Source organism: Bufo gargarizans, chromosome 7 (genome assembly GCF_014858855.1).
Source record: "Bufo gargarizans isolate SCDJY-AF-19 chromosome 7, ASM1485885v1, whole genome shotgun sequence".
Lineage (NCBI taxonomy): Eukaryota > Metazoa > Chordata > Amphibia > Anura > Bufonidae > Bufo > Bufo gargarizans.
The window spans coordinates 3,783,145-4,071,502 of NC_058086.1; the positions used below are offsets into that span (position 1 = coordinate 3,783,145).

A 288,358-nucleotide genomic window follows, 5' to 3' on the forward strand; every position below is an offset into this window, starting at 1 on the left:
TGAAGCCTGATTCTCTGCTATGACATGAAGCCTGATTCTCTGCTATGGGACCTCTCTCCTCTGTCTGGGTGCCGGGGCCTAAAAATATCTGACAATGGCCTGTTCCAGTGGTGGGTGACGTGAAGCCTGATTCTCTGCTATGACATGAAGCCTGATTCTCTGCTATGACATGAAGCCTGATTCTCTGCTATGACATGAAGCCTGAATCTCTGCTATGGGACCTCTCTCCTCTGTCTGGAAGCCGGGGCCTAAAAATATCTGACAGTGGCCTGTTCCAGTGTTGGGTGACATGAAGCATGATTGATTCTCTGCTATGACATGAAGCCTGATTGTCTGCTATGGGACCTCTCTCCTCTGTCTGGGTGCCGGGGCCTAAAAATATCTGACAATGGCCTGTTCCAGTGGTGGGTGACGTGAAGCCTGATTCTATGCTATGACATGAAGCCTGATTCTCTGCTATGACTTGAAGCCTGATTCTCTGCTATGACATGAAGCCTGATTCTCTGCTATGGGACCTCTCTCCTCTGTCTGGGTGCCAGGGCCTAAATATCTGACAGTGGCCTGTTCCAGTGTTGGGTGACATGAAGCATGATTGATTCTCTGCTATGACATGAAGCCTGATTCTCTGCTATGGGACCTCTCTCCTCTCTCTGGGTGTCGGGGCCTAAAAATATCTGACAATGGCCTGTTCCAGTGTTGGGTGACATGAAGCCTGATTCTCTGCTATGACATGAAGCCTGATTCTCTGCTATGGGACCTCTCTCCTCTGTCTGGGTGCCGGGGCCTAAAAATATCTGACAATGGCCTGTTCCAGTGGTGGGTGACGTGAAGCCTGATTCTCTGCTATGACATGAAGCCTGATTCTCTGCTATGACATGAAGCCTGAATCTCTGCTATGGGACCTCTCTCCTCTGTCTGGAAGCCGGGGCCTAAAAATATCTGACAGTGGCCTGTTCCAGTGTTGGGTGACATGAAGCATGATTGATTCTCTGCTATGACATGAAGCCTGATTCTCTGCTATGGGACCTCTCTCCTCTGTCTGGGTGCCGGGGCCTAAAAATATCTGACAATGGCCTGTTCCAGTGGTGGGTGACGTGAAGCCTGATTCTCTGCTATGACATGAAGCCTGAATCTCTGCTATGGGACCTCTCTCCTCTGTCTGGAAGCCGGGGCCTAAAAATATCTGACAGTGGCCTGTTCCAGTGTTGGGTGACATGAAGCATGATTGATTCTCTGCTATGACATGAAGCCTGATTCTCTGCTATGGGACCTCTCTCCTCTGTCTGGGTGCCGGGGCCTAAAAATATCTGACAATGGCCTGTTCCAGTGGTGGGTGACGTGAAGCCTGATTCTCTGCTATGACATGAAGCCTGATTCTCTGCTATGACATGAAGCCTGATTCTCTGCTATGACATGAAGCCTGATTCTCTGCTATGGGACCTCTCTCCTCTGTCTGGGTGCCGGGGCCTAAATATCTGACAATGGCCTGTTCCAGTGGTGGGTGACGTGAAGCCTGATTCTCTGCTATGACATGAAGCCTGATTCTCTGCTATGACTTGAAGCCTGATTCTCTGCTATGACATGAAGCCTGATTCTCTGCAATGGGACCTCTCTCCTCTGTCTAGGTGCCGGGGCCTAAATATCTGACAATGGCCTGTTCCAGTTTTGGGTGACGTGAAGCCTGATTCTCTGCTATGACATGAAGCCTGATTCTCTGCTATGGGACCTCTCTCCTCTATCTGGGTGCCGGGGCCTAAATATCTGACAATGGCCTGTTCCAGTGTTGGGTGACGTGAAGCCTGATTCTCTGCTATGACATGAAGCCTGATTCTCTGCTATGACATGAAGCCTGATTCTCTTCTATGGGACCTCTCTCCTCTGTCTGGGTGCCGGGGCCTAAATATCTGACAATGGCCTGTTACAGTGGTGGGTGACATGAAGCCTAATTCTCTGCTATGCTATGAAGCCTGATTCTCTGCAATGGGACCTCTCTCCTCTGTCTGGGTGCCGGGGCCTAAATATCTGACAATGGCCTGTTCCAGTGGTGGGTGACGTGAAGCCTGATTCTCTGCTATGACTTGAAGCCTGATTCTCTGCTATGACTTGAAGCCTGATTCTCTGCTATGACATGAAGCCTGATTCTTTGCTATGGGACCTCTCTCCTCTGTCTGGGTGCCGGGGTCTAAATATCTGACAATGGCCTGTTCCAGTGTTGGGTGACGTAAAGCCTGATTGTCTGCTATGACATGAAGCCTGATTGTCTGCTATGACTTGAAGCCTGATTCTCTGCTATGACATGAAGCCTGATTCTCTGCAATGGGACCTCTCTCCTCTGTCTGGGTGCCGGGGCCTAAATAGCTGACAATGGCCTGTTCCAGTGGTGGGTGACGTGAAGCGTGATTCTCTGCTATGGGACCTCTCTCCTCTGTCTAGGTGCCGGGGCCTAAATATCTGACAATGGCCTGTTCCAGTTTTGGGTGACGTGAAGCCTGATTCTCTGCTATGGGACCTCTCTCCTCTATCTGGGTGCCGGGGCCTAAATATCTGACAATGGCCTGTTCCAGTGTTGGGTGACGTGAAGCCTGATTCTCTGCTATGACATGAAGCCTGATTCTCTGCTATGACATGAAGCCTGATTCTCTTCTATGGGACCTCTCTCCTCTGTCTGGGTGCCGGGGCCTAAATATCTGACAATGGCCTGTTACAGTGGTGGGTGACGTGAAGCCTAATTCTCTGCTATGCCATGAAGCCTGATTCTCTGCAATGGGACCTCTCTCCTCTGTCTGGGTGCCGGGGCCTAAATATCTGAAAATGGCCTGTTCCAGTGGTGGGTGACGTGAAGCCTGATTCTCTGCTATGACATGAAGCCTGATTCTCTGCTATGACTTGAAGCCTGATTCTCTGCTATGACATGAAGCCTGATTCTCTGCTATGACATGAAGCCTGATTCTCTGCTATGACATGAAGCCTGATTCTCTGCTATGGGACCTTTCTCCTCTGTCTGGGTGCCGGGGCCTAAATATCTGACAGTGGCCTGTTACAGTGGTGGGTGACGTGAAGCCTGATTCTCTGCTATGCCATGAAGCCTGATTCTCTGCAATGGGACCTCTCTCCACTGTCTGGGTGCCGGGGCCTAAATATCTGACAATGGCCTGTTCCAGTGGTGGGTGACGTGAAGCCTGATTCTCTGCTATGCCATGAAGCCTGATTCTCTGCAATGGGACCTCTCTCCTCTGTCTGGGTGCCGGGGCCTAAATATCTAACAATGGCCTGTTACAGTGGTGGATGACATGAAGCCTTATTCTCTGCTATGCCATGAAGCCTGATTCTCTGCAATGGGACCTCTCTCCACTGTCTGGGTGCCGGGGCCTAAATATCTGACAATGGCCTTTTCCAGTGGTGGGTGACGTGAAGCCTGATTCTCTGCTATGACATGAAGCCTGATTCTCTGCTATGACTTGAAGCCTGATTCTCTGCTATGACATGAAGCCTGATTCTCTGCTATGGGACCTCTCTCCTCTGTCTGGGTGCCGGGGCCTAAATATCTGACAGTGGCCTGTTCCAGTGGTGGGTGACATGAAGCCTGATTCTATGCCATGAGACCTCTCTCCAATTGATATTGGTTAATTTTAATTTATTTTATTTTTATTTTATATCATTTCCCTATCCACATTTGTTTGCAGGGATTTACCTACATTTTGCTGCCTTTTGCAGCCCTCTAGCCCTTTCCTGGGCTATTTTACAGCCTTTTTAGTGCCGAAAAGTTCGGGTCCCCGTTGACTTCAATGGGGTTCGGGGCGAAGTTCGGGTCGAGTTCGGATCCCGAACATTTCCGGGAAGTTCGGCCGAACTTCTCGAACCCGAACATCCAGGTGTTCGCTCAACTCTATCGGTCACCCTAGTAGTGATATGAGGGACACTAATAGCTCAGTGATAAGTACAGGACATCCTGTGGCCTTATGTGTTCCTCTCATGGACCGGTCCCATGTCCTGTCTCCTGGGGAGGAGAAGGAAGTTCTAGTTAAAGTGTACCAGCCACCCCAGCTAGGGGAAGGTTGTGTTAGGTGGAGCTCCCAGAAAATAGGGATCCCAAATCAGGACCCTGTCCGGTTGAGACCAGAGAACCTTCCCAGCCTGAGCCATCAGCCTCAGCTGGTTGACAAGAAAAGCAGCCACCTCCAGCCTCCAGGAAGAGCATTCCCTGTGAGCCAAGCTGTAAGTACATATCCAGAGTCCAAGAAAAGCCCAAATTCCTCCTCAGCTAGTCAAGCCCATACCAAGCAGAAGATAGACAGAGCAGAAGATAGATACCTGCCATATTCTCCAGGTATATGATCAGAAGCAGAAGAGATATTGATCCCTGCCACATATTGCAAATACCTGCTGGGACCCAAGGCTATTGCTGTAACTCGTATGGATTTATGCTGCATTAAAGGAAACCTGTCATGTGGATATTTGATTATAATCTAACTAATTATGTACAATCATTAATTACTAAAAAGTACCTTAGATGTATTCACTTACCAGTGTGACAGATGGTTACCTCATAATATACACACAAAGTTGCCGCATGCCGCCTGGTAATGAGCTGATTTGAGTCCAGTGTGATGTCATTCAGTCCAGTGTATATTTAATTCAGAGCTATAGCCACTCCCCTGCCCACCTGCTGCTGATTCATATGGAAACAAACTGTCACTCAGCAGCAGGTGGGCGGGGAGAGTCAGGAACTCATGAATATGCATGATTCATCATTATCAGCTGGAGCTTTTCAATACAAGATGTTGGCAGATTGACTGGGTCAATTAAAGAAAGTGAGCCAGCATTTTGCTAAGCGAATCAGTCACTTATTTATGTTGCCCTTAGTTAGGACACCATAAAACTGGTGACAGGTTCCCTTTAAGTAAAGACAAGTTGGATTTTATCACCAGTCTGGATCTCATTCCTTACTACCAAAGTTCCTCAGTTACTCCTACTAGCAACACTCATTTTATTGCAAGTGAGCCAGGATCCAGGAGTCCAGCCGTACCCAGGTAGAAGACACTGTTGACATTACACAGAGACACTAGCCCCACTCTGGCATTCCTCACCTGGTATGTGAGTTATTACATCTTAAAGGGCCCTGCGACAGTACCCTGCGCACATTGCAATTTTGCAATTGGCATCACGAACAAAAACTATTAACTATACCTACACCTGAACCAGTCACCACTTAGGGTACTTTCACACTAGCGTTCGATCGGATCCGTTCTGAACGGATCCGATCATAATAATGCAGACGGAGGCTCCGTTCAGAACGGATCCGTCTGCATTATATGGGCATATAAAAGCTAAGTGTGAAAATAGCCTCGGACGGATCCGTCCAGACTTTCAATGTAAAGTCAATGGGGGACGGATCCGCTTGAAGATTGAGCCATATTGTGGCATCTTCAAACGGATCCGTCCCCATTGACTTACATTGTAAGTCTGGACGGATCCGCACGCCTCCGCACGGCCAGGCGGACACCTGAACGCTGCAAGCAGCGTTCAGCTGTCCGCCTGTCCGTGCGGAGGCGAGCGGAGCGGAGGCTGAACGCCGCCAGACTGATGCAGTCTGAGCAGATCCGCTCCATTCAGACTGCATCAGGGCTGGACGGAGGCGTTCGGGTCCGCTCGTGAGCTCCTTCAAACGGAGCTCACGAGCGGACCGACGAGCGCAAGTGTGAAAGCAGCCTTAGTATTGCACCAGTGTGTTCGGCAGTTCACATCAGTTACTGTGAGCCAAAACCAGGATAAGGTATAAGGGAAAGATCTGCACCTGTTCTGTGTTCTTGACCTGCACCTGGGTTTGGCTCAAAAGCACTGATTAAAATGCCTTATTTAGATGTCAGTGTTTGGTCACTGATTTCCATGAGTGATTGTGAGCCCAAACCAGAATTGGAGCCTACACAGAGATAAGGCCAAACAGTTTATATCTACACTATACTAATCCCAGCAGTTAATCATATCAAATGTACATAGAGCATGGGGGTTAAAAGTTAACTTTTAATAGTTTTTAATAAATACCTTAAAATGTGCTCACCTATAAGAGCAAAGACTTCATATCTAATGTGCACCAAAGGAAATCAAAACGCTAAATTACATCAAGGCACAAAAACAAATCCATCCCGCAGAATAGTTCATATGTACTGTGTATTTTTAGGAATAGAGGAACCTAGCATTGGGGATAATGTCCCTAAAGTTTCCCTTACTAGTGCCTCACCCAGAGGAACACCCCTCTGGTCTTGTACCTATTCCGAACTTTCCTTATTTTTACCCTTACAACTTTCCAATGCGTTTCCCCTCTTCAAGGTTCATCAGGGGAGAAATAATGGGTAATAATTCATCAAAAAACGAAATTCTAAAAGTAGATAAGTACATGATTCAATAGTTCATTAGATAAAAAAAATATCCTTCAATCTGGTACATGATAGTGGTCAAAGACATATGATCTGTTCAATGCATTAATACACACATGATCTGATAAATATTAAATAAATATATAATTCATAAAGACCATCAGATGTCACCTATATTCAAACCATATAATGGGGTGTCCTCCAAATAATTGATATACATTTTGTCCACATCGGTTTGTTAAAGGGGTTCTGCACTTTCATTTAACTAATGATCTATCCTCTGGACACCCAGGACCCCCGCCGATCAGCTGTTTGAGAAGGCAGCGGCGCTCCAGCAGCGCCGCAGCCTTCTCACTGTTTACCGTGGGGCGCCCGGCCCACTGACGTCACGACTAGTATCAACTAGCGTGGGCGGGGCTAAGCTCTGTTCACTTGAATGGAGCTTAGCCCCGCCCACGCTAGTTGATACTAGTCGTGACGTCAGTGGGCCGGCCGCCTGGCGGTAAACAGTGAGAAGGCAGCGGCGCTGCCTGAGCGCCACTGCCATCTCAAACAGCTGATCGGCGGGGGTCCCGGGTGTCGGACCCCCGCCGATCAGAAGCTGATGATCTATCCAGAGGATAGATCATCAGTTAAATGAAAGTGCAGAACCCCTTTAAGAGCAAGGATCTGTAGCCTTATAGATATAAAAAATACGAATTGCTGGTCTACCTGACCCCTTGCGTGTCACCCAACATCATGGTAACAGCTTCCACATGGTTTCTATGTTGATAGATGGAATCGGCGGTGGTGGAGCAGGCTCAGGATGGAGACATGAGTGCCCACTGATCCTGCATTTATATACCGAGTAACAATCAAACTTGCAGTGGGAAGCAGAAGGCGCTTCCGGCAGCTGGAGCGCACGCCCGCGCAGCGTGCGTACCGGAAGTCAAAGAACTTCCGGTGATTGGAACACACGCATGTCAAACGATGCTCGCCCCAGCTGGTCAGATGATATGTACAGATCTAAAAGCACCTCCCCTCATAGGAACGCACGCCCATGCGTTCCAGCTGTGTGTTCCAACTCTTTCCATGTTCATTTTTAACAAAGGAAAAGTTATCTCTACATTAAAAAATCTCTAAATAAAAAATACACTCCCCCCATATATATATATACTAGCGGAAGGACCCGGCTTCACACGGGTATATTTAATCTATTTCATTTAATGTTTCTGTGTGTCGTTAAAAGATATTGACAGTATCCCCCATAACAGTGACCTCTACAGCACCCTGTCTCACTATCTGCTGAGCGGTGTATCTAATCCGATCCTGTGTGACACTGTCTACTGAGCTGTGTATCTAATCCATCCTGTGTGATACTATCTGCTGAGCTGCGTATCTAATTCTATCTTGTGTGATACTGTCTGCTAAGCTGTGTATCTAATCCCATCATGTGTGATACTGTCTACTGTATATCTAAGTCTATTGTGTGATACTGTCTGCCGTGTATCTAAGTCTATTGTGTGATACTATCTGCTGAGCTGTGCATGTTGTCCTGTAGCCCTAGCCTAAAGCTGACCTACAACAGGGAAGAAAAATGGCTGGGTTGTTATGATAACCTAGAGTAAAACTGTGTGTATGTGGACACTAAGAGCCTGCAAGCTTCTATTGGCTGATAAGGAACATGCAACCGTGTGCATGGCAGTTAGGGGCTTGTATTGGCTAATGCAGGTCATTTTTTGGGAATATCTCAGGAACGGTACATCCTAGAGAGCTGAGACCCGGTCTAAAACCTTCCCAGACACCTGATGTACCTGTGTGCCAGATTTGGTGAAGATTGGTCCAGTCGTTTGGTCGTGCATAAAAAAGAGACAGTCATCCAGACAGAAACTCATTTTTATATATACTGTATAAGAGATATCATACTAATGGCTCAAGTGTTCTTCCTTGAATATATATTGGGATCATGGATCTAATGATTATGGATCCATAATGGTAAATCCAGTAGAGAGAGCCTTTAACCACCTCAGCCCCCCTAGCTTAAACACCCTTAATGACCAGACCACTTTTTACAATTCTGCACTACACTACTTTCACCGTTTATTGCTCGGTCATGCAACTTACCACCCAAATGAATTTTACCTCCTTTTCTTCTCACTAATAGCGCTTTCATTTGGTGGTATTTCATTGCTGCTGACATTTTAACTTTTTTTGTTATTAATTGAAATTTACCGAAATTTTTGCAAAAAAATTACATTTTTCACTTTCAGTTGTAAAATTTTTCAAAAAAAAAATGACATCTATATATAAATTTTGCTCTAAATGTATTGTTCTACATGTCTTTGATAAAAAATAAATGTTTGGGTAAAAAAATAATGGTTTGGGTAAAAGTTATAGCGTTTACAAACTATGGTACAAAAATGTGAATTTCCGCTTTTTGAAGCAGCTCTGACTTTCTGAGCGCCTGTCATGTTTCCTGAGGTTCTACAATGCCCAGACAGTAGAAAACCCCCACAAATAACCCCAAAGTAGACACCCTAAGGTATTCGCTGATGGGCATAGTGAGTTCATGGAAGTTTTTATTTTTTGTCACAAGTTAGCGGAAAATATGATTTATTTTTTTCCTTACAAAGTCTCATATTCCACTAACTTGTGACAAAAAATAAAAACTTCCATGAACTCAATATGCCCATCACAAAATACCTTGGGGTGTCTTCTTTCCAAAATGGGGTCACTTGTGGGGTATTTATACTGCCCTGGCATTTTAGGGGCCCTAATGTGTGGTTAGTAGTTTGAAATAAAAATGTGTAAATAATGCCCTGTGAAATCCTAAAGGTGCTCTTTGGAATGTGGGCCTCTTTGCCCACCTAGGCTGCAAAGAAGTGTCACACATGTGGCATCGCCGTACTCAGAAGAAGTAGGGCAATGTGTTTTGGGGTGTCTTTTTACATATACCCATGCTGGGTGAGAGAAATATCTCAGCAAAATACAACTTTTCCCATTTTTTTTATACAAAGTTGGCATTTGACCAAGATATTTATCTCACCCAGCATGAGTATGTGTAAAATGACACCCCAAAACACATTTCCCAACTTATCCTGAGTACGGCGATATCACATGTGTGACACTTTTTTGTAGCCTAGATGCGCAAAGGGGCCCAAATTCCTTTTAGGAGGGCATTTTTAGACATTTGGATCCCAGACTTCTTCTCACGCTTTAGAGCTCCTAAAATGCCAGGGCAGTATAAATACCCCACATGTGACCCCATTTTGGAAAGAATACACCCCAAGGTATTCAATGAGGGGCATGGCGAGTTCATAGAAGATTTTTTTTTGGGCACAAGTTAGCTTGGGACAAAAAGTTCAATCTTTCATAGACTCAATATGCCCCTCAGCGAATACCTTGGGGTGTCTTCTTTACGAAATGGGGTGACATGTGGGGTATTTATACTGCCCTGGCATTTTAGGGGCCTCTGAACGTCTGAATGGAGCCTTACAGGGGGGTGCTCAATGACAGGGGGGTGATCAGAGAGTCTATATGGGGTGATCACCCCCCTGTCATTGATCGCCCACCCTGTAAGGCTCCATTCAGACGTCCGTATGTGTTTTGCGGATCCGATCAATGGATCCGTGGATCCATAAAACACATACGGACGTCTCAATGGAGCCTTACAGGGGGTGATCAATGACAGGGGGGTGATCAATGACAGGGGGGGTGATCAGGGAGTCTATATGGGGTGATCAGGGGTTAATAAGTGACAGGGGGGGTGTAGTGTGGTGATTGGTGCTACTTATTACTGAGCTGCCTGTGTCCTCTGGTGGTCGACCCAAGCAAAAGGGACCACCAGAGGACCAGGTAGCAGTTATATTAGACGGTGTTATCAAAACAGCGTCTAATATACCTGTTAGGGGTTAAAAAAAATCGCATCTACAGCCTGCCAGCGAACGATCAACGCTGGCAGGCTGTAGATCCACTCGCTCACCTTCCGATCCTGTGAACACGCGCGCCTGTGTGCGCGCGTTCACAGGAAGTCTCGCGTTTCGCGAAATGACGCGTATATGCGTGACTCTGCCTGAGACAGCGATCCTGCGTTAGGCGGTCCGGAGGTGGTTAAAATGATAATGGCCACACATCACAAAAAAGAGAGAAAGGAGAAGAGAAACCTAAGATCCCTATTCAAAAACCACCATGCTGAATTCATAGAAAATTAAGTACAGCCCTGATGAAAAGTTTAAGACCACTTGAAAAATTGCAAAAAATCATATTTAGCATGGCTGAATCTTAACAAGGGTCCAAGTAGAGCTTCAACATGCAACAAGAAGAAATGGGAGTGAGACAAAACATTTTTTGAGCATTCAATTTAATGAAAACAACGAATAAACTGAAACAGGCTGTTTTTCAGCTGATCAAAAGTTTAGGACCACACCTCCAAAAAAATAACTAACCCCCCCCAAAACAGAAATCCAACTTCCAAACAGGAACTCAGTAATGAGTAGCTCCGCCGTTATTGTTTTTTACTTAAAAAATTTGTTTCGGCATGCTTGATGCAAGCGTTTCCATGAGGTGAGTGGAAACATTTGTCCAAGTGGTGAAGACGGCCGCACGAAGGCCATCTACTGTCTGCAACTGTTGTCCATTTTTGTAAACTTCCCTTGCCATCCATCCCCAAAGGTTCTCAATTGGATTTAGATCAGGGGAACATGCAGGATGGGCCAAAAGAGTGATGTTATTCTCCTGGAAGAAGTCCCTTGTCCTGCAGGCATTGTGTACTGTAGCATTGTCCTGTTGAAAAACCCAGTCGTTACCAGACAGATGAGGGCCCTCCGTCATGAGGAATGCTCTCTGCAACATCTGGACATAGCCAGCGGCCATTTGACACCCCTGCACTTCCTGAAGCTCCATTGTTCCTCTGAAGGAAAAAGCACCCCAGACCATTATGGCGCCCCCTCCACTGTGGAGCGTAGAAAACATCTCAGGTGGGATCTGCTTATCATGCCAGTAAGTTGGAAACCATCAGGACCATCATCAGAGAATAAAATTTTCTTCCACCTTTGAATGTCCCATGTTGGTGCTCTCTTGCAAAGTCCAAACGAGCAGTTCAAGGAGACGAGGTCTTTGAAGACGTTTTTTGTTTCTGAAGCGCTTCAGTCTCAGATGCCGTCTGATGGTTATGGGGCTGCAGTCAGCACCAGTAAGGGCCTTAATTTGGGTCGAGGATCGTCCAGTGTCTTGACGGACAGCCAATTGGATCCTCCGGCTCAGTGCTGATGACATTTTTTTAGGTCTTCCACTTGATTTTTTTGTTCCATAACCCTCAGGATCATTTAAGAAATTCCAAATGACTTTCTTACTGCGTCCCACCTCAGCAGCGATGGTACGCTGTGAGAGACCCTGCTTATGCAGTTCAACAACCCGACCACGTTCAAAAAGGGAGAGTTTTTTTGCCCTTGCCATTACAACGTGTGACTACCTGACAGAAAATGACATTGAATCCACATCTTTGCACAGATTTGGCCTTTTAAAGGCATGTGGTCCTAAAATTTTGATCAGCTGAAAAACAGCCTGTTTCAGTTTAATCGTTATTTTCAATGAATTGAATGCTCAAAAATTTTTGGGGTCTCACTCTCATTTCTTCTTGTTGCATGTTGAAGCTCTACTTAGAACCTTGTTAAGATCCAACAATGTAAAATATGATTTTTTGCCATTTTTCAAGTGGTCTTAAACTTTTGATCAGGACTGTATATCTGATGCCACCAGAGAGTGGTCAAGAAAATCATTGATAGAACAAGTGATGCTTCCCGCATCGATAAAAAGACTGGTTATACCTACCCTAAAGCTAATTTCTAAATAGAAAAACTGAGAAGAAAAAGCCTAACCCTTGCAAAGTTACTGTACAAAAAACAAGAAAAAGTAAGTCTTTAATTAAGACTATTGGGATACTGGAATTTCAAATGATAGAACCATTCAGATGCTTTCTGAAGAATCCGACGGTCCCAGTTGCCCTTTGGGGATTTCTGAATCACCTCTAATGCAGAGAATCTTAAAGCCTCTGGTCTACCTCCGTGGCTATTCACAATGTGATTCGCCACTGGGGTGTTCTTTTTTATAATGTCATTGACGTGCTCACAGATCCTGAGTCTCAATTCCCTGAAAGTCTTTCCGATGTAATCACGCGGGCAGGGACATTGACAAAGATAAATAACTCCCCTGCTTCTGCAATTCACAAACTCATTAATTGTGCTTTTATGTCCAGTTGCAGAAGAAATATTGCTCTTGCTATTGGCAACATATTTACATGCCTTACATCTCCCGCATCTGAACATTCCTAAAGGCTTACGATCCAGCCACGTACCCAGTTGTGGTTGTGTACTAAGCGATCACGCAAGCTTCTCTCTTTGCGGAAGGTAATGCTCGGATGAGGGAGAATTGCATCTGATGTCGGGATCTACAGTACAGGCCAGTATTTGAGAAGTATATTCCTAATGTCTTTATTAGACATATCATATGTTGATATGATACGGATAATATCGTGACATTGGACTGGCATTGATTTAGGATTAAGAAGCTTGTTTCTATCTCAATCCCTCGCATGTTTAAAGGCTTCCTTCAGTATTGATTCAGGATAACCTCTCTGTCTAATTCTAGTCTGAATTTTTCTAGATTCAAGATGAAACTTTTCTAGATCAGAGCAATTTCTCCTTATCCTCAAGGGAAAGATCTGCACCTGGGTTTGGCTCAAAAGCATTGATGAAAATCACTGAAAAAATCACTGAAGTGTGAACTAGGCCTTCATGGGGAATGGAACCCATTCTGAGGTATGCCTAATTTAAATGTCAGTGTTTGGTCAGTGATTTCCATCAGTGATTGTGTGACAAAACCAGGATTGGAGCCTACAGAGACATAAGGTATAAGGGAAAGATCTGCACCTGTTCTGTGTTTAGAGCCGCACATGGTTATGGCTCAAAATCACTGAACACTGAGGCCTTATACACATTTCCGTGTCAGTGTCATGTCTGTGGAAAAAAGCTTTCCGTGTCAGTGTCATGTCTGTGAAGGATCCGTGGTTGGTCCTTGTGTCAGTTTTTACTATCCGTGTGTCATCCGTAATTCACGGACGTTGCTCAGCTGAAAATTACTTCCAAAGAATCTCCTATTAGTTTTCAGTTAAAAATGGACGTAACATTGATGCCATCCATGTTGTGTCCTTGATTTTCACTGACCCATAGACTTCAATGGGCGTGCTTGCTCCGCCTCACGGATCAAAGTAGTGACCCACGGTCACTGAAATGTGAACAGACATATTTAAATCAATTGGTACGTGTACGCTCCACAGAAAATGCGGACAGCACACATCAGTGAAAAACAGATATGTGGACGAGGCCTGACTGCGTGAATGAAGACATTAGTGTGTCCTAATACTTAGAAAGCGTGCACCTGTCTTGACAGTGCTCTGAAGCTGAAGAGTTTGATGGCATAGGGGGTGATTTACATATACTTGTGCACAATCTGAGTGGTATTCCAACCTACATTATTATATTAGTTTAAAGTTGTGTGAAAGCTAATAAATGTCGTAAAAAGTGTAACTAAAATCTAGCCCGCTTTTTTTTCAAGTACATGTTTGGTGAAAGTTGTGTAGCTGTTTCATAAATATGGTCTGTATCACTATCAGCAGTGAAGACTTCATGTACTATGTTTTATGTAAAGCCGCTCAGTGAGCTGATAGCACACTTTAAGGCCTCCTACACATCAGATGGATATTTAACATCATGTAGGATAGGATTTCTATGACTACTGGACATGACGTCTCTGAGCTGCACTAATATTACAGCCTCTGGACCATCCTGGTTATCAGTAATGTTAAATATCCATCTGATTGCTTCATTCACCAGTGTTGGTTCTCCACCTGGCCATTGAGAACTACACCCACTGACATCTCAGCAAACCGTTAAGTTCTATACCTACTGGTATCTCAGCAAACTGTGAGTAACCACAAAACCCCTTTTTTTAGTATTTCAGCAAAGCGTGAATTTTCACGGCATAGTAATTCAGCAAACTGTGTCTAACTGTGGAATATATGTTGAGTCAATTGACCATATTGCATTACTGTTTGTTTTATGATGGCCCCACCAATATCAGGTCATCATTGAGCTATAATTGTCGTTTATCATATCGCAATTGATTCCTTAGGTGTCTCCTATATACATGTCAAGGATTCCCTCATTGGATGTTGTCACATGTACTACCAGTATACCCCTAGATCAGTGATGGCTAACCTTGGCACTCCAGCTGTGGTGAAACTACGACTCCAAGCATGCTCCATTTATTTCTATAGCGTTCTGAGAGCAGCCAAGCAAGGGGGCATCTTGGGAGTTGTAGTTTTACCACAGCTGGAGTGCCAAGGTTAGCCATCACTGGCCTAGACCTATCTTAACCCAGGTGTAAAGTGTGTATTAAAACTTCACTTTTAAAAGCCTCCATGTTCGCATAGGCGCAGTTATTCAAAAACAGGACACTTTTACCCCTGGAAAAGAAGCATATCCCCATCTCGGCTATAGAGTATCATATCCCTATACTTCATATCACAGGTTGGCTGAACTGCGGGATTGATACACTTGGGAGCCTATTTGACCAGTTCACTCTGCGATCCTTGGAGGTACTGCATTCCACCTTCAACTTACCTAACTCGATTTTCTATCAATACTTACAGATCCGTCATTTTCTCTCACCTCTCAACTTAGATGCCACAGCGGATGTGAGTGACCCAATTGGCAAGCTACTAAGAGCAGATAATTGTTCCCATTCCAGCCTCTCCTTTTGGTATTCACATCGGATGTCAATAGGCAAAGATAGCAAAAAGCCCTTTATGTCCAGGTGGGAGGCAGAAATGGGAAATGAATTCTCTCTGAGTAAATGGACGGATGCCATATACTGGTCCATGAAAAGCTCTAAATGCATAAACCATGCAGAGCAAAACAGGAAAACCCAATTAAGGTGGTACCTAACGCTGGATAGACTGGCTCATGTCATTCCCAACTATTCTCCATTGTGTTGGAGAGGATGTGGTCAGATAGGCTCCCCGTATCATATGTGGTGGGAGTGGTCTGTATTAACCCATTTCTGGGCCTCAGTCTCGAAGGTTTTGGAAGAAATAACTGGGATCACGGGAATATTGACCCCAGAGCTAGCAATCTTCAGTATAGGTTTGGTGGATATTTCCTGTGACAGTAGAGGAACGGTAGCACATATCCTCTTTGCATCAAAGAAAGTGATTGCACGTCATTGGAAAAATCTGCAGTCTCCTCTACTTAGTGAAGTGTTCAAACTAGTAAACCATCATATGCAATGTGAATTTACCTTCGCCTCTTCGCTGAAGGCTAAAATTGCAGTGCATAATTCATGGCTACAATGGTTGTCTAGTCCAGTGTTTCCCAACCAGTGTGCCTCCAGCTGTTGCAAAACTACAACTCCCAGCATGCCTGGACAGCCTTTGGCTGTGCAGGCATGCTGGGAGTTGTAGTTTTGCAACAGCTGGAGGCACACTGGTTGGGAAACACTGGTCTAGTCCATATGCAGTGTCGCTTTCACGATACCTGATATAGTCCTTCTGCGCAAACACAATGGCAATATGTACAGTATGGTATGGCCGTAAATTATGAGTGGCATTTGCTCGCCATGTAATACTTAAAGCACATGTACTATCCTCAAATTATTGACCCTCTTATTTTTCTGTATGAAACCTTTATGATTTATTATTTGTTGCCTTTCCTTATGTAAGTCTTGTCTATTTTGTTAAATTAACCTGAAGAAAATTTTTCAATAAAAACTTATTGATAAAAAAAAACTTCACTTTTAATTCGACATAATGATAAAACAGCTGTGAGCCATAACAAACAATTAAAACACTTTGTTTCCACCCCGAAGAGTTGCCGACTTAGTTGCTGCCAGGGTGAGGGAGATGTGCACTATCTCCTATTCACCACAACTAGATCTGCAGAGCTTGAACATAGGGGGGCAATGTGTGGATGGACTAATGTAAGCAAACTACCTGTAGCCTGAAAAAACTGATTAAATGGAATAGGTGACTGTGCTCCTACACACAAACGTTCACAGCACAGCACACTTGTCTGACACTACGTCAGTAGCTGTCAGGACGCATTCAAACACTGCACACACGCTGCTAAGCGCTCCACCTAGCTCAAAAAACCTTGCTATATTGTATGAAATGTCCTACACAAGGACTTATAAGCTAATAAGCAACATTAAAGTGGACAACAATTGTTTTAAACAATCAACTGCCCCCAATCTACCCGTCACCTGATCCCGCAAAAAATGAGCCCCTACCTGAGACAATCGCCCAAAAAATTAAAAAACTATGGCTCAGACTATGGAGACACTAAAACATATTTTTTTGGTTTTAAAAAAGCTGTCATTGTGTAAAACGTACATAAATAAATAAAAAAGTATACATATTAGGTATCGCCGCATCCGTATCGACCGGCTCTATAAAAATATCACATGATCTAACCCCTCAGATAAACACCATAAAAATAAAAAATAAAAGATTTGCTAAATAAACCATTTTTTTTCACTTTACATCACAAAAAGTGTAATAGCAAGCGATAAAAAAAGTCATATGCACCACAAAATAGTGCCAATCAAACCGTCATCCCCTCTCACAAGAAATGAGACCCTACCTAAGATAATCGCCCAAAAACTGAAAAAACTATGGCTCTCAGAATATGGAGTCACTAAAACATGATATTTTTTTTTTGTTTCAAAAATTATATTATTGTGTAAAACATACATAGATAAAAAAAAAGTATACATATTAGGTATTGCCGCATCCGTATCGACCGGCTCTATAAAAATATAACATGACCTAACCCCTCAGATGAACACCGTAAAAAAAAAACCTGTGCTAAATAAACAATTTTACATCACAAAAAGTAAAAACTTCCATGAACTCACTATGCCCATCACAAAATACCTTGGGGTGTCTTCCTTCCAAAATGGGGTCACTTGTGGGGTAGTTATACTGCCCTGGCATTTTAGGGGTCCATATGCGTCAGAAGTAGTTTGCAATCAAAATCTGTAAAAAATGGCCTGTGAAATCCGAAAGGTGCTTTTTGGAATGTGTGCCCCTTTGCCCACCTTGGCTGCAATAAAGTGTCACACATCTGGTATCGCCGTACTCAGGAGAAGTTGGGGAATGTGTTTTGGGGTGTCATTTTACATATACCCATGCTGGGTGAGAGAAATAATGTGTGACACTTTATTGCAGCCTAGGTGGGCAAAGGGGCACACATTCCAAAGTGCACCTTTCGGATTTCACCGGTCATTTTTTACAGATTTTGATTGCAAACTACTTCTCACGCATATGGGCCCCTAAAATGCCAGGGCAGTATAACTACCCCACAAGTGACCCCATTTTGGAAAGAAGACACCCCAAGGTAGTCCGTGAGGGGCATGGCGAGTTCCTAGAATTTTTTATTTTTTGTCACAAGTTAGTGGAAAATTATGATTTTTTTTTTCCTTACAAAGTCTCATATTCCACTAACTTGCGACAAAAATAAAAAATTCTAGGAACTCGCCATGCCCCTCACGGAATACCAAATGACCACAAAATGGGGTCATTTGTGGGGTGTTTGTACTGCTCTGGCATTTGAGGGTCTCCGCAATCATTACATGTATGGCCAGCATTAGGATTTTCAGCTATTCTCCTTATATTGAGCATACAGGTAATGAGATTTTTTTTTTCCGTTCAGCCTCTGGGCTGAAAGAAAAAAATGAACGGCACAGATTTCTTCATTCGCATCGATCAATGTGGATGAAAAAATCTCTGCCCAAAAAAAAAAGGAGGGGAAAGGCGTCTGCCAGGACATAGGAGCTCCGCCCAACATCCATACCCACTTAGCTCGTATGCCCTGGCTAACCAGATTTCTCCATTCACATCAATCGATGTGGATGAATAAATCATTGCCGGGATCATTGCAAAAGTGTTTGCCAAAGCATAGGAACACCGCCACCTCCTCAGCTCATATGCCTCGGCAAACGTATCTTTTACTGCAGAGGAGAAATCTCGTCTTGCAGCGCCGCATACACCGACTTGTGTGTAATCTGACAGCAGCGCAATGCTGCATATCAGTGCTGCAGCTAGTCGATCGGTTGGTCCACCTGGAAGGTTAAAAAAAAAAAAAAAAAAAAAACAGGCCGCAACGCAATAATTTTATTAACCTTTGAACAGAACATATAAACTTTAACTTTTTGAACTGAACATTAACCTTTTTGCTTACTGGTGATTTTTTTTGTTTGTTTTTTTACCTTTATAGGACAAACCTCTCCTTCCCCATGGGACAATGTGCAAAGCGCAAATCGCCCAAAGATGTGGCGAAGTGCGTTATGCATTTTGTCCCAGGTGAAAGGAGAGGTTTGCAGCAGCTCTGTGTGAATGGGCCCTAATAGCCCTGTGTGCCTGTCCTGGTGAGATGTAATCCCTATGCTAGGTGTACCTGTGTGTGGTACTTCCGGAAACACTCCCCTAAGCACAGGGCAGGGTGGTCAGGGCAATCAGGACAGAAATAGCGGGTGTCACGCCTTATTCCACTCCTGCTACAGACACGACATCTTTTTCGGGGTGACGGTTGGGTTGAGGTACCGGCAACGACATTGGGGAAATGTCGCTTGTGTAGATGGCTAACTACACTGGTGGATGGGGCCACGGAACCTCCTGGGTACAGGAGGTTCTCGATGATCTCTTCCTGAAATTTGAGGAAGGATCGTGTTCTCCCAGCCTTACTGTAGAGAACAAAACTATTATACAGAGCCAACTGAATTAGGTATACAGCCACCTTCTTATACCAGCGTCTGGTTCTGCGGGACACTAAATACGGAGACAACATCTGGTCATTGAAGTCCACCCCTCCCATGTGAAGGTTTTAGTCGTGGACTGAAAGGGGCTTTTCAATGACACTGGTTGCTCGCTCAATTTGGATTGTCGTGTCTGCGTGAATGGAGGAGAGCATGTAAATGTCACGCTTGTCTCTCCATTTCACCACGAGCAGTTCTTGGTTACACAAGGCAGCCCTCTCCCCTCTTGCAAGACGGGTGGTAACGAGCCGTTGGGGGAAGCCCGCGCGACTAGTTCGCGCGGTGCCACAGCAGCCAATCTGTTCTAGAAACAAATGCCTGAAGAGGGCCACACTTGTGTAGAAATTGTCCACATAAAGATGGTACCCCTTGCCGAATAAGGGTGACACCAAGTCCCTGACTGTCTTCCCACTGCTCCCCAGGTAGTCAGGGCAACCGACCGGCTCCAGGGTCTGATCTTTTCCCTCATAGACACGAAATTTGTGGGTATAGCCTGTGGCCCTTTCACAGAGCTTATACAATTTGACCCCATACCAGGCGCGCTTGCTTGGGATGTATTGTTTGAAGCCAAGGCGCCCGGTAAAATGTATTAGGGACTTGTCTATGCAGATGTTTTGCTCTGGGGTATACAAATCTGCAAATTTCTGGTTGAAATGGTCTATGAGGGGCCGAATTTTGTGGAGCCGGTCAAAAGCTGGGTGGCCTCTGGGACGGGAGGTGGTGAAACGCAGGATGGTCTCAAATCGTGTCCTGGACATAGCAGCAGAGAACATGGGCAAGTCTAAGAGCTCCGCAGTCAAGAACAGCTCAAAAAATCCCAGGGCCGAACCGATCTGAGCTGTCTCAACCCGAACTCCAGACTGGGCGGTGAAAGGGGGAACTACTGGTGCGGCTGAAGTTGGGGACTGCCAATCAGGGTTTGCCAGCACCTCAGGGATTCTAGGGGCTCTACGGGCCTGTCTGTGCGGTGGCTGCGATGGGGTAACTACTGCACGTGCCACCGTACCAGCTTCAACTGCCCTTCTGGTGCTCGCCACTTCACCACGTTGTACGGCAGATCTGGTACTAGGTCCAGGATGGGCTGCGCTGCTGGTGTATGCCTCGCCACGTAATCCGACAGCGCCAGCCCCACTCTGCTGCCCTTGAAGCGGATCCTGCGCGACCTGTGGTCTAGCGACACGGGGCCGGGTACGCCTGGTGCTATCAGGGACCTCAGCCTCCTCGTCCGAACTTTGGGTCAGAGTGCCACTGCTTTCTACAGGTTCATATTCTGACCCGCTAGATTCATCAGATGAGGGTTCCCATTCCTCATCCGACTGGGTCAGAAGCCTGTAGGCCTCTTCAGAAGAATACCCCCTGTTTGACATTTGGGCAACTAAATTTAGGGATATTCCCTGAGACTACCCAAGAAAAAAAGCAAGCCTGTCTTACAAATGGGAGGCTAGCGAAGTACCGGAGGCCGCTGCGGTTGATAAAAAATATCAAAACTGATTTTTTTTATTGCCGCAGCGCGTGTAAAGTGATTGTGCAGTGATCAAAAAAAAAAAATTTTTGTCACTGCGGTGGGGCGGGCGTGGGCGAACGCACGTGTGGGCGACCGATCAGGCCTGATCGGGCAAACACTGCGTTTTGGGTGGAGGGCGAACTAAGGTGACACTAATACTATTATAGATCTGACTGTGATCAGTTTTGTTCACTTAAAGATACTATAAAAGTACAAATGCTGATTAGCGATACGCTAATCAGCGAATCAGTGACTGCGGTGCGGTGTGCTGGGCGCTAAACAATCTCTAAACTACCTAACCAAGGGGCCTAAACTATCCTAAACCTAACAGTCAATACCAGTGGAAAAAAAAGTTACAGTTTACACTGATCACTTTTTTCCCTTTCACTAGGTGATTTACAGGGGGCTATCAAGGGGTTAATTGGGGTGATGGGGGTGATCTGGGGGCTAAGTGAAGTGTTGGTGGGTACTCACAGTGATGCCTGCTCCTCTGGTGAGACCAACCGGCGAAAAGGACCAGCAGAGGAGCAGGGAAGCCATTTAACACATCATATTTACTAATATGATGTGTTAGCTGGCTTCTGATTATATTTTTTAAAAATCAGCAACCTGCCAGCTACGATCATTGGCTGGCAGGTTGCTGACGAAATACTCCTTGAACTTTTGCCGGCCCGCAATGCGCATGCGCAGCCGGCTCTGACCGAAATCTCGCGTCTCGCGAGATGACGCACGGATGCGTCCAGGAGGAATGAATCAACCACCTTCCGGACGCATCCGTGCATTAGGCGGTCCGGAGGTGGTTAAAGGGGCGGGCACTATGGAGGTCATTGTTAAAGGGGCGGGTACTGTAGATGTCACTGTTATGGGGGAAACTGTCAATATCTTTTTATGACACACAGAAACATAAAATTAAATAGATTAAATATACCCGTGCGAAGCTGGGTCCTTCTGCTAGTAAACAGATAAAATCTTACTGCACAGCACAGGCAAATAGATTGGGAGACTGAGAGATTGAAGTGTTTTGAAGCCTTGATGGGTAGAGAGTGAGAAATGGGCTCATTTTCTGACTTATACTGGAAAATCCAAAGCACGCACTCAATCCCATTCGGAGAGGGATTATTCAGAAAATGGGAAAGGGAATTAAATGATAACTCTTTGACACCCAAGATCAGAGCAGGTATGGAAAGGGTAAGACAAGCCATTAACAGTGAGACATGGAGAGAAATGCAATTTAGGATAATACACAAGGCAACATATGCCTTTGACCTCTCGTATAGAGATGCCCCGCCACACTACCTTAGATAATGTCCAAAATGTCACTTACAAAATGCTAATCTGTTACATGGTCTATGGGACTGCCCTAACTTAACTCAACTTTAGAAAGGAGCCACTGATTATATAAAGAAGGTGTGGGATATAGAACCACAACTCTCTCCGCAACATTGTGTCTTTCACCTTATACCTACAGACCCTAGGGGAGAAGCTACACAGGTAACTGGTATCAAAGGTGTCTACCTATTTCTATTGTCTGTAAAAAAAAAAAAAAAAAACAAGCAAAAAAACTATACTGAGACATTAGTTAAGTCCCACGGTTCCCACCCTAGAAGAAGTCATAGGGACTATGAAGCTAATCTTATACATGGATAGACTAGACACGGAAAAACATAAAGAAAAAGCAACAAAAAGCTTCTTCCAAAAATGGAAAAAATGGATAATCTATTCCATGACACATGAGGAACTAAAGGAATTAATGGTACCATTTCAAGAAACCAAGTGGTATCTAGAAGAACAAGTAAAGGGAACACTGGAAAAATTAGCCCCAAGCAGATTAGTTAATGATGAGTGATTCATAACAAATTGGGAACGTATGGAGGACAGGAGGGTTTAAGAATCATCCATGGAGCAGGATATGTTGAGTTATGTTAATGTGTTTAATAGATTTGGGGTAAGGGGGGATTTAGAGGAAAATAAATAAAAGGGGGAAACAGAGGGTAATGTCCACACAGTCTAACTTGATAATTCTAGACCATTCTGCTGTTTCTACGGTGGGGTGTGGACAATTGACAAAATTGTAACCTCAATTCTTATGATGATCTTTGTGATTTTATTGTCAACATGTATGCCTTTAACTTTCCCTCAATAAAATTTGGTTAGAAAAAATTAAATAATTATTATTTGATACCTTTCTACAGCGCTAAAAGAATGTCCACTGAATCTTAAGATTTAGGATACATATCTCAATACATGCAGGACCCTTGCAGAACGTATCTGACCTAACTTCCAAAATTGAAAACTTTATTGAGTTGTCTCACTTCAGCAACTGGCATTTATAATGTAGAGAAAGTTAATACAGGGCACTTACCAATGTATTATGATTGTCCTTATTGCCTCCTTTACTGACGAGATTCATTTTTCCACCACATTATACACTGCTCGTTTCCATGGTTATGACCACCCTGTAATCCAGCACAAAATAGAAGAGTATCTCTGGTGGCCAGGAAAGTGGGAGCTCACATAGACTGATGATTTTTTCTATAGTGTACAAGCACGGCCATTGCTGATGGATTGCAGGTGGTTGTAACCATGGAAATGAGCAGTGTATAATGTGATGGAAAAATGAAACAAGCCATAAGAGGAAGCAATATGGACAATCACAATACATTAGTAAGCGCCTTGCATTAACTTTCTCTACATAATAAATGCTATTTGCTGAAGTAACACAATCCCTTTAAGCATGACACAGGCATGGCCAGAGTTAACAATTCTGGCCGAGCCCTCTCTGGAACTTAGGGTGTGGGTTGGCCCCTCCCCGCCAGATCCAGAAGACGTTTCTCATTGTTCTTGGAGTAAGAGATATCTTTGTGTCCTCCACTACCATAGAGAGAGACAGAGCATATTTTGGAGAATTTTCATGGCTACAGTGTGAGAGTCAGCAATGTAACCAGGGTAAAGCATTACAGACTTTGCTGCTGTAAAGGGGATAACAATTTAAGACGTGCACCCCAAATTAAGAAACAGAGTCTAAAACATTTTAATCATCCGGGTGATCCGTGTACAGCATTCACAGGCCCTGCTGCAGTGGTGGGATAACAAGTTCAGATACTCTGCAAACTTCAGGTACGATTTGGCCAGTTGTATTTTTAGAACTTCACGTGGACATTGTGACAGATTACAGTTGCTAGACAGAGATTCCAGTACTAGAGACTGTATCAAGAGAAAAAATAATCAGAGGGCCATTGTTTCCAGCTTCTTGCTTAGTTCATGCTTGGACATCTGGGGAGAATTTGCACTGTGTACAGATAATTGCTGGATGTACTACAACTCCTATTTTGTGCACAGTAAATAGAGACTTTGGCTAATTTCAATGTGGCCTAGTTACTGACTCTTCTAACACCACATGGTGGCCACTGCATTATTGTCAAGCCCTGCCTTACATCCACACGGTCATTTAATATCAATGCACCCCCAAACTACCATTAGGCAGGAGTCCTAGCTACAGGGAGTGCCCCAAGGGAATATAGGGTGCTCCTCCTTCACTGCACCCCAGGGAGAGACAGCATGTGGGAGTACACTATGACACATCATCAGGGCCACTACCACTCCCATCCTCTGCTCCGGCTCCTCAGGAACTTGCACCACATATTTTCCTTTTTTTTATCGTTGCATTCCAAGAGTCAAAAGTTTTTTCTCTTTTTCTGTGAACATGGCTGTATGAGGGCTTTTATGTTGGATGAGTTGTAGCACGATTTTGGGGTACATTATAACTTGTTACAGCTTGTTGATTACATTTTATTACCTCTTTTGTGGGACAGAAGGGAAATAAAACAGTAATTCCTCCATTGTTTTTTCCATTATACATTTTGTGTTTCAGTATGATTATGGCAATAAGTAAAAAGTTTTGGGTTAGTACGACTATGTCAATAAGTAAAACGTTTTTTACATTCTACTACTTTTGTGACAAAAAAAAGCTTTAAACACTCTTTCTCTGTTTTGTCGTATTTTGAGAGCCATAACTTATTTCAATGGAACTGTGTGAGGGCCGTTATTTTATTTTTATTATATTTCAGAATAAGTTAGTGATTTCATTGGCACTATTTTGGGCTACGTACAAGTTTTTGATTGCCATTTACTTATTTTTTTTGGATGGCAGGATGATCAAAACAGCATATTTGGCATTTACTATAGGCAGGATAACTATTTTTTTTCTGATGATCTATCATTTTTTTTTACTAATAGATCATCAGCATCTGATTTGCAGGGGTTCGACACCTGGGACTCCCACCGATCAGATATTTGAGAAGGCAGCGGCGCTGGCTTCTCGTTGTTTACCTTAGGCCCAGTGACGTCAGGACTAGTATCACTGGCCTGGGCGCGTCTAAGCACCATTGAAGTGAATGGGGCTTAGCCGCACCCTGGACAGTGATACTAGTCCTGACATCACTGGGCCTGTGGAAAACAGAGAGAAGGCAGTGGCACCAGTGCCAGCCCCGCTGCCTTCTCAAACACCTTATCGGTGGGGGTCCCGGGTGTCGAACCCCCATCAATCAGATGCTGATGATTTAGGCCTCATGCACACAACATTTGGCTTCAGTGGTCCGTGTCCGATTTGGCTTCAGTTTTGTTTCCTTGTGCCTTCCTTTTTTTTTGTCTGACAGGGGGAAAAAAGGAAGGTTAATGAAAAATTTTATTTTATTGCACCAAGGTCTTGTAGAAAAAAACGGACGCAGACACAGATGACATACCAGTTGTGCATCCATTTTTTTTATGGACCCCATTGACTTGAATGGGTCCGTCCTCTGTTTTCCACTGACAAGAATTGAACAGGTTATATTTTTTTGACGGACTAGAATCATGGAACACGGACGCGGAGAAAAAACAGAGGACTATCAGTTTTTTTTCACAGCTCCATAGAAATGAATGGGACCTCCGCTTAACTGTGAAAAATGACGAAACGGACGCGGATGCACAGAACGGTCGTGTGCATGAGGCCAAATCCAAACGATAGATCATCAGTAAAAAACAAGCTCTTTAAATAATGTTAAAATGTAATACTTTTTTTTACTAGAGGACTTGAACATTCAGCATACTGCTGGTAAAATACAGTGCAATAATTCTGTATTGCAGTATATTATACCTGTCAGCATTACACTGAAAGACTGGGCCTCATATAGGCTTTGGCAGATGGCAGGCCTACAGGCCAATGTAAGGCCTTCAGCTGTCATAGCAATGCATCAGCATTCCCCTAATTACATCGCTGAGAGCCTGATGGCGATGTCAGTCACTGACAAAACTCCTTAGATGCCTCGTTTGCTATGTCTGTCAGAATTACATACAGGTATAGTATTCTGCAGCAACTATACCCCACAGAAAATATACATGTTCATCATTTTGTGCAGTGATTACTGTTGTACCTGTAAATACCCATAAATTGAAATTACTTTTTTTTTGGGATCACTATTTGAGAATTTTCCATTCTTTTTTTAACAAAATAAAAAAACATGTGTTTCTTCTCCCCAGCTGCAATAGTGTGACTGTGTAGTGTGTAAATAGCCTCTCAAAGACCTGGCCCACTTTTCTGTAACCTAGACTTACCATCTGCAGTTGAGTTTTTGTGGCATGGAACTCCTCTACTTATGTATACCTTTTCCATGTTATATGTGGGACGTCTCTTCCTTACCTTGGTGAGTTGTGGTCATCTTTCCCAGGAAGAACTTTGTCCTATCTCTCCTTTGTCAGGGTTCACATCCCTCTTTTCTCTTCACCTTACGGACCTGGAACAGATCCTTACCAATTCCAGCCTCCTTTCTGCTGCATCTCTTTGTTGTAGCTCCTTCTAACCCTTACAAGCTCAGAATACCCATCCTTTCTAGACAAATGGGCTGCTGAGTTGAGGAAATGAAGTGCATATGATCACCCATGGTATAACAATGACCTGTAAGGTTCAAAATTACAAGATTATCTTACCCAGGAGTTCAGTGGAATGATGTGGATGCAGAAGCTGCATGCCATGGATTTGGGTCTCCAAGAAGGCTTTGCTCATACATGGACAACCTGGACAGGCTTCAATGAATTTTCTCAGACCTACATACTATAGGCCTTGGGCCCTAATTTCTTATTTTTTTTTTTCTTTTTCTCTCTTCTTCTGCGCCCATTTTCTTTACTCATTTCCCTTCCTTTCTCTCCTTTCCATTTCCTACTCCAGTTTTACCAACTGAGGCGCTATCTCCAGCCCTATGGGCCAGACATTCCTTCCTCTCTAGGAGGTTGTACTTAAAGTTATATATGCTGTGAGTTGATTTCCAGCACTGATTTAGACCCTATTCACACACCATGGGCAGTTGAGTGGTAGGACCCCATGCTTCCTGAGACACCATGACATGGCGCATGAGGGGCTCCGATATGTTCCTGACTGGAAGATATTGGCAAAGTTCTCAGCTTTTAACATCGCCTGAGGAATTAGCTAGTATTGTCAGTTGCGTATCATTTTGGTGCATTTTTTGCAGTGATTTTTGTATGTATATTTTTTCATCTGCACAATGTATCATTTTGTGTAAGATGTTCCTGTGGTGCATGCGGTCTGCCCCGGCATCCTCCATTGTACGCATTTTTTGCTGGGGATTGCCATTGTCTGCAGACCGCATGCAGAGGAATTGCTCACCCGGTTATAGACACGCTACAGTATCTGGGTTTGGAGCATTTTCACCCGTTTAGACAACTTTTTTCAGTGAGTTTTTTGTCTTTATGTGTAGGGAATGTGCCACTTTAATTTGTTGGTATCATTCTTTTGCACCTGGTAGCTTCTGTCTCACATGGTCTGTTGTGGGAGCGACTCACAGCTTCATTCTACCTCACAGTGCATTGGTGATACCAACTATGGAGGCATGTGAGAGCCTGGCTGTAAGTTGATTTCCAGCACTGATTCAGACCCTATTCACACACCACAGGCAGGACCCCATGCGTACTGAGACACCGTGACGTGGCTCCGATATGTTCCTGACTAGAAGATATTGGCAAAGTTCTCAGCTTTTAACATCGGCCTGAGGAATTAGCTAGTATTGTCAGTTGCGTATCATTTTGGCGAATTTTTTGCAGTGATTTTTGTATATATGTTTTTTTATGTTCACTTTTTATGTTTCACTTTTCTTCAAGACTTTTCTCGAGCTGCCCCTACTCTCTGGAATACTCTGCCCCGGAATACTAGGCCAATTCACAACTTCTCCACCTTCAAACGTGCCTTAAAAACATCTTTTCAGACAGGCTTATCAAGCTACCTAAAATGACTTTTCCCAGACTAAACCTTTGTTTAGAAATAGAAAACAGAAAATTGGCATGTGCGTATGTATTCACCCCCTTTATTAGGAAGCCCATAAAAAGCTCTGGTGCAACCAATTACCTTCAGAAGTCACATAATTAGTGAAATTATGTCTACTTGTGTGCAATCTAAGTGTCACATGATGTCATTACATATACACACCCTTTTTTTGAAAGGCCCCAGAGGCTGCAACACCTAAGCAAGAGGCATCACTAACCAAACACTGCCATGGAGACCAAGGAACTCTCCAAGCAAGTAAGGGAAAATGTTGTTGAGAAGTACAAGTCAGGATTAGGTTATAAAAAAAAATCCAAATCTTAGATGATCCCCGGGAGCACCATCAAATCTATCATAACCAAATGGAAAGAACATGGCACAATAGCAAACCTGCCAAGACACAGCCGCCCACCAAAACTTACAGACCGGGCAAGGAGGGCATTAATCAGAGAGGCAGCACAGAGACTTAAGGTAACCTTGGAGGAGCTGCAGCGTTCCACAGCAGAGACTGGAGTATCTGTACATAGGACGACAATAAGCCGTACGCTGCATAGAGTTGGGCTTTATGGCAGAGTAGCTAGAAGAAAGCCATTACTTTCAGCTAAAAACAATAAGGCATGTTGTGAGCTTGCGAAAAGGCATGTGGGAGACTCCCCAAAATGTATGGAGGAATGTGCATTGGTCTGATGAGACTAAAATGTAGCTTTTCGGCCATCAAAGAAAACGCTATGTCTGGCGCAAACCCAACACATCACATCACCCAAAGAACACCATCCCCACAGTCAAACATGGTGGTGGGAGCATCATGCTGTGGGGATGTTTTTCAGCAGCCGGGACTGGGAAACTGGTCAGAGTTGAGGGAAAGATGGATGGTGCTAAATACAGGGATATTCTTGAGCAAAACCTGCACCACTCTGTGCATGATTTGAGGCTAGTATGGAGTTTTACCTTCCAGCAGGACAATGACCCCAAACACACTGCTAAAGCAACAATTGAGTGGTTTAGGGGGAAACATGTAAATGTGTTGGAATGGCCTAGTCAAAGCCCAGATCTCAATCCAATAGAAAATCTGTGGTCAGACTTAGAGATTGCTGTTCACAAGCGCAAACCATCCAACTTGAAGGAGCTGGAGCAGTTTTGCAAGCAGGAATAGGCAAAAATCCCAGTGGTAAGATGTGGCAAGCTCATAGAGACTCATCCAAAGCGACTTGGATCTGTGATTGCTGCAAAAGGTGGCTCTACAAAGTATTGACTTTAGGGGGGTGAATAGTTATGCACATTGACTTTTTCTGTTATTTTGTCCTATTTGTTGTTTGCTTCACAATAAATAAATAAAAAATCTTCAAAGTTCTGGGCATGTTCTGTAAATTAAATTATGCAAATCCTCAAACAATCCATGGTAATTCCAGGTTGTGAGGCACCAAAATATGAAAAAAGTCAAGGGGGTAAATACTTTGCAAAGCACTGTAGCTATATCTCCCTCTTGAGGGGCATGACATATAGTGAAATCTCTGGTGCTATAATGAGGGCTATGAGCTGTTTAAAGAGAATGCAGTGCTCGTATAAGTGCTGTGTCCTGCGTTTACCTGCTCGCCATCAACATTGCAGCGGCGATCAGGTGTAATTACAGCTCCGTGTTTCCATTCACTTCAGTGGGACAGAGGGATTGTAATTACATGTGCTCGCTGCTACAATGTAGACAGCAAGCAGGTAAACAGAGAAAACAACACAGACCTGGTATGAGTGCTGCTTTCTCTCCTGAGGATAGGTCATCAATATAGCAAAAGAGGACAACCCCTCTAACAGTCATTTGCAGTGCCATGCTGGGAGATGCAGATGCTTGATTGTCTCAAGCTGATGCTGACCACAGAAAGGAAAAACAGACGTCCTCCAGATAATGTGAGTAAAAAGAGAAAAGGGGGGAAAATTACACAGTAGAGCAGTGTTTTGTGCATTGATATAAATAAAATAGTGGTGTGTAATTCATTGGACAACCCCTTAAACTATACATTTCCTGATGGCAAGCTCCCTATAACTCCATGGAGAAACACAGCTTCAACAAGAACCTAGGCTGCCATAGGCAAGTGACTGGAATCCTGCAATTTCTCAGATGCTGCAGTGACTATTAACTACAACATTTAAGGGGTTAAATGACTGAGACTGGCTGTATTACACAACTGTGTACCCACTCCATACTTCCCTTACATGCAAATAATATATAGTTACTTCATTTGTGTTAATGGGTTAAAGGCTATGGCTATTCTTTTTAATATTGTGCTAAAAATCCTTTTTCCAACTAGTCTTTATAAAAAAAAAAGTTTCCAACAGTTTGTCTTCTACAGCCTTACGTTTCATTCATCTGCAAACTGTTCTTCTCCTTCTAACTGTATTCTGTATTCTGTAGCCCTTATCTTTAGTTCCCTAACAGTTCATAAAGACTCATTTAAAGGATATGTACACAATTTTTGTATGATTGCATGTTAATCATTTTTGGCTAAAAATATTTTTTACAATTGGCCTTTATTAAAAATATTTAGCTGTTATGTTACAAAGGGTAAACTGTTTTTCTAACTGTGTGACTGGTACTTTCACTTTGTGCTGATCATCTAATAAACCTCTCTAAACTACTAAGAGGTCATAAACACTTATTTAAGCCACATTCTTATTAGTAAGATCAGAACTGCTCTATAGTGAGTGTTTATAATGTCAGTCCTGTTCTGACAGAAAATACAGAAAATCCAAAGGGTGCTACTAGAGCATGTCAGCTCTGTACAATAAAAAGGATGCCGTATTTTTAATAAAGACCAATTAAAAAAAATATTTTTAGCTCAAAATGAGTACAATGCAACAATGCAATAATAATAAAAATTGCCCCCAAAGTTGTACGTAGCCTTTAACCCCTTAGGGACCCATGACGTACCGGTACAGCATGGATCCCGAGTACATATCGGTACGTCATGGGTTGTTCCGATCACCGCTGCCCGGCGGGCGGTGATCGGAACGAGGTGCCTGCTCAAATCATTGACCCCCCCGTGTCGGCGATCGCCGCAAACCACAGGTCAATTCAGACCTGCGGTTTGCGGGTTTTTATTGTGCGGCGGTGGTGCCATTGGGTCCCCATGGGGCTGTGGGGGGGACCCGATGGCATGGAAGGCAGCGCGATGCCTTCCTGAGGCATCTACGATGCCTTCCGGTGAAGAGCCTGTGAGATCCAGCACCCTGGATCTCACAGGCCCGGAAGCTGTATGAGTAATACACAGTATTACTCATACAGCCAATGCATTCCAATACAGAAGTATTGGAATGCATTGTAAAGGAATATACCCTCAAAAGTTCAAGTCCCAAAGTGGGACAAAAAAATTAAGTGAAAAAAGTTTCCCCCCAAAAAATTTAAAGTTTCAAGTAAAAATAAACAAAAACGTAATTTTCCCCAAATAAAGTTTAAAAAAAATGGTAAAAAATAGGGGAAAAAAAAGTTTACATATTAGGTGTCGCCGCGTCCGTATCGACCGGCTCTATAAACATATCACATGACCTAACCCCTCAGATGAACACCGTAAAAAATAAAAAATAAAAACTGTGCTAAATAAACCATTTTTTTGTCACCTTACATCACAAAAAGTACAACAGCAAGCGATCAAAAAGACTTTTGCCCACCAAAATAGTACCAATCTACCCATCACCTCATTCCGCAAAAAATGAGCCCCTACCTGAGACAATCGCCCAAAAAATAAAAAAACTATGGCTCAGAATATGGAGACACTAAAACATAATTTTTTTTTGTTTTAAAAAAGCTGTTATTGTGTAAAACTTACATTAAAAAAAAAGTACACATATTTGGTATCGCCGCGTTCGTATCGCCCGGCTCTATAAAAATATCACATGACCTAACCCCTCAGATGAACACCGTAAAAAATTTAAAATAAAAATTGTGCTAAATAAACCATTTTTTTTGTCACCTTACATCACAAAAAGTGTAATAGAAAGCGATCAAAAAGTCACACGCACCCCAAAATAGTGCCAATAAAACCGTCATCTCATACCGCAAAAATCATACCCTACCCAAGGTAATCGCCCCAAAACTGAAACAATTATGGCTCTGACTATGGAAACACTAAAACATGATTTTTTTTTTTGCTTAAAAAATGAAATCATTGTGTAAAACTTACATAAATAATAAAAAAAAGTATACATGTTAGGTATCGCTGCATCCGTGACAACCTGGTCTATAAAAATATCACCTGATCTAACCTGTCAGATAAAAGTTGTAAATAACAAAAAATAAAAACGGTGCCAAAACAGCTATTTCTTGTTATCTTGCCTCACAAAAAGTATAATATAGAGCAACCAAAAATCATATGTACCCTAAACTAGTACCAACAATACTGCCACCCTATCCCGTAGTTTCTAAAATGGGACCACTTTTTTAAAGTTTCTACTTTAGGGGTGCATCAGGGGGGCTTCAAATGCGACATGGTGTAAAAAAAAAACTGCCAAAATCTGCCTTCCAAAAACCGCATGGTATTCCTTTCCTTCTGCGTCCTGCCGTGTGCCCGTACAGCTGTTTACGACCACATATGGGGTGTGTCTGTAAACTACAGAATCAGGGCCATAAATATTGAGTTTTGTTTGGCTGTTAACCCTTGCTTTGTTACTGGGAAAAATTTATTAAAATGGAAAATTTGCCCAAAAATTGAAATTCTGAAATTTCATCTCCATTTGCCAATAACTCTTTTGGAAGCCCTAAAGGGTTAACAACATTTGTAAAATCTGTTTTGAATACCTTGAGGGGTGTAGTTTCTTAGATGGGGTCACTTTTATGGAGTTTCTACTCTAGGGGTGCATCAGGGGGCTTTAAATGGGGCATGGTGTAAAAAAAAAACAGTCCAGCAAAACCTGCCTTCCAAAAACCGTATGGCATTCCTTTCCTTCTGCGCACTGCCGTGTGCCCGTACAGCAGTTTACGACCACATATGGGGTGTTTCTGTAAACTACAGAATCAGGGCCATAAATATTGAGTTTGGTTTGGCTGTTAACCCTTGCTTTGTAACTGGAAAAAAATTATTAAAATGGAAAATCTGCCAAAAAAGGGAAATTTTGAAATTGTATCTCTATTTTCCATTAATTCTTGTGAAACACCTAAAGGATTAACAAAGTTTGTAAAAATCAGTTTTGAATACCTTGAGGGGTGTAGTTTATAGAATAGGGTAATTTTTGGGTAGTTTCTATTATGTAAGCCTCGCAAAGTGACTTCAGACCTGAACTGGTCCCTAAAAATTGGGTTTTTGAAAATTTCTGAAAAATTTCACGATTTGCTTCTAAACTTCTAAGCCTTGTAACATCCCCCAAAAATAAAATATAATTCCCAAAAGTATCCAAACATGAAGTAGACATATGGGGAATGTAAAGTTATAACTATTTTTGGAGGTATTACTATGTATTATAGAAGTTGAGAAATTAAAACTTGGACATTTGCACATTTTTTTAAATTTTGGGTAAATTTGGTATTTTTTTATGCAATTTTTTTTAATTTTGTGACCCAATTTTAGCAGTGTCATGAAGTACAATATGTGACGAAAAAACTATCTCAGAACGGCCTGGGTAAGTAAAACCGTTTTACAGTTATCAGCACTTAAAGTGACACTGGTCAGATTTGCAAAAAATGGCCAAGTCCTTAAAGGGACACTGACAGGCCCAATAAGCATATTTAGGTATATATATGACAGTACAGGTCTTATCAAGTGTATTAAAATCATCTAAGTATCCCCCCTGTCCACCTTATAAATACCGAAAACTAAAGTTTTATAACCTGCTTGTCTCGTCTCCAATCTGCCCAAGGTGCGGCGTTTCATCTCAAAATGCGCCCAGCCAGCTGCTCCCAACTGCCATTCTAAAGCCCCGCCCAGCTCATCAATATTCACTTCGCTGGGCGGCGGCTACAACTCTCCCCGACTCAAGTGCCCGGCGCATGCGCATAAAGCAGAGGCTGCAGCGGCCTCTAAGACGCAGACTGTCTGTACGCAGGCGCGATGTGACCCCGGCCGTGCGCATGCGCTGAAGATTAGACGGAGGACGTGCCCAGAGGATTGAATTGGCCATGCGCAGGATCTTGAGTCGGGGACAGTTGTAACCGCAGCGAAGTGAATATTGATGAGCTGGGCGGGGCTTCAGAACGGCAGTTGGGAGCGGCTGGTTGGGCGCATTTTGAGATCAAACGCTGCCCCTTGGGCAGATTGGAGACGAGACAAGCAGGTTATAGAACTTTAGTTTTCGGTATTTATAAGGTAGACAGGGGGGATACTTAGATGATTTTAATACACTTGATAAGGCCTGTACTGCCATATATATACCTAAATATTCTTATTGGGCCCGTCAGTGTCCCTTTAAGGTGAAATAGGGCTGAGTCCTTAAGGGGTTAAGCTAAATCCTTATAAGTTTGATAATAGTGTTTATGAGCTATCAGGAGTGAACAGATAAGGGCTATAAGTATAGCCTGACCTGTCACGGCAGCTATCTAATGGGTTTCACTGACAAGGAGAAGCAACAGTCTGCAGATGCAATGAAACGGAAAGCTCTAGAAGACAAAGTGTTGTAATCTTTTTTTTAGACTAATTGGAAAAATTGTAAAAAATATTTTTAGCCCAAGATATTTAGAATGCAATAATAAACATGCCCCTAAAGATGTATATAAAGTTTAAGTTCAATATATAAATGTATGCAGTAAGCGTCGCCTTATGGTTGCTGCAGGAAGCCAGAATTTTTTATTTTATTTAAAGGGTTATATCGGTTATAAGTAATTATTACCCATATACTGGATAGGTGATAACTGCTAGATAGTGGCGTTCCAACCAATGGGATTCCCTTCAGGTGCCGGAACGTGGGTCCTGTATCCACTGTTTGAGCAGAGCAGCAGTCATGCATGCACTCTGTCCTGTAGACTTTATGTTCCATTCAAACTGGGGACATGGAAGTGATCCCCAACAATTTAGCAGTTATTACTTGTGATAATTACTTATAGCCGGTTTACCCCTTTAACTATATGTTTATGCCAAGAATTTGGGACTAAGTATCAGAAAAACAGAGCTTCAATTACTATAAAGATCTACATAAAGAAAAATAAAGCAAAAAACAAGACCTGTTCAAATTAAAAAGAAAACTAAATGAACATTTGTCACAAGTTCAGTGGTATTTTGAAGACAGTTCCCAAATTTACAACTTTCTTTCCCTGTAGAGTTTGGCCAGGTCATCAAAGGCCACTCGATGTTGGCCTTGTTTTTTAAAACACTCTCTGACAACATTGAGAATGATGCCCAGCCTACGATCAAGGGCTAAAAGGTGTGGTTCTGACAGGATGGGGGTGAGAGGGTCCATTGAAAGAGATTCCCGCATGACATCACTCAAGCGATATGGTTGAGTATGAAGCAGCTCAAGCCGTTGCAGTGTAGACTTCTTAATCCTAGAAAGAAGAAATGTAGTATCATGAATATCGTAGCACGATGAATCATCTTTGTAATGTAAATCTGTAAAAAAGTATTAAATATAATGTTGAAGATGGAGAGAAAGGGATGCAAATAAGCTGTTAACAAGCGCTGCCTCTGATGCCACCAGATGTAAGGCAGATATCCTATAAGTCAATGTTCGACCCTTTAAATAGGCCCTGAGACATGACTCAGCTATTAAATAAGCCAGCATTTCATCTGCAGACAGCTGTTTCAGGGTAATTGCCCCTCATCAGTGCAGAGTAGAGAGTACTGGCTTAACTGGGTGAGAGGTCTAAGTCAGGATTTGAGGGGTACTATCTTGGGGAGCGTGCCTTAAATCGGCATGAGGAGACTTATAGGCCATACATGCTCCTCTGGAATTCTGGGAAGAGAGTGATACAAATGAGCTCTTAACAAGCTCTGCCTCTAATGTCATCTTTTGCATCCCTTAGAGATAGTACCTCCAAAATCCTGACCTAGACCTCTCACCCAGTTTCTTCCCCATAAGATGTAGAGGGAATACTGAATGGAAAGTTTGTAAAGACTAGCTCTAGAACAATTTTCCCATTTTTCTCATGCTTGAAGGAACAGAACCTCCACCGATATATCCAGTTGGGCATTCTCCAGTTGTGCCCCTAGGCTTACCTGAATACCTCCCATGATTAGGCATTCTAAAATGTCAGGAATGCCTTAAAATATCTTGCTTATTTGGTTAAGAGGAATTTATGTTTACTCTGAATTTATTGAAATCACCAATTTCAAAAAATGAATAGTGACATTTGATGTGCATGAACACTGCATTAGAACCATTTGGGGTCCAGTGCATAAAGTAACAATGAGAACAGTTGTTATTAATACAACACATATAAAGAGTGTATACATTTGTCAAGTAATGAATACAAATATAGACTATCTTGCAACATTGTATCTATGTTAACAATAAACATGAAAGCTTTATAGCCTATGTAACCAATTGTCAATCTCAATATATTCCTTGTGAATATAAGTTTGTCTCATTGGAAATGATCACCAACTAGTAAGACAATAACATTGGAAGGAAACAAAGGGGATATATAGGGGAAGAGGGGGTGGAAGGAGAAGACAACAATGAAAGATGTTAATACAGAGGGACCTGACCTAAAGATACTGTGAGAGATCTTGTGAGTTTCCAAAACTCATTACACACCTATCAAGTCATTAAACTCCGGCGAGTCCATAAACTGAAGTAAGGTGTCACAACTACGTGCAAATGAGTCAGATCTTTCTTGCTCGTTTGCTATCAACTCTTCCATGTGCAATATAAATATTAACTCTCTTGTCCATTCAAGCAATGTGGGTGGAGAACTGGACTTCCAATGTCTGGGGATAACCATCCTCGCAGCTGACAGGCAAAACAGCGGAAGGACAGATCCGACAGGGTGAACAGCCTGCCGGATCTGTCCTGCCGCAAGTGTGAAAGTACCCTAAGTATATTGATTTTTTCTGTCACTTTGGGGGACGTTGTAACTACTGGGGGCACTATAACTGCTGAGGGCATTATAACTACTGGGGGTCACTATAAGGGGCTTTATAATTACTGGTGGCACTATAGAAGGTCTTATTACTGCTGTGGGCACAATAGAGGAGGGTGATTACTACTGGGGGCACTATTTAGGATCGTATTACTACAAACCGGATTCCAAAAAAGTTGGGACACTATACAAATCGTGAATAAAAACTGAATGCAATGATGTGGAGGTGCCAACTTCTAATATTTTATTCAGAATAGAACATAAATCATGGAAAAAAAGTTTAAACTGAGAAAATGTACCATTTTAATGGAAAAATATGTTGAATCAGAATTTCATGGTGTCAACAAATCCCCAAAAAGTTGGGACAAGGCCATTTTCACCACTGTGTGGCATCTCCCCTTCTTCTTACAACACTCAACAGACTGTCTGGGGACCGAGGAGACCAGTTTCTCAAGTTTAGAAATAGGAATGCTCTCCCATTCTTGTCTAATACAGGCCTCTAACTGTTCAATCGTCTTGGGCCTTCTTTGTTGCACCTTCCTCTTTATGATGTCCCAAATGTTCTCTATAGGTGAAAGATCTGGACTGCAGACTGGCCATTTCAGTACCCGGATCCTTCTCCTACGCAGCCATGATGTTGTGATTGATGCAGAATGTAGTCTGGCATTATCTTGTTGAAAAATGCAGGGTCTTCCCTGAAAGAGATGACGTCTGGATGGGATCATATGTTGTTCTAGAATCTGAATATATATTTCTGCATTGATGGTGACTTTCCAGACATGCAAGCTGCCCATGCCACACGCACTCATGCAACCCCATACCATCAGAGATGCAGGCTTCTGAACTGAGCGTTGATAACAACTTGGGTTGTCCTTGTCCTCTTTGGTCCGGATGGCATGGCGTCCCAGATTTCCAAAAAGAACTTCGAATCGTGACTAGTCTGACCACAGAACAGTCTTCCATTTTGCCACACTCCATTTTAAATAATCCCTGGCCCAGTGAAAACACCTGAGCTTGTGGATCTTGCTTAGAAATGGCTTCTTCTTTGCACTGTAGAGTTTCAGCTGGCAACGACGGATGGCACGGTGGATTGTGTTCACTGACAATGATTTCTGGAAGTATTCCTGAGCCCATTCTGTGATTTCCTTTACAGTAGCATTCCTGTTTGTGATGCAGTGTCGATTAAGGGCCCAGAGATCATGGGCATCCAGTATGGTTTTACGGCCTTGACCCTTACGCACAGAGATTGTTCCAGATTCTCTGAATCTTCGGATGATGTTATGCACAGTTGATGATGATAGATGCAAAGTCTTTGCAATTTTTCGCTGGGTAACACCTTTCTGATATTGCTCCACTATCTTTCTGCGCAACATTGTGGGATTGGTGATCCTCTACCCATCTTGGCTTCTGAGAGACACTGCCACTCTGAGAAGCTCTTTTTATACCCAATCATGTTGCCAATTGACCAAATTAGTGTTAATTGGTCTTCCAGCTCTTCGTTGTGCTCAAATTTACTTTTTCCAGCCTCTTATTGCTACTTGTCCCAACTTTTTTGGGATTTGTTGACACCGTGAAAATTTGAATCAACGTATTTTTCCTTTAAAATGATACATTTACTCGGATTAAACGTTTGATCTGTCATCTACGTTCTATTACAAATAAAATATTGACATTTGCCATCTCCACATCATTGCATTCAGTTTTTATTCACGATTTGTATAGTGTCCCAACTTTTTTGGAATCCGGTTTGTACTAGAAGCAGTGCCGATGGCCTTATTACTACTGGTGACTCTATGGGGGGGCCTTATGGAGGGGCTTTATTACTACTGGGGACACAATGGGGTTTTTATTACTACTTGGGGCACTATGGGGAGCTTTGTCACTGCTGGGAGCACTATGGGGGCATTTTTGCTACTAAAGGGTAATGTGTGGCATAATTATTATAGGCAACAATATAGAGGGCACTATTAATCGGGGTACTTTCAGAGAGCAGTCCAGAGTCATTGCCAGCTTAACTTGGAGGCACAGGGCATGGAGCTGCTGAGCGTACATACAATCCACAAAAAGGCTAAAGACTCCAGTCACCAGGAATAAAAGTACTTCAGACTTTATTGAAACTTCATAAACAAAATTGCCATCTAAATTCACATAAACAAGAAAACAAGTTTCCGCTTACAAGTTTTGGATGCACATGACACCCTTAGTCATAGCATGAAGGCAGGAATTAATACGTGCATGTATATTCATCATAATTAGTTGCTTCAGGTGCAAATCTACCATACATACATATGCAAATATATAAAAATAGCAACATGGAAACATGGGACAAAGTAATCTATATATATTTTTGTAAAAGTCTTATTTCTATTAGCCAAATTATTGGCGTCAAACAGATATCTGCATATTCTATATTCTGCAAGTACTGCAAGAAGTCAAATAAATAACATGCTCAGGGAGCATTATCACTATAGTGGGCACTGTATGGGGCACTAATACTAATGAGGGCACTCTGGGAAATAATTAGTACTATTGGTGGGACCTTTGGAAGCACTATTACTATGGGGAGACTGTCTGTATGTCACATTATTTCTTAGTATAGTAGGGTTGTTTCGGTTATGGAATTTTCGATACCCATTCGATACTTTTGTCCGGTATCGAACTCAAAATTTGCCTTTTTTTTAATACTAGGCTTCGCTATTGCCCAGTCTAGTATCACAGAGCATGGAACATGGTCTCCTCAGCAGCACTCTCTCCCTCCCCCTGTGCCGCCGCCACCAATGAGGAGAGAAAGGGGTGGGCGCATCTGCACCACCAATTAAAGTTAATGTTTAATACAAATATAGGAGGGGGTTAACTGCCTCTGATCGCAGCCCTCCCAGTATTAAATCATTGGTGACGCAGTGCACCCCCCTCCTCCCAGTATTAATATCATTGGTGGCCGTGGCCACAGGGTCCTCTCTTCCAACCTTCTCATTGGTGGCAGTGGCAGCTTCTGATCGGAGACCCAGCTGTGTAATCCTGGGGCTCCGATCGGTTACCATGGCAGCCAGGATGCTACTGAAGCCCTGGCTGCCATGGTAATCTCCCTGCTGCTGTGTGTATTATAGACAGGGCGGCAGGGAGAGTGTGAAAACCTATTAACCCTGATAGAGCTCTATTAGGGTGAATAGGACAAGGGATCAAAAGATCCCAGGTTCTAGCCAAGGGGGAAATAGTTATTAAATTAACAGTAAAACAAAAAAGGTAAAAAAACAATATAAACAATAAATAAACATATTACATATCGCTACGTCCGAAAAGTCCAAATTATTAAAATAAAAAAGAAAATTATGCAGTGAATGCCGTAACAGAAAAAAAACAAAAAACAAAAAAAAACAATACTGTTGGGGCACCAGGAAGGGAAGGATGATGAAAAAGTGAGGAACCTAAGTAGTCTATATAGCAAACTCTTCATCAAAGAGACATAGTGAAAGAAGTAGTCATGGCACTCTACGGCCAAATGGAGAAGATTACAAAAGAGAATGTGTGTAATTAGAGGATTTAATCGGTATGTAGTGCTTTATTCTCCTGTAGCACTAAATGTAATGTCCATCCAAATATGTCTTTCGCACTAGGGGTGGGAGTGGTGATTGGACTGAGAATTTGGCACATGTTTATTGGAACTTGGGCCCCAGGTCTATTAGACCCTGACAATGCCCCTGTTCAGAGCATTTACTGTATTATACGGGAAGTGCACACCAGACAACAGTCACACACTGCCAGATTAGAATCTGGTTTATTCATAAACTCCCAATCCATATGAAAATGAGCAGTTAAGTGCACTGAGGGTGGGCCCAAGCCACTCTGTGCAGCCTTGCTCCTCCTGCTTCCTCTGACATAATGTGGGGTTCATACAGAATCTGTCTGAGACTTATGTACAGAATGAGCAGTAACACAGCCATGTGCTTTAGGTGTTAGGTTAAATAAACTGTTGACTATTGTTCTGCACCTTTTTTCTGCATGTTTTATTGTCCAGATAACTAATTCTGCAGCTTTCCAGCAGGAAGCAATGCATTGTGGAATCTTATCTGTCAGTTACATGGATAGATGTACAATGCCTGGTCAAATAAATGTCTGGTAGGTGTAGGTAACTACAGACAGATTGCAAGAAGGAACGAGCAGTTACCATACATTTTATTTAGATTTTAGATATGAAATATTGTTCTATTTTAATATAACCATGTGTTTACTTTATGTCTAGGCTGCATAGGTTTATTATCTATCTAGTACATTATATTAGTATTTTTTTTATTTTTTTGCTAATGTGTAGGAACAGAGATAGGGAACTTTTTACAATGTAGTTTACTACACTCATTTAAGAGAACACCGCCATCTTCCTAGTATAAATGTAAGGCTTTTCAAATAGAAGGTTTCTGTACACTTAGAATACTTGGTGAATGAACTTCACCTGTGACAAAATCCTACTGTTTTAAAAATTCCTAAACAGTTCTCTCAATGTTGCTTCAACCTTGTGAAAAAAGGAGGAAGCTGGGTTACTGCAACTTCCTCTAAGTACAAGTAATACTTTGACTATGTACGTATATGGTTTGAGCCATACTGTCCTGCTTCTCTGTTTGCAGATATAATTAACATGTATTATCCATGTAACAGTTTATGAGAGTCTGCTAAGTAAAAAAAAAAATCCTGATTAAATGTCTAAATTAATTTTCCCATTTTTTTTATTACTTTCCAAGCACTTTAAGGAAAAGAGTAAATCTGCTAGGCAAACTTTTTCAGAGCAAAAGAAAACAAAACGAAGTACTGTAACCAGAATGATTCTATTCTTAATGGGGTTGTCTAGGAAAATAAAAAAGTAATCTTCTGTTCCCAAAAATAGTGCCACTTTTGTCGATACGCTATGCTTGGTATTGCAACTCTCCACAATTGGAATGGAAATTTGCATTGTATGCAATAATAATATTTACAAATAGAGATCAACCAAAGGATATATTTTCTAAAGAATGTGTGTGATGTATGAAGTTTTATAATACCTAACGATGATGATGACACTGTTACATGATTGGATAATTGAATATTTGTAACTGATTGAATGACATTGGGTTTAAATATGTAAGGGGTGTGATTTTTTTATAAGATTGAAGAAGACCTAACTAACCATTGGGGTTGAAACCTTGCTGTCTTTTCTCTATGCTTTGGTGACAATAAAATCCATTTTCTTGCAATAAGATACTGTTGATGAATAGGGAAAGTGACTTTTGGTCCACAGGTAAGAAGCTGTAAATTCAGCGAGTCTGAATAACATGGTTCAGCAAGGGTCCAGCATGAAGCAGATAACTCATAAAGAAGGCACTGGTAATAGAATTAACTACAATGTTATTTACATTTCCTGCATTACTAATGTGCCATGAAAAGCTCTATTTGGTATGGTATATTAGTATTAAATATACAACTTAGAAATACATTAACCACTTCAGCCCCCCTAGCTTAAACACCCTTAATGACCAGACCACTTTTTACAATTCTGCACTACACTATTTTCACCGTTTATTGCTCGGTCATGCAACTTACCACCCAAATGAATTTTACCTCCTTTTCTTCTCACTAATAGAGCTTTCATTTGGTGGTATTTAATTGCTGCTGACATTTTTACTTTTTTTTGTTATTAATCGAAATGTAACAAATTTTTGCAAAAAAATGAAATTTTTCACTTTCAGTTGTAAAATTTTTCTAGAAAAATGACATCTATATATACATTTTTCTCTAAATTTATTGTTCTACATGTCTTTGATAAAAAAAAAATGTTTGGGTAAAAAAAAAAAAATGGTTTGGGTAAAAGTTATAGCGTTTACAAACTATGGTACAAAAATATGAATTTCCGCTTTTTGAAGCAGCTCTGACTTTCTGAGCACCTGTCATGTTTCCTGAGGTTCTACAATGCCCAGACAGTAGAAAAAACCCACAAATAATCCCATTTCGGAAAGTAGACACCCTAAGGTATTCGCTGATGGGCATAGTGATATGTGGTATCGCCATACTCAGGAAAAGTTGGGGAATATGTTTTGGGGTGTCATTTTACATATACCCATGCTGGGTGAGATAAATATCTTGGTCAAATGCCAACTTTGTATACAAAAATGGGAAAAGTTGTCGTTTGCCGAGATATTTCTCTCACCCAGCATGGGTGTGATGAATACCACCCCTCGTGTCCGCTGACGTCAACCACGTCGAGCTCACGAGACCTGGTATGATCACGGGGTTTACCAAAAACGTGAAGTTACGCCCTCCAGAGGAGCACGTAAGGTCAGGCTGGTATAGTTTACACACACACCTCCTGTCCACGCGGGCACAGAGAGGCAACAAGCTGGAAGGGCCTTTTCACTGCCGCAGTGAAAACAGCCCACACTCAGCCCGGGTAACTGCCACCAGTTTCTCGTTTGATATAAGCCCGGTCCGCTAACGGGATTATATAGGGTCAGAAACCAACCCGCGGTAGCTTATAACTAGGCCAAAACACGGACGTGGGGATTCGTGATCGAGATACAAGATAGCACAAGATTAAATTATAGATTTAATCGCTATAAGAGCACACTAGATATAACACACTATACACAGACAATATATATACGGTGGTCTGAGGTTACAGATTACAGGGTATATGGTTACAATAGGATTAAGCAGGGTGAAAGTAAGTTACCAAGTATGATGAAAGTTCCTTGGCGATGTCCTGAATCGGAGGCCACACGAGGGGCTGTGCTCTCCTGCTATTTCCTGGGTCCCTCTAAACACATGTGTAGCATGTGACCCCTCTTCAGAGAAAAGACGCCCCCTACTTGCTGGCACCAGGCTTTTAACCTGGAGCTGGCCCACCCCCTCCCTGCCTCAGGGAGGGGTCAACTCCCCCTCTTCTGGGCTGACGGTGAATGACCCACAAAACCCTTTAGGGGTCATAGCTCCAGACCAGAGGGTCACAGGGAGATGGTTCTGGGACTAATGGACCTGCCTGGGTTCCGGCTACAATTAGAGCCCAAACCTGGTACCGGTAGGTGGCTTCTATGGGGAGATATGGGTATCTCCCTACCCCGACTGGGTACGAGTAAACAAAGACCATGGGACCGTACCTCGTGGCCACCGGGACACAAATATGTATCCGGTTTGCGTCTGCGGTGGCCAGGTGATTCATAATTCCTTATGAGAGGTAGGTGCCAATATGTCTAGGAAATCTCATTGATCCAGGCCAAAGCAGATACCCCCTGCTGGGGGGTTTTCCTGCAGATTCAGGTGGCTCCCAACTGCTGCACAGAGGTGTGAACTTCTCCTTGAAGCTTGGACCCCCTGAGGGGTGTCTTCCTGGCCAACTGAGTCATGCCAAGAGGTGCATAAAATTACAATCAGGGCTGGGGGCTTTGAAGCAGGGAAATCCTGTCAGCAAATGGGGGGTGTGAGGACATGGCTGACAGTAAATATTAATCCATATTCCTCACACCTCCCCCTTTTAGAGGGCGCCAGGGGGCAGCACATTCCTGTGCTCCCCCGTGCGCCCATCCGCGCCCTCCCTGGTGGTTAATGGCAAAGTGGTACGGCCGGAGAGCCAGGCTCCTGCGTACCAACCTCCCATTCGTTCCTGACCCAGGTGGTCACCTGGATTGAGCCTGACCCTGAGGCCACAATGGCTGGCCTCAGACGGTACCATAAACGGCCGCACGCAGTCGGCTGCCTGTAGTACCGGGAAGCTGGAAAGGGCATGCTCCAGCGCCTGGAAGGCCGTCTCGCAGTCGTTGGTCAAATCGACTGCGGAGGGCAGCTTCTTCCTGGTGCGGTCCGTCAGGGGCCTCGCCAGGCTACTATAGTGGGGTGCGAACTCCCTATAGTACCCGGCGGAGCCCAGGAAGGATATCGCCTGGTGCTTGTCCCGGAGGGTGATCCAGGATGAGCTGGCATCCCTTCTCCCAGGTTCCGGTTCCGAGGCTTCCCTGCCTACCCGGGGCCCCTCACTTATGCCCAGCTGGCACTTTCCTGGCGTAAGGGTCAAGCCTGCCTGGCCGATCTGCCCGAGCATCTGCGCCAGATGCTCTCGGGGATCCTCCCATGTAGGACCGAAGACGGCAATGACCTCCAGGTACGCAGCCGCGTACCCTTCAAGTCCCTTAAGCAGCTTGACCATCCGCTGAGAAGTGGCAGGGGCATACTCCATGTCCAAGGGCATCTTGGTGGACGCAGTCCTTCCATGCTTGTTTGCTAACATTTCCCGGAAGGGGTGGCCTTCTGGGAGGGCACCTGCCTCCCGTGCCTTCTGCCTTCCCCGGGCGTGGTCCAGGGTGACCAGGTGCATCCTGGCATTGAGCTGCTGGTGTGCGAGGTACGGTCCCTCCCAGGCCGCCTGAAGCTTAGTCTGAGGTACCGAAACCAGTATCCATGCTTGCGGACCCACGTGATGGGTCCTCTCACAAGCTAACTGGTCGTACCCCTGCTTCTGGACGGTCTGGGCCTGCCCCATACTGTCGTGCACCAACCGCGACAAGGCCGGCGCTTTTTCCTGGAAGCGCATGACACACTCGATGACCGACGCCCCAGGGGTGGCTAGGTCTCCACTCCAAGCCTCTGCCTTAGCGGCCCCTGGGTATCTGGTTACCGGAGTCTCATGCACAGTCCACAGAAATTCTGCCCTGTACGGATAGGATACCACAAATGGTCGGTCCCTAGGCCACGCCCCTGGTGAGCCCTGTGGGACCGTTTCCTGGCACAACCGACCTTGGTCCCAGACCGCCCTCTGGAGGTCTGAATCCAAGGGAGGCCGTGCCATATGCTCTGTGAGAGCTTTCAAACCGGCGCTAGCCCCTAACGCCCCCTGAAACCCCTGGTGGGACGTGGTCAGAATGGATGAGACTGCCACGTCCCCTGTCAGTTCTACTAACTGCTGGTCCCTAGGCCACTCCTCCGGTGAGCCCTGCTGGACCGTGACCCGGCACAGCCTTCCTTGGTCCCAGACCACCTGCTTGAGGTCTGAGTCCGAGGGAGGCAGCGCCGCTTGCTCCCTGAGAGCGTTCAGGCTGGCGTCAGCCACTAACGCCACCTGAAACCCCTGACTGGACGTGGTCAGAATAGATGAGACTGCCACGTCCTCTGTCAGGTCCCTGGGACCTGTCTCTGGGCCTCCATCTGACTTGGCAGACACTTGGTCGGAAGGGGGAAAGCCATCAGACCCCTGAGGGGCCCCTAGGGCCCCAGCACTCCCACTGCGCGTGACAGCCGCTGCCACCGCTGGTAGTGCCTGCTTCCCCTCAACTCCCGACCAAGTCGCCAGTCCAGGCGGACTAACCTGGCCCTCTGACATCCCAGTGGTGGAGGAACACTGCACTGAGGCTTCACCTGGCAGTCCCACTTCTCCTGGGACAGCCCTGACCTCCTTTGCATCCTCCCCCCCTGCAGCTGTCTGCCCCCTGCTTGTCCCCCCAGTCACCACACTGGAGGACAACAGGTCCCAGCATGCTTGCTGGCTACATCCTGGGGCTTCAGCCCAGCTGACAGGAATGACCCCCTCCCCACTGAGGGGAGAGGCACACATTACATCCCCCACATCCCCATCAACATGCATAATGGGTACATTCACAGTATTATCAGGGGGGGACATTGCATCACATTCTGGGGAATTGGACCCTGGGGCGTCAGCGGCCACATACTTAGACACAAGCCGCCCCAGGTCCGTCCCCAGCAAAACACTGGCGGGGATATTTGCGGATACCCCCACCTCCCTTACCCCTCGACCGGCGCCCCAGTCCAGATAGACCTTGGCGACGGGCAGCGCCGGTTCCACTCCTCCAATCCCGGAGACAGTGAGGGATCTCCCGGGCAGTAAATCATGGGGCGTCACCAGTTCAGGCCGTACCAGTGTCATTTCAGCGCCGGTGTCTCTAAGTCCCATGGCCACGGCCTGGCCCACGGTGACCGGTTGAACATTGTCAAGGGACCTCCCACCACCCCCACCCACACACAACACAGTGGACGGTTGCCGGGTTGATGACTGGGACGGATCCCTCGGGCGCTGGGGACACATGGCTTGGAAGTGTCCTGGCTGCTTACACAGGTGACAAAGTCGGGGTTCCCCCACCGACGTGGAAAGGGCAGCAGGGGCCGGTGCCCACTTGGGCCTAGGGGCAGGGGTAGCAGGTGCAGCGTGCGTCTTACCCCCTCTCCAGCCGACAGGTTTCCGGGCCTCTGAAGTCCTGTTGTTGGTGTATTCATCGGCCAGGGCTGCGGTTGCGGAGGCCCCCTTTGGCTTCCGGTCACGGAGGTACTGCTGGAGATCCTCTGGGCAGTTCCACAAGAACTGTTCTGTGGCGATGAGCTCCTTCAGCTGCTGGACGGTGGAGAGCTCCAATCCTGTGGTCCATTGGTCGACCGCTCTCAGCAAGGCCCGCATGTGATCGGCCCAGCTCTGGGTAGAACCCCGGTGCAAATTCCTGAGCCTTTTCCGGTACGACTCAGGGGTTAAGTTATACTGCCTGACCAGAGCCTGTTTGATGTCCTCATAGCTCAGGATGGTCTCGCTGGGCAGGTACCCGAAGATTTCAAGGGCTTTTCCCCTGAGCCGTGGCGTGAGGAATCTGACCCACTGGTCCTCTGGCAGTTGGTACTGATGGCAGGCTGTCTCAAATGCCAACAAAAAGGTGTCCAGGTCCCCATCTTTGTCCAGTAGGGGAAAGTCCTCCGCCCGCAGTTTGGGAATCCGGACTTCTGGAGACTCACATTGGGCTGGGGAGGGCTGCTGGAATTGAAGCTTCAGCTGGAGCATCTGTAGCTGGTGCTCACGCTCGGCCCGCTCGCGACGCTCTGCAGCCTCTGCTCGCTCGCGACGCTCTGCAGCCTCTGCTTGCTCGCGACGCTCTGCAGCCGCCAGTAGGAGCTCAGAGGCTGCCTGGTCTCCAGCCTGGAGACGGTCCATGGCAGCTTGTAGGAGAGCAGCTGAGCCAGCTTGGCTGGGGGGATGGGCAGGTGGATTGAGGCCCGCCGCGGACCTCACCTCTGGCGACTGGCTCCTTGGGGAGTTTTGGCTGTGCTCCCCCTCGCCTTCCACCTCCACTCCGCCCCCATTTAAAGCATCGGCCATCTCCTTCGATTTGCTCCTTGTGATACTGGCCGTCATTGCAACGGATGGTCACTGACACCACTGCAACCTGATGCACACACACCTTATTGTATCTGCCCTCAGACAGTCTAGTGTTGAACTGATCTTAAGACTCCAGCAGCAAGAGCTACTGCTGGTCGTCTTTAGTGTCTGGAAGTATGGGTCTCACACTCACACACACTAGTATCTCGATCCCACTTTGCTGCCACCAATATGTGATGAATACCACCCCTCGTGTCCGCTGACGTCAACCACGTCGAGCTCACGAGACCTGGTATGATCACGGGGTTTACCAAAAACGTGAAGTTACGCCCTCCAGAGGAGCACGTAAGGTCAGGCTGGTATAGTTTACACACACACCTCCTGTCCACGCGGGCACAGAGAGGCAACAAGCTGGAAGGGCCTTTTCACTGCCGCAGTGAAAACAGCCCACACTCAGCCCGGGTAACTGCCACCAGTTTCTCGTTTGATATAAGCCCGGTCCGCTAACGGGATTATATAGGGTCAGAAACCAACCCGCGGTAGCTTATAACTAGGCCAAAACACGGACGTGGGGATTCGTGATCGAGATACAAGATAGCACAAGATTAAATTATAGATTTAATCGCTATAAGAGCACACTAGATATAACACACTATACACAGACAATATATATACGGTGGTCTGAGGTTACAGATTACAGGGTATATGGTTACAATAGGATTAAGCAGGGTGAAAGTAAGTTACCAAGTATGATGAAAGTTCCTTGGCGATGTCCTGAATCGGAGGCCACACGAGGGGCTGTGCTCTCCTGCTATTTCCTGGGTCCCTCTAAACACATGTGTAGCATGTGACCCCTCTTCAGAGAAAAGACGCCCCCTACTTGCTGGCACCAGGCTTTTAACCTGGAGCTGGCCCACCCCCTCCCTGCCTCAGGGAGGGGTCAACTCCCCCTCTTCTGGGCTGACGGTGAATGACCCACAAAACCCTTTAGGGGTCATAGCTCCAGACCAGAGGGTCACAGGGAGATGGTTCTGGGACTAATGGACCTGCCTGGGTTCCGGCTACAATTAGAGCCCAAACCTGGTACCGGTAGGTGGCTTCTATGGGGAGATATGGGTATCTCCCTACCCCGACTGGGTACGAGTAAACAAAGACCATGGGACCGTACCTCGTGGCCACCGGGACACAAATATGTATCCGGTTTGCGTCTGCGGTGGCCAGGTGATTCATAATTCCTTATGAGAGGTAGGTGCCAATATGTCTAGGAAATCTCATTGATCCAGGCCAAAGCAGATACCCCCTGCTGGGGGGTTTTCCTGCAGATTCAGGTGGCTCCCAACTGCTGCACAGAGGTGTGAACTTCTCCTTGAAGCTTGGACCCCCTGAGGGGTGTCTTCCTGGCCAACTGAGTCATGCCAAGAGGTGCATAAAATTACAATCAGGGCTGGGGGCTTTGAAGCAGGGAAATCCTGTCAGCAAATGGGGGGTGTGAGGACATGGCTGACAGTAAATATTAATCCATATTCCTCACAATGGGTATATGTAAAATGACACCCCAAAACATATTCCCCAACTTCTCCTGAGTACGGCGATACCACATGTGTTACACTTTTTTGCAGCAAAGGGGCCCACATTCCAAAGAGCACCTTTCGGATTTCACCGGCTATTTTTTACAGATTTTGATTTCAAATTACTTTGCACGCATTTGGGCCCCTAAAATGCCAGGGCAGTATAACTACCCCACAAGTGACCCCATTTTGGAAAGAAAACACCCCAAGGTATTTTGTGATGGGCATAGTGAGTTCATGGAAGTTTTTATTTTTTGTCACAAGTTAGTGGAATATGAGACTTTGCAAGAAAAAAAAAAATCATAATTTTCCGCTAACTTGTGACAAAAAATTAAAAATTCTAGGAACTTGCCATGCCCCTCACGGAATACCTTGTTTTTTTCTCACAAGGTCTCCCTTTCCACTAACTTGGGACAAAAATTTAAATTCATGGACTCAATATGCCCCTCACGGAATACCTTGGGGTGTCTTCTTTCCGAAATGGGGTCACATGTGGGGTATTTATACTGCCCTGGCATTTTAGGGGCCCTAAAGCGTGAGAAGAAGTCTGGAATATAAATGTCTAAAAAATTTTGCGCATTTGGATTCCGTGAGTTCATGTGAGATTTTATTTTTTGACACAAGTTAGTGGAATATGAGACTTTGTAAGAACAAAAATAAAATAAATATATATATATATATATATATATATATATATATATTTCCGCTAACTTGTGCCAAAAAAATGTCTGAATGGAGCCTTACAGGGGGGTGATCAATGACAGGGGGTGATCAGGGAGTGTATATGGGGTGATCACCCCCCTGTCATTGATCACCCCCCTGTAAGGCTCCATTCAGACGTCCGTATGTGTTTTGTGGATCTGATCCATGGATGCGTGGATCCGTAAAACACATACAGACATCTGAATGGAGCCTTACAGGGGGGTGATCAATGACAGGGGGGTGATCAATGACAGGGGGGTGATCAGGGAGTCTATATGGGGTGATCAGGGGTTCATAAGGGGTTAATAAGTGACAGGGGGGGTGTAGTGTAGTGTAGTGGTGTTTGGTGCTACTTTACAGAGCTACCTGTGTCCTCTGGTGGTTCGATCCAAGCAAAAGGGACCACCAGTGGACCAGGTAGCGGGTATATTAGACGCTGTTATCAAAACAGCGTCTAATATACCTGTTATGGGTTAAAAAAATCGCATCTACAGCCTGCCAGCGAACGATCGCCGCTGGCAGGCTGTAGATCCAGTCTCTTACCTTCCGATCCTGTGAACGCACGTGCCTGTGTGCGCGCGTTCACAGGAAATCTCGCCTCTCGCGAGATGACGCACGGATGCGTCCAGGAGGAATGAATCGACTTTCCCTGAAATGAGCCCTAGATAGTGAACGGGCCGGTGGGATCGCTAGTCCTCACCACTGCACTAAGAGGGAAACACCAGGGAGAGGACAGACAAACACAGACAAACACAAACACCCAGGTGGACGACAACAACTGTCCACAAAGGTCCAACAGGGATCCGGAGGGTAGCGTTCTGAATCAACAGTCAGAGAACGCAGCAACACAGCTCCAGTGGGTCAGGATAGTCCAGGCAGGAAGCTCTATCTCTGGCAACCAGAGAAGTGTGAGAGAGGAATATAAGGAGGTTTGGGAGTGCTGGACAAGGAACAGCTGAGGAGAAGGAGCTACGGATCCCTGAGTGAGCCAAAAGGGTTTGCAAAGCAAACCCAGAAAGCTACCATAGGAAAACAGCCCTATCTTAAATAGAGCGTGCAGCCAACCGCTGCGACTTCCTGACCCCGGGTATAACGGAGTCAGGCGTGGTTCTCGATACCCTCGTGACACTGGCAGGCTGATGATTTTCAAAAAATCGAATCAGAAGCCATCTAACACATTATATTTATAAATATAATGTGTTAAATGGCTTCTCTGCTCCTCTGCTGGTCCTTTTCGTCGGTTGGTTCCAGCAGAGGAGCAGACATCACAGTGAGCACACACCAACAGTACACTTAGCCCCAGATCACCCCCCCATCACCCCAATTAACCCCTTGATCACCCCTGTCAATCACCTAGTGAAAGGGAAAAAAGTGATCAGTGTAAACTGTCACTTTTTTTTTCACTGGTATTGACTGATAGTTTTAGGATAGTTTAGGCCCCTTGGTTAGGTAGTTAGCGATCGTTTAGCGCCCAGCCCACCGCACCGCAGTCACTGATTCTCTGATTAGCGTATCGCTAATCAGCATTTGTACTGTTATAGTATCTGTAAGTAATCAGAACTAATCACAGTCAGATCTATAATAGTATTAGTGTCACCTTAGCTCACCCTCCACCCAAAACACAGTGTAGGCCTGATCGGTCTCCCACACGTGCGTTCACCCATGCCCGCCCCGCCGCAGTGACAAAAAAATATTATTTTTGATCACTGCACAATCACTGCGATTATATTTTTTATCAATCGCAGCGGCCTCCGGTACTTCGCTAGCCTCCCATTTGTAACACAGGCTTGCTTTTTTTCTTGGGTACTCTCAGGGAATACCCCCTAAATTTAGTAGTCCAAATGGCAAATAAGGGGTATTCTTCTGAAGAGGCCTACAGGCTTCTGACCTAGTCAGATGAGGAATGGGAACCCTCATCTGACAAATCCAGCGGGTCAGAATATGAACCTGTAGAAAGCAGTGGCAGTCTGACCCAAAGTTCGGACGAGGAGGTCGAGGTCCCTGATACCACCAGGCGTACCCGGCCCCATGTTGCTAGACCACAGGTTGCGCAGGATCCACTTCAAGGGCAGCAGAGTGGGGCTGGCGCTGTCGGATTACGTGGTGAGGCATACACCAGCAGCGCAGCCCATCCTGGACCTAGTACCAGCACTGCCGTAGAACATGGTGAAGTGGCGAGCACCAGAAGGGCAGTTGAAGCTGGTACGGAGGCACGTGCAGTAGTTCCCCTGTCGCAGCCACCGCACAGACAGGCCCCTAGAGTCCCTGAGGTGTTGGCAAACCCTGATTGGCAGCCCCCAACTTCAGCCGCATCAGTAGTTCCCCATTTCACCGCCCAGTCTGGAGTTCGGGTTGAGACAGCTCAGATCGGTTCGGCACTGTTTTTTTTTGAGCTGTTCTTCACTGCGGAGCTGTTGGACTTAGTTGTGGCAAACAAATCGATATGCCACTCAATTTATAGCCGCCAACCCGGGAAGCTTTTATGCCCAGTCTTTCCGGTGGAAACCCGTCCAAGTTTCCAAACTTAAAACTTTTCTGGGCCTTCTCCTCAACATGGGCCTAACAAAAAGCATGAATTGCGGTCATATTGGTCCACTAACCCAATTCATCACATGCCCATGTCCTCTGCTGCCATGTCCAGGACATGATTTGAGACCATCCTGCGTTTCCTGCACTTTAGCGACAACAGCACCTCCCGTCCCAGAGGCCACCCAGCTTTTGACCGGCCCCTCATAGACCACTTTAACACCAAATTTTCAGATTTGTATACCCCTGAGCAAAACATCTGCGTAGACGAGTCCCTTATACATTTTACCGGAGCGCCTTGGCTTCAAACAATACATCCCAAGCAAGCGCGCCCGGTATGGGGTCAAATTGTATAAGCTCTGTGAAAGGGCCACAGGCTATACCCACAAATTTCGGATCTATGAGGGTAAAGATCAGACCCTGGAGCCGGTCGGTTGCCCTGACTACCTAGGGAGCAGTGGGAAGACAGTCTGGGACTTTGTGTCACCGTTATTTGGCAAGGGGTACCATCTTTATGTGGACAATTTCTACACAAGTGTGCCCCTCTTCAGGCATTTGTTCCTAGAAAAGATTGGCTGCTGTGGCACCGCGCGACCTAGTCGCTGGGGCTTCCCCCAACGGCTCGTTACCACCCGTCTTGCAAGGGGGGAGAGGGCTGCCTTGTATAATGAAGAACTGCTCGCTGTGAAATGGAGAGACAAGCGTGACGTTTACATGCTCTCCTCCATTCACGCAGACACGACAATCCAAATTGAATGAGCAACCAGTGTCATTGAAAAGCCCCTCTGTGTCCATGACTATAATTCGCTCATGGGAGGGGTGGACTTCAATGACCAGATGTTGGCTCCCTATTTACTTTCCCGCAGAACCAGACGCTGGTATAAGAAGGTGTCTGTATATTTGATTCAATTGGCTGTATATAATAGTTTTGTTCTCTACAGTAAGGCTGGGAGAACAAGATCCTTCCTCAAATTTCAGGAAGAGATCATCGAGAACCTTTTGTATCCAGGAGGTTCCGTGGCCCCAACCACCAGTGTAGTGAGCCGTCTACACGAGCAACATTTCCCCAGTGTCGTTGACGGTACCTCAAACCAATAATAAATCATCATTTTCCGCTAACTTGTGACAAAAAATAAAAACTTCTATGAACTCACTATGCCCATCAGCGAATACCTTAGGGTGTCTTCTTTCCAAAATAGGGTCACTTGTGGGGTAGTTATACTGTCTTGGCATTTTAGGGGCCCTAATGCGTGAGAAGTAGTTTGAAATCCAAATGTGTAAAAAATGCCCTGTGAAATCGTAAAGGGCTCATTAGAATTTGTGCCCCTTTGCCCATCTAGGCTGCAAAAAAGTGTCACACATGTGGTATCGCCGTACTCAGGAGAAGTTGGGCAACATGTTTTGGGGTGTCTTTTTACATATACCCAATTTCAAACTACTTCTCACGCATTAGGGCCCCTAAAATGCCAAGGCAGTATAACTACCCCACAAGTGACCCCATTTTGGAAAGAAGACACCCCAAGGTATTTTGTGATGGGCATAGTGAGTTCATGGAAGTTTTCATTTTTTGTCACAAGTTAGTGGAATATGAGACTTTAATATCACTGAAATACGACTACCTAAAATTTAACATTTATTTAGGTCAATTAAAATTCCCTGAATGAGGGACACCTTGTACCGCAACACACAAAAAAAATACATACAAAACAATAACCACACGAATGAGCAAGATCAGACAGGTGGGTTAGTATGAGAGGAAGAAAGGGGGGGAACGCGCCAGGGCAACCCGTGCCATGGCCCACTCAATCCCTACAATATCCCTTTAAAACCCGTACCTGTACTGTCTATCCTTAAATTGCCCTTTATACACTATCCCATATGGATATCCGGGTAATAGTGTATAAGAAAAGATATCGTTTGGATAGTCACGTGTCCCGACGCGTTTCCCCCCTTCCTCTCATTGAAGGGGTTCTTCAGGGGACAAAAACAGTGTCCATCGAGCATATAAAATGTTCAACAGTCGTCTGACGGATATCAGCCGAAAACGGATCAATCTGACGACCCCACACCAACAGACCCAAGGGTCAGAAAACTGACAGAAGAGAAAGTCCGTACAAAACTATAAACACAGACTTAAATACCAGTAATGAATATACTTAGCTGGCACAACTCCAGGTCAGCAGGTCCAGATACACCTGTTGTGGTGTGAGGCCTCCAGGGGGCAAGATGTGATGTAGCTCCAATGTGTATGGAGTTCCCACTGAAGCTATATAGCCATGTGGGGTTCGTCCCAATCATGAGGGACCAATCAGTGTTGGTAGTAACAATCATGTGGTACTCCAAGGGGGAGGAGCCACTCTAGAGTATCGAAACTATTGATCTAAACTAAAAGTAGGGATCAGGAATTAATCGATTGCAGCCAGGCTATAATATGCTGTGGCTCTTGTCTCAAAGTATGCACATCTATTGAGAAATGTGCTATCACGGCCGTCCGGGATACTGATGGAACGCACGCCATATGGTAACATGGCTGTGCGTTCCAACTTAGACCAATCAGGACGTTCCCGGAAGTGCGTCACAGGAAGTGACGCATTGGGGATTACCGTATGTTCTCCCAGCGGCCACTAGAAAGCCGCCACCACCCGATGATGGAGATAGATGATGGCAAAAGATATCCCCCCCAAATAGGTAGGACGTACACCCTAAAGGACGCCCCGCCCGGGATGGCAGCTGGAACGCACGCCAACTGGAAAAATGGCTGTGCGTTCCAACCTCTGCCACTGGGGACGCGACCGGAAGTAGCTAGATGGAGCGCACGTCACAAGGAAAGTATCGTGCGCTCCACCAGCAGCCAATAGGGAGCCTCAGTCGTCCCGGATAGACACAATACAAAACCAGAGTGCTTCATACTAAAAACAATACAAAAGCAGGGTGTTTAATAAAGGTTGCAATCGAGAAAACCTAATTAAAGGCCCCCCGCACCATAGATCGATATAGCTATAATTATAAGGGCCAAACCATTTTTGAGAGATTATTGACCCTATCTATCACAGGGCGTGGAGGGCATCAATAGTTATAATTCGACACCAATCATAATACTACACTTATTGTCCACCTTAATTTGAACCTTTTGGGGAACTACCACATGATAATAAATAACGGTGTAGTTTCAATTAATGTTATGTTAATGGCACAAGCCGATTATAGCGTACGATAAAAAATGGGTAAATGATACATGTCACCCCTAAGATAAACACAAAAATGACACTTTACGTGTCGATGATAATTCTATCCTTAATATTAGGACCCAGTGCATAGGAGTATGCTAGGTATTTCCAATAGTATCTCTATAGACTCTAAAAATGCCAGTCTACAGAAAACATGTGAATGAAAGTTTTTCGTTCAAACCCCCAGGGGACTGGGATCACAACCGATGAATCCATTCGGCTTCCTTCTGTAGGATCTTGCGGTCCCAGTCCCCTTTTCTAGGGGATGCTCTCACGATCTCCAGGGCTGCAAATTTAATAGATTTAGGATCCCCATTATGGCATTCCCAGATATGATTGGCCACAGGAGTTTCTTTACGTTTTTTAATATCATTAATATGTTCCAGAATGCGTCTACGGAATTCTCTGAAAGTTTTTCCCACGTAGTCCAGAGGGCATGTACATTGCGCCAGGTAGATCACTCCTTTGCTCCTACAATTCGAGAAATCTCTGATGACATAGTTCGTGCCAGTCGCCGAACAAACATTAATTTTTGTATTATTGATGTAACCACATGCCATACAGGCTCCGCAACGAAATGTTCCCAAGGGCTTACGGTCCAGCCACGTGCCCTCAGGGGTAGGTCTTATATAGTGGCTGTGTACCAGGCGGTCCCGGAGACTCCGACCCCGCCTGAATGTAATGCTTGGACGTGCGGGAAGCACGTCAGCGACACCAGGGTCCATCAACAAGATGGGCCAATATTTGGTGATGATATTACGGATTTCCCTATTCCTAATATCATAAGTAGAGATAATCCTCATTATGTCGTCATCCTTCTTGCTTGATTCCCTTGGTACTAATAATGTCTCGCGATCCCTAGAAACCGCACTCTGGAAAGCTCCCCGGAGTACGCTCTGTGGGTAACCCCTCGTTTTGAAACGTTCTTGTAGTTTTCTTGATTCTTGATAGAAACTATCATGACTGGAGCAATTTCTTTTCATGCGCAAGTACTGTCCTCGTGGAATGCCTTTTTTTAGATTCATGGGGTGATAGCTCTCCCAGTGAAGGAGGCTATTCGTTGCAGTTTCTTTTCTAAAGGTGGGGGGAAAGGTGGCGATTACTCGGCACCCTCTCAGTCCTCTTCTTCCTCTGCTACATCTATCCCATCTCTCACGTCGCAGGGGAATTTTTTAGCCAGGGGGGGGCCTTACGATCTTCGCAATCGCGTGTAGGAAAGATAACCAGTAAGGTCGCTGTTGATAACAGAGGGGGGAAAGGTGGCGATTACTCGGCACCCTCTCAGTCCTCTTCTTCCTCTGCTACATCTATCCCATCTCTCACGTCGCAGGGGAATTTTTTAGCCAGCGGGGGGCCTTACGATCTTCGCAATCGCGTGTAGGAAAGATAACCAGTAAGGTCGCTGTTGATGAATTACAAATTATTAATCTCTCCTCACGGTCTCTCAGTACTATTGAAGAAAATATTCTGAAAAGAGGCCTGTCCTTCGTCCCCACTACCAGATTTGATCCATTTGTGTGGACAAAGGATTTACATTTATTTTCAAGGAAACTCAAATGGCATAAGTTCATGAAAAATAACAATAAAGCTACATGTGAACAATTGGGCCTACAGGAGAGTGACTATGCTGATTTCAAAATCCTCTGTGATCTGATGGAGGAAGGTACACGGACACCTGGTCAAGGTCCATTTACTGATCTGCGACCTAAAAGCAAAAAACCTGCACCTCCTATGAATTACGATCACATAGAAATTTTTCTACAAATGGCCATAGAGGAGATTGAAAGACTGCCCACGAACTCACCTTATTATCATAATCTTTCTGGTCCTGAAATGGAGGCCCTTCGCGGGCTTGAAAAAGACACTACCATAATAATCAAGCCGGCGGATAAGGGGGGAAATCTAGTGATTATGGGTCACATAGAATATAAACATATGTGTGAACACCTATTGAATGATCGCAGTTGTTACCGAATTTTGCCCTCGGATCCCACAGACATTTTCCTGAATGAATTGGAAAATATCTTGAGGGATGGCCTCTTCAAAAAGGTAATTTCTGATGTAGAATACCGTTTCCTGTTGCCGAGCACACCTCAGATTGCCACTTTTTATGGTTTACCAAAAATCCACAAAGGGACTTCCCCAATAAAGGGACGCCCGATTGTATCTGGGGTGGGCTCGGTAACACAAAATAGCGGAATGTATATTGATCGTGTACTTAAGGGTTTTGTATCCGCTCTCCCTTCTTACACACGTGATTCAATGGATTTTCTACGAAAGATTGAATCTATTAGTATTGAAACATCATGCTCGTTGGCAAGCATAGACGTAGAATCCTTATATAGTTGTATTCCTCATGATAGGGGTCTGATGGCGGTGTCCGACTTCCTAAAAACCAGAGCTGTCTCACATAGACCCCATAATATCTTTGTTCTGACGCTTTTGGAATTCGTTCTCACGCATAATTTCTTTCTTTTCGATACGCGTTTCTTCCACCAGCTCAGGGGGACTGCGATGGGGAGTTCATGTGCCCCGTCGTATGCTAATCTCTTCCTGGGCTGGTGGGAGGACAAAGTGGTTTTCCCAGATTCACAGACATGGTGGGCAGAGAAGATCACATTATGGACAAGATACATCGATGATGTGTTTATAATATGGAATGGTAATGAGGAGGAATTCATGCTCTTTGTAAAAGCACTTAATACCAACGACCTAGGATTGGCATTCACATCTGAATTCCACCATGAATCCCTCACCTTTTTGGACATTAGAATTACCAAAAACGGTGACAAACTAGTTACCACCACTTTTAGAAAAGAAACTGCAACGAATAGCCTCCTTCACTGGGAGAGCTATCACCCCATGAATCTAAAAAAAGGCATTCCACGAGGACAGTACTTGCGCATGAAAAGAAATTGCTCCAGTCATGATAGTTTCTATCAAGAATCAAGAAAACTACAAGAACGTTTCAAAACGAGGGGTTACCCACAGAGCGTACTCCGGGGAGCTTTCCAGAGTGCGGTTTCTAGGGATCGCGAGACATTATTAGTACCAAGGGAATCAAGCAAGAAGGATGACGACATAATGAGGATTATCTCTACTTATGATATTAGGAATAGGGAAATCCGTAATATCATCACCAAATATTGGCCCATCTTGTTGATGGACCCTGGTGTCGCTGACGTGCTTCCCGCACGTCCAAGCATTACATTCAGGCGGGGTCGGAGTCTCCGGGACCGCCTGGTACACAGCCACTATATAAGACCTACCCCTGAGGGCACGTGGCTGGACCGTAAGCCCTTGGGAACATTTCGTTGCGGAGCCTGTATGGCATGTGGTTACATCAATAATACAAAAATTAATGTTTGTTCGGCGACTGGCACGAACTATGTCATCAGAGATTTCTCGAATTGTAGGAGCAAAGGAGTGATCTACCTGGCGCAATGTACATGCCCTCTGGACTACGTGGGAAAAACTTTCAGAGAATTCCGTAGACGCATTCTGGAACATATTAATGATATTAAAAAACGTAAAGAAACTCCTGTGGCCAATCATATCTGGGAATGCCATAATGGGGATCCTAAATCTATTAAATTTGCAGCCCTGGAGATCGTGAGAGCATCCCCTAGAAAAGGGGACTGGGACCGCAAGATCCTACAGAAGGAAGCCGAATGGATTCATCGGTTGCGATCCCAGTCCCCTGGGGGTTTGAACGAAAAACTTTCATTCACATGTTTTCTGTAGACTGGCATTTTTAGAGTCTATAGAGATACTATTGGAAATACCTAGCATACTCCTATGCACTGGGTCCTAATATTAAGGATAGAATTATCATCGACACGTAAAGTGTCATTTTTGTGTTTATCTTAGGGGTGACATGTATCATTTACCCATTTTTTATCGTACGCTATAATCGGCTTGTGCCATTAACATAACATTAATTGAAACTACACCGTTATTTATTATCATGTGGTAGTTCCCCAAAAGGTTCAAATTAAGGTGGACAATAAGTGTAGTATTATGATTGGTGTCGAATTATAACTATTGATGCCCTCCACGCCCTGTGATAGATAGGGTCAATAATCTCTCAAAAATGGTTTGGCCCTTATAATTATAGCTATATCGATCTATGGTGCGGGGGGCCTTTAATTAGGTTTTCTCGATTGCAACCTTTATTAAACACCCTGCTTTTGTATTGTTTTTAGTATGAAGCACTCTGGTTTTGTATTGTGTCTATCCGGGACGACTGAGGCTCCCTATTGGCTGCTGGTGGAGCGCACGATACTTTCCTTGTGACGTGCGCTCCATCTAGCTACTTCCGGTCGCGTCCCCAGTGGCAGAGGTTGGAACGCACAGCCATTTTTCCAGTTGGCGTGCGTTCCAGCTGCCATCCCGGGCGGGGCGTCCTTTAGGGTGTACGTCCTACCTATTTGGGGGGGATATCTTTTGCCATCATCTATCTCCATCATCGGGTGGTGGCGGCTTTCTAGTGGCCGCTGGGAGAACATACGGTAATCCCCAATGCGTCACTTCCTGTGACGCACTTCCGGGAACGTCCTGATTGGTCTAAGTTGGAACGCACAGCCATGTTACCATATGGCGTGCGTTCCATCAGTATCCCGGACGGCCGTGATAGCACATTTCTCAATAGATGTGCATACTTTGAGACAAGAGCCACAGCATATTATAGCCTGGCTGCAATCGATTAATTCCTGATCCCTACTTTTAGTTTAGATCAATAGTTTCGATACTCTAGAGTGGCTCCTCCCCCTTGGAGTACCACATGATTGTTACTACCAACACTGATTGGTCCCTCATGATTGGGACGAACCCCACATGGCTATATAGCTTCAGTGGGAACTCCATACACATTGGAGCTACATCACATCTTGCCCCCTGGAGGCCTCACACCACAACAGGTGTATCTGGACCTGCTGACCTGGAGTTGTGCCAGCTAAGTATATTCATTACTGGTATTTAAGTCTGTGTTTATAGTTTTGTACGGACTTTCTCTTCTGTCAGTTTTCTGACCCTTGGGTCTGTTGGTGTGGGGTCGTCAGATTGATCCGTTTTCGGCTGATATCCGTCAGACGACTGTTGAACATTTTATATGCTCGATGGACACTGTTTTTGTCCCCTGAAGAACCCCTTCAATGAGAGGAAGGGGGGAAACGCGTCGGGACACGTGACTATCCAAACGATATCTTTTCTTATACACTATTACCCGGATATCCATATGGGATAGTGTATAAAGGGCAATTTAAGGATAGACAGTACAGGTACGGGGACGGAGTGTGCCTACCATCAAGACACATCTCCGGGCTGAGGAAAAGTTTTTAAAGGGATATTGTAGGGATTGAGTGGGCCATGGCACGGGTTGCCCTGGCGCGTTCCCCCCCTTTCTTCCTCTCATACTAACCCACCTGTCTGATCTTGCTCATTCGTGTGGTTATTGTTTTGTATGTATTTTTTTTGTGTGTTGCGGTACAAGGTGTCCCTCATTCAGGGAATTTTAATTGACCTAAATAAATGTTAAATTTTAGGTAGTCGTATTTCAGTGATATTGATTTAATAACTCTACGACTACCCCTTTCATCTATAAATAGAGCTTTACGAATATGAGACTTTGTAAGAAAAAAAATAATAAATCATTTTCCACTAACTTGTGACAAAAAATAAAAAGTTCTATGAACTCACTATGCCCATCAGTGAATACCTTAGGGTGTCTACTTTCCGAAATGGGGCCATTTGTGGGGTTTTTCTACTATCTGGGCATTGTAGAACCTCAGGAAACATGACAGGTGCTCAGAAAGTCAGAGCTGCTTCAAAATGCGGAAATTCACATTTTTGTACCATAGTTTGTAAACGCTATAACTTTTCCCTAAACCATTTTTTGTTTTACCCAAACATTTTTTTTTATTAAAGACATGTAGAACAATAAATTTAGAGAAAAATGTATATAGAAATTTAGTTTTTTTTTTTATTTACAACTGAAAGTGAAAAATGTCATTTTTTTGCAAAAAAATCGGTAAATTTCAATTGATAACAAAAAAGTTAAAATGTCAGCAGCAATGAAATACCTCCAAATGAAATCTCTATTAGTGAGAAGAAAAGGAGGTAAAATTAATTTGGGTGGTAAGTTGTATGACCAAGCAATAAACGGTGAAAGTAGTGTAGTGCAGAATTGTAAAAAGTGGTCTGGTCATTAAGGGTGTTTAAGCTAGGGGGGCTGAGGTGGTTAAGGAAATAATACAATGCTGATTTTTTTTAAAGCACCACAATTTAGCATTTACAATGAAGCCCTGTGCCCAATGTAATTTTAATAGAAGGGAGGATGAGTAGTTACTCTGACAGCTGTTTTCACAAAAGGGTCTGCCAGGGCCCATAGTATTAGAGTTTTGCCTTATCTGGTTAAAATTTGTGAGCTCCACCAAATACAAATCTAATGTAAGAGTGATTTTACACATGCCTTTTTTTAGGGAAAAAAGGCCTCTCCTTTTGTGATAGTTTTTTGCGAAGTTTTGTAATGCCAAAACCAGAAGTGGATTCAAAACGTGCGGGAAATATAATGAAAGGACTTACACATTTCCATCCTGTTGGATCCAGGTCTGGCTTCAGCTAAAAACTCTATGAAAAATGGCAGTGGCGTATTTGTAAAAATAGCCACGTGTGAAACCTCCATTAAGAGGCTTTGAGTGTGACTAACCTGCAACACTGCTGTAGAGGGGCAAGAATAGACAGGTCATCATATGAGTGACGTCCAAACCTAAGAGAAAAAGAGAGAGAACATGCTCTTGTCATTACTTTCAATCCTACAACATTGCCTTTCATTGCTGTTTAACACATTTAGTTCTAAGGCTAAGGCCTCATGCACACGACCGTTGTGTGCATCCGCGGCCGTTGTTCCGGTTTCAGTTTTTTTTCGCGGATCCATTGACTTTCAATGGGTCCGTGGAAAAATCGGAAAATGCTCCGTTTGGCATCCGCATCCGTGATCCGTGTTTCCAGTCTGTGAAAAAAATATGACCTGTCCTATTTTTTTTACAGACAACGGTTCACGGACCCATTCAAAGTCAATCCGTGTCCGTTTTTTCCTATCATTTCAAAGGCAAACTTGATTTTTTTTTTCATTTTTCATGTCCGTGGATTCTCCATAAATCAAGGAAGACCCACGGAAGAAAAAACGGACACGGATCACAGAACAACCGAAACCGTTTTTGCGGACTGCAAAAAAAAACGTCCGTGTGCATGAGGCCTAAGTGTACATCTGCATCAGAGGCTCTGTTAGGGGCCTACATTGAATATTCTGTCAAATACAGCAGCCAAAAAGGTTCTGCACGTAGGACTTTTTCTTCTGAAAGAAACTGAATGGACCCCTGTATAGTTAATAGGTTTAGTGGAACGCTGTTCAGTTATGTGCCAGATTTAGTATTATGGATGTTTTTGTTGCTCTGCTTCTATAACGGAGCAAAACAACCAAAATGTATAGCTCTGGTGTGAACCCAGCCTTAAAGGGGGTTTCCCTTGATATTTTAACTGATCCTTGGGTAGTTCATTAATATGTGATTGGTGGGGGTCTGACACCCAACTGTTTGAGAAGCCTACAGTGCTCGCAGCTCACGAAGCACAGCACCATACATTGTACAGTGGCTGTTCTTTGTATTGCATCTCAGCCCCATGGGGGTTAGCTGTGCCTAGGTAATGTGACCAATAAACGTGACGTCACATGGCCTAGGCAAAGCTGCTAGAAGATACTGCCAGCCGGGATTCGATATTGCCATTTGTTTCCCAGTCAATGGCTATTGGCCACATAGCCCTATCCTAACCTTCATAAATGCATTTGTGTTCATTCCTTCCCACATTACAGCGCTAGTTACAGTGGAACAGCATTTCAGCATTTAAAGGTATAAAAATAAAAATTTCCCCAATGGTCTTTTTTGACCTTGAAGGATAGACTATATACGCTATAAGAAGTCAGCTTAAGTAAGGTGCACAACATTTTTAAGGAATCCATGATGGATATGTTGGATTGTTTTGTAAATCAACGAGAGCCTGAAGGAATGGAGCTAGGCTACATTCACACGACAATAAAAATAAAAAAGTCTGTTCAAAACAGTCCCTTTTAATTGTATGGGATCTGTCAGTCCATGAAAACATGTTTTGACATCCATTATTCACTGGCCATCAAAATAAAATGGCTATGTGACTGACCCCGTAGACTACCATTGTTCTTAAAACTGATGTCTGGTGCCAGTTACAGCAGACCAAATGGTTGCCAAGATTCTGCTGATGTGGAAAACCTTCAAGTCAAGTAATGTACAGTGAGGAACAGAAGTATTGGAACACCCTGAGATTTTGCAAGTTCTCCCACTTAGAAATCATGGAGGGGTCTGAAATTCACATTGTAGGTGCATTCCCACTCTAAGTGACAGAATAAAAAAAAATTAAAATCAGGAAATCACATTGTATGATATTTTAAGAATGTATTTGTCTTGCACTGCTGAACATAAGTATTTAACCGCCTCCGGACCGCCTAACGCAGATGTGCGGTCCGGAGGCGGCAGCCCTGCGCAGAGTGACGCATATACGCGTCATCTCGCGAGGGCCGAGATTTCCTGTGAACGCGCGCACACAGGCGCGCACGCTCACAGGAACGGAAGGTAAGCGAGTGGATCTCCAGCCTGCCAGCGGCGATCGCTCGCTGGCAGGCTGGAGATGTGATTTTTTTAACCCCTAACAGGTATATTAGACGCTGTTTTGATAACAGCGTCTAATATACCTGCTACCTGGTCCTCTGGTGGCCCCTTTTGTTTGGATCGACCACCAGAGGACACAGGTAGCTGTGTAAAGTACCACAAAACACTACACCACACTACACCCCCCCTGTCACTTATTAACCCCTTATGAACCACTGATCACCCCTGATCACCCCATATAGATTCCCTGATCACCCCCCTGTCATTGATCACCCCCCTGTAAGGCTCCATTCAGACGTCCGTATGATTTTTACGGATCCACTGATACATGGATCGGATCCGCAAAACACATGCGGACGTCTGAATGGAGCCTTACAGGGGGGTGATCAATGACAGAGGGGTGATCACCCATATAGACTCCCTGATCACCTCCGTCATTGATCACCCCCCTGTAAGGCTCCATTCAGACGTCATGCCAAGATATTTCTCTCACCCAGCATGGGTATATGTAAAATGACACCCCAAAACACATTCCCCAACTTCTCCTGAGTACGGCGATACCAGATGTGTGACACTTTATTGCAGCCTACGTGGGCAAAGGGGCACATATTCCAAAGTGCACCTTTCGGATTTCGCAGGCCATTTTTTACACATTTTGATTGCAAAGTACTTCTCACACATATGGGCCCCTAAATTGCCAGGGCAGTATAACTACCCCACAAGTGACCCCATTTTGGAAAGAAGACACCCCAAGGTATTCCGTGAGGGGCATGGCGAGTTCCTAGAATTTTTTATTTTTTGTCGCAAGTTAGTGGAATATTAGACTTTGTAAGAAAAAAAAAAAATCATTTTCCGCTAACTTGTGACAAAAAATAAAAAGTTCTATGAACTCACTATGCCCATTAGCGAATACCTTAGGGTGTCTACTTTCCGAAATGGGGTCATTTGTGGGGTTTTTCTACTGTCTGGGCATTGTAGAACCTCAGGAAACATGACAGGTGCTCAGAAAGTCAGAGCTGCTTCAAAAAGCGGAAATTCACATTTTTGTACCTTAGTTTGTAAACGCTATAACTTTTACCCAAACCATTTTTTTTTGCCCAAACATTTTTTTTTTATCAAAGACATGTAGAATAATAAATTTAGCAAAAAATTTATATATGGATGTCGTTTTTTTTTGCAAAATTTTACAGCTGAAAGTGAAAAATGTCATTTTTTTGCAAAACAATCGTTAAATTTCGATTAATAACAAAAAAAGTAAAAATGTCAGCAGCAATGAAATACCACCAAATGAAAGCTCTATTAGTGAGAAGAAAAGGAGGTAAAATTCATTTGGGTGGTAAGTTGCATGACCGAGCGATAAACGGTGAAAGTAGTGTAGTGCAGAAGTGTAAAAAGTGGCCTGGTCATTAAGGGGGTTTTAGCTAGCGGGGTTGAAGTGGTTAAAACACCTGAGAAAATAAGTGTTAATATTTGGTACAGAAGCCTTTGTTTGCAATTACAGAGGCCAAACATTTCCTGTAGTTCTTGACCAGGTTTGCACACACTGCAACAGGGATTTTGGCCCACTCCTCCACACAGATCTCCTCTAGATCTGTCAGGTTTCGGGGCTGTCACTGAGCAACACGGAGTTTCAGCTCCCTCCAAAGATGTTCTATTGGATTTAGGTCTGGAGACTGGCTAGGCCTCTCCAGAACCTTGATATGTTTCTTACGGAGCCACTACTTGGTTATCCTGGCTGTGTGCTTTGGGTCGTTCTCATGTTGGAAGACCCAGCCACGACCCATCTTCAATGCTCTGACTGACGGAAGGAGGTTGTTGCTCAAAATCTCACAATAAATGGCCCCATTAATCCTCTCCTTAATACAGTGCAGTCGTCCTGTCCCCTTCGCAGAAAAGCACCCCCAAAGCATAATGTTGCCACCCCATGCTTCACAGTAGGGATGGTGTTCTTGGGATGCAACTCATCCTTTTTCCTCCAAACACGATGAGTGAAGTTTAGACCAAAAAGTTCTACTTTGGTCTCATCTCACCACATGCCTTTCTCCCATGCCTCCTCTGGATCATCCAGATGGTCATTGGCAAACTTCAGATGGGCCTGGACATGTGATGACTTGAGCAGGAGAACCTTCCGTGCAATGCATGATTTAAAACCATGACAGCGTAGTGTTCTACCGACAGTGACCTTTGAAACCGTGGTCCCAACTCTCTTCATGTCATTGACCAGCTGCTCCCTTGTAGTTCTGGGCTTATTTCTCACCTTTCTTATCATCAGTGATACCCCACGAGGTGAGGTCTTGCATGGAGCCCCAGTCCAAGGGAGAATGACAGTCGTCTTTAGCCTCTTCCATTTTCTAACAATTGCTCCAACAGTTGATCAATTTTCACCAAGCTCCTTGGCAATTGCCCCATACTCATTCAAGCCTTGTGGAGGCCCACAATTTTGTCTCTGGTGTGTTTTGACAGCTCTTTGGTCTTGCCCATGGTAGTAGTTGGCCTCTGACTGACTTTGGAGTGGACAGGGGTCTTTAAAGAGCTCAGACAAGTGCTACCAAGTTAGATCAAAGAGTGGAGTAGAGGTGGACTTTTTAAAAACACAGTAACAGGTCTTTGAGAGCCAGAATTCTTGCTGTTTTTCAGGTGTTCAAATACTTATGTTCAGCAGTGCAAGACAAATAAATTCTGTAAAAATAATACAATGTGATTTCCTTTTTTTATTTTTATTCTGTCTCTTAGAGTGGGAATGCACGTACAATGTGAATTTCTGACCCCTCTATGATTTCTAAGTGGGAGAACTTATACAAATACTTCTGTTCCTCACTGTACATTTTTCCACATCAGCAGCTTTCCACCAGCTCTTCACTGCAGTCTTAAATCCACCTACCTGAAAGCACACCTAAGTAGTAATTTCCTCCTTCTCTATCTGTGTGGATGTAATTTTAGATTAAAGCAGTTATCTGCATACAACCAGACACCCAAATGAGATGTTACGCTTTGGTCGTTCACATACTGGGAGATTTTTCAATCTTACCCTCTCCCATTGTCCAGGTGCAAGAGGAAGGTCTTGTTTCCAAATTTTTCAAATGTCTCATAGTGATGTCGATCTTGATTTCCTTTTTGGGAATAAATAATACAATATGTATTGCATCCAATTCTAGCATTATTCTAAATATCTTTATAAATATAAATTTGAACATTTTTGAATTTTTAAACATATGTTTCTGATGTGAAACATATTGAATGCTGACAATTCTTTAACAATTTTTCAATATTCAGATGTTATTATGCTTAGACTGTTTTAATGGATTTAGTTTGGCAGAAATGTAGATAGCGGCCTTTGTTCACTCAGTTTTTTCGGCCTTGTCACATGCACTATATGGGCGTAAGTATTGGTAAGCATAAATTAACCCTTTCAGCCCTGGTCGATTTTCTGCTTTGCATTTTTGTTTTTCACTCCCTGCCTTCCTGGAGCTATACGGTAACTTTTGTTATTTTTCTGTTCACATAGCTGTATAAGGGTTGATTTTGTGTGACAATTTGTACCTGCTAATGGCACCATTTTATATTCTATATGATGCAGTGGAAAGTCGGGAAAAAATCCAAATGTGCTGGTATTGGAAGAAAAATGCAATTCCGCCATAGTTTTATGTTTTTGTTTTTTTCAGCATTACATATGCGGTAAAACTGACCTGTTACCATCATTCTACGGGTGAGTATGATTACAGTGATACCATATTTATATAGTTGTTTTTATTTATTTTTAATACTTAAAGGGGTTGTCTAGGTTCAGCAGGGCAGCCACACTAATATGAGCATTGCAGCATTTCAAGCTCCGATGTTCTCCTTTGCCCTGTGCTGAATCGCGCAGAGCAAAGGCATTTTATGTATTTCCTGTGATGTATCGGGCTCTCCAGAAGGACTGCTATGCGAAGGCTTCCGCCCAGCAGTGAGCCCGGTGACGTCACTGGCACCAATGGGCAGGCTTTAGCGCTGCGCTAGCCTGTAAAATGGCTAGGGCAGCGCTAAAGCCAGCCCATCAGAGCCGTTTACGTCACCAAATACACTGCTGGGCAGAAGCCTCCGCCTAGCAGTGTACCAAAGTAAACACACAAGGCCTTGCCCTGCACGATCCACCGCAGGGCAAGGGAGAGCATTAGAGCATGATCCAGCTCTGAACCCGGACAACCGCTTTAACACAAATAAAGGCAGAAATACAGGCAGATACTTATCCATCATATAAAGCCATCAGTTAGGTGTCTTATTGACTCCAAATTTATTCTGCAGCAGGACAATGACCCCAAACATGCAGCCAATGTCATTAAGAACTATCTTCAGCATAAAGAAGAACAAAGGGGTCCTGGAAGTGATGATATGGACCCTACGGAAACCTGATTGCAACATCATTGAGTCTGTCTAGGATTATACAAAGAGATAGAAGGATTTGAGCAAGCCTACATCCACAGAAGGTTTGTGCTTATTTCTCCAAGATGTTTGGAACAACCTCTCTGCTAAATTCTTTTAACCCCCTTCCCGACCGCAATCTGTATATACACGTGATAGCTGCAAAGCGCTGGGATTAAAGCTTCTGCCCCTGCCCTGTATGTTGTCACGGACAGTATACAGTGCAGTAATGCCAGCAAGGGACCAATCAGAGTGGCCCCTTGCCGGCAATCGATCCGATTGGTTAGTCTGTACAGATTAACCAATTGGATCGCGGCAGTGAAAAAATGCCGGTTTCAGGCTCTGATCTGCGCTCTGCAGATCAGAGCCTGAAATCACAGTGTCCTCGTGCCCCCCCCCGATCTGTGCAGGCTGCCCCCCCCCCCCCCCGATCTGTGCAGCCTCCCATCTGTGCCCCCTCCATCTGTGCGGCATCTTGTGTCCACAGTGCCCCCACCATCTGTGCCCCATCTTGTGTCCTCCAGTGCCCCCTCCTGCTGGCCGTGACAATTTCCATCCCCCCCCTTCCAGCGCTGCCCCCCGCTCGGTCTGCCCCCCTGCTGTGTTTGATGGCGGCGGCTCCATTCCTGAGCCGCCGCCATCATCAGAGTGTCAGCTCTATGCTGACACTCTGCTGTAAACCCATAGATGCCGCGGCAGCGGCATCCATGGGGTTAATAGAGGGAGGGGGCTCCCTCTCTCCACCATAGGGGCTGCTGTGCAAAAGCATCCGCTGTTGCCACCTACAGGGCATCTGAATGTATTACACTTTGCAATGCAAGAGCATTGCAAAGTATAGTACAGCCATCAGGCCCACTGGATCTTCATGATCCAAGAGGGACTTGATAAAAAAAAATGTGAAAAAAAATAACAGTATAAATAAAAATGTAAAAAATAATTGCCTTTTCCTATAAAAAATGAAAAAAAATATATAAACTACACATATTAGGTATCACTGTGTCCGTAACGACCGTCTCTATAAAGATATCACATGATAGACCCCGTCCGATAAACACCATAAAAAATAAAAAATGGTGTAAAAAAAGCAATTTTTGTCACCTTACATCACAAAAAGTGCAACAGCAAGCGATCAAAAAGGCATATGACCCCCAAAGTAGTACCAATCAAACCGTCACCTCGTCCCGCAAAAAATTATACCCTATTTAAGACAATCGCCCCAAAAAATAAAAAAGCTATGGCTCTCAGACAAAACTTAAATAAATAAGAAAAAGTATACATATTAGGTATTGCCACGTCCGTAACGATCTTCTCTATAAAACTGTCACATGACCTAACTCCTCAGATGAACGCTGTAAAAATAAATAAATGAAAACTGTTCCAAAACAGCCAATTTTTGGGTCACCTTGCCCCATAAAGTGTAATAATGAATGATCAAAATATCCTATGTACCCAAAAATGGTCACATGATTGTGACTGGTCACATGATTGTGATATCATCGCAGGTCCTTCTCAACCACTGCCTGTTTTACTGGTCACATGACCTGTGATGTCATCACAGGTACTTCAGCTCTTCCAGTGCTTTAGATTCAATTGTATTGCTGTCCTGAGAAAGGGACAAAACATCAGGGGCCCAGGCCCTGAATGTATTAACCTAGCAATGCCCCTGTGTCAGGCACATGCACACAGTAAACAGGCTTCAGGTTGCCCAGACAGACCACCAACAGAGAAGGTTTTGATGTTGGTATGCTGTACCTCTTTTTCTCCACACATAGTGTTGTGTGTTTCTTCCAAACAACTCAACTTTGGTTTCATCTGTCCACAGAAGATTTTGCTGTGGAACATCCAGGTGCTCTTGTGCAAACTGTAAACGTGCAGCAATGTTTTTTTGGACAACAGTGGCTTCCTCTGCGGTATCCTCCCATGAAATTGATTCTTGTTTAGTGTTTTACATATCGTATATTTGCTAACAGAGATGTTAGCATATGCCAGAGACTTTTGTAAGTCTTTAGCTGACACTCTAGGATTCTTCTTCACCTCATTGAGTAGTCTGTGCTGTGCTCTTGCAGTCAGCAAGCCTTTTGGAGATACTTTTATAACCCTTTCGAGCTTTATGCAAGTCAACAATTCTTAATTGTAGGTCTTCTGAGAGCTCTTTTGTGTGAGGCATCATTCACATCAGGTAATGCTTCTTGGCAAAAGCAAACCCAGAACTGGTGTGTTTTTTTTATAGGGCAGGGCAGCTGTAACCAACACCTTCAATCTCATCTCATTGATTGGACTTCAGTGGGCTGACACCTCACTCCAATTAGCTCTTGAAGATGTAATTAGTCTAGGGGTTCACATACTTTTTCCACCTGCACTGTGAATGTTTACATGGTGTGTTCAATAAAAACATGGTAACATTGAATTCTTTGTGTGTTATTAGTTTAAGCAGACTGTGATTGTCACATTTTATGACCAATTTGTGCAGAAATCCATATCATTCCAAAGGATTCACATACTTTTTCTTGCAACTGTATATATATATATATTTTTTTTTTTTTTCTTACAGGTGTTTGACAAGGTCACGTGACCACTATATGGAGTACACTCCACCACTGTCTAGGTTACTCGAGGCCTTGAGGAATGAGGTTACTTTCGCACTAGCGTTTTAGTTTTCCTGTATTGAGATCTGTCATATGGGCTCAATACCGGAGAAAACACATTTCAGTTTTGTCCCCAAATATTGTCAATGGGGACAAAACTGAACTAAAGAGAACAGAATGCTCCAAAATGCATTCCGTTCCATTTTGTTGCGTTACCATACCGGAGAGCAAACCGCAACATGTTGTAGTTTGCTTTCCATCCTGGAATGCCAAGCAAGACGGATCCGGCATCAGCCCCAATGTAAGTCAATGGGGATGGATCAGTTTTATCTGCTACAATCTGCCACAATAGAAAATGGATCTGTCCTCCGTTGACTTTTAATGGAGTTCATGACGCATCCGTCTTGGCAATGTTAAAGATAATACAACCGGATCCGTTCATAACGGATGCAGATTGTTGTATTATCAGTAACAGAAGCGTTTTTGATGGTTTTTGCTAGTAATATGTCAGCTAGGTTCTCCAATGTCCAAAATAAGATAGGGCCCCCACCACCTATGTAAAGAATTGAAACAGCAGCATAAGGCCTCATGCACACGACTGTTCATTTTTTTGTGGTCCGCAAATCACGGATCCGCAAAAAACAGAAGCTGCCCGTGTGCCTTCCGCAATTCGTGGAATGGAACGGACGGCCCATTGTAGAAATGCCTATTCTTGTCCGCAAAACGGACAAGAATAGGACATGCTATATTTTTTTTTGCGGGGCAATGACACGGAGCAAAGGATGCGGACACGGAGTGCTGTCCGTATCTTTTCCGTCCCCATTGAAGTGAATGGGTCTGCATCCGAGCCGGAAAAACTGCGGCTCGGATGCGGACCCAAACTACGGTCGTGTGCATGAGGCCTAAGTAGCATTAATTAAAGGTGTTATAATAGCACCATATATCAGAAAACCCACATTATAGCAAAAAGCCACCACATTGTTATTTCCCGCAAAAACGTACAATGTTCTTGCACCCTATTGGGCCCCCCCAACCACTGGACCCCATAGTAAGTGCTCTGGCTTCAGTTACACCCATACATGTTTGTGCTTCTGAGAATGTACAAGCAAAAACTTGAATGAACAATAATGAGATATTTTATAAGTCATCGTACCCATAAAGAAGTCCAGTATCGAAAGATCTATCAAGTCCAGAAGTCTAGTTCCTTCGTTGTATGGTGGAGTCACCTTTACTGTTTCACAATAATTGGGGTTCAGCTCCCAGCTAAGGGAAAAACACAATAAAATCGTTTAATGAATTGATATAATTGATAGCTACCTCTTATACAATACATACATCTCAGTAACACCATTCACAGAGTCCTTGAGAAAGGCCCAAATATGGCAAACTTTACACAGACCTTAGATATTTATTATACCAGTTATGTTCTGTATAAGCCTAGATCATAGTTCAGAATGTGATAAAACCTTCCTCCACATATTTGTTTCTGCACCCTTCAGAGCAATACTGTAGAATGAACATCTGAAGTTTTATATTTTATGCATAAATCCACCATATGCGAAATACCAACACCACGCTATTCAGCACCTCATCCTATCAATAGTAATAGCGTAAATAGGTTACACAAATAAATACTAATATCAATCAGACATTGAAGAATTGGGCAAATGTTACAGTAGAATAATAATTTTCTAGATCTAATATTCTATATAGGTTTGCATATGTCAGAACTGATTTGGGGGCATTACACAAAATAGCATTAGATCATAAAATGACAGATGAGACTAATTTGCACCTTGTATTGTTGAAGCGCTTCAAAATGGTCCCATCAAACCATATACAGATAATTTTCAGCCAGCAGGTGGCAGTACAAACCTTTTATTGTGATTTACCAGGTGACAGTTTTGCAACTATGTGCCATGTGGTTTAGACAGCAGGAATAAGCCGATGTCATAGATTATTTTTATTCTTGTATTGTAAGAAAACTAATGGCACTTTTTAGATGAGTTTCCAGAGAGTTTAGTAGAAGGATGCAAAGGATCTTTCTTCTCTTACTATTCCACAATCAACAGTACTGCTTTCTATATACATCATAATAGATACTAAATACCAGCGAAACTACCCAGCCCTCCGTAGCTTACGCTGCCTACTTACCCTCCAAACTGGACACAGGTCACTGATACAACTTCCTTTTTACTGGTTATCAGGTTAGCTACATACTGTATTTTGCGCCCTATAATACGCAACTAGGTTTTTGAAGAGGAAAATGAGAAGAAAAAAAATGTAACCAAAAGGTGTGCTTTTGGTGGGTTTGAACTAATGGCAGTCTGTGCATGACACTATTATAGCGGAACTGTGGATGATGCACTGCTATGTGGGGAATTTGTGGATGGCATTGTTATGTGGAGGATCTGTGAATAGCACTGTTATGTGGATGGCACTGTTATGGGGGGAGCTGTGGATGGCATTATGATGGGGGGGGTCTGTGGATGGCATTATGATGGTGGAGGGGATCTGTGGATAGCATTATGATGGTGGGGGGGATCTGTGGATGGCATTATGATGGTGGGGAGGATCTGTGGATGACACTACTATATGTGTCATCAACAGATCCCCCCCACCATCATAATGCCATCCACAGATCCCCCCCCCCCCACCATCATAATGCCATCCACAGATCTCCCCCACTATCATAATGCTAGCGCTTACTACAGGAGATGGAGTGTGACATGTACCGGTAAATACGGTACAGATGGGGAGCAGGGGGAGCGCAGTTTAGATATTATGATTAACACAAGGTATAATACAGTACATACTGAGCGGCGGGCCAGAGTACAGTGCCTGCACTGCCCGCTGCTCTCCCCGCCTACTACAGACGCTCCTCCCTCCTCACTAATACATCGCAGACTGTAATGTAAATTGACAGCATTTGCCCCATAAGACGCAGGGGCACTTTCCCCCCACTTTTTTGGGGGGAAAGTGCGTCTTATGGGGTGAAAAATACGGTAATCACCTACTCTAACCATGACACACCACTGTACAGAAGAACTACCTTTTCTCCCCACTTGTCAACAGGTTACCAACCTACGTTCCACACTAGATGCCAGATCTATCATCACCACCAGAATAAAATGACCTACTTATTTGGACCTTATAGTTACTATCTATAATAAGTAACTTACCTAAACAAAGTGCAGTGCTAACCTACCTGACCCCTTTCACTGGAAACCAGCTACTGTCCACCCCCTTAGGTAGATAACAAGTTGTCTGCATACTCGATCTACCTTTTACTATCTCTTACTACTACAGTAAACCCATGGGATGCCAAATATACAGACGTGGACAAAATTGTTGGTACCCTTTGGTCAATGAAAGAAAAAGTCACAATGGTCACAGAAATAACTTTAATCTGACAAAAGTAATAATAAATTAAAATTCTATAAATGTTAACCAATGAAAGTCAGACATTGTTTTTCAACCATGCTTCAACAGAATTATGTAAAAAAATAAACTCATGAAACAGGCATGGACAAAAATGATGGTACCCCTAACTTAATATTTTGTTGCGCAACCTTTTGAGGCAATCACTGCAATCAAACGCTTCCTGTAACTGTCAATGAGACATCTGCACCTCTCAGCAGGTATTTTGGCCCACTCCTCATGAGCAAACTGCTCCAGTTGTGTCCGGTTTGAAGGGTGCCTTTTCCAGACTGCATGTTTCAGCTCCTTCCAAAGATGCTCAATAGGATTGAGGTCAGGGCTCATAGAAGGCCACTTTAGAATAGTCCAATTTTTTCCTCTTAGCCATTCTTGGGTGTTTTTAGCGGTGTGTTTTGGGTCATTGTCCTGTTGCAAGACCCATGACCTGCGACTGAGACCAAGCTTTCTGACACTGGCTAGTACATTTCTCTCTAGAATTCCTTGATAGTCTTGAGATTTCATTGTACCCTGCACAGATTCAAGACACCCTGTGCCAGACGCAGCAAAGCAGCCCCAGAACATAACAGAGCCTCCTCCATGTTTCACAGTAGGGACAGTGTTCTTTTCTTGATATGCTTCATTTTTTCGTCTGTGAACATACAGCTGATGTGCCTTGGCAAAAACTTCGATTTTTGTCTCATCTGTCCACAGGACATTCTCCCAGAAGCTTTGTGGCTTGTCAACATGTAGTTTGGCATATTCCAGTCTTGCTTTTTTATGATTCGTTTTCAACAATGGTGTCCTCCTTGGTCGTCTCCCATGTAGTCCACTTTGGCTCAAACAACGACGGATGGTGCGATCTGACACTGATGTTCCTTGAGCATGAAGTTCACCTTGAATCTCTTTAGAAGTCTTTCTAGGCTCTTTTGTTACCATTCGGATTATCCGTCTCTTAGATTTGTCATCAATTTTCCTCCTGCGGCCACGTCCAGGGAGGTTGGCTACAGTCCCATGGATCTTAAACTTATGAATAATATGTGCAACTGTACTCACAGGAACATCTAGTTGCTTGGAGATGGTCTTATAGCCTTTACCTTTAACATGCTTGTCTATAATTTTCTTTCTGATCTCTTGAGACAGCTCTTTCCTTTGCTTCCTCTGGTCCATGTCGAGTGTGGTACACACCATATCACCAAACAACACAGTGATTACCTGGAGCCATATATATAGGCCCAATGGCTGATTACAAGGTTGTAGACACCTGTGATGCTAATTAGTGGACACACCTTGAATTAACATGTCCCTTTGGTCACATTATGTTCTGTGTTTTCTAGGGGTACCATCATTTTTGTCCATGCCTGTTTCATGAGTTTATTTTTTTACATAATTCTGTTGAAGCATGGTTGAAAAACAATGTCTGACTTTCATTGGTTAACATTTATAGAATTTTAATTTATTATTACTTTTGTCAGATTAAAGTTATTTCTGTGACCATTGTGACTTTTTCTTTCATTGACCAAAGGGTACCAACAATTTTGTCCACGTCTGTATATTGTATAAAGCTCCTATAATATAACAGTCGTAATAAGATACTACAACAATTAAATTGGTGAGACACTTTGTAAGAGACTAATCATCTGGAGAATTTTAAAAGTCAGAAGTTGAAACAATATCAGATGTATGTTTAGTAAAGTTGATGCATTTAAAGTCTAACACTCCTACTACACCACTTTCTATGCCGACACCTATATTATTATATATATAGTAATATAATATATGATATATATATTTATATATATATATATAGTAAGATTGCAACAATTTTTGCGACTTTAAAAAAAATATTTTAGTTGATAAATCTGGATTCAATCAGCTTTATGAAAATAAAATTGAACTATTTGGCCTAAATGTTAAGCATCACATTGAGGCCAATACCATCCCTACAGTCAATATACTAATATAGTGTCCATATTCTGTGGGTTTCTGTGACATATACTGTCCTGCATCCGAAAACAGTGTCTGTATTGCAAATTCCAATAATCCGAGCCTAATATAGTGTCCATAATTGGTGGTGTTCTGTAACCAATACTGTACTGCATCAGAAAACAGTGTCTGTATTGCAAATTCCAATAATCTGGGCCTAATATAGTGTCTATATTCTGTGGAGTTCTGTAACTAATACTGTACTAAATCAGAAAACAGTGTCTGTATTGCAGATTCCAATAATCTTGGCCTAATATAGTGTCCATAATCTGTGGTGTTTTGTAATCAATACTGTACTACATCAGAAAACAGTGTCTGTATTGCAGAATCCAATAATCTGAGCCTAATATAGTGTCCATGATCTGTGGTGTTCTGTAACCAATACTGTACTACATCAGAAAACAGTGTCTGTATTGCAGATTCCAATAATCTGGGCCTAATATAGTGTCCATATTTCTGTGGTGTTCTGTGGTGTTCTGTAACCAATACTGTACTACATCAGAACACAGTGTCTGTGTCAGGGAACCATGAACCAGATGTACAACAAGAGATAAGTGGAAATAAGAAGGCTTTATTGAAAATAAAGCTGTAAGGCAAAAGTCCAAACGGATGGCTAAACCGAAGCAGGGTCTTGCGAAGCCAGAGGTCAGGAACCAGAAGGGTAGTCAGACGAAGCCTGGATCAGGAACCAGCAGGGTAGTCAGACGAAGCCAGGATCAGGAACCAGCAGGGTAGTCAGACGAAGCCAGGATCAGGAACCAGCAGGGTAGTCAGACGAAGCCAGGATCAGGAACCAGAAGCAGCAGCAGTCTTAGAAGCATGTGAACACAGGAGGACCAAGCAAGGAACTGAAGCCACAGACCTCCTATATATATGAGCTGGGCATCCAGCTCCTCCCAGTGGGAAGGAGAAGCCGCAGGGTGGGAGGCTACAAGAAACCCAGAAACCAAGATGGCCGCCAGCACATGTCAAACGAAGGAGAACAGCCAGAAGGTAAGACCATGACAGTACCTCCCCCTCAAGGGCCCCTCCTCCGCGGAGTAAAGAACGGTTTCTGAGGGAAGCGTGCGTGGAAGGCTCGGAGCAAGGCAGGAGCATGGACATCTGCGGAGGGAACCCAGGAACGCTCCTCTGGACCATAACCACGCCAATGGACCAAAAACTGCACCCGACCGCGGACCAGGCGTGAGTCCAGGATATTGCTCACCTCATACTCCTCACGATTGCCCACTTGGACCGGACGAGGCCGAGGAACCGAGGAAGTGAAACGATTACACACCAGTGGCTTCAACAGGGAGACATGAAACACGTTGGAGATCCACATGCCAGGAGGAAGCGCAAGGGCATAGGCTACCGGGTTTACCCTGCGAAGCACTCGGAAGGGACCAACAAAGCGAGGCGCCAGCTTGGGAGTGGGCACTCGAAGGTTGAGGTTGCGGGTGGACAACCATACGCGGTCTCCGACCTGGTAGGAAGGAGCGGGCGCTCGTCTGCGATCCGCCTGGAGTCTCTGGCGCTGCGCAGAGACCTCAAGGGACCTCTGGATCTGTACCCAAGAAGCACGTAGGACGGAAAGGTGATCCTCCACAGCCGGAATATCCTGGGGATAGAATACCTCCGGTAACACGGCAGGTTGGAACCCATAATTGGCCATGAAGGGAGACGTCCCAGAGGAAGAGTTCACCGCCGTGTTCCTGGCAAACTCAGCCCAAGGCAGGAGGTCAACCCAATTGTCTTGGTGATCGGAGACATAGCAACGAAGGAATTGCTCCAAGGCCTGATTGGATCGTTCTGCGGCCCCATTGGACTGAGGGTGGTAGGCCGAGGAGAAAGAGAGATGAATCCCCAACTGGGAGCAAAAGGCGCGCCAGAACCTGGACACAAACTGACTCCCCCGATCCGACACAATCTCCTTGGGCAAACCGTGCAACCGGAAGACCTCCCTGGCAAAAATCGAGGCCAACTCTTGTGCAGAGGGTAACTTCTTGAGAGGAACACAGTGGCACATTTTGGAAAACCGATCCACAATCATGAGAATGACCGTATGGCCTCGGGATGCAGGGAGGTCCACAATGAAATCCATCCCCAGGTGTGACCATGGACGCTCCCCGGTGGCTATGGGTTGCAAAAGGCCCAACGGAAGGTGCCGAGGGGACTTACTCTGGGCACAAACGGAGCATGCCGCTACATATGCGGCGATGTCGGAGCGTAGAGAAGGCCACCAGAACAGACGTGAAACAGCCCAGGACAGCTGATTCTTTCCAGGATGCCCCGCGGCCTTGGAGTTATGGTAGGTTCGCAACAACCGAGTGCGCAACTCCTCAGGCACAAAACATCTGCCGTTGGGTCTCCCAGAGGGAGCACCAGACTGAGCCGCCAAAATCTGCTCACCCAGGGGAGAGGTCAGGCTGGTGCGAATAGCGGCCAGGATCTGATTCGGAGGTATGACCGAGGTCGGAATCGACTCCTCCCCGGACAGCTCGGAGTACTGCCGTGATAAGGCATCCGCTCTAATGTTCTTGGAACCGGGTAGGTAGGAGACCACGTAATTAAAACGTGACAAGAACAGAGCCCATCTGGCCTGACGTGGTGTCAATCTCTTGGCCTCAGAGAGGTAGGTCAGATTCTTGTGGTCCGTCAGGATGAGAACCGGAACCACTGAGCCCTCGAGCAAGTGCCTCCATTCTTTAAGGGCCTGCACGATGGCCAATAACTCCCTGTCACCAATCTGATAGTTGCACTCCGCGGAAGACAGTTTCCGGGAGTAAAACCCACAGGGAAGCAGAGGACCCTCTGGTGTTCTACGCTGAGACAGAAGGGCGCCTACTCCCGTCTCAGACGCGTCCACCTCGAGGACAAACGGCAACCCAGGGTTGGGATGCGACAGAATCGGAGCCGACACAAAGGCGGACTTTAGAGCCTCAAAAGCTCGGATGGCCTCGAGCGGCCAGACCTGGGGATTACTGCCCTTCCTGGTCAGATCCGTGAGAGGCTTGGCTAGCATGGAAAAGTCCCTGATGAACTTCCGATAGTAATTGGCGAAGCCCAAAAAGCGCTGCAGGGCACGAAGACCACTGGGCTGGGGCCACTGTAAGACAGCCGAAACCTTCTCAGGATCCATGGAGAACCCCTCAGCGGAAATGATGTAACCTAAGAAGGTTACCTGGGATCGGTGAAATTCGCATTTCTCAAGCTTACCGAACAGCTTGTTCTCTCGTAACCGTTGCAACACTCGTCTGACATCCAGAATGTGGGCCTCCATGGATTCAGAATATACCAAGATGTCATCCAAATAGACCACCACACACTGCTGCAACAGGTCACGGAAAACATCGTTGATGAATTCCTGGAAGACTGCGGGCGCATTGCACAACCCAAAGGGCATAACCAAGGATTCATAATGACCGGTCCTGGTGTTAAACGCGGTCTTCCACTCATCGCCCGCCTTGATCCTTACCAGGTTATATGCCGCCCTCAGGTCGAGTTTGGTAAAGACCGTGGCCCCTTTGAGGCGATCGAACAGCTCGGAAATCAAGGGTATCGGGTAAGCGTTCTTGATCGTGATGCGATTGAGACCCCTGTAATCGATGCAAGGCCTCAACTCACCGCCCTTCTTTTTCACAAAGAAAAATCCAGCCCCTGCCGGGGACGAGGATTTGCGAATGTGTCCGCGTGAAAGCGCCTCCCTCACGTACTCCTCCATGGCCTCATTCTCCGCTACCGACAGTGGATAGACTTTGCCACGAGGAGGAACGGCACCAGATTGTAACTCTATGGCACAATCGTATGGGCGATGCGGAGGTAGGGCAACCGCACGCACCTTATCGAATACATCCCGGTACTCCTCGTATTCAGGAGGCAACAGAGAGTCCGAGGAAGTACACAGCAACTTGACAGGCCCATGGATGCAACTAGCCCCACACTGCGGTGACCACGAGAGGATCTCGGCCGATCTCCAATCGAAAGTCGGATTATGCTTCTGGAGCCAGGGGTACCCCAAGACCACCGAGTAGTGTGGAGATGAAATAACCTGGAGACAGACCGACTCTCTGTGAACGGCACCAATGGCCATCCCCACTGGAAGGGTCTCCTGAGTCACGTGTGGCGGCAGAAGGGGTCTGCCGTCTATCGCCTCAAGAGCCAGTGGGGAACCTCGAGGCTGCAGAGGAATGGAATTGGCGGCAGCGAACACACTATCAATGAACAAACCACCAGCACCAGAGTCCACCAACGCCTGGGTCGTCACCGAACCCCCGACCCAGGAGAGGACAACAGTAATCAGTGGTTTGTCAACACGGGAAACCGGGGACGAGGAGACTCCACCCAAGATCTGCCCCCGACAGGATCTCAGGTGCGAGCGTTTCCCGGACGGTTCGGGCATGCCAACCGAAAATGCCCACCGAGACCACAGTACATGCATCGGCCCTCGCGTCTCCAGAGTACCCTCTCCCCCTCGGACAGGCGAGCAAACCCCAGCTGCATGGGTTCACCCCCAGACGAGTCACCCCCAGGAGGCGTGGGAGGAGAGGGAGGCACGGGTGGGACAGCAAACGTAGGCGCCAATCTGTTAGAAGACCTCCGCAGGCTCTCCTTAAAGGAAGGTCTCTCCCTGAGTCTGGTGTCAATCAAAATCAGGAAAGAAATAAGGGACTCGAGCTCCACTGGTAAGTCCTTAGCTGCAACCTCATCCTTCAAGGCATCCGAGAGACCATGAGAGAAAGCAGCGACCAGAGCCTCATTATTCCAGCCCACCTCTGCTGCCAGGGTACGAAACTCAATGGCGTATTCAGCTACGGATCGTGAACCCTGTCTGATGGACATAAGGAGCTTCGCAGCAGAGGCAGCACGAGCCAGCACATCGAATACCTTCCGAAGAGAAGCAACAAAACCGGAAAACTCGGCAACCACCGGATTGTTGTTCTCCCATAAAGGGCTGGCCCAGGCCAAGGCCTTGTCCGAGAGCAGCGAGATCAAGAAGCCCACCTTTGATCTCTCAGTAGGAAAGGCATGTGGCAGCAACTCGAAATAAATGCCCACCTGGTTAAGGAAACCTCGGCACTGAGTTGGCTCTCCCCCAAAGCGATGTGGAAGTGGGGCAGAACCGGTCATACCCCGAAACACCGCAGGCGCAGCAACAGGTGTCGGGGTAGACTCTGGCGCAACAACCGGAGCGGCAGTAGGAGCGGGCCCAGGAGCGACAACCGACCCATCGGCAACGGAAGCTAAATGAGCCGTGCGTTCAAGCAGGGTTTGCAACGCCACAGCGAACCGACCCAACAGGTGATCCTGCTGATCAAGTCTGGCAACCAGCGTAGGTAGCGAGGATGGCCCTGTACCGTCAGAATTCATGGCTTGGTCCTAATGTCAGGGAACCATGAACCAGACGTACAACAAGAGATAAGTGGAAATAAGAAGGCTTTATTGAAAATAAAGCTGTAAGGCAAAAGTCCAAACGGATGGCTAAACCGAAGCAGGGTCTTGCGAAGCCAGAGGTCAGGAACCAGAAGGGTAGTCAGACGAAGCCTGGATCAGGAACCAGCAGGGTAGTCAGACGAAGCCAGGATCAGGAACCAGCAGGGTAGTCAGACGAAGCCAGGATCAGGAACCAGCAGGGTAGTCAGACGAAGCCAGGATCAGGAACCAGAAGCAGCAGCAGTCTTAGAAGCATGTGAACACAGGAGGACCAAGCAAGGAACTGAAGCCACAGACCTCCTATATATATGAGCTGGGCATCCAGCTCCTCCCAGTGGGAAGGAGAAGCCGCAGGGTGGGAGGCTACAAGAAACCCAGAAACCAAGATGGCCGCCAGCACATGTCAAACGAAGGAGAACAGCCAGAAGGTAAGACCATGACAGTCTGTATTGCAGATTCCAATAATCTTGGCCTAATATAGTGTCCATAATTGGTGGTGTTCTGTAACCAATACTGTACTGCATCAGAAAACAGTATCTGTATTGTAGAATTCAATAATCTGGGCCTATTATAGTGTCCATAATCTGTGGTGTTCTGTAACCAATACTGTACTACATCAGAAAACTGTGTCTGTATTGCAAATTCCAATAATCTGGGCCTAATATAGTGTCTATATTCTGTGGAGTTCTGTAACTAATACTGTACTAAATCAGAAAACAGTGTCTGTATTGCAGATTCCAATAATCTTGCCCTATCATAGTGTCCATAATCTGTGGTGTTTTGTAATCAATACTGTACTACATCAGAAAACAGTGTCTGTATTGCAGAATCCAATAATCTGAGCCTAATATAGTGTCCATGATCTGTGGTGTTCTGTAACCAATACTGTACTACATCAGAAAACAGTGTCTGTATTGCAGATTCCAATAATCTGGGCATAATATAGCGTCCATAATCTGTGGTGTTCTGTAACCAATACTGTACTACATCAGAAAACAGTGTCTGTATTGCAGATTCCAATAATCTGGGCCTAATATAGTGTCCATATTTCTGTGGTGTTCTGTAACCAATACTGTACTACATCAGAAAACAGTGTCTGTATTGCATAATCCAATAATCTGGGGCTAATATAGTGTCCATAATCTGTGGTGTTCTGTAACCAATACTGTACTACATCAGAAAAGTGTCTGTATTGCAGAATCCAATAATCTGGGCCTAATATAGTGTCCATGATCTGTGGTGTTCCGTAATCAATACTGTACTACATCAGAAAACAGTGTCTGTATTGCAGAATCCAATAATCTGGGGCTAATATAGTGTCTATATTCTGTGGAGTTCTGTGGTGTTCTGTAACCAATACTGTACTACATCAGAAAACAGTGTCTGTATTGCAGATTCCAATAATCTGGGCTTAATACAGTGTCCCTAATCAGTGGTGTTCTGTAACCAATACTGTACTACATCAGAAAACAGTGTCTGTATTGCAGATTCCAATAATCTGGGCCTAATATAGTGTCCATATTCTGTCGGTTTTTGTGACATATACTGTCCTGCATCCGAAAACTGTGTCTTTAGAGGACTGTAAAACAATCTGTGCCACATCTAGTGACAAAACCATTAATATGAAGAAGGCGAGCACTAAGGGACGTGGAAGTGGGCGTGATGCTGATTGTGCACGCAGAGGCCATGGTCCTGTGTGCAATGAAACTGCTGCCATTGTACCAGAAAAAAACAAAACCATCCACTGTACCCAGCTTCATGTCCAACTTAGATGGGTGGCACAGGACAACACTCCAAATTGCTGAAGATAATGTTTCCAGTCGGTTAAGCACCACCCTCTCTTCCACCAAGTCCAGTCTCTGTAGCCAAGAGTCTGGTCAAACAAAACCTCACTCTGATCATCCTTGCTCCCACCATGGAGAGGCTTGCCAAACGAGTGATTCCACACTCTGATATTCTGAGGAGCTCTTTCCAGCGCCACTATTACATTTGGCCCTCGCGCCCAGCATGCTTGAAGAGGGATCTGAGATAATGTGCCCTGATTCCCAACCTCTCGAACCTTCACAGTCTCAAGAAGATGACGGTGGTGAACGGCAATCATTTGTACACGAGGTGCATGATGATGAGACACAATTGTCAATAACTGAGGTTGTGGTTAGGTCAAGTCAGGAGGATGAGAAGAGTGAGGAAGTGGAAGAGGAGGTGGTGGACGATGAGGTCACTGACCCAACATGGGAAGGTGAAAAGCCGAGCGAGGACAGCAGTACAGAGAGTGAGTGATCCAAAGCACCAATACAGGCTGGAAGAGGCAGTGGGGTTGTAAAATTGAGAAGTTGGCCCACACCAAACAGGCCTGCAACCGTTACACTGCGCACCCCCATGCATAAATCTATCTTGCCAAGGGGTAGGTGTTCCGCAGTATGGCAATTTTTTTAGGAACGTGCAGACGACAAAAGAGTGGTAGTTTGCAACCTGAGCCATACCAAAATGAGCAGGTGCGTGAACACTAGCAACCTCACCACCACCAGCATGATCCGCCACATGGCATCCAAGCACCCTAAGTGGGCCGAATGCCTGGGTCCACAATCTGGGTCTGCGGGTCACACCACTGCCTCCTCTTCCTCTGTGTTACGCACTGCTGGCCAATCCCCTGTCGAAGGTGCAGGCCCGGATGCCCCTCTCCCTGCACCTGGACTTTTGCATGAACCATCAGCAACAACATCCACTTCCCTGTCCCAGTGCAGCGTCCAAATGTCCATAACACAGTCATTTGAACTGCAAGCGCAAATATCCTCCCCTCCCACCCACAGGCCATAGCACTAAATGCGCAACGTTTGAAATTACTGGCCCTTGAAATGTTGCCATTTAGGCTTGTGGACACTGAGGCCTTCCGCAGCCTGATGTCCGCCCACCTTACACCAACATGTATCCCAGAACATCACCCGTGCCATGAACAACACACTTACTGGGAAGGTCCACTTCACCACGGACACATGGACAAGTGCTAGTGGCCAGAGATGCTACATTTCCCTGACCGCACACTGGGTGAATGTTATGGAGGCCGAGAGTGAGTCGTACCCTGGGATGGCACAGGTGCTACCCATGCCCAGGATTGCGGGCTCTACGTCCATCAGGGTCTCTGCCAGCAGCTATGTTACTGGCTCCAACCCACACTTCTCCCCCTCCGCCTCCTCCACTTCCACCTCCAGCAGCAGTCAGCCATCAGTCGCTAGCTGGAAGCAGTGTAGCACTGCTGTGGGTAAGCATCAACAGGCCAAGCTGAAACTGATCTGCTTAGGGGATAAACAGCACACCTCCGCAGAGCTGTGGCAGGGTATAAGGGACCAGACCGAGCTGTGGCTCTCTCCACTCAACCTACAACCAGGCATGGTTGTGTCTGATAATGGTCGTAACTTGGTGGCGGCTTTGGAGCTCGGCAACCTGACACACATCCCATGCCTAGCCCACGTCTTAAACTTAGTGGTTCAGCAGTTTATCAAAACATACCCCAATTTGCCAGACCTACTAGTGAAGGCGTGCTGCGTGTGTGCCCATTTCCGCAAGTCGTCCACAGCTTCAGCCGATCTGTCAACGCTGCAGCAGGGCTTGCGGCTTCCAGCTCACTGACTGTTGTGCGACGTGAGCACGCGCTGGAACTCCATGTTCCACATGTTGGCCAGACTTTGTGGGCAGCAGAGGACAGTTGTGGAATACCAGCTGCAACATGGTCAACGCCTTTCAAGTCAACTGCCACTATTCACAAGTGAGGAGTGGGCATTGATGTCAGACCTCTGTGAGGTTTTAAAAAACTTTGATGAATCCACACAGATGGTTAGTGGCGATAGCGCTATTATCAGCATATCCATCCCACTGCTGTGTCTACTCAAACGATCGCTGCTCACAATTAAGGACGACGCTCTGAATGTGGCAGACGAGGAAATGGGGGAGGACAGGTTGATAGCCAGCCCACCCTCAGTTCGTCTTCTCAGCGCGAATTGGACCATGAAGAGGAGGAGGAGAAGCTGGAGACAATTCCATCTGTTCAGCATGGATGGGCAGAAGAGGAGGAGGATGAGGAGATGGAGAGTCATCCTGATGTCGACATCGACGTCTTGCCTGTTGTTACTCTGGCACACATGACTGACTTTATGTTAGGCTGCCTTTCCCGTAACCCTCGCGTTATACGCATTTTAGATAACACGGATTACTGGGTGTTCACCCTTCTCGACCTCCACTTCAAAGATAACTTCTCCTCTCTCATTCCTGTGGTGGAGAGAATGAGTAAAACGTTGCAATATCAGAAGGTACTTGTTGAGCGATTGCTCCAAAATGTTCCATCTGACAACGCGGCCGACAGAGTCCGTACTTTCTTAGGTAACCGAGGAAGGGAGATAAGGGGAACACACAGCAGTTCCAACAAAGGCAGGGCAACACTCTCAAAGGCTCACCCTGAAGCGCGGCCTAGTGGTACAAGGAGGGAAACGTTTTGGAAGATGGTGAAGGAATACATAGACAGTGGCCCCCCCTACATCACGTTGTGCCCCCCATGTGCCCCCCCAACTAAAATGCCCCCCCAAGTGAGCCAACTGGCACATGATGGGGGGCTTCTTACTGGCACATGATGGGGGGCTTCTTACTGGCACATGATGGGGGGGCTTATTACTGGCACATGATGGGGGGCTTATTACTGGCACATGATGGGGGGCTCATTACTGGCACATGATGGGGGGCTTATTACTGGCACATGATGTGGGGCTTATTACTGGCACATGATGGGGGGGCTTATTACTGGCACATGATGGGGGCTTATTACTGGCATATGATGGGGGGCTTATTACTGGCACATGATGGGGGGCTCTTGTTACTAGAACATTGGGGGGCTCTTATTACTGGCATGTGATGGGGCGCTGGGCTCTTATTACTGGCACGTGATGGGGGCTCTTGTTACTGGTACGTGATGGGGGGCTCTTGTCACTGGCATGTGATGAGGGCACTTATTACTGGCACTTGATGGGGGCACTTATTACTGGCACTTGATGGGGGCACTTATTACTGGCACTTGATGGGGGGCACTTATTACTGGCACGTTATTGGTGGGCACTATAGGGGCATCTGCTGAGGCCAAAAAGAAGGGGTATTTTATATGGAGGGCTCTGTACAGTAGCATTTTATACTGGGACACATGGTGGGTACTATGGGGAAGGGGGGAGAGGAGTACTATGGAGTCATCTACGGGGGGCACTAAGAAGGGGTATTTTATACTTGCAAATTATGGGGGACACTAAGGGCATCTACTGGGGCACGATATATGGGGCATTTTATACTGGTACATTATGGGGGGCACTAGGAGGAAGGAGGAGAGGAGCACTATGGGGGAATTTACTGGGGGCACTATATAGGGGTATTTTATACTGGCACATTATGGGGGACATTAGCTCAACTGGGGGCATTACAAGGGGATAAAAGTGTTGAAGTGGCGTCCGAGATCCCCAAGGGCCAAGCCAAGTAATTGTAAGTTTTCATGTGAAATATGTTTATGTTATACACATATAGCATACACAGTGCCACACAATATAAAAGTATACCTCTATACTGTGCCCCACAATGTACAGTATACCTCTACACTGTGCCACACAATGTACAGTATACCTCTACACTGTCTAGTCGGTTCTATAAGCACCCTTGTTCTGTGGCAGCAGACAGAAAATAATCTGGAAGTACCCCTCCCGAGACCAGGTTCTGGATCCGCCACTGGTCTGGACCGCTCACAGGAGTGTACATTTCTTCTAAACTGTAATCTGTATGCTCTGACCTGCAGAAATCAGCACTTGCTCGGTAACAGGCAGTACCTGTAGGCTGTAGCCTGGCCCTGTTACCGAAGCTAGCCGAGTGGTGTAAGGTTAAGGTACTAGTAGATATGAGCGGCCGCTTAATCCTGATTTAAAGTAAAAGTTACTGCAGGATATGGATTACAGTTTACAAATGTCAAATGTACACTCCTGTGAGTGGCGGGGAGGGAGATCTGTGGATGACAGATATAGAGGGGGAAATAGGGATGACACTGTCATGGGGTGGATCTGTGGATGACACATATAGCATAAGATGCTATATATGGTATGTGTCATCCACAGATCCCCCCCCATAGCAGTGTCAACCACAGATCCCCCTCCCTATAAAAGTGTCATCCACAGGCAGCTAGTACATGTTGAAATCTGAGTGATTATTTTTATTTTTTTAAACCACAGACAGCAGAACTTTTCTTCCCTGTTGCGGTTTTAGGTATTGGGTAAAGTATCGCAGCATTTCTAAGCGTACTTGTGTAAATGTATCGTTGTTATAGCTGCCCCCCCTACTATTGTCCTGGCCCCCAGTGTGCCCCCCCAAAATTTGAAAGCTAGAGACACCACTGTACATAGCAGACCGTGTCAGCGTCCTAAATGACCTCTCAGTGCCTTACAACTACTGGGTGTCCAAGCTGGACACGTGGAACAAACTTGCGCTCTACGCCTTGGAGGTGCTGGCGTGCCCAGCCGCCAGCGTTTTGTTTGAGCGTGTATTTAGTGCTGCTGGTGGCATTATAACAGATAAGTGTATCCACTTGTCCACTGGCAATGATAGGTTGGCCTGGATTGCCCCTGACCTCTCAACTCCACCAGAGGAGAGCTGAGCTGATGATGAACATAAAGGCAATTTCAATCTATCATTTATAATGTACTCAATTTACTGTAGTGTATTCCCATGCACCTTTTCCACCACAAAAAAAAAGTATATGGTTGAATCTTGTTTCCTCCTCCTCCTCATCCAGATGGTATATATTCCCTCCACTCTCATTTTTTCTATAGGGTCAGCTGAACAGCATGCACTTGCATATAATGTTTTAGAGCATCATTTGAACAGCATGCACTCGCATATAATGTTTTAGAGTGTCATTTGAACAGCATGCACTCACATATAATTTTTTAGAGCGCCAGCTCAACGCATATAATGTTTTAGAGCGTCAGCTGAACAGCATGCACTCGCATTTAATGTTTTAGAGCGTCAGCTCACCAGCAGGCCCTCGCCCCTAATGTTTTAGAGGGTCAGCTCAGTAGCAGGCCCTCGCCCCTCATGTTTTGGATGGTCATATCAGCAAGCCTTGCTCCAAATGTTTTGAGGGTCGCAAGCAGGCCACCAATGATAATTGTTCAAGGGTGTTTATGATGGCCTCCTTTATGTGTAACAAAGGGTGTTTTGGAGTGCCAGTTCCTTGTAATTTTTGGCAGCCCTTTCACTGAATGCATAGGCTTTATGAGTGTAGGCGTCCCACTACCTGAACTATTATACCACAATGTGAATGAGGCCCTCCTTTATGTGTATATGGTTGAATCTTTCTTTTCTCATCCTCCTCCTCCTCTTCCATCATATCAACATGCTTATTCGTCGCATATAATGCCCTTGCATATATGCCCTTGCATATAATTTTTTACAGGGTCAGCTCACCTGCAGGCCCTCGCATATAATGTTTTACAGGGTCACCTCAACTGCAGGCCCTCGCATATAATGTTTTACAGGGTCAGCTCAACTGCAGGCCCTAGCATATAATGTTTTACAGGGTCAGCTCAACGGCAGGCCCTCGCATATAATGTTTTACAGGGTCCTGCTCACCTACAGGCCCTCACCTACAATCTTTTACAGGGTCAGCTCACCTTCTGATGACTGAGAGCGAAGTCTTGCCTGTTGGTACTCTAGCACACATGGCTGACTTTATTTTAGGCTGCCTTTCCCACGACCCAGCCAGCAGTCACAGCTGTGTGTGGATTACCCTGCATTTTCATAGTGGAGCTGTGAAGCACTGTGGTGTCGGGTTCCAACCAGTTGGTAGCGTGCTGGAGAGCCGTTCGCTGAAAATCAGGTGCCCTAAAGCCTGCTGTGGATTGCCATGGACAAAACAATCCGCCAGGTGACACGTTTGTGCTGTGGACTTTATGTGGTATGAATTAACACCAGGACTCTGTACTGCATCCGCTTACCCTGCCTACCAGAACAAATTCCTACAATTAGTGGCTTGAATGAGGGCAAGCGCAGTGAGGCTGGCGTGAACGCCAAAATATTTTTGGTTTGCCTTTTTCGGGCACGGTTGAATGTAAGTTATCAAACCAGCTAAATTCAAACCTGTGTCACATGATAAAATGGAGGCTGTTGTGAAGGCCCTCATAAAGGCTAATTTGCAGCACGAGAGACCAACCTGCACCAGCGAGAGGCTAGCAAGTAGCAGCAAGAGACCAATCAGTTGCTGCTACAACACATGATGGCAGACAACAGGAGCAACCCCAAGTGTCCACGATGCCTGGAAAGCAGTCTGTGCAGCGATCCCTAAGATGACACCCACAGATAACATCGAAACCTACCTGGCGATGTATGAGAAAGTGGCCACCAGGGAAAGGCTGCCCCAGGACCAGTGGGCTGAGGTCGTCGCTTCTTTCCTGGCATCAGAGTCTTAGCGGGTGTATTTCGACTTGCCGGACGATCAAGCGGCCGACTACCCAAAGGTAAAGGGTGAGATTTTGGCAAGACTGGGGGTGAATGTGCTGGTCCGGGCCCGGCAGGTGGATCAGTGGGGGTTTAACCTGGCTGAGACCCCAGTATTATTACCTGCTCAACCTTTTGCAAAAGTGGCCACAACCTGATGTGCTGAGCCCCCCAGCTACGCTGGACTGGTTGTTAGCAGATATGTTCTGGAGGGCTCTGCCACCCCCTCTCCAGCGATGGATTGGCCAGGTCTCTCCAGGTAATGCGCTTGAGATGGTCGCCTTGGTGGAGCTCTATGAGGCGACCCGAAACTTGCAGGGTGGTTCTTTTGAGAGGGGAGCAGTCAAATCCCGTAACCCTCCACCCTGGACCCGGCGACTGGTGCCCACCTGTGCCAGGTGGAGGTGTGAGACACTCCAGCGGAGGCTCTGTTGGGCTCACGGAATCTGGTGACCCTGGTAAGGGATTCCCTGGTACGCTCCGCTGAGTACACCGTCTGTAAGGTCAGATTCATATGTATACATGGGGTGTCTCTACGGTTTCCGGCAGGTGGACCTACGAGGTGGCTGTTGCAACTAACCTATACTATGAACTTATAAAAGGGAAAGAGTTCCCGACACTGTTTAAAAGGGTGGTGTCCAAAGATGGGAAGGATTGGGACCTTCTTCTGCCCTATCTCATGTTCGCAGTGCGAGAGGTGCCCCAGGCCTTTACTGGGTTCTTGCCCTTCGAATTGCTATATGGCAGACATCCTCGTGGCTTGTTGGACGTAGCCAAAGAGGCGTGGGAATAACAACCCACATTAAAAGCGTCCTTGAATATGCTACCTAGATGCAACAGCGAATAGAGACCGTTTTGCCTCTGGACAGGGAGCATATGGAGGCCGCTCAGCGAGCCCAAAGTCGGATCTATAATCGGCAGGCTACGTTATTCAGTCTACTTAATGTTACCCCTCAGATTCCTAGAAGTGTCTACCGACCACCATCGTCTCCAATTCAGGCAAAGCCCCGCAAGGTAAGAAATGCGCAATAAGGGTAAAAGCATCAGTAGGTCCTATCCATGCATACCCCAGTCTGGATATACTTTGTTAGTTCTTATTGTTGGTTTTTCTGATAGTGGCAAGCCAGGAGCGGTCCATTCCACAAACTAGGAGCAGGTCTTGGTCCGGTTAAAAGACTGGTCCACGATGTCACAGGTGTCCGACATAGAGGACAATGGTTCCATGCTAGGCTCTTCGATTTCGGGCCGGGCCAACAACGGGTCCCTCCGGAGCTGGACCATCCCAAGACTGATCATAGAGCTGAACAAAAGAGGGATTCGGTATCCAGCTTCTGCCAGGAAAGCCGAACTTTATAGGCTACTGACAACAGAGGCCGGGCCCTCAGAGGAACAAACCTCCCTTCCGTCCATTCAACTCTCATTGGCCCAACTCCAGTCCTCCATCAATAGCTTAGTCAGCTCCATCTCAGACATCCAGTCCAGGGTGGGGGTCCTTGAATCTCAGCCGTCAGTGTCTGGTCAGACCCAGGCACCAGCACCATCCCTGCTTCTCCCACAGCTTCTTCCAGGTACACTCATGCCCCCCCCCCCAGATTGCCCCATCTAATTTCTTACCAGATAGCTTCAAAAAGGATATCTTGGCAGGGAGGGATATAAACCTTGCATCGATCCTGATAGCGTCCCAAGGGCCCCTTCTCTGATGTTCCCTTCCAGCACTGGCGCATTAATCCAGTCGGCATTGTGTCTAAACAGTTGTAAAATAAAAAATGTCTCATCAACGACTTGCCCGCTCCACATGCTTCTTCCACCCCAAGCCTGAATTCCCTGATACCTTCAGACGAGTATTCGATGCGTTATTCCTCCATCGACCAGGCAGTACAACTCATTTTGCTCTCAGGCAAGGGCTCTTGGCTCACAAAGGCAGACATAGCCTGTTCGGCCGCAGCTTTGGGGCTACTACGGCATCAGATGGTCCAACAAATTTTACTTTGCAAACCGTCTCACTTTCGGATGCAAAAGCAGTCCCTGGATTTTTGACCAGCTGGCGAAAGCGCTCCACTGGATCTTGGTCCACCACGGTGACTTGCCAATGGTTATCCACTATTTAGACGACTTCCTGATAGTCGAAAAACAACATCCTCAACCGTCCGGCCTAGTCACGCTAACGGAAACCTTCAGACAGTTACAGGTTCCGATAGCTTCAAATAAGACAGAAGGGCCAGCCACCCAGGTCACCTTCCTAGGCATCATTCTGGACACTGTCCGGATGGAAGCCAGGCTCCCAGCAGAAAAACTGACCAAGATCCGAACAGCCATAACCAAAGCCAGACTCGCAAATTCCGTCACCAAAACTGAGCTCCAGCCTCTTCTGGGGATGCTTAACTTTGCGACCAGGGTCATGCCTCAAGGCAAATCATTCATGTCGAGGTTGCTTCAGCTTCTCCCCGAAGCTCAAGATCAAGGCAGCACCATTCCCCTAGATAGTCATGCCAGAGCAGACCTGTCAATGTGGGAATCTTTTTTAGCGGACTGGAATGGCGTTGCTTTATTCATCCCCCCTCGAACCACGCTCTCACCCATTGTTTTTTCGGACGCAGCAGGGTCAGCCGGGTTTGCAGCTATTTTCGGCAACCACTGGTTGGCAGGTGGGTGGCCCCTAGAACTGAGCTCAGACACAGAAGCCTTAAAGTCATCTCCTCTCCTGGAGTTATATCCAATAGTCGCCGCGGCTCGAGTCTGGGGCGAACAGTGGGCCAACTCCTCCGTCTTGTTTGTCACGGATAGTCAGGCGTTGGTCGACATCCTGGACAAACAAAGAGCCAAGTCACCCAGGATTATGTCTTTGCTGCACAGGCTAGTATGGCTCTCCCTTTCCCTCAACTTCCGTTTTTCAGGTGAACACATTCAGGGCCAAAAAAATGTAGCAGTCCCAGCATACCACACCCTAGTCATGGGTTAGAAGCTTTGGTTTCAATGGCGAAACACCTCATGGGACAGTCTCTAGCCCCAAATACGTCGAGGAACTACAGAGCGGGGTTGAAAGCGTTCAATCAATTTAAGCTTCGCTATCCTCAGGACGGCCGGGATGAAATATCCTACCTTCTGGCATTCATAGCCTTCTGTCACTCCCAACAAAAACTTTCACACAGTACCATCAAATTATACCTAGCAGGTCTCCAACATCACTTCATCCTCAGTAACCCAGGTCACTTTTCCATTTTTTCAAACCAGGCCATCAAGGTGGCTCTCAGGGGAATCCAAAAAAGTGCCAAACAGGCTCCCACCGGCAGGCAGCCAGTATCCAGCGAGTTGTTCAGGGACTTGTCTTCCGCCCTGGACGGCAACCCTTTGTGCCCCTCACCAGCACGGTAATTCAAGCGGCCATGTTCCTAAGTTTCTATGGCTTCCTCCGGCCAGGAGAGTTCACTGGCAGCTCGCTGGGCCATGGCTGTCTCCGCAAAGAACAGCTGTCTTGGCACAATAATCATTTCATACTCAGCATCCCGCTGACCAAGACAAGCCAGACGGGGCCACCCACGGAAATAAAATATTTCCCCGCCCAGAACAACTGGTGCCCAGTCCAGATCCTCAACAAGTTATTGTCCCTGTTACGAACAGCACCTCCTGACAGTCCTCTTCTGCCGTTCAAAAACAAGCCACTCTCTTCAACCCAATTTATATCTTATATCCGCTCCCTGGCGGCCAGTCTGGGGTACGACCCCAAATTCATTCCGCATCAGGGCAGCATCTGCAGCGTCAAGGCACAGAGTCCCCGCTCACGTCATCCAGTCCATGGGGCGCTGGAGATCGTCTTGCTTCAGCAGGTACATCCCCGATCCACACAGGGAAATCTCTCAGGCTTTTCAGTTATTGGCATTATAGATTATGCATGTTGGAAGGAATTTGAATAAACTGATTTAGTCAACACAGTGTCCTTGACTTTTTTCCCGCGCCCGTGGCTCCAGGCACAACCCAGCCATATAGTTCAGGTTCGGCATGCCTTACCCACGACCAAGACACGTTCAGCCCTGCCCATAAATAGGCTTAAACAAGCAAAACCCTGCTCGGCTTAGACAGTACCTAATACAACAAGACAGTCCCAGCCTATAGATCAGGTACAAATGGAAAGTATTGGGTGGCACATGCTATACCTTCTGTAGTTCAGCAGGCAGCTTCTGAGGTATGGCCACACTGCTCAGCTCTACACTGAGCTTTAACCCCTTAGTGACTACCCATTTTCTTTTTTACGGCAGTCACTAAGGGACTTTTGCGGCAGCCCAGTCTAAGCTCTGCACAGAAGTGCAGATCTGGGCTGTTTAACACTTTACATGCTGCGGGTAATGGTGCATGTAAAGTGCTGACAAAGGGAGTAGACTCCCTCTGTCTCCCATCGGCACCCCGCAAATGCGATCGTGGGGTGCCGATGTGTGTCAAGGCTGCCTGGGGTCTGATGTAGGCCCAAGACCAGCCTTGAGTAATTTCCAGCAGGCTGCGCCTCTCTGGTGCAGCCTGTTGGTCAATGTCAGAATAGCATTGCCATTAAAATGCAATGCACAATAGGGATAGTGCATGGCATTTTAAAAGCAATCAAAAAGCTGTCTGTTGTAGTCCCCTTGTGGGACTATTAAGTGGTAAAAAAAAGTTAAAAAAAAAGTAAAAAATAATAATCTTCCCCATATGTTTGGTATTGCCATTTCTGTAACGACCCAGACTACATAAATATCACGTAAATTATCCCCTACAGTGAACGCCGTAAACAAAAACAAAAAAAAAGACAAAATTGCTAATTTATTGTTAGTTGCCACCGAAACGTAATAACACGTGATCAAAACGCCATTTACTCCAAAATGATACTAATGAAAAATAGAAGTCGTCCCCTAAAAAATCAAGCCCTCACACAACTCCATATAAAGAAAAATAAAAAAGTTATGGGTCTTGGGAAGTGGCAATGCAAAAACATTTTTTTATGTTAATTAAATTTATAAGGTAAAAATGCAGTTGCAGTATTGCTGTTTTTCCCCATCTCACTCCCAGAAAGAGTCTATGGCTAACATAGACAAAACAGGCTATCAACCCTGCTTATCCTGGGTCTGGGTTAGGCTACTTTCACACTTGCGGCAGAGTGATCCGGCAAGCAGTTGTATCGCCGGAACTGCCTGCCGGATCCGGCAAAACGTAAGCCAACTGATGGCATTAGAAAATCAGTCTTAAAAATGCCTGATCAGTCAAAAAAATGCATTGAAATGCCGGATCCATCTTTCTGGTGTCATCCGGCAAAACGGATCTGGCATTTTATTTTTTTCGCCTTATTTTTTCGGTCTGCGCATTCAGTCTTCCGTTTTTTTCGCCGGAGATAAAACCGTAGCATGCTACAGTTTTCTCTTTTGCCTGATCAGTCAAAATGACTGAACGTAAGACATCCTTATCCATCCTGAACGGATTACTCTCCATTCAGAATGCATGGGTATATACCTGATCAGTTCTTTTCTGGCATTGAGCCCTTTTGACGGAACTCAGTGCCGGAAAAGAAAAACAACACTAGTGTGAAAGTACCCTTAACCCTTCAGTTCCCAGAGACACACCCAATGCTTGCCACATACAGTTTTAACCATTTCAAAGGAAGATATCAGTCATCCCAAACGATACCCTTCTCACAATATATATATATATATTTTAGTGGGGAAAATAAGTATTTGGTAAACTGGCGATTTTGCAAGTTTTCCCACCTACAAAGAATGGAGAGGTCTGTAATTTTTATTGTAGGTACACTTCAACTGTGAGAGACAGAATAAAAAAAATCCAGAAATTCAGATTGTATGATTTATAAATGATTAATTTGCATTTTATTACATGAAATAAGTATTTGATCACCTACCAACCAGCACGAATTCTGGCTCTTACAGACCTGTTCGTTTTTCTTTAAAGGCTCTTTCACACTTGCGTTCTTTTGTTCCGGCATAGAGTTCCGTCGTCGGGGCTCTATGCCGGAAGAATCCTGATCAGGATTAACCCCATGCATTCTGAATGGAGAGAAATACGTTCAGGATGCATCAGGATGTCTTCAGTTCAGGACCGGAACGTTTTTTGGCCGAAGAAAATACCGCAGCATGCTGCGCTTTTTGCTCCGGCTAAAAATCCTGAACACTTGCCGCAAGGCCGGATCCGGAATTAATGCCCATTGAAAGGCATTAATCCGGATCCGGCCTTAAGCTAAACTTGGTTTAGGCGCATTACCGGATCCGACGTTTAGCTTTTTCTGAATGGTTACCATGGCTGCCATGACGCTAAAGTCCTGGCAGCCAGGGTAAAGTGTAGTGGGGAGCGGGGGAGCAGTATACTTACCGTCCGTGCGGCTCCCGGGGCGCTCCAGAGTGACGTCAGGGCGCATGGATGACGTGATCGCATGGACATCATTCTGGAGCGCCCCGGGAGCCGCACGGACGGTAAGTATACTGCTCCCCCGCTCCCCACTACTACTATGGCAACCAGGACTTTAATAGCGTCCTGGCTGCCATAGTAACACTGAACGCATTTTGAAGACGGATCCGTCTTCAAATGCTTTCAGTTCACTTGCGTTTTTCCGGATCCGGCGTGTAATTCCGGCAAATGGAGTACACGACGGATCCAGACAACGCAAGTGTGAAAGAGGCCTAAGAAGCCCACCTACTCTGCACTCATTACCTGTATTAATTGCACCTGTTTGAACTCGTTACCTGTCCACGCACTCAATCAATCATACTCCAACCTCTCCACCATGGGACAAAATTGTAGACCTGCACAAGGCTGAGATGGGCTACAGGACAATAGGCAAGCAGCTTGGTGAGAAGCCAACAACTGTTGGTGCAATTATGAAAATGGGAGAAACACAAGATGACTGTCACTCTTCCTAGGTCTGGGGCACCATGCAAGATCTTGCCTCGTTAGGTAAGGATGATTCTGAGAATGGTCAGGAATCAGCCCAGAACTACATGAAGAGAGCTGGGACAACAGTCTCAAAGATTATCATTAGTAACACACTACGACGTCATAGATTAAAATCCTGCAGGGCACGCAAGGTCCCACTACTCACGCCAGTACATGTTCAGGCCCATTTTAAGTTCGCCAATGACCAGAGGGGGCATGGGGGGCATGGGAGTCATGGGATAAGGTCATGGGGGTCAGATGAGACCAAAATAGAACTTTGCAGTATCAACTCCACTCGCCATGTTTGGAAAAAGAAGGATGAATACAATCCCTAGAACACCGTCCCAACTGTGAAGCATGGGGATGGAAACATCATACTTTGGGGGTGCTTTTCTGCAAAGGGGACAGGACGACTGCACCGTATTGAAGGGCTGATGGATGGAGCCATGTATTTTCTATATTTTGGCCAACAATCTACTTCCCTCAGTAAGAGCATTGAAGATGGGTCGTGGCTGAGTCTGCCAGCATGACAATGAACCAAAGCCAACAGCTTAAAGGCAACTAAGGAGTGGCTCCATAAGAAGCATTTTAAGGTCCTGGAGTGGCCTAGCCAGTTTCCAGACCTGAACCCAATTAAAAATCTTTGGAGGGAGCTGAAACTCAATGTAGCCCATGACAGCCCCGAAACCTAAAAGATCTGGAGAAGCTCTGTATGGAGGAGTGGGCCAAAATTCCCTGCTGCAGTGTGTGCAAACCTGGTCAAGAACTATAGGAAACGTCTGACCTCTGTATTTACAAACAAAGGTTTCTGTACCAAATATTAAGTTCTGTTTTTCTATTGTATCAAATACTTAGTTCATGCTATAAAAAGCAAATGAATTATTTACAAATCATACAATGTGATTTTCTGGATTTGTTTTTAGATCCTGTCTCTCACAGTTGAAGTGTACCTACGATAAAAATTATAGACCTCTCCATTCTTTGTAGGTGGGAAAACTTGCAAAATAACCAGTGTATCAAATACTTATTTTACCCACCGTATGCACGTATGTATAAGTGTATATACACAGTATTACTATATCCATTGCCCATAGGCTTCCATGTTAGAAAAAAAACATATACTGCACAGTATAAGTTTTTTTCCTGGATATCTCTGTATGGAATAGCAAAGCAGACTGCACAATCCCACACAGCAAACAGACCTGATGGATTCCAAAAGGACACTCTATTGGCCTCTGTCAGGCTAATTGAGGCCTATGGATACGTTTGATGTATGCTTCGGGACGGCATTCATTAGCACTGGCAGTACAGGGAGAAGCATAAAGAATGAGTTGGGGCCAAGCTTGGGGAACAGCCCTGGACCTATGGGCCACTTAATCTGCCATTAACAGCCTACTCCTGTAATGATGCCAGCACAGAATCATAGGCATTGAAAGGAACCTTTCTTTTTTACTTACTCTGCTTTTTTATTTTTATGGTATGATCGTCTCCAAGGGCTGCGCCAGGATTTCCTTTTGGCCAGTGTGGCATCTGGTAAGAAAGCAGCCAGAGAGCCCTCGAGAAGGTCAGGCTTACCACACAGAGCATGTTCTGTGGAGCAGTAGTACGAGCATTCACCATAGAAGCAAACATTATTGGCTGGGGAAAAAAGACAGAATACACAAATTAAAATGTTTATTAGAAATAAGGCAGTGATCTGCACTTGCATAATTGGCCCTAATTTGCTTTGGGCAGACAACATATAGAAGACTATTATTAAGAGAAAGTAATCATTGCTTTTAGGTTGGAGGACAAATTATGACAATCCAAGAAGGTAACATCAAACGTGGTTTATATACATGTTCTTAACATTTTGTCCAGCTGCAGCATTTGTGATAAATCCGTTTAATCTCAATTCCATGTTCAATTTGTAGGTTTCACATTTTCCCTTCCCCGCAGTGAAGTCTAGAAAATCCAAGGCTCTGATGATAAAAAGGCCAAGGACATGGTATAGAATGAGGTTAGATGGATTTCTGCAGTCACGTAGTCCAGGTTTCAGCTTGAAAATAATCATACAGATATATTTGGTGGCTTGCCTTTGTTTGACTCATGTGGAGTCTCAACTATGAAACCTCCACATATCTGCAAACACTGAGCCAACAAAGGAATGCACTCAGTAATAACACTGAAAGTCCCCTTTGCACCTTATACCTGGAAGAATTTCCACATTTCAGTGAAAAAGCTGTGGTTAGTAGAGGTGACATGAAATATCCATGGAAACAATCCTTTAGTGGCATCAGAACAATATATGGGTATACAGGTAGGTGCAGCTATAGCCAATGCATGAAAATGAATTTATGTAGCAATACAATCCAGGCTATTGTGTTTAGAAATGTCATAGCACTTTGTAAATCTGTAATCTCTTCAAACTTCTTCCCAATGGAGAAAGGTCCAAAGTACACAAATAAATCAGAGCTCCCACACAAGCTTCGTGCAAGCAGAACTTCTAGAAAATAGCAAGCTCTCCTAAATTGTCTGCTTAGTAAGTACTTGAATTTTTTCATGAAATAACAATGCTGGAGCATCTTTTCTTGAATCTCTGTGTTGTGCTGTTGTTTTGTTATTCCTCTATGATTAATGGACACCTAGGTGTCACCATTTGGTGGTGAGGCCCTACACAATCTGACACTGTTCAATTAGTACTCATATTGTCAGGGTATGTCCACATGGTGCAGTTGTGATGCAGTTGCGATGTGGCTGCCCTGCAGTTGAGTACCTCCCAGCCAAGTGAGCAGTAGCTGGCTGCCATAACTAATTAAGACCACACTGTTTAGTTGGTCTGCATTGTAAATGATCGCGTATCACCTGCTACTGCACTACCATCAACAATGCAGACTGACTAAACATTCTGGTCCTAATTAGTCGATTGGAACCTCATGTCAACCACATCATGACTGAATCATGTGGTCGTACATTTCAGACTGTGTATGGACTCAGCCCTTTGACATATGGAATGGTAACGCACAGTTGTCAATTCATAAATGTTCACGAATAATAACACAGGAATGGCACAATGCAGAGTTCTAAGAAAAGATACTCAAGGATTCTACTTTCTTGGGGAATACAAGTATTTACTAAAATAGACATCAGGAGAGCTGAAAGGTGCTTTTGAACCCTTTAGTGACCACCAATATGCCTTTTTACAGCAGTCACTAAGAGGCCTTAGGATAGGCTGACACCTTTTTACAGAGGCCTGTTTTTAGTACTGCACAGGTTTTCCATGCAGGGGAGAGTTAGGGCTGGGTTCACATGGTTGATGGGCTCCTGTTTTAAAAGCCTGGAGAGTCAGAAATCCCGATCCAGGTCATTTAACCTCTTAGATGTAGCAGTCAATAGGGACCGTGGCATTGGTTTAGAGGGAGGGGGATTCCTCTGTCTTCCATCCGCACCCTGTGATCTCTGATGTATTTGCATGGCAGCATGGTGGCATAATGAAGGCACCAGGCCTGCATGTAGTATATCCATATCAGTATAGCACTGACAGTATAATACTCTGTACTGCATAAGGAGTACAGAGTATTATGGAAGCCATCAAAAGAAACATTTTCTTTTGGAATCCCATTAAAGACAATTTACTTCATTATTTTTCATTATAACATGGTTATAATGGAAAAATAGCATTCTTTAATACAGAATGCGAAGTAAAATGTCCGTTGAGGGTTAAAAAATAAAATTACTCACCTCATCCACTTGATCGCGCAGCCGTTATCGTCTTCTTCTTGCAGGACCTGCAAAAAGACCTGTGCTGACGTCATCGCAGGTCCTGCTGAATGAAGATTGAAGGTTCTTCCCTCTCTTCTTATTGAGAACACATGCATGCTTGGCTATTCCAAGCAGGCATGTGTATGAGGGCATAGGGAATAATAGGAGGGCTTTTTGCCATCCCCCAAAGAGTTAATAAAAGTTAATTAAGTTATGTGTACCCTAAAATGATGTCATTAAAGCCTTCATAAGACTACCTCAAAATTAAAGTTATAGTTCTTGGAATGCTTCAATGAAAAAGTTAAAAAAATTGATCCGTTTGAAGGGGCTCACGAGCGGACCCGAACGCTTCCGTCCAGCCCTGATGCAGTCTGAATGGATGTGGATCCGCTCACACTGCATCAGTCTGGCGGCGTTTAGCCTCCGCTCCGCTCAGCAGGCGGACACCTGCAGCGTTCGGGTGTCCGCCTGGCCGTGCGGATCCGTCCAGACTTACAATGTAAGTCAATGGGGACGGATCCGTTTGAAGATGCCACAATATGGCTCAATCTTCAAGCGGATCCGTCCCCCATTGACTTTCAATGTAAAAGTCTGGACGGATCCGCTCAGGCTAATTTCACACTTAGCTTTTTTTTTGCTAATATAATGCAGACGGATCCGTTCTGAACGGAGCCTCCGTCTGCATTATTATGATCGGATCCGTTCAGAACGGATCCGATCGAACGCTAGTGTGAAAGTAGCCTAACTAAGGCCCAAAACCTGCAGATGACATAGGGGTTAAAGAGGACCTGTCATCTCTTTTCTGACATGTCTGTTTTAGTAAATACTTGTATAACAACTCTCGAACATCTTTTCTCAAATCACTATTCGGCTGTTATTTCCATTGATTATTTTTAACCCCTTAAAGCTCGGGCCAATTTTAATTTTTTAATATTTTTATTTTTCCTCCCCATGTTCCAATAGCCATAACTTTTTTATTTTTCCATTCACATAGCCATATTAGGGCTTATTTTTTGCAGGACAAGATGGATTTTAATGGCACCATTTATTTTACCATGTCTTGTATTGAAAAATGGCAAAAAAAAATGATTTGTGGGGTAAAATTGAAAAAACAAAACACAATTCTGTCAAGGTTTTTGGGGTTTTGACATCACAGCGTTCACTGTGCGCTAAAAATGATATGAAATTCTGACATTCTGCAGCTCAATACGATTACGGTGATACCAAACTTGAATAGTTTATAGTTTAGTTTTATTACTTTTAAAAAATAACCTTCAGGAAAACAATCTACATTTTTATTTTCATCACCATTTTCTGACAGTGATAACTTTTATATTTTTATATATATTTTTATGTCTACAGAGCTGTATGAGGGCTTGATTTTTGCATAATAGACGGTAGTTTTATTGGTACCATTTTTGCGGTATGTATGACTTTTTGATCAATTTTTATATATATAGTGGGATATAGCTCTGGTAGAGGCAGGATTAACATACAGGATGAAGTCCAAATAAAGTTCCGCTTTATTATGGTTTCAACAGCAAAAATAAAGGGCCTTTACATTTCAGCCAAAACTTAAAAACAAATCCTGCCCGTCTGAGCACTACCTAAACAGTGTTTCAGTGATTATCCTATATACGGTACTGTCAGCCCTGAAGTTCCTCTCACAGCAAGTTACTCACAAGCACCAGCATATCAGTCCCAGCTCTTTTCCAGCTCTCAGCCCAGACTCTTCTATGAAAGTACTGCAGGTGCAGCTAGTCGGAGACCGCAGGCTAGAACTCTTACCAGAAGTGGACTGCGGATTGGGGAACCCGCCCAATACTTCGCCAATCCAAAACTACAGGCCCTATGTTGGCTTTTTACAAAGCCAACTCAGGAAAGCCTGGGCTTTCCACTACATACTGGGCATTCCCTGGAGCTACATACTGGGATTCTGGAGGAAAAATACCTGCCATCAATGACTCTATCTGTCACTGTCTCACAATATATATTCATACTGCTGTCCTTCACTTAGTATGGAATTGTTTAAATACACTATGTAAGCAGTATATTATATATATATTCACACTGCTCTCCTTGACTTTGTAGGGAATTGTTTAAATACACTATGTAAGCAGTGAGCTCCCCCTGTTGGTGGTTGTATTCAATTCTATTTCTGTGTGGAGGGAATACAGTTTGATTCTCTGTATCACATGGAAAAAGCTCCATACTCTGTAAAGATATATTAAGAAATTAAGGACCTGTCCGTGACTTAAGGACCAGCGCCGTACATGTACGGTGCTGTGATCGGGCAGGTGCAGGAGATGCGCCCGTCCGATCTGCGGCAGGGGTCCGGTAGTAACTGATAGCCGGACCCCTGCTGCATGCGCCGGCATCGGTGAAATCACCAATGCCATCGAATTAACCCTTTATGTGCCGCAGTCAGCGCTGACCGCGGCACGTGCAATGGGTGGAGGGAGAGAGCAGCCAACAGGTCCCCGGGCTGCTGGGACATGGACCTTACGGCAGGGAAGGCAGCCTGTGAGATCCAGCCCTATGACTCTCAGACTATGGAGACACTAAAATGTTTTTTTTTTGTTTCCAAAATAATATTATTGTCAATCAAACCGTCATCTCATACCGAAAAAAATTAGCTAAAAAAACTACGGCTTTTAGAATGTGGAGACACTATAAAATAAAATTTTTTGTCATATTTTGTATTGTCGCTTCTGTAACAACCTGCTCTATAAAATACCAGATGATCTAACCTGTCAGATGAACGTTGTAAATAACAAAAAACGGTGCCAAAACTGTTATTTTTTGTTACCTTGCCTCACAAAAACTGTAATATATCAGGGAATCTTCAAATGGGACATGGTATCAAAAAAACAGACCAGCAAAATCTGCCTTCCAAAAACCATATGGAGTTCCTTACCGTCTACGCCCCTGCCGTGTGCCCATACAGCAGTTTACAATCACAAATGGGGTGTTTCTGTAAACTACATAATCAGGGCAATACATTTTTAGTTTTGTTTGGCTGTTAACCCTTGCTTTGTTACTGTAAAAAAGGGATTAAAATGGAAAATATGCCCAAAAAGTGAAATTCTGACATTTAATCTCCATTTTCCACTAATTCTTGTGGAATACATAAAGTGTTAACAAAGTTTGTAAAATCTGTTTTGAATACCTTGAGGGCGTAGTTTCTAAAATTAGGTCATTTTTAAGTGGTCTGAATTATGTAAGCCTCACAAACTGACTTCAGATCTGATCTGGTCCTTAAAAAGTAGGTTTTGGAAATTTTCTGAAAAATTTCAAGATTTGCTTCTAAACTTCTAAGCCTTCTAATGTCCCCAAAAAATAAAATGGTAGTCACAAAATGATCCAAACATGAGGTAGACGTATGGGGAATGTAAAGTAATAACTATTTTTGGAGGTATTACTATCTATTATAAAAGTAGAGAAATTGAAATTTGCTAATTTTTTTAATTTTGGGGTAAATTTGCACATTTTTCATGAATAAAAATGAAATTTTTGACTCAATATTACCACTGTCATGAAATACAATATGTGACAATAAAATAATCTCAGAATGGCCTGGATAAGTAAAAGCGTTTTAAAGTTATCACCAGATTTGCAAAAAAATTAGCCTGGTTCTTAAGGTGAAATATGGCAGGATCCTTAAGGGGTTAAAAAAAACACACACTTTGGACCTATGTTCAATGTAAATAAACATGCAAACATGATGTTTTTTTGGGATACACTCTTCTGGTACTATTGTAGTCTCTGTGTGAAATATGCTTGCTATGTCCCAGCTCCTAAAGATTTTAGGATATTCCTGGAAATGTATGGCCTAAAACTGCACCATTACACTGTGTAAATAAGGAATATTCATTGTATTGGAAAGTTTAAAACATTTTACAGTAAACATTCAGTATCGATTACTCTTTGTTTTTCAAGCATGACATCTCCACATACTTATGCTGGTTAATGACAAACCTACCTGGTGAGATATAGAAGGTTTTGAACAGTTTCTTGTCTGTGGTAATATCTCTGACATCCTTGGTGATATTGATCAAACGTCCAACAGCCGGTGGAATCCGGCGAAAATCCAGGATCCTTTAATGAATAAAAAGGACTGCAACCATCAGCTATCATATATCAAAGCATCCAGGGCCATTTAGAAAAAACCTATGGACCAGATTTACTAATGTGTCTGCGCCAAAAATCTACCAGTGGCGTAAATGCACATGAACATATCCGTTTTGTGGATCTGCAAAATAAGGATACAGTTTGTATGCCATCTGCATATTTGTTTTGCAGATCTATTGACTTTATCAAGACTAGCGCAGCCACAAACCAGTCTTGATCTCTCTGCACTCTCTGCATCTCAGGCAGAACTCCATAATCAGTAAAAATGAAAAAAATACTTTTATTCACCCATGTGGAGACGGTTTGTTACACTATTCGCAAGAAGCATCAGGATTTACCAGTGCCTAAACAATTCTCTGATCACAAACATAGTGAACATTAGCTGCGGTTCTAGATAATTGACCATGACCCCCCATTGAGGAGGGGTGGCAATAGAGCTGATATTTTGAATAAAAAAGAGCTCCAATGGATCTTTAGATTAAACATGTTGAAATCCAAGGGCCTCAATGTAGATTTCAAATCGAATACAATAACATGCTAATCACTGTAAAGGTATGATGGATGGCTTGCGATCCACTCCTGCTGCTCTCTCAATCAGCACTATTATGTATAAGCTTATTTCCCTTTTCTTTCATATATCCATGATTAATAATAATTTGTCCTTTTTTTCTTCTTCCTTTTCTAGATGTGCCTTGACAACATTTGACTCACTGGGGGACGGACATCATTTTTATGTTTGATGGCATATTATTGCTTTTTCTATATATTGTTTTCTTTTTTGAGGTGACAGAGTAAATATCCATTCTTTGTCGGTAGAGCATGGGGCGTGTGACATTGTGGTGAAAGCTAGGTATGAGTGTTTACAAGGGAGCCTGTTGGGGGGTCGCTCCACACTTGTGGGGTTGTCCAACCATTTGGTTTTCCCAGCAGTTAGAGGCCATCTCTCCAGTTTTGCAGTGATGACCCCTTTCTTCACTTTTCTAGTAATGCCATGTTATTGACACACCGTTGCTATTGTTTTTATTAATTTTATAAAAATGAAAAAAAAAACATCCAAAAATAAAAACATCACTTTACAGTAATTTGGACAACATGTGCATATATGAATACCAACATATTAAGTATGCCGTACATGTAGACATCTGTTTCCTCTATTTAAGTTTGATAAGGCTAAGTTACGACATCGTGCAGTGTGACATATTTGTAACCCTTTGTAAACCGGGGGAGGGAAGAATATACGAAAAGAGGGGGAGGGATTGATAAGGGTTCTTACAATTAGCATCTCAGGACCCATCGATTGATGGAATATTATACTCTCTATCGTGGTCAGTGTATCAATGAAGTAGACACATATGGTTAAAGCGAATGCTATATATTAAGGGTTGCCATATTGCTGCGATTTGTGGGGTGTTCGCGTTTCCCAATGTGCTAGTTGCTCTAGCCGATACAGTTGGTCACCTCTGTTGATCCAGTGTTGAGCAGAAGGAGGTTCTGATTGTCTCCAGCAAGTAGTCTAGCAGTTGCTAGTAAGACCTGGCAAAGGGCATGTTTTTTGACCCCTAAAAGCCAGTAAAAATACCAAACAAATATTAGGAGTTACTGGTATTTTTGTCTTGCGAATGTTAGAGAGCATTGTGCAAATTTCCTGCCAATATACTGTGATTTTAGGGCAGGACCACCAGATATGACCATAAGATCCTATATCGTTGCTGCACCTCCACCACACTGGGCTAACCTCCGAAAACATCTGATGTAGGCATTGGGATGTATAGTACCAGTGGGTCAATATTTTGTAGCTATTTTCTTGCAGCTTGACACATCTGGACACCCTGGTGAACCCACACAACACAGAACCGAGCTCCCGCTCAGAGAATTACCAAGAAGAGATAGAGGAATATTTTTTAGGACTAACTAGACACATTAGAAAGCTATATAGTTTGGATATCTTTTTCCTCGGTTTTCTTCTATGCAATGCCATTGTTTCAAAGACAGAGAGTTCTGTTGATGCCGGATATACTATTTGTTGCTGTTTAATAAATTGGAATACATGTGCGACTTGAAAGGCTGACAAACACTCCAACTGCGGGTTCTCTCTGAGACCTTTATAACAGGGGGTGTCATCTTCAGGACTGATTGATATAAGGGGGTAGTAATTTTTTTTTTTGCTGCATTAGAAAGAGTTGACCAAAAATTTGGTGTGGATAGACACAGTACATCTCTTATTTGTATAAGGATTAGATGATGTGGCGCTAAATTCAATAAAAAGTTTGAGTCGTTCCATATTTTTATTGTGTATTTGGTTAATGTGCTTGAGGTACACAGCATTGTGTTAGCTTTCTTGCGGTCTAAGAATATCAGGGATCTTAAGGGAATGTTCAACAGAGCCTCCTCTAATGTTATATCTAGATGCCCTGTAGGAGAGCGGAGCCAGTCCAAGCACCTTGCGCCAATTATTGCCCTATGATAGGAGAATAGGAAACCCAGACCCCCTCTTTTAAGGTGTTGAGTTAGATACTTTTGGGGTAGCCTAGATTTCTTCCCACCCCATAAAAAAGATGTAAATATGCTTTGTAGATGTTTAAAAAATGTTTTGGGGATTGATATTGGTAAGACCTGCAAATAATATTAAACTTTGAGGAGCAATATGGTTTTTAGAAGTGTTCTACGCCCAAACCAAGAAACAAAAGGTATCTCCCAGGAACCTAGTAACGACTCCAATTTCTTTGGTAGACCTCGAAAGTTTGCTGAGAAAAAGGATGCGAAATCTGGGGTAATTTTTATTCCTAAGAACACTATTGATTGAGTAGTCCATTAAAAGGGGGTAGTTTTTTGTAGTTCGTCTTGCAACCGAGGCGATAGAGAGACATTTAGTACAATAGACTTGGAGAAGTTAACTGAAAAGTTTGAAAGGGAACCGTAAAACCTGAAGGAGCAACGTGATCGCCGGGAAAGCCTGACCTGGATTAGCAATAAATAGCAAAACATCGTCCGCGAATGCAGCTAGTTGATGGGTTTCAGAACCAATCTTGACTCCTTTTACCTCCTCTGATTGTCTAACAGCTTGCAGAAGCATTTCTATAACTAAAATAAAAATTAACAGGGAGAATGGGCAGCCCTGTCTAGTTCCGTTAGATATGCTAAACGAAGGGGAGAGCTTGCCATTCACCAGGACCCGAGCCGTCAGGTTGTTGTATATAGCCATTACTCCATCTATAAAAGAGGTTGGGATGCAAAATTTAGACATAGCCTGAGACATAAATAACCAATCAACTCTATCAAAAGCCTTTTCGGCGTCCATGCTTACAATACTAAAGAAAACTGGAGCATGATCAGATAATATAATATTTCCGATTTGTGCAGAAGTACAGTGCTGAATGGAATGAGTTGGAAAGAAGATAGAATTCAATCTTTGGTAAGAGTGATGAGCTACAAAAAAATAAGTGTAATCTTTCTCATTGGAGTGCATTGCTTAGGTAGCCAATGCATCTTTTATCTTACTTAGGGGTGACAAAGACATCGCTGAAGACCCGGTTGAACAATCAAGACTCAGGACCAAAGCCACATTAAAGTCACCACCTAACATGACTATGCCTTCTGTGAAGTCTCCAAACTTGGCGATAACATCGCCAAGCCAGTTTACTTGAGCAGTGTTTGGAGCGTAGACATTTCCAAAAGTGAACAGCTGGGGCCTATAGTGCCCTTGATAAAGATAAATCTGCCTTCTCCGTCAACCATAGTTGAATGATGGACAAATGGGGTCCTTTTATGTATAGCTATACTCACCCCTTTTGATGCAGAGTGAGGGGCTATGATACTATTGATTGTATAGAAAATGTGACATTTTAGGTATTTGGTTGACTCGGAAGTGAGACTCCTGTATCAAAGCTACATCTACTTTTTTTTTGTGTAGAAAGTGGTAGATTTGTCTCCTTTTCGTCAGGGCTTTAAGTCCTCTAACATTAAAGATGCATACCTACAAATTAGCTATAAAGAAAAACATAAAAGATCATTATTTGCTCATGGGGGAAGGGAAGACGTGGCCCGCCAATTGGCCACAATGGACGAACACCAACTGTGGGGCAGCCGCAGAGGATCGTGGACCCATTCACTTTAATGGGTCCGCGATCTGCCCGTTCCACAAAATGATAGGACATGTTCTATCTTTTTGCGGAGCGATAGTACGGGACAAAACCCCACGGAAGCACTCCGTAGTGCTTCTGTAGGGTTCCATTCCGTGCTTATGTTTCGCACCATTCCACATCTCCGGATTTGCTGACCCATTTAACTGAATGGGTCCGCATCCATGATGCGGAATGCCCACGGAATGTGGTCCGCAATACGGCCACGGAGCGCACGCGTTTGTGTGAAAGAGGCCAAAGAGGTAGGGGAAAAAATCATTACAAAAAGTACAACATTCAACAAAAGAAGAGAACCTTGTAGGTTGCAGCATATCCAGTATCAGTAAACCCTGGGAGGGGGTCTATACATGGTAGACCAATATCCAGAGCGAGCATTAATTTGTGGGTACATAGTGTTTTGAGACATAAAGTGCAATACAGACCACAGGTGTTAGGTGGCGCTGCTCGGCAAAAAACAGAAAGAGAAAAAAAAAAAACATATGCAGTTCCCCCACCACCCATAGCGTCTAAGGGAAAGACAATGACAAAACAAAAAAATTAAGAATCCTCTATAGAGTATTATAAAAGTACACAGGGTGAAAATGAAAATGAAGATACAGGGGGTTATAAGGAGAAATCAAAAGAAAATGAGAAGAGGTAGAGTATCAGTGAGGGAGTAGTAGTGAAGCCGAATCGGTCAGGCAGGTAAGGCAATGGTACTATCCAGTGTCCCTCTTATCTCGTTTGGTGGCTTGGTGGCCCGAAATCTTCTTGGATCTCTGTGGCTTGGGTGATGCTACTTGCCAGAAATCCAGCATTGGTAGAGGAGGAAGAGTGGCAACATTCTGCGCAGGGCACCAATCTGGGATGTCCAGACTAAGAATGTCCAAGGCATCATAGATCTTCTGTAAATCCGCATGTGCTGGGATAACATGTTTGCGATTTGGGGTGTTAATCAAAAGACCAAAGGGATGAAGCCATCGATAGGTAATCTGGCGTTTCTGCAGGACATCTAGTAGAGGTTTCATGAAATACCTCTTCTTTAAAGTCATAGGTGACAAATCTTGGAAGATAGTGACCGCTGAGCCTTCAATCTCTATTGCTTTGTTGGAGCGGGCTGCAGCTAGAATTTGCTCCTTTACTAAAAATCTGGTTAGGCGACAAATTACATCTCTGGGAGGTTCCTGAGGCTTTGGCACTGGTCTAAGTGCTCGGTGTATTCTGTCCATTTCAAACACATCAGGGAATTCTGCTGTAACCAGGCGTGCAAAAAACTGCGCAATGGCTAGTCTCAGGGCTTCCAGACTAATCGAATGGACTCCGGGATTCCCTTAAGCCAAATATGATTTCTTCTCCGTTTATTGTCCTGGTCTTCGACTAAGGAGTATACATAGTTAAGATGAGCTTGGGCGCTATCTAAATTATGGGAAACATGCTCACCAAATTCGGTATTGGCGTTTTGGGCGGCTTCCAATACCTCCACTCTGGAGCCTAGTTGCCACATGTCTTGCTTTATTTCTTTGATGTCTTGACGTATAGGTTCCAGAGCTACATTAAGCAGTTCCTTCATAAATACTCTGGAGATTGGCAAATCATCAGGAGAGGCCGCATCATATTGCTTGCTGTCTCTGTCTCAGTCGGAATCTGCCTCTCCTCCCGCCATGAGGGCTGTGCGCCGAGCCGTCGCCATCTTGGTTTCACTTCTCACCTCCGGTTTCTTAACAAATATATCCATGTCGCTTTGGCTGGATGACATTTTTGGTCTGCCCAGAGTTTCATTATCCCTTTCTCTCGTAAGTTTGCCCATTTTTGCTTTGATAATAGCTGTATTTCGCTCACTCTAGCTTGGTCTGCAGCGGAGCTCTTTATTCTGCGTGCATCCTGCTCGGCTGCCAGACTCCGCCCCCCACACCGTTACTATTTAAATGAGGAGACCCCTCTGTTCCTGGTTGACTTAAAAACCTAAGTATCCAGCATTACTTTACATACTTGTCTCTTTTCTGCATTCAGTTTCAAGTGAATATATGCCAGCCCTTTGTAATTGCTCTACCAGCATTTTAGCCCTTTTTCAGTAGCGCCACTACTGAGCGATTTGTCCTCTTGTTTCCCCTTTCCAAGATCGCTGCTGCCCATTCCTGAGTGGGAGAACGCATGTCAGACATGCTCAATACATTTTGGATTTCATCTGAAGTCTCTATCTTTCCTGGACATGCGCTAGGTGAACACCGATATCGGCGTGCATACATGCTGTTTGTCCCCTGGTGAGCCTAATCTTTTGATCTATCCATTTAATAATCATTTGAATATGAAGTCTACAGGTGCAATCATGTTTTGTAATAAATAATAATCATGGGATTATATGATGTGGTGCACTCACTGTATTATGTATAGGGATATGACAATCATGTATTCATATGCATTAATACATGTCTGCCACTTTATTTCAGTTTTTTAGTATTTAATTATGTATTGATTTATGATTCATTGCACGTGCACTTTGTGTATATATATACAGTATATACACTCCCCTAAAGAATTATTAGGAACACCATACTAATACGGTGTTGGACCCCCTTTTGCCTTCAGAACTGCCTTAATTCTATGTGGCATTGATTCCACAAGGTGCTGATAGCATTCTTTAGAAATGTTGGCCCATATTGATAGGATAGCATCTTGCAGTTGATGGAGATTTGAGGGATGCACATCCAGGGCACGAAGCTCCCGTTCTACCACATCCCAAAGATGCTCTATTGGGTTGAGATCTGGTGACTGTGGGGGCCATTTTAGTACAGTGAACTCATTGTCATGTTCAAGAAACCATTTTTGGTGAGCTTGTGCAAATTGTAGCCTCTTTTTCCTATTTGTAGTGGAGATGAGTAGTACCCGGTGGGGTCTTCTGCTGTTGTAGCCCATCCGCCTCAAGGTTGTGCGTGTTGTGGCTTCACAAATGCTTTGTTGCATACCTCGGTTGTAACGAGTGGTTATTTCAGTCAACGTTGCTCTTCTATCAGCTTGAATCAGTCGGCCCATTCTCCTCTGACCTCTAGCATCAACAAGGCATTTTCGCCCACAGGACTGCCGCATACTGGATGTTCTTCCCTTTTCACACCATTCTTTGTAAACCCTAGACATGGTTGTGCGTGAAAATCCCAGTAACTGAGCAGATTGTGAAATACTCAGACTGGCCCGCCTGGCACCAACAACCATGCCACGCTCAAAATTGCTTAAATCACCTTTCTTTCCCATTCTGACATTCAGTTTGGAGTTCAGGAGATTGTCTTGACCAGGACCACAACCCTACATGCATTGAAGCAACTGCCATGTGATTGGTTGACTAGATAATCGCATTAATCAGAAATTGAACAGGTGTTCCTAATAATTCTTAAGGTGAGTGTATGTGTATATATATATATATATATATATATTTATATATATATACAGGGAGTGCAGAATTATTAGGCAAGTTGTATTTTTGAGGATTAATTTTATTATTGAACAACAACCATGTTCTCAATGAATCCAAAAAAATCATTAATATCAAAGCTGAATATTTTTGGAAGTAGTTTTTAGTTTGTTTTTAGTTTTAGCTATTTTAGGGGGATATCTGTGTGTGCAGGTGACTATTACTGTGCATAATTATTAGGCAACTTAACAAAAAACAAATATATACCCATTTCAATTATTTATTTTTACCAGTGAAACCAATATAACATCTCAACATTCACAAATATACATTTCTGACATTCAAAAACAAAACAAAAACAAATCAGTGACCAATATAGCCACCTTTCTTTGCAAGGACACTGAAAAGCCTGCCATCCATGGATTCTGTCAATGTTTTGATCTGTTCACCATCAACATTGCGTGCAGCAGCAACCACAGCCTCCCAGACACTGTTCAGAGAGTTGTACTGTTTTCCCTCCTTGTAAATCTCACATTTGATGATGGACCACAGGTTCTCAATGGGGTTCAGATCAGGTGAACAAGGAGGCCATGTCATTAGATTTTCTTCTTTTATACCCTTTCTTGCCAGCCACGCTGTGGAGTACTTGGACGCGTGTGATGGAGCATTGTCCTGCATGAAAATCATGTTTTTCTTGAAGGATGCAGACTTCTTCCTGTACCACTGCTTGAAGAAGGTGTCTTCCAGAAACTGGCAGTAGGACTGGGAGTTGAGCTTGACTCCATCCTCAACCCGAAAAGGCCCCACAAGCTCATCTTTGATGATACCAGCCCAAACCAGTACTTCACCTCCACCTTGCTGGCGTCTGAGTCGGACTGGAGCTCTCTGCCCTTTACCAATCCAGCCACGGGCCCATCCATCTGGCCCATCAAGACTCACTCTCATTTCATCAGTCCATAAAACCTTAGAAAAATCAGTCTTGAGATATTTCTTGGCCCAGTCTTGACGTTTCAGCTTGTGTGTCTTGTTCAGTGGTGGTCGTCTTTCAGCCTTTCTTACCTTGGCCATGTCTCTGAGTATTGCACACCTTGTGCTTTTGGGCACTCCAGTGATGTTGCAGCTCTGAAATATGGCCAAACTGGTGGCAAGTGGCATCTTGGCAGCTGCACACTTGACTTTTCTCCGTTCATGGGCAGTTATTTTGCGCCTAACGCTTGATTGTTCGATGATCACACTTCAGAAGCTTTGCAATTTTAAGAGTGCTGCATCCCTCTGCAAGATATCTCACTATTTTTGACTTTTCTGAGCCTGTCAAGTCCTTCTTTTGACCCATTTTGCCAAAGGAAAGGAAGTTTCCTAATAATTATGCACACCTGATATAGGGTGTTGATGTCATTAGACCACACCCCTTCTCATTACAGAGATGCACATCACCTAATATGCTTAATTGGTAGTAGGCTTTCGAGCCTATACAGCTTGGAGTAAGACAACATGCATAAAGAGCATGATGTGGTCAAAATACTCATTTGCCTAATAATTCTGCACTCCCTGTACTGTAAAAGCGAGCAGCACTCCAACACATAATAATGTGAAAAAAAGAAAGTTTATTCACCCATATGGTGTAGCGACGTTTCGGCTCTATACCAGAGGCTTTTTCAAGCAACTGCTGTGAATAAACTGGTGAATAAACTTTCTTTTTTTCACTTTATTATGTGTTCGAGTGCTGCTCGCTTTTACAGTTTATATATTGGGTAAGCTTGTCCCCATTGAGCATGCACCTGTTTTTGATTTGCCATTTTTTCAATTTATGTCAGTGCTGCCTTTCTTTTCTTTATATATGTGTATTCTGTTCACATGTATACAGCTCGAGAAAGGGTCGAGCCAAAACGTCAGCATATCCAAATGGGTGAATAAAAGTATTTTAAAATTTTTACAGATTTTGGAGTGCTGCCTTTTTGCTATTTTGTATACTGGGCATTAGTCTAGTCCCCTCAGTTATGCACCTTTTTTTGTTTGAGTTTGGATTTTGTGATGCCAGACTTTATATTATGAAGTCTATGCCAGCTACAGGCTGGCATAGACGTCAGCTATAACTTCCGCCACTCTCTGGCGAAAGTTATAACAAATTCAGCAGGCCGTGCAAAGCCTCGCCCCTCCCACTAAACCACGCCATTCCCCCTCGCCACTTCAGAAAACTGGCGAGAAGCCTGAAAAGTGGCAAATTATGGTGCACATATGGCATGCACCACAATGTGCAACTTTTTTACACCACAATAGTGGCGTAAAGGGCTTAATAAATGTTCCTCATATTCTATCTTTTTGTGAAATGGACATATGGATATGCAAAGCACACTGATGTTCTGTGTGCTTTCAGCATTCCACAACGAGATAGAACATGTCCTGTACTTGGCCGCAAAATGCTGACCACAGGACCAATTGAAGTCAATGAGTCTGCAAAAATATATGGATGCAACACGGACGGTATCCATAATTCTTGGATCTGCAATTTGCAAATGGCAAAATATGTAGAGAAAGTTAATACAGGGCCTTTACTAATGTATTGTGATTGTCCATATTCCTTCTTTTGCTGGCTGGATTCATTTTTCCATCACATTATACACTGCTCTTTTCCATGGTTGCGACCACCCTGCAATCCATCAGTGGTGATTGTGCTTGCACACTATAGGAAAAAGCGACAACCTCTGGCTGGGAGTGCACATAGTGCGCATTAGTAAGTGCCTTGTATTAACTTTCTCTATATAATAAATGCTATTTGCTGAAGTGACACAACCCCTTTAAGGGAATGATAACACCTCTCTGTGTATTTGTGTCATGGACGTTCCTGCGACAGGTGACAGGAGATCGGTGAGACTGGCAACACGTGGTTTAATCTGACAAGTTTTCCTTGTGGATCAATAAGTGTCTGTGTTGTTTCTGGTAATGGCCACACCCCTTGCCTCAGGTGTTGCTAATGTAGTCATTTAGCCTTCCTTTTTTATTGTTGCTTCTCCCACAATCCTGTTTATATCTTCAGTTTCAGTTGTGGATAGCTGGTGTGTGGATCTTGGTGAAGTTCCTGGCGCTTCCATAGCCCCTTTGAAGTTAAGTCTTTCCTTTCCCTTTTTGCATTTTGTTTGGGTTCTGTGTGTTGCATTTCCCTATTGTTTGTATTAGGCCTGAAGGAGACTCCTGTTCGTCCTTCCTTTTGGAGGAACAGGTAGTCTCGTCCCTGCCATTAGTACCGGGGTCCTATAGGGCTAGATAGGACTCTAGGTATTTTTGCGTATGCACACACCTACCTTTGGGGTCTGTTCATACTAGTAGTCAGTCAGGATTTTGTTTAGGGTTTTACTAGGAGGTGTCTATCTTCTTTCCCTAGTTCTCAGGCCTGATTCCCTGCCCCCCCCCCCTTCCCTCTTATGCTCGGTGTGGTGTTTCCCTCCCACACATGACAATTTAAATGCCTTGTTTGGAGGACATTGATAATAAATTCATATTACATGAATATACAAAGAAACAAACATGTATGTAAACACAAATGTATAGTTGTAACATAACACTGCAATTCTTCAGTTCAAATTGTGCTGCTTTATTCTTTGGATCTAGCTATCTATCTAAAAAATGCAAACATATCAGGATCTGGGTCACAGACACTGGCATGTTGTCTTCTCCTGGATATACAGTGCTGCTTGAATTATACAGTCAGGCTTGGAAAGTGAAAGCATCTGTATTGGTCCCATGTTCATAAGTCCCCGCATTGCTGAGAAAAATTAAATTTTAATACATGCCAATGAGCCTCTAGGAGCAACTAGGTGTTGGCACTACTCCTAGAGACTCAGCTCTTTCTGCAACTGCCGCACCCTCTCCACTTTAGAAGTCAGGGCCAGGTGTGATTATGTTTTCAGTGCCTTAAGCCTGTCAAAGTAGACAGGGCGTGGCAGTTGCAGAGAGAGCTGAGCCTCTAGATGTAATGACCAACACAGATGCCTTCAGCTGCCAAGTGCACATGTAACAGGACAGCCAGTGTCATAGGTACAAAGCTGCTTACAGATGCCCTTTAACATGCTGCCTGCTGAATTGCCTGCATTTTTATGGTGAGAGGTTTACTTTAAAAGGGTTTTCCAGAATGTCTCAACATCCTTTAAAATATAAATTTATAAAAGTTGCTGTAATTTTGTAATGTATTTATTTTACCTTTTAATGGTCCTATCTTCCGTGCTAGGCTGTGGTTACATGACCATGTCCATGCAGCTCCTTCTTTTTTCCTGTGATGCTATGTCCATAGGGGATTGTCTGTGTAACTATCTGGGTGGGAGGAGCTAGCTGTGTGTTATTAGGTGCAATGATAGAGGAATGTCTGTAAAACTTGCTGGATGGGAAAAGCTATAAACTAGCGGCGTTGTTAGGGGCAGCGATAGAGGAGTGTCTATGTAACAGGTGGGAGGAGCTATGAACTAGATAGGCCTTGTTAGGGGCAGTGCTGGAGCCATGGAAGGGAAAGGAGAAGAGCATCATGGGTTTGGTTGGAACAGCAGGAAGTGCTACATACAGGATGTAAACAAATCAGAGTGATATATTCGCATGGTGAAAACAGGTCAGGAGAGTCCAAATAGAAAAAGAAAAAGCATGAGGAAGACATACATGAGTAAGTAACTAAATGAGCATATCTGTTAAAAACCAGACTCATCGTGAAAAACCATTTAAGATTCTACTTATTAACTGCTGTTAAGAATGTGTCAGCTTTGTGCTGATGGACACAACGTCACTGATCCAATATTATGTATTTTGTTGCACTATAACTTTTGGATTTTATGGACATTAATATTACATTATATTATTTTAGTCTTGTACCTGTCCAAGTGAAATGCTGCTATTTCTGCATTGTGCCTTTCAAAATCTGAGAAGTAAAAGAAATCTGGAGGAGTCTCTTGATCACGCTCCTGTCTGCAAAATAGAAATGTTTTGTTTAAAATGTTACTGAATGCAAACTTTATTCCTATACAAACTGTTATCAATTTCACTGGTGCAACTCACAGAAATAAGGAGAAGAAGTTGTAAGGGGGTATCTGGTGGGCTCATTTGAGCTTTTCTCTGTTTTACCTAGGCTATGCCATTACTGTTTGTAACCTTTGTTTTATGATACATTACAACATTCATTCACCTGTCGAGATAGGACGATCTATTGGCTGAATAATACTAAAAATGTCTGTTTAAAGGGGTTTTCCGATTTCTAGATATTAATGATCTATCTCTAGAACAGGACATCAATATCAGATTGACAGAGGTCCGACACTCAGCATACCCACCGATCAGCTGTTTTTAGTCGCTGTTTTCAGCCAGAAACAAAAATCTCCATCCACTGTGTAGTAGCTGTGCCAACTTACTGCAACTCATCAGTAAAATGGAGCAGAGCTGCAGTAAGCCGACACGACCACTGGACATTGAATTGAGCTTTCTGCCTCCGGCTCTGTCCACTGTGTGGTTTCCACTGCCAGTAGCTGACAAAATCAGCTGATTGGTGGGGGTGCTGGTTGTCAGACCCCCACTGATCTGATATTGATGACCTATCCTGAAGATAGGACATTAATATCTAGAAACCACAAAACCACTTTAATACTCACTTCATAGGTTTGAATAACGCCTGGCCATAATTTGGGAAAGTCATAAGAAGTTTAAGCTGTGTTCCACCCGGTTTCTGAACTATAAAAAAAAAGAGATGAGAATCATTTAAACTTGTAAATAATCAGATAATTTATTGCTTTTCAACTTTCTCTAACAAGTCATTCACGTTTATTTAATGACCAATATATACACCTCCAATCAAATGAACCTAATGATTTAACATATTGTATGGGGGCAACACCATAACAACCCAAATCTATCTACATACAATAAGACCCAACACAAAAATAAGCTAAACATTTACAAATGGTAATAGTAAACAAAAAATTGTCAACACAAGCTATAGTATTGTGCCTAAATTGTATACACAAATCTATACATGAAATAATGGAGTATGACGACTGTAAAGAATTCATTGTTGTGACACAATACATCCAAATTGATTATGAAAAGCATGGGTTGCACTCAAGGGATACCAAGAAAAGGTGCTTGATTGAGGGAAGGTACCCACAGCTTATGTAGAAGAAAGCACAGCATTCTATAAAATTAAATGCAATTTGGGTGAGCTTTATTGTGACAACTGATGTTCAGATTAGGTCTCAGAAATTCAGAAAACCTCTTATGAGAGAAACAAGTTTGTAAATTGAATCTATAAATTGGTAATGAGACCCGCACTGCCGCTCTAATATACCGGTATGCTCTATGTAATTACTAATGGCCGCTGCTGGGAACATATTTTAAGGGGTTCCTGCCACTACCCCTAATTATGGACACTCAAAGTATAGTAAAAAGTACCCGTGCTGGTCAACGCATACTCTTATCCAAAAGTAAAAAGTATCTTATACTTGGTGGTATAGTTCGAGTCTCACTCGGTTTTAAGTTGTGCTTGCAGAATAGAGACTTCAGCTTCCACCCTCAGAAACACGCAGCCCCGGCCAGCAGCTTGTGCACACAAGGGGAAGCCAGGCAAGTAATCACTAGAGAATGGACCTTTAGAGTGATGTCACACGCTCCTCCGGATGACTCTTGGGTCCACAATTCCTTTCAACGCGTTTCGGAATGCACGGATTAATTCGTCAGGGAACTTCCCCTCGTATGCACAGTTTTTTTGACACCATGTTCCATTTGAAGCCCCCCTGATGCACCCCTAGAGTAGAAACTCCCAAAAAGTGACCCCATTTTGGAAACTATGGAATAAGGTGGCAGTTTTGTTGGTAATATTTTAGGGTACATATGATTTTTGGTTGCTCTATATCAGTGTTTCCCAACCAGTGTGCCTCCAGCTATGGCAAAACTACAACTCCCAGCATGCCCATACAGCCTTTGGCTGTGCGGGCATGCTGGGAGTTGTAGTTCTGCAACAGCTGGAGGCACACTGGTTGGGAAACACTGCTCTATATTACACTTTTTGTGAGGCAGGGTAACAAAAAATAGCTGTTTTGGCCACCATTTTTTTGTTATTTACAACATTCATCTGACAGGTTTGATCATGTGGTATTTTTATTGAGCAGTTTGTTATGGATGAGACAATACCAAATATGAACCTATTTTTCGTTCTTTGTTTCAGTTTCACATAACATAGCATTTCTGAAAAAAAAAGATTTTTTAGTGTCTACACATTTTGAAAGCCGTAGTGTTTTAAATTTTTTGGGCGACTGTCTTGTGTAGGGGCTAATTTTTTTCGGGATGAAATGACGGTTTGATTGGTACTATTATAAGGGGTGCATATGACTTTTTGATCGCTTGCTATTACACTTTTTGTGATGTGATGTGAGGTGAGAAAAAAAATTGCTTTTTTGACACTTTATTTTTTTTTTTTTTAACGGTGTTCACCTGAGGGGTTAGGTCATGTGATATTTTTATAGAGCAGGTTATTGTCATGCATTGGCTGTGAGTGTATTACACACTGTAATACACTTACAGCCTATTTGCCTGTTAGATCCAGGGGTCTGTATCTCACAGGCTCTCCTGGAAGGCAGCACCGTGCTGCCTTCCATGCCATCGGGTCCCTGTCACAGCAGAGCGAGGACCCGATGGCTGTTTCTTCCCTGCACGGACTTCGCACATGCCGTGGTCAGCGCTGACCATGGCTGTGCAGTGGTTAATGCGCCGGCATTGGTGATTTCACCGATGACGGCGCATGCAGCAGGGGTCCAGCTATCAGTGACTGCTGGACCTCTGCCGCTGATCGGGAGAAAAACAGAACTGGATTGCACATCCACAATGCTATGGTTAAATCTAAATAAACTCGCTTCTCAGCGCAATATTAAGTGTACAACCCCCTATACTGCATGCTGTACAAGAGGCATTAGTGTACATTTTGATCAAAAGGCATAAGCCCATTCACCACATCAAGGTTGCCTCTTGGAGTGGGACCTACTCTGACAAATAGGGGTGGGGGAGTGTTCAGAGCACAGAGGGTGTGGGATTCAGCCCCGCCTCCTGGTGCTCCAACTTCTCATTTGCATATGAAAAAACACAGATTTCTCTGCAGTTATTTAGCATACAGGCAAAATAAATTGTAAAACGTATTTTAATCAGTGTGATGAGCCCTACCAACCAGTATGGGATTAATGTAGCAGGATCAAGGCAGTATTGGAGGTGGAGGGAAGTGAAAGCACTAGTAGAAGGGGATAAAGACGATATTTTAGCTGAAATTTAAGCTGCTGTCAAAAAGTGTAATGTGCCTGTTGGCACAGTAGGCAGGAACACTCGGACAGTGAGCCCTAATTGGAACTCCGCCCGCTTTCCCCGCCTACTTGCAGTGCAAGCCCTAGGCCGCAAGTACGCAACTAGTCGACATTTCCTACGACTTGCTACAGTGCAAGACAGACACAGACAGGACAACACAGAGATGGTGTTGTACAGGAATGGGTCAGAACCAGAAGGACAAAACAGTACAAAATTGCAAGACAAGAGGGTAGTCACAAAGCCAAGCCAAAGTCAGGACCAGATGGGAAGCACAGTAACAAAACACGAGACATAGTGGTCAAAGGCAAGCTGAGGTCAATAACAATAATAGTACACAGAACCAGAACCAGGAGCACAGCTATGGAGTCTGAAGCTATCACTAGAAAAGGTGTATGGCCAGGAAAGGGTTTAAATAGAGCACCGAGTCCCAGGATCAGAACCTGATAGTTCCATGACTTAGTGCTCCATTAGTCAGACACGGCAAACTGAGCTTGCTTGAAAAATGGTGCGAGTTTCACTGAATGCACCTTGAATGCATCCAGACCTAATCTGTATAGTTTGTGTGAAAGAGGCCTTGGTTTTCCTCCAGCACACACTCGCTGTGGAGAGAAACAGAGCATTGCATCCTGTTGCTAAGGATGCTATCGTGTAACCCAGGGGACATGGTTTTGCAGCGCCTCTCCTGGTGCGCTGAATATGGAGATCTCACCACTGGAGCCCGGAATGGTAAGTTTGTGACATTAGCCCTCCTCTTACAAGGGGCCACGGGACCCTCAACCTGGGGAGCAGGCTTTAATGGAAATTTTGCATGGAACCTCCTAATAAGGCGAGGAGCATGGTCGTCCTGAGCTGGCACCCATTTTCTCTCCTCAGGATCATACCCCATCCCAATGGATTAAGTACTGGATCGAACCTTGAAGTTTCCAGGATTCAAGAATTCTCTCTACCTCGTATTCAGTATTATCCAGAATAAACACTGCATCAGGCAGTTTCGGTGGAGCAATAGCAGGAGGGACGTATCTTTTAAGCAAGGACTTATGAAAGACATTACAATTTCTGAACGATGCAGACAGCTTAAGATGAAACGATACTGGATTAATTGCAAACAACATTTTATATGGTTCAATAAACTTAGGCGCAAGCTTGCCAGATGGTACTCCAAGGCGTAAATGTTTTGTAGAAAGTCATACAAGATCACCCAATACAAAGTTTTGACCTACAGACTGCTTCTTATATGCTTGTTCACATTGGATGATTTGGGCTTTTTCCAGGGTCTTGTGAGCCTGGATCATAAATCACTGCAAAAGGTGCACCACAATGATATGCAACTGACAACACTGGCTAATCCCTCAAGCTGATGTTAAGAACTGAGACTTTAGCCAATGTATTCCAGTCAGGAACACATCTGAGCCCTTTTGCACCACCGTCAAGGTTTCTCAGTGTGGCATGGGTTCCTACCACTAGACTACCTACGGTGTGTGAACACGGTCTGAGAGGTGCCAAGATACAACTTACAGCCAAGCTCTCACATACCTCCATAGTGAAATCACTAATGTGATCTGTTGCTAACAGCAATCCCCAGCAAAAATGCATACAATGGAGGATGTTGGCAGCGGACCACATGCACCACAAAAGCTTGTGAGCCTGGGCCCAAACTGCGCACAGATTGTCAAAATCAAACATCCATAGAAGGATTCACAGAGCTGGACCCAGAGACAGAAAAAAAAACATAGATTAAAACCATAGTTATAAAAGAAAGGTGAGATGCCATTAGAGGAGCTGACATGGTTATTAATAGCAAACTCCACTAGAGCAAAAAACCTTTCCCACTAATTTTGGCAATCCAAGACAAAATATCTTAACAAGTGCTCCAATACCTGGTTGACCCTTTCAGTTTTCCCATTTGTCTCAGGATGAAACGCAGATGAGAAGGAGAGCTTGTCCCCGAGTTTGTTGCCAAACTTTCTCCAGAATCTCAATTTTGTGTCCAGAAAGAGTGAAGGACTAACTTTCTGGACTATTGTTGGCGCTCTACGTGCAATGCACTTAATACCCAAACATGCTATGTCCTTCTACTGTTCATCATATTCTAAAATGGAGAGATGTTTTTTAACAATTCAACATATTTTCAAATATTCCAGGCTATAGCTTGTCACAAAGACTGGGGCCGAAGAATAACCCAATATATATTTTTTTCTATCTTTGGTATGCTTATTTTTATTCAAGTGCAATAGTTCTGCCCTGACCCTAGTGAGAGCTGCCTCCTTAGCCGTGTTCAAAGAGCGTTCTTCATATTCCCTATTTATTAATCTACTGGCAACATTCTCCATTTCCTTGCTACATGTCACATCATCAGAACGCGTATAAATTTCCCTTTGGCCAAGAAACCTTGAGAGCCTTGAAAGAAGTAGACCTGGCCCATTCAACATTGGCTTGCACCTTGGGGTGAAAGGATATAACTCTCACCCCAAATTCACATTTACTCAACTTAGCAAACAAATTATAGTCCCTCGGTTTTTGAAGGACTCTCCTAACATGCAGAACATGAGAACGAACAATCAGAAAGAAAAAAATAAGATATTGTCTAGATATACCACTGAAAACTGACCCAGGAACTCATGAAAGATGTAATTAACTAGGTTCTAGAATACAGCTGGGGCATTACACAGTCCAAAAGGGGATCACCAGATATTCAAAATGCCCCTTGGCAGTGTTTAATGCCATTTCCCATTCATCAGGAATGAGAGGAAGGGGATACTGGTTCCGGATAATAATTTTATTGAGCTCCCTGTAATCAATACAAGGGCGCAACCCACCGTCTTTTTTCCCCACAAAAAATAAGTCTGTCCCCACATGAGAAACAGACGTCCAGATGTCATGTATAATATAGCCCTTCTATCATGAATGTAGCCCTTCATGGCCACTCTTTTAGGCCCAGAGAAGTTGAAAATCCGCCCCTTGGGAAGTTTGGCTCCAGGGACCAGCTCAATGGCACAAACATATTCCCAATGGAGAAGCAATGCTTCAGAAGCCTCCTTGGAAAACACATCCTGGAAATCCCTGATGAACCCAGGGATAGAACCGTCTTCCAGATCCATACCAGAGCGCTGGACAATCAATGATTAGAGGCACTGATGACCCAACTTAGTTAATTCCCCAGAACTCCAATCAAAGAGGGAGAATGTTTTTTCAACCAGGGTAAACCCAGAATTACGTCAGCAGACAGATTGTTCATAACATATAATAATTATTTTTGCAATGAATAGATCCAACCATCATACCCAAATCAATAGTTTGATATTCAATAAATCCCTTGGCTAATTGACAACAGAATGGGATCAGGTACTTTACAGACCACGAGACATAAAGTAGATACAAGATTAACAAAATTTGCAGCGGCCCCCGAATTGACAAAATACAGACAAGAGACAGACCCTGTGAAGATAAATTACCTGGCAGGAGGACTCATATTTCTTGGGAAATATCTGTGCGCCTGAGTGACCTCTCTGATCGTCACTCAGACTTTAAAGTTTTATGTTATTGGTCTAGCAGGATGGGACCGCAATAGATGAGCAGGACTGCCACAATAGAAGCATAATCCACTCTTCAGGCAATGTTCGTTCTGCTGCTGAGAGGACATGGCACCGACTTGCATGGGCTCATCAAACTCTTCAGGGGCCTTGGATAAAGAGGGTTTATGAAAAGAGTAAAGAGAAGAGGGACGATACCAACAAATCTCTCTCGCTTATGTTCCCTAAGACGTCTGTTGAGTCGAATAACTAAAAAACTAGTCTTGACAAGGGAACCAAGGGTAGTATGGCTAACCAGAAGATCTTTAAGAATGTCAGAAAGGCCCTGTTTAAATTGTGACCTAAATGCTGGATCATTCCAACTTGAGGCGGTACACTACTTGCGGAATTCCGAACAGTACTCCTCCACTGGTTGTATGCCCTGACACAAAGACAGAAGCTGGCTCTCAGCATAACCTGCCCTGTCTGGGTCATCATACAAGAGGCTTAATGATAAAATAAAAAAAAGAAGCAATCCACAGAAAACAATTCAGGGGAATTGGGCGACAGGGAAAATGCCCACTCCTGCAGGCCCCCCTGGAGTAGAGACATAATGATGATGCCCATTCCCAGATGAGTGAGGCCTGAGAGGAAAAACAGTCTGCAGCTCACTCGAATAGTGACAAAACATTTGCGATCAGAGAACCGGTCAGGGAGCTTAACTGTAAGTTCCACCAGTGACGGAGCTGAAGTAACAGGGAGACATGACTCTTGCTGTTGTATGCTCTCTGCCAATCACTGGGCCAGTTAGGCCAATCCCTCCATCTGGGTGGCTAATGCTGCCATGGTGTCCATAAGACTAAGGTCACACGGGAAAAATATTAAGGCCAGTGATAATGTTACCACAGTAGGCAGAAACACACTGAGAGTGAGCCCTAACTGGAACACCACCCGCTTTCCCTGCCTACTTGCGGTGCAAGCCCTAGGCGGCAATCTGCAACTGGTCGACATTCCCTACTCTGCTACAGTGCACAGACACACACATAGACAGAACAACACAGAGTTGGCCTCGTACGGGAATGGGTCAGAACCAGAAGGATAAAACAGTACAAGATCGCAAGACAGAGGGTAGTTACAAAGCCAAGCCAAGCCACAGTCAGAACCAGACGGAAAGCACAGTACCAAGCCAAGGTCAATAACAATAATAGCAATCCACATGCATACAGACCCAGAAACAGGAGCACAACTAGGGAGTCCAAAGCTATCACTGGCAAGGTGTATGACCAGGAAAGGATTTAAATAAAGCACTGAGTCCTAGTATCAGAACCTGATAGTTCCATGACTCAGAGCTCTATTAGTCAGAACACAGCACACAGAAACAGAACAGCTGAACCACGCAACAAAAAATTATAATTTTTTTGCCTGCTACTGGGCAAAAAACATTTGTCCTATACTAAAGTGTGCGTATTAAAAATCCAAAGTCAGAATTGTTGTAACATGTCATGAAATTTTGCTATGCATAAGTATGCCTAAATGAATTAAGCATTTGGAAAACATTGAATAATTTTTAACAGAACGAGTTTTATTCCAACAATTACCTGATCTACATCAAAGTTTGTGTAGTAAACAGAGTATGAAAATGCAATAGAATAACAACATTTCAAAAATCTGCTTTTGCATTTGTGAACGGTCATATTTTCCTGTTGCAAAAACCAGCAGTAGTCCCCCATCATGTTGGGATTCCAGCGGCCTTGATACCTGTTCTCCATTGTAGAAATATCTTTATGGAACCTCTCTTCATGTTCGTCACTTACATGTCCCAAATTGGGTGGGAAAAAGTCAAGATGGGAATGTAAGAAATGCACTTTCAATGACATTCGGCAGCCAAGTTGTTCATATGCTGTAAGCATGTTGTCTACTAATTCAGCTTAGTTTGCAGCTCATCTGTTCCCAAGGAAGTTCTGCACAACTAGTACCCAGTTTTAATATGGCCTGCATCATTCTAATTATATTGTTATATCTGAAATATTGTTACATCATATGTAATGCAGTAGCTCAAAATATAGAACTGACAGGAACTGATATATCCTGTGCCTTTATATATGATAAACATTCGCAGCTTATAAAAGTAATGAATGTATATTTTTGAACATTTTATATCTAAGATTTTTACTACTATATATATTTCTTTTTATTGTATTATTTATTTTTTATTATATTTTTTATTTTTTATCCCTATATTGTATTGTATGATATAAAATTATTGAAAACCAATATAACTTGCACCTACAAATATAGGGGACAATAAAACGCATATGCATTGAAAGAACCGCATTTGCGTTTTAAAAAAACCGCATTGATAAATCATATGGAAATCACTGCAAAATGAAAACGGGATTTAATTGAGAAACGCCAGATAATAGGATCGCTAAAACTGATTTTCAGCACAACACCTGAAAATACCTTTCCTTATAAAAATAACAACCATTTAGACTGCTCCATGCCAGAGTTTCTATGCGATCAGATCCAAAATCCACAATTTTGTTTTTGCTCCAGCTCACTTTAAGGGATGTTGGGTATAAAAAGAGGGTCAAAACCCTCTTACAGACCACCACTGAGGAAGGGGCCAGGAAAGGACCCCGAAACGCGTCTGGTTATTGTATACCTCGGACATCAGCTGATGAAAAACCTACGAGACCCCAACATCCCGATAATTGAACTTTGACTCTGCCGGAAGTATAACTCTTTGCTAGTGTGGAGGAAACACCTTGTTACTCATCAACTAGGTCCAGGCTTGTAGCATCGGTGAATATCACCAGAAGACTCCTTACGCCGAGAGCTACACGCTCATCCTAACCACCTCAAGCAAGCGACCAGACTCAGGTACCGCCGAATCTAATACAGTGAGCCTCGTGGGACGCCACGGCTATACTCACATTAGACGGCGAATAACAGGTGTACTATATCCATTAAATATATGTCCACCTAGCCACATTGATCAAAGTATTTCATACGAAGTGAACCGATCTCTCTAAACACAGGGAGACTAATCTGCTTTTGACTATTGATGACTATTGGATACCATATCTGGCGCATTCACTGTACTGATCAGTATTTTATCGTATATTCATTGCAATATTTCGATTTGGACACTTTATTTGGCGTACTCCCCGAACTGATCAGCAGTCTACCAAATATTTATTCCAACCATCTGTATATGTTTTTATATACTGTGAACAATTGCCCTTTTTTCTAGGCTTATTATGTTTTTTAATATTGTTTAAGCTATATATATATACGACTGCATTTTATTATAGGTGTATTTATTATATTTGAACATAAATTTTTTATATACCATATTATTATTGATTCCGCTGCATTTTAGATTTAAGGCTATATATAAATATTAAATAAATTATTTTGCTATATATCCGTTTGTTCTCTAATTGATCCAGCTGGTGAGTGCTCAGTCTTCCTACACATTCTTATATAGTACAAATGCATCCCAAGCTGCAAGTTCCAGAGAATTGAGTTTTGTTCTGAATGTGTCATCATGCATTAGTTTGTTGATTTCAGGGGCCAATAAAAATTCCAGCCTTCATTTTAGCATCAGTTTTTAGTGTGCTAAACTTCTCCTTCAAATACTGGAAACCATTTCCATCACGATCAAGTGCAATTACAAAATTTGGTAATACATTGTGACAATCAACATCTTCTTCATCAGGATCAGAACCGTCTGTTTCAATTGCCATTCCTGCTGTGGAAGGGGCAGGCACTGGATTCTCTACATTGTGTGGTACTGGTTTAAGAGCAGACTCATAGTCAGGATACACAATTTGTGACTTGTTTCTCTTTGAATATCCAGTAATTTTAGTCATGCAAAAGTAACAGTCTGAATGGTGATTTTTCTGCTCACGCCAAACCATAACCATAGGCACTGCAAAAGCCATTCCTTACCGTTTACCATTCAACCACTGCGTTAGCCCAGAGTAACACACAGTGTAACAAACATGAGGTGCCCAGCTTTTATCTTGATCTCCAATTTTACAGTCAAAGTAATACTTGTAAGCAAGACGCACTCGCTTTGTCAGATTCTTGCACTGATCATAAGTAGTGCATTTGCCACATATGTGGCAGAAATTGTCTGGCTCGCTCACATTTGTGTTTATCAATCTTAAGTTTCAAAACTGATAGCGCTATAACAGATCACTTTATCAAAATCTGTCCAGCTTGCCTTATATACCTACTGCTGACATCAGCCTAAGTGCGTCCGGAAAGGTCTGGACATGTCCATTGGAATATTTCCAATATAATGCATTAATATTATAACTGAATAGGCTTTGCATGTATAACTTAAAATCTAGACGTGTCAGGCAAATTCCGAGTTCACATTTGGAATCAGTGCGCTCATTTTAGTATAAATCACGTTTTTCTCTCAGAAGCAAAATCATTGTTTAGCGGTGAATCAAGCACTGCTAGTTTTCCACCAGCACGTGCCCACTTTGGAGAGAAACAGAGCATTGCATACTGTTGCTAGGGATGCTGTCATGTCACCAGAGGGGGTGGCTTTGCAGCGTGTTTGAAGCTGGAGATCTCTCCGCTGGAGCCCAGACAGGTAAGTTTGTGACAGTGCCTACTGAGTTATTTGATGTGAAGTGGGCAGATAGGGTACCAAATAAAATAGCTCCCCAATCAGTGAAACTTGGTTGACCTCGATAAAAACCTAATAGCACTTATAAATGTGCCATGTGTGTAGTCTGTAAGGCCATCAGAAAAGGGGGTCAGTTCGCAAGCTTTGTCACTGGACGCAGTTATATTATCAAGTCCTTTATCAACTGCAGAACAGTAGGAGTGGTGTATTTGGCAACATGTGTATGTGGCTTACAGTATGTGGGAAAAACTAAACGTGAATTTAGGAGGCGTATAGGGGAACACCTAATAAAGATCAACAATCGTGGTGATACCTCTATTGCACAACATGTTGCAGCCAACCACCCCACAATGATGAACCGCGTAATGTTTCAGGGTGTAGAACATGTAAGAGCACCACCCAGAGGGGATAGACACTTTACTCCTGAGAAAGGAGGCTCAATGGATTTCACCCTTGACACGATTAAACCCAAAGGTCTTAATGATTCGATATCTTATGCATGTTTCATTGAGTAATAGTGGAGGATTTTATACAATTCTTTAGTCTTTGGATTTTAACTTTGGTGTGTCATATGTACACAATTTTTCTGTCAATTGCCAGGTCCGGTGGGCACCTTATATATCCTTAACTGATTTGCAGCATGTACATCCCTGGGGTTTCACTGTCCATGGATAGGTACTACCTTAGCTCATAGAGCATGTTTTACACTATGATTATTATTTAAAGGGAGTCTGTCAGCAGATTTACCCCTTTTTAACAGTTGCCATTATGCTGTAGCCGCAAAACAGATGATTAACACAGTACCTTGATACGCTTTGGTGGACTTTTAAATCTGCCAAAAACGAACTTTGATGAGGGCTCGCAAGTGCCCAGGGCGGAGTCCACCGGGTTGGAGCCCAGGCAGCTCTGCCTCTTCGGCTCTTATCCCCGCCCAGCCTCCTCCTCTGCTCGCCTATCTGTTGTCTCTCCCCCTCAGCGAGATCCCGCGCCGACGCGATGACTTCCTTGGTCGGGGCATGCGCATAAGCTACTGCGATGCCGTGTCAGCAATGGACATCGCAGTGCGCATGCCCCGGCCAAGGAAGTTATCGCATCGGCGCGGGATCTCGCTGAGGGGGAGAGACAACAGATAGGCGAGCAGAGGAGGAGGCTGGGCGGGGATAAGAGCCGAAGAGGCAGAGCTGCCTGGGCTCCAACCCGGTGGACTCCGCCCTGGGCACTTGCGAGCCCTCATCAAAGTTCGTTTTTGGCAGATTTAAAAGTCCACCAAAGCGTATCAAGGTACTGTGTTAATCGTCTGTTTTGCGGCTACAGCATAATGGCAACTGTTAAAAAGGGGTAAATCTGCTGACAGACTCCCTTTAAGTGCATAGTGTATGTTTCACACTATCAGTAGCTGCGTTTCCTTCTGCAACAAGAGTGTGGCGTTTTTCGATGTTACCACTGCCTTCCATACCCTATCACACATTGTATTTGTGTGCTGGGAGATATGGATATGCAGGATCAGTGCACCGAATGTCACTATGTTTCTATTTATGTTGCGATTTTGCTCCCGAATCGGCATTTGTAAAGCACAGCATGTATTCTTTACACTATGAGTAGCTGCGATTCTTTTCTATAAGATAGATATTAGGCATGTTTTTTACTTGAAGAGGGGTAATATTCCCTGAAACTTATGGTTACTTAAGCGAGGATCACAGTATCACAATAGTCCCTGGCGCCAATAGCAAGAGATGAATGACAGGAGGAGGTGTGGCAGCCAGTACAGACGCACCTCATTGGTTCCTGTTTTGGAGGCTTGGCAGGTCAGTGGGAGGAGAGTTCTCCATTTATACAACGCTAGAATCGCCCCCGCGCTACGGCCCTCATAGTGCCGAAGGCTCTACCTTGCTGCACGCACGCCATCAGAGGCTTGCAGCGTTTGTTTGACTAAATACATGTCAGCCCTAAAAATATCACAGGCTGGCGTCTTGTATGTCTTCATCACTACACACTCACCATCAGAGTGATGTAGTAATACACTGCTCAAAAAAATAAAGGGAACACTTAAACAACACAATGTAACTCCAAGTCAATCACACTTCTGTGAAATCAAAGTGTCCACTTAGGAAGCAACACTGAGTGACAATCAATTTCACATGCTGTTGTTCAAATGGGATAGACAACAGGTGGAAATTATAGGCAATTAGCAAGATACACCCAATAAAGGAGTGGTTCTACAGGTGGTGACCACAGACCACTTCTCAGTTCCTATGCTTCCTGGCTGATGTTTTGGTCACTTTTAAATGCTGCCGGTGCTTTCACTCTAGTGGTAGCATGAGACGGAGTCTAGAACCCACACAAGTGGCTCAGGTAGTGCAGCTAATCCAGGATGGCAGATCAATGCGAGCTGTGGCAAGAAGGTTTTCTGTGTCTGTCAGCGTAGTGTCCAGAGCATGGAGGCGCTACCAGGAGACAGGCCAGTACATCAGGAGACGTGGAGGAGGCCGTAGGAGGGCAACAACCCAGCATCAGGACCGCTACCTCCGCCTTTGTGCAAGGAGGAACAGGAGGAGCACTGCCAGAGCCCTGCAAAATGACCTCCAGCAAGCCACAAATGTGCATGTGTCTGCTCAAACGGTCAGAAACAGACTCCATGAGGGTGATATGAGGGCCCGACGTCCACAGGTGGGGGTTGTGCTTACAGCCCAACACCGTGCAGGACGTTTGGCATTTGCCAGAGAACACCAAGATTAGCAAATTCACCACTGGCGCCCTGTGCTCTTCACAGATGAAAGCAGGTTCACACTGAGCACATGACAGACGTGACAGAGTCTGGAGACGCCGTGGAGAACGTTCTGCTGCCTGCAACATCCTCCAGCATGACCGGTTTGGCATTGGGTCAGTAATGGTGTGGGGTGGCATTTCTTTGGAGGACCGCACAGCCCTCCATGTGCTCGCCAGAGGTAGCCTGACTGCCATTAGGTACCAAGATGAGATCATCAGACCCCTTGTGAGACCATACGCTGGTGCGGTTGGCCCTGGGTTCCTCCTAATGCAAGACAATGCTAGACCTCATGTGGCTGGAGTGTGTCAGCAGTTCCTGCAAGACGAAGGCATTGATGCTATGGACTGGCCCGCCCGTTCCCCAGACCTGAATCCAATTGAGCACATCTAGGACATCATGTCTCGCTCTATCCACCAACGTCACGTTGCACCACAGACTGTCCAGGAGTTGGCAGATGCTTTAGTCCAGGTCTGGGAGGAGATCCCTCAGGAGACCGTCCGCCACCTCATCTGGAGCATGCACAGGCGTTGTAGGGAGGTCATACAGGCACGTGGAGGCCACACACACTACTGAGCCTCATTTTGACTTGTTTTAAGGACATTACATCAAAGTTGGATCAGCCTGTAGTGTGTTTTTCCACTTTAATTTTGAGTGTGACTCCAAATCCAGACCTCCATGGGTTGAAAAATTAAATTTCAAATTTTAGCTATTTGCTCCTGAGAAAATATCGATCAATATCGGCAGGGAAACGCGTCAAGCAATATAGAGCGCCTTTCCATGTTCAGTTTTAACAAAGTAACATAAATGCAGAGCCGCTAATTTAGTGGAGAGGCGGTCCTTTGAAATAATATTACCAGTGGTCATATCCTTTACTCCGATATCTATAGAGGAGATTGTTTACTTAAAGTATATCCCTGTGGGCTTTATGTAGCTCCCATATATTTTAAGGGAGACGCTTTATGGGGGTGTGAGTTGTAGAGATAGTATATATATTTACTTTCTATACTCCGACTCGCACCACCAGCCTGATTGTTAGACTTGGTGGAGAACCAATTTTTTATTAATATTTAATAAAATGTTCTTAACGTACTTTATTCAGGCAGTTAATAGTTTGCATATGTAGTACGTGAATTGGTTACCAAGAAGTAGTTAATCATTCCTGAACTTATTTTGCAGTGTGGCAGGTGTTACAAACTGACCTTCTGCCAGGCACTGCCGTTCTGGTGATACTGGCAGATGGGTTGGCTGGTGTGTGAGACACTTGCACAGTTAGTGCCATATGATTACTGTAGCCTATTAAGTTCCACTGTTCCTCTCTTGCTATCTGGACTCTGCTGTGTTGCCAAATCCAGCAATAGCTGCTAAAAGTTAAGGGCAAATTATCCTCTAGTTGTCTAAGCTTTTATGTGTAGTGACTGTTGATTAAGCAGTCCTGGGCTGGCTATGTAACCCAAGTTTCCCAGGATTCTTTGACATTTATTCATCTGGTTTCTATCTGGCTCCTATGTTGTGCTAGTTTACTTTATGGATATCTTGTGATTATGACCTGTGTTTTTGATAGTTGTAACCACTTTTTCTTCTTGTATTTTAGGTATATTTGCCAGATAGCACTCTACTGTCCCTGATTACTTCATATGTTCCTTTACCGTCTGTGTACCCCCGCTTCTCTGTCAGTCAGTGAACTTCCTGCAGACATAACCGGTCGCCTAACACATATTTGTCAACGCCCAAACACACACTGAGGGGTGGTAGCGGCACATACAGGAAAAGGAGTCATGGCTGATGGTTTGCATCAGTAAAGGGGCAGGGTATTGTGTAAAAAAGGGTGGTAAGGGGTGAAATAGTCATGACTATGAGACAAAAGAATTCTGGAGCCACTTCCTCATGAGTAGCTCCAAAATTTGACTTAACAGCAGACAAGTCTATCCTGCCTTCCAGTAGGCTCTGGTGAAGACCGGTTGAAGATCTTAGACTCTACTGACCAGAGTGGCTTTCAGAAAGTCTGACAACGGAAGCCTTTTCAGTGGATGGGTATGTTACAGAAGGGAACATTATCTTGCTGAAAGAGTTCACTCCCATTATGGAATACTGGTACTTGTTGGCCAAAGTCACTGAGATTTGGGACGAGGAACATCAGAAACTGAATTTAGCCTGATCTATTCTTCTAGAATATAAACTGAGAAACAAAGCGTCTGGCACAGTGGATAAAAAAAGTCTACACACCCCTGTTAAAATGTCAGGTTTCTGTGATGTAAAAAAATGAGACAAAGATAAATAATTTCAGAACTTTTTCCACCTTTAATGTGACCTATAAACTGTACCACTCAATTTAAAAACAAACTGAAATCTTTTAGGTGGAGGGAAAAAAATAATAATAATGTGGTTGCATAAGTGTGCACACCCTTTTATAACTGGGGATGTAGCTGTGTTCAGAATTAAGCAATCACATTCAAAATCATGTTAAATAGGAGTCACCATACACCTGCCATCATTTAAAGTGCCTCTGATTAACCCCAAATAAAGTTCAGCTGCTCTAGTTGGTCTTTCCTGAAATGTTCTTAGTCGCATCCCACTGCAAAAGCCATGGTCCACAGAGAGCTTCCAAAGCATCAGAGGGATCTCATTGTTAGAAGGGTACATAAGAATTTCCAAGGCATTAGCTATACCATACCATGGAACACAGTGATGACAGTCATCATCAAGTGGGGAAAATATGGCACAACAGTGACATTACCAAGAACTGGACGTCCCTCCAAAATTGATGAAAAGACGAGAAGAAAACTGGTCTGGGAGTCTACCAAGAGGCCTACAGCAACATTAAAGGAGCTACAGGAATATCTGGCAAGTACTGGCTGTGTGTTACATGTGACAACAATCTCCCATATTCTTCATATGTCTGGGCTATGGGGTAGAGTGGCAAGACGAAAGCCTTACGAAGAAAAATATCCAAGTCAGGCTACATGAAGATACTTTTTGGCCATAATTCCAAAAGATATGTTTGGAACAAAAACAACACTGCACATCACCAAAAGAACACCATACCCACAGTGAAGCATGGTGGTGGCAGCATCATGCCAAGGGGCTGTTTTTCTTCAGCTGGAACTGGGGCCTTAGTTAAGCTAGAGGGAATTATGAACAGTTCCAAATACCAGTCAATATTGGCACAAAACCTTCAGGCTTCTGCTAGAAATGACCCAAAGCATACATCCAAATCAACAAAGGAATGGCTTCACCAGAAGAAGATGAATGTTTTGGAATGGCCCAGCCATAGCCCAGACCTGAATTCGATTGAAAATCTGTGAGGCTATCTGAAGAGGGCTGTGCACAGGAGATACCCTCGAAATCTGACAAATTTGGAGTGTTTTTTCAAAGAAGAGTGGGCAAATCTTGCCGAATCAAAATGTGCCATGCTGATAGACCCAAAAAGACTGAGTGCTGTAATTAAATCAAAAGGTGCTTCAACAAAGTATTAGTTTAAGGGTGTGCAACCATATTATTCTATTTTTATATTTTTTCTTCCCTCTACCTAAATGATTTCAGTTTGTTTTTCAATTGAGTTGTACAGTTTATAGGTCACATTAAAGGTGGAAAAGGTTCTGAAATATTTTTTCTTTGTCTCATTTCTTTACATCACAGAAACCTGACATTTTAACAGGGGTGTGTAGACTTTTTATATCCACTGTACGTGCTCGGCCAAACTAAATGTGTACGTGCATGGTGGAGTCGGATGAAGGTTGGGAAACATAGCTATTGGACAAACTTATTGTTCATCTGACATCTATTAACTGTGCATAGCCACTTATAAAGGCTACACACAACTTAACACCATTTTTTTTTATTGCTCCAATGCACAGTATGTTTGGCTTTGCTCACAGCTGCCCATCTGAGATTTTGGTATTAATGGCCTATCCTTAATTTAAACCCCCACATCAGCCCCTGTACCACCAAAATAAATTCAGACCCACATACTCCAAACAGATAAGACCCCATAAATGCAGAGCTCAGATCAGACCCCAAACACTTACTGTACATAGCAGCTCACTCTCTCTTCCTCTGTGGAGCTTTGCAGTTCTGTTCTGTGGTTTGAGGACCAGCACAGATCTAGTCATGTGACCTTATAAGGCAGGTCCTTCAACAGTAGCAACACCAGCAGAGTAGAGGGAAGTGCATAGGTGTGCTCTTTTCCTGTTTCTGCAACTGTGCTGACTCTCCCCCCACCCCCAGATTCACATGTAAGTGAGGTAAGTTTTTTTGTTACCAGAATTAAGAATATGCTGAGTAGACATTTCTTTGAGCAGGATGGAAACCAGAGGGTCTTGTCTTGGGTATAACTCATAGCGGTTGATGCCTATGTGAAATTTCAACCAGGTCGGATAAGTGTCAGCAGCTGTTTCTCCTGTGGGAAGCACAAACTCCATTCCAGCACTAATCCTAAAAATAATCACACACCCTGTTACAATTTTTCAGTAAACTTTTATGCAGACATTTTCAAATTTAGTACCAAATTTAGAGCAAAATTCTGTATAAAATAATAGACGAGATTCGACAATTCCGCAACACTATAATAACAGTAATAATATGGGAAAAGAAAGAGAAAAATCAGTTGCTCACTTTTAACTAATATATGAAAAAAGGGGGTACTCAAACTGACCGACTTGCTCAATGTCAGATAAAAAATGGAATACAATAAAATATAATGCACTGATGGCACTATCTCCCACCGGCAATAAGTAGCAAGATTTCATTAGTAGTATTATCTAATATAAAGCTGAGTCTATGTGTGTGTGTAAGTCTGCTAAAGGAATCTGAACCGTCGCATTTATAATCATGAAATTTGGCACACAGGTACATCAGGTGTCCGGGAAGGTTTTAGATCGGGTCTCAGCTCTCTAGGACGTACTGCTCCTGAGATATTCCCCCCAAAAATGCATTAGCCAATAGAAGCCTGCAGGTCTTTCTCTTCATATCCCCACTGCCATACACATGGTCACATGTCCCTTTTCAGCCAATAGCAGCTCGCAGGCCCTTAGTCTCCACATACACACAGTTTTAAACCAGGTTTCCATAACAACCCAGCCATTTTTCTTCACTGCTGTAAGTTAGCTTTAGAGGGGCAGGGGCTGTGGATGACACTGTTAAGGGAGCGGAGTGCTGTGGAGGTCACAGTTAAGTGGGCAGCCTCAAAAGAAGGACTTAAAAACATGGCAGGAAAAGGGGCGGGCTGCTGTGGAGTTCTCTGTTAAGGGGGCAGAGCCCAAACACTGTGGATGACACTGTTAAGGGAGCGGAGTGCTGTGGAGGTCACAGTTAAGTTGCCACCCTCAAAAGAAGGACTTAAAAACATGGCAGGAAAAGGGGCGGGCTGCTGTGGAGTTCTCTGTTAAGGGGGCAGAGAACGGTGGAGGTCACAGTTAAGGAGACGGTCCGCTATGGAGGTCAGTGTTAAGGGGCGGGGTGCTGTAGGGGTCACTGTTAAGGGGGTGGTCCCCTGTGAAGGTCACTGTCAATGGGGTGGGGTGCTGTAAAAACTCACAGTTAAAGGGGAAGGCTGCTGTGAAGGTCACTGTCAAGGGGGTGGGGTGCTGTGAAACTTACTGTTAAAGGGGCAGGCTGCTGTGAAGGTCAAAGTCAAGGGGGTGGGCTGCTGTGGAGGTCCCATTTTAAGGAGATAGGGCACTGTGGGGGGTCAGTGTTACGGGGTGGGGGGCTGTGGAGGTCACTGTTAATGGGGGGAGGTACTGTAGATGTCACTGTTATAGTGGATAGTGTCAATATCTTTTAACGACACACACAAACATGAAATAGATTAAATATACCCGTGCAAATCCGGGTCCTTCTGCTAGTTTCTAAAAATAATACTCAATTGATATTTAATTCTGTTCATATAATGTATGTTTAGGCCCATAAGATGCACCTTTGTTTACAAGAAAACTAAGAAAGGGTTACTTTGTATAAATTACATAAATTATTCTATTTACCAAAGCTCATACCTCACATAATACCAATGATTGTTGTACAACTAACAGATAAACAATCTTACCACCTACCCATTCCTAACCACCTTATGTATACGGTATATAGGTCGACTTTAAATATGGTGACCACTCACGCGTGCAGCAGGTGCCATAGCCACCGGATGCCTGCTGTTTTAAACACTGATTGCAGACTTTTAACCCTTCGGATGCCATGGTGAAATGTGACCACGACATCTGAAGGAGCTAAAATCTAGAAGCACGCGTATGTTTTGGTTCCTATGGGTGGAAATCAGGGGACCTGGAGTGTGTGCGGCAGCCCCTGTCCTCCGGTATGACATGAGGCTGCTGGACATTTGATCCTATGGAGCCCCTGCCTGTGGCAGCGCTCCATAGGAACATAGGGGCACATTTATTAAGACTAGCATTTTAGACACCGGTCTTAATAAAGCCCTAATCTGGCAGTGGATCCGCCAGAGTTATGAAGAGCCGCCAGCTCTCTATAACTTCTGCGCATTCCAGTGCCAGTTCTAAATGTAAGACAGCTTCCTTTCTGACTTACACTTACACCTTTATCTACGCCTGAAACAGGCGTAGAAAGTGGTAAATGAGACGGCCCTCTTGGCCCGTCCCCTTTCCCGCACACGCCACACCCACAATTTTAGACCTGACGAGAACAGGGTGAAGTTGCTGATTGCGGCGCAAATAGCTGTTCAGCCACAATCTGCACCTGAAATACGCCTAATTTAGGTATATTTCAGAATAATAAATGACATAATATAATTCACAGAAACTCTAATGCTAATGCATTGGAGTCAATGAGAAAAAGCAATCTAAAGATTGCTTGCTATAGTTCCCTAGGGGAACTATAAAAAAAATCTAAATAAAAAAAAAAAATGTTTAATATATGAAAAAGTATATAAACATTAAAATCATCCCTATTTCCTCAAAATTAAAATAAAAGTACATGAACAACTGAAAAAAAATAAACATCATGCGTATAGCTTCATGCAAAAATGCCTGTACTATTAAAATATCCCCTACGACAAACAGTGAAACGGAAACAAAAAGTCAAGATGGTTGATTTGCATTTTTTTGGTCGCTCACCCCAAAATGGTATCAATCAAAAGTACAGTACAGATTGCACCACAAAAAATGAGCCCTGACACAGCTCTGTACACAATAAAAGTCCCAGCACTATGCATGTACAGTACTCTGATCAGGCAGGTGTAGGAGCTGCACCCGCTTGATCAGCAGCAGACGCTTGGCTGTATATTCCAGAATCAATAAATACACTGATGTATTAATCCCTTGTATAATGCGATCAACGTTGACCGTGGCATGCAGAGGCGTATTGGCCATAGACCTTACAGGGAAATTTCCCAGTTGCCTGATGCTCAGGGGGCCACCTCAGTTAAAGCTTTTGGGGCTGTATTCTGTGCTGCTGTTCAGGGGTGGGCATACCGCCTGTGCAGCTGCACAGGGGCCCAGAGTGTGAGGGGGTCCAGCCTGGACTGGCCCACTGACTAACAAATGAGCTTTCTGAGTTGCTGGTAAGCTCCTCCCACTGTGTGATTGCACACAGTAGGGAAAGTAGCTGGCTGCAGTGGGGCCCCCTTCCTGAACTTCAGAGGGACTGAGAGATGATCTGCTGGTCAGGGGCTGAATAGCAGCACTGATTCATAGGAGGGCTGGTAGGTTTTAGTGTAATCAGCACTCCTGGTCTGTAAGGCTGGATCCACAGGGTCTGATTTTGAACAAATTGCGGCAAAAACACTTCATTTTGCCGGGATTTTATAAAAAATAGGACCTTGTGAACCCAACCTTACTGACCAGGAGATGGAGAGCTGATTGGTCTACAAACTGTCACTCAAATGCACTGACAACCTCTCCTCCAATGAGCCAGCTCTGCTAGAAGGAAGGAAGGGCTGCTGCTGTGTGGAGACCAAGCCCTGTTACTGAGAGGGGGAGGAGCCTGAGCCTGCTACTGAGAGGGGGAGGAGCCTGAGCCAGCTACTGAGAGGGAAAGGAGCCTGAGCCTGCTACTGAGAGGGGGAGGAGCCTGAGCCTGCTACTGAGAGGGGGAGGAGCCTGAGACTGCTACTGAGAGGGGGAGGGGCTTGCTACTGAGAGGGAAAGGAGCCTGAGCCTGCTACTGAGAGGGAAAGGAGCCTGAGCCTGCTACTGAGAAGGGGAAGAGCCTGAGTCTGCTACTGAGAGCGGGAGGAGCCTGCTACTGAGAGGGGGAGGAGCCTGAGCCTGCTACTGAGAGGGAAAGGAGCCTGAGCCTGCTACTGAGAGGGGGAGGAGCCTGAGCCTGCTACTGAAAGGGAAAGGAATCTGAGCCTGCTACTGAGAGGGGGAGGAGCCTGGCTGAGGACACAAGAACCAGTAATACAGAGCCAGGAGGTGAGGAAGAGATCTATATGTAATGTAGTGTAAAAGAGTGCCTGCCCTGCATGTATGACAGTGTGTGTATGTGAGAGTGCATGCATGTATGACAGTCTGTGTATGTGAGAGTGCATGCATGTATGACAGTGTGTGTATGTGAGAGTGCATGCATGTATGACAGTCTGTGTATGTGAGAGGCCCTTCATGTATGACAGTCTGTGTATGTGAGAGTGCCTGCATGTATGACAGTCTCTGTATGTGAGAGACCCTGCATGCATGTATGACAGTGTGTGTATGTGAGAGTGCATGCATGTATGACAGTGTGTGTATGTGAGAGTGCATGCATGTATGACAGTGTGTGTATGTGGGAGTGCATGCATGTATGACAGTGTGTGTATGTGAGAGTGCATGCATGTATGACAGTCTGTGTATGTGGGAGTTCATGCATGTATGACAGTGTGTGTATGTGGGAGTGCATGCATGTATGACAGTCTGTGTATGTGAGAGTGCATGCATGTATGACAGTCTGTGTATGTGGGAGTGCATGCATGTATGACAGTGTGTGTATGTGAGAGTGCATGCATGTATGACAGTCTATGTATCTGAGAGTGCATGCATGTATGACAGTCTGTGTATGTGGGAGTGCATGCATGTATGACAGTGTGTGTATGTGAGAGGCCCTTCATGTAAGACAGTCTGTGTATGTGAGAGTGCCTGCATGTATGACTGTATGACAGTGTGTGTATGTGAGAGTGCATGCATGTATGACAGTCTGTGTATGTGAGAGTGCATGCATGTATGACAGTGTGTGTATGTGAGAGTGCATGCATGTATGACAGCCTGTGTATGTGAGAGTGCATGCATGTATGACAGTCTGTGTATGTGGGAGTGCAGATAGTCTGTGTATGTGGGAATGCCTTCATGTATAACTGTGTGTATGTTAGAGTGCATGCATGTATGACAGTCTGTGTATGTGAGAGTGCATGCATGTATGACAGTCTGTGTATGTGAGAGGGCATGCATGTATGACAGTCTGTGTATGTGGGAGTGCAGATAGTCTGTGTATGTGGGAATGCCTTCATGTATAACTGTGTGTATGTTAGAGTGCATGCATGTATGACAGTCTGTGTATGTGAGAGTGCATGCATGTATGACAGTCTGTGTATGTGAGAGGGCATGCATGTATGACAGTCTGTGTATGTGGGAGTGCAGATAGTCTGTGTATGTGGGAATGCCTTCATGTATGACTGTGTGTATGTGAGAGTGCATGCATGTATGACAGTCTGTGTATGTGAGAGTGCATGCATGTATGACAGTCTGTGTATGTGAGAGTGCATGCATGTATGACAGTCTGTGTATGTGAGAGGCCCTGCGTGTATGACAGTGTGTGTATGTGAGAGGCCCTGCGTGTATGACAGTGTGTGTATGTAAGTGTCTGCATGTAGGACAGTGTGTGTATGTGAGAGTGTCTGCATGTATGACAGTCTGTGTATGTGAGAGGCCCTGCATGTATGACAGTGTGTGTATGTGAGAGTGCCTGCATGTATGACAGTATGTGTATGTGGGAGTGCAGATAGTCTGTGTATGTGGGAATGCCTGTATGTATGACAGTGCCTGCATGTATGACAGTCTGTGTATGTGAGAGTGCCTGTGAGGATGTGTGAAAAAGACCCATTCATTTCAATGGGGCTACAAATGATGCAGACAGCACACTGCGTGTTGTCCGCATCCGTACTTCTGTTCCTCTGCCCTGCAAAAAAAGATAGAACATGTCCTATTCTTGTCCGCAATTGCGGACAAGAATCGGCATTTACTATCATAGGACGCACGCGTGCAGTCTCCGTATTTTGTGGACCCGTAATTTGCGAACTGCAAAACACATATGGCCGTCTAAATGGTCCCTTAGGCTAACACCACAAGGTGGCTGTGGCTGCAACACACATTGTGCAGCCAAAGCCTGAAACAACACTACTCTACACCGCAACTAGTAAAGTAAATGGGGCTGTGACCGGAAAGTCACAAAAAATCCAACCTGCTGAATTTCTTGCGACTTTGTGATTGTAAGAAACTTGAAGGTCACAATTCTACCCCATTCATTTTAACTCAATATATTGCACCATTGTGTTGCTGTGATCCTTGGTTGCACGACACATTGTTGGCCAAAAGCACTGTGCAGCCTTATATGCTTCTTGGTCTTCCAGGATTATGCACATATTGTATATGTTTATGTCTGTATGTGTGGTTTGTTGAGGGCAGGGTGGGCCCAGGCACATTCTTTGCACAGGGGCCCTTTGCTGTCTGTGTCCTCCACTGTTTGTTGTCAGTATTTTGTGATGGACTGTGGTATTTAGATCTATTGGGGTGGTATAATGTGCCAAAATATGGCATTGGTGTCCTTGCCTTTCATCAATTTGGACCCGACTACAAAACGGGGCCACTTTTAGTATTTTTTCCAGGGCCACTTTAAGTTCCCAGTCCGTCCCTGGTGGCATGCATACGAGCACTCACCCAATTGGGTCACCATGGTGACAGGGACCCAATTACTTACACAGGCATTGGGGCTTGCTTTCTATGGAAGTCTATGAGATGCAGCCCCCAAGATTTCAGTGTATTACTGACAGTCAATGCATTACAATACAGGATGTATTGTAATGCATTGTAGGGGAGATCAGACCCTCAAAAGTTGAAGTCCAGTGGGACAAAAAAAAAAAAAAGGTTTTTTCTGAATATAATGTTTCTGGCAAAAAAAAAAAAACATAGTAAAGACATATAAAATTGTAAGAAATAAATTAAAAAAAAAAAAAAAAAAGACAGGTATCGCCGCATCTGTAATGACCGTCTCTATAAAAATATCACATGAACACTGTGAAAAAAAATCTGTACCAAACAGTCATTTTTGGTCACCTTGCCTCACAAAAAGTGTAATACCAAGCGTTTAAAGTTAAGTCCTATGTACCAAACTGTCACCTCATCTCACAAAAAAATAAGCCTCTACATAAGACAATCACCTGAAAAAAAAAATTGTGGCTTTCAGAAAATGCCAACAGAAAAACATGTTTTTTTTTCATTTCAAAAATGGTTTTACTGTTAAAAACAAAAAAAGTTTACAAAAATAGACATATTAGGTATCGCTGCGACCGTCACAACATGCTATATAAAAATATCACATGATCTACTCCCTCAGGTGAATGCCGTAAAAATAAATAAATAAAAACTGTTCCAAAACAGCCCTTTTTTGTCACCTTGCTCCAAAAAGTGTAATATTGAACGACCAAAAACTTATATGTATATTGGAAAAGAATGAGGGGCACTCCGTATAAGGGAACAGGAGACAATGGTTAACAGTACAAATTTAATGTCACATCAGATCATTATACATAAAAACCACCCATAAAAATATAATCAAATAAAATCTGTATCAACATACAGGCAGGATCCTGATTGAATCGCGCTAATTCAAAAGTCCATGAAACGCCAACTCAATCACAACAGATGGTAAAGGCAAATGGCCGTTTCCAAGATGTATCTATTGAATATAGCACAAAGAGATGCAAATTCTCATCAGTGTCCAATGTGTAACCACCGAGATCAGCGATACTTAGGTGAAGTTCTGAGCAAGGGTGCTCTTCTTGTAAATAACACAGTAGCAGCCGAAGTCTCTTACCCTCTGTATCCACTCCACTTGGAGGCTCGAGGTAGCGGCTGAATGTAGCTAACGCGGCGTCCCACGTGGTGTAGAGTCTGACGTGACGTCTCACGTGACTCACCAGCTTGGATTGTAGTAGCGTATTCCTATGACGCTCACCAGCTCTGTGTTAGCCTGGTTAAACAGATGACCCCGACCGGAGCAATCACTCAAAGGTCACTCGTAGTATTTGGGGGAAAAAAGGCTCACTGTCTCGACTTGCCCAAACGCGTTTCGAGGTATACACCTCTTCCTGAGGAAGAGGTGTATACCTCGAAACGCGTTTGGGCAAGTCGAGACAGTGAGCCTTTTTTCCCCCAAATACTACGAGTGACCTTTGAGTGATTGCTCCGGTCGGGGTCATCTGTTTAACCAGGCTAACACAGAGCTGGTGAGCGTCATAGGAATACGCTACTACAATCCAAGCTGGTGAGTCACGTGAGACGTCACGTCAGACTCTACACCACGTGGGACGCCGCGTTAGCTACATTCAGCCGCTACCTCGAGCCTCCAAGTGGAGTGGATACAGAGGGTAAGAGACTTCGGCTGCTACTGTGTTATTTACAAGAAGAGCACCCTTGCTCAGAACTTCACCTAAGTATCGCTGATCTCGGTGGTTACACATTGGACACTGATGAGAATTTGCATCTCTTTGTGCTATATTCAATAGATACATCTTGGAAACGGCCATTTGCCTTTACCATCTGTTGTGATTGAGTTGGCGTTTCATGGACTTTTGAATTAGCGCGATTCAATCAGGATCCTGCCTGTATGTTGATACAGATTTTATTTGATTATATTTTTATGGGTGGTTTTTATGTATAATGATCTGATGTGACATTAAATTTGTACTGTTAACCATTGTCTCCTGTTCCCTTATACGGAGTGCCCCTCATTCTTTTCCAATATACTTTTTCCTTCCGTGCGGTCTGGGTGGACCGAGAGGTGAGCACCCTATCCATTCAGTACATAGGGTGAGCCGCTGATTTTGACATTAAAAACTTATATGTACCTAAAAATGGTACCAATAAAAATGTCAACTGTTCCTGCAAAAAACAAGCCCCTACACAAGGCGATCCGCAGAAAAATGAAAAAAAAATATTGGCTTTCATAAAATGGAGACACAAAAACATGCAAGCAGTGTTTCGGTGTTCGCCTTCAAAGCGAAATAGAGGTGGAACAGAGCCCAACTGAGCCTAACTGATGCATTCTGAGCAGATCCTTATCCATTCAGAATGCATTAAGGGCAAAACTTATCAATTTTTTACCGCTTGTGAGATCCCTGAACGGATCTCACAAACGGACACCAAAACGCCAGTATGAAAGTAGCCATATTTGTAATAGAGCTTTCAGTCCATATTCCATTTCACAGTAAACTACTACCCATTGAGCAATCCACCCCATAGTTTGAAATACCTGGAAAAACTCTAAAACATTGTGCATAGCATAGAACTTGGAAAGCCACTGAGGAAGGAGTAAGGGATACTCCGAAACTCATCTGGAGTTATCAACTGGAGCAGTATAGTGCAAATATAATATACAGTACTATAGAACAATAACTGGAGACAGAGCGGACACTGAAGTGTGGAGCCTAATAGAAGCTAACTTGTTGCCAACAGCACAGATTTCGCCTTTGCAGTCATTACGTGAATATAACAGAGACCGGAGGAAGGCACACTGTTCCATCATACAGACAAGTGCGTGGGGAACGCTGAAATTAGCACGCCACAGACAGCAGTGACCACCAGAGGAGCTGGATACCCGGCACGTCGCTGCCTACAATCAGTGAAGCATGGATCAGAGGGTGGTATCCGCTATGGCTATTTTAGAGATAATACAACTGTATCCGCTTATAATGGATGCACACGGTTGTATTATCATGACCCATGATGGATCCAGCAAAAACACAGATGTGAAAGTAGCCTAAGCAGTTAGCAAATTATATACTTTTTTTACACATTTGTAACTAGATCATAAACAAGTTACAATAAAACACCAATCCAACGCGTCCTCTGACAAGTCAACAGAGCATTTTTTGGGAATACAAAATTGATGACTTATCCTCAGAATAGGTTATCAATATCAGATTAGTGGGTGTCCAACTCTCAGAACCCCCACTGATTAGCTGTTTGAAAGGGCTGCAGTACTCAGAGGAGCACTGGGGCCTCTTCACAGCATACCAAGCATGGTGCCATACATTGTATAGTGGCTGTGCATGGTATGGCAGGCCTATTCACTTGTATGGGCCTGAGCAGCAGATATGCCATGTGATCAATGAACGTGATGTCACTGTTCTAGGTAGAGGATGCATCGCTCAACTGTACTCCGCACCTTTGTCATATAGCTGATCAGGGTGCTGGGAGTCAGACCCCCGCCGATCTGATATTGATGACCTATCCTGAGGATAGGTCATCTATATTTTACTCCCCAAATAACCCTTTAATATTGGGAGACCATTGTATTAACAACATTCTTCCAATGTAATTCATCTGCTTTAAAGATATACTTTGAATATGGAAATGTGCCAGACAGAATTAGGGTGGGTTCACCCTAGCGTTAGGTATTCCGTTAGGGCTTTCCGTTATAACATGGTTATAACGGAAAATAACGGAATCCATAGGATGGAATGCAAAATGGAAGCCTTTAAGAGGCATTCCGTTTTGCTTCGTCCTAATAGAAGTCAATGGGAAAACCATCTGGGTCCCGTTATGCAAGACGGAAAACAAAGTGCTGTTGACAGACTTTGTTTTCCGTCTTGCATAACGGGATCCAGACGGATCCGTTATGCTTTCCCATAGGCTTCTATTAGCACGGAGAGCAAATGGAATGCCTTTTAAAGGCTTCCGTTTTGCATTCCGTCATAATGCAAGTCTATAGGCAGCAAAACGGATCCGTCCTTCTGTCTTATGGATTCCGTTATAACCATGTTATAACAGAAAGCCATAACGGACTCCATAACGCTAGTGTGAACTCACCCTAACATTTGTCTTGCGTATTATGTTTCTCATAAAGCTACTGTTTATCACTAAGTGACTGTAAAAGTTCATACACTGCTAATAAATTATATTCTCTATGTATTTTCTCATGGAATGCGTAACACTGATGGCCTACCCATGCTGTATCTGTAACTCGTCTCATTTTACTGAACAGAATAAGCTTCAGTATCCGGTAGAATGAGCTGCTGTACCCCTTTAATTGTTCTAAATGGCAGGTATACCAGGGATTGGATCCCTGTCTATCCAAGTAGGTGTCCACTTTTAAAAATCTTCTTTTTTTTCAGACTCTGTAGGTGAACCTGCTGCAAGTGTTTAATTCCCTTTAATCTTCACTACAGAAATGAAACGTAACCCAGTTAACAATGGACTCAATAGGCTGTCAGTATAATGCATGGACCTCTAGAACTAGATACTCTTTGTTGGCTGATCAAAATTGATAAAGAGCCTGAAATGGGGACCCAATCCTATTACTTTAGAGTTCCTTGGTAGGGAATGTTACACTGGGTTTTCTGAATCCAACAAATGTTACTCACCATTCGTCACTCCCACTGCCTTTCAGCGTAAATCGTTCCTCAGCGTTAACTCTAAAAAGCTTGTCCTCTTCCTTGATTATTGGCATTAGGGAATTATAGAGAGGATGTTGGAAAAGAGATGCTAGTTTTGATCCTTGATATCTTTTCCATGGCTCCTTCACAGTTTTCGGAATTGCTTCTGAAACTTTCACCATCTGACTTCCATCCACCGATGACCCATTACTGCCACTAAAGTCTTGCAAGGCTCTTACAAGTGGTGATTTCCTTACCATGTGTATCTTGGCTCTAGGGTGGTTTTGAGGTGGACAAGAGCATGAAACTGTAGTGGAAATAGAAAAAAGATCCAGAGCAAAATGCATCATAAAAGTAAGGAAGAGAAGTGCCAGGAGTGTCAACTTAAACCTCCTTTGAATAAAAAATTGTAGATGTCGGATCATTTTCATTTCAATCAAAACCTGGATAATTAATCTTTACAGTTTCGAGAAAAAAAAAAAAATCATTAACAAATCTGAAACTTTAGATTACTTTTATCCGGTCATAATTCTCCATTCAAAAACTGCAACTAGTGATGATTCCTGATCTGGACAGAAAGAAGAATACTAGTCATTGGCACGTTATTTGAGTTCTATGTCACTAGAAATAGACCAAACTCAGAGAGAGCAAGGGTCAGTCAATAAATGTAGCCCCAGCCAATATTTTACTTGCAAGATTTTTGGCAGTACCCGCTGGAAACTAACATGCCAAGAGCACCGATTAACTCACGGACAGTTATACAGGTAGATCATCATCATTTTGGGCATGAACAACTCAGCACAATAAAATTTGCGAGCAGTCTAGTCTGTCATGTACATCTGTATTATTAAAATTTGAAATTGTGAAATATATTTTCGCTGGCTGAGTACAAAACATACTACGAATAAGTAACTTATAGCAAATTTTTAGTTACTTAAAGTTTACAAATGGAATATAAAGGTACAATAATTAACTACACTGTTAATTGAGTGTAGAATGAAGTAAACTGTACATACAGGCTGTGTAAAGAAATTGGTAAGAAAAGAACTTTGTACAGGCTTATGAAAAATACCATTATTATATTAAAAGCTAACTCTTTCCTTTGTTTATGTAGCATCAACATAGTCCACAGCCAGGCTCGGACTGGCCCACAGCGCCGTACTCAGATTGCCATCACTAACATCAGTCCCTGTCCCTAGTGGGGTTGGGGCCTGCATCAACTTTTGTCCTGGGGCACCTTCTTGAGGTCACTCATCACTGGATGACGAGGATGAGGAAAAGGACAAGAGTAACAAGGGATCCTCTTCTCTCTTGCTGGCGATATCTGTATCAGACAATGAGGGCTGATGCCTCCTCAGCTGAATACAGTCTTTGGGATGATTGGGTAATTAAAATTTTTATGGGGGGGTGTAATGCGTGTATTCATTTTATTTATTCCCAGGAGTGTGTATGTATGGTTTTACAAGTAAAGAGGGTGTAATAAATTTGAAATTAAGTTTAGGAGAAAGAGAAAAGTTAAAGAAAAAAAATTCAAATAAAAATGTTGTAACAAAAACTGTAGTATAAAAATCTATCAGTTCACATGACACTTAAAAAAAGTTTTTAACCAATGGGTTCAATACAAAGCTGAATTTTCAGCTTGTGGTTTTTGAAGTAGATCTCCCCCAAAAATGTGCGGAAAACACAAAAAAACGCCAGGACTTACATTGAGCAGTTTTTTTTCTGCTTCCTGATCATTTCAATGGGAGATTCTGCCCCTAGATAGGACATGCTGCTTCTTTTTTCCACGTGTAAAATAAAAAAGAAAGGGGCGCTTGCCATTGAATTAAATGGAAGGCTGTTTTGAGGCTTTTTTTGGAGATGATTTTGAAGCAGAAACGCTCTAAATAAAAAACTCTGTATGAACTGGCTCTTACAATAAAAAATCTGCACTAAAACCTAAAATTTACACATATATATATATATATATATATATATATATATATTTATTTAGAGAGAGATTTATATATGTATATATGTATATACATACTGGTATGTATACATATACAACTATATACATACCAGAGTTTTGAAACTCGTATGTCAAGTCTTTGAGGTGAAGAGAAGGGACACGGAGGCACTTGCAGTGGCGCCTTCTGGCCAAGTGTATACAGCTTCATAGTTGTATACACTCGGCCAGGAGGCTCCACTGCCAGTGCCTCCATACCCCTTCTCTTCACCTCAAAGACTTGATGAAATGCATTCTCAACAAGGTTACAAATAAAGAAAATAAATTTTATTTCACTGTGGTTGTGTTTGTGCGAAGAGGTGTCAGAACATTGCAGGCTGTTCACAGTCTGTATCTTCCTGCTTATTCCATTGATATCCCTCTGGGAATTGGATGGGATCAGGGATCCTGTAACTGCTGCAAGTGATGACGTCAATATGATGATGATCATTGCAGCAGTTCCCACAGCGGTAGATCAGTCAACTTCAGTGGTGCACTAAAAGTCTCAGCAAGGCGAAACACAGCACAAGAAGTACAAAGGCTTTTCTGCATACTATTCCTGACTGGAATGGTGGTGTGCAGGTAGGGCTTCATTATTCTACATGCCCCTCTTGTACTGCGATTGGTTAGTATGACATACCGACCAGTCGCAGCACATAGGGGGGTTGTTCCCCACTCCTCTGTAAACATGGAAGTGGTTGTTGCTGTCCTGTACCAATCACCTCTATCTGTGGCCGCCTGCCAGCCCCCTTCACTGGCTTTTACAGTGCGCAGTGTACAGTAGTCAGCAGTGACTGGACAATTGTAGTAATCGAGACTAAATGGGAAGGTAAAACCTACCTGGGCCCTTAGCTAAGATGGCTTGCCGCCAAGATCTCTTTGCCCACTGCGCAGTACATGTATGGCGTGTTTTGGGAAGGGTTACTTATTACATGAATAATTAAAAATTTACTAACTCTGAACCTGGCATTAAATAGGATTTTCCTGTGTACATGATGTATATGCTCTGCACCTCTTAGACCTTCTTTTTATCATACTTGGACTAATTTCATATTTTTGGACAATAATATGCATTTTTTAGCAAGAAACAGTCTGTCACGGAAGGTGTACAGGAAACTAGAAGACACAAAATGAATATCCGACTCACTGGATCCAAAACTAAGGAACAAAAGGGAGAGCCCTGCATCAGACCTGGCTCCGTCCATGACTGCTCAGCCTATGCGAAAATCCCAATGGTAGATGGTCGCATATCCTCGTACCTCGACTGTATAACACCTGAATACCCTATAATAGTGAGGGGACACGGCCACCGGCTCCCTACACTTGATACGGAGGGAGTCAGGCTCACCTGGGGTCCAGCAAACAGAAAAACACAAATGAATGAACAAAACTTATCTGTAGAAGACTCAGAAGTAGGATCAGCATGCACACACTCCAGGAAGGAATATAAACTGAAAAAGTGAAGCAGTCTGGGAAGAGATTTAAAGGGATGCAATCAGTGCAACTACATGACAGCTGAGAGAGGCTAACTATATGAGAAAATGAAAGCAAAACAAAAGGAAGCTCAAGAAGGAGGTTCTGAAAGGCATCTGTCAGAGCTTCTCAGATGTCTGGTGGTGACAGTACCCCTCCTTCTACTGGACTCCGGACACTCAGAACCCACCTTCTCAGGATGGGACCTATAGAAAGCCCTGATGAGACGAGTGGCCTTAATGTCCATCACTTGGACCCACATCCTCTCCTCAGGACCATAACCCTCCCAATGAACGAGGTACTGGAGAGAACCGCGGACAACACGAGAATCCACAATCCTAGAGACCTGAAATTCAAGATTACCATCAACCACAATCGGAGGAGGAGGCAAAGACGAGGGTACAATGGGTTGGACATAAGGTTTTAATAAGGACTTATGAAAAACATTATGGATCTTCCAAGTCTGAGGAAGATCAAGACGGTAGGCAACAGGATTGATGACGGACAAGATTTTGTAAGGCCCAATAAACTTAGGACCCAACTTCCAGGAGGGAACCTTCAATTTGATATTCTTAGTAGACAACCACACCAGATCACCAACATTCAGGTCCGGACCAGGCACACGTCTCTTATCCGCCACACGCTTATATCTCTCACTCATGCTCTTTAGATTATCCTGAATCTTTTGCCAAATAGATGACAACGACGAGGAGAATCTGTCCTCATCAGGTAAACCAGAAGACCCCTCTCCAGAGAATGTCCCAAACTGCGGATGAAACCCATATGCACCAAAAAATGGTGACTTATCAGAGGACTCCTGACGACGGTTATTTAAAGCAAACTCAGCAAGGGACAAAAAAGAACACCAATCTTCCTGATTCTCCGCCACAAAACAGCGCAGATATGTCTACAGATTCTGATTGACGCGCTCTGTCTGGCCATTCGACTGCGGGTGGAAAGCAGAAGAGAATGACAACCGAACCCCCAAGCGAGAACAGAAAGCCTTCCAGAATCTGGAAACAAACTGCGTGCCCCTATCAGAGACTATGTCTGAAGGAATACCATGCAATTTGACAATGTGATCAATAAATGCCTGCGCCAGCGTCTTAGCATTGGGCAAGCCAGGAAAAGGGATGAAATGCACCATTTTGCTAAAACGGTCCACCACCACCACCAGAATCACAGTCTTCCCCGAGGAACGAGGCAGGTCCGTAATGAAGTCCATGGACAGATGTGTCCAAGGATGGGAAGGAATGGGTAAGGGAAGGAGAGGACCTGATGGCCGTGAATTAGGAACTTTGGCACGAGCGCAGGTCTCGCAGGCTGCCACAAAACCCTCAACCGACTTACGAAGCGCCTGCCACCAGAATCTCTGAGCGATGAGATCCACTGTGGCTCTTGCCCCCGGGTGCCCAGCAAGGACAGTACCGTGTGTCTTAAAGCGAGAGGCACAAACAACCTCCCAGGAGGACAAAGATCAGGAGCCTCTGACTGGGCTACCTGAACCTCTGCCTCCAATTCAGGATAAAGAGCAGAGACCACCACACCTTCAGTCAAAATGGGACCCTGATCTTCAAAATTCCCACCTCCCGGAAAACAACGTGACAGGGCATCTGCCTTCACATTCTTAACCCCAGGGCGGAACGTGACAACAAAATTAAACCTGGAAAAGAACAAAGACCATCGGGCTGTCTCGGGTTCAGATGCTCGGCTGACTCCAAGTAGGCCAGATTCTATGGTCAGTAAACACGGTAATAGGGTGTCTGGCTCCCTCTAGCCAATGGCGCCATTCCTCAAAAACCAACTTGATGGCCAACAACTCTCTATCTCCCACATCGTAATTTATCTCTGCGGAGGAGAGTTTCTTCGAGAAAAAGGCACACGGTCGCCATTTGGCAGGAGAGGGACCCTGAGACAAGACCGCACCCACACCCACCTCAGAAGCATCAACCTCAACTATGAAGGGTAGAGAAATATCAGGTTGTACCAAGATGGGAGCGGAAGCAAAACTCTCCTTGATATTAGAAAAGGCCTTACGCGCCTCTACCGACCAGGAGGAAAAATCTACCCCCTTTCTAGTCATATCAGTGAGTGGTTTAACAAAAGAGGACTAATTCAAAATAAACTTCCTGTAATAATTGGCAAAGCCCAAAAAACGCATCAGCGCCTTCTGATTCTCAGGAAGCTCCCACTCAAGCACAGCGCGGACCTTCTCGGGGTCCATGCGAAAACCAGAAGCGGAGAGAAGAAACCCCAGAAATTGAATTTCTGGAACCGCAAACACACATTTTTCCAGTTTAGCGTACAATTTATTCTCCCGCAGGATGAGCAAGACCTGACGTAAGTGTTCCTTATGAGTTTTGAAATCAGGAAAAAAAATCAAAATGTCATCTAGATACACTAATACAAATTTCCCCATTAAATGATAAAAAAATGCTGTTCACAAAATGCTGAAAGACGGCTGGAGCATTCATCAAACCAAAAGGCATAACCAAATTCTCAAAATGGCCCTCAGGGGTATTGAAGGCCGTCTTCCATTCGTCTCCTTCTCTGACCCTGACCAGGTTGTATGCCCCTCTTAGATCCAACTTGGAAAAAACTTTAGCCCCAACAATCTGGTTAAACAGGTCCGGGATCAGAGGAAGCGGATAAGGGTCACGAATTGTGATAGTGTTCAGCTCCCTGAAATCCAGACAAGGTCTTAAAGAACCATCTTTTTTCTTAACAAAGAAAAAACCAGCGGCAACAGGTGACTTCGAGGGTCGTATGTGTCCCTTTCTCAGACTCTCAGAGATATAAGCACGCATAGTGACCCTTTCAGGTTGGGAGAGATTGTATAAAAGAGATTTAGGCAGCTTGGTGCCTGGGGTGAGATTAATAGGGCAATCGTACTCCCTGTGCGGGGGCAAGTCTTGAACACCACTCTCAGAGAAGACATCCGAAAATTCAGAGAGAAAAGATGGTACAGTCTTAGTAGAAACCTCAGAAACAGATGTCGTGAGACAATTCTCTCTGCAAAAGTCACTCCAACCATTTATTTGCCTTGCTTGCCAATCAATGGTGGGGTTATGTTTAGTGAGCCAGGGTATCCCCAACACAAGAGGAGTAGGCAACCCGCTAAGGACGAAACATGACACATCCTCAACATGAGCATCACTCACAATCAAACGGATATTGTGAACTATGCCCTTTAACGATTTCTGAGAAAGTGGAGCGGAATCAATAGCAAAAACAGGTATATCCTTTAACAAAGTGCATACCTGGAAACCATGAGTTATAGCAAATTGATTATCAATAAGGCTGACAGCTGCTCCACTATCTACAAAAATCTCCCAAAAAATGTTCTTGTTCTCTAGCGCCACCCTGGCAGGTAGGCGCTAGGACAAAACGGGAATTACAAGCAAACTGAAAACCTTAAATTTCCGCATCAACCTTGCCAATGGTAACAGATGGAACATTTTTAAAGGATTTTTTCTTTTAGTCTCTTTATTACTCTCAAAAGACTGTCTGAATCTCCTAGAGGGACAAACATTTGCCAAATGATTTATACCCCCACAACAGAAACAAACCTTCCTATGAGGACTGAATCTTCCACAGTCAGAGGCAATCAAACCGAGCTGCATGGGCTCCTGCTCAGAAGGGATTGAGAGCGACTGATACCCCTTGTGCACTGAATGAGACCGCCGCACTGTCCTGGGACTGAGTATGACAGGAAGGAGTGATCTCTCCTCTCTCTCTAAGACGCCTGTCAATACGAATGGCCCGAGACATGGCAGAGTCCAAGAAGGTAGGTCTCTCATGAAAGGCAAATGCATCTTTCAATCCCTCTGAAAGACCATGGCAAAATTGACTTCGGAGTGCAGCATCATTCCAACCAGTATCAGCTGCCCATCTCCGAAATTCTGAGCAGTATATCTCTGCAGATTGTTTACCCTAACATAACAGACGTAGTCTAGACTCAGCCAGAGCAATAGGATCCGGATCATCATATATCTGACCCAGGGCTAAAAAGAATTTATCCACTGAACGGAGGGGCCGTGCCCCCACCGGCAGCGAAAAGGCCCAGGACTGAGCGTTATCCCTGAGCAGCGAGATGATGATCCCCACCCTCCGTTCCTCATCACCAGAGGAATGGGGAAGTAGGCGAAAATGGAGTTTGCAAGCCTCTCTAAAACGAACAAAATTCTCACTACCCCCGGAGAACGTATCCGGGAGCGAGATCTTAGGCTCAGAACAAACTCCATGAACGCAAGCTGAACTGGTCACCTGAAACTGAGAAAGAGTCTTACGGAGATCTGCTACCTCCAATGAAAGACCCTGCATGCGTTCAGTCAAAAGTGAAACCGGATCCATGCTTGAGACGGTTTTGTCAGTTTATAATGTCACGGAAGGTGTACAGGAAACTAGAAGACACAAAATGAATATCCGACTCACTGGATCCAAAATAAGGAACAAAAGGGAGAGCCCTGCATCAGACCTGGCTCTCTCCCTGACTGCTCAGCCTATGCGAAAATCCCAATGGTAGATGGTCGCATATCCTCGTACCTCGACTGTATAACACCGAAACACCCTATAATAGTGAGGGGACACAACCACCGGCTCCCTACACTTGATACGGAGGAGTCAGGGTCACCTGGGATCCAGCAAACAGAAAGACACAAATGAATGAACAAAACTTATCTGTAGAAGACTCAGAAGTAGGATCAGTATGCACACACTCCAGGAAGGAATATAAACCGCAAAAGTGAAGCAGTCTGGGAAGGGATTTAAAGGGATGCAATCAGTGCAACTACATGACAGCTGAGAGAGGCTAACGAGATGAGAAAATGAAAGCAAAACAAAAGGAAGCTCAAGGAGGAGGTTCTGAAAGGCATATGTCAGAGCTTCTCAGATGTCTGGTGGTGACACAGTCTTGCTAAAAATTGCCTGCATCTTATAGTGTGCAGTCAGGGTGATCCAGGACTGCTAAACTCCCCTAAAAACTTTGTTAATGATCCGGCGAAGCTTGAGGACCTTTTATAATGTTATGAGTGGGAGGCCAGACCGGGAAGAAGAATGATGTTGTGGTAAGTATTCAGAAATGTGTGTAGCACCACATGCACCATTGCTGTTTGTTTCTATGGTTAGCAGATGACACACTATGAAAAGGAGTTGACCAAAACTATTAACCCCCTCTATGATAGACCCGAAAGTTAGTGACCTTGACCAGAACCCGGTTAAAAAACCCCAGTGGTGTGATATCATTAGTACCTGCCAGGTGGAGTGGGAGGATGCAGTGCTTGGCGCTGGATCTGGACCAGGTAAATAACAGACAACTCATGAAAAAAAGGGTAATAGAAGAGATATGCAGCATGCCACCATACATCCTCCACACTGGCCTTGTATTATGGCCAGGGGCGTAGCTATAGGGGGTGCAGAGGTAGCAGTTGCTACCGGGCCCAGGAGCCTGAGGGGGCCCAAAGTCCCTTGTGCCATATAAGAGGACACTGGTATTATAGAAAGTACATGCTGGTCAATTTACACCTCTGGCTGAATGGAAGGGGTTAGGTCAAGAATTTTTTCGGTTACCTTCTTTGGGTGTTTGTACTGCTTTTCATGTGCAAGTTTTTTTTTTGGCCCTTATTTGTGCTCACATTCTTGTACTATTGCCCTGGGTGCCAATACATGCTCTATCCTCTGATGCCCCCCCCCCCATCCCCCATTTTTATTGGTGCTGTGTGGATACAGTTTGAACCCTATAAATTGAATTGTGTAGGTGATTTTAATATTTATAATAAACATAATTTTTTTGTCATTATCATATCTCCCAACTTTTGAAAAGATGTGCTGAGAGAGAAGTGAGCTGTGGCAAATTTTTCCACACTAGGCCATGCCTCTAACTACGCCCAAAACATAACTAAACGCCTAACCTCACCTAGTCCCCTAAATGCCCCCACATAGTAACTATTCCCCCTTTATGCCACAACACAGTATTTTGCCCCTTCAGATATGTGCCCCCTTACAGTAGTTATGTCCATATTGTGCCCCACAACAGTAGCAATACCCAGATATCTGCCCTCTCACAGTACCAATGCCCAGATATGTGCCCCCTCACAGTAATAATGCCAGGATTTCCCACCATTAAAGTAATATGCCCAGGTGTGCCCACTCACAGTAATATGGCCAGGATTGTGCCCCCTCACAGTAATATGGCCAGGATTGTGCCCCCTCACAGTAATATGCCCAGGATTGTGCCCCCTCACAGTAATCTGCCTAGGATTGTACCCCCTCAGAGTAATATGGCCAGGATTGTGCCCCCTGACAGAAAGAAGCAGCAGGATCCACATCAGCTGCTCTGGTCTGTGTAGGAGGAGGAGCAGAGGCTGACTGCCAGCCCTGCCCTCTGCATAGACTAGCAGTGTGGCAGGGTGGAGGAATGATGGAGCAGGGAGCCAACCGCTCTCTGCTTTATCATTACAGGCAACTGTCTCTGCTGTAGCAGGGACAGCTGCCTAAGAGCAGGACATACAGTACAGACCAAAAGTTTGGACACACCTTCTCATTAGTCACCTGAAATGGTTTTCACTTCACAGGTGTGCCCTGTCAGGTTTAATAAGTGAGATTTCTTGCCTTATAAATGGGGTTGGGACCATCAGTTGCGTTGTGGAGAAGTCAGGTGGATACACAGCTGATAGTCCTACTGAATAGACTGTTAGAATTTGCAGAAAAAAGCAGCAAGTAAAGAAAAACGAGTGGCCATCATTACTTTAAGAAAAATGAAGTTCAGTCAGTCCGAAAAATTGGGAAAACTTTGAAAGTGTCCCCAAGTGCAGTCACAAAAACCATCAAGCGCTACAAAGAAACTGGCTCACATGCGGACCGCCCCAGGAAAGGAAGACCAAGAGTCACCTCTTGTCACAACCAGACAGCTGAGAAGCTCTGACAGAAGCCTTTCAGAACCTCCTCCTTGAGTTTCTTTGTTGTGATGTTCAGTTCCTCATCTCGTTAGCCTCTCTCAGCTGTCATGTGGTTGGACTGATTGCATCCCTTTAAATTCCGCCCCATAATGCATTACTGGGCGGCTTATACTACTTCCTGGAGTGTGTGTGCATGCTGATCTTGTTTTCCAGTCTGCTACAAAGTTAAGTGCTGAACATTTATCTGTTATTTTCTGTTTGCTGGATCCCAGGTGACCCTGACTCCCTCCGTGTCTGGTGTAGGGAGCCGGTGGTCGTGTCCCCTCACTATTGTAGGGTGTTCAGGGGTTATATAGTCGAGGTACGTGGATATGCAACCATCCACCTCAGGGATCGTTGCATAGGCCGAGCAGCCAGGGAAAGTCTCAGGTCTTGTGCAGGGGTCTCCCTTATGGTTCCTTAGCTTTGGATCCAGTGAGTCATATATGCATGTTGCTTTGTCTTGTTTCCTGTACACCGTCCGTGACATTATAAGCCGCCAAAACCGTCTCAAGCATGGATCCGGTTTCACTTTTGGCTAAACGCTTCCAGGGTCTTTCATTGGAGGTAGCTGATCTCCGTAAGACTTTTTCTCAGCTTCAAGTGACCGGTTCAGCTTGCGTTCATGGAGTTTGTTCTGAGCCTAAGATCTCGCTCCCGGATACGTTCTCCGGGGGTAGTGAGAATTTTGTGCGTTTTAGAGAGGCTTGCAAACTCCATTTTCGCCTTCTTCCCCATTCCTCTGGTGATGAGGAACGGAGGGTGGGGATCATTATATCGCTGCTCAGGGGTAACGCTCAGTCTTGGGCCTTTTCGCTGCCGGAGGGGGCACGGCCTCTCCGTTCAGTGGATGAATTATTTTTAGCCCTGGGTCAGATATATGATGATCCGGATCGTATTGCTCTGGCTGAGTCTAGACTACGTCTATTATGCCAGGGTAAACAATCCGCAGAAATATACTGCTCAGAATTTCGGAGATGGGCAGCTGATACTGGTTGGAATGATGCTGCACTCCGAAGTCAATTTTGCCATGGTCTTTTAGAGGGATTGAAAGATGCATTTGCCTTTCATGAGAGGCCTATTTCTTTGGACTCTGCTATGTCTCAGGCCGTTCGTATTGACAGGCGTCTTATAGAGAGAGGAGAGATGTCCCCTTCCTGTCATACTCAGTCCCAGGACAGTGCAGCGGTCTCATTCTGTGCGCAGGGGTCTCGGTCGCTGTCAGCCCCTGCTGAGCAGGAGCCCATGCAGCTGGGGTTGATTGCTTCTGACAATAGAAGATTCAGCTCGCATGGGAGGGTTTTTGTTGTGGAGGTATAAATCATTTGGCAAATGTTTGTCCTTCTAGGAGATTCAGGCAGTTTTCTGGGAGTAATAAAGAAACAAACAGGAAAAAATCTTTTAAAAATGTTCCGTCTGTTACTATTGGCAGGGTTGAGGCGGAGATTGAAGGTTTTCCGTTTGCTTGTAGTTCCCGTTTTGTCCTGCCAGCTAGGGTGGCGCTAGAGAGCAAGAACATTTTTTGTGAGATTTTTGTGGATAGTGGAGCAGCTGTCAATCTCATTGATAATCAATTTGCAATAACTCATGGTTTCCAGGTGCGCACTTTGGGAAAGGATATTCCTGTTTTTGCTATTGATTCCGCTCCACTTTCTCAGAAATCATTAAAGGGCATAGTTCACAATATCCGTTTAATTGTGAGTGATGCTCATGTTGAGGATGTGTCATGTTTCGTCCTTAGCGGTTTGCCTACTCCTCTAGTGTTGGGGCTACCCTGGCTCACTAAACATAACCCCACCATTGATTGGCAAGCGAGGCAAATAAATGGTTGGAGTGACTTTTGCAGAGAGAATTGCCTCACGACATCTGTTTCTGAGGTTGCTACTAAGACTGTACCATCTTTTCTCTCTGAATTTTCGGATGTCTTCTCTGAGAGTGGAGTTCAGGATTTGCCCCCGCACAGGGAGTACGATTGCCCTATTAATCTCATCCCAGGCGCCAAACTGCCTAAATCTCGTTTATACAATCTTTCCCAACCTGAGAGGATCGCTATGCGTGCTTATATCTCTGAGAGTCTGAGAAAAGGACACATACGACCCTCGAAGTCACCTGTTGCCGCTGGTTTTTTTCTTTGTTAAGAAAAAAGATGGTTCTTTAAGACCTTGTCTGGATTTCAGGGAGCTGAACAGTATCACTATTCGTGACCCTTATCCGCTTCCTCTAATCCCGGACCTGTTTAACCAGGTTGTTGGGGCTAAAGTCTTTTCCAAATTAGATCTAAGAGGGGCATACAACCTGGTCAGGGTCAGAGAAGGAGACGAATGGAAGATGGCCTTCAATACCCCTGAGGGCCATTTTGAGAATTTGGTTATGCCTTTTGGTTTGATGAATGCCCCAGCCGTTTTTCAGCATTTCGTGAACAGCATTTTTTATCATTTGATGGGAAAATTTGTATTAGTGTATTTGGATGACATTTTGATTTTTTCTCCTGATTTCAAAACTCATAAGGAACATTTACGTCAGGTCTTGCTCATCCTGCGGGAGAATAAATTATATGCGAAACTGGAAAAATGTGTGTTTGCGGTTCCAGAAATTTAATTTCTGGGGTTTCTTCTCTCCGCTTCTGGTTTTCTCATGGACCCGAGAAGGTCCGCGCTGTGCTTGAGTGGGAGCTTCCTGAGAATCAGAAGGCGCTGATACGTTTTTTGGGCTTTGCCAATTATTACAGGAAGTTTATTTTGAATTATTCCTCTATTGTTAAACCACTCACTGATATGACCAGAAAGGGGGTAGATTTTTCTTCTTGGTCAGTAGAGGCGCGTAAGGCTTTTTCTAATATCAAGGAGAGTTTTGCTTCTGCTCCCATCTTGGTGCAACCTGATATTTCTTTACCCTTCATAGTTGAGGTTGATGCTTCTGAGGTGGGTGTGGGAGCGGTCTTGTCTCAGGGTTCCTCTCCTGCCAAATGGCGACCGTGTGCCTTTTTCTCGAAAAAACTCTCCTCCGCAGAGAGAAATTACGATGTGGGAGATAGGGAATTGTTGGCCATCAAGTTGGCTTTTGAGGAATGGCGCCATTGGCTAGAGGGAGCCAGACACCCTATTACCGTATTTACTGACCATAAAAATCTGGCCTACTTGGAGTCAGTCAAGCATCTGAACCCGAGACAGGCCAGATGGTCTTTGTTCTTTTCTAGGTTTAATTTTGTTGTCACGTTCCGCCCTGGAGTTAAGAATGTGAAGGCAGATGCCCTGTCACGTTGTTTTCCGGGAGGCGGGAATTTTGAAGACCCAGGTCCCATTTTGGCTGAAGGTGTGGTGGTCTCTGCTCTTTTTTCTGAATTGGAGGCAGAGGTGCAGGCAGCCCAGTCAGAGGCTCCTGATCTTTGTCCTCCTGGGAGGTTGTTTGTGCCTCTCGCTTTAAGACACAAGATTTTTAAGGAACACCACGATACGGTCCTTCCTGGGCACCCGGGGGCAAGAGCCACACTGGATCTCATCGCTCGGAGATTCTGGTGGCCTGCGCTTCGTAAGTCGGTTGAGGGTTTTGTGGCAGCCTGCGAGACTTGCGCTCGTGCCAAAGTCCCTCATTCACGGCCATCAGGTCCTCTCCTTCCCTTACCCATTCCTTCCCGTCCTTGGACACATCTGTCCATGGACTTTATAACGGACCTGCCTCGTTCCTTGGGGAAGACTGTGATTCTGGTGGTGGTGGACCGTTTTAGCAAAATGGTGCATTTCATCCCTTTTTCTGGTTTGCCCAATGCTAAGACGCTGGCGCAGGCATTTATTGATCACATTGTCAAATTGCACAGTATTCCTTCAGACATAGTCTCTGATAGGGGCACGCAGTTTGTTTCCAGATTCTGGAAGGCTTTCTGTTCTCGCTTGGGGGTTTGGTTGTCATTCTCTTCTGCTTTCCACCCACAGTCGAATGGCCAGACAGAGCGCGTCAATCAGAATCTGGAGACATATCTGCGCTGTTTTGTGGCGGAGAATCAAGAGGATTGGTGTTCTTTTTTGTCCCTTGCTGAGTTTGCTTTAAATAATCGTCGTCAGGAGTCCTCTGATAAGTCACCATTTTTTGGTGCATATGGGTTTCATCCGCAGTTTGGGACTTTCTCGGGAGAGGGGTCTTCTGGTTTACCTGATGAGGACAGATTCTCCTCGTCTTTGTCATCTATTTGGCAAAAGATTCAGGATAATCTAAAGAGCATGAGTGAGAGATATAAGCGTGTGGCGGATAAGAGACGTGTGCTTGGTCCGGACCTGAATGTTGGTGATCTGGTGTGGTTGTCTACCAAGAATATCAAATTGAAGGTTCCCTCCTGGAAGTTGGGTCCTAGGTTTATTGAGTGAAGGCAAAAAGGCCAATAAGTGCTAAGCATCTCTGGGAACTCCTTCAAGACTGTTGGAAGACCATTTCAGGTGACTACCTCTTGAAGCTCATCAAGAGAATGCCGAGAGTGTGCAAAGCAGTAATCAAAGCAAAAGGTGGCTACTTTAAAGAACCTAGAATATGACATATTTTCAGTTGTTTCACACTTTTTTGTTATGTATATAATTCCACATGTGTTAATTCATAGTTTTGATGCCTTCAGTGTGAATCTACAATTTTCATAGTCATGAAAATAAAGAAAACTCTTTGAATGAGAAGGTGTGTCCAAACTTTTGGTCTGTACTGTACCTCCCCCATACCGGGACCACAGGACAGTCACTGAAATCCAGGACTGTCCCACCAGACGGGACAGTTGGGAGGTATACATTACGTGTGGTAATTCTTATTTTTGTATCTATTGCTTCTGTGCATATGGGCAGCTATTTATGGGCTTCTTGTTTGGTCTTGCATTTCATTCTCTGGTTTATTGATCATTAATGATAGTTTGCAAGTACTCGCACTGACTAAACAGTTGAACATGAGGTCGTTACAAATTGGGTAAAAAAATATATCTTTTCAGGTCATGCTGACACCAGCATCAGGGACAGCAATACTGTGTTCAAACAACCATGGCAAGATAAAAGGGCTGTCAGTAAACAGTACAAGCATCTTTCGGGTCAACATGACCAAACCATAGTCTTTCCTAACAAAACCCTTCTGTTACATATTAATTAAAAAGTCATAAAGTGCCATGAAAAATATTGAGTTTGTTCTGTGGGGATTCGCTCTGGTAGTTAGGATAAGCGGGCGCAGTACAGAGGCAAAAAACAAGTTTGTAATTCAAACTTCAGTGTGTATTCACACATGGTGCCAAAAACAAAACATCACTTTTGCAGTGTTGGTGTTACTTCAGACCCAATGGCAAGTTAATAAAGCAAAAGTCAAATACAGGCATTAGTCGGCCTGTTCCCCTGACACACGGGTCTTCGCTCTCCAGCCCAGCAAAGGCCCCAGATCCCAGCACACAGACCTCCTGAGCACCACTGTCAGACGGAGGTAATCCTCTCCACCTGGCAGTGCTGGCTGTTTTTTATGCTTGGCAAAACCCTGCCTGGAACGTGGGGAGTATTCCCCCACCCAGCACTTTGACTACTCCCTTTAAGAGCCGACCTGGATCAGCTATATAGCCATGCTAAGTACCAAGGTGTCAAACAGCAACTGCTGCTGACACATAAAAACCGACTTACTCCACCGAGGCCAGGAACCTCGGTGACACGTACCTATCATCCACAATGATTCCTTGTACCTTCTTACATACCTCCCCCCTTTGTTCAACCCTGAGGGGGTGAACACATGCCATACGGTATACTCGGGACAGGGCATCTGCGTTTCCCTGCAACCAGCCTGCCCTGTGTTCTACAGAGAACTTAAAGTTTTGTAAGGACAGGAACCACCTGGCATTTCTCTCTTTGGCCTGGCTCATCCACTTGAGTGGGGAGTGGTCGGTCACCAGGCGGAATGTTCTCTCCAACAAACAAGAACACATTACAGTAATACAACAATCGCGTTAAAGTGACCGTCCTGGCACAGCTGGTGTCAAAATAAAGCTGGCTACATCTGTACATTGTAAAAATGTAAATTCAATTTACCAAAGAAGGTGCAATATAAAAATATGCAAAAACACATTTTGTAAAGGCTCATGCACACAAACGTATTATGTTTCCGTGTCCGTTCCGTTTTTTTTGCGGATAAGATGCGGACCCATTCATTTCAATGGGTCTGCAAAAAATGAGGACAGCACACCGTGTGCTGTTCACATCCGTATGTCCGTTCCGTAGCCTTACAAAAAATAAAATAAAAATAGAACATGTCCTATTCTTGTTTGTATTGCAGACAATGATAGGCATTGTTACAATGGATCCGCAAAATAAGAAAGGATGAAATACGGATGTCACATGGAAGTCATCCGTATTTTTTGCAGATCCATGTATTGCGGACTGCAAAATATATACGGTTGTGTGCATGAGCCCTAAATAAATCTGTTTTAGTTAATCAATGTAGAAAAAAATATATATAACACATACTTACTACATTATATATCCCCACACTTGACCTGTGTACAATAAAGTTATGTATGTACTTTATTCAATTTCATGCTGAACACCATAATGTTTTATGTTTTTATTACAGCATTGCTTTTGATGCATTCCTCCATACTTAAAAAAAAAAAATGGATTACATGCTACCATATCGTTATCCAAAATTATTCCTAAATATGAATTTTCCAACAAAAAAGAAAAGAAGACCCAAAATAGCTACAAAGTTATGGCTGTGAGGTAAAAACTAAAAAAACTACCCCCTACAGTGCCCAGCCTGCCTTCCTTTAGAGTCCAAGCATGCCTCTTCCAGCATAAGTAACTGCGCACACCCGAACTCTTTGCCGCCGCCCCCTCCGCTATGTGAAATCTCATGCAGGCGCTGTACTGTGGACTGCCTGCACGATGTAGAAGCTCCTGAGGGCAATAGCTTTAAATTTGTCACTGGGCTCGGCCCATGCTTATGCTGGAAGAGGCGTGCTTGGGCTCTAAAGGAAGGCGGGCTGGGCACTGTAGTAATGCCCCTCTGGGCACCTTGGACACTCATTTGCATAACATAAAAAGTGGATTTTATCGCTAATGAAACCATAAAACAAAAAATGAAGACTACAGCAAGAAATAAGGTATTTTATTGTACATGGCAGTAGTAACACCTTAATATGCTCAAACCAGGTGACAGATTCCCTTTAAATACGGTAACAGATCAGCTGTTGAGTCGGCATCATAGCCGGCAAGTGACGTCTGAATTACATATAAGGTGTCTTTGGGCAGTGTCCGTGATTAGAAATGACTCTAATCATGGACATTTGGCCCCTCAGATGCTGTGGTCACTAGAGATTGTGGCAAACAAAAGTATTAGGCCTCTTTCACACGAGCGTGACGGATTAGGTCCAGATGCGTTCAGTGATAATCGTGCGATTTTGATTGTGTGTGCAGTCCGTTTTGTATGCGATTGTGTTTTTGTTCCGCGTGGGTGACATGCGGTTTGCATGCGTTTTCAACACGCGTGAATTTTTTAAAATCAATTCTCTAGATTCACCTGTTACTGCAAACACATATAAATACCCCCAGCATGCATTGGTTTTTTGGACAGCTCAATTTTTGGGGGGAGATTTGGTAGTTTGGCTGGTTTGTGTGTTTGGTTTTTGGATTTTCCTTTGCAGGATGTCCACTTTCACCTTATCATCCACTGACCATGTGTTCTTGCACTGCCTGGTCTTCCGTTGTTTTGCAGAAGAGCGGCCAGAAATGATAGAGGAACTGCAGAGGAAGCAGATGTGGGTGCATCCTATCATTTCACAGCGGGCCAGCAAAGGTCAATTTGTTGGTTTGTACTCTGAGCTCCGTGCGCACCGTTAAGTTCTTTAATTTTTGCCGCATGTCGGTGGCTACCTTTGATTGGCTGTTGGGGGAGTTGTGGCCTGCCTTGACTTACCAGGACACCGACATGCGGTGGAGTGTGTCACCTGAAGAACGACTCATTATTTCTTTAAGGTAAGACTATATTATCAGACTCATACATGAAGGACCCACTGTTTGCCAATACACAGCAGTTTGGTCTATGCCTGTGTATTCTGAACATTACCTGTTCTATATATAAGTATTTTAAACGTGACCTTTTGTGTATTAATGGTGCTAATTAGTATTTGTTTTTCTTTTCAGATATCTGGCGACTGGCAACTCTTTTTCATCCTTACATTTTGAGTTTCGAATGGGGACCTCCACAATTGCTGGCGTGGAACGGGCTACATGTGCCACCATTTGGCTGAGACTGAAAGCTTTGGTGCTGCCACATCCAACCAGGCAGCAGTGGCTTGATATAGCCCAGGGCTTCCTGGAGAGGGCGAAATTTCCAAATTGTATTTGTGACGGTCACGTACACTACATACAGGGGGGAGGATAGTGACCACTGCGCTCCACCCTCACCCCTGGCCCTGCCTACTTGCCTTGCAAGTCCTAATGACAGGGAACAACTAGACGGCAGTCCCTAACTTAGCATACGTGCTGGGAAGACAGACAAGACAAATAACGGAACGTGAACAGACCGGGTCAATACCTAGAGAGCTACGCAGTACAAAGGAATGAGCAGAGAATAGTCAGGAAAAGCCAAGGTCAAATACCAGGAGAGAAACAAAGTACAACAGAAGTCTGCAAAGAATCGTCAGGTGGAAGTCGGGTCAGGATACCAGGAGAGATGCGCAGTACAGGAGGAGCAGGCAAAGGATCGTCAGGGAACAGGATCAGGTAGTATTCAATAGTCCAACAAATAGCCAGGAACCTAGAATTAACAGGCAACCTGTGGCCAGCAGGCTGCCTGTATTTATAGTGGGGTCTGAGGGTCATGTGACGTGGCCAGCTTCACATGACCTAGAGACAGACAAGTCGAGCACCGAGTGATCAGCTCGGCGATTCAAGGCAGACCTAGGAGCAGGGAGCCTCCTAGCTAGCAAAGCTGCCCTGGGAACGAGGCCAAACACAGATCCCCGCTCCCGAAGCTAAGCAGCAGGTCTGTGGCTGATGAGAGACTGAGGGCGCCCTTGGTGCTCCGTGACAGTACCCCCCCCCCCCTTTTACGAGGGGCCACCGGATCCAAGACTTCAGGCGATGGCCTTTCAGGGTGTTCTAAATGAAATTTTTGAACAAGTCTAGGAGCATGAACCTCCCTGGTGGGTACCCAAGATCTCTCTTCGGGTCCATACCCCTTCCAGTGAATCAGGTACTGTAAGGAATTACGCACTCTCCTGACAGCCACTATCTTAGACACCACATACTCGACAGCATCACTAACAAGAACCGGCGGAGGCGAGGCTTTCAACGGTGCAACAGGTTCAAAATACTTTTTAAGTAGAGATTTATGAAATACATTATGAATGTGGAACGACTCGGGCAGCTGCAACTTAAACGATACTGGATTAATCACCTCCGTGATCTTATACGGTCCAATAAAACGAGGAGCACATTTTCTAGAAGCTACCTTGAGAGATAGATTCTTGGAGGACAACCATACTTTATCCCCAACCTGAAAGTTCACCCCCTTGGAACGTCTCCTATCGGCCTTGAGTTTTTGAAAACTTTGAGCCTTTTCTAGGTTCGATTAAACCCGGGCCCAAACTGTGCACAGTTCGGAGGAGAGTTTATCCGCAAATTCAGCCAACGGAAGGTATTTAACCCATAATTGCTGGTCATCAGCAATATACGACCTCAGGAATTGTTCCACAGACTGATTAAGGCGTTCAGTCTGCCCATTAATCTCAGTGTGGTAGGCGGAGGAAAAAGACAACGAAATCTGACATCTTTGACAGAAAGCCCTCCAAAATTTGGACACAAACTGCACACCCCTGTCAGATACAATATTTTCCGGGATACCATGTAACCGTACAATTTCTTTCACAAAAATAGACGCCAGGGTCTTAGCATTCGGGAGTTTAGACAGAGGAATGAAATGAACCATCTTGCTAAACCTATCGACCACTACCCAAACATCAGTCTTACCCTCTGCCAGTGGCAGGTCAGTAATAAAGTCCATCGAGATATGGAACCAGGGTCTACTGGGAATGGGTAGGGGTCGTAGGTTACCAGCAGGGCAAGTCCTAGGTGTCTTAGACCTAGCACAAACCTCACAGGCTGACACGTAGGACTTGACATCCCTAAATAGAGTGGGCCACCAATAAGATATAGAAACCAGCTCTCTAGTGCCCTCAAAACCAGGATGTCCACAAAAGGCAGAATCATGACACTCACTCAACAGCTGGAGACAAAATTGTATGGGGACAAACAACTTATCTGTTGGGGTGGTTGCCGGTGCCAGATGTTGTTCAGCCTTAATAAAAGCCGAGATATCTTGGGTTAAGGCTGCTACGAAGATATTTGCTGGTAGGATGGATTCAGGCGGTGCCTCTGTAGGCTGAAAAGCATGGAAGCTCCGAGATAATGCATCAGTCTTCATGTTTTTACTTCCAGGCCTGAAAGTAATGGAGAATTCAAAACGAGTAAAAAACTGTGCCCATCTAGCCTGACGGGGATTCAACCTCTTAGCAGATTCGAGAAACATAGGGTTCTTATTGTCAGTGACAACAGTTACATAATGCCTTGCCCCCTCCAGAAAATGCCTCCACTCCTCAAATGCCCACTTAATGGCCAGCAACTCCCGATTCCCTATGTCGTAGTTTCTCTCGGTGGAAGAAAATTTTCTGGAAAAGAATTCACACGGTCAAAGGTTAGTTAGACTAGTAGGACCTTGTGAAAGGACTGCTCCTGCGCCGTCCTCAGACGCATCCACCTCCACAATAAAAGGTCTCTCCTGATCTGGCTGGATAAGAATGGGAATTCTACTGAATGCCTTTTTTAGTGTTTCAAATGAAGTAATGGCCTCAGTAGACCAGTTCTCCAAATCCGCCCCTTTCTTAGTAAGGTCGGTCAACGGTTTAGCAATTACTGAAAAATTCTTAATAAATATACGGTAGTAATTGGCAAAACCTAAGAACTGTTGTAAAGCCTTTAAGGGTGAAGGCCTTACCCATTCCTTAATAGCTAGTACCTTACCAGGATCCATCTTGAAGGCGTGAGGGGTCAGGACATGCCCTAGAAACAGTATCTCCTGTACACCAAAGACACATTTATCTTGTTTAGCGGACAACTGATTCTCCCTCAACACCTCTAATACTTGTCTAACATGAGACACATGAGATTTGAAATCAGGAGAAAATATCACAATGTCGTCAAGATGGCTTTCCTTAATATAATCCTCCATGGCCTTGCGTTCGGGCTTAGAGAGATTATAAATACGCCCCTTAGGAAACCTGGCACCTTCTACTAACTCTATGGCGCAATCATAAGGTCTAAGGGGGGGTAGAACCTCCGGGGTAGGTGATGAGAACACATCAGAAAATTCCCTAATGACCGTGGGTAATATATCAGATTCTACTGAGACCCCAGCTTATACCACAGACAAGCACGAGTCACACCTAGGTCCCCATTTCACCAACTTCCCCCTGGACCAATCAATAGTGGGGTTGTGTAATCGGAGCCAAGGCAACCCTAGTACCACCTCGACCGGTAAGTTCTCCAGGACTAAGAAGGAACATTTCTCAGAGTGGCACACCACCACGGTTTAAGAAATCTCTGAGGTACATGACCTCACCATACCACCTACCAGGGGAGTGGCGTCAATAGCCATGACCTGAAAAATTTTGGAGCCAAATTAACATTTTTAGTCACCAAATTTAAAATACATATAATTACAGTATAATAAAAAAAATAAAAAATAAAAGACATGTCTAACCTAGGATTGTCACTATACCAAAATTTTGACTCGATTTCGACACCATAAAAAAGTATTGCGATACTCGATACCACATGAAAAAAATAAAAAACAAAAAAAGCCGCGTGCATTCCACATTTTATGGAACGTCTGGACCATAATAGAACAGTCCAATCCCAATTTTTGTTGGGACAAGGTGACAAAAAAAATGGCAAATTGCAATATCTTTTTTTTTTTTCTGTTACGGCGTTCACCGCATAGGAGATATTTTTTTATATTTTAATAGTTCGCACTTTTTGGGTGTGGTGATATGTAATATTTATTTATTGTTTATATATTTTATATGTAAAATTGGGAAAGGTGGTGATTTAACCACTTCAGCCCCGCTAGGTGAAACCCCCTTCATGACCAGGCCACTTTTTACACTTCGGCACTACACTCCTTTCACCGTTTATCGCTCGGTCATGCAACTTACCACCCAAATGAATTTTACCTCCTTTTCTTCTCACTAATGGAGCTTTCATTTGGTGGTATTTTATTGCTGCTGACATTTTTACTTTTTTTGTTATTAATCAAAATATAACGATTTTTTTGCAAAAAAATGACATTTTTCACTTTCAGCTGTGAAATTTTGCAAAAAAAACGACATCCATATATAAATTTTTCGCTAAATTTATAGTTCTACATGTCTTTGATAAAAAAAAAAATGTTTGGGCAAAAAAAAAAATGGTTTGGGTAAAAGTTATAGCATTTACAAACTATGGTACAAAAATGTGAATTTCCGCTTTTTGAAACGGCTCTGATTTTCTGAGCACCTGTCATGTTTCCTGAGGTTCTACAATGCCCAAACAGTATAACTACCCCACAAATGACCCCATTTCGGAAAGTAGACACCCTAAGGTATTCGCTGATGGGCATAGTGAGTTCATAGAACTTTTTATTTTTTGTCACAAGTTAGCGGAAAATGATGATGATTTTTTATTTTATTTTTTTCTTACAAAGTCTCATATTCCACTAACTTGCGACAAAAAATAAAAAATTCTAGGAACTCGCCATGCCCCTCACAGAATACCTTGGGGTGTCTTCTTTCCAAAATGGGGTCACTTGTGGCGTAGTTATACTGCCCTGGCAATTTAGGGGCCCAAATGTGTGAGAAGAACTTTGCAATCAAAATGTGTAAGAAATGACCGGTGAAATCCGAAAGGTGCACTTTGGAATATGCGCCCCTTTGCCCACCTTGGCAGCAAAAAAGTGTCACACATGTGGTATCGCCGTACTCAGGAGAAGTTGGGGAATGTGTTTTGGGGTGTCATTTTACATATACCCATGCTGGGTGAGAGAAATATCTTGGCAAAAGACAACTTTTCCCATTTTTTTATACAAAGTTGGCATTTGACCAAGATATTTTTCTCACCCTGCATGGGTATATGTAAAATGACACCCCAAAACACATTCCCCAACTTCTCCTGAGTACGGCGATACCAGATGTGTCACACTTTTTTGCTGCCAAGGTGGGCAAAGGGGCACATATTCCAAAGTGCACCTTTCGGATTTTGCAGGGCATTTTTTACACATTTTGATTGCAAGGTACTTCTCACACATTTGGGCCCCTAAATTGCCAGGGCAGTATAACTACGCCACAAGTGACCCCATTTTGGAAAGAAGACACCCCAAGGTATTCCGTGAAGGGCACGGCGAGTTCCTAGAATTTTTTATTTTTTGTCACAAGTTAGCGGAAAATGATGATTTTTTTTTTTTCTCTTTTTTCCTTACAAAGTCTCATATTCCACTAACTTGCGACAAAAAATAAAAAATTCTAGGAACTCGCCATGCCCCTCACGGAATACCTTGGGGTGTCTTCTTTCCAAAATGGGGTCACTTGTGGCGTAGTTATACTGCCCTGGCAATTTAGGGGCCCATATGTGTGAGAAGTACTTTGCAATCAAAATCTGTAAAAAATGACCGGTGAAATACGAAAGGTGCACTTTGGAATATGCGCCCCTTTGCCCACCTTGGCATCAAAAAAGTGTGACACATCTGGTATCGCCGTACTCAGGAGAAGTTGGGGAATGTGTTTTGGGGTGTCATTTTACATATACCCATGCTGGGTGAGAGAAATATCTTGGCAAACGACAACTTTTCCCATTTTTTTATACAAAGTTGGCATTTGACCAAGATATTTTTCTCACCCAGCATGGGTATATGTAAAATGACACCCCAAAACACATTCCCCAACTTCTTCTGAGTACGGCGATACCAGATGTGTCACACTTTTTTGCAGCCTAGATGCGCAAAGGGGCCCAAATTCCTTTTAGGAGGGCATTTTTAGACATTTGGATCCCAGACTTCTTCTCACGCTTTAGGGCCCCTAAAAAGCCAGGGCAGTATAAATACCCCACATGTGACCCCACTTTGGAAAGAAGACACCCCAAGGTATCCAATGAGGGGCCTGGCAAGTTCATAGAATTTTTTTTTTTTTTCGCATAAGTTAGCGGAAATTGATTTTTTTTTGTTTTTTCTCACAAAGTCTCACTTTCCGCTAACTTAGGACAAAAATTTCAATCTTTCATGGACTCAATATGCCCCTCAGCAAATACCTTGGGGTGTCTTCTTTCCAAAATGGGGTCAGTTGTGGGGTGTTTGTACTGCCCTGGCATTTGAGGGTCTCCGCAATCATTACATGTATGGCCAGCATTAGGAGTTTCTGCTATTCTCCTTATATTGAGCATACAGGTAATGAGATTTTTTTTTCCGTTCAGCCTCTGGGCTGAAAGAAAAAAATGAACGGCACAGATTTCTTCATTCGCATCGATCAATGTGGATGAAAAAATCTCTGCCAAAAAAAAAAATGGAGGGGAAAGGCGTCTGCCAGGACATAGGAGCTCCGCCCTACATCCATACCCACTTAGCTCGTATGCCCTGGCAAACCAGATTTCTCCATTCGCATCAATCGATGTGGATGAATAAATCATTGCCGGGATTTTTTTTTTTTTATATATATATATACAAAATGCTTGCCAAAGCATAGGAACGCCGCCTCCTCCTCAGCTCGTATGCCTTGGCAAACGTATCTGTCACTGCAGAGGAGAAAATCCCGTCTTGCAGCGCCGCATACACCGACTTGCGTGTAATCTGACAGCAGCGCAATGCTTCTGTCAGAATGCACATCGGTGCTGCAGCTAGTAGATCGGTTGGTCCACCTGGAAGGTAAAAAGACAAAAAAAAAACAACGCAATAATTTTATTAACTTTGGAACAGAACATGTAACTTTAACTTTTGGAACTAAACATTAACCTGTTTGCTTACCTGTTTTTTTTTTTTTGTTTTTTTTTTTGTTTTTTTACCTTTATAGAACAAACCTCTCCTTCCCCATGGGTCAATGTGCAAAGCGCAAATCGCCCAAAGATGTGGCGAAGTGCGTTATGCACTTTGTCCCATGTGAAAGGAGACGTTTGCAGCAGCTGTGAGTGAATGGGCCCTAATAGCCCTGTGTGCCTATCCTGGTGAGATGTGATCCCTATGCTAGGTGTACCTGTGTGTGGTACTTTCGGAAACACTCCCCTAAGCATAGGGCAGGGTGGTCGGGACAGTCAGGACAGAAATAACGGGTGTCACGCCTTATTCCACTCCTGCTACAGACACGACATTTTTTTCGGGGTGGCGGTCGGTTTGAGGTACCAGCAACGACACTGGGGAAGTGTCGCTCGTGTAGACGGCTAACTACACTGGTGGATGGGGCCACGGAACCTCCTGGATACAGGAGGTTCGCGATGATCTCTTCCTGAAATTTGAGGAAGGATCCAGTTCTCCCAGCCTTACTGTAGAGAACAAAACTATTGTACAGAGCCAATTGAATTAAATATACAGACACCTTCTTATACCAGCGTCTGGTGCGTCGGGAAACTAAATACGGAGCCAACATCTGGTCATTGAAGTCGACCCCTCCCATGTGGAGGTTATAGTCGTGGACTGAGAGGGGCTTTTCAATGACACGGGTTGCTCGCTCAATTTGGATTGTCGTGTCTGCGTGAATGGAGGAGAGCATGTAAACGTCACGCTTGTCTCTCCATTTCACCGCAAGCAGTTCTTCGTTACACAGTGCGGCCTTCTGCCCCCTTGCAAGACGGGTGGTAACGAGCCGTTGGGGGAAGCCCGCGCGACTAGTTCGCGCGGTACCACAGGCGCCAATCCGTTCTAGAAACAAATGCCTAAAGAGGGCCACACTTGTGTAAAAATTGTCCAAATAAAGATGGTACCCCTTGCCGAATAAGGGTGACACCAAGTCCCAAACTGTCTTCCCACTGCTCCCCAGGTAGTCAGGGCAACCGACCGGCTCCAGGGTCTGATCTTTTCCCTCATAGACCCGAAATTTGTGGGTATAGCCTGTGGCCCTTTCACAGAGCTTATACAATTTGACCCCATACCGGGCGCGCTTGCTTGGGATGTATTGTTTGAAGCCAAGGCGCCCGGTAAAATGTATCAGGGACTCGTCTACGCAGATGTTTTGCTCAGGGGTATAAATATCTGCAAATTTCTGGTTGAAATGGTCTATGAGGGGCCGAATTTTGTGGAGCCGGTCAAAAGCAGGGTGGCCCCTGGGACGGGAGGCGGTGTTGTCGCTAAAGTGCAGGAAACGCAGGATGACCTCAAATCGTGTCCTGGACATAGCAGCAGAGAACATGGGCATGTGATGAATTGGGTTCGTGGACCAATATGACCGCAATTCATGTTTTTTTGTCAGGCCCATGTTGAGGAGGAGGCCCAGAAAAGTTTTAAATTCGGAAACTTGGACTGGTTTCCACCGGAAAGGCTGGGCATAAAAGCTTTCCGGGTTAGCGGTGATAAATTGTGTGGCATACCGGTTTGTCTCTGCCACGACTAAGTCTAAAAGCTCCGCAGTCAAGAACAGCTCAAAAAATCCCAGGGCCGAACCGATCTGAGCCGTCTCAACCCGAACTCCAGACTGGGCGGTGAAAGGGAAAACTACGGGTGCGGCTGAAGTTGGGGACTGCCAATCAGGGTTTGCCAGCACCTCTGGGATTCTAGGGGCTCTACGGGCACGTCTTTGCGGTGGCTGCGACGGGGTCACTACTGCACGTGCCACCGTACCAGCTTCAACTGCCCTTCTGGTGCTCGCTACTTCACCAGGTTGTACGGCAGTGCTGGTACTAGGTCCAGGAAGGGCTGGGCTGCTGGTGTATGCCTCACCACGTAATCCGACAGCACCAGCCCCACTCTGCTGCTCTTGAAGCGGATCCTGCGCAACCTGCGGTCTAGCGACACGGGGCCGGGTACGCCTGGTGCTATCAGGGACCTCAGCCTCCTCGTCCGAACTTTGGGTCAGAGAGCCACTGCTTTCTACAGGTTCGTATTCTGACCCGCTGGATTCATCAGATGAGGGTTCCCACTCCTCATCCGACTGGGTCAGAAGCCTGTAGGCCTCTTCAGAGGAATACCCCCTGTTTGACATGTGGGCAACTAAATTTAGGGGTATTCCCTGAGACTACCCAAGAAAAAAAAAGCAAGCCTGTCTTACAAAGGGGAGGCTAGCGAAGTACCGGAGGCTGCTGCGGTTGATAAAAAATATCAAAACTGATTTTTTTATCGCCGCAGTGCGTGTAAAGTGAATGTGCAGTGATCAAAATAAAAAAAATTTTTTGTCACTGCGGTGGGGCGGGTGTGGGCGAACGCACGTGTGGGCGACCGATCAGGCCTGATCGGGCAAACACTGCGTTTTGGGTGGAGGGCGAACTAAAGTGACACTAGTACTATTATAGATCTGACCGTGATCAGTTTTGATCACTTTCAGATACTATAAAAGTACAAATGCTGATTAGCGATACGCTAATCAGCGAATAACGGACTGCGGTGCGGTGGGCTGGGCGCTAACTGATCGCTAACTACCTAACCAAGGGACCTAAACTATACCTAAAACCTAACGGTCAATAACAGTGAAAAAAAAAAGTGACAGTTTGCACTGATCACTTTTTTCCTTTCACTAGTGATTGACAGGGGGGGATAAAAGGGGTGATCAAAGGGTTAATTGGGGTGATCTGGGGGCTAAATGTGGTGTGGTGGGTACTCACAGTAAAGATGTGCTCCTCTGCTCCTCTGCTGGAACCAACCGACCAAAAGAAGGAGCAGAGGAGCACAGCAGCCATATAACCCCATCATATTTACTAATATGTGGGGTTATATGGCTGCTGATTGGATTTTTTAAAAATCAGCAGCCTGCCAGCCAATGATCGTGGCCGGCAGGCTGCTGACGAAATAGTCTTCTGCGAAATGCCGGCCCGCGATGCGCATGCGCGGGCCGGCTGTGACGTAATCTCGCGTCTCGCGAGAGGACGCGCCGATGCGTCCAGGAGGAACTAAACAACCACCTCCCGGACGCATCCGTGCGTACAGCGGTCGGGAGGTGGTTAAACTTAATATTTCAGTGTTTTTTTTTAACCTTTTTTTTCAGGGTGAATAGGACTTTACACTCTCCCTGCTGCTCTGTGCACACAGCAGCAGGGAGCTGACTATCTCAGCCAGGGCTTCAGTAGCATCCTGGCTGCCATGGTAACCGATTGGAGCCCTAAGATTACACAGCTGGGGCTCCGATAAGAAGCTGCCACTGTACCACCAATGAGGGGAGGGGGGGACCCTGTGGCCACTGCCACCAATGATTGTAATAGTTATAATAACACTGAGCCACCAATGATTCTACTTTATAATACTGGGGTTGGGGGGGGGGGGGGCGCAGTGCACTGTGCCACCAATGAATATAGTTTATGCCTGAATACAAACGCAGACTGCGGGTGCCCGCCATATCCCATACCCGGCCTCTATGACTGCGTGCTGCGATCCACTGCAATTAACCCCTCAGGTGCCGCAACTGACAGGTTAATAGCGGAGGATCGCAGCGCGCAGTCATAAAGGCTAGGTGCCGGGTATGGATATGGCCGGTACCCGCAGTCTGCATTTGTATTCAGGCATAAACTATATTCATTGGTGGCGCAGTGGCCACAGCCCCTTCCCTCCTCCTCCCTGCTATCAGTCTATTGGTGGCAGCAGCGGTACAGGGTGGAGGGACTGCCTCCTTCTCTCCTGTTCTGCTCAGTGCGTGCCATGTCAGTTTAACTTGTGTGTGTAAGCGGCAGAGCAGCGGGGGTCTAGCCTCAAATGGCGACAAGACTACAAAGTCTTGTCGTCATTTTGCAATTCTAAGTTGCATTGGCGATCATTTTAGTCGCCATCTGGAGCTCTGCCTCTAGAAAGAAAACCCCAAAAAGTGACCCTATTTTGGAAACTACACTCCTCAAGGAATAAATCTAGGGGTGAAGTGAGGCTTTGACCCAACAAGCATTTCATAAAATTTAGAAACACATAGCTGCAAAAATAAAAAATGACCTTTATTTCCAATATAAAGTTGCTTTAGCCCCAAATTTTTCATTTTCACAAGGGGTAACAGGAAAAAATGCACCCCACAATTTGTTATGCATTTTTCCCAGAAAAACACCCTATATGTGGTCATAAACCGCTGTTTGGGGACACGGCAGCACTCAGAAGGGAAGGAGTGGCATCTGGATTTTCTAAAATGTAATTTGCTGAAATTAGTTTTCTTCACCAACGTAGCTGTGTGAGGGATTGTTTTTTTGCGGAACAGACTGTAGTTTTTATTGGTATCCTTTATGTTTACATATGTCTTTTTGATCACTTTTTATACCATTTTTAGTGGAGGTAAAGTGGACAAAAATGGTAGTTCTGTCAGTGTTTTTTATTTTTATGGAATTCCTCTTGTGGTAAATATTGTATGATTATTTTATTCTGTGGGTTGATACGGTTATGGCAATACCAAATTTATATAGTTTCTTTCATGTTTTACTACTTTTTCAGCATAAAATCCCTTTTGTGTTAAAAATAAATATTTTGCATCGCCATATACTAAAGTCCAAAACATTTTTATTTTTCCACAAATGTAGCTGTATGGGGGCTTGTTTTTTGTGGGACGAGCTGTAGTTTCTATTGGCATCATTTTGGGGTACATATGTCTTTTAGATCACTTATTTATTTTTTGGTGGAAATGAGGTGACAAAAGCAGCAATTATGTAATTTTTTCTACATTTTGTTTAGGGCGTTCGCCGCATAGGATAAGTAATATGATACTTTGATACATCAGGTCGTTACGGACGCAGTGATACCAATTATGTGTAGTTTTTTTATTTATGATAAATGAACGGATATGAGAAAAGGCAAAAAAAAAATTATTAAATTTTTTTTTTACTTTTTTGTTTTACACTTTTTAAATTTATTTATCAAGACCATCTTGATCTTAAAGATCCAGTGGGCCTGATCACTATACAGAGCATTGCAATAGTCATTTATTGCAATGCACTGTATAGTCAGTGCTACACTTACACTAAGGCCCCTTTAACACAGGCGAGTTTTCCGTGCAGGTGCAATTAGTGAAGTAAACGCATTGCATCCACACTGAATCTGGACCCATTCACTTCAATGGAAGTGGTGATTTTCACGCATCATTTTCTTTAGGCCTCATGCAGTCTGCAAAATGGGGTTCCGTTTCCGTTGTGTTTCCGTGAGTCTTCCGTTTTTTTTGCGGACCGCTGTAAAACAAGGATTGTTAAAAAAAAAAAATGTAAATATCCACACCCAGGATACAGGTATATATGCTGATCACCTGAGTTTTGTTTGGTGGCCATTTTCTGTAGTCTTTACAGGGTACAGAGGTGCGTTTGGTTGCTTGGCTTAGCTGTTCTTGGCTTTTTCCTTGTTGCGTCTTGGTTTTACCATGGCGGATGACTCTAAGGCTGGGTTCACACTTGAGCGTTGCGCAAACGCGCGTTTTACGCGCGTTTTTGACGCGCATTTTTATGCGCGTTTTTGTAATAGTAAACGCGCGTTTGACGCGCGTTTGTGTGATTCACTACAGTGTCCTATGGCCACAAACGCCCCAAAAGTCGCTCATGTACTTTTTGGAGCGTCGGGCGTTTTACAGCGCGATCATACGCGCTGTAAAACGCCCAAGTGTGAACCATTCCCATAGGGAATCATTGGTTTCTCCTTGTTGAGCGTTTTACAGCGCGTAGGAACGCGCTGTAAAACGCTCAGGTGTGAACCCAGCCTAAGGAAGAAGTTGTACTGCACTGGCTAGTTTCTCAGCGATGAGGACAGCGCTCACTTTTGTTGGACGAGGAACCAAGTAGAAGGCGCCGATTTTGGGTTCATCCAATTGTTTCCCAACGCTACCGGAAAGGACACTTTTATACCCTCTACCAAGATCTTCGGCAGCATCCTGAGAAGTTTTTGGCGTTCTGTCGGATATCAGTGTCTACATTTGATTGCTTGCTGTTGTCTCTACGTAATGTCCTTACCTTCATGGACACCAATATAAGGCGCAGCATTACTCCGGAGGAAAGGCTAATTGTCACGTTGAGGTAAACTATATCTTTTATTCATAGTTCAAACACTAATGTGCATGGCTTATGGAAGTGGCTGGTGTTAGACATATGCTAATGTTTGGAGAAGTTATCTTTCTTTTTCCATAATATGTTTTCCCAATAGTGAAATATTTTTTGGGTGTTAAAATCACTGACACATAACATGACCAGATTAAAGGTAGTCGTGTCTTTTAAAATGGTTAACTTTTTGGGTTTGTTTGGCTAATGTCATCATCAAGCAGAGTGTTCACATCATCCTTGAAGTCGCCCATACATTCTGCATGGAAATGGTGTAACCACAGTTTCTGTAGCATAGCTGGTGTGAGCAGTGGGCACACCCTAATTTCTGAAATTGTTTTGTCCAGTTGTACCCATATATCTCATATCAAACATTAGACGAATGATGTATTGTTTGTTAACTTTTTTTAGCAGCTTACTGATATTTTTTTATTCTCTATTTTCCCACAGATTCCTTGCAACTGGGAACCCATTTGCTTTCCTGCATTTTGAGTTTCTTTTGGGAACCAGTGCTCCAGAAAAAAAATAATAACCAGGAGCCATTGGCTCCTAAACAAAAAAATGTAGGACCCAAATTAAATTTTTTAGTCGCCATATTTAAAATACATGTAATAAAAAAAATAAAGGACTTGGAGAAGATGAGACGCAGGTCACAGTAGTGAGCAAGCACTACATATAGGAGAATATAGCACCATATACCTCTCACATCCAGGGACATCTTCTGGGGGACAAGGTGACTAAAAATGGCGAATTGCTCGGTTTTGAGTTTTTTTCCTGTTACGACCTTCACAGAGCAGAAATATTTGTTCATATTTTAATAGCTCACACTCACATATGTAATAGGTTTATTCTTTATTGTTTGTAAATTTTATATGTAAAATTGGAAAAGGGGGCGAAGTTAAACTTTTTGTATTTTGGTGGGGGGTTTTTAAACTTTTTTTAAACTTTTTATTTAATAACCATTTCTTCCCTTAGGGACTAGAACCTGGATCTTTTCATCCCTTGTCCTATTTACCCTGATAGAGCTCTAGCAGGGTGAATAGGATCTCACACATATCCCTGCTGCCCTCTGCATAGTGCACACGGCAGCAGGGAGCTGAACATGGCAGACAGGACTTCAGTAGTGTCCTGGCTGCCATGGTAACGATCTGAGCCCCAGAAGTGTAATCTGCCACTGCCACCAATGGAGGAGATGGGACCCTGTGGCCACCATATAACATTAAGGGAGGGAGGGGCCTGTGGCCAGTGGGGCGGGAGGCGAGGGGGCTCTGGAAGGGCGCACTGCACCACCAATGAATGTAAAGAGGACCTTTCATGGGTCCAAAGAATATGAATTAAGTAGCAGGCTGCATAGAGCCGCGCCCAGGGATCTAAGTGCACTTACTATTAGTCCTGGGCGCCGCTCCGTTCGCCCCGCTGTGGCCCCCGGTATTTTCAACATTCAGAGCAAGGAGGAGGAGACGCCAGTGTCTCTCCTTCTCCCTGACAGCAGCGCTGACCAATTGCAGCGCAGAGCCAGGGAGGTTTTTTTTTCTCCCTGGCTCTGAGCTCTGCGCTGTGATTGGACAGCGCTGCTGTCAGGGAGAAGGAGAGACACTGGCGTCTCCTCCTCCTTGCTCTGAATGTTGAAAATACTGGGGGCCACAGCGGACATTCTTTGGTCCTATGAAAGGTCCTCTTTAACTCATTTATACAAGTGTCGGCAGCGGTATAACAGACCCGGCACATGGCCTCAATAACAGGGCAAGCGATCTGCGGCAATTAACCCCTCAGATGTGGCATCTGAGGGGTTAATTACCACGGATCGCATGCCCTGTTATTGAGACCTGGTCTGTGATACCGCTGCTGACACTTGTTTTTATATGTTTTACATTCATTGGTGGCGCAGTGGCCACAGCTCCTCCCTGCTATCTCACTATTGGTGGTAGTGGCAGTCGCATCACAGTGGAGAGGGAGGGACTCCTTCCTTGTCCGCTGTGCAGTGTGCTAGTGAAGAGAAAGTAGGCTGCGCAGGAGCGCAGCTGTACAGTCACAAATGGCGACAAGACTAAAAAGTGTTGTCGCCATCTGCAAATTTTAAGGGGCATTGGTGACCGTTTTGGAGCCCTGGGAACCTCAACCATTTATCGGATTGTGCGGCACACTTGCCAGGTCATCTGGCACCAACTCCGAGAGACGGCGATGCACAGCCCAAGACAGACGCTTGGGTTCAGATTGCAGTTTCCCAACTGCATCGGGGCAATGGATGGCAAGCACATCCGTGTAGAAGAAGCCTCCCGATTCTTCAATTATAAGCAATATTTTTCGGTAGTGCTTATGGCTAATGCTGACAGTAACTACCGGTTTATAATGGTTGATATCGGGGCCTATGGAAGCACAGCAGATGCACGCATCTTTAGTGCTTCTAGAATGGGTGAGCGGCTTCGTGCCAACCAGCTTGCCCTGCCCGAGTCCAGAAGACTGTCCATTTGTCATCATGGTGGATAAAGGGTTTGCATTGACTCCCCATGTTATGCGGCCCTTCCCAAAGTGTGGTTTGGATGTCAGGAGGCATATTTTCAACTACCGGTTGACTTGTGCAAGTCGGTATGTTGAGTGCGCTTTCGGGATACTCTCTACCAAGTGGAGGATGTTTTTGTCATCCATACAGATGGATCCGGAGAATGCTACCTTGGTGATTCAAGCTTGTGTTGTTTTACACAACTTCACCAGGATTCACGAGGCTTCCTCTTCTGTTGACATGGAAGATTTTCCTACGTCAGCAGGTTTGGGTTTGGATAGGACCCTGCATAGACGACCTGGGACTGCAGGCATTACAGTTCGGGAACTCTATGCAGACTCCTTTTTCAGCCCAGAGGGGTCCTTGCCATGGCAGAGGAACGCTAGTCGTGGCAGTGTTTAATTTCTTCCGTTGCTCAATAGTTTTTTTTTGTTTTCTAGATAGCTTGTGAAATATATGTCGTAGTTGAGTGTAGGGACTCGCAAAAGAATGAGGACCCTTGACGTGGGCTTGCGGGTTGAGGTTTTTGGAACCGAAAAACATGAATAGTCAATATAATGAATAAAGATGCTTATGTTCGTCTACTTTTATAAAGATCATGATTATATTTGCTATATGCTTCCAAAAACCTTCTAATACCTCATTTAAATATTCTTCATTAACCAATTATGTGGACAAATAAAGTGATAGTTCTTGAAGTATTGTGTGCGTCTCTGTTATGTTAAAATGTGTATTAGTTTTATAATGTGTCGCACAATAAAGAACATAAGACAATTTACAATATAGGCAAAATGCTTAAAAATTAAAGGATAACTGTCACACTTATACCCTAATTTCAATTTTCATATATGTAGTTACTAATAACATGATATTCCAGAATCAGTTACTGTTAGACTGACTTACCCAATATTTTATAAGATTTAGCCCTTAGCAACCAGTCTGCATAAAACTGCAATCTCACTATTCAGTTAAGATGGCCGCCACTGCCCTCACCCTGAGGCTAATCCCGCCTGCCCTCACTAGCCAGTAAAAATAGCCCCCCAAAAGTGTCAGTAACCAGAGCCCTCCCCCCCTAAAGGGTTAATCTCCTGCAGCACAAAGGGGTCCTCTTCCCACATGTTGCTTTCATTTATACACTGAGCAGATGGCAGATCTCCCTTCCCTGGTCTGCGCTGCTTCGACTCTACTTCTCCAGCTCTGCTGAGTGAGGGAGCGTCTGCCAAGCGCAGGGACAGGGAGAAGTGCACACAGCCCAGGTACTGTTATCAGCAGCTGGGGAGGACCTGGCTTTAATCATTTACTTACAGTCCCTGGCTGTCAGTAATGTGAGCCTGCACGCAGTGTGCTTCTGCGTCCTCCGTCCTTCAACACATAGACGGACCCTGCATAGCAACCTGATTTTAAGCACAAGTAAAAATATGCAGTACAGGGAACAAAAATGTGGAATTAAGGGGTAATTGAATACACAGTGAAAAGTTGAAATAGGGCCACCAAGGAGATATTAATCACCACAATCCAATATTCCCCAAAAAAATGACAGTTATACTTTAACAAAGAATTCCCCAAAAAATAAGAATCCTTTAGAGTTCAAATAACTCTCGAGTGAACGGGCCAGGGGTATAGGAAGATACAGGGCGCACCTGTGCCGGATCTGGTGCACCAGTAGAATAAATGCCCAAATTACTGGACTGGGCAAGGGGAAGTTGGGGTCTTGGGACCCGCGGAAAGTTGGTCGGGGCAAAGGTGGACCATGGGGTGGGTGTGTAGGCTGCTGGTAGCTGCTAGGCTACTGATTTTCTGGAGTAGATGATTAATTTGCAAATTTATGTCTCCCTGGTAAGGAGTGGCACACATTTTTAAGACGAGAGCTAGTGAGGCAACACAATGATGAAACCTGGAAGAAAGGTCTGCTATATATATTCTCATTGTGGACAATGACATATACAGTTCCATACATTTAATTTGAAATAAACCAGACTTACGGCCTCAACTCCATCACAGGGCGTAGAAACTGAAGTTGCTCCGTGTATAAATATGGGTGTTTTTTTTTTAGAAGAACCCTCCCCACTGCGGCTCCTTTCATTAAGCTCCCTCCGAAACTGGTGTCGCTTCACAAAACTGGCAAAAGGGGATATTGCACAGCACATCGTACAGGTGTGGGTATCCTATAATGTTCAATAATTGCATGAAGGCTGAAATTATTTGTGCTATGCCTTGAAAAAAGACTAATGTATAACATGGAAAGTAGACAGATGTTTGCTGATCAATTCCAACAGGGCCACATGTGTCCAAAACTCTAAAAGAGCACATGCTGGGTAGAGATTGCGACTGTGGCCAGTAGGTAAGGTCGGAACAGCCATTAAAACATGGTGGTGTGTGGTAAAAAGTGCATGTTAAAATTAAAAAAACACGTACACAGTGGCGTAGCTAGAAATGACTGGGTCCGACAACAAATTTGAGAATGAGGTCCCTCTCACCCAGTAATTTGTTTGCTACACCTTCCTTACATGCCACCCCCATTCCTGTGGCTAGTAAAGATCGCTCTCTTATACCAGGCCTGGCAGCTGGTCCATCATTTTTATACACTTTCTGTACTGACACTGTATATAATAACTATGTTAATACTGTTGAGGCGGCCCTGACAAAGTCTTTTAGTCCTCCTCCTCCTGGCTGGGCCACTTCTGGGTCAGGGCCCCAAAGCAGCCGCTTTCCCTATATAGCTACACCCCTACATGGACATACCACTACAGGATTAAGCCTGGCCACAAAAGGGACATGATTCGGAACTCATCGAAGTACTAGCAAAATCATTAGGGACAACACAGGGACAGAACACCAAAACTACATAGCTTGCACTTACCTAATTCCTCGGTGATCCGCTTTATCTCATTCGCTTGGTCTCAAGCGACGGGCCACTTTATCTCAGGATACTTCCTTGCACACACGATCCTGATACACAGGGGACCGGGTGTCCCACAGCTCGGGCCTTTCATGTACAAGAGTAATCAATTTTTCCACATTCCACCGTGGCATTTTTTGGTAGAACAGAAAACTAGCCAAATGACAATCACCACACAAGGCTTGCTAATCTGGTCGTTTGAACTTCCTGTACAATTTTTTTTATTTATTGCCAAAAGGTCATGGAGACAGGTTGCCAGGCAACTGATCCGCAAAAAATGCGGACATGGATGACATATGGATGGTTTCTGATGTGCATCCACTTTAATGGGTCCGTAAACCGCTGTTTGCGGACAAGAATAGGACAGGTTATATTTCTTCCGTGGAAGGGAACCACGGACGCGGATACAAAACGGTTGGCTATCCGCAATTTCTATGGCTCCATGGAAATGAATGGGTCCGCATCAGAACGTCAACATTTGCAACAGTCGTGTGCATGAGGCCTTATTCTGCGTTTTTCACGCAACACAGGCCCCATAGAAATGAAAGGGTCTGCGTGAAAATCGCAAACATCCACAAGCAAGTGCAGATGCGGTCCAATTTTCACGCATGGTTGCTAGAAGATGATAGGGATGAGCAAACCCGGACCCCATTAAAGTAAATTCACTGTATTATTTTCCCTTATAACATGGTTATAAGGGAAAATATTAGCATTCTTAATACAGAATGTTTACTAAAAAGTCGATTAAGGGGTTAAAAAATATATAATTAACTCACTTTATCCACTTGTTCACGCAGCCAGCATTGTTTTCTTTCTTCTTCTTTCAGGATCTTTGATGATGGAATCGCGCTTACCATGTGGTGAGTGTGGTGACGTCAGCGCAGGTCATGCTGAATGAAGATAGAAGGATCTGATCAACCTTAGATACATGGCAGCCCGGACACCTTTGCAAGGCGTCTAGTTGCCATAGTAACCATTGGCCGCTGCCATCGCAGAAGCGGCGGCCCAATGGAAGAGAGAGGGTGCTCCCTCCCTCTCAGCCCTGCGGCATCTATGGGGTTAAACGGCCGATAATCGGTGCCAGCACCGATTTTGGCAGTTGCACCAGAGTGTAACTGCCGGCACAGAGGAGCAGGGGGAAGGGTGGAAATGACAGCATCTTTGGGGACTGAAATCATCAGGGACACTACGGCACACAGGGAGTCTTACCCTATTTCAGGCTGCGATCTCCAGAGTGGAGTTAGCAGCCTGAAACTAGCAGTTTTTACAGTGCTGTGCTCCGATTGGTTAGTCTGCAGAGACTTACTAATCAGAGCGCTTGCCGGCAAGGGACCACTCTTATTGGTCCCTTGCCGGCTTCCCTGGTGTCTCTGCTCTCGGGGAGAGAGGAGACTCCGGGGCTGTGACACTTTAGTAAGCAGTTTGGATGTCACTGTACGTCCAAATGCAATAAGTCACTTACATTTGGATGTACAGAAGGTTTGTGGAGTACGCCTTTGGTATTTTTTCAGCTGGGCCCTGAAAATGTGAATGTGGTCCTCAAAGAGAGTGTAGTGCTGCACAACTACATACGCACCTATGAGTCGACACCTGATGAAGACACCCAAATATATAGTCCGCCATCTGGAAGAGACACTTTCCAACTTGGAAGATCAGGATCTGCTGGACTGTGACTTGAGGGAGTTATTTTCTGATTATTTTATGTCCCCTTTAGTTTCGGTCCCTTTCCAGCAGCAGTACTCTACAGTACATGGAGGGTTGTAATTGAGATATATATATATATATATATAAAAATGGAAAAATGTGGCAGCACCAAAGCATAACAAAATGACGGGTGCTATGTCCAGGGTTATCACTGCTTACCCAACTTTTGTATGTAGAAATGGACAGCACATCCAATAGAGAATTATGTTCAAAAAATTTTATTCAGCCACAGTGGCACAAGAGGCGACGTTTCGGCTCAAAATCCTGAGCCTTTCTCAAGCATAAAGACATAGGTGAAACATATCATATAAATAAGTGACATGATTAAGGGGTGGAGTAAAACAATTCATAAAGATAATGTCATAAAAAAGAATGTGCAATCATGATTACAATAATTCATACAACCATACAGATACTACAAATAATAATACACCACTGGATGTGATACATAATCTCGCAATTATATAGTGAAATAACATAATAAGCATAAAGTGTAAATGCCGCCGATTGCCATCAGCTGTTACATATCAGCATAAATATCTTGATTTAATCAATTTTTAAAAAGAAGAGGGAAAACAGATGGGAGGAGTGACATACCGCATGTAGACCACGTATTTCCCCAAGTCCGCCATAGCCGAACCCTAGCGTCTATCGAAAAGCAATGCGCAGGCGTCAGGATGCGTCTCTGCAAAATGACGTCAGGATGCGTCTCGGCAAAATGACGTCATGCCGCATTCACGCAGTTCCAAACGGCGCATCTGAAGACCGCATCAGTCCTCCGGTGCGCATGCCCACATGAGGTCTAGTATGGAAGCGCCATTTTAGAAACTGGTAGTATGGTCCCAAAGTAGAAAAACCGTTATTGTTTATAATTCAGGCTCATATGAGGCGAAAAATAGGAGACGGGTGCCCCTGTCAGGGGGCTCCAGTATCCATATATTGGGCAAGCAATATGAACATGATCGACATTCTCATGTCAATCATGTGTGCCAAATGCCGCCCCAATCACACCTCCTTCTAAAGCCTATAAGAGAGGGATTCTCCTCACAATTATACGATCAACTCATACATTGTCTAACACTCTGTCAAGACACAGCCTAAAACCAGACCATCAGAAAAAATAATGTTCAGCTATAATGAGGCGGACATTTGGGTACGGTGTCATCCACTACGGTGCATCAGTTCCACATCCCCTTTATTCCTCTTCGTTATGACATCATATCATCTATAGAAACAGATGAAAAAATATGAAAAAGGAGAGATTAGAGACATGAGTTAAAACATGTAGGAACACTTATGTCTAACAAACACCAAAAACAAAGGAAAGAAGACTAAATAATCAGACATGCAGGGACATTTGAAAGGCAAACCACTTATTTATGTATAAACCCCTAAATTATAGTCTACATTGAGACCATGGGGTCTCAAGGTATTAAGTGTATATATCCAAAAGAGTTCTTTCTTTTTTAATAACAGGTTTCTATTACCCCCTCGTCGAGGCTGTGGGATATGATCAATAATCCAACATTGAAGTTGGCTTTCTGAATGATTTTTTTCCCCAAAGTGTTTTGGAATAGGTAGATCCTTCCGTTTTTTCCTAATTGTAGAGCGGTGATTATTTAGCCGTGTTTTAAGGTCAGTGGATGTCTCGCCTACATATAAGAGTTTACAAGGGCAACTCAAGACATAAACGACAAAATTAGAATTGCAGGTAAGGTAAAAGGAAATAGGGTATTCTACTTTCGTAGTTGGGTGTATAAATACCTTGCTTTTACAAATATGTTTGCAATTGACACAGCAGAGACAAGGAAAACATCCCTTGCTCCGCTGGGTCAATGTGCTTTGTCTAGATCCAGGACCTGGGCCAATGTCCGCTCGTACTAATTGATCTCTCAAATTCCTAGATCTCCGATAGGAGAACAGGGGAGGAGATTTAAATTCCGGAATGTGCCCCAGACACCCACTTAGAATACTCCAATGTTTACCGATAACTCGGTTAATGATACGACTGTGTGCAGTATATTTCGTAATAAATGGAATCCTACTCTGTGGAGTTTTGTTGATATTCCTTTTTAATGTTTCACTTCTATCCATGTCTTTGACTATATCAATATGAGATTGGAGTAATCTAGAGGGATAACCTCTTTGTTTGAACTTGTAAGTCATGATATCGAGTGATTTCTCCAAGTCCTCATGGTTAGAGGTAATTCTCTTAGCCCTGAGGAATTGAGAGAAAGGAAGGTGCTCAACCATATTCCGCGGGTGACTGCTCGAAAAATGCAAAAGAGTATTTTTGTCTGTGGGCTTAGTAAACAAGGTAGTGTGTATACAGCCATCCTGGATTTTAACAGTTGTGTCCAAAAATTGGATCTCTGTATCTGAATATATTAAAGTGAACTGTAAATCCTTGTTAATACTATTAAGATAGCCCTGAAAGTCCAACAGACTAGAGCTATCACCGGTCCAGATGAGGAAGATGTCGTCGATGTATCTCCACCACCTCAGAATCTTGCTGAGGTGGTGGGATGCATAGACGACATCCTCCTCAAAACACCGCATAAAAATATTGGCGTAAGTTGGGGCCACATGGGACCCCATTGCCACACCCCTAATTTGCTTGTAGAATGTATCCTGAAACAGAAAGTAATTCTGTCTCAGAATAATATTCAAAAGATCTATCACAAAATCACAAGTGTGCATAGTTAAAGATGATAACTCCAACATACGTCTAACCGCACTGACTCCAAGGTCATGGTCAATAGACGTATATAAAGACGTCACATCAAATGATGCCAGAATAATAGATTGTGTGTTCCCAAGGTCCACCTCTCCTAGTTTGCATAAAAAGTCAGTGGTATCCTGAATGTATGATCCCGCCCCACATGCATAAGTTTGTAGCATTTTGTCTAGAAAAATTGAGATATTGCTAAAAATGGACTCAGATCCTGATACAATGGGACGACCAGGAGGGTCGACCAATGATTTGTGTACCTTTGGAAGTACATATATAACCGGTGTAACCGGATAACAAATGGTACAAAAATCCACAAGATCATTATCAATAATACCGGCTTGAGCCGCACTGGTTAGACACTTGTCAATCATTCTAGCAATCTCAAATTTGGGATCCGCTTGTAATGCCAAATAGACCTCAGTGTCACTGAGCTGTCGTCTAATTTCCCCAATATATTTGGAGGTATCCAGAACCACTATCCCACCACCCTTATCAGCAGGTTTTACAGTCAGGAGGGGATCATTTCTTAGTTGTTCAATTGCCTCAATCTCTGAGGTTGTTAGATTGGGGTTCTTGAGAGTGTTCATATTACAAGATGATCTATAATGCGACAGCTCAGTTCTCACCGCGGTCATATAGGCATCTATAGCGGATACATTAATCATAGGGGAAAAATTACTCTTTAAACGTAGATCAAGGCTACCCAACGTGAGCTCACTATGTTGGGCAGTATTGGTCCACGTTTTATTATGGAACCAAGCTTTTAGCTTGATCCTACGAAAAAAAGCAATTAAATCAATGTCCAAATCAAACCAATCAAGTGTGGCGGAAGGGCAAAAAGTTAGTCCTCTGCTTAGGACACTTACTTGCATCGGAGTAAGGACCTTGGAAGATAAGTTGAAAACAATTATTTCTTTTTCGACATCTGTACTTTGCCCACCTGTGTGCGGGTCTTGTTGTTGCGTAGTTTTGGGGGTCCGTCGGTGTCTGCGGCCACCACGTCTAGTGCGGCCTCTCTTTGGTGCTGGATGGTGGTTGTACTTCCTAAAAAAGGCAAGAAAGAAGAAGAAGAAGAAGGCTGCTCTGTTCCTGATGTCTGTATATTTTTCTCTATATTTTTCTTTCTTCTTTTGTCTTTAGAGTGAGGCTGATTGTTCTCAAACTGCCAAGTATAAACCGAACCTCGTTTGTAATCCTCCAAATCTCGAATCCATTTAATGCGTTTGCCCTCTTCAAGTTCCACTTTAAATTTAGAAACATGATGAGACACACTATCCGAGTATGTTGTAAATTCCTCAGGGGATAATAATGTCTGTAGTGCCCGTTCCACATCACCTATTTCAATAGCAGTGGAAGATAATTCCTCCTGTATATATTGTATATTCAAAAGTATAAAGTCCAAGGAATATCTATTGGATAGAGATTCCAATTTTTTACAATAAACAGAATTGTGAAAAAACAAATTAGGTCGAAGATGGGACCTCATGCCTCTGGGTATCCTCTGGGCTTTATAATACTCGCCCAGCGTGGTCATATGTAGACCTAAAGAAGCCGTCTTTTTGGACAAAAATTCTAGCTGTCTTTTTAGTTCCTTAGTGGATGGGGTGTTTAAAAAAGTGGCATCTCCCCCAATGCCCTGCATGATCTGATCCGCTTCCTCCTGTGAGAAGGTGGAGCCACGTGGAAAATCATTAGCCATCATCAAAAAATAGTATGGTTAAAGTCCGTATAAAATACAGGTTGTGCTAAGCCACTAGTGAAAAATATAAAAATGGAAAAATGTGGCAGCACCAAAGCATAACAAAATGACGGGTGCTATGTCCAGGGTTATCACTGCTTACCCAACTTTTGTATGTAGAAATGGACAGCACATCCAATAGAGAATTATGTTCAAAAAATTTTATTCAGCCACAGTGGCACAAGAGGCGACGTTTCGGCTCAAAATCCTGAGCCTTTCTCAAGCATAAAGACATAGGTGAAACATATCATATAAATAAGTGACATGATTAAGGGGTGGAGTAAAACAATTCATAAAGATAATGTCATAAAAAAGAATGTGCAATCATGATTACAATAATTCATACAACCATACAGATACTACAAATAATAATACACCACTGGATGTGATACAAATGTAGACTATAATTTAGGGGTTTATACATAAATAAGTGGTTTGCCTTTCAAATGTCCCTGCATGTCTGATTATTTAGTCTTCTTTCCTTTGTTTTTGGTGTTTGTTAGACATAAGTGTTCCTACATGTTTTAACTCATGTCTCTAATCTCTCCTTTTTCATATTTTTTCATCTGTTTCTATAGATGATATGATGTCATAACGAAGAGGAATAAAGGGGATGTGGAACTGATGCACCGTAGTGGATGACACCGTACCCAAATGTCCGCCTCATTATAGCTGAACATTATTTTTTCTGATGGTCTGGTTTTAGGCTGTGTCTTGACAGAGTGTTAGACAATGTATGAGTTGATCGTATAATTGTGAGGAGAATCCCTCTCTTATAGGCTTTAGAAGGAGGTGTGATTGGGGCGGCATTTGGCACACATGATTGACATGAGAATGTCGATCATGTTCATATTGCTTGCCCAATATATGGATACTGGAGCCCCCTGACAGGGGCACCCGTCTCCTATTTTTCGCCTCATATGAGCCTGAATTATAAACAATAACGGTTTTTCTACTTTGGGACCATACTACCAGTTTCTAAAATGGCGCTTCCATACTAGACCTCATGTGGGCATGCGCACCGGAGGACTGATGCGGTCTTCAGATGCGCCGTTTGGAACTGCGTGAATGCGGCATGACGTCATTTTGCCGAGACGCATCCTGACGTCATTTTGCAGAGACGCATCCTGACGCCTGCGCATTGCTTTTCGATAGACGCTAGGGTTCGGCTATGGCGGACTTGGGGAAATACGTGGTCTACATGCGGTATGTCACTCCTCCCATCTGTTTTCCCTCTTCTTTTTAAAAATTGATTAAATCAAGATATTTATGCTGATATGTAACAGCTGATGGCAATCGGCGGCATTTACACTTTATGCTTATTATGTTATTTCACTATATAATTGCGAGATTATGTATCACATCCAGTGGTGTATTATTATTTGTAGTATCTGTATGGTTGTATGAATTATTGTAATCATGATTGCACATTCTTTTTTATGACATTATCTTTATGAATTGTTTTACTCCACCCCTTAATCATGTCACTTATTTATATGATATGTTTCACCTATGTCTTTATGCTTGAGAAAGGCTCAGGATTTTGAGCCGAAACTTCGCCTCTTGTGCCACTGTGGCTGAATAAAATTTTTTGAACATAATTCTCTATTGGATGTGCTGTCCATTTCTACATATATATATATATATATATATATATATTTTATTACAAACACTTGGATGGTGTATTTTTAGTTAGTTGTTTTATTTTTTAGTTAGGGACTTGCAAGACACTGAGGACCATTGACGTGGGTTGCAAGCTTACATATTTTGCAGACATACTGGGGGAGATTTATCAGAACTGGTGTAATTTAGAACACGCTTACAGCATTTTGATTCTTCCCCATACTTTTTTTTTTATAAATGTCTGTGACACATGAACTAATACCTCATTGTTCAGAACAGAGCAATGTAATTTACAATCTATAAAAAATATGTATACCTGTAACAATAATTGTATCTGGCCTACTTTAATTAATATTTACATATGTAATGTAAAAATAAATCATGATTATTGTTTTTCTAATTGTGTACATTATAGTCATTGATGTTTTAAGCTCTGACATGTATAGTAATGAAGATGTGTAATAAAAGTACCTTTTGAAGCAAGGGTATACTTATTTATGTACTTTTGCACACAGTCAAACACATCCTCAGGGTACATTGGGTATGTTAAAAATTCCTACGGAGGGATATGTTGAATGTGTCAGTACACAATAAATATAAATATGCACTCTTTAATTCATAAAAAACCATACAAGTGAACAAAGAAAAATGTCCTTTATTATAAAAGTGAGATTTGTCACCATTATTACACTTATTTAACCTGTGCAGGTTCAAAAAGCAAAATAAACAACATAAAATTACAACTGAAAAAAGCATCCGGGTGTGGATAGGGGTCCCTCATACTGTGGGCCATGGTAACTGCCATGTGTAGAGGTAGTTGGCTGGTGAGAAGGGCCAGGTTGGGAAGAAGAGTCCGTAAGTGGACTCTCCACTATATGTAGGCTCATAATGTTGAGGTGGGGGGCCATATTGTCGCCCTTGAGGAGGGTATTCTGGTGGGTGCTGGTAAACTTGAGGTGGTGGCCTTGGCAGAGGGGCCATTGATGTTCCCATGGCTGCTCCAGTTCTCCAAAGCCCTAAAGATTTCGGAGGGGTCATTTGGAGGAGTGGCTGCCTCCAGAACAATACCCACTGCTGATTGTGTTCTAAGGTATCGTTCTGGAGGCAGATTCCGAAAATGATTCGCAAGAATCCGTACATAGAGGTCAAAATTATCCTCATGGCGTGCTCGCAACAGATACTCCAGGACCCGAGTATTGACTGCAGTCTCTTCCGCCGCGTTTGGAGAGGCAAAGCTGGGTCCAATTCCACTGGAGGAGGAACAGTCGCATGGGACACACTGGAGGCTCTCCATTCACCACTGTCTGTAGGAGGTTAGGATGATGGACCTTCATCCTCGCATGCACTGGTGTGCTGCTCCAACGTCTCCTCAACTTCCTCCTCAAGGTTGTCCTCCATTCTTCACAAAAAACAAGACATGTTAAATATGACGTATCCAACTTTAAACATTATTAAACACATAGCCATATCCTAATTTTTTATAGAAAACTTTTACAAACAATCTGCACCCAGCATCAATTTGTGACATAACGATATGTGGGGGCCACTCGATAGTACACATAGTGATGTTTAAAGGGGTTGTCCAGGTTTAGCTCAGAAACCCGGACAACCCCTTTAAATACACTTGTGTCATAGGTCCATGAGTCCTATGCTACAATACATGTCTTGCTATCACAGAATGTATTTATAACATTTAGCTCAAATATTATAGGTTAATATGGGCAAGTATGGCAATTTGATATAAAAAGTTGCCCAAAACATCAGGGGACATTTACCGAACTGGTGTAATGTGGAACGAGCAGATTCCTCCTTTCATTTTTCAGAGCTCCCGTTGGAAACTTAAAGGTGGAATCAGATTGGTTGCTATGGTCAACTAAGACAGTTCTACTTTACACAAGTGTGAAGAATCTCCACCATTATTGAAACCACAATCAAGCACATTTATATTCTATTCTGCCCAAACTATTTTCAGACCCAGACATTACAGATGGCTGCATATTTATCCAAATATTCTAAAAACAAAAACAAAAAAAAAAACATTAAGTTATCATTAAAGGTAAAAATAGAGTAATATTATATTTATGTTACATACTATATTTTTAACCCCTTAGTGACCACCCATACGTATTTTTACGGCAGTCACTAAGGGGTCTTAGGCTGGGCCGCCGCGTTTTTTACGGTGGCCCAGTCTAAGCGCTGCACGGCTCCCCGTGCAGCAGGGAGCGCGGACTCGGCTATCACATAAGAGCCGGGGCCCTTTTCTAACAGCCCGGACCGGCAGAAGTGCCGATCCGGGCTGTTTAACCCTTTACATGCCGGGCGCAATGGCGCCCGCTGCATATAAAGTGGTCACAGAGGGAGCGGACTCCCTCTGTCTTCCATCAGCACCCTGAAAATGCGATCGCGGGGTGCTGATGTGTTGGGAAGCTTACCTTGCTTCCGATCAGGGCCATGAGCTTGTCTGTAGTTATCTCCAGCAGGCTGTGCCTCTCTGGCGCAGCCTGCTGGTCAATGTTTGAATAGCATTGCTATAGAAATGTAATGCATTATAGAGATAATGCATTACATTTAAAAAAAAAACTAAATACTGTATTTTATAGTCCCCTTGTGGTACTTTTAAGTAGTAAAAAAATTAGAAAAAAAATACACATTTATTAAATAAATAAAAAAATCCATAAAATAAAAAAATATGTTTTTTTTTTCATTGAAAATACGCTTTTCCATGAAAAAAAATGCAAAAAGAAAATATCCCCCATATGTTTGTTATTGCCGTGTCCGTAACGACCCGGACTACATAAATATTACATAAATTATCCCCTATGGTGAACACCGTAAAAAGAAAAAAATAATAATAATTTGAATTTCTAGTTTTTTCTAAGTTTCCACCGAAAAAAAGCGATCAAAAAGCGTCATTTACTCCAAAATGATACCAATGAAAAATACAAGTTGTCCCTCAAAAATAAAGCCCTCACACAACTCCAAAGAAAAATAAAAATAAAAAAGTTATGGGTCGTGTGAAGTGGCAATGCAAAAAATTTTTTGGGGTTAATAAAAGGGGTTTATTGGAAAAAAAAAAGTTGTAAAACTTAAAAAAAAATTATAAGTATTTAGTATCACTGTAATCGTACTGACCCAGAGAATAAAGATATTATGTTATTTGTACCGAAAAATTAACGCGGTAAAATTTATAATGTAAAAACGCAGTGGCAGTATTGCTATTTTTCCCCATCTCCCTCCCAGAAAGAGTTAATAAAAGTTAATCAGAAAGTTATGTGTACCCCAAAATGGTGCCATTAAAAACTACAACTTGTCCCGTAAAAAACAAGCCCTTATAAAGCTATATAGACGAAAAAATAAAAAAGGTATAGCTCGTGGAACGAGAGCATGAAAAAAGGAAGAAAATTGCTTGGTCATAAAGGCCCAAACAGGCTTGGTCACTAAGGGGTTAATTACTATAGCATCATTAACACAATATGAAAATATTACTTACGGTCACAAATCCATGATGTCACGTAGGAACATTAGCTGCTCCTTAAACATATAGGGGCATTTTTTCGGGAGCCCAGAACCACTTCAGCTGTGCATCATTTACTTGCGGAACTGGTCCCGGCAACTCCGCCATCTGTTTTTAACCTCTTCAACAAAAAAAGGATAATGTAATATCTGCACTGTTTGACATGTGCTAGGCTACATACTACAGGGTAGGACATGTGCTAGGCTACATACTACAGGGAAGGACATGTGCTAGGCTACATACTACAGGGAAGGACATGTGCTAGGCTACATACTACAGGGAAGGACATGTGCTAGGCTACATACTACAGGGAAGGACATGTGCTAGGCTACATACTACAGGGTAGGACATGTGCTAGGCTACATACTACAGGGTAGGACATGTGCTAGGCTACATACTACAGGGTAGGACATGTGCTAGGCTACATACTACAGGGAAGGACATGTGCTAGGCTACATACTACAGGGAAGGACATGTGCTAGGCTACATACTACAGGGTAGGGCATGTGCTAGGCTACATACTACAGGGAAGGACATGTGCTAGGCTACATACTACAAGGTAGGACATGTGCTAGGATACATACTACAGGGTAGGACATGTGCTAGGCTACATACTACAGGGTAGGACATGTGCTAGGCTACATACTACAGGGTAGGACATGTGCTACATACTACAGTGTGGGACATGTGCTACATACTACAGGGTAGGACATGTGCTAGGCTACATACTACAGGGTAGGACATGTGCTAGGCTACATACTACAGGGTAGGACATGTGCTAGGCTACATACTACAGGGTAGGACATGTGCTAGGCTACATACTACAGGGTAGGACATGTGCTAGGCTACATACTACAGGGTAGGACATGTGCTAGGCTACATACTACAGGGTAGGACATGTGCTAGGCTACATACTACAGTGTAGGACAGGGCTGGCAAACCTGCGGCTCTCCAGCTGTTGCAGAACTACAACTCCCAGTATGCCCAGTCTGCCTACAGCTATCAGCCTACAGCAGGGCATGGTGGGAGTTGTAGTTTTACAACAGCTGGAGAGCCGCAGGTTGGTCAGCCCTGGTGTAGGACATGTACTAGGCTACATACCACAGGGTAGGACATGTGCTAGACTAGTTAATATATGATAATGTTCAATAACATTTTTTCAAATTCAACTTACCTAGAACATGCCTATTTTTCTCAGCCGTCTTTGGCCAAACATTGGCAAAAAGCTCCTGAGTAATCTCCAGCCAGGCTGCTTCCTTCTTGTACCGGTCATGGTACTCACCAGACCGTGTGTCCCAAATGCAGGGCCACTCCTGCACAAGGACGATCATTTCCTCCACGTCTATTCGTCGTGGGATTTTGGGCATCTTGTCAGATGCACTGCGAGGGCTGGCAGAAAAGTTGTAAGCTGCTCCTCACACTCCAACCTGTGAGACAGTGACAGGTCTCACGCAGGTTGGAGGCAAGGAAGGGGTGGATAGTGCGGTCCACACCCCTGTTCCACCACAGGTGAGACAAGCTGGAGGTAATCAGCCTGGCATAAGGCACCTCCCAGAGTGTCAGAAAGGAGGGAGTGTGTTGCCTGTAGACAGAGGCCTGGAGGCTCTGTCTGTGTGGCCTCAGCTGGGCTAGGTTGAGGGACCACGAGGCTAAGTGACAGCCTGGAATTTGGGGGGCACAGTGACGCCTGGGGTACAAGGGCCACAAGGTCAGAGTCGGGAGGACTGCTGGACCACAATCCCCCAAAGGGACTTGCATTTGCTACAGCCTGGAGGCTGCTGGGCTAGCTGAGAGAGCTGCATGTTATAATCGGGTCTGAACAGCACTCTATAGGTGAGTCAGGGATTCTGCACTATGTTTAGTTAGAGCCCAGCCGGGCAGGTATTTGTTTTGTATTATGTTTGTTTTTTGATAAGGTGCCAAATAAAAGCGAAGTTTGGACCTTAAACTTGGTGTTTGGCAAAGATATTTGTGTGAATGACCCCCGGAGAAGAGCTAACCCCTTCCCCCACAAAACGCTCAGCAGATGCTTGAAAACACCTAACTTCCTGTATTATGTAACTTCACTATTGCTAAGTAACATCTATTATTGCAAAGCAACGCATTACACCTGGATACATTGCGTTTTTTATACAGCCTCAATCGCTTCTATGGGGCCAGGGCTGCGTGAAATATATGCAGAATATAGAACATGCTGCGATTTTCACGCAAACAGAAGTGATGTGTGAAAAAAAAAAAAAGCTCATGTACACAGACACCCATTGAAATGAATGGGTCAGGATTCAGTGTGGGTGCAATGTGTTCACGTCACGCATTGCACCCACACGGTAAACTCGCTTGTGTGAAAGGGGCCTTACAATCCCAAGTCACCCATTTTCCAATTTTATATATGAAAATAAACAGTAAAAAATAAACATAATTGGTATTGCCACATATGAAAATGTCCAAATTATTAAAATCTAACATTATTTATGTTGCACGGTGAACGTCGTAATGGAAAAGTCAAAATGCCTGAATTACCAGATTAAAAAGTCATATCTGCCCCAAAATGATACCAATAAATACTACAGTTCATCCTGCAAAAAACAATCCTCACACAGCTCTGTGGATTGAAAAAAGTTCTGGGTGTCAGATGGTGACACAAAATAATGTTTCCAAAGAAAAACAATATAAATGTGGTATCGGTACAATTGTACTGACCCGCACAATAAAGGTAACATGTCCGATTTAGTGCACAATGACAACGAAACCCCAAAATTGAGTGCAGAATTGCATTTTTCGTTTCAATTTCCTTCCACAAAGATCTTTTACCTGTTTTTCAACAATTATATGGTAAATTAAATGTGAATATGGTTTAAATCAGGACTGAGTAGGCCACTGAAAGAGCTGAATTTTGTTTCATGTCAGCCATTGTGAGGAGGGGGGACCTCCATCAGGGACCATCCTATGGACAGAACTTCTATGCGGACAGCACAGAAGAGCTGACCAACAAAGGGACATGGATTATGAAATATAGCAAACAGCTCATAATATCAAGAAAAGATCTATTAGTAAGTGTCATAGTAGTTGTCTGGGAAGATGGTATACAAGTAAGCTCTGCCTCTGATGCCACCAGATGTAAGGCAGCTATCCCATAAGTCAATATTTGACCTTTTGTACAGGCTTCGAGACATGACTTGGATAATAATTAAGCCAGCACCTCATCTGCAGACAGTTGTTTTGGGGTGATTGCCCCTCATCAGTGCAGAGCAGAGAGAACTGGCTTAACTAGGTGAGAGGCCTAGGTCAGGATTCGGGGAATACTGTATCTCCTTATAGAGAGCGCCTAAGCGGCGCGAGGAGTTTTATAGGCCAGACAATGTTCCTCTGGAATTCTGAGAAGAAAGATATGCAAATGAGCTCTTAACAAGCTCTGCCTCTAATGCCACCAGATGTAAGGTAGCTATCCTAGAAGTCAACATTCGACCTTTTGAACAGGCCTTGAGTTGTCTTATATACACATTGGTCAACAGTTGCAAGAAAGTGTCCAACCCCTTTAAAAGGTATTTTCTATGTATTTCTGTAGAGACAAATTGTTTGGGGATTGGGGTATAGCAGGACTCCTCCCTATAGGGGGAAAAAATTGTACTATATAGTATCCCACCGCAACAGTAATTTCTGCAATCAAGGTTTGCAATCAAGGTGTTTTTTTATGCCAAATGTCAGATGAGCCTTTAAAGGGAACATGTCATGAACTTTATGTTGCCCTTGCTGAGGGTGGGTGTAAAGTACTGACAGAAAGTGGTCTCTCTTCATGAGCTAATATTAAGTGATTGCACGGGACCTGCTGTATAATCATCACAGGCCGTGCCAGAGAAAAGTCATGGTTAATCAGGAGCTCCCTCTCTCTGCGCGGAAACCGAATGATGATGTTGTCATAGGAGAAAGCTACCAATCTTCAGCGGGTTTGTGTAGAGAGCCGGAGCTCAAAAATAATCGTGACTCTTTTCTGCTCGGGCCTCAATGATCATACAGCAAGTTCTCAACATCCATTTAAAAGGGGGTGTCCAAGTTCATTGCAATTTTGCTCCAATCTACCTACTAGCAGTACACCGCTGAGAACAGTGACTGACTGCAGCGGTGCCATGTACATATATATGCATGTCCCCTGAGCAGCCGTGTAAAACAACATTGGCACTAAGGGCAGCGATGGACAAGGAGGTGAGTATGTAATCTGTTTTTTATTTTAAAGCATTATGTGATATGGGATAAATGAGTAATTATTATGGACAACCCCTTTAATGTTAGCTCATAAGTGACAGGCTGTTGAAATCACTTGTATGTCACTACTTTAAAGTTCATGACAGGTTCCCTTTAATGGGTCTCATGAAGCGAACCCCTTTTTAAAGGGAATAGGTCGCCCACATTATGTTTACCAATTAAAGCCAAATAGTGACAACATTGCATTTTTTTTTCTAATGTTTTTATTTTCTGATATATAATTATGTATAGAAAATAGAATTAAAATAAGAGTGGGCATCTTGAATTTAAATATATACTTTACAGAAGCCACATGGACTAGGCACAGACCACAATAGACAGGAGAGTTTCCTGGGCATGCGCTGTGACCTCATCGTTATCAGTCTGCTGTATTCTTTCTTAAAGGGAACCTGTCACTATGAAAATGCAGTATAATCCAGAGGCAGCATGTTATAGAGTGGGAGAAGCTGAGCAGATTTATATATAGTTTTGTGGGAAAAGATTCAGTATAACTTGTGTTTCATTCATTTACATTTGTGCTCATCAGAGCTGTGAAGTCCAGGAGTCGGTCCTATCAGTGACTGACACACCCTTCCCTCTACCACTGTGTATACAGAGAGATCTGTCAATCACTGCTAGGACCGCCTCCAAAGCTCAGAATGAGAAGGAAGAGAAATGTATAAAGTACAAGTTCAACTGAATCTTTTCCCATAAAACTATATAACAATCTGCTCAGCTCCTCCTGCTCTATAACATACTGCATTCAGCTCAGACACCACGTTTAATGTGACAGGTTCCCTTTAAGTACTTTTAGTACAGTGGACCTGTCCCTACAGTATGCTACCTTTATATATATATATATATATATATATATATATATATATATATATATATATATATATATATAGGAGAGCATATATTGTAACAGATTCACTTCAACAGCATAAGGCCTCATGCACACGGCCATGCCCATATTGCGGACCGCAATATACGGGTTCCAGCCATGTGCACACCGCATCACGGATATGGACCCATCCACAATCCGGAAGGTGCGGTGTGGAACGGAAGCACGAAGGCATAGTGCTTCCGTGGGGTTTCTCTCCGTGCCTCCGCACAGCAAAGAAATATAGAGCTTTTTTTTGCGGTGCGGACAGATTACGGAACCATTCAAGTTGAATGGGCCTGGATCCATCTGCGGCAGCCGCATGGATGTTGCCAGTGCATGAGGCCTAATACATTCCATTTACTCCTATGTAAAAACCTGTAGAAACCTACACATGTTGACCATATCCTTTTTCTTCGTTTTTAGGTTTATACATATGGACGCACAAGCAAAATTTTCTGTAAAAAAATCCAAGGAAGTTTATTAATGACAAGTAGAGTAAACAGTTTTAGAACCAGAGGTAACATAAAAAACAGCATACTTGAAGTTCCAACAGAGTATAAAATCCTTCCAAGAAACATGGCTTCACGTTTCTGCCACTGAACGAGAGGAATTAAGGACTGGTAGCTGGCAGGCTTCTCTGTGGTATCCTAATCTCCTGATCTATTATTTATGGCTTGTGGATAGTCTATGTTGCATGTCTACGTCAAATGGACAAACGGGAGGTGAGGGGGAGTGAGAAATAGAATGGAGAGATGGAAATTCATATATGATCACATGCAGATTAAAAATATATTGCACAAATATATAGATCTATCTGTGTGTATACATGTCACTCAGGTCAATGCAGCTATGATGAATAGAGAAACCCAGCCAATCAACCCAGATATTTCTGAAACCTTTTTAACACGTTACTTGCAAAATCAATAGCTACCCTAATACAATACTTAACTGGTACACAATTCCAGAACCTCACCATCTGTCACATCTATTACATGTTCAATGCAAATAAACCGCCTGCCATCAATGTAACATATGAGCACAAAGCTTCTGTTTCTGAGATCAGACACTTTTCTCCATTACATGCGGGTATTCTCTATAAATGTACGGATGACAGGTCTACTTTATGTGTAGTGTTTAAGAATTAATAGCAAAATTCTCGATGTGACGAAACATATGTTAAAAATATTCTCCAAGGGAAGATGGTAAGCCGGCTTGTGAAGAGGAGCGGGAAGGAATGACTCATACATTACAGGATGTGCGAGATTGAGAATTACAAGAGGGCAGGGTGTCAAAGAAATAGCTAATGAAAGAAATGTTCTTGTAAGAGGTAGAGGGGAAAGAAAATGAGGAATGAGAGTGATCATAAAATATATTTGGGAAACCAGAGCCGCGGTGCCAGTTGGACGGTAAAACCCTGTGCATACATTATTACTGGTTACAAAAGCCTCTGAGGGTCAGGGGTTCAGAAAAAGGTGTTTGACAGCTGTTCCTATTCTTCATTTGGTGTAACTGATTGTTGAAAAGCTCTGAAGCGTCTAATTAGGAACGTATTGCAAAAGCCGATCTAGTCCCCTTCTTGTATAGTTAAAAACAATCCAAGGTGTAGGTGCCTGCAAATCTATTGCAAACCCTTCTGATTCCCAACGGGTTACGAGGGGACTCCCAGACACCCCAAAGATAAATAGAGAGCCTGGCTGGAGACTCTTTCCTGAGCGAGGCCTTGTAGCAGCACATCCTGAGAAGAAAAGAAGTGGAAGGAGAAGGCAAACCTGACCAAGGTCCCTCATGAACACTTCCAGACACAAATAGCCAGGCTGCCCCCAAAAAACATGTATAGAAGGTTCTTGACTTCATGAGTGATCTCAAAACCAAAGCCTTCTCCAATCACCACATGCCACGAGGACCCAAACTTCTTGTCCATTGTCTCTTTAATCATCTTCGCTGCACTCTGGAAAAATATAAAGTTGGAGAATTTCAGCAATATCACAAGTCTCCACAAAATTAGAATTTAAAGGGATTTCCAGTTTTATGTAATACAGATTTTTCATTGTTTGTTTACTCGTAAAATAAAACGAACATGACATACTGGAGTCATTTTGCAGGGAACGAAAATGTCTGCGTGGTTTTCGACCACAGTCCAGCCACTTCATGTGGTCTCACAAGAATGTTTCAATTCACTGACAGCACAATGTTGCATTAATTCACATTACACAAGGATTAAACATGTATAAAAACATAAAACTGGAAGCCCCATTCACTGACACGTGAAACAGTCCTCACATGTCACTTCCAACCTTTGTTGAGCTGCACAAATTAATTTCTCTGCACAGCATGACGTTAAATGCTATTACCATGGCCCACATGAGAGTGAATACACGTTTAACCTGGTGCACAGCAGCATTCCTAATGCACTTGTATAAGCAAGCCCATTGACTTTTAGGCAGATTTCAGAGCTTTACACTCTGGAGACCATTGGAGTGACCACTGCTCTTACCATGGGCAAGAGCTTCTGTTGGATTTTTTGCTGTCCTTGCACGCAAGCACACTAAAGCTGTGTGCAAGCATAAGGGCAAATATGATAGCACTTTTACAATGGTGCCAACAGTTATATAGATGGCACAGATACTCCTGAATCACAGAGGTGCATGCTGCAAGATCACTGCAGTATGTACCTCTGTCAGATTCTCATTACAGCTATGTAAGTAACATAGTTTGTAAGGCTAAAAACAAAAAGACATCCATCCATCTAGTTCAGCCTGTTATACTTCAAACTTGACCCAGAGGAAGGCGAAAAACCCACTGAGGTAGAAGCCAATTTTCCTCATTTTAGGAAAAAAAATTCCTTCTCGACTCCAATCAGAATAACTCCCTGGATCAACGACCCCTCTCTAGTAGCTATAGCCTGTAATATTATTACACTCCAGAAATACATCCAGGCCCCTCTCTTTTAGGGAGTTCACCTTCACCACCTCCTCAGGCAGAGAGTTCCACAGTCTCACCCTTTAACAATAACCGTCACATCTATGTTCAGCTTTAAATAGGAGAGAATGATTTTACAGAGTCCAAAAGTAGAACATTTTAGATAACAGCTGGACTTACCATGGACTAACCCAAAATAATCAGCTTTATGTATGTGGACTGAAAGACCACTGCCAATGTGTATATGATATACACAGATAAGACAGGGTGTGGTTCAAAGCTGAAGGTGTAGGGATAGCAGAGATCTCAAGTGTTCCCACTAGACACCAATGTCCAATCATTTTCCAAGGTATCCTCCATGCAGCCCACTACCTGCTATACACATGGAAGCCGTGGTGGGGGGAGACTCATCCACGATGTGAACACTGAAGTTACCTCATTATTACTGGCAAACTTTTCACAGGCTGTAACACAGAGCTCCATGGTTTCTACTCGCATCTCTTCTGGCATGTCCGTGTGCTGGAGGGAGAAAACACCGGCCGTTACAACAAGCATGTGACCAGAAAAATGAAGCTATTAACATCATTAGCATATCATAAGTCAATAGAACTATATATGCACTACATGGTCAGATTTAGCCATTCATTGCTAATAATCTCCATAGACAAATAATACCCGAACAGTTTGGCCTGAAGAGCTCAATGATGTTCACTATCTGGGAACTTAAAGTGGCCCCATGTTGTAGGTGGATCCAAAATTAAAGAAGGGGGCAACACAAGTAGGCAAGGCCAGAAATACTGTACTGCAGAACAAAATACCCCCCAGAAGAACAAAATATCACAGTTCAGGACAAAAATACTGCCACCCGTGCCACAGTATGAAACTGTGTGAACGTCCTGAAGACAGCAATATAGTTGAGTTCAAAAGGGCACCTGCGGACGCTGGCCAGGTGAATAAGTGCCGGATGCTCCTACATTAATTCATGCTGGCAGCCCTTATGTCTGAACCCGTGACAAACAAACACTCATTATAGCTAAATTCTTATCCGTTTACCTTAAATAGTGTTTATGAGCTGTCAGGAGTTCAGAGATCAGGGTTGCTATTTTTCTAGTTGGAAGACATCCTAGAGAGGTGGGAGGGGAGGGCGGAATCAACAATATTAACCCCTACAGAGGATGCTGGGTGTTTAAAGATGGTGAGCTGTGGCAAGGCTCTATAGGAACAAAGTGAATCTCCCAAGTGATGTTAAATCATTGTAGTCTTGGGATAAGCAATCAGACAACTGGATGTTAAAATCCCCTAGGAGGACTTAAAATAAGTGAAAAAGTTTTTTTTAGTTTTTTTTTTAAATCAGCCCCTTTTCATATTTTAAAAATAAACAAAAAACTGCCAAAATGCCTGTACTATTAAAGGGTTTTCCAAGATCCTCTGGATAGGTCATCAGTATCTGATCGGTGGGAGTCTAACACCCGGGACCCGCGCCGATCAGCTGTTTTGAGAAGGCAGCAGCACTCCTGTACATTGTATGGGGCTGAGCTGCTTCTAGGCCATGTGACACATGAATCGGTTATCATTTGGTCTAGGAAAAACGTTGCTGCCTACTTAAACAGCTGATCAGCCGGGTCTCAGGTGTCCGACCCCCACCGATCAGATACTGATGACCTATTCAAATGATAAGTCATCAGTTTAAAAATCTCAGAAAATCCCTTAAAACTTTAAAAATATTTATCCCATACAGTAAATGGCATAATGGGGGAAAAAAAAAGGCTAATTAAATTTTTTTTTTTTTTTTTTCTTAGCTTCACCTCCCAAAAAATTTAACAAAAAGCACTCAAAGGCTGTGCTGAAGTCCAGGTCAACAATATCCACAGCCACTTTCGTCCAACACTTTTGTGATTTCTGTTTCTTAGGTGGACAACTATCTTCTTTTTCAGGAGGGTTTCCATTATTTTTACTGCTAGGTTAAGCTTACTGGTCTGTAGTTTTCAGCTTCTCTGCTACCCTTCTTGTGGATGGGGCAGCACAGTGGCTCAGGGCTTAGTGCTGGGGTCCTAGGTTTGAATCTAACCAAGGACAACATCGGCATGGAAGATGTTCTCCCAATGTTTTGGGTTTCATCTGGGTACTCCTTTTCCCTCCCACACTCTAAATGACATGCAGATAGGAAATTTAGATTGTGAGCGGTGTTTCAGTACTATGTAAGTGAGTAGAATAAATAAACAGGTACAACTATGGCCTTTTTGCAATCTTCAGGAACATTCCCTGTCAAGAGCAACTGTTTAAAAAAATAAGTAGGAGGAGCAGCAGGGCAGCTGGAGTCCAGATTCGGAGTACCACTGGTCTATAGACTAGCCTCTTACCAAAACTGATACATTTATAAACTGGTGCCAACTGAGTAGGACTAGAGGTGTTCATACACATTAGATAAAACCTGTGATCTTGGCTGGATCAGTCACAAAAAATGTATAGATGTCTCCCATACACAGCATCCTTTTACCCTTCTGAGAATGCATGTTTTGATGGAGTAAGAAGAAACAGTTTTCAGATGAACTTATGTTAAACGTATCTTAAGTGTTTGACCACCATAAAGGGGTTGTCTCATCTCAGACATGGATGGTATATCGCTAGTATATGGCATCAGTGTCAGATAGCTGCAGATCCCTCCTCTTAGAACCACACCTAACTCTGGAAGGGGCTTCCCAAAGTGGAGTAGAGTGCACCACGCAAGTGCGGCCACCTTCCATTCCCCACTATGGGTGTTCTGAAAAAGCCAGAGTGCCGGCTCAACTATTTCCGGCAGGCCCAAACAGGTGAACAGAGGGGCTGCTGTGCATGCTAGGTGTCCTCTGCATTCACCGCTATGGGACTTCCGTAGCTGAGCAGACTTTGGGACCCACTCCTGTCTACAGAACTGGGGGCCCCTAGAGTTGGGACCCACACCTATTTGACTATCCGAGCCTCAAAGTCTGAGATAGGCCAACCCCTTTAAGTCAGGATCAATGACAGTATACAGGGATCGCGAAAATGGTAAAGAACTGAAGTACAATGTATAAAAAAATATATAAAATACGTGGCATAACTTTTCATTATAAAAAAAAAATACGTGGCATAACTGGTCCTATTAATTAATCACCCTACTTGGATATTCATGTTCCACACAATACAACAGCTCGCACCCTAGAATAAAAACTAAATGTAGAGAACAGGAAAAAAAAAAAAAAGATAAATTAAAAAGAGACACATTACAAACACATTTGACACCTTCTGATACCAATAAAGGAGGGGTTTCACTTTAAAGAGGTTGTCCGGGTTCAGAGCTGAACCTGGACATACCCTTATTTTCACCCATGCTCCGATGCGCTCCCTTGCCCTGCTTTTGTTTATCATAACACACTGCCGGGCGGAAACTTCAGCCCGGCAGTGTATTCGGTGACGTCACCGGCTCTGATGGGCGGGCTTAAGCACTGCCCTAGCCGTTTTACGAGCTAGGGCAGCGCTAAAGCCCGCCCATCAGTGCCGGTGTCATCACCAGGGTTCCTGGCAGCCCCATGAAGAGCCTCGGTACGTCACCGGATCTCCCAAAAATGCCTTTGCCCTGCGCGATTTAGCGCAGGGCAAAGGAGAGCATCGGCGCATGAACTGCTTCGATGCTCCTGTCAGTGGGGCTGCTGGGGGGAAAATGGAGGGATGTCCGGGTTCAGCTCTGAACCTGGACAACCCCTTTAATACAATAAACAGAGCTTATGTAATGTGAGCAGCACTTCTTTTAAACCCCTAATCCTGGAACATAGGTCTTATTACCCGTATTAATGGGAAGCTGTGCATCCTCTTGTAGTCAGCCTCATCCTTCTTGCCCTCTCCAGGATCTGCCATGACTCTTTCTCTTCAAGTAACAGCAATCAATATTGTGCAAAACAGAACATATAGTGTGGATTCAGGAGAACCAGCCGAGAAGTCGTGCTCAAAACCCTGAAGAAATGCAGAATATATAATGCAGCACAAGCGATAACAAATGGCATTGTTCATCAGTCCCCCTATTATAAAGGATGCCGTGATCTTTCTATCAAACATAGCAATGAGTGCTCGACACATTGAGAGAAAGTACAAACTGTATAAATGTCTAATGTGTGAACTCCGGAGCCACCAGTGTGCGGATGAATTTGTTTTTACTTCCAAACAATAGCAGCCTAAACATTCGATAACTCGCAGCTCTTCTGTATCTCCAGGGTAACCAGAAGACAGCATTGTGCTCAAAGGCAGAAAGAGCCCTTTAAATGCTACAAGGCTGCAGCCTCCAGAATGACATTGACTGTCCACAATTAAAGGGACACCTCCATCAGAAAGGGTATTTCTTAAAAACTCTATATTTATAGAAAACAACTGTTGGCTGTTTCTCTTTTTCATTTAGTGATGTATGGGAGTCCCAGGATGTGACATGTCAGACTATAGAGCAGGAGTGTGCAGAATAAGAACTATATAGCAGCATGGACTGACTGGTGTGTACTGCGGGCTGCTCAGATCTGGGCACTAGGAGACAGAGCCGCCCGTGAATGCTGGATGCAGCAGCCATTTTACTATTCTTGCCATTGGTTTCAGTCCCAGTGATGGGATCCATATAGGACTTCAAAAACTGCATGCAGAAACCTGACCGCGTGGCCGTACCCTAAAACCGGTTTCCATCCCACCATTGATTTGTATTTTGCTTTTCACCAATGATAACACATTAGGATTACTGTATGGTGCACCAAATATGTATATGTTTACTAGTTTTTATTTAATACACTAGCAGAAGGACCCGGCTTCGCACGGGTATATGCCATCCATTTCATTTAATGTTTGTGTGTCGTTAAAAGATATCGACACTATCTCCCATAACAGTGACCTCTACAGCACCCCGCCCCTTTAACAGTGAACTCCACAGTCACCCACCCCTTAACACTGACCCCCCAACAGTGCCCCGCCACCTTAACAGTGACCTCCACAGTACCCCGCTGCCTTAACCCCTTAGGGACCGGGCTCATTTTCACCCTAAGGACCAGGCCATTTTTTGCAAATCTGACCAGTGTGACTTTATGTAGTGATAACTTTAAAACGCTTTGACTTATCCAGGCCATTCTGAGATAGTTTTTTCATCACATATTGTACTTCATGACACTGGTAAAATGGAGTTAAAAAAAAATTCATTTTTATTTATAAAAAAAGAAGACCAAATTTCCAAGTTTCAATTTCTCTACTTCTGTAATACATAGTAATACCTACAAAAATAGTTATTTTACATTCCCCATATGTCTACTTCATGTTAAGATCATTTTGGGAATGACACTTTATTTTTGAGGGATGTTACAAGGCTTAGAAATTTAGAAGCAAATCTTGAAAATGTCTCTGAAATTTTCAAAAAAACTACTTTTTAAGGACTAGTTCAGGTCTGAAGTCACTTTGTGAGGCTTACATAATAGAAACCACCAAAAATGACCACCTTCTAGAAACTACACCCCTCAAGGTATTCAAAACTGTTTTTACAAACTTTGTTAACCCTTTAGGTGTTCACAAGAATTAATGGAAAATAGAGATACAATTTCAAAATTTCACTTTTTTGGCAGATTTTCCATTTTAATAATTTTTTTTCCAGTTACAAAGCAAGGGTTAACAGCCAAACAAAACTCAATATTTATGGCTCTGATTCTGTAGTTCACAGAAACACCCCATATGTGGTCATAAACCGCTGTACGGGCACACGGCAGGGCACAGAAGGAAAGGAATGTCATACGGTTTTTGGAAGGCAGATTTTGATGGACTGGTTTTTTGACACCATGTCCCATTTGAAGCCCCCCAGATGCACCTCTAGAGTAGAAACTCCAAAAAAGTGACCCCATTTTAGAAACTACACCCCTCAAGGTATTCAAAACTGATTTTACAAACTTTGTTAACCCTTTAGGTGTTCCACAAGAACTGTTGGTACTAGTTTAGGGTACATATGATTTTGGGTTGCTCTATATTACACTTTTTGTGAGGCAAGGTAACAAGAAATAGCTGTTTTGTCACGGTTTTTATTTTTTTTGTCATTTACAACATTCATCTGACAGGTTAGATCATGAGGTATTTTTATAGACCAGGTTGTCATGGATGCGGCGATACCTAATATGTATACAATTTTTTTTTATTTATGTAAGTTTTACACAATGATTTCATTTTAGAAAAAAAATAAAAAAATCATGTTTTAGTGTCTCCATATTCTGAGAGCCATAGTTTTTTCAGTTTTTGAGCAATTATCTTAGGTAGGGTATGATTTTTGCAGAATGAGATGACGGTTTGATTGGCACTATTTTGGGGTGCATATGACTTATTGATCGCTTGCTATTACCCTTTTTGTGGTGCGAGGTGACAAAAAATGGCTTTTTTTTTTTACGGGATTCACCTGAGGGGTTAGGTCATGTGATATTTTCATAGAGCAGGTTATTACGGATGTGGCGATACCTAATATGTATACTTTTTTTATTTATGTAAGTTTTACACAATTATTTCATTTTTGAAACAAAAAAATAATAATTATGTTTTAGTGTCTCCATATTCTGAGAGACATATTTTTTTCAGTTTTTGGGCGATTATCTTAGGTAGGGTCTCATTTTTTGCGGGATGAGATGATGGTTTGATTGGCACTATTTTGGGGTGTTTATCTGAGGGGTTAGGGCATGTGATATATATTTTATAGAGCAGGTTATTATGGACGCAGCGATACTTAATATGTATACTTTTTTAAATTTACTTACGTTTTACACAATAACAGCTTTTTTAAAACAAAAAAAAATGATGTTTTAGTGTCTCCATAGTCTGAGACATATTTTTTTTTGGGGGGGGGGGGCTATTGTCTTAGGTAGGGGCTCATTTCTTGCGGGATGAGGTGACGGTTAGATTGGTACTATTTTGGTGGGCATACGCCTTTTTGAGCGCTTGCTGTTGTACTTTTTGTGATGTAAGGTGACAAACAAAAAATTATTTAGCACAGTTTTTATTTTTTACGGTGTTTATCTGAGGGGTTAGGTCATGTGATATGTTTATAGAGCCGGTCGATACGGACGCAGCGATACCTAATATGTCAACTTTTTTTACTTTATTTGGGGAAAATTACGTTTTTGTTTATTTTTACTTGAAACTTAATTTTGGGGGGGGGGGGGGAAACTTTATTTTTTCAACTTTTTTTTTTCTCCCACTTTGGAACTTCAACTTTTGCAGGTCTAATCCCCTTTACAATGCATTCCAATACTTCTGTATTGGAATGCATTGGCTGTATGAGTAATACAATGTGTATTACTCATACAGCTTCCGGCCTTTGAGATCGAGGGGGCTGGATCTCACAGGCTCGTCACTGCAAGGCAGCGCTGATGCCTAAGGAAGGCATCGCGCTGCCTTCCATGCCATCGGGTCCCCCCTACAGCCACACGGCACCGCTGCTGCAACCTGTAAAAACCGCAAACCGCAGGCATTGTCCCCGGGTGCCTGCTCAATGATTTGAGCAGGCACCTTGTTCCAGTCACCGCTCGCCGGTGATCGGAACTACACATGACGTACCGGTACGTCATGTGTCTGGAACAGGGTAAAGGGGTTTTCCGGGCTTTTAAATATTGATGACCTATCCTCAGGATGGGTCATCAATATCAGATCGGCGGGGGACCGACACCCGGCACCCCCGCCGATCAGCTGTTTGAAGAGGAGGCGCGCGCCGTGCCAGCGCCGCCTCCTCTTCACCGTTTACCTTCTCACCGTCGCCACTGCAGTGGTGAGCAGGTGTTATTACACCCAAGCCATCCCATTCATTTCAATGGGACGGATCGCTCCTATACAAGTGACGGGTGTCGGACCCCCGCCGATCTGATATTGATGACCTATCCTGAGGATAGGTCATCAATATTAAAAGCCTGTAGAAGCCCTTTAACAGTGACCTCACAGTACCCTGATGCCTTAACAGTGACCTCCACAGCAGTTGCCCCTTTAATAGTGGCCCCTGCCCCCTTAACAGTGACCTCCACAGTGCCCTGCTCCTTTAATAGGACTACATGATGACATGTGTCACGCAATATTTTGTCTCAACAATTTTTATAATGATAGGCTATGGTGTCGCACTGCGACATGTGACATGCTGCGACTGCGACATGACAGTTGCAAATAAATCCATCCAAGATGGATTTTTCTGTGACTGTCGTGTCGCAGTATGTCACATGTCGCAGTGCAACACCATAGACTATCATTATAAAAATTGCTGCACGACATCAATGTTGCGTGACATATGTAGCAGTGTAGTTGTGCCCTATGTGTCGTGCGACTTATTGTCGTCACCTAGCCCTAGCCTAAAGCTGACCTACAGCAGTGAAGAACAATGGCTGGGTTGTTATGGAAACCTGGAGTAAAACTGTGTGTATGTGCAGACTAAGGGCCTGCGAGCTTCTATTGGCTGATAAGGGACATGTGACTGTGTGTATGGCAGTTGGGATATGAAGAGAAAGACTTGCAGGCTTCTATTGGCTAATACAGGTCATTTTTGGGGAATATCTCAGGAACGGTACGTCCTAAAGAGCAGAGACCCCCACAAGATTTCTTTCTAGTTAGCAAGGGATGTGTATACCAAGTTTCGTCAAAATCGATGGTTGCGTTTTTGAGTGATCGCGGAACATACACACATACATATATACGTCCTTGTTTATATATATATATATATATATATATATATATATATATATATATATATATATATATATATATATATATATATATATATATATTTTTTTTTTTTTTTTATTGAGTTGAATCCTTTTTTTTCCCTCTTTGAGCACAGGAGTCTGTCTACGCAAAGAAACGGCCTGAAATACAATTAGATATGATGAAGGGGAGAGCACTCTTGTTTGTTTCCAGAACAATGCCCTCCAGTACTTTGGCTCCGGACCCCATTAATATGAGAGGTCCTGTAAACAGTCTTCAGGTGCTGCACAATGGTGACCTGCCAGAAGCAGCCACGCTCCATTCTTCTGGCAGCCTTGATGTTTTTTCTATAGAGCTCTGTAAGGGTTCATTCACGTAATAGTGAAAACAAATATAAAAAATGTCTATTAAAACCGGATAAACATCTTCAGCCATTTTCTGGTCATTTATCCATTTTTAATGGCAGTTTTGCATCAGTTTGATTAAATTCATAGGCATTTAAATTCTTATTATTTTTTTTTAATCTCAACCCTTGCAGTGCCCTCAGTATATATAATGGCTGCCATAGTTCCCCCATTATAGATAATAGCTCCCTTTGTACCCTCCAGTATAGATAACCCCCCCTCCCCAGCGCTCCCAGTGTGATCATGTGACGTCATCAGACTGGAAGCACAGGTCCTACTGCCTCAAGTGAGGAGTGAGTGTTCTGCAATGTTCAAGTGGATGAGGTATTTTATTTAACTGTAACCCCTGAAAGGCTCTTGTATCAAATGGCCATTAGATGGGTGCACATCTGTCTAAATAGCTGTTAAGAATGGTCACATTGAACGGTCCATCTGGCCATGAAAATGCCTATTAAGTGAGATGTCCCTCTGGGAATCAGCATTAGGCTAGGGCTACTAGTGTTGCACCAGGTATCAAATTATCAATTTATTTTTTCGATACTTTTTTTACCTGGTTTGGTTCTATACCGAGATTGGCATTTTTTTTTTATACTAACCTGTGCCATGGCGCATCTTAGTATCAGTCTCTATCAGAGAACATGGCACACGCATAGCGCAGCGCACACCATGTGTTCATAAGTGGCCGCGTAGTGGAGAAGCCACTGCCACCAATGAAATAACTGAGTGGCCTAAGGGGGGGAGAAGAGGAGGGCAAGGGAGAGTGAAACTCACCGCGGTCCTCACGAGGCTGAATGCTCACAGGTTAAAAGGACCTTTGATAATGTAATCGCCATGTGACCAACATCCAGACGGACTTGCAGGAGAAGTTTCCTGCCGTTTTTACAGGTATGTGCTTCATGCTGTATTAATGGGAGGCACATGGTCTTATTACTTTAGTACCTCCATGTGCCTCATATTAATAGTAACAGTGACCCCATCATGTACCTCATATAATGGGCAACATAGGGTTATTGATGGTGTCACTTACTATTAATGTGAGGCACATTGAGGTCCAAATTGATAAAACCATGTGCCTCACATTTATGCCTCATTCACACGTCAGTGTTCGTTCAGTGATTTCCATCAGTGATTTTGAGCCGAAACCAGGTGCGGCTCTAACCACAGAAAAGGAGCAGATCTTTTCCTTAGGCCCCATGCACACGGCCCTCAAATAATGGACAACATGGGGTTAATGTGAGGTAAAAGATGGGGTTACTTACTATTATGCCTCATTCACACGTGAGTGTTTTGGTCAGTGATTTCCATCAGTGATTGTGAAAACCAGGATTGGAGCCTCCACAGAGATGAGGTGTAAGGCCCCATGCACACGGCCGTGTGCGGGCCGTGGAACCGCGGCCTGGATCCCTCCTGAGAGCAGGAGCGCACGGCGTCACTGGTTGCTATGACGCCGTGCGCTCCCTGCTGCCGGCACAGTACAGTAATACACTGGTATAGATCCTACCAGTGTATTACTGTATTGCAGCGGCAGCAGGGAGTGCACGGCGTCATAGCAACCAGTGTCGCCGTCCGCTCCTGCTCTCAGGAGGGATCCAGGCCGCGGTTCCACGGCCCGCACACGGCCGTGTGCATGGGGCCTTACACCTCATCTCTGTGGAGGCTCCAATCCTGGTTTTCACAATCACTGATGGAAATCACTGACCAAAACACTCACGTGTGAATGAGGCATAATAGTAAGTAACCCCATCTTTTACCTCACATTAACCCCATGTTGTCCATTATTTGAGGAGGTAGTTGATGGGGTTATTATTAATGTGAGGGACATGGTTTCACCAATTTAGACTTCGATGTGCCTCACAATATTAGTAAGTGATCCCATCAAGGACCTCCTCACATAATGCGTAATCTATAGATGACACTCGAAAAATTTGAATATTGTACAAAAGTTGATTTATTTCGGTAATGCAACTTAAAAGATGAAACTAATGAGATAAGACATATGAGATAGACTCATTACATGCAAAGCGAGATATTTCAACCCTGTATTTGTTATAATTTGGATGATTATGACTTACAGCTTATGAAACCCCAAAGTCACAATCTCAGAAAATTAGATTACATGAAATTATTAAAAAAAAGGATGTTAAATATAAAAATGTAGGACCTCTGAAAAGTATAATCATGCATATGTACCCAATACTTGGTTTGGGCCCCTCAGTGCGGCGTGGCATGGATGCCATCAGCCTATGGCACTGCTGAGGTGTTATGGAAGACCAGGATCCTTCAGCTCTTCTGCATTGTTCGGTCTCATGTCTCATCTTTTTCTTGGTAATACCCCATAGATTCTTGCATGTAATGAGTCTATCTCATATCTTAGTTTGACGTTTTAAGCTGGATTACTGAAATAAATGAACTTTGCACAATAGTCAAATTTTTCGAGTTTCACCTGTATACTTTGCAAAAAATAAACACACACAAAAAATGCCCAGCAACATGAGGTTAATTTGTGGGCATTTTTTATTTTTTTTGCTTGGGATCAAATGATATAAGTATCGTAAAACTTTTTCTTGATATTGAATCAAAACTCTGGAATTGTGCCAGCTCTGAGGACTACACAGTGAATTTGGTGACACAACCAAACAGGTACGATTTGCTGTTGCCTGACTATTTTATGGTGCGATTAAGGCTACTATCACACTAGTGTTTACGTTTCCAGGTATTGACATCTGTCATAGGGTCTCAATACCGGAAAAAAACGCTTCAGTTTTGTCCCCATTCATTGTCAATGGGGACAAAGCTGAACTGAACAGAATGCATCAAAATGCAGAATGAAGGAATGAAGCTGCTTGCCGCCCCATTCAAAGGGATGAAATTGATTTTCACTTGTGGACATTTGTGTAATAAGTCGGCAGCGTGTGAAGGCATCTCCCTCCTCTCCTTGCAGATGTGGATACTTCTCAGGGGGCAGATATGGGAGCCAACGCTGCTCATCAGGGGCCCCTCTTTACAAGCCCTATAAGGGAGTTGTGCAAAGTGAATACATATAATAAATGTCAAAAATGCCCAATAACAAGAAGCATAGAATAAAAATGATATTCTGAAAGTCCATGAACTCTGTGAGCAATGGAAGGACGTCTGAAGGAACCATCCCTGGTGTTCCTGTCTGTCTGTCTGGACTGATGGCCACCCCTGATCTACTGACATCTAATTTAAAAGGGAACTAACCCTGGTTTTTCAGACAGAGAAGAAGAGCCCTGACAACCCTCACACACAGGACCCCAGCGGGGCACCATTAGTGACCACCTGCAGTGAGGTCCAGCCTGGTCCTCCCTGCTGCTCTCACACTGTCCCCCCAGCGCCCTGTGCCCGTCCGGCACCACCACTTCCACCACTGTCCCGCTGGATCCATTCATGTCGTTTACTTTTGTTCTCTCTAGGTCTATTCTTCCCTCCAGTACAGCGAGGACGTTGTGGATTCCGCCACCGTTTTAAAGTGCACCGCACAACTACTTACCGCAGTCCGGAGTAGTCTGCATCGGTCTCCGACTTCACAAAGCGTCCCTCCGATCGCCGTTGCTATGCCGCGGCCCAGGCCTCCCCTGGCAACCGCAAGCGAACCCGGAAGCGGGGCCACCGAGCCATAAACCACGCCCCTCTTCTTCACACGCCGCCTATCATTGGTAGACTGAGTGGGGCCTTCCTGGTGACGTATGTTGAGGGGCTTTCACCTTGGTCGCCCAGGAGACGAAACCGCGGTAGCTGACTTTATAATTGCCTGACCATCGCCATAGCAGCTCTGCAAACAAATCTTTCTCTACACTAAAGAATAGGAGAAAGGAAATCTGTCCTGTGTATCAGAATATGTCTAGCTAGCTGCTATCCTGAGACCTCTTTGAGATGATCATGTGGCAGGATTGCCAACCAGAACTTTTCATTTTTCTGGACAACTTATCCCAAAATCACGGACAGACATTTTTTACTGACAAATTTCAAAACCATACTGAATGATGAAGATTATATGTAATACATGTCTATAGCGCGTTACCAGCATTTACTGCATAGTAATTATTACCAAAATAATCTAGTCAAGTACCACCAGCCTAAAAAAAATCACGGACGCTATTTATTTTCACGGATACAGGAAAAAAGTTGCCTATTTTTGCAAACAGAAATTGCTGGACGATTGGCAACCCTCTTATGTTTAAAATGGTCATGGTCTTCACTTTCCCTATTGCAAAAGGTGAAACCTGTGGTGGAGATCCGCAGCCTAAATGCATAGGCTGCAGGCCTCAGCTCTACACCGCGGGTCAATTCACGCTGCAGATTTTTTTAAACAATACGTGGATGAGATTTCTTAAATCTTCACTTTCCTGGTACTGTAAAATGGTGTGGATTTGTCACACGAGGATCTGCAGCTAATTGGTGGCGTATCCACCGCGGTGCTTTGCGCATTTCTGCCTCCCATGCATTTCAACAGGAGACAGCGCCGAGGATCATGAAGGGGAGGCTTAAAGCCACCACCACACCGAGAAGGGACATGTCCGCTTTCGGCGCCACCATGGCTTTAAGTCGCTCCTTAAAATGAATGGGAGGCAGAATGTCGGCAAAAGTTTGGGGCAGCTGGTGTGGCAAAATTCTGTGGTGAAACCCGCCCTGTGAACAGTCCCTTAGGGTGCATTCACGTGCATCAGATTTTGGTGCAGAACTAACTGTGACTGAAATTAATTTTAGTTTATATGAATGATGTTGTTTTGGGTGCAAGCATATAGATTACTGCATTCCTCCTAACTTTTGAAAAGCCCAAGGAGAGAGAATAGCAGCAGCCCTGCAAGTTTTTTTTTTTGGACTGAGCCGCACCTCTAACTCCCCCCAATGCCTATCTATACACATACATCCCGTCCAGTTCTCTTAGTGCCCCCACATAGTAGTTATTCTCCCTAAGGCTCCATTCACACGTCCGCAATTTCGTTCCACATTTTGAGGAATGAAATTGTGGACCCATCCATTTCTATGGGGCCGCACTTCCGGGTCCGCAATTCCGATCCCGAAAAAAATAGAACATGTCCTACTCTTGTCCGCAATTGCAGACAAGAATAGGCATTTTCTATTAAGTGCCGGCGATGTGCAGATCCGTGGATCCGCAAAATACACACGGACGTCTGAATGGAGCCTTAGTGCCCTGACACGGTAATTATGACCCCTTATGGTCCCCAACTGGTAGTTATGATCCCTTAGTGTCCCCCCCCACATAATTATGCCCCTTTAGTGCCCCCCCCCCACAGTATGTATGCCCCCATTAAAGTATTGCAGCCACCCACAATCATTTTGCCCCCTTAGGCCTCTTTCACACGGGCGAGTTTTGAACCCGCACTGAATCCAGACCCATTCACTTCTATGGGGCTGTGCACATGAGCAGTGATTTTCACACATCACTTGTGCAACATGCTCTATATTGTGCGTTTTTCACGCAACGCAGGCCCCATAGAAGTGAATGGGGCTGCGTGAAAATCGCAAGCATCCACAAGCAAGTGCGGATGCAGTGCGATTTTCACGCAAGGTTGCTAGGAGACGATCGGGATGGGGACCCGATCTTTATTATTTTCCTTTATACACCGTTTTTCACGCAACGCAGGCCCCATAGAAGTGAATGGGGCTGTGTGAAAATCGCAAGCATCCGCAAGCAAGTGCGGATGCAGTGCGATTTTCATGCATGGTTGCTAGGAGACGATCGGCATGGGGACCCGATCTTTATTATTTTCCTTTATAACATGGTTATAAGGGAAAATAATAGCATTCTTAATACAGAATGCAAAGTAAATTAGGGATGGAGGGGTTAAAAAATAAAAATGAACCTCACCTTATCCACTTATTCACTAGTACTGAGCGCGAATATTCGAATTGCAAATTTTTTCTCGAATATCGTAACTTTGAGATTTCGCGAATATTTAGAATATAGTTCTATATATTCGCGAAATCGAATATTCGTTTATTTTTTATTGTTATATTTTTTACTTTCCCACTTCCCTAAAGTAGTTCTTACCTGTTCTTTGGATTCCTGGCTTCCTGGCTGCTCCAGTCAGTGCCCGTTGCCGCTTCTGCCGACTTCCGTGCTCATGGAGCGTCCCCATCACCATGGGAACGTCTCCATATACTAGAATGTACCGTCGGATTTGAGAATTACGTTGAAATCGCAATTCGATTAATTCAAGTTATAATAATCGAATTGCGATTTCAACTTAACACTGCTATATTCCATATTCGTTAATTCTAGCCTAATATGTAATATAGCAGTGCTAAGTTGTAATCGCAATCCGATTAATTCACGTTATAATAATTGAATTGCGATTTCAACTTAGCACTGCTATATTCCATATTAGGCTAGAATTAACGAATATGGAATATAGCAGTGTTAAGTTGAAATCGCAATTAGATTAATTCAAGTTATAATAATCGAATTGCGATTTCAACTTTTTACGTATTTTCTAACTATTCGTAATATTCTAAAAGACGAAGTTAGAGCAATATAACGAATATTCTAAAAGACGAAGTTAGAGCAATATTACGAATATTCTAAAAGACGAAGTTAGAGCAATATTAAGAATATTCGTAAAATGCACATATTAGCCTAGCCATAGTCAATTAATTAAATCGCATATTATTCGCGATAATTGGAATAATTACGAACATTCGATTTCGACGAATATAACACGAATATTCAATCGAATATTCGAGAAATTTCGCGAAATCGAATATGCACCTCCCGCTCATCACTATTATTCACGCTGCCTGACTTCTCTTCTTTCTACTTCTTTGATGACCTGGGAGGAAAAGGACCTTTGGTGACGTCACTGTGCTCATCACATGGTCCATCACAGTGGATGAGGTGAGTTAAATATATATATTTTTTTAACCCCTCCATCCCTAATTTACTTTGCATTGTGTATTAAGAATACTAATATTTTCCCTTATAACCGTGTTATAAGGGAAAATAATAAAATCTACAGAACACCTAACCCAAACCCGAACTTCAGTGAAGAAGTCTGGGTTCGGGTCTGGGTACCAAACATGCCGATTTTTCTCACGCGTGTTCAAAACGCATTAAAACCCTTTGCACTTGCATGGAAAAAACACGCATTTTCCCACGATGCATCCGCATGCTATCCGGCCCTCACATGCGACGCCCGTGTGAAAGAGGCCTTAGTGTCCCCCTAACTGTAGTGCTGGCCTCTTAGTAATGCCCCTGTAGTAATGCTCACCTAGTCTGATTCCCCCGATGATTGGAGCATATCATGCTCTCCCCAGCAGCAGATGAGATGCGGTGATGTCTGATTCCTCAGCTGATTCCCCTGCTTTACCATTGCATTCAACTGTATCTGTGTCCACAGGACGGATGCAAATACAGTTTAAAGGGAGTCTCTGTCACCTCATTTTCACCAATATAACTAACAACACTGCCCCATAGAAGATTGCAGACACATTCCAAACATACCTGTGTGCACTTTGTGTCTGTATTCCATGTCCAGGAAAAGCACTTTTAGGCCTCATGCACATGACCGTTGTGTTCCGTTCCGCTGTTCCGTGATCCATTTCCGTTTTTGTTTCCGTGCATCTTCCTTTATTTTTGGAGGACCACCAGAGATAAAGGAATGTAAAAAAAAGTCTAAGACAGGTTTGCCATGCAAATGATAGGAATAAAACGGACGCGGATGACAATCTTGTATGCCGCCGCGTTTTTTAGCGGTCCCATTGACTTGTATGTGTCCCCGAACTGTTTTCCGCGGAAATAATAGGACAGCTTATATTTTTTTTACGGACTGGAACCACGGATCATGGATGCGGATGGCAAACGGAGCACTATCCGTATTTTCAACGGCTCTATAGAAATGAATGGGTCCGCACGCTAAAATCGTCGGAACGGACGCGGAAGCAAACAACGGTCGTGTGCATGAGGCCTTATTCTCCTGAAAAACACTCCCAAGTGCCCAGCTGAAAGGGAAAGTAAAAACAGCTTTCACTCCTGACTCGATTTCCAACGGCTATACAGGGAGTGCAGAATTATTAGGCAAGTTGTATTTTTGAGGATTAATTTTATTATTGAACAACAACCATGTTCTCAATGAACCCAAAAAACTCATTAATATCAAAGCTGAATATTTTTGGAAGTAGTTTTTAGTTTGTTTTTAGTTTTAGCTATTTTAGGGGGATATCTGTGTGTGCAGGTGACTATTACTGTGCATAATTATTAGGCAACTTAACAAAAAACAAATATATACCCATTTCAATTATTTATTTTTACCAGTGAAACCAATATAACATCTCAACATTCACAAATATACATTTCTGACATTCAAAAACAAAACAAAAACAAATCAGTGACCAATATAGCCACCTTTCTTTGCAAGGACACTCAAAAGCCTGCCATCCATGGATTCTGTCAGTGTTTTGATCTGTTCACCATCAACATTGCGTGCAGCAGCAACCACAGCCTCCCAGACACTGTTCAGAGAGGTGTACCGTTTTCCCTCCTTGTAAATCTCACATTTGATGATGGACCACAGGTTCTCAATGGGGTTCAGATCAGGTGAACAAGGAGGCCATGTCATTAGATTTTCTTCTTTTATACCCTTTCTTGCCAGCCACGCTGTGGAGTACTTGGACGCGTGTGATGGAGCATTGTCCTGCATGAAAATCATGTTTTTCTTACCTTGCAGACTTCTTCCTGTAGCACTGCTTGAAGAAGGTGTCTTCCTGAAACTGGCAGTAGGACTGGGAGTTGAGCTTGACTCCATCCTCAACCCAAAAAGGCCCCACAAGCTCATCTTTGTTGATACCAGCCCAAACCAGTACTCCACCTCCACCTTGCTGGCGTCTGAGTCGGACTGGAGCTCTCTGCCCTTTACCAATCCAGCCATCTGGCCCATCAAGACTCACTCTCATTTCATCAGTCCATAAAACCTTAGAAAAATCAGTCTTGAGATATTTCTTGGCCCAGTCTTCACGTTTCAGCTTGTGTGTCTTGTTCAGTGGTGGTCGTCTTTCAGCCTTTCTTACCTTGGCCATGTCTCTGAGTATTGCACACCTTGTGCTTTTGGGCACTCCAGTGATGTTGCAGCTCTGAAATATGGCCAAACTGGTGGCAAGTGGCATCTTGGCAGCTGCACGCTTGACTTTTCTCAGTTCATGGGCAGTTATTTTGCGCCTTGGTTTTTCCACACGCTTCTTGCGACCCTGTTGACTATTTTGAATGAAACGCTTGATTGTTCGATGATCACGCTTCAGAAGCTTTGCAATTTTAAGAGTGCTGCATCCCTCTGCAAGATATCTCACTATTTTTGACTTTTCTGAGCCTGTCAAGTCCTTCTTTTGACCCATTTTGCCAAAGGAAAGGAAGTTGCCTAATAATTATGCACACCTGATATAGGGTGTTGATGTCATTAGACCACACCCCTTCTCATTACAGAGATGCACATCACCTAATATGCTTAATTGGTAGTAGGCTTTCGAGCCTATACAGCTTGGAGTAAGACAACATGCATAAAGAGGATGATGTGGTCAAAATACTCATTTGCCTAATAATTCTGCACGTAGTGTATCTTCTGATATAGTGGATATAATGCTGTGTATGGTATCGCTTTCTAGCTGGTACCAGTCCCAAGATATGAAAAACTAAAGCCGCCCTCCTCTCTTCAGTCTGGTTTGCTTTGGGCTCTTGCAGAGCTGGGCACTTGGGAGCCGTTTTCCAGCAGAATAAAAGTGCTTTTCCTGGACATGGCATTCAGACACAAAGTGCACACAGGTATGCTTGGGATGTGTAAGCAATCTACTATGGGTCAGTGCTCTTAGTTATATTGGTGAAAAACAGGTGACAGACTCCCTTTAAGGGCTCATGCACATGTCCTTCTACGTTTCTTTCCATGTCCGTTCTGTTTTTTTAAGCGGACCATATGGGGAACCACTCATTTTAATGGGTCTGCAAAAAACTACACAGCAGTTATTCCCCCTTACTGCCCCCTTAAAGGATAACTGTCGTATTATTATTTTTTTTGGAGTATTGGATTGTGGTGATTAATATCTCCTTGGTGACCCTATTTCAACTTTTCACTGTGTATTCAATTACCCCTTAATTCCACATTTTTGTTCCCTGTACTGCCTACTTTTACCCGTGCTTAAAATCAGGTTGCTAGGCATGTCCGTCTATGTGTTGAAGGACGGAGGAAAAATACGTTGATTCAAAATTTCACGGTGTCAACAAATCCCAAAAAAGTTGGGACAAGTAGCAATAAGAGGCTGGAAAAAGTAAATTTGAGCATAACGAAGAGCTGGAAGACCAATTAACACTAATTAGGTCAATTGGCAACATGATTGGGTATAAAAAGAGCTTCTCAGAGTGGGAGTGTCTCTCAGAAGCCAAGATGGGTAGAGGATCACCAATTCCCACAATGTTGCGCAGAAAGATAGTGGAGCAATATCAGAAAGGTGTTACCTAGCAAAAAATTGCAAAGACTTTGCATCTATCATCATCAACTGTGCATAACATCATCCGAAGAGTCAGAGAATCTGGAACAATCTCTGTGCGTAAGGGTCAAGGCCATAAAACCATACTGGATGCCCGTGATCTCCGGGCCCTTAAACGACACTGCACCACAAACAGGAATGCTACTGTAAAGGAAATCACAGAATGGGCTCAGGAATACTTTCAGAAACCATTGTCAGTGAACACGATCCACCGTGCCATCCTCCATTGCCAGCTGAAACTCTACAGTGCAAAGAAGAAGCCATTTCTAAGCAAGATCCACAAGCTCAGGCGTTTTCACTGGGCCAGGGATCATTTAAAATGGAAGACTGTTCTGTGGTCAGACGAGTCACGATTCGAAGTTCTTTTTGGAAATCTGGGACGCCATGTCATCCGGACCAAAGAGGACAAGGACAACCCAAGTTGTTATCAACGCTCAGTTCAGAAGCCTGCATCTCTGATGGTATGGAGTTGCATGAGTGCGTGTGGCATGGGCAGCTTGCATGTCTGGAAAGGCACCATCAATGCAGAAAAATATATTAAGGTTCTAGAACAACATATGCTCCCATCCAGACGTCATCTCTTTCAGGGAAGACCCTGCATTTTTCAACAAGATAATGCCAGACCACATTCTGCATCAATCACAACATTATGGCCGCGTAGGAGAAGGATCCGGGTACTGAAATGGCCAGTCTGCAGTCCAGATCTTTCACCTATAGAGAACATTTGGTGCATCATAAAGAGGAAGGTGCAACAAAGAAGGCCCAAGACAATTGAACAGTTAGAGGCCTGTATTAGACAAGAATGGGAGAGCATTCCTATTTCTAAACTTGAGAAACTGGTCTCCTCGGTCCCCAGACGTCTGTTGAGTGTTGTAAGAAGAAGGGGAGATGCCACACGGTGGTGAAAATGGCCTTGTCCCAACTTTTTTGGGATTTGTTGACACCATGAAATTCTGATTCAACATATTTTTCCCTTAAAATGGTACATTTTCTCAGTTTAAACTTTTGTTCCGTGATTTATGTTCTATTCTGAATAAAATATTAGAAGTTGGCACCTCCACATCATTGCATTCAGTTTTTATTCACGATTTGTATAGTGTCCCAACTTTTTTGGAATGGTGGCTACTTTGAAGAACCTAGAATATGACATATTTTCAGTTGTTTCACACTTTTTTGTTATGTATATAATTCCACATGTGTTAATTCATAGTTTTGATGCCTTCAATGTGAATCTACAATTTTCATACTCTTTGAATGAGAAGGTGTGTCCAAACTTTTGGTCTGTACTGTAGCACTGAGTCAACCAGAATCCTACTGAGGGGGCAAGCACCCCGAAACATATATGGATATTTGGCTTGGCTATCTTCCTTTGTCAGATCCCAAGGCTTGTTGGAAAGTTGAACCTTGACTCACAGGGAGCCACTTCCAATAGGTGGAAATGGTGAGAGGGTTCTTTTTCTTCGGAGATACCTCTTAGTATAACAATCATTTGAGAATGTCATGCAGCTGTGTACCATGGTAATTGCTTGTTAATACAGGGCTGTTATTACAAAGGGATACTCTTATAGGGGTTTTCTGAGGTCTGCAAAAATTTGGCCAAGGGAAGAAATGCCATAAAACAAGGATGTCCAACCTGTGGCCCTCAAAACTACAACTCCAAGCATGTCTGGGCAGCCTACAACTATTAGGGCAGGCTGCAAGTAGTGGTTTTGCAACAGCTGGAGGGCCACTGGTTGAGCATTCCTGCCATAAAACAATAAAAGACCCATTACTAACTTGACCTGATAAATCCCCTGTCATTGCAGTGCCACCACTCCATATTACTTGATTGATTCTGTTTACTGTGCTGCGGAAATTACATGCTCATCTACCAACATGACCGCTGCAGCCAATTACTGGTCTCAATGGCATACGGTACAATGTACAGTGATAGGCTGCATTGGACATATGGGTAGACAGGTGTGTAACTGCTGCAGCACAGCAAACATAAACCGTCAGGGACCATCGGAGCGGTGGTACTGGAACGGTCACGGATTCATCAGGTGATCAATGGGTCTTTTATATTATGACATTTCCTCTCCTTGGCCAAAGCCATTCTTGTAGTAGTGGATTAAGTAGTGGATTATTTCTGTGCAGTTTTCCAGACTGTGGCAAGAAAGGACATGTCTTTTCTTGACACACTCTTTGTGCGGACACCACCTGAATCTGTGGGAAGTGTTCGCTCATGGATTAGCCCCATTGAATTGCACTATATAAACAGACTCTTACATCAAACATCAATCTTTATAAAACGTTGAGCAACAGAATAGCAGTGTAAAAAGAAAATTAAGCCTAAAGGACAAAATATACTCTTTAAAAGAAAAAAAATATATAAATAAAAACAAAGATAATAAAAAAGCCTCAAACCGTGAATGTCTTTTGAGTGCAGCTGGTTCTTGAAGTGGGGTTCTGTTCACACTTAGGCTATGTCTACACGATGACAATTTTTAGAATGGCAGTCTATGGTGTCGCACTGCAACATGCAACATGCTGCGACTGCGACGCAACAGTCACAGAAAATCTATTCGAGATGGATTTTTCTGTGACTTATTGCCGCGCGACAAATGTCGTCGTGTAGACGTAGTCTAAGGCCTCATGCACACGACCGTTGTGTACATCTGTGGCCGTTGTGCCGCTTTCCGTTTTTTTTCACGGACCCATTGACTTTCAATGGGTCCGTGGAAAAATCGGAAAATGCACCGTTTGGCAGCCGCATCCGTGATCCGTGTTTCCTGGCCGTGAAAAAAATATGACCTGTCCTATTTTTTTCACGGCCAACGGTTCACGGACCCATTCAAGTCAATGGGTCCGTGAAAAATCACGGATGCACACAAGATTGTCATCCGTGTCCGTGATCCGTGTCCGTTTTTTCCTATCATTTCAATGGCAAACTTGACTTTGATTTTTTTTTTCATTTTTCATGTCCGTGGACCCTCCAAAAAAACAAGGAAGACCCACGGAAGAAAAAACGGTCACGGATCACGGACCTACGGACCCCGTTTTTGCGGACCTTAAAAAAAAACGGTCGTGTGCATGAGGCCTAAGTCTTAGAATATATACACAGAACGGCACAACTCTCTCCACTACTTAGGAAGATAAGAACTTTGACTTATGTTGGAGCCCAGGTTCCATGTAATCCAGTGATCGACCACATCAGAAACACAGCAAGTTTTGCCTTGAGGGGCCTAATCTTCACCAAAGGACCAAATGTTGAAACATCTCAAAATGCATAAAAAAACTACCGGACATGCACTTTTTGCAATAGCATATCTGCAGTAATGGTGCATTTACTTCCAGTAAAGCTAAAAAAAAGAAAAAACTGCACACAACAAAACTGAATGACATTAATTACAAAATAGAGTTAAAGGGGTTATCCAGAGATTTACAAATAAATCAATATGCTCAGGTAGTGATTTTTTGAGTGTTTTATAATTGAGTGGATTTGTCTATAGGGAGAAATGTAGTTTCCATAGTGTCCAATGAGCTCTCTCTGTTCTGATGATGTCCATGACCACTGCAGTGGTAGTAGCTATTTTGGTCTGCACTGCTAGTAAAGATTTGTTCTAAACCAGGGGTATTCAGTTAGTTTCAGTTAGGTCTGCGTTCAAGTGTTTGTACTGTAGCAGCAGCACTGGCTTTTAGTTTTTGGTTGGTGCGCATTCCTAATTCCTCTTCTGCCACAACCTTGATACATCCAGATTTATCAAATAAAATGACACAATGCCATTGCTTTGATGCAATGACTCTGATTTACCGTAATTTGTAATCCTCCACCAATATGCACTTAGTTATACACATTTACCAAAGTTTTGGGCCTTAGTTTAACCTCTTCAAGACCTTGAGATTTTCCGTTTTTGTTTTTTACTCCCTGGCTTCCCAGAGCCATAACTATTTTATTTTTCTGTTTACATAGACATATGAGGGTCTGATTTTTTTTGCACTTTATAAAAGTTTAACTTAATATTGCATACAATGTAGTGGGAAGCTGAGAAAAATTCCAAAAGGTTTTGGAATTGGTAAAAAAAAAAAAATAATTCTGCCATATCTTTATGGATTTCAATTTTATGGTGTTCATTATACTGTAAAACTGACCTGTAACATTTATTCTCTGGGTCAGAATGATTACAATGATACCACATTTTTATAGTTTTTCTTGTGTTTTAATATTTTTAAAAAATCTAACGAAATTTTTTTTGCATCACCATATTCAGATCTGAATAACTTTTTTTAATATTAACGTCTATGGAGCTGTGTAGGGTTCATCTTTTTCAGGGCGATCTATAGTTTTTATTGATACTATTTTGGAGTGTCTATGACTTTTTGATCAATTTTTCTTCCCAATTTTTTGGGGGGTGATACAATGTTCACTGTATGAAATAAATATGTTTATATTTTAATAATTTTAATAGTATGGGCACTTTGTAACACATCCGTGCTAATGATGTTTTTTTTATTGTTTTTTTTATATGGGGAAACGGGCAATGGTTTGAACTTTTATATATTTTTTTTATTTTTTTTTATTTTATACTGCTACAGCTGTCATTCAAAGCAGAAGGTTGTGAAGCAGCTCATTGCAATAAATGACCACCTTCTGGGCGCTTGCAGGAGCAGCTGCCATGTGCTAACATTATAGGCAGGTGTGGAAAAATGCTGCAAAGCACAAATGCTTTCAAAAATAGAAGTGATAGTTTATTTTTATCAAGTTGCAAAGTGAATGAACATATGAGAACTCTAAATTAAAATTTGATATGGCTACCTTTTGTCTTCAAATTCCTTTAGGTACACTTGCACCGTTTTCAAAATAACTTGGCAGGAGGTAACATAGTATATAAGGCCCAAAAAAGACATTTGTCCATCCGGTTCGGCCTGTTATCCTGCAAGTTTTTACAAAAATGCTTGAGTGATCACAGATTTGTAGATGTAGGCTCAAATCCTTCCATCTCTTCATGACAGACATCCCACACAGACTACACCTTGGCACTTGCATGTACAACATATTTGTGATGTTCCTGTCAGGCTGCTCAGCCATGATGGCATATCATAGGCAGGATCACATCATTACTATATATTGTAGCGCAGTATAAATTGAGGCTCTGCCCCCTTACTTCCCTATGGAGCTCTACAAAGTGGTGGCAATCGGTCCTGCTCACATTCTAGGATAGGTTGCTGGCACCCATTTTAAATCATCCCCAGAAAACCCCTTCAAGTCCTCTTACTTGTTTCATTATATGTTCAACACTTATTACCCCCCCCCCCCCTGTATGTCTTTCATTATATGTTCAAAACCCATAAATATTGGTACTACAGCATGCACTAATGTCACCAATTCAATATATTGAATTAATAACAAATTTTAGTACCTCTTATGGGAAATACAGGCGGCTTGCTACAGTATTCCTACTTGCACTTGGAGATAAGCGTCTGGGGTATTGGGTTGTGGTTTCGCTTGGAGTACGCTCCGTCTAGTAGCAATTCTCATAGCTGGAAGCTGGTGGAACTTGGAGCTCGCACGCTCATAAACAGAGCGCTTAGTGACATCACACTGAGCTACTGTAGCCTCAGTTGGCCCAAAAATTTCCATCCAACATGTTTAGAAAATAATGCTTTCCTTCCTCAGGGCTCTGCATGCAGGACTTTTCTTTCCGCTATTTTTGACTAACTATAGGACAAAAGCCCTGAACACAGACATGGTTTATAATTCTCTGCCTATTTGTCAGGTGAGAATGCATCAAATTAATTTAGAGACGTGTCTTTTAATGAATTAGGTGCAACTCACTTAAAAGAAAATATTCTGTATAGAAATTTATGGTATATCGATAGTGTACAACTTACCGTAGATGCCCCAGCCTGTCACTAACCACTGGCGTTTTTCCTTCTTCTTTTAGACATGCCATAATTGCACACATTACTCGAGAAGCCCTTCCTGGACTCATCAAAACTCCTAGGACTTGTCCATTTTGAACTGTCCTCCCATCTCTCATCTAACTCATTTTTTGTTCAGCAACAATCCAGCTTCTGATCCATCACTCCACTGAAACTGCCCCTGCGTTAGACAGTTGACTACTTTCTCCTGTTGAAAACTCTCTTATCCCTTGACACCTCCATGGTATCCAAAATCCCATTGGTCTATCAGCTATATATTCATTCTTCTCCTCTCATTTTTTAAAACTCAACATGGAGAAATCAAAATTCATGATCTTTCCCACATGTTATTTAGCCCCCTATCAGACCTATCAATTACAGTTCACTGCACCATGATTTGTTGCTGCCTTGGGATTCTGCCCTATCCTTCAAGTCACACATCCAAACCCTTACCACTTTCTACAACCTTCAACTCAAAAACATCTCTCATATTTGCTCCTGCCTTTGTCATCTCCTGTCTGGACTACTACAACATCTTCCTTTGTGGCCTTAAACTCTTGTTCCCACCCTATTTATCCTCAACTCTGCTGTTCATTTAATCTACCTTTCTCCTTGCTTATCCTATTCAACTCACATCTGCCAGTCCCTCCACTGGTGTTACGCTGAGCGCTCCGGGTCCCCTGCTGGCCTCGGAGCGCTCACAGCGTATGCCCCCAGGCAGCACTCCAGTGTCTCGGCATGTGCGACCTCGCTCTCTAGGGCGCGCACGCGCCGGGACTCTTAGATTCAAAGGGCCAGTGCACCAGTGATTGGTGCCTGGTCTAAAGGGGTTATTAAGGGTTAAGGTTTGTGAGAGGCAGTGCTGACTTAATTAGGTTGCACCTGTGCACTGCCCATTTATACCTTCTCCTCCCACAGCTTCCTGCCGGATCTTTGTGCCTTGTGCCTCAGAGAAAGCATTCCACTGTGTTAGTTTGCCTTGCCTGTTGCCGAACCCGTTGCTACCGTCTACTCGCCTTTGAACCTTGCCACCTGCCCTGACCTCTGCTACGTCTGACTACGCTCTTGCCTTTTCCCTGTGTACCACGCCTTATCAGCTGCCAGAGAGGTCGAGTTGTTACTAGGGGACACGACCTGGTAGTTACCGCCGCAGCAAATCCATCCTGCCTTGCGGCGGGCTCTGGTGAAGACCAGTAACTGCTTAGAACCTGTCCTTTAGTACAACCCGCGCCATCGCCTCTCTGGTCCAGAGGATCCACTACCTGTCCTGCCGGTACGTGACAGTAAGATCCGGCCATGGATCCTGCTGAAGTTCCCCTGCCAAGCCTAGCGGACCTCACCACTATTGTGGCCCAGCAGGGTCAACAGCTGGCCCAGTTGACCGCTATGTTGCAGCAGCTCCTGCCTTCTCAGCAACAGCCAGCTCCTCCGTCTGCTCCTGCTGCATCACCCCCGCCACAGTTGCCACCGGTTCCAGAATCCGTTTGTCCCTACCAGACAAATATGACGGAGATCCTAAGCAGTGCCGTGGGTTCTTGTCGCAGTGCTCTCTCCACCTCGAGCTTCTGTCTGACCAGTTTCCTTCTGAGCGAGCCAAGGTAGCCTTCATTCTCAGTTTACTGTCCGGGAAGGCCCTGGCCTGGGCTACACCACTATGGGACCGCGCAGATCCTGTCACCGCTTCCGTCCAGAGCTTCTGCCTAGAGTTCCGGAATGTTTTTGAGGAGCCTGCCCGGGTTACCTCCGCAGATACTGCCTTACTAAATTTGACCCAAGGAGGTTCTTCCGTGGGTGACTATGCCATTCAGTTCCGCACCCTGGCCTCTGAGCTGAACTGGAACAATGAAGCCCTTTGCGCCACCTTCAAGAAGGGACTTAACAGTGAAGTAAAGGACGTTCTGGCTGCACGTGAGCTTCCTTCCACTCTTAGTGACCTCATCTTGCTGGCCACTAGGATAGACGAACGTTTCGCTGAAAGACAAGAGGAACTCCTCCTTGAAAAGGAAAAAACTTGTCCTAGACGCTTTCCTCGTCTGGCTCCCGTTTTTCTGCGTCCACCTCAACCTGCTACTGGGTTTTCCGCCGTGGAAGCCATGCAGGTGGATCGGTCACGCCTGACTCCGCAAGAACGAAGCCGCCGCAGAAACGAGAACCTGTGTCTGTACTGTGCCAGTACCGAGCACTTCCTTAGAGATTGTCCTCTCCGTCCACCGCGTTCGGGAAACGCTCGCACCTAGTAAACGTGGGAGAGGCATTGCTAGGTGTGGATTCTTCCTCTCCACGTCTCATCATAACTGTGCAGTTGATCATATCTTCCAAGTCCTCTTTCTCCGCAGCCGCCTTCTTGGATTCCGGTTCAGCTGGCAACTTCATTCACGCCTCCTTGGTTGACAAGTACCGTATTCCAGTAATCCGTCTACCCAAGCCGTTTTTTATCTCTACTGATAACGGTGAGAGACTCTCTGCCACCGTGCAGTTCCGTACCCAGCCTCTGCAGATGGACATCGGAATATTTCATACCGAGACTATAGAGTTCTTTGTCCTTCCCTTCTGTTCCTCCGAACTCCTCCTGGGTCTGCCGTGGCTTCAACGTCATAGTCCTGTCCTGAATTGGTCCACCGGTGAGATCCTGCGTTGGGGTTCCTCCTGTTCGGACCGCTGTCTGAAGCCTGCTCTGGTCAAACAGAACCCGCAAGTTTCTCCGCCTTCTGGGCTGCCCAAGCCATACCATTCCTTCGCGGATGTCTTCTGCAAGAAACAAGCTGAGGTCCTTCCTCCTCACCGATCCTATGATTGCCCGATCGACCTGATACCCGGTTCTACTCCACCTCGGGCAGAATTTATCCTCTCTCACCTCCTGAGACTCTTGCAATGTCCGACTATATACGTGAGAACCTACAGAGAGGATTCATAAGAAAATCTTCTTCTCCTGCTGGGGCCGGTTTTTTATTCGTGACAAAAAAAGACGGCTCCCTCCGCCCCTGCATTGACTACAGAGGTCTTAATAAAATTACCATCAAGAACCGTTACCCTCTGCCTCTAATCTCTGAGCTATTTGATCGTCTCCGAGGGGCTAAGATCTTCACTAAATTGGACCTTCGAGGGGCCTATAATCTGATCCGTATCCGTGAGGGAGACGAATGGAAGACCGCCTTTAACACAAGGGATGGCCATTTTGAGTATTTGGTGATGCCCTTCGGCCTCTGCAACGCACCTGCTGTCTTCCAGGAATTCGTCAATGATATTTTCAGGGACTTACTTTACACCTGCGTGGTCGTATACCTGGATGATATCCTCATCTTTTCCTCCAATTTGGATTAACACAGGGTCCATGTGCAACAAGTTCTTACTCGTCTTAGGAGAAATCGCCTGTACGCTAAACTTGAAAAATGTCTTTTTGAACGGACCTCCCTGCCTTTCCTGGGATACATTATCTCAGCCCAAGGACTTCAAATGGAGCCAGCCAAGCTCTTGGCGGTTCTGGATTGGCCACGCCCCTCTGGTCTCCGAGCCATCCAAAGATTTCTGGGCTTTGCGAATTACTACAGGCAATTCATCCCTCACTATTCCACTCTGGTATCTCCTATCGTGGCCCTCACAAGAAAAGGAGCTAACCCCAAATCCTGGCCTTCCCAAGCCGAGGAAGTCTTCCAGTCCCTGAAATCCGCCTTTGCCTCTGCACCCGTTCTCTCTAGACCAGATTCCACCAAGCCTTTCTCTCTTGAAGTGGATGCCTCCTCGGTGGGACCCGGAGCTGTCCTCACCCAGAAGTCTTCCCGGGGCAAGATTTCTACTTGTGGCTTCTTTTCAAAAACATTCTCTTCCGCAGAGAGAAGTTACTCCATTGGGGACAGGGAACTGCTGGCTATTAAATTGGCACTGGAGGAATGGAGACATTTACTCGAGGGCGCCACACATCCTGTGTACATCTTCACGGACCACAAGAACCTGGCTTATCTCCAGTCTGCTCAGAGATTAAATCCCTGTCAGGCTCGTTGGTCTCTGTTCTTCGCCCGCTTTAATTTTGAGATCCATTTCCGTCCGGCTTGTAAGAACATTAGGGCAGATGCTCTGTCTCGCTCCTCTGATGTGGTGGGCGACAAGTTAACACCTCGATATATTATCCCTCCTGAACGCCTTATTACAGTCGCTCCTGTGGACCTGCGCCTTCTTCCTCCTGGCAAATCTTACGTACCTCCACGTCAGCGGCTGCGAATTCTCAAGTGGGGCCACGCCTCCCCTTTTGCCGGTCATCCAGGGGTGCAAAAGTCTCTCCAACTAATCTCCCAAAGGTACTGGTGGTCTTCTCTGGAGAAAGATGTCTCGGACTTCGTCCAGGCCTGTATGATTTGCACCCGGGATAAATCGCCTCGCCAGAAAACAGCGGGTCTCCTCTTGCCTCTACCTGTTCCTGAAGTTCCCTGGTCTCACATCGCCATGGACTTTATTACAGATCTTCCCTCCTCCCATGGCAAGTCCGTTATTTGGGTCGTGGTGGATCGCTTCTCCAAGATGGCTCACTTTGTACCCCTGCCCGGTCTACCCTCTGCACCCATGTTGGCTAAACAATTTTTCCAACACATCTTCCGTCTCCATGGCCTTCCCAAACATATTGTCTCGGATCGTGGGGTACAATTCGTCTCCAAATTCTGGAGGGCTCTATGTGCTCAGCTCGGGATCAAATTGGACTTTTCTTCTTCGTACCATCCTCAGTCTAACGGCCAAGTAGAACGGGTGAACCAAATTTTGGGTGACTATCTGCGTCACTTTGTATCCTCACGCCATGACGACTGGGCTGATCTACTTCCCTGGGCGGAGTTCTCCTACAACTACAAACAATCCTCTGCCTCTAACAAGTCTCCTTTCTTTGTAGTTTTTGGCCATCATCCTCTTCCACCTCTGCCGCAGTCTCCCACTCCTTCTTCTGTACCTGCCGTTGACAGTCTTATACAGGATTTTTCCTCCATCTGGCGAGAAACCCACACTGCTCTCCTCAAGGCTTCCGCCCGTATGAAGGTTCAAGCTGACAAGAGACGCAGATCTCCTCCGGAATTTCGCCCGGGTGACAAGGTGTGGCTCTCCTCTAGGTACATCCGATTTAGGGTCCCAAGTTACAAGTTGGGCCCTCGTTTCTTGGGACCCTATAAAATCAAGAGTCGTATCAATCAAGTTTCTTATCAGCTCCATCTTCCTCCCTCCCTCCGAATCCATAACTCCTTCCATGTCTCCCTTCTCAAACCTGCTGTCTTTAACCGTTTTTCTCCCAAGCTTGTTTCTCCCACCCCTGTCGCTGGTACCTCTGATATATTCTCTGTCAAGGAGATCTTGGCGACCAAGATCTCCCAGGGGAAAATATTTTTTGGGGTCGACTGGGAGGGCTGCGGTCCTGAGGAGAGGTCATGGGAGCTGGAGGAGAACATCCTGGACCGCAGTCTCATCTGCAAGTTCTTCGGTACCAAAAAGGGAGGGAGACCAAAGGGGGGGTACTGTTACGCTGAGCGCTCCGGGTCCCCTGCTGGCCTCGGAGCGCTCACAGCGTATGCCCCCAGGCAGCACTCCAGTGTCTCGGCGTGTGCATCCTCGCTCTCTAGGGCGCGCTTGCCGGGACTCTTAGATTCAAAGGGCCAGTGCACCAGTGATTGGTGCCTGGTCCAAAGGGGTTATTAAGGGTTAAGGTTTGTGAGAGGCAGTGCTGACTTCATTAGGCTGCACCTGTGCACTGCCCATTTATACCTTCTCCTCCCACAGCTTCCTGCCGGATCTTTGTGCCTTGTGCCTCAGAGAAAGCGTTCCACTTTGTTAGTTTGCCTTGCCTGTTGCCGAACCCGTTGCTACCGTCTACTCGCCTTTGAACCTTGCCGCCTGCCCTGACTTCTGCTACGTCCGTCTACGCTCTTGCCTTCTCCCTGTGTACCACGCCTTATCAGCTGCCAGAGAGGTCGAGTTGTTACTAGGGGACACGACCTGGTAGTTACCGCCGTAGCAAATCCATCCCGCCTTGCGGCGGGCTCTGGTGAAGACCAGTAACTGCTTAGAACCGGTCCTTTAGTACAACCCGCACCATTGCCTCTCTGGTCCAGAGGATCCACTACCTGTCCTGCCGGTACGTGACAACTGGTCCCAATAGCCCAGTGAATTCAGTTAAAATACTTAAAATAACAATATATAAAGCTGTCCAGAATCTCACCCTCCTTACATTTCTGACCTATTTTCCTGATACATCCCTACATCTTATGTCTGATCCTCACAATACCTCCTTCTTTGCTCTCCTCATGTCTATTCCACACACAATCGTCTACAATATTTTTAATGTGCATCACCTAGACTCTGGAACTCACTACCCAAATAAATCAGACTCTCCCCTAACATCCAAATCTTCAAAAGCAACCAGAAAACTCACCTCTTCAGGAAAGCCTACAGCCTGTAATAAGCATGCTGCCACCACATAGCCAGATGAGCTGCTTTTACCCTCACCTACTGCCTCTTTCCCCTTTCCTTGTAGATTGTTAGCCTCACCCCCTTTTTACCAGTCTGGTAATAAGTTCATGCTTGTTGTACTTGTTTTATTTTATATTATGTATGTATACCCCCTATTAGTTGTACAACGCCCTGGAATTTACAGAGCTTAAAATAAATAAAATAATAATAATAATAAATGTCCAATAGGTGCATTTTCATCCTCTGGAACCCACTCCTATATTAAAGGGGTATTCCAATTTTATTAAGTTACTCCCTATGCACAACTAGTAGATTGGTGGGGGGGCCCCATACCCTGTGGAACTCCCCGAAATAAACAGAGAGGGTGGTGAGGCATGTGCGCAGATTCCCTATTCATTTCTATTGGAGTTCCAAAGATAGCTGAGCACTGGAGCACATGAGCAGCCTTCTCGCCATTTACTGCTTTTATGGGACTTCTAAAAATAGTGTCTTAGCTATTGTATTTTCTGTTGTTATTATTCGAGCTTGCTAAGGCTGCCTTCACATGCTGCAGATTTTGAAAGGATGTGTCTTATGTGTTATATATTTTTTAAAGCATTGATTGAATTTTTCTTAGAATTTCCCTTCTGAAGAAAAGACAGATACAGTTAATAACTGTCTCTGCCTTTTCTATACTACTTAGTACTCGGTACCACATGATCAGGTAATTGTCACGGATGGTGTTGCAGAAAGCAGGAACTTATAAATAAACATCCAACTGGTTTATCCCAAACTAAGGAGCATATGGGTTAGCCCTATAAAACTCCTAGAGCTCTCCCTGACTGCTATGCCCATGCAAAGGTCTTAATGGTAGACGATTGCATGCCCTCGTACCTTTTACTATGTGACACCTGAAAACCCTATAACAGTGAGGGGACATGACCAAAAATACTGTTCACAAAATGTTGGAAGACGGCCGGAGCATTCATCAAACCAAAGGGCATAACCAAATTCTCGAAATGACCCTCAGGGGTATTGAAGGCCGTCTTCCATTCGTCCCCTTCCCTGACCCTGACTAGGTTGTATGCCCCTCTTAAATCCAACTTAGAAAAAACCTTAGCCCCAACAATCTGGTTAAACAGGTCCGGGATCAGAGGAATGGGCGGGCCATATCCGCGGGTCACGAACCGTGATACGGTTCAGCTCCCTGAAATCCAGACAAGGTCTTAAAGAACCATCTTTTTTCTTAACAAAAAAAAAACCCAGCGGCAACAGGTGACTTCGAGAGTCGGATGTGTCCCTTTCTCTGGCTCTCAGAGATATAAGTATGCATAGCGACTCTTTCAGGTTGGGAGAGATTGCATAAACGTGATTTTGGCAGTTTGGCGCCTGGGATGAGAATAATAGGGCAGTCGTACTCCAGGTGCGGGGGCAACTCCTTGACACCACTCTCGGAAAACAGATCCAAAAATTCAGAGAGAAAAGATGGCACAGTCTTGGTAGAAATCTCTGAAAGAGACGCCGTGAGGCAATTCTCTCTGCAAAACTCACTCCAACCATTTATTTGCCTTGCTTGCCAATCAATGGTGGGGTTATGTTTAGTGAGCCAGGGTAGCCCCAACACTAGAGGAGTAGGTAATCCGCTTAAGACGAAACATGACATATCTTCAACATGAGTGTCACCCACAGTCAAACGGATATTGTGATCTTTGAGAAAGTGGAGCGGAATCGATAGCAAAAACAGGTATATCCTTTTCCAAAGTGCATACCTGGAAACCATGCGTTATTGCAAATTGATTATCAATGAGATTGACAGCTGCTCCACTATCTACAAAAATCTCACAAACAATGTTCTTGCTGTCTAGCGCCACCCTGGCAGGTAGGAGAAAACAGGAACTACAAGTAAATGGCAAACCTTAAATTTCCGCCTTGCCAATAGTAGCAATTGGAAAGTTTTTAGAGGATTTTTTTATTTTTGTTTTTCTTTTATTACCCTCAGAAAACTCCATGAATCTCCTAGAGGGGCAAACATTAGCCAAATGATTTATACCCCCACAACAGAAACAAACCCTCCTCTGAGAGCTGAATCCTCTACTATCAGAGGCAAGCAAACCCAGCTGCATGGCCTCCTCCTCAGAGGGGATTGAGAGAGACTGAGACCCCTGCGCACTGAATGAGACAGCCCCACTGTCGTTGGACTGAATATGACAGGAAGGAGTAGTCTCCCCGCTCTCTCTAAGACCCCTGTCAATACGAACAGCTAGAGACATGGCAGATTCTAATGAGGCTGGTCTCTCATGAAAACCAAATGCATCTTTTAATCTTTCCGAAAGACCATGGCAAAATTGACTTCAGAGTGCAGCATCATTCCAACCAGTATCAGCTGCCCATCTCCGAAATTCTGAACAATATATCTCTGCGGACTGTTTACCCTGGCATAAAAGACGCAGTTTAGATTAAGCCAGAGCAATACGATCCGGATCAGCATATATCTGTCCCAGGGCTCCAAAAAATTAATCCACCAATCGGAGGGGACGTGCCCCGACCGGCAGCGAAAAGGCCCAAGACTGAGCGTTATCCCTCAGCAGCGAGATGATGATCCCCACCCTCTGCTCCTCATCACCAGAGGAATGGGGAAGTAGGTGAAAATGGAGTTTGCAAGCCTCTCTAAAACGAACAAAATTCTCACTACCCCCGGAGAACGTATCCCGAAGCGAGATCTTAGCCTCGGAACAAACTCCATGAACGCAAGCAGAACCGGTCACCTGAATCTGAGACACAGTTTTACGGAGATCTGCTACCTCCAGTGAAAGACCTTGCATGCGGTCAATCAAGGCTGAAACCGGATCCATGCTTAAGACGGTTATAGCGGTTTATAATGTCACGGATGGTGTTGCAGAAAGCTAGAACTTATAAATAAACTTTCGACTGGCTTGATCCCAAACTAAGGAGCATATGGGTTAGCCCTATAAAAGCCCTAGAGCTCTCCCTGACTACTATGCCCATGCGAAGGTCTTAATGGTAGACGATTGCATGCCCTCGTACCTTTTACTATGTGACACCTGAAAACCCTATAATAGTGAGGGGACATGACCACCGGCTCCCTGCACTTAATACGGATGGAGTCAGGGTCACCTACAATCAAGCCAGGAAGGAAACACAAATAAAGGAAACAGACTTATCTGAGGAATCAGGAGAAGCAGCCTCTAGCAGTGAACACAATCCAGGAAGAAGTATAAACCGCAAAGTGAGGCAGTATGGGAGGAAATATAAAGGGAGACAATCAGTGCAAATTGGTGACAGCTGGGAGAAGGAAAAGAGATGGGAAAGTGAAACCAAAACAAAGAACATCATACAACAGATAGAGAAGAACGTCTGCCAGATCTTCTCACAGAGCTGGTGGTGACAGTAATCAAGAGGTGCAGCTCTGCCTTTGACTAAGATCACCACTAGAAATTATTTTATAAGCCAGCACCTCATCTGTTTCGGGGTGATTGTCCCTCATTGGTGCAGAACTGGCTTAACTGACATTTTTATTATCTGACTCAAGGCCTGGTTAAAGGGGTTCTTGGGGTTCAGAGCTGAACCCGGACATATCCCCATTTTCACCCAGGCAGCCCCCCTGACATGAGCATCGGAGCAGTTTATGCTTCGATGCTCTCCTTTGCCCTGCACTAAATCGTGCAGGGCAAAGGCATTTTTTGGAGATCCGGTGACGTACTGGGGCTCGCCATGGGGCTGCCAGGAACCCCGGTGACTTCACCGGCACTGATGGGTGGGATTTAGTGCTGCCCTAGCCAGTAAATCAGCGCTAAAGCCCGCCCATCAGAGCAGGTGACGTCAACAAACACACTGCCAGGCGGAAGTTTCCGCCCGGCAGTGTGTTATTGAAAACAAAAGAGCCCTTGCCCTGCGCGATTTAGCCCAGGGCAAGGGAGCGCATCGGAGCATCAGATGCTCCAATGCTAGCCTCAGGGGGTCTGGGTGAAAATAACCCGGACAACCCCTTTAAGGGGTTGAACATTGACTTATAGGATAGCTGCCTTACATCTGGTGGCATTAGAGGCAGAGGTTGTCAAGAGCTCATTTATATCCCTTTCTTCACAGAATTCCAGAGGAGCATGTATGGCCTATAAGCCTCCTTATGCAGATTATGGTGCTCTCCGTAAAGAGAGTTAGAACCCCCAAAAATTGGGACCAATCTACCATTTCTTGCTTACATTTGGGCTATTTATTTCATTATCTGTTTCCTTTTTTATTTATATAAATACGGGTGTCCTGTGCAATTTAGACACAATAAAATACAGTGAAATCCTATAAAGTTTATTAATAGAGACCTTTGGTGTCTGTGCTACAATACAGATGCACCTCAATAAATTAGAATATCATCAAAGAGCTAATTTATTTCAGTAATTCAATTCAAAAAGTAAAATGAATATATTACATAGATTCATTACACACAGAGTGATCTATTTCAAGTATTTATTTTAATGAGGATTATGACTTACAGCTATTGAAAACCCCAAAGTCAGTATCTCAGACAATGTGAATATTATATAAGACCAATTTAAAAAGGATTTTTAATAAAGAAATGTTGGCCTACTGGTAAGTATGTATAGTATATGCACTCAATACTTGGTCAGGGCTCCTTTTGTATAAATTACTGCATCAATGTGGCATAGCATGAAAGTGATCAGCCTGTAGTGCTGCTGAGGTGTTATGGAGCCCAGGTTGCCTTCAGCTCATCTGCATTGTTGGGTCTGGTATCTCTCATCTTCTTCTTGACAATACCCCATAGATTCTCTATTGGGTTTAGGTCAGGTGAGTTTGCTGGCCAGCCAAGAACAGTGATACCATGGTTATTAAACCAGGTATTGGTACTTTTGGCAGTGTGGGCAGGTGCCAAGTCCTGCTGGAAAATGAAAGCTGCATCTCCATAAAGCTTGTCAGCAGAGGGAAGCATGAAGTGCTCTAAAATTTCCTGGTAGATGGCGACGCTGACTTTGGACTTGATATAACACAATGGACCAGCACCAGCAGATGACATGGCTCCCCAAACCATAACTAACTGTGGAAACTTCACTCTGGACCTCAAGCAACTTGGATTGTGTGTCTCTCTACTTTTCCACCAGACGCTGGGACCTTGATTTCCAAATGAAATTCTAAATTTACTTTCATCTGAAAACAAGACTTGTCTTGGATACGTCTGTATGTGGTGAATCGTGCAGCACTATCTCCAGCCGCAGTCCACTCCTTGTGATTGTCCCCCAAATTCTTGAATGGCCTTTACTTGACAATCCTTTCAAGACTATGGTTATCCCTGTTGCTTGTGCAACTTTTTCTACCACACTTTTTCTTTTTGCTCAACTGTCCATTAATATGCTTGCATGCAGCACTCTGGGAACATGATTGTGTAGCCTACTGAACCAGACTACGGGTCCATTTAAAGGTATAGGAAACTTTGCAGGTTATTTGTGTTGATTGGCTGATTACAGTGTGACGCCAGAAAGTGGCGGAAGTTATAGCTGAAGTCTACGCCAGCCTGTAGCTTGCATAGACTTCACTTTCTGGCACGCAGCAGGGCAGAGGTGCGCCTGATTTGTTAAGAGGCTTCTGTCTCTTAATAAATTAGGTGCATCTCAAACCAGTGCAGGGAGATGGATCCGCCAGTCTTGATATATCTCCCCCCATGAGTCTACAAAAGTGAACTTTTTCACAATATTCTAAATTTCTGAGATACTAACATTTGGGTTTTCATTAGCTGTAACCCATAATCATTAACATGAAAAGAAATAAACGCATGAAATAGATCACTCTGTGTGTAATGACTCTATACAATATGCAAGTTTCACTTTTTGGATTTAATTACTGATGATATTCTATTGTATTATCCCAATGCTGTAACTTAATTGACTCCCCTATATTTTATGCTTAAAGAAAATGTGTCATCAGGAAATAACCTATTGTCTAAATCAAATTTTTATGTTAAACACATTTTTAAAGAATGTTTGGTGATATTTTTTATTTTCCATGCCAATATCTATATTTCAGATAATTTTACTACAGTTATATGCTTATCTGTCATTCTAATCCTGCCTGTAACAATATCACCTTTGCGTACAATTACATCCATACATTTTGCTATCTGGTGTAGGATGTCTATATGGCACTTGTGGTCCGCTGCGGGCATCCTCCATTGTACGCACTTCTTGATGGGGATCGCCATTAGCAACGGACCACATGTGCAGGATTTGCTCCCCCGGTTATAAATGCACAACTGCATATGGGGTTGAGCATTTCCTGCTTTTTGAGAATTTTTGTATATGTATGTCTGGAGGTGTATAAACTCCAAATTTAAATGTGCCTGATTTTCATCTAAAAGCAGCATTTGATGCACCTGTGAGGCCTGCGTCATATCAGTCAGCTCTGGGTGGGACTCACAGCCTCCTCCCATTGCATGTGTTGTTTCACGCTGGAGGCAACTGGGAGGTGTTTGCTGTGAGTTGGACCTTACGCTTCTGTAATTCGCCCACTGGCCCCTGGTACTGCCCATATGGCACAGGTAGGTTAGCTATAGGTCCCGTGCCACCTGAAATACCTTGACGTGGTGCGCTGGCTCCGGTGTGTCCTTCATATAAGGATATATTGGCTAAAGTCTCATTTTAACATCAGTGTGAGTGTTTAGTCAGATTTTGTTGATTGCATCCACCACAGTAGTGCACCTATTCTTCTAAATGTTTATTTGAATCAGTCCACAGTAACCCTTATAGCCGAACCTTTTATTATTATTATTATTTTTTTTTTTATGCGTGAGCTCCGCATTTATAAAATTCATTAGGGACCGAGAATATTCAGTTTTATCTGCATGTACTGTCATTTTATGTTGGTTTTTATTGATGTAATGATATGCATTTGAAGTAAAGGCATCATATACAAATCAACTGTGAGCTAGACTATAACTTTATATTTAGAAATTAAAAAATGATTAGAAAAAAAGCATACGTTTTGCTATCTGATTTTAACTAGGAGAAAATAAAAATTATCCGTGACACATTCCCTTTAAGATACAGATTAGAAAGGTCTCCCTTGAGAAACTGCTTATAAATTTTAGATAGCAAAATATCTGATTGTCTCAAATGTATTTCCAGTGCACGCTTCCCTTGTGCTACATCACGCATCAAATTTGTTCTTTTTGGGGGATTTATCATATATAAACATAATAAATATAAAAAGCCTGATTATCTGTTCACCTAAATACATTTCAAAGTTGAAAAAAAATGGAGAACCCACTTTAACCCTTGATTTAGTGTGATTTTGTACATTAAAATGATAGAAATATAAAGATGATACTATATTATACAGTCTACCAGGACGATGATTGCTATACTGCCTTACCCGAGCAGGTGCAGTCTAGTTACTCTTCAGCCTCGTAGACATGGAAAGAGGATACTTACATGATAATTAATTTACTATATTATTGTAGATATGCATCACTTCTTAGCACTGATGTGAAGGTGTGATTGTAACAGCTCACTGCTCATTTCCTTTATAATGTGAGCTTTGGCATCCAACCTTGATTGTTCAATGGTTTGTGTGCTTGATTTTGTCACTGGACCCATGTCATTTTTTTTTTTCATCATTTACAGTAAAATGGTGGTAACCAATGGCATTTAGATCTCCACATGCAGACCATTAGTCCAAATGAATCACATATTTTTATGCAGTTTCTATTATCAAAATAAGATGTTTCTAGGAACCTTTTAACAACAGTGTAGAGGCAAAATGTGTTGGCCGATAAGTAAAATGTGTTCCATGCTTATATTTTTCAAATGCTAATTATTAGTAACAGTTCTAGGTGAGTGTCCTGCTAGACTGCAGAAAGGAGGCTGGAGAGTAACAGTATGTAATGATCTCAATGGCTGAAATTCAAATATAGTACAACATAAATTCAGTTGTTAGATATGTTGGTGATTATACAGGAGAGTAAATCAATTACCATAATGTACAGTAAACCCACAGCAACCAATTCTATGTTGCATTTTGATGGCTTCCATCCCTGTAGTGTGAAAACTGCAGTCACCTATGGACAATTTGTGTGAACAAGGAGGATTAATAGCGACGGTAGCAATTTTGTGAAACGGGCTGAGGAGTTAGAGACATAAGAGACATCTCTGTGAGAGGGTATACCCCAGTCAATTGTTGGATAGGGCCATGAAGAGGAAGAAAATAACAGGAAGTGGATTGAAGTGGGAATGATAGAAAAAACATTTAGGGGGGAATTTATCAGAAGAAGAATATTTGAAGTCAGTTTTTGGCATCTTTGCAAGCAGTGGGGTAGATTTATCAAAAGTGGTGTAAAAGAAAACGTGTTTAGATGCCAACCAATCACAGTCCACCTGAAAAATGAAAATGAAAGGTGGAATCTGATTAGTTGCTATGGGCAACTAAACTGGTTTTTATTTACATCAGATTGATAAATCTCCCCCATGTGTTTGCCCTCTAGTGTTTTCTTCATGATATTGTCCTCTAAAGAGAAGGTGAAAACACCTGAAAAAAATGACAAGGGCTCAAGGATACTGCGTTTTTTTTAAAAGCCAGAAAGATACACACTTGTGTGTTACGTGTTTCATTTTTACCATAGCCTTTCAGTTAACATCTGGAGCTGGTATTTTTACCTAAAAAAAAGTGCATGTGCAAAAAAAGCCACAAAAATGCAAAAGTGCAGAAAGACTGCAGCAAAAACTAATGCACCTAAAAAAAAAATTTTATTCCATAATATAGGATGTTCTTTTTGTGCCCGTCTCTAGTGACCCAGTGGTATGTCTGATATCACGTTTACCTGTACGAATGTTGGTATTACCTTATATCCATAGCCTTAAACATTCTGCAGTGAAAACATCTAAACTCCTTGAATCCAATACACATAGATTATATTGGTGCACTATGTATGGCCCCCTCCTCCTCAGGTTTTAATTTTTTAGCTGCATTATAGATTATAAATGCTATTGGTGTGACTGTCTATTTCATTTATTCAGCTTTTGATATATTTTAGTGCTAGTCAGAGCAGCTACATTGGACAGACATTGTTCTTCAAGCTGATGTAAAGAAACACAACTCCATCTTTATTTCCAACACTGATATTTTACAAAATAGACACAATTCAGTTCACAATGTACCAAAAGAGCAAGCAGTTTTGCAGAAAGAATTTAAGATAATAAATTGGAAACTGAAAGAAAGAAAATCAGCAGAAAAGTATGCAACAGACAGATATGTGTTCAAGAAACTGAAAATGTAAGGGGGGAAACATTTAACGCTAAAGTGATGCTTATGAAATAAACAATATGGCAGTGATATCTGATGTCACAGTGTGTCTGTGTCAAAGTAGTGACTGTACAATATAGAACTACAGGAATACATAACGAGAGCCCCTGAACCTAACTGGGATTCAGTTTATAGCATGCCTATAAATCACTCCCACCAACATGTACGACCACTGTTTTCCAAGGTCCAAAGAAGGGGACTAGCCTGCTTATTGAAGGAAGATTTAGATATGTTAAATGTTTAAAGGGGTTGTCCGGGATCAAACTTATTTTTTTTAAAACAGCTTACTCACCATTACTAGCCAAGTCTATGTTCCCCAGATGTTTTTCGGTAGCTTTTTATACACCCGCACTGCAGGGTGGGTTCCAGCGCAGCGCGGCATCTCCCGCTTTCTACATTCTAACATCGCCTCTCTGCACCCGCCCCCTCATACATATTCATGCCTTATGCACATTACATGGGAGGAGTTTTCTATTCTAACTAGTATAGTGATCTGCCTCCATTCATTATAAATCTCCATGCCAGGTGACATCACCGGACCGGAGGGGCGGGGCTTAGCACAATGTCGGCCGGCCTAGTTACCGCCCCTCCATCCACTCTGCATAATTACTTAGGCTGCCAGTGACATCACCGGGCTCCCTGAGCAGCGGAAGAGGAGGCTTTGCTCGCCTGCAAGAGACCTGGTTCGTCACTGAGGACAAGAAAACTGTCACTGGATGAAAACGGGGCTTGAGAAATATGTGCAAAAGGTAGTAGTACATGCATGTTTGTAATTTGTAAGGCAGTTTAGTACTATTAGACCAATGTCCCCAATCCCGGACAAACCCTTTAAATTCCATCTTATATCAGCAATGGTAAAAATAAAAAGAACAATATGTATTCTGTTTTGTTCTAAAATACTCCAGGATACAGAAATCTTCCTCTATATACTTTAATATAAATGTACCATACAGCTTTTTCACAGTGACTTGTATTTTCTCTGTAGCTGACACTGATGCTCAAATAAAAGATGACTTGACCAGTTAATAGTAACAATCACAAAAATATAGAGCAGCAGTCTCCAAACCTGTGGCTCACCTGCTGTTGTGAGACAACACCTCTCAGCATACGCCTGTTAGGGTATGATGAGAATCGCAGCTTTGTAGCAGCTAGAGACAGACAGTTTGGGGACCACTATAAAAGATCTGTCCATTAAACCTCAAGTTTAGTCCTCATCACCTAAAGTTGTAAATTAAAAATGCAATAATTTGTGTACAGATAAATAAGGACTATATCAGCTCAATTGCTGAAAGAAGTCTCTTACATATCGTATTTCTGTGAATGTTATTAATAACTACTTAACCTAAAATAATAAGCTACCCCTGGAATTGGATGATCGCCCTCACCCCCGTGGTGCCGCTCTGTTCCCTCTGCTCTTTTCTCAAAGAGCTGTCAAAGGTACCAATTGGAAAAACCTCCTACTGTATGGTGTGCTTTCAATGGAGGCCTGTGATGTGACAGTATAAAATATGGGGGTGGACAGATGAGTGTAGTGGGCTTCTACCAGATATAGAGGACAGCTAGTCCAGTTGTCCTCTGGATTTACAAAACTTCAAGTGAAATAAAAGCTCAGCATCCAAACCCCTGCCCCCCAAAAAATAAAATAAAATATTTGTCACCAAAGAACCCTGTGTGGGTTGATATGTGGTGTCTATATACTGTTGCCAATAAAGAAGATTTTTTTTTTCTCAGATGCTGTGAATCCTTTCTTTTGCTTGATGTATTCCACCGTATAAGCATAGAGTGGGATATGATGCCCATAGTTTCCCATTGTAAAAAAACGTACACTGAATCAATGTATACTGGCCTGACGAACGCAAAAGGACAGAGCCCTTTGGTTGAACAGAGCCCTATGGATGAGCTTAGTGTGTACATTGGGGGCCTTCCAGGCCTATACATTAAAGTGTACCAAATCTTTTGAATAATTTTATTAAAAACTATTCTAAATGACTTATCATTAATTTTTGTAATCTACTTTATTTGTTCCTGCTTTACTTACAACATAGGCACCCAAAGTTCAGGTGTCTGTAGCGTTTTGGAATTCGTACACTCGTACACTGCAGACATGTCAGCGGTGTACGTGTGTGGATTCTGCTGTTACAAGCTAGTAAAGTCTATGTCATACTTGATAGAGGACTCAACATCCTAAGGCCTCATGCACACGACCGTGCCGTTTTTTGCGGTCCGGAAGCCGTCCATGTGCCTTCCGCAATTTGCGGAACGGAACGGGCGTCCGTTAATATAATGCCTATTCTTGTCCGCAAAGCACGGACAAGAATAGGACATGTTATATTTTTTTAGCGGGGCCACGGAACGGTTGTTGTCCACATCTTTTGCGGCCTCATTGAAGCCGCCAAAACGGCGGCTTGGATGCGGACCCAACCAACGGTCGTGTGCATGAGGCCTTAGATGTGGAATTTGTGCATCTTGCCAGATATGTAGACACTGGATGAATATTAGAGAATGCAGGTTGTGAATAAAACGCTATTTGAGAAGGCTCCAGAGGTAATATGACAAGGATGTGGGTGATGTCTGCAAAATTGACATATCCAGTGGTAAGTGGTAGTCCTTGTGCAGTAGTTTGTTGGGCATTTAAGTGGAGTGTGTCACATAGCCCTTGAAATTTTGTTATGTGTGTAAAATGTAAGATGTGGTAGTATTAGTTCCCCCTTTTGTGAGGTGTTCTACAAGCTTACAAAATTTCTAAATTTGTTCAAATTGTAACATTTAAATACGTTCACTGTTGTGCTTTACATTTCCATACAGTGCTAACTACATAACCAGAGGTTCCCCTCTTTTATAATGACATAAAATGTGTACATAACCCAATTTATTCCAAAATCTGTGAAATGACCCCAAACACACACGTTTTGTATGTATCTTGTGATGGGTAACACAAGCTGGTGTTTTTAATACACAGATTTTGGAAAGCTGTGAAATCCTGCAGTGGTGAAAGTGTAGGGAAAATAATAAGAAAGTACATGTTAATGCTGGTAAATGTTTTAGTGACCCAAACGTTCTTCACAGCTCTCAAATGGGCTCTTTGTTGTTCCACCGAAAACATCAACCTGACGGTCATCCCACTGGATTAGGTTACCGGACAAAGGCATTGTGCAGTTGGCAATTCCCTCTATTTCACTGACAGTCAGAACACGATCCCACATATTAAACTGTGCCAACTCTCCCACAAATGCCTGGGTTGCATCAAAACGTCCACCTACAGCATCCTGTGAAAAGAGTAACCCACATTTATTTTAACCTTTATTCTATAAGGAGACGTTTTTAGCTTTGAACATTATGAAATACAATTGAATAAAAGCAAAATAAAAACTATAAGTAAGAACATGAGTAACTTAGATGGATGTGGTAGATTAGCAACTTACTTGTTCCTGACCAAAGATGATGACACCATTGGGCTTGATTGGGTGCCAAGCAGATAGGTTATCTTTTGATCCTTTCTTTTTTCCATCCTGGAAGACTGTCCACATTCCATCCCTTGTGGTCCAGGCCACACATATGTGGTGCCACTTTCCATCTTTAAGGCTGACTGGCAGTTGAGCAACCTGCCAAGAGAGCATACAATAAGAAAAGTGCTACCAGTAGTGACCAGCCATAAAATGTAGAAAGACGTTTCTGACATACACATAACTTGATGCATAGTTCTGTGTGGGCTACTGGTTAACAAGACACTATGCAAAAATACCATAAAAACTGCACTGCTCTATAAAATGTCATTTCTGTGTCCAGTCTTAGTAAAACTTAAAGGGGATCTGTCACTTCCCAAAACCATCCCAAGCCGCCAGCAGTACCTGCGTGTAGCCAGCAATGTGTTTCTGATGATGCCTCTCTTCCTGATGGCAGATGCAGCAAAAGTACTGAAATGCTCGAGCATTTTATAACTGTGTTGTTTCTCCTAGAAATGTGTGAATAAAGTGACAACTTGGTATTGCCATTCCCTCTTGTAAAAGGAATGTGTCCCCACACATACTGACATTCACCACTGATTGGACAGTGTCAGACTGGAACACACCCTAACTAGTCACACCCAACTGACTAAGATTATCCTTGCCTGGCTCCTGTTCTTGTGTACCTGATGCTGATCTTTACTATTGACTCTGAATTTCTTGACCTTGTTTCTGCATATGTTATTGCCTTGCATTTTGGATTGCTTGCCTGGTACCTGTTGTTCTACTCCTGGTTCTGACTTCAGACTATCTTCTGATTTCACTCCTGTCTCATTCCCTGACCTGGTGCATTCTGAGCGATTTCTTAGTGATAACTCTTGGTTGTGTCCCTGATTATGCTATGTCATCTGCACAACTCTCATCAATCTTTCAGTACTCTTGAAACAGCAACTATCTGGGACAGGATATCCCTATGCCTCATTCACACATCACTGTTTTGGTCAGTGATTTCCATCAGTAATTGTGAGCCAAACCCAGGTGCTGCGCTAAACACAGAACAGGTGTAGATCTATCCCTTAATGCCTTATCTCTGTGGAGGCTCCAATCCTGGTTTTGGCTCCCAATCACTGATGGAAATCACTGACCAAAACATTCATGTGTGAATGAGGCTTAAAGCTCCACAACCCAGTCTAGCAAGTGCCAAAATGATTGTGGCTTAGACAATTCACATCTCCAGTCGCAAATGTAACAATATCGCTTCAGATATTTGTGAGCAATGATGTATATGTATTTTCTCATGCAATAACTGTAACTAAATGACAATTATTTTGGTAATATTTTAGGGAGTCCATGTATCACTTGACCATTACACATATGGGCACCTAGGAAGATAGATGGCTTCGATAGATGGACTGAAATAAGAGAGTTTATGTCTTTAAGGTTTTCTGACTGGGTATAATTACTTTCTAGTGTCTCACCTTATCATTGATGAGAAGTTCCATTGGATTATGACCCCACTCAAGAAGGACAATCTCATTTGGTTGACCATTGACAGAATAAGAGAAAGGAGTCCCAGATCCTGAAGTTGTTTTAGATTTCAGCCACAAACACAAGGTGAAGGCATAGAGCTCTGGTAAAGTCTTCTTCATCCGTCCATACATGTAGTTAGTACGAACTGAAAAACTAAGCTTGAAGTTCTCAGGGTGGTATCCAGGGTGACCTGAAAAAGAAAATTTATTTTAAAATGATATATTCAACAAGATTGCAATTTTAAATTTGTGATATTAAAGGGGTACTTCAGTAAATGGCATTTATCACATAGGCAAAGTTAATACAAGGCACTTACTAATGTATTGTGATTGTCCATATTGCCTCCTTTGCTGGCTTGATTCATTTTTCTGTCATATTATACACTGCTCATTTCCAGGGGTTATGGCCACCGCTGCAGCGCAAATATGAGGTGGACATGACTGGAGCTGTTGCACATACATGCCTTTGTGCGCTCCATATTCCCAGCCACCAGAGACGCCAGTGCTTTTATATATAGTGTGCCAGTATGACCACCGCTGGTGGATTGCAGGGTAGTCATATAACCCCTGGATATGAGCACTGTTATAATGCACTAAAAAATGAATCAAACCAGCAAAGGAGGCAATATGGACAATCACAATACATTAGTAAGTGCCTTGTATTTACTTTTTCTACATGATAAATGTCACTTGCTGAAGTGAGACACCCCTTTAAGTTTATGCTTTCATGGACTTGAATTTCAGAACTTTAGTAGCAGACTGAAATCATAATGCTGATCATTCAATAGGGAATAAACTTCCATATTACAAACATGAGATAGCTGAATGCAGGGTTAGGCCTCATGCACACGACCGTTGTGTGCACCCGTGGCCGTTGTGCCGTTTTCCGTTTTTTTCTGCGGCTCCATTGACTTTCAATGGGGCCGTAGAAAACTCGGCTTGTGCACCGTTTTTACACCGCGCCCGTGACCCGTGTTTCGAGGCCGTGAAAAAAATATAACCTGTCCTATTTTTTTCACGGCCAACGGTTCACGGGCCCATTCAAGTCAATGGGTCCGTGAAAGAACACGGATGCACACAAGATTGGCATCCGTGTCCGTGATCCGTGGCCGTAGCCGGTTGCTTTCATACAGACGGATCCGAAGATCCGTCTGCATAAAAGCTTTTTCTGATCTAAGTTTTCACTTCGTGAAAACTCAGATCCGACAGTATATTCTAACACAGAAGCGTTCCCATGGTGATGGGGACGCTTCTAGTTAGAATACACTGCAAACTTTGTACAAGACTGCCCCCTGCTGCCTGGCAGCACCCGATCTCTTACAGGGGGATATGATAGCACAATTAACCCCTTCAGGTGTGGCACCTAAAGGGGTTAATTGTACTATCATATTCCCCTGTAAGAGATCAGGGCTGCCAGGCAGCAGGGGGCAGACCCCCCCCTCCCCAGTTTGAATATCGTTGGTGGCACAGTGTGCCAACCACCATCGCCCCCCCCCTCCCTCCCTCTATTGTATTAAATCGTTGGTGGCACAGTGTGCCAACCACCATCGGCCCCCCTCCCTCCCTCTATTGTATTAAATCGTTGGTGGCACAGTGTGCCAACCACCATCGCCCCCCCCCCCCTCTATAGCAGTAACATTGGTGGCAGTGTGCGGTCTCAACAGTAGAAGATTCATACTTACCTGCTTGCTGCTGCGATGTCTGTGAACGGCCGGGAGCTCCTCCTACTGGTAAGTGACAGTTCTTTAGCAATGCGCCGCACAGACCTTTCACTTACCAGTAGGAGGAGCTCCCGGCCGGACACAGACATCGCAGCAGCAAGCCGGTAAGTATGAATCTTCTACTGTTGAGACCGCACACTGCCACCAATGTTACTGCTATAGAGGGAGGGGGGGGGGGCGATGGTGGTTGGCACACTGTGCCACCAACGATTTAATACAATAGAGGGAGGGAGGGGGGCCGATGGTGGTTGGCACACTGTGCCACCAACGATTTAATACAATAGAGGGAGGGAGGGGGGCCGATGGTGGTTGGCACACTGTGCCACCAACGATTTAATACAATAGAGGGAGGGAGGGGGGCCCATGGTGGTTGGCACACTGTGCCACCAACGATTTAATACAATAGAGGGAGGGAGGGGGCCGATGGTGGTTGGCACACTGTGCCACCAACGATATTCAAACTGGGGAGGGGGGGGCTGCCCCCTGCTGCCTGGCAGCCCTGATCTCCTACAGGGGAATATGATAGTACAATTAACCCCTTTAGGTGCCGCACCTAAAGGGGTTAATTGTGCTATCATATCCCCCAGTAAGAGATCGGGTGCTGCCAGGCAGCAGGGGGCAGTCTTGTACAAAGTTTGTAGTGTATTCTAACCTGAAGCGTCCCCATCACCATGGGAACGCCTCTGTGTTAGAATATACTGTCGGATCTGAGGTTCACGAAGTAGCTCATATCCGACAGTATATTCTAACATAGAGGCGTTCCCATGGTGATGGGGACGCTTCAAGTTAAAATATACCATCGGATTGGAGAAAACTCCAATCCGATGGTATAAAAGAACTCCAGACTTTACATTGAAAGTCAATGGGGACGGATCCGTTTGAAATGGCACCATATTGTGTCAACATCAAACGGATCCGTCCCCATTGACTTGCATTGTAATTCAGGACGGATCCGTTTGGCTCCGCACGGCCAGGCGGACGCCAAAACGACTTTTTTTTCATGTCCGTGGATCCTCCAAAAATCAAGGAAGACCCACGGATGAAAAAACGGTCACGGATCACGGACCCACGGACCCCGTTTTTGCGGGCCGTGAAAAAAAACTGTCGTGTGCATGAGGCCTTACACTGATTACATTGTTTGAGTCCTAGCACCGTAGTAATTGCACAGATATATGTAAATTGCTGTAAACCTGGCTATATATAACCAAAAGCTGACATCCCAAGAACGGCATTTTGTACATTATAATTGACTTCTTTTTTTGCATTCACTATAGTAGTAACTTCATATTCTGATGTGGTTCTCTTGTATTCCTTATTGACCTAATTACTTTTGACATACAAATGAAGCTTGGGAGTTGGAATTAATTAAGCAAAAATATAATAAAAAATTGAACAATACACAAATAATTATTCTTTTGTAAAATGAAGTTAATACACTTTTCCTATATACCGGTACTTTGTGTATAAAATCCTCCCAGTTTTCAAGATCTCTGCTGGTGGTTTTTATGTGGAAGCCTTCATTATTTAATTCCAGGGGATGGACATGATGCACAGCTTGTTACGCAATGAGAGCTTTCTCTTGTAACAAGCCATGAGCCTGTATAACATGACCAGGACAAATATTTGTCATCTAGAAGCTAGCTCGCCTGAATGCAATAATATCTTTCACCTAGCAGTTACGTGCACTAAGAGTGGGTCCAAGCACCCTTGCTCGTCCTCTTTCCCTTGCCAGCCCTACCCAGGTTCCTGCATAGTCATCTCCTATGGCCCTGACAGAGGAAACAAGAGGAGCAGAGTTGCCTTTGTGCACTTAATTGCTTATTTGCATATGGCCAAAAAGTATTGTACTTTGTCTCCAGAATGAAGCAATGAATTGCTAGTCCAACAAGAGATTGTGTCTGGTTTAAGGATGACATATCCCCTTTTAAAGACGTTGTCACACCATGACAACCCCTGCTGGAAATAAGTCCAGAATATGATTAGCCAAGGGCCCTGCTTCTGAAATCCCTATAATACATGGGCAAGGCTTAAAGGGATATTCAATTTAGAAGCATTAATGCAATATCGGTGTTGCTTTGACCACTGTGGCCCCTTTTGGTTGCATCTAGGAAGTGTTTGGCAAGGTAGTTATGCATCCTGCTGCTCTATTCCATGTCTATGACACTGGTGGAAACAGCTGAGTACTGTGCTTTGCTGTTTCTATAGACTTTAAATTGAATGCCAGGGCACATGCTCGAGCAGAGCTCCATTCAAACTACTTCTAGCCTGGTCTTGTGGCTAGGAGGAATGGGGCACCAAGGTCCTATGTACCTGTGATTGGGTTCTCTCTGTCAAACTACACCAATCTATCCTTGAATAAGTGAGAAATGCTTTTGAAGGAGACTCCAAGAATACTTCTTCAATATGTTATGTTTCTTTGTGGCTTTATGTGCCCAAACATATTAACAGATCCTTATACTTTGTCATTTTGCTTATAATATATTCTGTCACATGAATCTTACCTTGTTCCAACTCTGCAATGCGGTTTTGTAAGATGCTCAGCTCCTTCTCTATGTCCTGCTTGTCTCTCTCCCCTGAAGCTGTTGTCTGCTCCTTTTCCAGCTCTAATAGTTTAGCCAAAAGTTGAGCCTCTAGCTCAAGTAGCTTAGACTGTAAGGAGTCTCGTCCATGGAGAGGTGAAGGAGAAGTGGATGTTGGAGTGGTCATATTGTTCATTCGCTGCTGAATTTCCAACTACAAAAACATAACAAATACAATATTGTAAAACATATTTGCCTCATTCCAAATGTCACATTAGTTACTGTTACCCATTAACATTAGTTCAAGTGAATGGGATAAGGCTTCAATACCCTGCACCACAATTACTAAGTAAATGTCGCAGGTAAATAATGACAAGGCTGCAGCGCTCACACAAGTGATTGGCAAGGGTGCCAAGAGTCAGGCTCCCACCAATGGCGTTTAATAAATGTAGTACGAATTAAAAAACTTTGAGTCATTTATTAAGATCGGCTATTTATCGGCGATAGGAAATGTGTCACCAAAATTGTTCTCTGCCAGTAAAAACCAGATAGTAACACATCTCCTTTTTTCTAATCTGTTTTTATTTTCTGCTTGTAGAGTTTTTGATTTTATTTCCTGAACATGATTATGGGGGCGGCCATCTTGCCTAAGCTGTTTTCAACAGCATTTGCACAAGCATAAAAAAAATTGCTTTATGGAGGGAGACGTATTTTAGGATGATACATGAAGCCATCTATGGTTTCCGTTTTGCCCCCAGGGTGTCCCAAACGGAAAGGATCACTAAATGTCCGAAATGTCACGAGGTCGGTACAGACCTATACCATGGTGTGTGGTCCTGTACGGAGACTAGGAAGTTTTGGGCACGGGTCACTCTCCAAATTAAGAAACACCTAAAAGTGGAAATCCCGATGGTGGAGGAGCTCTTGATGTTTCAGATGGCTCCCGAGGGGCAAAAGGTAATCCCGTTGGTTCACTTATTGTTGCTGGCAGCTAAAAGATGTCTCTTCAAGAACTGGCTTCAGCCTACAACACCCTCAATGGACGAAGTCTTCACACAAACGAAGGCATGTTTCCTGCTCGAGAGAGCGGAAGCAGAACAACTCAAGGGAAAGTGGGTTAATGTCTTCTTTAGCAGATGGGAACCGTTCATAAAAGTTGCCCTAAGTAACGCCGAGATGTTGGAAACTATGCAACCATTCACAGGCTCAGAGTGGTATTTGAAAAGAAGGGTAATGAATAATCTTGGAAGGATGCAGGTAGATTAATAAGGAGTGGACAATTTAATACTTAGCTCATTAGAAGAGAGGTAGGAATATATAGCAGACCTGGGAGGGAAGGGGGAGGGAGGGGTAGTTGGAGTTTCTGGGGTAAGGGATAAAAATAGATAGACAAGTATTCACAATGGAATATGCACTGCAGATATACGCAATACGAAAAAAAGTGACAATTGTGAAATAAGGATTTTACTTTTTATGTTGAAATGCATTAGTGTTGTAATTCACTGGAAAATGCAAATCTGTAATGACGCATATAGATAACTTATTTTCATGCATTGCCATACAATGTATTAACTGGATACTGTCTATCTACTTCAATAAAAACGATATTTGAAAAAAATTAAATAAAATTGCTTTATGGCATCTCCATCGGCCATAGACACAATGGTCAGGAGGGGATCTTAACCCTTTCAGGACCTCTGCCGTACATGTACGGCTGAAGTTGTGTCTTTAAACATGGCACCCACTAGCACGTGCAGCGGGCACCATATCCGCCAGGTTTCTGCTGTTTAAAACAGCATACACCCGTGGCGCATGTATGCGATCAGCCATAAGGCTGACGCATACCTTTTCCCCCACAAATGCCGTGGTCAAATGTGACCATGGCATCTGATCAGTCCAGAAGCGGAAACCACCCTTTCCTGCTCCGCTAACAGCGTTCCTTGGCTGAGATGGGGGAACCTATTACACTTATCTAATAGCTGGAAGCCTCAAGCAGGCTTCAGAGGCTATTAAATGAATATACCAATAAAGGCCACTAGGTGGCGGCATATAGCCATTAATGAACACAATGGCAATCTAATGATTGCCAATTATAGTCACCCGGGGGGACTTAAGAAAAGTTTAAAAAAAAAGTTTTTAAAAATATAAAAAAAATAAAAGTTCAAATCACCCCCTTTTCTTAAAATAAAAATACTTAACCAATAAAAAAAAAAAAACATCATGGGCATCGGTGCGTGCAAAAATGTGCATAAAATTCAAAATTGTATCAATGAAAAGTACAGATCGTCCCGCAAAAATGTGTATAGCTCAGTACACATAACTGATTCCACCAAATTTGGAATTTTTTTCCTGCTTCCCACTACATTGTATGCAACCGTAAATGGTGCCATTAGAAAGTACAACTTGTCATGCAAAAAATAAGCCTTCATAAGGCTATGAGAACAGAAAAATATAAAAGTAAGAACTATGGGAAAGCAGGCAGTGAAAAACAAAAACACAAAAATGGAAAATTGCAAGGTCCTCTAAGGGTTAATGACTTCTATGGGAAAGTTTTCTAGACATGCTCTGTGACCTGTGCAGAGGTCATTGTACAAGGGAAAGATAGATAAGATTTGATAATCACCTATTGTGAATGGAGGATCCTCTTATCTATTCACAGAGATGATATCATTACAGTCAGGATTAGAATGAGTTTACTGCAGTAAAGTGATCTGTACAAACCAAGAAGTGGCGCCAATTATTAGACATAGTGGCCAGTGTGAAAACGGCAGAATTTTTCTGTTTTATTTAAACATATATAAAAAGTGGCATGGAAAATTAAAAATATATAAAAAAATAATAATAATATAATAAACATAAAAAGTGATTTAAAAAGCAGGTCCTTTTCTGATGACACATTACCTTTAATACCACTGCACTGGCGGTGAATTATGTAGGCGAAGGCCTAAATATAACTTAGGCGCATGTTTCGCCTAACAGTGCAGGCACTGCCCCCTTAATGGTCTCCTCACAGCATCCTTATCGGCGGTTCCCCCTGTAGCCTTGTATGGACCACCACAAGTTGCTGTAGATGGCCACTCTGCAGCCCCTCACACTTGCAAATCAATGTTTGTCAGCTGGAATTGCATGTCTTGGATCAGAATCCTCCAACAGTGACGGGAATATGAAGACACAAAAAGGCAGAGTCTTGTGCAGGATCATTTAAGATAAAAAGGCCTGCTGTATTTATTCAGAATACTCACAAGATGAACATCTTGTAAAAAAGATGTAGTAAAATGGTAGAAATCATCTCAGGATGGAGCTCATAAGTGCCCAACTAGTCTCACCTCCCAAGGCTTCTTCAGGCTTCTATTTTGAGCTGCTGAGATGATTTCTACTTCGTTTTATACAAGATGTTCATCTTGTGAGTATTCTGAATAAATATATGTAGCAGGCTGTTTTATCTTAAATGATCCTGCACAAGGATCTGTCTTTTTGTGTCTCCATATTCCTTTGACTGTTGGAGGATCGGGATCCAAGACACACAGTTCCAGCGGATAAACATTGATTGAAAGTGTGAGGGGCTGCAGAGTGGCCTTCAACAGCAACTTGTGGTAATCCATACAAAGCTACAGGTGGGACTGTCAACGAGGACGCTACAAGGAGACCATTAGGGGGACAGATTCTGCGTGATAGTTGGAAGATCGCTCCTTTGGAGTAAAGCAGGTGTATTGACATTGACTGCACTGCTGACCATTACTACCAATGTAGAGACATTTTACTTTATCCTAACAGTGATGTGCTTGGTGTTTTAGGTCCACATGTTGTGCTCAGGTCCTTACATGGTTTATGTTTTAATTCATGTTCTGTTTGCACACAGGAATGAGACCCATCTGAGCAGCTTGTTTGCACTCAGTTTTTACCATATTTCTGTTTTTTCTAGGTTTACAAAAACACAAAAAATGGAGACCTGAAGATGTGATTTTAAAGTAATGAGTACTATATATTACTCCTTAACATACCTGACAGGATAACAGGGTTTGGGGCTATCTTAGGTGGTAAGGCTACTTTCACACTTGCGTTTGATCGGATCCGTTCTGAACGGATCCGATCATATTAATGCAGACGGAGGCTCCGTTCAGTACGGATCCGTCTGCATTAATAACTTAGAAAAATTTCTAAGTGCGAAAGCAGCCTGAGCGGATCCGTTCAGACTTTCAATGTAAAGTCAATGGGGGACGGATCCGCTTGAAGATTGAGCCATATGGTGTCATCTTCAAGCGGATCCGTTCCCATTGACTTACATTGTAAGTCTGGACGGATCCGCACGGCCAGGCGGACAGCTGAACGCTGCAAGCAGCGTTCAGCTGTCCGCCTGGCCGTGTGGAGGCGAGCGGAGCGGAGGCTGAACGCCGCCAGACTGATGCAGTCTGAGCGGATCCGCATCCATTCAGACTGCATCAGGGCTGGACGGAAGCGTTCTGCTCCGCTCGTGAGCTCCTTCAAACGGAGCTCACGAGCGGACAGCAGAACGCTAGTGTGAAAGTAGCCTTAGGGCTATTGTTACACTAACCATTTATTTGTCCCATCTCAGATCTATGTACCACAGACAGTAGATTTGTAAGCACCGATCAATATGGCTCTTTGGTAGCCTGCTCTGCAGATGTTAATGTACAGTACTTTTGGAAAGTCTTCAGCCTCTTTCACTTTTTTCACATTTTGTTATGTTGCAGCTTTGTGCTAAAAAAATATTCCACCATCAATCTGCACTCAATACTTCATAATGACAAAATGAAAAGAGAATTTTAGAATTTGAGTTTTTCTTTTTTATGTATTTATCAATTTCTCCCTGTGGAACACCAGGTTTTTGGAAGATACTGTTATCTTTAGGAGCTGCCTGGCCTATTTTCACCATGATAAGGTAAGTATTTCAGCAGAAATAGTTGGGTCTCAGTAAGTTTGAGGTAATACAATCACATCTGCGGTTAGGTAGCAGAGTACTTGTAGTAAGGTGGTGAATCCCGGAGAAGACACTTTTAAAAATTGGGGCAGAATACCGATACAGAAGTAGTGTATCACTTATTTTGGTGACTTGTGTCAGTAACGTAGATAAATAGATCTCTGCTTAGGTCTGAAAAAATTAGAGCATGGCTCTTAGTGCAATCAGAGAAAGGGGTGGGGGGTCTGTGGTCTGGTGCCTCTAGTAGGATGTTAGCCTTACAGACCTTTGAGATGTGGTGTCCTCAGTGAAACCCTGTCTGTTGTTGGTTTATAATGAAGGGCTGTAGGTCCACGGGTTGATTTACCCCTTAGTGACCACCCATACGTGTGTTTACTGACGTAAACAAAGGTGGTTTTAGCTAAACGGCTGGCTTTAATCAATCATTACATGTACTTAAAATTGTGCATTAAAAACTATAACTTGTCCTGCAAAAAATAAGACCTCATACAAGTACTTTTATGAAAAAACAAAAAAGTTCTTGCTCTTGGAATGCAATTTAAAGAAAAAGGGGTTAAAGGAGGATTGGGGGCCGTGCCATGCGGGAAGTCCTCAGTCCAGCAAAAGGTGGATTCCTCTGTTAAGTTGCGCTTCTTGTGCGAGGGACCTCTTGGCGTTATGGGTCTCGTCCCTTATGTGCGCAGGTCACTATATTTTTGCGTTTTTTTGTGGCCCGAAAATAGAGGCCGGGGATTGGTAGGCTTCACTAGGCCTCAGCCTAAATTAGGGCGCCGGAGGTCCGCTGAGTCCTGGAGAGATCTCCTTAAGTTGCGGGTGGTGCGCTGGCTCTGCTGGTGTGCAGCCTGTGTTGATTAAGCAGGCGGACCAGGTCCGACGTTGCTCGATGGGCTCTGGTGTAAAGGAGCTCGCCAGGAAGCCGTCTACTCCCTTCAGTTTATTTATTTTTTTACGCTAAAAAGAATGTCCACTGTCTTTTAAAGACAGGTGATGCAGGTGCCAGGAGTAGTTCATCAACATCTGATTGATAGAAGTTTGACATCTGGTACCCCTGCCAATCAGCTGTTTGAAGTGGCTGTGATTGATATTGCAGGTAAAACCCTTTCTCTTGAATGGGATGAAGCAACAAATAGGCCATGTCATGAATGAGCATGATGTCACTGGCTTAGGAAGATGCCACAACAGTTACTGAAGTGCCAAAGCCTCTTCAGACAGCTGATGGGGGAGGGGGGGGGGGGCGGTGCTGGGAGTTGAACCCCCAAGATATTGATGACCTATTTTGAGGAGGATAGGCCATCAATATCAAACTCCTGGAATACTCCTTAATGCTACTGCTGGTTGGTTTCCCAGTAAACAGATACAGAAACTTCTTTTTTTTTAAATCAAATCATTTTTATTATTAATTTTCTCAATTTTGTGCATATATGAAATTAGAGAAATCCTCTGTGGAATCATCTTGTAATAACCCCAGTACACATGTTAAAGGTTCAGCTGGAAGTCTGATTTTATAGACCTTACAAATAGTATTTAATACTGCTCGCCAGAAAGGGCCCAAGGCAGCACATTCTCAAAACATATGGATTATATGTGCTTCTGGTATATCGCACATAGGGCAATTAGATGTGTTGCATATACCCATCTTATTGAGGAACATGTCTCATACAGTGATAGCACGGGTCCTTAGATAGTACCTCCGACCAATGTGCGTCTGTAATGGGACCTACCTCTCGAGACCACTTCTCCCTGACCTACAGTGGAAAGCGATCCTGATAAGCAATAGCCTATAAAAGACAGATATTGCTCCCTTATTCTCTCCTTCCTTTCTGATATGCTCCGCTATCATAGACGCTTGTATAGTAAGATCAGTGACTCTTCCTTGCACTGCCAATGCGTGACATAACTGTAAATACTGATAAAACTGATTATTAGTGAGGCCAAACTCCTCCTTCAGTTGTTCAAAGCTTTTGAGTATCCCATTAATATAGACTTGTGACAACCAGTATATGCCCTCATTTTCCCAGTTACCAAAACCTTCAAATTTTTTGAGTTCTAATAAAGTATGATGGCTCCAGAGAGGTGTAAGGTCACAGCATCCCTATATTTTAGTGACGTCTGTCAATTTCTGCCATACTTTACAGAATAAATTTATGCTCGGGATATTGTCTGGGGGACGAATAACCGAGCCAAGCTCCAGTATATATATCCTGGTGGCCTCCCTCCCATCAAATATGATATTAGTGCACCCACCGGACCCATGCTGCCTACTGTACCCCATGTTTTGCAATGTTGAGCCTGTGCCGCCAGGAAGTACAGCCATGGGTTGGGAATCGCCAATCCTCCATTATCCTTGTCTCTTTGTAGGGTTTCTAACCGTATTCTTGTAGACTTCTTGTTCAATTTCAGAGATGTAAATAAACCCTGTATTTTACACTGGGCTATTATGCAATATGTAGAGAAATTGTGGCATCAGTACCATTTTGACTAGATAGGCTCTTCCAATATCTGAGAGTGGCAGCTTACACCAACTACACTGAACAACAATATAAATGCAACACTTTCGGTTTTGCTCCCATTTTCTACATACAAAAAGACCCTTTACTCTCAAATATTGTTCACAAATCTGTCTAAATCTGTGTTAGTGAGCACTTCTCATGTGTGGTATATCAAGGTGCTGATTAGAGAGCATGTTTACAATGGAAAACTGCAAAGCGAAAAATAAAGTGTAAATGTCCCTGAGATGTCTTTTATGGAAATATGTGCATTCAAAACAAATATTAAATAAATAGAAATAAATGAAAACAAGCCAACCAAACAACCCAAATCATCTCCATTGCTGCCCTAGTCAATTGAAACCATACATACTGTATTACATATCAGAATGGTCAACACAAAAGCAAACCCATTTTAATGTGTCAATTTGGAACTGCAAAATAATAAAGAACATAATTTGAGAAAAAAAATATAGTTTGCTCCCAAATAAAACTAGAAAAAAAACTATTTCTCCGATAAACGGTGTTATGCATCACAAAGAAGGCCACAGAATTACTTTGGCAGCCTAAAAATACTAAATTAAGTGCCATTAAATCACAATGTGCATATTATCACAAAAAAGTCTCTAGTGCAATAGAACCACTAGCAGCCGCTTTACGCACCTCACCAACGTTACAGGATTTAAATATGGTAATATTGAACATAAAGTGGCATTATATGCAGATGATGCACTGTTGTTTCTAGAGGATACAGTAATGTCCATTATAGGGTATTTTGGTAGGATATTTGGTCTTCTAGTTTAAAACCGGAATAAATCAGTGTTGATGCCTATAGACTCACTACATAAACCATTAATGTCTCAAAATGTTAATATTAAACATGTACATCAATTTCAATATCTGGCTGTAGATGTGACTAACATTAATAATTTCAAGAAACTTAATCTATACCCACTGCTCCAGAAATTCAACAAAAAACTGCTGCCTGGAATAAACGTATCTGTTGTTAAATATTTTTCACAATGCTCCACTACGGCTTCCTCTTACAAGATTCCATAGAGTTAGGCCTCTTTCACACTACAGTTTTTTTTTTCCGTTTTGCGGTCCGTTTTTTGCGTTCCGTATACGGTCCGTATACGGAACCATTCATTTCAATGGTTCCGCAAAAAAACGGAATGTGTTCCGTATGCATTCCGTTTCCGTATTTCCGTTTTTCCGTTCCGTTAAAAAGATAGAACATGTCCTATATTTGGCCGCAAATCACGGTCCGTGGCTCCATTCAAGTCAATGGGTCCGCAAAAAAAATGGAACACATACGGAAATGCATCCGTATGTCTTCCGTATCCGTTCCGTTTTTTGCGGAACCATCAATTGAAAATGTTATGCCCAGCCCAATTTTTTCTATGTAATTACTGTATACTGTATATGCCATACGGAAAAACGGAACGGAACAACGGAACGGAAACGGAACCACAACGGAAGCAAAAAAACGGAACAACGGATCCGTGAAAAACGGAACGCAAAACACTGAATTCAACATACTGTAGTGTGAAAGAGGCCTTAAAGCTTATTTTAGGGACTTAATATGGAAGTAGGGGCATCCATGGTTGAAACTGGAAATCTTACAACATCCTTAAAATGGGGTTGGATTGTTTTACCTAATAAGGTCAATACTTTAAAGGGGTTTTCTCATCTCAGACAATGGGGGCATATCGCTAGGATATGCCCACATTGTCTTATAGTTGCGGGTCCCACCGCTGGGACCCAGACCTATATTGAGAACAGAGCCCCAAAATTGAAGGAGAGCGCACTGCGCATGCGCAGCCGCCCTCCATTCATTTCTATGGGGCTGCCGAAAATAGCCGAGCACTGGCTCGACTATTGCCGTCTGCTCTAGAGAAATGAATGGGAGCATGGGCTGCGCATGCGCGGCACTCTCCCATTCACTTCTATGGGAGAGGCGGGGATTAGCGCTTGGTGTTGGACAGACCCCTGAAAATCTTGGGTCCTCCAGCCACAGCGCTCCCCACTCCATTCTCGATACAGGTGCGACCCGCACCTATCAGACACTGGGGGCATATCCTAGCGATATGCCCCCATTGTCTAAGATGGGAATACCCCTTTAAGCGCCATGCTCATACCTGAGCTACTGAGATACTTTCAAATACTGTTTGATAGGGGAGATATCTTAGCATAATTCGAAGCAGGTTTTTCCCTAAGAGGAGAGCTAAACTTTGTACAGTAAAAGACAGTTTCAGACTGCACATAGTATACTCCTTTTCTGGGACAACTGCCAATTACCAAACTAAAAGGTTTTGAACTTTGGAAATCACAAGGAATCCTTAAATTTTCCAGCTCTACCACACCACTGTTTTTACAAATATCTTCAGCTGAGACATGCATTTGATACTTAGAAGAAAACTATATCCCTGAATATAAGCGACTGATCCATTCACAGCATCTATAGTACCTGCCGCACTAATTTCTGGGTTGATTTCCACTATATATAGAGCTCTTTTACAACTTTTTGGGAGATACAGGCTTTAATACGGATGCATAAATGGGAAAAAGACCTAGGGAATGTTTCAGAAGATCGGTGGTCTAGATTACTATATTCGGTTCCTACTTTGTTTTTAGGTGAGGGATATAGACTTTCGCAATTCAATATTTTTCATAGGGTATATAAAACTCCTGCTTTTCGCCTTCTGATAGGATGTAGACTAGATGCTAAATGTCCTAAATGTGCTATAGAAACAGCAGGTTTCTCCACATACTCTGGGGTTGCGATTATCTCTCCACTTTTTGGGACAAGAGCCTAACAATTATTTACATAGTATAGTCGGTTACACTCCAGCAAAATATGAAAGTTTGACTTTTAGGACTGGTGGAAGATTTGCCATTAGACACTGATCATAAAATAGCTGCTGGTCAACTATTATATATTGCCCATAAACTCATAGCCTATCACTGGATTCAACCATTTTCCCCTATTAGGAAGGATAGACCTAGATAAAGTAAAAACCTTGTTAATGTATGAGAGAATATATAAGAAACAAGAGGCTTATGCTAAATTTGAAAAATTGTGGGCTCCGTGGTTAGATAGCCCACGTATGGCGGCCAATTGTCTGATACGAAGTATAAAGATATTTCAATCATTGGATTTGGCAAAAATTTGCATTGTGCAAATCAAAGTTAATAAAGTAGAATTTGATCCGAATTTCAGGAAAAAATTTATTTGGCACAAGTCCAAATCTCCTGGCGCTTCATGGTAACAAATCAATTTTTCCTGAAATGGTGGTAAAAAAACCATACATACCTCATCTATTTGATCGCGGAGAGTCCGTTGTGGCCATCTTGATTAAAGAAAGTGCTCCAATTGTCGTGTGCGTTGATGTTTGACATCACCACATCATCACGCTGGGTGGGCGTGTTGACGTCGTCACGTCAGGGTGTGCGAGAATTGCTGCATTTTCTTAAATAAAGATGGTTGTGACGGCCTTTCCACGATTAAATGGATGAGGTATGTATTTTTTTGTTTTAGCTGCTGATAGGCTGCTAATAGGCTGAATGTGTCTCTCAGTGACTGCGATCAGTGTTGAATGCGGCATCTTAGGGGTTAAATGACCCTGTCCTTTTACCTGTGTCATACAATGGAATGCGATTCATTACGAAGTAATTCGTAACCAATCTAATTTCTTGTGGAAGTTCAGCAAAACAGCCAAATCAAATTTTTGAAAACTTTGCTCATCATTGGTAACAATATCTGAAACCGGTTCATTTCTCATTTTAATCTTTTTGATATCGAGTCTAAATGGCTATTGTGATGAATACCTCGTCATAAATTCAGAAATCAGAGCCAGCGTACTGTTCCCGGCCTATGATAAATCTGCCCCTATGTTTTAACCTTGCATCTTAGAGTAAAAGGTAGTCCTAGTAATGAAGGAACCTGCCAATATTTCATGTCGCCCAAGATTCGGGCAGCATGCAGCTAATGATAGGTTCCCTTTAATAAGCTGATTTATTTGATCTGTTTGCCTTACGTCTAATGGTAAATGACGCTAAATACGGAACAAGGCTGATGTCATTTATTTGAATGTTGGATATTTTTCCATCAACACTATTAATTGATTTTCTGGTAAGCATCTCTGACCTTATGCATTTGTGAGTGTATGCTGCCTACGTGGAGAATGTAACAGCAATACACATTCTGACAGTGAGTCAATAGCAGCAAGTGTTGTAATGACTAAGATGTTTTGCAGGCCCGGTAGTGAATAGTCCTCTGGCTGAAACAATGAAAAAATAGCATTGCCTTTCTTTGTTCAGGCTTCTGTGCATTCATGGAAAACCTCACTGGCATAAATGCAGACATTTAAGGTGCATTCACATATGGAGGACACTCTACAGATTTGTGGATTTTTGCCCTATAGGCTCTGCTCACATTAGCACATGGTGCCCTTTTAGGTGTCTTCACACACTAAAGATTTTGTACATAAATTCCATTTGTCTGAGTGGGGCAGAAATCCATGTGTTTGCACCCAATACAACCCCATAACTGGATCTGATTTTCATTCATAGAAATTTCTGCACAAAATCTCCCAGGTGTGAAGGCCGCCTAGGTGTGTGTTCACATGTGGCAGATGCTGGTGCAGATTTTCTTGCTTCAGATCTGCACCTCCAAATATTTGTAAGTTATTTATGGCATTTAAAGAGGTTTTCTGAGATTTTCATACTAATGATCTATCCTCTGGATATGTCATCAGTATCTGATTGGTGGTGGCCCCTTCTGATCAGCTGTTTGCTTTCCCTAGGCCAGTGACGACACATACATTGGTCTCATGGCCTAGGAGCAGCTCAGTCTCAGTCTTTTGCGGATCGCAAACAGTAACTTATTAATCACCAAACACATGAGCAATATGGGCTGGGCATAGCATTTCTACAGTATGGATCCGCAAAATACGGATGAAATATGTATGACATACGGATGTGTTCCGTGTGCGTTCCATATTTTTTGCGTCCCCATTGACTTGAATGGGGCCTCGGACCGTGATTTGCGGACAATAGTAGGACATGCACTACGTTTTTGCGGAACGCCATTCAGTGACTGAACTGATGACATCGTAAAGCATCCTGAACGGATTTCTCTCCATTCAGAATGCATGGAGATAAAACTGATCAGTTCTTTTCCGGTATTGAGGTCCTGTGACGGAACTCAAAGCCGGAAAAGCTGGTGTGAAAGTACCCTAACTTGGTAAGATGGACCATTTACATTATTGAGATAACAGGTTTCAGTGTTAGGGCTCATTCACACGACCGTGGTTTGGTTCCGCATCCAAGCCGCATTTTTTGCGGACCCATTCACTTCAATGGGGCCGCAAAGGGTGCGGACAGCACTCCATGTGCTGTCCGAATCCGTTGCTCCGTTGCGTGGCCCCGCAAAAGTTATGAACCATGTCCTATTCTTGTCCTTTTTGCAGACAAGAATAGGCATTTCTATAAAGGGCCTTCCGTTTCCGCAAATTGCGGAAGGCACACAGGCAGCATCCGTGTTTTGCGGATCTGCAATTTGCAGGCTGCAAAATATGACATGTTCGTGTGAACAAACCCTTAGTGAGGACCTGTCAGCTCTCCTGACATGTATCACAGCTGAACAAAATGCAATCCTGCCACAGTTTTATGAGTTTATATTTATTACTGAAAAAAAAACACAAAAACTTTGGAAAAAAATAAAATTATTCTTTTCATCTGACCCCCATAAATATGTTATAGTTATGTCTACAGAGCTACAGTATATGAGGGCTCAATGTGTTCCAATCTGTAGTTTTATACAGATGTGTGTGTGACTTTTTGATCACTTTTTATTCAGTTTTTTTTAAATCGGTCATTTTGGTATTTTTTTCCATGACGATGTTCACCATATGGGATGAATACATTTATATTTGAATAGTTTGGGTATTTTAGGATGCAGCGATGCCTATGATGTTTATTGTTTATTTATTTTAATGTCAATGATAGGAAAAGGAGCAATATGAATTTTATAATTGTTTTTATATTTTTTTACATGTTTTCTTTCTTTCACTTTTCTCAGTGTCACCCATTGCAGTTCATTGCCGATTTGGTATGTTCTTATGGAGTTCCCACCTTTATTTAATGCATTTGAAGGAAGTCTTGGAGACTGACAAACAAGAGTTCATGTTATTTTTTCCTAATAAAAGTTTTGTTTGAGATCAGAAAATATAGATCTGATTTTTTTTTTTCAGAAACAGTGTCACCCTTGTCCTTGAGCTATGTCTGGTATTACAGTTCGTTTCCAGTCACTTAAATGAGGCTGAACTGCAATACATTCGCATGACACAAATTATGGACAAAAGTAGTGTTACTTTTGTCCATAATTTGTGTCATGCGAATGTATTGCAGTTCAGTTCAGTTTTGAAAAATAAAAACAAAAAAAACATTTATTTTTTTCTACTTCTGAACATTCACCAATATGCCCAACTATAGTATCCCTTTAAATAAAAAAATGCGTTGCGGGGAATTAAGTCACTAATATATTGAGATCAGCATATTTTTCCAAATGTCTTTTTTGCCCATAGCAACCAATCACAGCACAGCTTTCATTTTACCAGAGCTGTTTACATAATGAAAGTCAAGCTCTTATTGGTTGCTATGGGAAACCAAGGCAATATTTCTTTGAGACGGGTTTTGATAAATGAGTCCCAGTATCTCGTCTCTTCATTGTTCTTTCCTCGGCTATAGCATTGCAGTCTGTCACAAAAGAGACCGCAACTTGTGGAGGAGTATGGTGACTACACCAAGGGCTTCCATTTTATCAAAGTGATTAAAATATCCCCTCCTACTGAATAAATCAGTGTGACTATATCCGCTCTGCACAAATCATACATAAAGTACAGGAGAAGACTCCACATTGAAGGAACCCTCTTTCATGTGGTAATTTCCGTTTAAATGGTAAAAAACATTGGCTCAGCCTGAGCTTTTATAGCCAAGAAAATGGTTTCCTATTAATTCCTTCAATAAATAATTCAACCTCCTGGAGCTTCCAAATCGTCCTGATGGATTCCTATAAAGTTTTGAATTCTGTGCTCCTGAACCATCATGTGGACATATATGGTCTAATGAGAATTACACCAGCTCGTGCTAATGAGACAGAAGACTCCACAAGCTGACAGCTCAGCAGAGCGTTACACACCAGTAATAAACCGCACACCGGTAAGACGTGACTTCTGACTCCAGTGATGCTTAATTATTGAATGGAGAGCAAGGCTGAGAGAGCGGAAGTAATAGAAGTGTGGAGCTGACAGCTGCAAAATGTATCATAGGAAGTCACTGCTGAAGACCTGCACAAAGTGTATATATATTTGTAGAATGTGACAGGTTCACAGCATATATATATACATACACTCACCTAAAGAATTATTAGGAATACCATACTAATACGGTGTTGGACCCCCTTTTGCCTTCACAACTGCCTTAATTCTACGTGGCATTGATTCAACAAGGTGCTGATAGCATTCTTTAGAAATGTTGGCCCATATTGATAGGATAGCATCTTGCAGTTGATGGAGATTTGAGGGATGCACATCCAGGGCACGAAGCTCCCGTTCCACCACATCCCAAATATGCTCTATTGGGTTGAGATCTGGTGACTGTGGGGGCCATTTTAGTACAGTGAACTCATTGTCATGTTCAAGAAACCATTTTTCCAGTCTTCAACAGTCCAATTTTGGTGAGCTTGTGCAAATTGTAGCCTCTTTTTCCTATTTGTATTGGAGATGAGTGGGGCAGAAATCCATGTGTTTGCACCCAATATGACCCCATAACTGGATCTGATTTTCATTCATAGAAATTTCTGCACAAAATCTCCCAGGTGTGAAGGCCGCCTAGGGGTGTGTTGACATGTGGCAGATGCTGGTGCAGATTTTCTTGCTTCAGATCTGCACCTCCAAATATTTGTAAGTTATTTATGGCATTTAAAGAGGTTTTCTGAGATTTTCATACTAATGATCTATCCTAATGATCTATCCATCTGATTGGTGGTGGCCCCTTCTGATCAGCTGTTTGCTTTCCCTAGGCCAGTGACGACACATACATTGGTCCCATGGCCTAGGAGCAGCTCAGTCTCAGTCTTTTGCGGATCGGAAACAGTAACTTATTAATCACCAAACACATGAGCAATATGGGCTGGGCATAGCATTTCTACAGTATGGATCCGCAAAATACGGATGAAATATGTATGACATACGGATGTGTTCCGTGTGCGTTCCATATTTTTTGCGTTCCCATTGACTTAAATGGGGCCTCGGACCATGATTTGTGGACAATAATAGGACATGCACTACTTTTTTGCGGAACGCCATTCAGTGACTGAACTGATGACATCGTAAAGCATCCTGAACGGATTTCTCTCCATTGTGCAAATTGTAGCCTCTTTTTCCTATTTGTATTGGAGATGAGTGCTACCCGGTGGGGTCTTCTGCTGTTGTAGCCCATCCGCCTCAAGGTTGTGCGTGTTGTGGCTTCACAAATGCTTTGCTGCATACCTCGGTTGTAACGAGTGGTTATTTCAGTCAACGTTACTCTTCTATCAGCTTGAATCAGTCGGCCCATTCTCCTCTGACCTCTAGCATCAACAAGGCATTTTCGCCCACAGGACTGCCGCATACTGGATGTTTTTCCCTTTTCACACCATTCTTTGTAAACCCTAGAAATGATTGTGCGTGAAAATCCCAGTAACTGAGCAGATTGTGAAATACTCAGACCGGCCCGTCTGGCACCAACAACCATGCCACGCTCAAAATTGCTTAAATCACCTTTCTTTCCCATTCTGACATTCAGTTTGGAGTTCAGGAGATTGTCTTGACCAGGACCACAACCCTACATGCATTGAAGCAACTGCCATGTGATTGGTTGACTAGATAAATGCATTAATGAGAAATAGAACAGGTGTTCCTAATAATTCTTTAGGTGAGTGTATATTCTACTGTTTTCAAACCAGCGCCTAGATCTGAATTATTTTGTAATTGAATGTAATTAGAAATTTAGCACAGCCACTGAGTTATTCAATAAAATGTATCTGTATAGCGCCACCTGCTGTTTGTTTTTTTTTATCTTATTTCTTTGTCCGACTCAATAAATAAAAAGGCCACACATGCTCAATTTCATCCTTCAACTGCCTCCTGAATTCTGATAGGGACAGCATGGGCATGACCCATTAGCTGCAGCAGAAAGGACACTCCCCTTGAGCTACTAGCTTGATATAAATCTAGAAGAGCAATGAATGGGGAGATCTCTGGATCCATGTGAGGCACAGGGCTGATTCTAGCTTTGTTAGAAAAAAAAAATCATGTACTGTATGATGTCTGATAATATATATATTTTTTTTACATTAGTCATGGGAAAGGCCCTTTAAAGGGGCTGTCCAGGCCCTAAAAAACAAAAAATCACTTGCTCTGGTTGTCTCGCCTCCTGTGGTGTATCTTATCCCTTCTGCTGCTCCTGGTCAATTACATCACTGTCGAAGACAGATTGGCTGGCAGCAGTGAAGTGTGAGAAGTTTTCATGTCACGAGTGGGATAGAGGAATACACCGCAAGATCCAGGACCACCAAAGCAGGTGATTGTTGTTTTTTTTATATAATTCACACACCATGCCTGGCCAGCCCTACTTTTTTCAGTCCCTGGACAACCCCTTTAAGGGTAACCTCCTATAAACAGGTGACATTGCGACAATCAGATCACAACTGGTGGCCTGAAAAATAAATTATCAATATTTAACAGCAGTACAAATTAGGTGCCTGTAGAATCGGCTGAGTTTTGGGGGTGCCAATTAATAGTAAATTACCTACAATAGCTACTTGATCTTTCAGACAGAACTGTCCATTGTTAATGAAACATGTATGATAGTCTACACAATAGATGTTTATCAGGAGAGTTACTAAGGTATTTATGGCCATATTCTGGTCATATTCTCCTTGCACCATACAGGCTAGTACCTGAGATCAGGAGTCTATAACATATTGGTACTATTAGACTATATTCACACAACAGTGAAAATAATTGCCATGAAAAACGAACACACTGACAGTTTTTTATGGCCATTTTTCAACCATTTTCTAGTCGGCTGGCCATTTTTAACGGTCATTTTGCATTCTGCATGATTTTCATTATACATAATGTCCCCCATAGTGGCCCCTAGCATAAATAATGTTCCCTATAGTTGTCCCCAGCAGTAAAAATGGCCCCCAAAATGACCCCCCAGCATTAATATTGTGTAGCATTTTTTTAACTCCAAAAAAGGTGAGTTCACTTCCAAACGGAAACTGAATGGAGTCAATTGGGGTCAATAGAGTCTGTTCAGTTCCATTTAGGTTAGTTATGTGCCCTATCCAGAAATTCCACTATTTCTGTAGTAGATTTCAGGTGTAATGTGTACCAGTTTTCTGGCAAAATGACCTGTTCCCTCCCACCCACAACTCGCCCACTTTTTACAAAAGTGGCGAGTGTCAGAAAGAGAAAATTTGTAAAGTCTGGCAGAAACCAGGACTTGTGCTGAAATTTGCTACTTTTTGACTCCAGAAAACTGATGAATACACTTAATACATTTTCCACATTTTTTTTACTTAAATAATAGAATTCTGGCTACCTGCAGCCACCACTAGAAGGCGCACATGGTATAAGGAATTATGCTGCTTCTACTGAATTCAGTGCTAAAATAAAAATCTATGTGTAAGAAGTGCCACAGAGTTGCTGCAGATAGAACACATTTTACTGTTTATATCTTTGATTATGTGGTTTGCTCAATCAAGATAGGGTTTCTGTGTACTAGACCCTACTACTACTACTACACACTCACCCCCAAAAAATAAAAGTTAACAAGTTAACCCCTTGTTCATTAACATAGTATCTCAATTGTCATGCCCCTTAATATATTACCTGATTGTTGAGCAGTTTATACCTTGCTGATGCACTGCTATAAAAAATAAAGCTCTTGAGGAGTTCCTTATAGATTGGCAAAATTATACTAAAATTATATAATCCTCTGAATAAATGAAATTATAACCATTAAATGACAGTAGCGAAGTGTTGTTTGTGCCCCCACTCTACTGCAGATCAATTAAAGCCAGAGGAATTCATGTGTAAAGGCTATGGACACTTTCGGGGCAATTTTTTATGACTGCATTTTACTTACAGTATTTGGGCAAATTTTTTTTATTTTTTTAACTGGTCTTCATTTAAAATGTTCAGCCATTTCTGCGGTACAAGGGTTAAAAATCAGTCTTTTTGTAAGCTGTCACAGTCTGTTTTATTTGAATACCCCCCTTCCTTCAGCTGATAGCTAATGTGTAGCTCATATATCTGATCTCATAAAAAATCATTATAGCTCAATTCTTATCAAACTTATAAGAATGTTGCTTAAAAATTTTCATGGGGTCAGATGAGAGATAAGCGTTACACACGAACTGTCAGATGACGGGGTTCAAGGAAAGCAGACTGTGACAGACAGATTTTTAACCCTTGTTTCACAGAAACAGCTGACATTCTTTAATATCAATTAAAATATATTTTAGCCCAAAATGAGTAAAATGCAATCATTAAAAATGGACCCAACGGTGTACATACGGTTGCCTTTAAAGCAAAACATGTTAAATATTTTCCTACATTGTGCATCCAATGTTTTTCAGCTATTCTAGTTTTTAGCTGAAATGTATGTGGGAAAATACTGTGCTAGAGTAACAAAAGAAGATTTTAGAGTTTAGACGATATTGATGACAAAGCTGCATAATTTTGCATGTACAATATTAATCATTCTGCCACCTAAAACTTCCACTGTTGAAAGCATATTATTGTAGGATCAGTTTCATTTGGTGACTTGCTGGAAATTGAGATTTGGATTGCTTCCTAGTACTGCAATATTGACCAGTTGAGTAATTGTCTCCTGGTGTGCTTACCATTAAATATATCAGCCTGGCAACCATGTTTGATAAATGTGTCACTGTGACAGCGCCTTTGGGTGACCATAATATCAATGGCAGTATCAGTGTTAATCACCATGTATACAAATGGGTAAACACATTAATGATACAAGGTATACTAGACGATCCTTGATAATTGGCTTCTATCAGACAGCTAAACAAATTAAATTCATGTCACGGTCTCTAACGTGACAGGTGTCATAAGATCTAAGAGACTGGCTGCACGTGATGTGATCTGACAGCCTCTTTGTTTTCAGTTTTTCAGTGTTGTTGCTGGCAATGACCACACCTCATGTCTCAGGTGTAGCTTAGTGGTCATTCCAACTCCTCTATTTAGTCTGGCTTCACCCATCATGCTATGCAGTTGATAGCTTCAGTCTGGTATTGGAAGTGCTGGTGTGTGGTCCTCTTCTGAGTTCCTGCTCGTCCATTTACTTCATAAGTTAAGTGTTACTTCCCTTTTTATTTTGTTGTTTCCCCTCTGTCTTTTGTTACTAGGCCTCAGGGAGATGCTGGTTCTTTCATATTGGAAGGTACGGGTCGTCTCAAGCCCTGACACTATTGCAGGGCAATTCAGGGTTTCCAGGGTCATAGGTTCCAGTGTATGAACATTCCTACCCTCAAGGTCCATTCATACGGATAGGAGTCAGGCTTAGGATTAGGTTTCCATAGGTGGTGTCCGTTTACCTTTCCCTAGCTTTGAGGCCTAGTTCCTTTTCTCTTCCCTCCTGTTGTCAGTGTGGTGTTCCCTCCCACATCACTAACATGACAATTAAGCACAGTCCTATAAATAATAAGAAATGAGAGCTATGTGTCTAGATCCATGGCATACAGGCTCTGACTTCACATATCACAATCTGTTTTTCTTCCCATCTACTTTACACACTCCACCATTCATGTTTCATAGACACAAGTAACTGCATTTTAGAAAGGCACCGCTCAGCATCATTTCACATTTCACTCAATTGATTCTCCAGGTTGTAATGAGAAGACTATTGGGTTCCTGCGACAAAGGAAGTCTTCTCTGTTGGAAAATCAAGATTAAGGAGAGGTGCTAATGAGACGACGTAGAGAGTGTGCTGGAGGGAGGCCGGAAAAGGATGTGGAATTCATTATATTTATTCTAGTATAATGTACAGATGTCCAACAGATAATGCTGGCTAGGAACTGTGAGACAGAGATCCAACAGATACTAATACAATTGTATGCTGTTAAGAATACAGAAATGGTACATGATATCCAGAAGAGAAGCATCCAGTAAATATTAGCTGGATAGTACTCACTCTAAATATATCCATTATATGGTTTAAAATAACATCTGTAATACATTATTTTTGAGGTGTTGTCTGTTCAGGTTCTGTTATCTATCTATATGCGATGTACCTTCTATATAGGCAGACCATGCAACTGCTATGGGGCCCTGGAGGGGGATGGGGGGGGGGGGGGTATGCTGATCTCCTTCCTTTTATCTAGGCAAGAAAACAATGTTTTTTCATGAACTGGCTGCTAGGTGGAGCTGAGTGCAAAGAGATCAATGGTAAGTATAACAATTCCTATGCATTGAGCTCCCCCTAGTGGTGGCTGCAAGCAAACATCTTTGTAATAGAAGAGAAGCAGATTTACCAGTGTATATAGTGTATATAGTGAGAAATATGGTGCTGAGAAGGAATGTAATCGAAAAAGAAAGTTTATCCAGCTCACCATAAGCGTTCGGTGCACGGAGAGGACCGGACCCGTCCCTTGTACAATCAGAAAAATAAAGGAATATTCTCCAGCATCCGTCAGTATTGGTCGTCTTTATTGTAGATCGCTATAACAGTACATGCTTCAATCTTCACCACCGTCCACCACAGGTTAACATGTTTCAGACTTGGAAGGTTATGATTAAAAACCTGTGGTGAAGATTGAAGCATGTACTGTTATGCCTATCTACAATAAAGACGACCAATACTGACGGAGGCTGGAGAATATTCCTTTATTTTTCTGCTGAGAATGAACACCATAGTTGTGAATCACCTGCCATAAAAGTCAGAGTAAGTGGTTGAGGTGGAAAGCAATGTTTTTTAATACAATTTTTGATTCAAAATGTCTTCCACTTATAAGAAAAATATAAATTTGGCAGAGAACTGGGCCTTTGCAACTTGTGTTCTGTGTTGCCTCAGAATGATTGACGCATGCATATTGGGAAACTAGCTCGGACAGGGGAGTCGGGATCCATACTAAGTTTTGTGATGGGGCCCTATAAGATCTGTGTATGCCCCTGCTATCTATCTATCAATCTATCCATCTGTATGTCTATCTATCAGTGTATCCATCTATCATCTAGCTAATCTATCTCTCTTCTTATATGATCTATCACAGGGATGCTCAACCTGCGACCCTCCAGCTGTTGCAAAACTACAACTCCCAGCATGCCCTAAAAGCTGTAGGCTGCCCAGGCATGCTGGGAATTGCAGTTTTGCAACAGCTGGAGGGTCACAGGTTGAGCATCCCTGATGTATCAGATTCTATCTCTATGTAATATAATCTATTTTTTATTCTATTTATCTATCTCTCTATCTTCTTATATGATCTATCAGATTCTGTCTCTAGGTAATATGATCTATCGCTCTTATATGATCTATCTAATCTTATCTATCTAATCTATCTATTTAACCATCTATCATCTAGCTAATCTAGCTCTCTTATATGATCTGTCAGATTCTATATCTAATATGAGCTATATCTTTATCTTATATGATCATCTATCTTTGTGTTTATATCTTTTCTTATGTGACCTATCTCTTTAACATCTCTGATCTATCTATCATCTATATGGCTGTCTGTCTATCTCTCTTATGTAATCTATCTATCGATTTATCCATCTATCACCTAGCTAATCTATCTCTCTTCTTATATGATCAGATTCTATTTAATATGATCTTTATATCTATCTTATATGATCATCTTTCTCTCTCTTTTCTTATGTGACCTATCTTATATTATCTATTTATCATTTATATGGGTGTCTATTGATTTAACCATCTATCCAGCTAATCTCTCTTCTTATATGAGCTATCAGATTCCATCTCTATGTAACATGCTCTATCTACCTATATATCTGTCCGTCTCTCTGAATAATGTATTGATAGGATGCTTCCTTTCATATCTGTTGCATGTCCTTACAATGCAGTAGTTATTACTCTTTTCTGTGCTTTTTAATATTCATTATTGTTGCCTGTGACTGAAGTCCCTTTATTGTCTGGTATATATTATCAATGAACTTGTTGAATTATTTATATCTACATACATTTTCTGTACTAGAGATGATAATTAGATGTTGCCTCTAGCACTGGAGATAGCTCTTATATGTTACTGCCTTAGAAATGGGAATATACCGTATATTCACACATAGACTAGTCAAGCAAGATTAAAACTTGAAAGTACAATAATACTGAAATCCTTCCCAGATGTCATCATTCACTCTTCTATATGAAAATGTAGCAGAGGTATTTTATCAATGCCGGGAGGTGGAGTTTGTCATCTGGTACAAAATACACCAATGTCATTGCCCACTGAGTTAACGAATTATCCCAGTGCACAAAAGAAACAGTTAAATGGAAATGCCAACCTTGCTACATCTTCAGGAAAATACCAGCTATAACTTAGTTAGACCAGTCAACTATTGTATATGCCATCATGTATATTTTATGAACAAAAACCTACTTCTCCCTCAAATAAATGACATCAGTTTGCACAAGTTACTGCCCAGGCAGGCTGATCACGCTCAGTGGTGTTGCTTCAGCAGTTTGTAGCCCTTTTTTTGCAATGCTGAAGTCTGTAATTCATATATGTACATAAGACTAGTCTAAATATTCTAATAGTCTAATATTCAGTCACCACAGGAGTGAAGCATTAGATATAAACTGGCTACTAATAAAACCAGTATTCTTCTTATTATGTTGGAATATCTTAGTCACATCCATGACATGTAGACATTGTCCACTAGTCAATATGTCTACATGGCCTTTGTGTCTTCCTCTCTGGCTGACTGCTAACGTCTTATTTCAGAGAGCACTTTCTATATTTTTCCATTGAGTAATAAAATGTCTTCTCCTTTAAGCACAGTCTTGAATTACATTTCTACACAAGTCTCAGGAGAGTCAGTGATGGCATAGGTGAATGTGCATTTATTCCTTTGCAGATTGTAAGCTCTTGCGGGCAGGGTCCTCTCCCCCACCCCTTCCTGTTCCAGTCTGTGATTAGTTTCTTGTTGATTGCATTTTATATTATGTATGTAACCCCCTCTTGATGTACAGTGCCATGGAATAAATGGCGCTTACAAATAAATAATAATAATAATAATTCCTTACCTCAATCTTTTCAATACGATCTTTCAGTGTCCTGACTGCCTCTTCCAGTTCCTGTACTGCTTGGGGGGAATCCAGAGGCAGGTCTCCCATGGCTCCTTCCTTGTGCCCCCATCCATCAGCTCCCTCCTGGTAGCCCTTATCCAGCCCATTCTCACAACGATTTAGCTTCCCTGTGAGCTCTCTGATTGCCTCTTGATCAGTCAGGATCTGCTTTTTCTGCTGCAGCACCGTCTGCCTCAGCTGCTCTGCTGTGTTCTGCAAGGAAAGCACCTCTTCCCCTGCAGGCTGTGGGGAGTCTCTCTGCACATCAGAGGGGCACTCCATGGCCAGAGGTGTACACAGGAGCCTGCTGAAGCTTGGGCCACCCTGGGACTTGGATCCGGAGAGCTCAAGAAATGCATCCTTTGATCCATACAATGTCTTAACACCATGGAGAGCTCCTAGGCTCTTCTCTATGGGAGCAGCTGGAGAAGACTCATTTTCAGCACCAAGGACAGGTCCCTTGGTGGCTGGGTGGACACTGGCTATAATGCATATGATGGCACCAAGGAATGCAAGCATTCCTGCCACCAGTAATACAGCCAAAAACTTCAGGGTGACAGCTAAAGTGGGGCCCCTGTGTAGAAAAAATAGACCAACACCCCTAGAGTTATTAGCTGCCTGTGCGAAGAAGAAGCGCTTGCTCTGTCTGCAGAGAGTGTGCCTAAACAGATGGATGAAGAGCAAGCCCTACTCTCTCTAGTGCACAGTCGTTGCTTGGTCTCTGACTTAGGAAGGGAGGGGAAGATTGGACGTCATTACTCCCTCCGCCTTCTCTTCATTTTTTTATTCCTCTAGTGAGTTAGCTCTGCTCCATTTAACTCCTTGCTGCTCAGTATAGTATCAGTTTACCCATTGCATACAAAGCCTGAGAAATCCCTGATGTGCAGACAAAAAACTGCTTTTATTCATTCTAGAAAGCAAGCTGATACAAAGGTGCACAGAAAATGTGGCCTGTCATATAAAATATCCTCTAACAGGATATGTGTCACTACATAGTATACTAATATACGCACGACCACATAAAAACACCACATATGAAAATGAGGTATCTAGTGCCTCATGCAATCAGTCATTAAAGACGAGTAACAAAATTATTCCCAGGTGTTTTTAGCATTTTATAATGAATCAATCACAACAGAAAAATGCCTCTAAAACATAGTTCAATCCGTAAGTTAAAACCAATAACTATCAAAAATGATCAACCAAAAATGAAGCAGATTATTGTGTTGCAACAACCATATTGGGTCAGACTCAAGACGACTGGTGTTTAATTAGTGGTTTGGTAGCCCAAGGAGAGATCGACCTAGCCCTGGGGTCACCTGCCCCAAAAGTGGCAACCCTACAAAGCTGACCCTAATGAACCAAAGCAGAACAAACAAAACACAGGTCCCCCGCCGCCATTGTGAGTCGGTGTGGATAATTGTATGGTATTAGTGTCTGGCCCAATAGGTCTGTTGCAACCCTGTAATCTGTTTTATTGCTGGTTGACAACTGCAATTCTGATATTTGTTGGTTGAATTTATTAATTTCATTTTTCAGCAGTAATTTTTATTTTTTTTGCCTTCTTTACCTTGCATTATTCAGTGATTTCTTCTATATACTATATATGTATGTATGTATGAATATATACATCGTATATATATATATATATATATATATATATAATATTTGTGGTCACAGCTTACCTGGGACGCTACCATCTACCTGCCTAACTAACTAAACTAAGCGGCTTGAATTGTGCCATAACCGCTGCGTAGGAAGAATTCTAAAGAGGGCATACCCTGCAAGATGTTTATAAAAAGAAGGGCGGGATGGGAGGATACACAGCACAGTCGTCACACCCAAGGGAGGTGCCTGCCTGGTATATAAGTGCTGCTGATGCCCCTCTCACAAATGCCTGATATAGCTGCCGGGTTCAACCCTAAATTAGACACCAGTAAACAGACACCAGTGGTGCCGTGGGAAATGGCAAGAGAGGACTCTCTGGGTCTTGGTCTGTTAGTGCTGCCAGTAACTGCTGAAAGACACGGACCAGGCACCATGAATGTATATTGGAAAGAAAGTGATTTGTGTAGGGAGTCCTGTTTGAGATGTTTTGGTAACTGGTAAGGTAAGCGTGTAACCGTGGGAACTCGAGCTCAGCTGGGAGAGGCTGACAAAACTGCTATTGGCGGAAGTGCATGTGCACTCGCCTGGCCTCAAAAACCTGTAGAACGCTAAGTAGATAGCGGCTTTAAGCACTAGACTGGGGAGTGCACCAAAAGGGGCTCTATCTAGCATGTAGAGTTGTTGCGATACCAAATTTTTGATTCGGTTTCGATACCATGAAAAAGTATTGCGATACTCGATACCATTCGATACCACGCGAAAAAAATAAACCAAAAAAGCCACGTGCATTCCGCATTTTTAAAAATGGCGAATCGCGCAGTTTTTATTTATTTTTTACTGTTCCGGCATTCACCACCTAGATTTTTTTTTATATTTTAATAGTTTGGACTTTTCTGACGTGGCGATATGTAATATGTTTATTATTTATATATTTAATATGTGAAATTGGGAAAAGGGGGTGATTCATACTTCATATTTTGGTGGGGGTTTTTTAACTTTTTTTTTTTACACTTTTTATTTAATAACTATTTCCCCCTTAGGGGCTAGAACCTGGGATCTTTCATCCCTTGTCCTATTCAGCCTGGTAGATCTCTATCAGGGTGAATAGGACTTCACACTGTCCCTGCTGCTCTGTGCTTTGTGCACACAGCATCAGGGATGTTACCATGGAAGCCAGGGCTTCTGTAGCGTCCTGGCTGCCATGGTAACCGATCAGAGCCCCAGGCTTACACAGCTGGGGCTCCGATCAGAAGCTGCCACTGCACCACCAATGAGGGGAAGGGGAGAGGAGCCTGTGCCCACTGCCACCAATGATTTTAATACTGGGGGGTTGAGAGGGGCCGGCGCACTGTGCCACCAATGATTTTAATGGGATGGGGGGTTGAGGGGGGGCACACTGCACCACCAATGATAATTACCCCTTTATACAGGAGGATGGTACTGGCAGATCAGCGGCAGTTAACCCCTTAGGTGCCGCACCTGAGGGGTTAACTGCCGCTGATCGCATCTCCCTGTCAGGGGCAGGGTGCCGGCAATGCGATTCTGCTGCCGGCACCCGCCTCCTGTATTGTGTTAAAGACTGACTACTTTGTATGGGACTCCAGACTTTCACTATTAGGCTACACAGAGCGGCGCCCAGTGATGTCTCAGCACTCACCATTAGTCCTGGGCGCCGCTCCGTTCGCCCGCAGTGCCCCATTACTGTGTCCTCTCCTGCTCCACATGCTGCTGATTACTATCGGAGCGATGGTAGGAGACATCAGCTTCACTAGTGGGCGTTCCTTCTCCCTGGCTGTAGCGCTGTCCAACCGCAGCGCAGGGAGAAGGAACGCCCACTAGTGCAGCTGATGTCTCCTACCATCGCTCCGATAGTAATCAGCAGCATGTGGAGCAGGAGAGGAGACAGTAATGGGGCACTGTGGGCGAACGGAGCAGCGCCCAGGACTAATGGTGAGTCCTGAGACATCGCTGGGCACCGCTCTGTTTGGGAATAGTCCTATCATTGGGTGCACCCGCCCCTCCTCCGCCCCTCTCTTCTCATTGGTGGTGCAGTGCGCCTGCCCCTCCTCCGACCCTCTCTTCTCAATGGTGGCAGCGGCAGCAGCACAGGGGGGAGGGAGGACAGCTTCCTTCTCCCCGTGCTGCTGAGAGAACATGAGCACGCCGATAGCAGCGCGCTCATGTGCAGAAGCGCAGCCCAGTATCGAAAAAACTGAAATCCCGGTATCGTATCGATACCGGGACAAAAGTATCGATTGGGTATCGAAACTTCGATACCCGCAACAACCCTACTAGCATGTTTCACAAGTCCCTAAAGATTTTGCCAGTGATGGCCTGTCTGCGTGGCTGGTCTTCTGCACGGCATATACACATACCCTTCAATGCTGCCTTGATAACATGAGCAGAAAATAGGGACCCCAGCTCAGGATTGTTTATGGCAGAAAAATGTTGTACTCCTGCCAGTCTGTAAAACAGCCCAGGAAAGGGCTAGAGGGCTGCAAAAGGCAGCAACATGTAGGTAAATCCCATGCAAACAAATGTGGATAGGGAAATTAATTAATATACAAATAAAATAAATAAAAATTAACAAATATCAATTGGAGAGAGGTCCCATAGCAGAGAATCTGGCTTCACGTCACCCACCACTGCAACAGTCCATTGTCATATATTTAGGCCCAGCACCCAGGCAGAGGAGAGAGGTCCCGTAACAGAGAATCTGTCTTCATGTCAGCAGAGAATCAGTCTGCATGTCATAGCAGAGAATCAGGCTTCACGTCAGCCACCACTGCAACAGTCCATTGTCATATATTTAGGCCCAGCACCCAGGCAGAGGAGAGAGGTCCCGTAACAGAGAATCTGTCTTCATGTCAGCAGAGAATCAGTCTGCATGTCATAGCAGAGAATCAGGCTTCACGTCAGCCACCACTGCAACAGTCCATTGGCATATATTTAGGCCCAGCACCCAGGCAGAGGAGAGAGGTCCCGTAACAGAGGAATCTGTCTTCATGTCAGCAGAGAATCAGTCTGCATGTCATAGCAGAGAATCAGGCTTCACGTCAGCCACCACTGCAACAGTCCATTGTCATATATTTAGGCCCAGCACCCAGGCAGAGGAGAGAGGTCCCGTAACAGAGAATCTGTCTTCATGTCAGCAGAGAATCAGTCTGCATGTCATAGCAGAGAATCAGGCTTCACGTCAGCCACCAGTGCAACAGTCCATTGGCATATATTTAGGCCCAGCACCCAGGCAGAGGAGAGAGGTTCCGTAACAGAGGATCTGGCTTCATGTCAGCAGAGAATTAGTCTGCATGTCATAGCAGAGAATCAGGCTTCACGTCAGCCACCAGTGCAACAGTCCATTGGCATATATTTAGGCCCAGCACCCAGGCAGAGTAGAGAGGTCCCGTAACAGAGGATCTGGCTTCATGTCAGCAGAGAATCAGTCTGCATGTCATAGCAGAGAATCAGGCTTCACGTCAGCCACCACTGCAACAGTCCATTGGCATATATTTAGGCCCAGCACCCAGGCAGAGGAGAGAGGTCCCGTAACAGAGGATCTGGCTTCATGTCAGCAGAGAATCAGTCTGCATGTCATAGCAGAGAATCAGGCTTCACGTCAGCCACCACTGCAACAGTCCATTGGCATATATTTAGGCCCAGCACACAGGCAGAGGAGAGAGGTCCCGTAACAGAGAATCTGTCTTCATGTCAGCAGAGAATCAGTCTGCATGTCATAGCAGAGAATCAGGCTTCACGTCAGCCACCAGTGCAACAGTCCATTGGCATATATTTAGGCCCAGCACCCAGGCAGAAAAGAGAGGTCCCGTAACAGAGAATCTGTCTTCATGTCAGCAGAGAATTAGTCTGCATGTCATAGCAGAGAATCAGGCTTCACGTCAGCCACCACTGCAACAGTCCATTGGCATATATTTAGGCCCAGCACACAGGCAGAGAAGAGAGGTCCCGTAACAGAGAATCTGTCTTCATGTCAGCAGAGAATCAGTCTGCATGTCATAGCAGAGAATCAGGCTTCACGTCAGCCACCAGTGCAACAGTCCATTGTCATATATTTAGGCCCAGCACCCAGGCAGAGGAGAGAGGTCCCGTAACAGAGGATCTGGCTTCATGTCAGCAGAGAATCAGTCTGCATGTCATAGCAGAGAATCAGGCTTCACGTCAGCCACCACTGCAACAGTCCATTGGCATATATTTAGGCCCAGCACACAGGCAGAGGAGAGAGGTCCCGTAACAGAGGATCTGTCTTCATGTCAGCAGAGAATTAGTCTGCATGTCATAGCAGAGAATCAGGCTTCACGTCAGCCACCACTGCAACAGTCCATTGGCATATATTTAAGCCCAGGCACCCAGGCAGAGGAGAGAGGTCCCGTAACAGAGAATCTGGCTTCAGGTCAGCAGAGAATTAGTCTGCATGTCATAGCAGAGAATCAGGCTTCACGTCACCCAACATTGGAACAGTCCATTGGCATATATTTAGGCCCCGGCACCCAGACAGAGGAGAGGTTCATTCAACTTTGGGTAGCCTCGCAATATAATGGTAAAATGAAAATAAAAATAGGATTGAATGAGGAAGTGCCCTGGAGTACAATAATATATGGTTAAGGGGAGGTAGTTAATGTCTAATCTGCACAAGGGATGGACAGGTCCTGTGGGATCCATGCCTGGTTCATTTTTATGAACGTCAGCTTGTCCACATTGGCTGTAGACAGGCGGCTGCGTTTGTCTGTAATGACGCCCCCTGCCGTGCTGAATACACGTTCAGACAAAACGCTGGCCGCCGGGCAGGCCAGCACCTCCAAGGCATAAAAGGCTAGCTCTGGCCACGTGGAGAATTTAGAGACCCAGAAGTTGAATGGGGCCGAACCATCAGTCAGTACGTGGAGGGGTGTGCACACGTACTGTTCCACCATGTTAGTGAAATGTTGCCTCCTGCTAACACGTTGCGTATCAGGTGGTGGTGCAGTTAGCTGTGGCGTGTTGACAAAACTTTTCCACATCTCTTTCATGCTAACCCTGCCCTCAGAGGAGCTGGCCGTGACACAGCTGCCTTGGCGACCTCTAGCTCCTCCTCTGCCTTGGCCTTGAGCTTCCACTTGTTCCCCTGTGACATTTTGGAATGCTCTCAGTAGCGCGTCTACCAACGTGCGCTTGTACTCGCGCATCTTCCTATCACGCTCCAGTGCAGGAAGTAAGGTGGGCACATTGTCTTTGTACCATGGATCCAGCAGGGTGGCAACCCAGTAGTCCGCACACGTTAAAATGTGGGCAACTCTGCTGTCGTTGCGCAGGCACTGCAGCATGTAGTCGCTCATGTGTGCCAGGCTGCCCAGGGGTAAGGACAAGCTGTCCTCTGTGGGAGGCGTATCGTCATCGTCCTGCCTTTCCCCCCAGCCACACACCAGTGATGGGCCCGAGCTGCGTTGGGTGCCACCCCGCTGTGACCATGCTTCATCCTCATCCTCCTCCACCTCCTCCTCATCCTCGTCCTCCAGTAGTGGGCCCTGGCTGGCCACATTTGTACCTGGCCTCTGCTGTTGCAAAAAACCTCCCTCTGAGTCACTTCGAAGAGACTGGCCTGAAAGTGCTCAAAATGACCCCTCTTACTCCTCCTCCTGGGCCACCTCCTCTTCCATCATCGCCCTAAGTGTTTTCTCAAGGAGACATAGAAGTGGTATTGTAATGCTGATAACGGCGTCATCGCCACTGGCCATGTTGGTGGAGTACTCGAAACAGCGCAACAGGGCACACAGGTCTCGCATGGAGGCCCAGTCATTGGTGGTGAAGTGGTGCTGTTCCGTAGTGCGACTGACCCGTGCGTGCTGCAGCTGAAACTCCACTATGGCCTGCTGCTGCTCGCACAGTCTGTCCAGCATGTGCAAGGTGGAGTTCCACCTGGTGGGCACGTCGCATATGAGGCGGTGAGCGGGAAGGCCAAAGTTACGCTGTAGCGCAGACAGGCGAGCAGCGGCAGGATGTGAACGCCGGAAGCGCGAACAGACGGCCCGCACTTTATGCAGCAGCTCTGACATGTCGGGGTAGTTGTGAATGAACTTCTGCACCACCAAATTCAGCACATGCGCCAAGCAAGGGATGTGCGTCAAACCGGCTAGTCCCAGAGCTGCAACGAGATTTCGCCCATTATCGCACACCACCAGGCCGGGCTTGAGGCTCACCGGCAGCAACCATTCGTCGGTCTGTTGTTCTATACCCCGCCACAACTCCTGTGCGGTGTGGGGCCTGTCCCCCAAACATATGAGTTTCAGAATGGCCTGCTGACGTTTACCCCGGGCTGTGCTGAAGTTGGTGGTGAAGGTGTGTGGCTGACTGGATGAGCAGGTGGAAGAAGAGGAGGAGGAAGCTGAGTAGGAGGAGGTGGCAACAGGAGGCAAAGAATGTTGCCCTGCGATCCTTGGCAGCGGAAGGACGTGCGCCAAACAGCTCTCCGCCTGGGGCCCAGCTGCCACTACATTTACCCAGTGTGCAGTTAGGGAGATATAGCGTCCCTGGCCGTGCTTACTGGTCCACGTATCTGTGGTTAGGTGGACCTTGCCACAGATGGCGTTGCGCAGTGCACACTTGATTTTATCGGATACTTGGTTGTGCAGGGAAGGCACGGCTCTCTTAGAGAAGTAGTGGCGGCTGGGAACAACATACTGTGGGACAGCAAGCGACATGAGCTGTTTGAAGCTGTCTGTGTCCACCAGCCTAAATGACAGCATTTCATATGCCAGTAGTTTAGAAATGCTGGCATTCAGGGCCAGGGATCGAGGGTGGCTAGGTGGGAATTTACGCTTTCTCTCAAATGTTTGTGAGATGGAGAGCTGAACGCTGCCGTGTGACATGGTTGAAATGCTTGGTGACGGAGGTGGTGGTGGTGTTGGTGGTACATCCCCTGTTTGCTGGGCGACAGGTGCCAACGTTCCTCCAGAGGCGGAGGAAGAGGCCGAGGCGGCAGCAGCAGAAGAGGCCGAGGCGGCAGCAGCAGAAGAGGTAGCAGGGGGAGCCTGAGTGACTTCCTTGTTTTTAAGGTGTTTACTCCACTGCAGTTCATGCTTTGCATGCAGGTGCCTGGTCATGCAGGTTGTGCTAAGGTTCAGAACGTTAATGCCTCGCTTCAGGCTCTGATGGCACAGCGTGCAAACCACTCGGGTCTTGTCGTCAGCACATTGTTTGAAGAAGTGCCATGCCAGGGAACTCCTTGAAGCTGCCTTTGGGGTGCTCGGTCCCAGATGGCGGCGGTCAGTAGCAGGCGGAGTCTCTTGGCGGCGGGTGTTCTGCTTTTGCCCACTGCTCCCTCTTTTGCTACGCTGTTGGCTCGGTCTCACCACTGCCTCTTCCTCCGAACTGTGATCAGTGGCACGACCTTCATTCCATGTGGGGTCTAGGACCTCATCGTCCCCTGCATCGTCTTCCACCCAGTCTTGATCCCTGACCTCCTGTTCAGTCTGCACACTGCAGAAAGACGCAGCAGTTGGCACCTGTGTTTCATCATCATCAGAGACTTGCTGAGGTGGTATTCCCATGTCCTCATCATCAGGAAACATAAGTGGTTGTGCGTCAGTGCATTCTATGTCTTCCACCGCTGGGGAAGGGCTAGGTGGATGCCCTTGGGAAACCCTGCCAGCAGAGTCTTCAAACAGCATAAGAGACTGCTGCATAACTTGAGGCTCAGACAGTTTCCCTGATATGCATGTGACAGACATGATGTGACAGACTGATGGGGTTGGTTTTCAGGCGCCATCTGTGCGCTTTCTGCAGAAGACTGGGTGGGAGATAATGTGAACGTGCTGGATCCACTGTCGGCCACCCAATTGACTAATGCCTGTACCTGCTCAGGCCTTACCA

The 288,358-nt window shown here is 43.8% G+C and overlaps 3 protein-coding genes across 3 annotated transcripts; all 3 read right to left on the reverse strand.

The window, feature by feature from the left end:
• Positions 1-34,439: 34,439 nt before the first annotated feature.
• Positions 34,440-148,854, reverse strand: LOC122943578 (extracellular serine/threonine protein kinase FAM20C-like). Its single transcript, XM_044301431.1, has 10 exons — positions 148,268-148,854; positions 136,949-137,121; positions 119,072-119,150; positions 118,302-118,394; positions 105,781-105,896; positions 99,515-99,695; positions 72,985-73,094; positions 67,877-67,958; positions 62,859-62,918; positions 34,440-35,489 (listed from the first exon to the last, which is right to left on the reverse strand). Exons 1-10 carry the CDS (start codon positions 148,708-148,710, stop codon positions 35,243-35,245), a joined length of 1,584 nt encoding a protein of 527 aa, XP_044157366.1. The 5' UTR covers positions 148,711-148,854; the 3' UTR covers positions 34,440-35,242.
• A 53,302-nt stretch (positions 148,855-202,156) lies between these two features.
• DNAL4 (dynein axonemal light chain 4) lies at positions 202,157-217,367 on the reverse strand. The gene is made up of 4 exons (XM_044302175.1): positions 217,231-217,367; positions 208,426-208,593; positions 205,060-205,143; positions 202,157-203,653 (listed from the first exon to the last, which is right to left on the reverse strand). The coding sequence occupies exons 2-4, from the start codon at positions 208,495-208,497 to the stop codon at positions 203,489-203,491; spliced, it is 321 nt and encodes a 106-aa protein (XP_044158110.1). The 5' UTR covers positions 208,498-208,593; positions 217,231-217,367; the 3' UTR covers positions 202,157-203,488.
• A 31,544-nt stretch (positions 217,368-248,911) lies between these two features.
• Positions 248,912-279,442, reverse strand: NPTXR (neuronal pentraxin receptor). Its single transcript, XM_044301136.1, has 5 exons — positions 278,846-279,442; positions 255,065-255,296; positions 250,792-251,033; positions 249,293-249,472; positions 248,912-249,136 (listed from the first exon to the last, which is right to left on the reverse strand). Exons 1-5 carry the CDS (start codon positions 279,404-279,406, stop codon positions 248,912-248,914), a joined length of 1,440 nt encoding a protein of 479 aa, XP_044157071.1. The 5' UTR covers positions 279,407-279,442.
• Between the last annotated feature and the right edge of the window lie 8,916 nt (positions 279,443-288,358).

Bases quoted from the DNA above. Each gene is read 5' to 3' on its own strand.
- NPTXR (XM_044301136.1), bottom strand. From the start codon at position 279,406: ATGCTTGCATTCCTTGGTGCCATCATATGCATTATAGCCAGTGTCCAC. The intron at 251,034-255,064 runs GTAAGATTCATG...TTTCTTTTTCAG, and splicing joins CATTGCAGAGTTGGAACAAG to GTCACCCTGGATACCACCCT. The intron at 249,137-249,292 runs GTAAGTTGCTAA...CTCTTTTCACAG, and splicing joins TCATCTTTGGTCAGGAACAA to GATGCTGTAGGTGGACGTTT.
- DNAL4 (XM_044302175.1), bottom strand. From the start codon at position 208,497: ATGGCAGATCCTGGAGAGGGCAAGAAGGATGAGGCTGACTACAAGAGG. The intron at 205,144-208,425 runs GTAATAAGACCT...TTCTCCCTCCAG, and splicing joins ACAGCTTCCCATTAATACGG to CACACGGACATGCCAGAAGA. The intron at 203,654-205,059 runs GTAACTTCAGTG...ATATTTTTCCAG, and splicing joins AGTTTGCCAGTAATAATGAG to AGTGCAGCGAAGATGATTAA.
- LOC122943578 (XM_044301431.1), bottom strand. From the start codon at position 148,710: ATGAAAATGATCCGACATCTACAATTTTTTATTCAAAGGAGGTTTAAG. The intron at 137,122-148,267 runs GTGAGTAACATT...GATTATTTTTAG, and splicing joins GGCAGTGGGAGTGACGAATG to GATTAGTGCTGGAATGGAGT. The intron at 99,696-105,780 runs GTAGGTTTGTCA...TTTTTTCCCCAG, and splicing joins AACCTTCTATATCTCACCAG to CCAATAATGTTTGCTTCTAT.